This window comes from Schistocerca americana, chromosome 2, assembly GCF_021461395.2.
Source record: "Schistocerca americana isolate TAMUIC-IGC-003095 chromosome 2, iqSchAmer2.1, whole genome shotgun sequence".
NCBI classification, from domain to species: domain Eukaryota; kingdom Metazoa; phylum Arthropoda; class Insecta; order Orthoptera; family Acrididae; genus Schistocerca; species Schistocerca americana.
In genome coordinates, this window is record NC_060120.1 from 51,426,726 (window position 1) to 51,715,083 (window position 288,358).

The 288,358-nt window shown below is 41.7% G+C and overlaps 1 protein-coding gene across 1 annotated transcript; it reads right to left on the reverse strand.

Annotated features, from left to right (window-relative positions):
- Positions 1–53,282: 53,282 nt before the first annotated feature.
- Positions 53,283–199,885, reverse strand: LOC124593779 (UTP--glucose-1-phosphate uridylyltransferase-like). Its single transcript, XM_047132128.1, has 8 exons — positions 199,839–199,885; positions 190,755–190,830; positions 171,602–171,754; positions 130,406–130,544; positions 89,551–89,688; positions 61,498–61,664; positions 61,241–61,345; positions 53,283–53,390 (listed from the first exon to the last, which is right to left on the reverse strand). The coding sequence occupies exons 1-8, from the start codon at positions 199,883–199,885 to the stop codon at positions 53,283–53,285; spliced, it is 933 nt and encodes a 310-aa protein (XP_046988084.1).
- Between the last annotated feature and the right edge of the window lie 88,473 nt (positions 199,886–288,358).

Here is a 288,358-nt window from a genome sequence, read left to right on the forward strand (position 1 = left end):
ATAATTCACACATGGTGTCACCAACTTCCAGTGCTGTGGAAGCAACAGAATCTTCATCTACATCTACATCCATACTCCGCAAGACACCTGACGGTGTGTGGCAGAGGGTACTTTGAGTACCTCTATCGGTTCTCCCTTCTATTCCAGTCTCGTATTGTTCGTGGAAAGAAAGATTGTCGGTATGCCTCTGTGTGGGCTCTAATCTCTCATGGTCTCTTCACGAGATATACGTAGGAGGGAGCAATATACTGCTTAACTCCTCGGTGAAGGTATGTTCTCGAAACTTCAACAAAAGCCCGTACCGAGCTACTGAACGTCTCTCCTGCAGAGTCTTCCACTGGAGTTTATCTATCATCTCCATAACGCTATCGCGAATACTAAATGATCCTGTAAAGAAGCGCGCTCCTCTCCGTTGGATCTTCTTGGCTACTCCCACATAATTCACGCAATTAACTGCTTCCAGTTGCTGACCTGCTATATTGTAGCTAAGTGATAAAGAATATTCCTTTCTATGTATTCGCAGCACTTTACACTTGTCTACATTGAGATTCAATTGCCATTACCTGCACCATGCGTCAATTCGCTGCAGATTCTGCTGCATTTCAGTACAATTTTCCATTGTTATAACCTCTCGATATACCACAGCATCATCAGCAAAAAGCCTCAGTGAACTTCTGATGTTATCCACAAGGTCATTTATGTATATTGTGAATAGCAATGGTCCTACGACACACCCCTGCGGCACACCTGAAATCACTCCCACTTCAGAAGACTTCTCTCCATTGAGAATGATCACTATACGTCCATTTAGTGGAATTACTGGGTTGTTGCCGATTCACTGTGGCCCTTCCTTGCTTACACAAAGCGCTGACTAAACATGCAGCCTGCTACTAGCCTATTACTTGCTCAATTAGTCTACGAATATTCGTGGTATAGAAATTGGAAAATACATCTACATCTACATCTACATGATTACTCTGCAATTCACATTTAAGTGCTTGGCAGACGGTTCATCGAACCACAATCAAACTATCTCTCTACCATTCCACTCCCGAACAGCGCGCAGGAAAAACGAACACCTAAACCTTTCTGTTCGAGCTCTGATTTCTCTTATTTTATTTTGATGATCATTCCTACCTATGTAGGTTGGGCTCAACAAAATATTTTCGCATTCGGAAGAGAAAGTTGGTGACTGAAATTTCGTAAATAGATCTCGCCGCAATGAAAAACGTCTTTGCTTTAATGACTTCCATCCCAACTCGCGTATCATATCTGCCACACACTCTCCCCTATTACATGATAATACAAAACTAGCTGCCCTTTTTTGCACCATTTCGATGTCTCCGTCAATCCCACCTGGTAAGGATCCCACACCGTGCAGCAATATTCTAACAGAGGACGAACGAGTGTAGTGTAAGCTGTCTCTTTAGTGGACTTTTTGCATCTTCTAAGTGTCCTGCCAATGAAACGCAACCTTTGGCTTGCCTTCCCCACAATATTACCTATGTGGTCTTTCCAACTGAAGTTGTTCGTAATTTTAACACCCAGGTACTTAGTTGAATTGACAGCCTTGAGAATTGTGCTATTTATCGAGTAATCGAATTCCAACGGATTTCTTTTGGAACTCATGTGGATCACCTCACACTTTTTGTTATTTAGCGTCAACTCCCACCTGCCACACCATACAGCAATCTTTTCTAAATCGCTTTGCAACTGATACTGGTCTTCAGATGACCTTACTAGACGGTAAATTACAGCATCATCTGTGAACAAGCTAAGAGAACTGCTCAGATTCTCACCCAGGTCATTTATATAGATCAGGAACAGCAGAGGTCCCAGGACGCTTCCCTGGGGAACACCTGATATCATTTCAGTTTTACTCGATGATTTTCCGTCTATTACTACGAACTGTGACCTTCCCGACAGGAAATCACGAATCCAGTCGCACAACTGAGATGATACCCCATAGGCCCGCAGCTTGATTAGAAGTCGCTTGTGAGGAACGGTGTCAAAAGCTTTCCGGAAATCTAGAAATACGGAATCAACTTGAGATCCCCTGTCGATAGCGGCCATTACTTCGTGCAAATAAAGAGCTAGCTGTGTTACACAAGAACGATGTTTTCTGAAACCATGCTGATTACGTATCAATAGATCGTTCCCTTCAAGGTTATTCATAATGTTTGAATACAGTATATGCTCCAAAACCCTTCTGCAAACCGATGTCAATGATATAGGTCAGTAGTTCGATGAATTACTCCTACTACCCTTCTTAAACACTGGTGCGACCTGCGCAATTTTCCAATCTGTAGGTACAGATCTATCGGTGAGTGAGCAGTTGTATATGATTGCTAAGTAGGGAGCTACTGTATCAGCGTAATCTGAAATGAACCTAATCGGTATACAATCTGGACCTCAAGACTTGCCTGTATCAAGCGATTTGAGTTGCTTCGCAACCCCTAAGGTATCTACTTCTAAGAAGCTCATGCTAGCAGCTGTTCGTGTTTCAAATTCTGGAATATTCCATTCGTCTTCCCTTGTGAAGGAATTTCGGGAAAACTGCGTTCAATAACTCCGCTTTAGCGGCACAGTCGTCGGTAACAGTACCATCGGCACTGCGCAGCAAACGTATTGACTGCGTCTTGCCGCTTGTGTACTTTACAGATGACCAGAATTTCTTCGGATTTTCTACCAAATTTCGAGACAATGTTTCATTGTGGAGCCTATTAAAGGCATCTCGCATTGAAGTCCGTGCCATATTTCGCGCGTCTGTAAATTTTAGCCAATCTTCGGGATTTCACGTTCTTCTGAACTTCGCTTTTTCCGTTGCCTCTGCAACAGCATTTGGACCTGTTTTGTGTACCATGGGGGATCAGTTCCACCTCTTACCAATTTATGAGGTATGAATCTCTCAATTGCTGTTGCTACTATATCTTTTAATTTGAGCCACATCTCGTCTACATTTGCATAGTCAGTTCGGAAGGAATGGAGATTGTCTCTTAGGAAGGCTTCTAGTGACACTTTATCTGCTTTTTTAAATGAAATTATTTTGCGTTAGTTTCTGGTGGATTTGGAAGAAACGGTATTGAGCCTAGCTACAGCCACTTTGTGATCACTATTCCCTGTATCAGTCATGATGCTCTCTATTAGCTCTGGATTGTTTGTGGCTAAGAGGTCAAGTGTGTTTTTGCAACCATTTACAATTCGCGTGGGTTCGTGGACGAACTGCTCGAAATAATTTTCGGAGAAAGCATTTAGGACAATCTCGGAAGATGTTTTCTGCCTACCACCGGTTTTGAACAAATATTTTTGCCAACATATCAAGGGAAGGTTGAAGTCCCCATCAACTATAACCGTATGAGTGGGGTATTTATTTGTTACGAGACTCAAATTTTCTCTGAACTGTTCAGCAACTATATCATTGGAGTCTGGGGGACGGTAGAAGGAGCCAATAATGTCACAGTGCCTACTAAAATTAGTCTCCTGTTGGTATCATATGAGCATATATTGGGAAAGCAAAGAACCTTTCTTCTACCTCTATCAAGCATTAGGTAAATTCAGTGCCTTGAAAAACTGATGAGACAGAAATTTTTTCACGCACGCAGAAACACAGGGAGCCCAGGCAATAGCATAAGCAGTGAACGACCTTAAGAGATTTCTGGTGACATACATGCAGCAAGTTTGCGCTACCTCAGGTGGGCGAGAATCACACGGCGAGGTCCGAGAACGTAGGCAGACGTAAGGAGGGAGGACTTATTACAGGAGGCCAGGGAGAACGTTCCGGGCGCACTCCAATTTCCTGGTTTTAAATCGGATTCTAGGGAACTGGGTCCCCCAAGTGCTGGTGCGGGTGGCGCAGATATTATACGGTCGGTCCTCCTCGCAAATTTATACTCTGCGCCCGTCGCCGTTCCGGCGGTGTAATTAGTTCTCGCTCCTCAGTCTCGGCACGCCGCGGATGAGCCTCTGGTTACGCACCGCCAGCGTCTGCGTAGCTCCACTGCGAAACGCGCTGCGCTCTGGAATCCAAGGAACAAAACTCGTTTTTGTGATAACTTACAAACATAATAAGAGGCCACATGGGCAGTGATGTAAAGAGTGTTCCAAAACTTTTTCGAATTCAGTGTTTAGAAAATTATTAAAGACTGAATACCTACGCACAATGAAGTGAGATAAACGCAGCAAAGCGCAGTGAATCACATAAAATCCGTTGTGAGACATTGATTATAGTTTTTATTCAAATGGTTATCCTCTTCTCTGCCTTTCCGTTACACTGCAAGTCTCAGAAATGCGAAATCTGGGACATCTGTTTCTACACTGGAGAAGTAAAACAAAACAAAACACCTCAAATAGTTGAAGCTTACTGGAGCACCAGGTTGATATTTAAAATTAATTTTTGTTGACAAAATGTCATTGCTGTCTATGGCTAAAAAAACTGTTGAAGATTCGTTTACATTACATCTACATCTACAGGGATACTCTGCAAATCACATTTAAGTGTCTGGCAGAGGGTTCAGCGAACCACCTTCACAATTCTCTATTATTCCAATCTCCTAACTAGAGGACTTGGTTGATATTTAAAATTAATTTTTGCTGACAAAATGTCATTGCTGTCTATGGCTAAAAAAACTGTTGAAGATTCGTTTACATTACATCTACATCTACAGGGATACTCTGCAAATCACATTTAAGTGTCTGGCAGAGGGTTCAGCGAACCACCTTCACAATTCTCTATTATTCCAATCTCCTAACTAGAGGACTTGGTTGATATTTAAAATTAATTTTTGCTGACAAAATGTCATTGCTGTCTATGGCTAAAAAAACTGTTGAAGATTCGTTTACATTACATCGACATCTACATGGATACTCTGCAAATCACATTTAAGTGCCTGGCAGAGGGTTCATCGAACCACCTTCACGATTCTCTATTATTCCAATCTCCTATAGCGCACGGAAAGAACGAACACCCTATTTCTTTCCGAACGAGCTCCCATTTCTCTTATTTTATCGTGGTGATCGTTTTTCCCTATGTAAGTCGCTGTCAACAAAATATTTTCGCATTCGGAGGAAAAACTTGGTGATTGGAATTTCGTGAGAAGATTCCGTCGCAACGAAAAACGCCTTTTTTTTTAAATGGTGTCCAGCCCAAATCATGTATTACTTCAGTGACACTCTCTCTCATATTTCGCGATAATACAAAACGTTCTGCCTTTCTTTGAACTTTTTCGATGTACTCCGTCAGTCCTATCTGGTAAGGATACCACATCGTGCAGCAGTATTCTAAAAGATGACGGACAAGCGTAGTGTAGGCAGTCTCCTTAGTAGGTCTGTTACATTCTCAAAGTGTCCTGCCAATAAAAAGCAGTATTTGGTTAGCCTTCCCCACAACATTTTCTATGTGTTCCTTCCAATTTAAGTTGTTCGTAATTGTAATACCTAGGTATTTAGTTGAATTTACAGCTTTTAGATTAGACTGTGTGATTCTCTGTAGTGCTGTATTGATCTGAAAGGAACAAAAATTATCCTACAAATGTAAATATACACTCCTGTAAATGGAAAAAAGAACACATTGACACCGGTGTGTCAGACCCACCATACTTGCTCCGGACACTGCGAGAGGGCTGTACAAGCAATGATCACACGCACGGCACAGCGGACACACCAGGAACCGTGGTGTTGGCCGTCGAATGGCGCTAGCTCCGCAGCATTTGTGCACCGCCGCCGTCAGTGTCAGCCAGTTTGCCGTGGCATACGGAGCTCCATCGCAGTCTTTAACACTGGTAGCATGCCGCGACAGCGTGGACGTGAACCGTATGTGCAGTTGACGGACTTTGAGCGAGGGCGTATAGTGGGCATGCGGGAGGCCGGGTGGACGTACCGCCGAATTGCTCAACACGTGGGGCGTGAGGTCTCCACAGTACATCGATGTTGTCGCCAGTGGTCGGCGGAAGGTGCACGTGCCCGTCGACCTGGGACCGGACCGCAGCGACGCACGGATGCACGCCAAGACCGTAGGATCCTACGCAGTGCCGTAGGGGACCGCACCGCCACTTCCCAGCAAATTAGGGACACTGTTGCTCCTGGGGTATCGGCGAGGACCATTCGCAACCGTCTCCATGAAGCTGGGCTACGGTCCCGCACACCGTTAGGCCGTCTTCCGCTCACGCCCCAACATCGTGCAGCCCGCCTCCAGTGGTGTCGCGACAGGCGTGAATGGAGGGACGAATGGAGACGTGTCGTCTTCAGCGATGAGAGTCGCTTCTTCCTTGGTGCCAATGATGGTCGTATGCGTGTTTGGCGCCGTGCAGGTGAGCGCCACAATCAGGACTGCATACGACCGAGGCACACAGGGCCAACACCCGGCATCATGGTGTGGGGAGCGATCTCCTACACTGGCCGTACACCACTGGTGATCGTCGAGGGGACACTGAATAGTGCACGGTACATCCAAACCGTCATCGAACCCATCGTTCTACCATTCCTAGACCGGCAAGGGAACTTGCTGTTCCAACAGGACAATGCACGTCCGCATGTATCCCGTGCCACCCAACGTGCTCTAGAAGGTGTAAGTCAACTACCCTGGCCAGCAAGATCTCCGGATCTGTCCCCCATTGAGCATGTTTGGGACTGGATGAAGCGTCGTCTCACGCGATCTGCACGCCCAGCACGAACGCTGGTCCAACTGAGGCGCCAGGTGGAAATGGCATGGCAAGCCGTTCCACAGGACTACATCCAGCATCTCTACGATCGTCTCCATGGGAGAATAGCAGCCTGCATTGCTGCGAAAGGTGGATATACACTGTACTAGTGCCGACCTTGTGCATGCTCTGTTGCCTGTGTCTATGTGCCTGTGGTTCTGTCAGTGTGATCATGTGATGTATCTGACCCCAGGAATGTGTCAATAAAGTTTCCCCTTCCTGGGACAATGAATTCACGGTGTTCTTATTTCAATTTCCAGGAGTGTATTTAATAAAGGGCACTATTCTACATATGTTCCCCTGAAGACATGATAAAATTTGATTTAATTTTTTTTCACTTTTTACACCGCAAATAAACGAAATGACGTTAATAACGGAAGCATGGATAATACCAGTGCGACCACTACCTTTCCTCATTGCCACATGCATAACCTTCCAGACACAGCTTTACGACCTAGTCTAGGTGATTAAGGAAAGCTTTAAACACACAAAATCATAATGTCCACTTCCGACAACGGTATATGATTCTCTCAATCATAGGAGCAAAACAAAAGATGCTCCCAAAGGAGAAATTACACATCGAGCTTGAATTCTGATGTTCCTTATAGGAAGTCTTCATACAGAATGGTATTGAAAACATACAGTTGCGAGGTGTGACTATAAAATAACGGGACTACTGCTATAAAAGATTTTATTTCAAAAACATACGTATCTAGTTATTCCACCCTCAGGATACACCCCTTCTATATCCCTACAACGCTCCATGCGAATTTTTCATTGACGGAAACAGTGCTAGAAGTCTTGTTCTGTGAGCTCCTTGATAACGCCTGCAGTTTTTTCTTCCACTGCTCCAGCGGACTGAAATCTTGTTCTCTTTAAGGCCGATTTGACCTTGGGGAATAGGTGAAAGTCATATGGTCTACGTCAGGCAAATAAGCTAGGTAGTGTAACACTGGAATGCTGTACTTCGCTAAAAACCTCTTAACAGACGAATTTCGGTTCGTTTTTACCTTTTTTTTCACGGAGTTGACCGAGAAGTCCAAGACAGTAATGGTGATTAATATTTTCACGCCGTGCGGGATTAGCCGAGCGGTCTAGGGGGTGCAGTCATGGACTGTGCGGCTGATCCCGGCGGAGGTTCGAGTCCTCCCTCGGGCATGGGTGTGTGTGTGTTTGTCCTTAGGATAATTTAGGTTAAGTAGTGTGTAAGCTTAGGGACTGATGACCTCAGCAGTTAAGTCCCATAAGATTTCACACACACACAATATTTTCACCTTCAGGAACTCAGTGAAGATACACAATTCTATGAATATCGAGAAAAAATCACCATCACTCTGAATTCTGTTTTGCTCATTCGAGCAATTTCTTCGCTCTTGGTCGTTGTGTTCTTCCACTGTAGAGATTGGCGCTAGTTTCTGTATCATAAGTGAAAAACCAAGATTCGTCACATCGTATCACTCTTTTCAAGATATTAGGATCATTTTCAATGGTATTAAAAGTGTTAGTACAAAAATTTTCACGAGCTTCTATTTGTTTGTCAGTGAGAATTTTCGGCAACAGTTTTGCACGCACTTTTCTCATGTTAAATTTATTACGTAAAATTTGTTTTAGGTATTCTTTCTCAATTCCTACAGTTTCAGAAATCGGTCGATTAAACAAGCCGATGGTCAAATCGAATCAGATTACTTACTTTATCGATATTTTCATCCGAGTTAAACGTTGTAGGGCGTCCCGGGTGCGAGTCATGTTCAACGTCTTCTCGGCCATCTTACAAACGATTGAACCACTCAGAAACTCGCGTACGTGATAAACAGTCTTCTCCAAGTACTTTTTTTAGTGAAACATAGGTGTAAGTAGCAGTTTTTCCAAGTTGCGTGTGAACCTTCACGATAATTCGTTGCTCTATTACTACATTTATAATTTTTCCGACACAACAAAGTAACAGCTCCTACACAAACGAGAGTCACGTCCACACTGATTTGTCTAGAGACACCAGAGATGCCGCATTCGACTGAGACGGCTTCACGCTTCTTAGTTATTGGTCGTTAATCTTTGGTGCACGAGTACTTACTCTGTGACATCAGTCACGCTATTTTATAGCCACACTTCGTATGTTAGAAGCATTTGACAGTTGTGACGGGGCCGCCACGAATCCCTGTCCTGTGCCAACGTCTTCACATCGAGTAGTTCTTGCAGTTATATGTTGGATGTACCCTCTACCGACCCCTCAGGTTATTCCTCGAGGTAACACCTGTCCTCTCATTACGTATCTCCTTCTTTTCTATGTTTTCCATTCGTTGTAGTCTTCACCAAATAAGCAGAGAACTTCATCACTTCTCCTTTCATCAGTCCACCCTATTTTCACCATCTCAAACGCTCCGCTTCTCTTCTTCCCGGATTTTTCCGCAGTCCATGATTCATTTTCATACAATGATGTGCTACAAACGTACAACTTCAGAAACTTCTTCCTCAGATTAAAGATCATATTTGATACTAGTATCCTTCTTTTGGCTAACAATGCCCTTCTTGCCTGTGCTAGTCTGTTTTTTATAACCTTGCTTCGTCTGTCATGTGTCTATTTGCTTCCAACGTAGCAGAATTCCTTCACTTCCTCTACTTTACTTCGTGGTTCCCAGTTTTAATATCAAGTTAATCGCTAATCTCATTTCTGATTCCTCTAATTACACTACTGGCCATTAATATTGCTACACCACGAAGATGACGTGCTACAGACGCGAAATTCAACCAAGAGGAAGAGGATGCCTTGATATGCAAATGATTAGCTTTTCAGAGCATTCACACAAGGTTGGCGCCGGTGGCGACACGTACAACGTGCTGACACGAGGAAAGTTTCCAACCGATTTCTCATACACAAACAGCAGTTGACCGGCGTTGCCTGGTGAAACGTTGTTTTTGATGCCTCGTGTAAGGAGGAGAAATGCGTACCATCACGTTTCCGACTTTCATAAAGGTCGGATTGTGGCCTATCGGGATTGCGGTTTATCGTATCGCGACATTGCTGCTCGCGTTGGTCGAGATCCAATGACTCTTGGCAGAATATGGAATCGGTGGGTTCAGGAGGGTAATACGGAACGCCGTGCTGGATCCCAACGGCCTCGTATCACTAGCAGTCGAGATGACAGGCATCTTATCCGTATGGCTGTAACGGATCGTGCAGGCACGTCTCGATCCCTGAGTCAACAGATGGGGACGTTTGCAAGACAACAACCATCTGCACTAACAGTCCCAAAACGTTTGCAGCAGCATGGACTATCAGCTCGGAGACAGTGGCTGCGGTTACCTTTGACGCTGGATCACAGACAGGAGCGCCTGCGATGGTGTGCTCAACGATAAACCTGGGTGCACGAATGGCAAAACGTCATTTTTTCGGATGAATTCAGGTTCTGTTTACAGCATCATGATTGTCGCATCCGTGTTTGGCGACATCGCGGTGAACGCACATTGGAAGCGTGTATTCGTCATCGCCATACTGGCGTATCACCCGGCGTGATGGTATGGGGTGCCATTGGTTACACTCTCGGTCACCTCTTGTTCGCATTGACGGCACTTTGAACAGTGGACGTTACATTTCAGATGTGTTACGACCCGTGGCTCTACCCTTCATTCGATCCCGGCGAAACCCTACATTTCAGCAGGATAATGCACGACCTCATGTTGCACGTCCTGTACGGGCCTTTGTAGATACAGAAAATGTTCGACTGCTGCCCTGGCCAGCACATTCTCCAGATCTCTCACCAAACGTCTGGTCAATGGTGGCAGAGCAACTGGCTCGTCAGAATATGCCAGTCACTACTCTTGATGAACCGTGGTATCGTGTTGAAGCTGCATGGGCAGCTGTACCTGTACACGCCATCCAAGCTCTGTTTGACTCAATGCCCAGGCGTATCAAGGCCGTTATTACGGCCAGAGGGGGTTGCTCTGGGTACTGATTTCTCAGGATCTACGCACACAAATCGCGTGAATATGTAATCACATGTCAGTTCTAGTATAATATATTTGTCCAGTGAATACCCGTTTATCATCTGCATTTCTTCTTTGTGCAGCAATTTTAATGGCCAGTAGTGTACTTTGTTCTTTTTTCGCTTTACTCTCATTCGATTTAATATGTCCTCCAATTTTTCCTCTCTTTCACTGACAATATCAGAGTCATAATCAAATCTTATCACAGATATCCTTTTACAATTACTTTTAATCCGACTTCTAAATCTTGTCATTATTTACAGTAGTGGCGGAAGACGGCATCCTGTCTTCCACCCTTTTTAATTCGAACACTTCATTGACTTCCACTCTTATTGTCGCTTCTTGGTTATTGTGCATATTGTATATTACCCATTTTGCCTAAAGCTTACACCTACTTTTCTGATAGTTACGAACGTTTTGCACCATTTTACATTGTTGAACACATTTTCTATGTCCACAAATCCTATGAACACGCCTTGACTTTTTATGTCTTGCTTTCATTATGAAGCGCATCGTCCGAACTGTTCCTCTGGTGCCTTTACTTTTCCTAAGGCCAAAGTAGTCGTCGTCTTTCCCATTCTTCTCTACTTTATCCTTTCATTAACTTTGATGCATAAACTTTTCGGTTAATTGCACGATATTTTTCGCATATGCTTGCCCTTACTTTATTCAGGTTTGTATGAATAGTATTTTTCGAAAGTGTGATCTTACCTGTATATCTAGCCTATTGTAAAACGCGTTTTTCGACGCTTCCTCCAGTTATTTTTGAAATTCTGATTGAATGATATCCATTCTTTCCGCCTTGCTTGATGTTAAGTCTTCCACAGAGCTGTTAAACGCCCCCTCTAATACTGGATTCTCTGTATCTTCAATATCGACTTCCATCTCTTCTTCTATCACGTCATCACACAGTTCCTTCCCTCGTAGAGGGAATTTCTATTGCAGTCTTAATATTGGTGCCTTTCTACATCTGCATCTACATGCCTACTCTGTAATTCACACGTAAGTGCCTGGCAAGAGTTCATCGAACCACTTACAATTCTCTTCCGTTCCACTCTCGGATAGAGAGCGGGAAAAATGAACGCTTACATCTTTCTGTTCCGATTTCTCTTATTTTATTACAATGATCATTTCTCCTCTTGTAGCTGGGTGCCAAAAATGCATTTTCACATTCAGAGAAAAAAGTTGGAGATTTAAATTTCGTGAAAGGGTGTCGTCGCAAAGAAAAACGTCTTTGTTTTAATAATTGCCACCCCAACTCGCGTATCGTATCCGTAACACTCTGTTCCTTATTTCCTTCTTAGGACTTTTTCGACGTCGTCCGTCGATCCTAACTGATGTGGATCCCATACCGTACAGCAGTACTCCATAAGAGACCCGACAAGCCCAGTGCAAGCACTCTCTTCAGTAGCCCAGTTGCATTTTCGAAGAATTCTTGCAAATAAATTGCAGTGTTTGGTCTGCTTTCCCCACAACATTAGCTACGTGATCGTTCCAATTTAAGTTGTTCGTAATTGTTATTCCAAGGTATTTAGTTGAATTGATAGCTTTTAGATTGTGCTTTATCGTGTAACCGAAATTTAACTGATTCATTTTAGTATTCATGTGGATGACCCCACACATATCGTTATTTAGGGTCAGTTTGCACGTTTCGAACATACAGATATGTTGTATTAATTATTTTGCAGTTGGTTTGATCTTCACTAAACCGTAAATGACAGCATCATCTGCAAACAATCCAAGATGGCTACTCAGATAATCTCCTAAATCATTTATACGGATAAGGAACAGCAGACGACCTACAACACTTCCTTGGGGAACCCCAGATACAACCTATATGTTACTCGATGACTTTCTGTCAGTTACTACGAACTGTGTTATTTCTGAAAGGAAATCACGAATTTAGTCGCACAAATGAGACGATACTACTTAGACACGTAATTTGATTAGAAACACGTTGAGAGGAGCAGTATAAAAAGCCATTTGGAAATCTAGAAATATGGAATCGATTAGAAAATGGTTCAAATGGCTCTGAGCACTATGAGACTTAACATCTGAGGTCATCAGTCCCCTAGACTTAGAACTACTTAAACCTAACTAACCTAAGAATATCACACACATCCATGACCGAGGTAGGATTCGAACCTGTGATTGTAGCAGCAGTGCGGTTCCGAACTGAAGCGCGTAGAACCGCTCGGTCACAACAGCCGGCTGGAATCGATTAGAGATCGCCTGTCAACAGCACTGATTACTTCGCGAGCATAAAGACTAAGCTGTGTTCCGCAAGAACGATATTTTTTGAATCCATCAGCGTCAGTAGATCGTTTTATTTGAGGTAATTCATAATGTTCGAACACATTATATGTTCCAGAATCCTATTCCAAATTGCCGTTAGTGATATGGGTCTGTACTTCAGTGGATTACTCCTGTGCCCTTTCTTGAGCATTGATGTAACCTGTGCAACTTTCCAGTGTTTAGGTACACATCTTTCGTCGAGCGAGCTGTTGTAGACGACTGTTAAAGTACGGAGCTATTGTATCAGCATACTCTGAAAGGAATGTAATTGGTACACTATCCAGACTGGAGAAGTTGCCTTTATTTAGTGATTTAAGCTGGTTCGCTGCTGTTGGAAGCAGTTCTGGATACGTAGTCTGAAATATTTACTTCGTCTTCTTTGGTAAGGGAATTTCGGAAAACTGTGTTTAGTAACTCTGCTTTAGTAGGACCGTCATGGGAAGCATTGCCTTCGCTATAGCGCAGAAAGATAACGACTATATCTTCCTGCTTGTGTACATTACATGTGACCAGAACCTTTTTCGGTTTTGTGCCAGATTTTGAGACAGAATTTCGTTCTGGAAACTTTTGAAAGCATCTCGCATTGAAATCCATGCTAAATTTTGAACTTTTATACTTCGCCACTCTTCGGGTTTTTGCGTTCTTTTAAATTTGGCATGCTGTTTTCGTTGCTTCTGCCACTGTGTTCTGGCCTGTTCTGTGGACAATGCGGGTGGGGGGGGGAGGGGGAGGGGGGAGGTTTCAGTTCCGTCACTTATTAATTTATTTGGTATAAACCTCTAAATTGTTGTCGATACTATTTCTTTGAATTTAAGGCATACTTGGTCTGTGCGTACCTAGTCTGTTTGGAAGGAATGGAGGCTGTCTCTTAGGAAGGCGTCAAGCGATTCTGCATTTTTAAATAGATCCACTTTGAGCTTACTTTTCGTGTTTTTGGATGTTGCGGAGATCAGTCTCGCTACAGCGACCTTGTGGTCACAAATCCACGTATCCATGATAATGTTCCCTATTTGCTCAGGTTTATTTGTTGTTAAGAGGTCGAGTATGTTTCCGCAACAGTTTACACTTCTAGTGGGTTCTTGTACTAATTGTTCAAAATATTTTTCGGAGAAAGCATTTAGCGCGATTTCGGACTATGTTTTGTGCCTACCACCGACCTTAAATTTCCATTTCCCCCAACATTTCAAGGGCAGATCGAATTCAACACCAAGTATAATTTCATTGTATGAGAGTGGTATGTATATTGAAATGAGACTAAAGTCTTTTCTGAACTGTTCAGCAGTTTCACCATCAACTATTTTCACTTTTCTGCCAGGGTGTGCTGAAAAGTCGTGTTCAAATGGCTCAGCACTATGGGACTTAACATCTGAGGTCATCAGTCCCCTAGAACTTAGAACTACTTAAACCTAACTAACCTAAGGACATCACACACATCCATGCCCGAGGCGGGATTCGAACCTGCGACCGTAGCGGTCGCGCGGCTCCAGACTGTAGCGCCTAGAACCGCTCGGCCACTCCGGCCGGCGAAAAGTCATGTCTCCAAATTTTTTACCCTAGTCTCAAGATCTTTTGAAGTATTACACAGCATGCATATTGCTTGGCCCGAATGCGTGTAATATGGCGGTGTGTAACCTAGTTATGTCGGTGTACCATGAGATCGTCTGAAAACTGGAAGCACGAATTCGAAGAGTTCGTCCACACGTGGAGCATCTTCTCATTCAACATGGGAATGCCAGACGAAACACGAGTACTGCGACAGCTGCAACAATCCGGCGCCTTGGGCTCACTGCCACCGATCATCCTCCACACAGTCCCGACTTGGGCCCATCCGATTTTCATCTGTTTGCAGAACAAAGAACACCTTCGAGGACTTCACTTTGATAGTGACGATGCGGTGCAAGCAGAAGTGAGGTTGTGGCTACGTCATCAGAGTCGAACATTCTACAGTCACGACGTGAGCAAACTGATCGGGAGGAATGTGTTCGGCGCTAGGGTGACTATGTTCAGAAATAAATATGTAAACACGAAGAATGTAGAATGTTAATAAAGTTTGTTTTATTTAAAAAGTTTAAGAGGTATGACATAAAAAAATTGCTAGGCATTACTTTTCAGCAAGCCCTCGTACATACTGAACCTGTCCTTCAGATAAGCATTTCCTTTAAATTTCTTCAGATTTTTCCTGCAAACATTTCGCATTAGCCTTCTTGCACTTCCTACTTTTTTCGTTCCTAACTGACTTAAGTTGCTGTATTCCCGTCTTTTATTGAACATTTTTGTACTTCTTTCTTTCGTCTATCGGTTGAAATGTCTCTTCTGTAAATCGAAGTTTCCTGGCTGCTACCTTTCTTCTACGTATACTTGTCTGTCTAACTTTTGTGGTTGCCATTTTTAGAGATGTTAATTCCTCTTCAACATTCTATCTTCCGCGATTTTCGTTGCGCTGTATTCCCACAAGCATCAAATTCCTTAGTAGTTCAGTATACCACTTTTTTTTCACACGGATTCTTACGAACGATTCTCTTGAACTTAATTCTACTTTTCATCATAACTAAACTGTGATCTGAATTTATATCTGCTCCTGGACACGTCCTACAATCCGATATCTGATTTTGAAATCTCTGTGTCGCCATGATGTAACCCACCTAGAATCGTCCAGTGACTCCAGATCGTTTCCAAGTATATCATCTCCTCTTGTGATTGTTGAGCAGTTTATTCGCTTTTCCTAGATGATATGTTTTGGAGAACTGAATTAGTCTTTCTCCTCTCTCATTCATACTCCGAGTCCACATTATTCCGCACACTGTTACTATTCCCTCCCTCCTACAGCGTTCCAATTCTCTGTGTTTATTAGATCTTCATCTCCCTTTAGGTACCGTATTGCCGTCAGTGTCGTCGATGTCCTCATAAGCTTTCTCTGTCTCTTTGTGTTCAGCTTTTGATATCGGCGTCTATACCCGAACTATTGTTATTGTCACATATTTGTTGCCGATTCTGCTGAGAAATCCGTTTGCTGCACTGTTTACAGTAACTCTCTATCTGTGCTACTTTTCTGTTCATAGGTCTGCTGCCGTTCCAACATTTTTTGCTGCTGTCGATATTACCCTATACTCTTCTGACCAGAAATATTTCTCAGCGAGCACAGGAATTTACCTGCTAGGGAACAGCGACCGTTAGAAATTAAAATGCTAGAGCCGCCACAAGTCGCATGTAAGCATTTCTTTACTACACGTGTTCAACTCGAGCAACGTGAGCATCTTCCGGAATTAAGTGGCCAAGTGCCCCTCTTTACAAATATCGAGCTGAGCATAGTGCCGCCGTCACGTAGATTCTGAAGGCGCTCGTGTTGATCGAGTGAAAGGTGTAAAATAAAGAAAGGGTTACATACGACTTGTGGCGGCTCTACAATTTTAATGCTTAACTACTATCCATTTAATTTCACTGATTCAACCGTATATAGACTGAACCTTTGAATTTCCCTTTCTCTTTTTTTTTTAATTTTCTTGTTTCCCTACAAAATTCAGACTTCTAACATTCCACACTGCAGTTCATAGAATGTTACCCTTTCGTCGGTTATTCAGTTTTTCCCATAGTCACCTCCACCTTGGCAGTCCCCTCTCAGGGATCCAAATCGGGGACTAATCCAGAATGTTTTACCAATGGACAAATAATAATGACATGTTTTTAATTACATTTCTCATGTGCTATAGATAGAAATTACTCAACTTTAATGCAGTGGTTTCCTTTGCTTTTTGCATCCTCATGTCGTTTTCAATGTTTGGTAATGATTCAGATTTCTCGCCCAGCCTCATTATCGGTTTTTGAGGAAAATTCAAAAAACCCAGGTTTCGTAACGAGTGGGGCGTCGCCGCTGTGGGCTTGTCAACTGGGCCCCACCACTAATGCCAGCGTACGAGTTAACACCGCGGCCACACACTTGTCCCTCAGTTCGTTGCTATTCTCTAAAGCCTTCGTTATGTCCGTTGATATCAGAGTGTCTTACCTCGCTTGTGTGCACGCTTTTTGATTCAGATCGTTGCCTCGATTGTTTTGTGCACGCTTACGATGACTTCCGCTAGTCTCTGGACTCTGGTTCTGGCTAGCCGTTTACTTCATGCACTCTGCCGTCCTTTCTTTTTTCTCCTACGGAACCGAATGTATGTCCCAACAATCTCCGCTTCACCACAGTGGTATTCATCATAAACTTTGTTCTGCTTATGCAGAGTAGGATAGAAAAGTAGTGACGAGGACTTTCTCATTGTGCAACTATAGAGTGTGATGCATGGATCATGAGTTCGTAAACTTCTAACAGCAGCAGTTTCGGCTGCTAAAACAAGAAGAGCAGCTGCAGTATCACCAACAGCAGCGAAAACACCAAGAGAAGTAGTGGCAGTTCCAACAGCAACGAAAGCTGAGGCACCTGAACCGTTGTGCGATCGAAAAGTCGCGCCAAGGTCAGTAGAGGAACATCTTTGCCTTAGGAGGGCGCAGTTCGTGCAAAGGTCGGAGGCAAGGGGAGTGACAGTGATACAGTGATACTGGGAAAGTGAAACAGTTCTCTCGGGGAGAGGCGGCCGATTTGGAACCTGGAGGCTAGGTGAGTAGTGCGCCGGCAGTTGACGGCCGGTCCAGGTTTGGCAGTTAGCAGTCACAGGCTCTGAGCGTAGTAGCGATACCAGGCAGAGGCAGACAGGCGGGTTCCAGGATTGCGAACCATTGTTACCTCGGCTGCTGCCAGTCGCAAATCTTTGGACGTGTGGGGCGCGTACCGAGGGGAGGAGCGTGTTGTGTGCTTCAGCGACCGAGCTGACCCGGAGGAGGACGGCGGCCGCCTCTGTGTTGAAGTTGGGCGTCGGCTCCACGCTGTTCTTCCTGGATCGTTGCACGGGTACGTCTGGCGAGCTTCCGATTTGGTTCATCGGATACGAGTGAGCCTTGAGTTGGCAGTAACTATAATTGCCATTTCCTGCACCTGTACTGTGACTTTTTATTTCGGTAGTTTTCTGGTTGTTAGTTCGAGGTTCACGTTCGGTTTCATATCAGACTTCTGGTTACTGATCCCGCTTCTGTCACGAGGCGGGAAAGTTGTACTCGCGCTCCTATAAAATTACTGAATTTGTTTCTTTATATAATGTTCCAATATGACTGTTATTTGCTGTAAGCCGTCGGATCTGTGGCGGCGCTCTTTTATACATGAAATAGCTTCATTTCACGTTCCACGTCCTGCATGTACAATTACTGGCGCGCGATTTAATGTATCGTCTTATTGGGTGTTTATACTACCAAGTTTGACTGTGACTACTTTTTTTAAGGGTGGGCCCTGTTAATCTTAATTATTAGTCTGTCTCAGTGAGGACTTTATTTTGCTTTTGTCACTGCTATCTTATATGCGCCTGTAATGTTATTCAAAATCGGTTATGTTCTGTTTGCTGTTAGTCAGGGGTTCGTTAGCCTGCCCCATGCATTAGCTTGGTGTTTGGTGCTCCGCTCTGGGTGCCGGTTGCTCGTTTACCCGTCGCCCTTTCGGTACAGTTTGTGGTTGGCAGTCGAACTCCCTCTTTGGTAACTGTATTTAGAGTTTGACCGCATTACAAGTCTCGTGGACTTGACTCCGTTACCTCATTGAAAAACTATTATTTACTTGTTTCTTCTTGTTGCGGTAGTTTTTACTGTCGTGCGGCGGGGTTCGGTCTTTAGGAGAGGCCTGGTGGAAGTCCTGGACTAAATTCTGTATTTCTCTGTTAATTAGGCTACCATTTGTGTGTCTTTTAGTGCGACTTGGCTGAAATCTGCCTGGTTGATAGAGCAGGCGCATCGTCCGAAAACGGAGCCAAGTCCGCACCTGACCGACCTGACCGAATGGACAGCCACGTGCAGATGGCCCTGCACCACTCAATCTTTCCGAGCACACTTTACGTTGCCAAGACGGGGTTTAATAGCACCTCGATGTATTTATTTGCGTCTTAATCATTGCACGCATACTGCAGCTTTCCTTTTAGTTTTTTTTTTATTTCTACCTTACGTAAACTGTTGAAGCGTTAAGTGGCTAATTTGCCTATTGAGTAACTACAAGATTTATTTACTTAAATGTATTTATGCAACTGTGGCTCAGCCAATGAATGGTTATTAATCTTACTCCCTGTATGCACTGTTGGTGTTTGAACTGGCCAGCTGTAGGAGGTCTAAGATCTGTTAATGTCGTGAAGGTTCTCACTGAATATTTGTATCATTAATCACGTAGTATTTCACATACATTTTGTCTGGTTATTTCTCTTGTATGCCATGCTCTTCCCCGCTATCTGGCGGCTTAGTAATTTTCTTATGTGGTGCGTATTTCAGGCGCCTACTTCTGTTTCGGACTGTAAATCTTAACGTTTCATCTTGGGTGAATTCTCATCTCTTTTGTTGTGCTGCTAAAGTTATTATTACTGTATTTAATCTGTTTGTTATCAATCAATGTGGTACACTTTCGTGACTGTAAATTATTCTGTTTCTTTGTAGTCAATACCACTGGAGATGCTTCTCCAGTATGTGCTTAATAAATCTAATTTACTGTGTTCTGCTAAAATAAAGAGAAATTCACAACACGAATGATGTTCAATCTCCCTTTAGCCCTTTCCTTCCAACCACAAACAGCCTGACGCAGATACTGAGTACCAGCAATTCTGACAGCAACAGCAGAAATTGCTGTTACAACTACTGTATTGCCGACAAGAAGCCGCAGTTGCAGCATCGTAGCCTCACCCATTTGCTTGTTTCGGCGAGGGAAACGAGAGTAGGGATCTCTTTATGTCATTTTGTTCTTGACTGCGAGGAAAGTAAAATAACTGACCCTAAAAGTCAGAGTGCTCCAGTCCATTAAATTTCGGGCATGCAGCTGCGCAAATAAAATTTCCTCCACTGATATTTCGGCCGCATATCGTCCGGCCATTATCAGAATGAGCCACAAGACTGACAAGATGCCAAGCGCGGCCTTATATGCTCCACCGCGGTGGTACTGCGCATGCGGGTCACAGATGCTGGTCGGCGGCAGAGAAATACGCTTACACATGCGCCGCCTGTGGCGAAGGCGTACAGACATTCGATTGCTTATCGATGTATGATCGGCGGCGGTGACACCATGACGATTTCTCTGCAGTTTAATTACCCCATGAGCCGGATTCCATGCTTTGTCCAAATTAAAACCACTATCTCTATTTATTAAATTATTAGCTAATCTAATCTCTATAGCTTCCAAGGTACCTTTAAAGGACTCTTTATCTCTTATCGACCAACAATTTGATAAGAACATTACGGCCTTATTTGAACATGTACTTTTATCGTCTTATTTTCAGTTTAATGGTGAATTTTATGAGCAGATTGATGGTGTTGCCATGGGAATCTCCCTATCCCCTCTGGTAGCTAATTTGTTCATGGAAGACTTCGAGGACAAGGCACTGGAATCAGCAAGTTTTAAACCAACGGTGTTCTGGAGGTACATGGACGACACATTTGTGGTATGGCCGCATGGGATGGATGAATTACATCGATTTCTTGAGCATTTAAATTCCATCCATGCCAGCATAAAATTTACTATGGAAACAGAAAAAGACAGCTGCCTCCCCTTTTTGTATGTTGTCGTTCGCCGTAAAGTTGATGGCACATTAGGACATGCCGTATATCGGAACCAACACACACAAATCTATATTTTTATGCCAACAGCTGCCATCACCCTTCACAGACCATAGGTGTCCTTAAGACCTTAGTGCACAGGGTGTACTGTATATCCGATAAAGACAATTTGCAAGAAGAGCTCACATACCTCAAGAGCATTTTTAAATCGAATAGATTTTCTCTGCAACAAATTCCTAGAGCATTCAATGCAAAACCTGGAATGCAGGTATGTGATGGGGAAGAAGACAGTAAATCCTTCAGATCTAGTGCATTTTTGCCCTATGTGGGTGCTCTTTCCTCGAAGATAGGCCGTATTCTTGAGAAACACTGTGTTAAGGTGATCTTCCGCCCCCCCCCCCCATGAAGATTGCATCTTTACTCTGCTCTGTGAAGGACAATTTACAGCTTCGTAAAGCGGGTGTGTATCAGATTCCTTGCGGAAATTGTGAGAAGTCGTACATAGGTCAAACAGCACACACCGTTCATGAGAGGTGTGTGGTGCATCGAAGATACACACACTTATTACAGCCAGACAAGTCAGCTGTGGCCGAACATTGTATTGATACAGGGCATTCCATGAATTACAGAGATGTGAAGATTTTAACATCCACTTCTTCCTTTTGGGAATCGGTCTTCAAGGAAGCTATAGAGCAGACTGTTCCAACCGAGCTCCAGGGAGCCGGAGCGCTCCGGAGCGCTCACTGCCGCAGCTCGGAGCCCGCGTAGAGGGAGAAAGCGAACTCACTGCCCCCTGGCTGCATGCAGCTGCAACTGACGCAATAATCCGTGTTCAATGACAGCTATGACTAGCAGCGGGATCCCTGTGCCTCTGTTGGAGGATACCTTTCTATTCATTGAGAGGGATGGTCGTCTGCAGTGTCTTATATGTCAGAAAGTATTTAATTCTGCGAAGAGGTACAATATACAACGACATTATACACGTCTTCACGCAGCGCACTACGATCACGTAGAAGGCGCTGCACGCAGAGAACTGGAAGCCAGGCTTATGAACGACATACTAGGAGACGTAAGTTAAAAATGGTTTCATAATACGGAGGGTATCAAAACATGCAACATAGTTCGTGTTCTGTAACGCGTTTATAATTTTCAGGTGAATGCGAACGGAGAAAACACGACTGAATTTGCAATTCGAGCAAGCTACATGATCGCTCACATCATTGCAACGAGTGGCAAGCCGTTTTCGGTGGGACCACTCGTAAAATCGTGCGTGGTAGAAGTTGCAGAATGTTTGTTTCCAAGGGAGGTGCAGGCAATTGAAGGGGTTTGCCTGTCGAAACAAACAATGTCTCGTCGAATCCTGGACATGGCAGCGGATTCAGAGACACAGCTCAGGAGAAAGGCGGAGAGCTTTGTTGCATTTTCGCTAGCGTTTGACGAAAGCACCGACATATCGGACTGTGCTCAGCTTGCAGTCTTTGTGAGTGGTGTCGACATGGAGCGGCAAGCCGGCCGCGGTGGTCTCGTGGTTCTAGGCGCGCAGTCCGGAACCGCGCGACTGCTACGGTCGGAGGTTCGAATTCTGCCTCGGGCATGGATGTGTGTGATGTCCTTAGGTTAGTTAGGTTTAAGTAGTTCTAAGTTCTAGGGGACTGATGACCACAGCTGTTAAGTCCCATAGTGCTCAGAGCCATTTGATTTTTTTGGAGCGGCAAGTAACTGAAGAACTCTTGGATGTGGTACTACTCGATTACACCGCAACAGGACGTGCCACGTGCCTGCGTGCCGGCCCACTTGAATGGTCACAGCGAGCGACACGGCTCCCTGGAGCAAGGAGCGCTCCGCGGCTCACAACGGAGCCGACGAGCTGGAACAGCCTGCTATAGAGATTAGATTAGCTAATAATTCAATAAATAGAGATAGTAGTTTTAATTTGGACCAAGGATGGAATCCGACTCTTGGGGGTAATTAAACTGCAGAGAAGTCGTCATGGTATCACCGCCGCCGATCATATACCGATAAGCGAATCGAATATCTGTACGCCTTCGCCACAGGCGGCGCATGTGTAAGCGTATTTCTCTGCCGCCGACCAGCATCTGTGACCCGCTTGCGCAGTACTCCCGCGGTGGAGCATATAAGGCCGCGCTTGGCATCTTGCCGTCAGTCTTGTGACTCACTCTGAGGATGGCCGGACGATACGCGGCCGAAATATAAGTGGAGGAAATTTTATTTGCGCGGATGCATGCCCGAAACTTAATGGACTGTTCATTACGCCACGAAAAGTTGAAAATGCCCGTCAGAGTGCTCGTTTGCTGTCTGCTAGTAGTAAATGGCGCAAAGAAGCACAAAAATTATGCCCAACCTCGGAGGCCAATAGTTTGAGATTCTGTTGCATCTAGACTGAAATTTAATCAAAAAATGGTTCAAATGGCTCTGAGTACTATGGGACTCAACTGCTGTGGTCATCAGTCCCCTAGAACTTAGAACTACTTAAACCTAACTAACCTAAGGACATCACACACATCCATGCCCGAGGCAGGATTCGAACCTGCGACCGTAGCAGTCGCACGGTTCCGGACTGCGCGCCTAGAACCGCGAGACCACCGCGGCCGGCCAGAAATTTAATCAGTGTGTTAAACAACATCACCAAACATAGGCAGTATTTGCTGCTGACTTATATGGCTTAGCAGTGCGAGTTTTCCTGTAAACAGTGAGATGCGTCGTATGTGAAACCAGTAATTTGTGATGTTGCTACACGTCTAGCTCCTAGCAGAGAAAATAGTGTGAAGGCTTGAGAGTTATCTGATAAAAGCCTTGCAATCTGCTAAAAACTGCCAAAGCTCGCGAAGTGGCAGCATCAGAGGAAGCTATACTTATCAAACTGCTGGTGCCGACGTTTTCATTGTGGTAGTCGCTGTTGAGTTAAAAGATCAACTGATGACAATCAAGCTATCGAGCATCCAATTATCCAGTAGTCTGGTGAGGCGGAATTCAACAGCTAGAGAAGTATTTAACGATCCCCCTGCCCTGACCATTGGTAGACGCTCACAAACAGAAGCGCCTCGTTCACCGTTGGGGTATATTGTTATAGAATATTCCCTTTTGGGGTCGCAAGTGCTCCTGCATTATTTCAGAGATACTCTGAGCAATTCGCTCATGGTATCTCCAATTGTGTTAATTATTTAGAAGACTTGTTAGTTACAAGGGCCACGTGGGAGCAACAGCACCAAATGCTACAGACTTTGCCTAAGCGGCTTCATGCCCATGGTCTGCATGGTGCGCTCGCCAAGTATAGATTCTTTGAGCCAAATGTAAAGTACTTAGGGTATATACTAAATAAAGAAGAGCTTACTCACACACAGGATCATGTGGGCACAATCAACAGCTTACCAGCTCCCAAGAACATCAAAGAACTGCAGACGTTCTTCGGAAAAGTTAATTATTAGCTCAGATTTCTTACACACTTAACGAAATACACTGTCGAAAAAAAAATCGCTACAACAAAAAATAATTGATGTAGAGTGATGAAATTTTGTGAAAACATTTGTCTATGTAACATATTTAACTGATTAACATTGCAAGATTACAGGTTAACCTAAGCGCGCGATAAGCCATGGCAAATGTGAAATGCTGTTACATTAATAACCATAATGTTGAACGCAAGTGCGCAAATTCGCATCCATTGTGTTGTACAGTGCCGGATGTCTGTGGGATAGAGTTCCATGCCTGTCGCACTGGGTCAGTCACTACAGGGACGGTTAATGCCGTTTGTGAATGAAGGTGGATTTGTCGTCCGATCATGTCCCACATGTGCTCGATTGCAGACAGGTATGGTGATCGAGCAGGCCAAGGCAACATGTCAACACTCCCTAGAGCATGTTGGATCACAAGAGCGATATGTGGGCGAGCGTTATCGTGTTGGAAAACTCCCCCTAGAATGCTGTTCATGAATGGCAGCACAACAGGTCGAAATATCAGACTTGTAACACCGAAAATGCCGGATGCATGGCACCTGCTACCGATATATAATTTTTTTGCTGATTGAATGTAAATATTTGTAATTTAAAAACTTTCTTTTAATATCTAAGGACATTGTTTCACTGTATGTATAAATTTAGGTAGAAGTCTGTTGACGTTTCATTGTATTTATCTGTGTTTTACTGTGAAACTTATAAGCTCTGGGAAAAAGCCAAAGGAATTGTTATTTGCATCGACTAGCAACGATAATAGCAGTGCTTGTGCGTTGTAAAATCTTTGGGCAGGGAGTTGTTGCGCGGAGCGCGCGGAGAGAGAGAGAGAGAGAGACGGGTTCCAGCGCTTGTAGTGTGCGGAAGTGTGGTGTTAACGCTCTCGCAGTAAAGAGTACTTTTTTCAGCGGCATCATGTACGCGCGCCACCCAGATGTCTAGTAGCAGGAGTAAGGACAGTGGATGGACAGAAGAGGCTGTATGAAATGCGATTGCCCATTCCCGTAATTAGCTGTGGCTCCACAAGGTGCTGCTGCCTTCAACAACAGCAGCAGTTCCAGCAACACAGATTGGTTGTCGGTTCCGAGTTTCGTCGCATGCACAGCACTGAAGTAAGACTGTACATTGGTAGAAAGTTTTAACGGCTGACCCAGCAGCACAACTGAATGTGATTTGATTGACAAAATTTATTTAAATAATAATCAGTTAAACTCAGGGCGATTGTGTCCTCACTGCCTGCAGACATTGTTACCAAACAGGGTCCTTGTTCCTTTTTTTCCTCATATACCAACTGAGTGTCGTAAGAAAGAAATTGAATGGTTGCAGCCAATTTATTAATGAATAATTTCACTTTTAAGAATTTTAGCCTCAGTCTACTTTCAGTTAACTGTTGTACAACAGAGGCTTCAGTATATGAGTAAAGTAAAGCAATTTCATTTTTCAAGATTGAGAATCAATCACTGGAAAAAATCCAAATCTAAAGAAATGCACAAATTAAGAGTGCGGAAGTTTTATTTATTTTACATATAGCTTGGAGCACATGGCTGTTTGGTTTGGTACGTATTTCTAGTGTTTAATTCTGTTCAAGTCAGTAAAAAAGGCTCAGTTGTTCAGACAATAATTTGAAATCCAGTTTGAAAAATACGCAACAGCAAGTAAAAAGTGCTTGCTTGTTTTCAAACTTCTTTGATTAAATTATGTTGAGGTGAGTGAAAGTCATTGTTCACGTAACGAAGTTCAGTACTAACATACAGTTCAATTACATATTTTCAAATCATTACTCGATTGCATTTTTCAAAATTTAGTGCCAAACATGACGTAAGAGTGACTTCTCAGTTTTATTTATCGTTACATACTCACTTAAAATTAGTGTCAAAAAACGTGACAACCTTCAGTTGCCACGTCAGTGTTTAATAATACATGCCTTTTCTTTCCAATCATCTTGTACACGATTTTAGATGTAAATTGCCATAGTGGGCTGGCGTCCGTTAATTGTTTCCTTTTCGTTCATTAGTGTAACTTTTGGATTCATGATCAATGGTACCCCTTTTCTGTCCAATGATGTTGAGTGAATGTACAAAATAACTTTCATTTTCCAAATTATAGCGCTGTTCAGTTTAATTACCTTTTTTTTTAGTAGACTTTCTATCAGAAGAGTCGGCTGTAAACTTCCTTCCTACTCATCGGTATGACTTCTTCAGGAAAGATAGCCTTATCCAATTAGAAAAAAATCCATTAGGTATACACGCGATCCACGGTCATACTTCATATTGCAAGCAGGACAGGCCGATTAGTAAGAGGGAGGTTACCGACTGACGTACAATTTTGCAGTCAAGTTGCGTGGGATAACCATGAGAGTGCTTCTGCTGCCATACGAAATCACATCTAAGACCCTAACTCCAGGTGTAGGTCCAGTGTGTCTAGCACGCAGACAAGTTGGTTGCAGGCGTTCAACTGCCCTCCTTCCAACAGACGCACGGCCATCGCTGGCACCAATCCAGAACCTGCTTTCATCAGAAAACACAACAGTCATTCTAGCTGCCCTCCAGTGAGCTCTCGCTTGACAGCACTGATTTCGCAAACAGCGGGTTTGGGGTCAGTGGAATGCACGCCACACGACGTCTGTCTCGGAGCTGTCCTTGAAGTAACCAATTTGTAACAGTTCGTCGTGTCACTGTGATGCCAACTGCTGCTCATATTGCTACGGCAGATGCAGTGGATTCTCCAGATCCATACACCGAACACGACGGTCTTCCCTCTCGGTAGTGGCCCGTGGCCGTCGGGAGTCCGGTCTTCTTGCGACCGTACTTCTCATAATCGGCTCTGAGCACTATGGGACTTAACATCTGAGGTCATCAGTCCCCTAGAACTTAGAACTACTTAAACCTAACTAACCTAAGGACACCACACACATCCATGCCCGAGGCAGGATTCGAACCTGCGACCGTAGTGGTCGCCGGGTTCCAGACTGATGCACCTAGAACCGCTCGGCCACTCTGGCCGGCTTCTCATAATCACCGCCGCCAGTAGTCATGTACAGTGGCTTCATTCCCGCCAAGTCTTTCTGCACTATTGCCGAAGGAGCATCCAGCTTCTTATGGCTCTATTACACTATCTTGTTCAAACTCAGTGAGGTGTTGATAATGGCGTCTTTGTCGCCTTAAAGGCATTCGTGACTATCATCGAGTCACCACGTCATTCTCAAATGTAACCAACGCTCACGACCGTTACAGAGTTTATTTAAAGCAAACCTGATCTGCATCCTCATTGTGGCGTTAGTGGCGCTACTGTTATGCGACTGGCGTGAAATTTGAATAGACATAATCTTTCAGGCTAGAAACACGCCTACCAACTTCCGTTCGTGTCACACAACTCCTTCTTTTCCGTGAGTGTACGTTAAAAATGAGTTACATTCATGTGGTCAGAGGCGTGAAAGAAAGTTTATTCGCAACTTACAGATTACGTTAGGTTGGTAACTTCTTTAGCAAAGTTCGACGTAGGCAAACGCTTAATACTAGCCACTGATGCCTTACTTTGCAGCATTGTGGTGTTGGTGCAGTACTGTCCCACAATTTCGTCGAAAGTACGGGACAAGCCATCTCGTTGCGTCTAAAACGTTAAGTGCAGCCCAGCGGAATTACTTGCAAATAGAGCAAGAGGCACAGGCTGCCATATACTGTGTCAAGAAGATTCATGTGCACCTCTATGTACCAAGTTAGACTTGATCGCCCCTCATTTCACTATTTGGTTCCCACTAGAAACTATCCGATAAGACACCGCTGTAGCTGCAGTGATGGGCACTGTTGCTTAGTTACTATTAAGTATACTATACATTACTGGACCAACATGCGGCATTCATATGCGGAAGCGCTTTACCGCTTCATGTGAGGCCGAGATGTAGAGTTTGACAGGCCCGAAGCACTATGTTTTGCGTTAGACGCCAGTGAGAAACACTTTCGACGGATTACCAGTTACACCACACGAAGAAGTAACAAAACTAGGCTGTGGTCCACTACTCAACAGGGTGTTCTCTGCTGCGCAGCCTATTGTAGTGTCACAACCCTGACCAACCCTGGGAAAGATCACATATTGACAACAATAAGATTCGCTGGACCATTTCGGGGACCAATGTGCTAGTTAGTGGTCAGCACTCTCTCTGTCTTTCATTACGTGACACATAAGGCGGGTGGCTATCTTCACCATATCTATACGGTGTGGATCATATTTTCAAATGAGGGGTCAACTTCTATCCCGGTTTCCGTCAACGGCCCTCAGTGCTCCGCATCTGCAATTCAGAGTTTTTGAAACACAGAGGCACTGAACTCCTGACCACCGCTTCTTTCCATTCCACGTAAAGTTCTGAAACTGAGCGGATGGTCAGGAATTTCAGTGTGGATACACACAAGATAATGACGACAGCCGACTTCAGGGAAGTACTCACCAGCTTCCTCACGACGTGCCACTCCACCAACGTAAATCAACTTACCACAGCCGCGGTATTTTTATATAGCTAACTAAACAAATAATGGATGGTGCGTACACAAAATTTGGCTGAAACTGTTTCCAACGCTCCTAAGTTATGCATCTTTGTCACAACCTTCCCACCTCCAAGCTATGGGAGATACTTAGTGGTTATCCCCACAGTGTTTCTTTCCAAACATTGTTAGTCCGTGTCCTCGGAGTCTTTCTTCGTGGCATGCCTGAATAAAACCTTCTCACTTTTCAAGCCGCGTCACTTCAGGTAAAACACTTCAGTTTTCGATAGTTATCACCATTGTCATCTCCAGACGAAAAAAAAAAGAAGAGAGAGAGAGAGAGAGAGAGAAGCTGACTGCCGGGGCTGTCGCCGTTTTACGCTTAAACACACACGAAAGCAACGTCTGGAACCTTCCAAAGAGGGTAAGTTGGGCATCCCATAATAGCTCCACCCGCTATACAGTGGTCAAGCACCACCTTCCAAGTGCTGCAGTGGACAAAACTTTGAAGAAGACTAGTTGTGTCATAGTGAGACTGCGGGTCTTCAGTCCGACTTCTTGGGCACTGAAGTGCCTAGTAATAATACAGTTAATTACAACACTCTGAATAACTAATACTTTATTAATTGTAACAAAACTTACCTTTGCTCGTCGGGCTCTGATATACCTATGAAACTGCACACGTGGTTCAAATGGCTCTGAGCACTATGGGACTTAACATCTGAGGTCATCAGTCTCCTAGAACTTATAACTACTTAAACCTAACTAACCTAAGGACATCACACACATCCATGCCCGAGGCAGGATTCGGACCTGCGACCGTAGCGGTCACGCGGTTCGAGACTGAAGCGCCTAGAACCGCTCGGCCACAGCGGCCAGCTGCACACGTGCATTCAGAACACACTAAATGAGCCACGATTACTGAGTGGCGAATTGATACAAGTTCAGAATGGCAGTGCTACAGTCTCTAGAAGACATACGTTCGTAGACGCTTGACTCAGATCTGATAGTGTTGGCGTGTAGGCAAAGTTCACAGGAGACGGAAGTCTCTTCACTCGCTACGATTGACATAGGCTGCGTCACGGATAGCAAGCGGCACAATGACGTTACTCCGACAGGAACTTCCTGCAGATCCCATCTCTAACAGAACTGCCCTCCTGGCCTGTGGTGACGCTCTTTCAGGGCAGAGGCGCGGCGGAGGCGCCTCAGGACTACGAGAGGCACAGCTTCTTCCTAGCATCTCACTGGCGCTTCATAATTCCCGCTTGCTGTGCACTTTCTCTGATGTGGGCGACACTTTTTTTCCGCCGCTCTCGATACTCGACGACACCGCAGCGAATTTGACAGACAAGGTGTGAGCCTGATCTTAATACCAAAAACCTACTTGACTGCTGTATTTTGCTGTCATCAAACTTATCACCATTTCAATCAGAATTGGTAAACCCACCCACGGCACCACAACAGTGTGCGAGTTTGCGCAAGACAACGTCTAAGCAATGTAACAGGTTTGACCGCTTAACTCGCGGAGAAGTCGACTTGCAATCCAATAAGGCCCTCAGAACAGTCGTTAATCTTTCCACGTAAGAGCCGGACGATGGCTGTGTTGCAATGGTCAGTAGAGGTCTTAGTTTTTCTCCCTTCCCCCAAAGTTTGCCAGTACTGGATATAATTAATGAAATGGAGCAGCCCACATCCCACACAATGCAGTGGAGCACGTCAGGCTGCGAAAGCTTTTACGGTTATTACCGAAGTACGAGAAGTTAGTTCTCTTGCCAACCGATAAAGAGAATGCAACTGCGGTTCTTATCACTGAAGACTACCAACAGAAGGAGCTATATTTGTTAGAGGATGATACATATCGGAATTTTAGTGGTCATTCAACGCAAGCCATCGCCAGGGAAGTTATTGAACGATGAAGTGGTGAAGAAATTAATACCTTATGCCACCAGACCTGCTAGGCTTCATGGATTGCCGCAGATACACAAGGAACGTGTCCCTGTTAAGGCCACATCTAGTAAGGTTACTAGCAGCGAAACTGGGACAATGCGGACAGTACGTTGTTGACTCGCACGTTTTTGAAAAAGGAATATTTGTGCCATCAGCTGAATATATTTTTTTGTCAAATATGACCCAACCAACTGTATAGCATCCAAAACTGTCATGAGAGTCTGACTGAACACAATCCATATACACGTGCTGTACCGTGGCACAATTACAGCATCTGTATAGTTCAGACTACCAGTACTTTTTCTGTGCCTTGTGCTGAGCACACGCGACACATTAAACAATGGGAGCTGATAAGCCAGCTGTGGCTCAACATTACCTGGAGAATGGGCACAAAACACAGTTTGAAAAGAAGAGTGTCTTGGCCCATGCATCACCATATTGGGATGCTATTACAAAGAAAGAGGCGAAACCAGGGGTACACAACTGAGACCATGGGTACACATTTAGCAGGACATGGGGCAGACTTTGGATATTCATGGAAAGCAAGGACGCATATTTGATGCTCGCAGGGAAGCAAAAGCGAGATGTTCACATGTAGCGCCGACCACTTGCGCCATCAGATGTCACTCGGTCGCACGGTGGGCTTGAGGTTCTGTGAACTACCCACCTCGATTTCCCGTGCAGGCGTCACTGCGGACCTCTCTGGAAGCTTCCAGACGCTGCTTCCGCACCTGTTGCTTCTGATCTGATGATGATGTTGGACACAGTTGTTGAGAACACAAGTGTTTTATTCGAAGACAGCCAGCAGCTACTGGCCAAGAGACAGCAGCAACATGGAAGCAACCATTTTGTGACTTTTAAGGATTCCTAACCAGGAGCGGATTATACAGTTCAATCTATGTGCTTTGGTAGGTTGGTTGTTGAATTTCTGCGTGATGTAATATTTAACAGACATAGTTACCGCAGTTTCTTTCGTGTCGGAAAGTAAACTGATTTTTGTGGCTCGTTACGAGTTCCTAAACAGGAGCGAATTGTTTAGTCTCACAAGTGTGCTTTGGTAGTTAAGTTTTTGGATATCCGCGGCTTTCTAATTTACTAGACACAATTCTTGCGTTTTCGTCAGTGTCTACAGTAGAGTTCCGCAGAGTGTGTCGCTGTTCCTTTGTTTGAATGTGTATTTTAGTTTTCCACCGTCTTTAGTATGGATAGGGACTGTGACAGCTGTGTGCGGACACAACGCGAAGAGGTGACACTTAGCTCTCAGCTCCAGGCTGCGTTGGCTTCAGTTACACAGCTTTAGGCTGCAGTGGGCGGGCAATCACTGTTGTAGGCTGGCCGTGAGGATCCAATGGACATCCAGCACGACCCATAAGTCCTCTGATCGGTCCACACCGGTGGCAAACCTGGTTACTGTGCGCATCGAGGTTGACCACTTACATTATAATGTAACATTTGTAATATTATTTTTCTTTTCTCCCTTGTTCTTCTCTTTATATACTACTGGCCATTAAATTTGCTACACCAAGAAGAAATCCAGATGATAAACGGGTATTCATTGGACAGATATATTATACTACAACTGACAGGTGATTACATTTTTACGCAATTTCGGTGCATAGATCCTTAGAAATCAGTACCTGGAACAACCACATCTGGCCGTAATAACGGCCTTGATACGCCTGGGCATTGAGCTTGGATGGCGTGTACAGGTACAGCTGCCCATGCAGCTTCAACACGACACCACAGTTCATCAAGAGTAGTGACTGGCGTATTGTGACGAGACAGTTGCTCGGCCACTCTTGACCAGACGTTTACAGTTGGTGAGAGATCTGGAGAATGTGCTGGCCAAGGCAGCAGCCGAACATTTTCTGTATCCGGAAAGGCCCGTACAGGACCTTCAACATGCGGCCGTGGATTATCCTGCTGAATTGTACGGTTTCGCATGGATCGAATAAAGGGTAGAGCCACGGGTCGTAACACATCTCAAATGTAATGTCCACTGTTCAAAGTGCCGTCAATGCGAACAAGAGGTGACCGAGACGTGTAACCAATGGCACCGCACACCACCACACCGGGTGATACGCCAGTATGGCGATGACGAATACACGCTTCCAATGTGCGTTCACCGCGATGTCGCCAAACACGGATGCGACAATCACGATTCTGTAAACAGATCCTGGATTCATACGAACAAATGACGTTTAGCCATTCGTGCACCCAGTTTCGTCGTTGAGTACACCATCGCAGGCGCTCCTGTCTGTGATACAGCGTCAAGGGTAACCGCAGCCATGGTCTCCGAGCTGATAGTCCACGCTGGTGCAAACGTCGTCGAACTGTTCGTGCAGATGGTTGTTGTCTTGCAAACGTCCCCATCTGTTGACTCAGGGATTAAGACGTGGCTGCACGATCCGTTACAGCCATGCGGATAAGATGCCTGTCATCTCGACTGCTAGTGATACGAGGCCGTTGGGATCCAGCACGGCGTTCTGTATTACCCTCCTGAACTCACCGATTCCATATTCTGCCAAGAGTCATTGGATCTCGACCAACGCGAGCAGCAATGTCGCGATACGATAAACCGCAATCCCGATAGGCCACAATCCGACCTTTATCAAAGTAGTAAACGTGATGGTACGCATTTCTCCTCTTTACACGAGGCATCAAAAACAACGTTTCACCAGGCAACGCCGGTCAACTGCTGTTTGTGTATGAGAAATCGGTTGGAAACTTACCTCGTGTCAGCACGTTGTAGGTCTCGCCACCGGTGGCAACCTTGTGTGAATGCTTTTAAAAGTTAATTATTTGCATATCACAGCATCCTCTTCCTGGCGGTTAAATTTCGCGTCTGTAGCACGTCATCTTCGTGCTGTAGCAATTTTAATGGCCAGTAGTATATTAATTTTATACCATAGATAACATAGCCATAGAAACAAAAGAGGTAGAGAGATGCTCTTCAGTTTTTTAATTGCTTTAGATTTGTCTGTCCGTCTCAATAAGTGATACCGGGCGAACGTACTGCTAGTTCCGCCGAGTTAATATTGTTAAAAAATGTTCATTCCAATTGTACATTAAAAAGTGTTATCAAAATAACAAAGTTTATTCGCACAGTCATATTTTGTTCATTATTCCGCGACGTGCTGAGGATCCTGCATCAAGAGGATCGAAGCTAACAATAAGAATTCGCATGAGCTGAGAAGGGGCGATACGGAACCATTATTGTCATACCAATCTCCATGCACAATAGCGGTAACAAGAAAAGGATGTGCGTAAATTTACGAATGTTAAATGCTGAATACATGTATTGAATATTGAAGGTATGTTTATTTTAGTGCCAGTCAAAGTTCACTCAAGATATGTGTACCTTCCAATTATTTTTTAATAATTCTTTCAAAATTTTACTTTTAATTATTAAACAGCAAACTTTTATTAAGATATCCAATATATATCACATTTCTTAGTCCCCCCGCCACTATTGAACATGTGGTCGAGTGGGAGGTCGCCTTGCGACGTGGCAGGCTGTGAAACACTTCCCGGTGGCCGAACGTAAGGCTTCCCCACTGAGTCTGACAAACAGGTTCCAGGATCTGTCTGTGGCTGACACTGTCCCTCCATCAGATGCAGTCGCTTGTCTTTCTTCAGAGAAAAGCCCTCAGCCTGCAAGATCCGGACAATCACAGAGGGTGGGATTATGGTAGTTAGGAGCTCCAATGGTAGGCGTGTTATGGGCTCTTAGGGATATGGCTGCCAAGGAGGGGAAGAAAGCTAATGTTCACTCCCTGTGCATACACCCCCTGTGCAAACCGGATAGAGTCATTCCAGCCAGAGAACGGACATTTCTGAATGCCATGAAGAGCACAGGTTGCAGCCAACTGCAAGTGGTCGAACACATCCGTACCAGTAATGTGTGTAGCTTTGGATCGGAAGATACACTCTCTGGTTTTGAGCGGCTATCAGAATTATTAAACGCTGCCAGTCTTGCTTGCGGCCGCGCGATGTAGCCGTGCGGTCTCAGGCGCCTTGCCACGGTTCGCGAGGCTCCCCCCCCCCCCCCCCCCCCGTCGGAGGTTCGAGTCCTCCCTTTCGGATGGATGTGTGTGTTATCCTTAGCGTAAGTTAAAGTTAGAGTAAGTAGTGTTAAGGCTAGGGGCCGATGACCTCAGCAGTTAGGTCCCATAGAACTTATCACAAATTTCATTTTCTTGCTTGCGTGATGAAAGCGCAGTTCACCATTTGCAGAATAGTCGACAGGAATCATTGGTATAATAGTCGTAAATTGTAGCTGTGTTGACAAAGTACCAGAGCTCCAAGTGTTAAATCAAAGCACTGAGGCTCAAATAGTTATGGATACTGAAAGCTGGCTAAAGCCGGAGAAAGGTTCAACCGAAATTTTTGCGAAAGAGCTAACGATGTTCAGAAAGGATAGGCTAAATACTGTTGGCATTGGCTTGTCTGTTACTGTTAGAAGTAGTGAAATTGAAGCAAATAGTTTCTGTGAGTCAGTACTGGTAGATGACGTTCTTGGCGACCGGAATGAAATAATAATTGGATCCTTTTACCGGCCTCGGTACTCTGATGATTCAATTACCGAAAGATTCAGAGAAAGCTCGAATGTAATTTCAAAGCGTATCCGACGCATACAATTTTAGTTGGTTGTGACTTCAATTTACCTTCGAAATGTTGGCGAAAAGGCATATTTAAATCCGGAAGCATGCATAAAATATCATCCGAAATTGTGCTAAAAACATCCCCTGAAAATTATTTCGAGTAATTAGTTCATGAGCCCACCCGAATAGTAAACGGTTGTGAAAACACGCTTGACCACTTTCTTGGGGGGGGGGGGGGGGGGGGGGGGAGGGAGGGGCGTCATTAGTTTTCTGATTGGTTTGATGCAACCCGCCGCGAATTCCTCTCCTGTGCCAACCACTTCACGTCAGGGTAGCACATGCAATCTACGACATCAATTATTTGCTGGGTGCATATCAATCTCTGTCTTCCTCTTCAGTTTTTGCCCTCAACAGCTCCCTCTAGTATCGTGGAAGTCATTCCCTTATGTGTTAACAGAAGTCCTATCATCCTGTCTCTTCTTCTTGTCAATGTTTTCAACATAGTCCTAGACTCTCCGATTCTGTGCAGTACCTCCTCATTTCTTACCTTATCGGTCCATCATATTTTCAAAATTCGACTGTAGCACCATATCTCAGATTCTTCGATTCTCTTCCGTTCCAGTTTTCCCACAGTCAGTGTTTCACTACCATACATTGCTGTGCTCCAGACATGTTGTTGTTGTTGTGGTCTTCAGTCCTGAGACTGGTTTGATGCAGCTCTACATGCTACTTTATCCTGTACAAGCTTCTTCATCTCCCAGTACCTACTGCAGACTACATCCTTCTGAATCTGCTTAGTGTATTCATCTCTTAGTCTCCCTCTACGATTTTTACCCTCCACGCTGCTCTCCAATACTAAATTGGTGATCCCTTAATGCCTCAGAACATGTCCTTACCAAACGATCCCTTCTTCTAGTCAAGTTGTCCCACAAATTTCTCTTCTCCCCAATTCTATTCAATACCTCCTCATTAGTTGCGTGATCTACCCATCTCATCTTCAGCATTCTTCTGTAGCACCGAATTTTGAAAGCTTCTATTCTCTTCTTGTCCAAACTATTTATCGTCCATGTTTCACTTCCATACATGGCTACGCTCCATAGAAATACTTTCAGAAACAACTTCCTGACACTTAAATCTATACTCGATTTTAACAAATTTCTCTTCTTCAGAAACGCTTTCCTTGGCATTGCCAGTCTACATTTTATATCCTCTCTACTTCGACCATCGTCAGTTATTTTGCTCCCCAAAAAGCAAAACTCTTTTACTACTTTAAGTGTCTCATTTCCGAATCTAATTCCCTCAGCATCACCCAACTTAATTCGATTACATTCCATTATCTTCGTTTTGCTTTTGTTGATGTTCATCTTATATCCTCCTTTCAAACACTTTCCATTCCGTTCAACTGCTCTTCCCAGTCCTTTACTGTCTCTGACAGAATTACAATGTCATCGGCGAACCTCGAAGTTTTTATTTCTTCTCCATGGATTTTAATTCCAACTCCGAATTTTTCTTTTGTTTCCTTTACTGCTTGCTGAATATACAAATTGAATAGCATCGGGGAGAGGCCAGAACCCTGTCTCCCTCCCTTCCCAACCACTGCTTCCCTTTTGTGCCCCTCGAACATATAACTGCCATCTGGTTTCTGTTCACATTGTAAATAGCCTTTCGCTCCCTGTATTTTACCCCTACCACCTTTAGAATTTGAAAGAGAGTATTCCAGTCAACATTGTCAAAAGCTTTCTCTAAGTCTACAAATGCTACAAACGTAGGTTTGCGTTTCCTTAATCTGTCTTCTAAGATAAGCCGTAGGGTCAGTATTGCCTCACGTGTTCCAATATTTCTACGGAATCCAAACTGATCTTCCCCGAGGTCGGCTTCTACTAGTTTTTCCATTCGTCTGTAAAGAATTCGCGTTAGTATTTTGCAGCTGTGACTTATTAAACTGATATTTCGGTAATTTTCACATCTGTCAACACCTGCCTTCTTTGGGATTGGATTTTATTATTTTCTTCTTGAAGTCTGAGGGTATTTCGCCTGTCTCATACATCTTTCTCACCAGATGGTAGAGTTTTGTCAGGATTGGCTCTCCCAAGGCTGTCAGTAGTTCTAATGGAATGAACCATGGACCTTGCCGTTGGTGGCTAGGCTTGCGTGCCTCAGCGATACAGATAGCCGTACCGTAGGTGCAACCACAACGGAGGGGTATCTGTTGAGAGGCCAGACAAACGTGTGGTTCCTGAATAGGGGCAGCAGCCTTTTCAGTAGTTGCAAGGGCAACAGTCTGGACGATTGACTGATCTGTCCTTGTAACATTAACCAAAACGGCCTTGCTGTGCTGGTACTGCGAACGGCTGAAAGCAAGGGGAAACTACAGCCGTAATTTTTCACGAGGGCTTGCAGCTTTACTGTATGGTTAAATGTTGATGGCGTCCTCTTGCGCAAAATATCCCGAAGGTAAAATAGTTCCCCATTCGGATCTGCGGGCGGGAACTACTCAAAACGACGTCATTATCAGGAGAAAGAAAACTGGCGTTCTACGGATCGTAGCGTGGAATGTCAGATCCCTTAATCGGGCAGGTAGGTTAGAAAATTTACAAAGGGAAATGGATAGGTTAAAGTTAGATATAGTGGGAATTAGTGAAGTTCGGTGGCAGGAGAAACAAGTCTTTTGGTCAGGTGAATACAGGGTTATATATACAAAATCAAATAGGGGTAATGCAGGAGTAGGTTTCATAATGAATAAAAAATAGGAGTGCGGGTAAGCTACTACAAACAGCATAGTGAACGCATTATTGTGGCCAAGATAGACACGAAGACCACGCCTACTACAGTAGTACAAGTTTATATACCAACTAGCTCTGCAGATGACGAAGAAATTGATGAAATGTATGATGAGATAAAAGAAATTATTCAGATAGTGAAGGGAGATGAAAATTTTCTAGCCATGGGTGACTGGAATTCGGTAGTAGGAAAAGGGAGAGAAGGAAACATAGTAGGTGAATATGGATTGGGGGTAAGAAGTGAAAGAGGAAGCCGTCTGGTAGAATTTTGCACAGAGCACAACTTAATCATAGTAAACACTTGAAGGTTGTGTACATGGAAGAAGGCTGGAGATACTAGAAGGTATCAGACAGATTATATAATGGTAAGATAGAAACTTAAGAACCAGGTTTTAAGTTATAAGACATTTCCAGGGGCAGATGTGGACTCTGACCACAATCTATTGGTTATGAGCTGTAGACTAAAACTGAAGAAACTACAAAAAGGTGGGAATTTAAGGAGATGGGATCTGGATAAACTGACTTAACCAGAAGTTGTACAGAGTTTCAGGGAGAGCATAAGGGAACAATTGACGGGAATGGGGGAAGGAAATACAGTAGAAGAAGAACGGGTAGCTTTGAGGGATGAGGTAGTACAGGCAGCAGAGGATCAAGTAGGTAAAAAGACGAGGGCTAGTAGAAATCCTTGGGTAACAGAAGAAATATTGAATCTCCGAACATATATTCTCAGAAATTCCTTCATTAATTAAGGCCTATGTTTGACACTAGCAGACTTCTCTTGGCCAGCGATGCGCTTTTTGCCATTGCTAGTCTGCTTTTGATATCCTCCTTGCTCCGACCGTCATTTGTTATTTTGCTGGCAGACTACTAGAATTCCTTAACTTCGTCTACTTCGTGACCATGAATCCTGATGTTCTGTATCTTCTTCTATCACATCAGACTGTGGTGTCACCGCCAGACACCACACTTGCTAGGTGGTAGCTTAAATCGGCCGCGGTCCATTTAGTACATGTCGGACCCGCGTGTCGCCACTGTGTAATCGCAGACCTAGCGCCACCACCAAGGCAGGTCTCGTGATACGAGAGAGCACTCGCCCCAGTTGTACGAGAACCTAGCTACCGACCAGATGTACGAAGCCTTTCTCTCTCATTAGCCGAGAGACAGAATAGCCATCAGCTAAGTTAATGGCTACGAACTAGCAAGGTGCCATTTGTATCAGTGCCTATAGCTTACGAGTATTCAAGAGAGATGTATTCCAAGGACTAATAAAAAGATAAGTAATAAGCATCTACATACTTTTCTTCTTATTCATTTATAAGTTCTCATGTTCCAGACTTCACGCCCGTCTGCGTTAGCCTTGCGTGCCCTATCGGCTACAGCGTTAGTCTAGCTTGCCTTTTCAGCCATCTCAACTTCACGGTGTCGGCCCAGATACCGACACAACACAGACAAATCTTTAATATACTCTTGCGACCTATCGGCTCACTCCTCTGAATTTAACAGTGGAATTTCCGTTGCAGTCTTAATGTTAACAAACTTGATTTTAATTTCACTGAAGGTTGTTTGGACTTTCCTATATGCTGAGTCAGTCCTTCCGACAATCATTTCTTTTCCGATTTCTTCACATTTTTCATGCAGCCATTCCGTCTCAGCTTCCCTACGCTTCCTGTTTATTTCATTGCTCAGCGACTTGTATTTCTGTATTCCTGAATTTCCCTGAACAGTTTTGTACTTCCTTCTCACGGCCATCAACTGTTACCCATGGTTTCTTCTTTGTACCTATGTTTCTCTTTCCAACATCTGCGACGACTTCCAGTACTGTCCGGACTTCGCCGTTTACTCCGTGAACTCCGACGTCATCGACCACAGGAGCCACCAGTTTGCTCCACCAGTCTCTGCGTCACAGCCAGTGTGAGTGATCATAAACTGTGTTCTGACTACGCAGAATAGAATAGAAAACCGTTGACTATTGCTGATTCTTCTGTCTTTCAGTGGCAGTTTCCCACCCCATGGCAAAAGGATCCGCCACCCTCTTTAAAAACGCTGTTGTCGAATGAGGGTGACTTCTTATACCGGAAGCGTTCGGCCACCATTGTTGGGCTTTTGTTACAAAATTTAAGCTGTGGCTAGATATGACGGTTTGATTACTAGCGAAAGATGCTACCCCTACACCATGGTGAGTTCTCTAGGTAAATCTGGTAACGTTTTAGAGAAAGCAGTAATTTATGCTGATGGTTCCGTTCGATAATTTCGTTCACGACGTGATATTCCATTCCAATGTATCCACTTTTAAAACCAGTTTGTCTTTTTCCTGCTAAAAAACACAATATTTAGTAGACTATAGAAGACTATTACAGCGAATATGTTGCACGTTACGGAGAGAATACGAATATAACTATGGTATTCTTTATCTCTTGTCTCTCTCCTTTCTTATGATGTAGAGTAATTACAGCAGTGTTCCAGTTTTCTTGAATTGCTTTCCTCTGTAGGCTTACTGTAAAGTTAAAAAAATGTTCAGATGTGTGTAAAATCTTAGGGGGACTTAACCGCTAAGGTCATCAGTCCCTAAGCTTACACACTACTTAACCTAAATTATCCTAAGGACAAACACACACACCCATGCCCGGGGGAGGACTCGATCCTCCGCCGGGACCAGCCGCACAGCCCATGACTGCAGTGCTCCAGACCGCTCGGCTAATCCCGCGCGGCTACTGTAAAGTTACAGACATAAGTATTACACTTATAAAATTTAGCCCTTTCTATTAAAACTCCATCTCTAAATGCCTTTCCTTTTCATACCGCAAACGGGTTTGTTCATTTCAATTTCAGCATAATCTTCTGGATGTTATCTTCATTATTATCTTCGTGTATCCCTGAACCATATTTTGAATTACTCAAATATTTAAGGAAATAAAACTTCCTAGCATATTAAAACTTTGTGTCAGGCCAGAACTCGAACCTGGGACCATTGCCTTCCGTGATCTCAGGTTCGAGTACCGGTCCGTCACAAAGTTTTAATCTGCCAGCCAATTTCAAATCAGAGCACAATTTGCTGAAATTTGAAAATTCATTCTGGATTTTTAAAAATCTTTGGACACTTGCACAAAATGTTTCTCTCCTGTTAGTTACTGTGTCTTCTGTCATCGTAACAATGGAAAAGTTGTGTCTATACTATGTAAGTTTATTCTGTTTTCCTATTCTTATTACGTTCAATTCTTCTCTTGGCTGTTTTTAATATTATCTCCTCATATCCTGTCGAAGGCCTTAATGGATAGTTTTTCTTTTTGTTTAATTTAGAGTATTCTGTTATGCTCCTATTATTGTCTACTTGATGCTCTCGCCTTCTCTTTAACAGCTGAGTTGTTGTATTGGACTTTTCTACTGTTTTTGCCATCCTTGTCAAGCATATATTTTCTGTTTGCATATGTACATCTGTCTAAATCCTAAATTTTATAACACACCGACTTTTTTGCTTCATTTAGCCCTATTCTTAAATACATTTTTGTTATCTACGTTTAGTTTATTGCTTGTTGATTCAGATATGTTCTCGTTTAGAAACCATTTTTTACTGGTAAGTCTGCAATGATTTTCAGTTCGAAAGTGATTTACATCCCGTAGCGTTGCTTCACTATTTGATAAAATACAGCCAATGTCGTTTTAATTCCGTTTGGTTCCTACTACATCTAGTTCTTTTTTGTTTTCTTCTGAAAGAAAGTGTTAAAAATAAATGGGATACTAGTCGTTCTCCTTACCAATTTCTACTGACATACGACCCGCGCATCACTTCTGTTATCACAGCCAAACTTCCCCACTGAAGAGTCGCCTGTTAGTTTCCGTCCTACTTTCGGAATAAAATCCCTTATTTTCATCTAGTAGTGGAACTGCTGTCTTTTATCAGTGTCTGTAACTCTTCGTAGAAGTCGTCTACCTCGTCACCAAACTGAGGGCATCTCGATAAATTGATGTGACTCTTGTCTAATATATTCGGTTCACTTTTAAACAAGTCTTGGCAATATGTGTCAGACTTCTTCAATATCTGTAATATTTTTTTGAGTTTTAGTGTTTATAATAGAGCCTACACCTCAAGTCCCTCCTTACGCCTGTCTTCTCTACTGAACCATATCAGTTAATTTTAATCCTGTTTTGTCCACTTTTTTTGGCCTCACTCACAGTGGTACATGTCAGAATTTGTGTGTGCAGAAAGCCATCCGTTCTACACACAGGCGACGCGTAAGGTGACCGATGGGACTGTGATGGAACAGCGTTGTTAAGGGAAGAAGAAGAAGAGGGTTAATGTGCCCGTGAAGGCTGCGGCCGCTGCCGATCCATCACGGCACGCAGCCGCCGACACGGCGCTGGCGGGCTGACCCCACCAACCCTCGAGGCGCTGTGCGATTCAGACCTCCCTAACGAAGCTGTGTCGCCAGCTTATTGCTCCAGTACTGCCGGCGTATTGTGACTTGCTTGTACATGCACGCTAAAACCAACCAGGACCTCAATACAGAGTTACAGCTGAAAATTGGTTATCATTAGACAATTTCTCCAGATTACACAGAGCTTTCAATACAACATTAATAACAGCTAGTCAGTAGCTGATGGGTTGCCAACATTTTTATTTATTTGCAGTTCACGTCTCATTTCGTGTTCACTAACTGAGTACCCCGTGTTCCCCGGATACGTATTTACTCAACTCTTCTATTACTCCGTATTCTTCTTCGTCCTCTCTTTCCCCATCTCCTCCACTCCTTCTGTCCATCTTCCTCTCCCTTGTCTCTGTCAATTTCCTCCCCCCGCTGTGTCTGTTCATCTCCTTCTCCCACTCTCTCTGCTTATTTCTTCCTTCCCATGTCTCTGCTCATCTCTTCCCTTCCCTTCTCTGTTCATCTCCTTCCCCCCCCCCCCCCTCCCCAAAAATACCTCTGCCGGCCCCCTCCTTGCCCCTCGCTGTCTGTCCATCACTTCCTCCTGTTCTATCCACTACATGTTATCATGCCCTCCCCAATCGGAGACTGCTGGGTCTTACCCACACAGTATTTCTTTCCAGACTGTAGCTAATATGTGTACCAAATTTGACTGAAATCGTTCCAGGGGTTTAGGAGGAACTTTTTACTGCGTCTTTGTCCCCGTATGCGAGTGTCAAATGTATTTCACGTCTATTTAACATATTTCCCATATATTTGCATACATACACTGATGAGCCAAAACATTATGACCACCTGCCTACTAGCGTGTTTGTCTGCCTCTGAAACGAAATACATCACTGATTGCGCGTACCAGGGAGCCGACTGTTTTTGGTTGGTTTTTGGATGTATGTGGCATTAGATGTCTAGAACAGGTCATGTAACATGTGTAAATACCGGGCAGCTGATGTGCGTACTTGGTGATGGCGAGACAATAGCGACCCAGATGGGTTCAACAGGATTTGCATCTGGCGAATATGGTCGCCGAGACATCAATTTGAGTTCACTGAAATGCTTCTCAAACCACTATAGCATGGTTCTCGCTCCGTGACACGGGCGTTATGATATTGCAAGATGACATCGCCGTCGAGGAAAACATCAAGCATGAAGGGATGCAGGTGGTTTGCCGCTGTCAGAATGTCTTCCATTACTACCACAGATCCCATGCAAGCGCAGGAGAATGTCTCCCATAACTTAATACAGCTCCCACCAGCCTGCGTCCTTGGCGCGCTGCACGTTTCAAGCCACCGTTCACCTCGATGACAGTGGTTGTGCAGACGACCATCGACCTAGTATAACAAAAATGTGATTCACCCGAAGAGCACACAAGTTTACATTGATCGTTGGTCGTACCCCGATGGTCCCGTGCCCACTGCAGTAGTAACAGATGACGTCGTTCGGTCAAAATGTGAACACGTAATAGTAGTATGCTACAGAGTTCCAAGTTCAACAATGTACGATGAACGAAGTGCTCTAAAACACTGGTGCGTGAACCAGCATTCTGCTCTTTCGTCAGAAATGCCACACATCACCATCTATCCCACTTTACAGAGAGGCAAGCCTCCGAACCCCACGTTCCGTGAAGAGTCGTGGACATCCAGCCATTTAGTGCCAAGTGGTAATTTCACTGTCTTTCTACCTCTTTCCGTAGATGCTCACGACAGTAGCACGTCTTCATTCGACCAGCTTCGTCGTTTCCGAGGTACTCGTTCGCAGACCCTGCGTAATAATAATCTACTCTTTGTCAATGTCGCTAATCTCAATGGATTTCCCGTCCTCAGCTAGTGGTCTAGTGGCTAGCGTTGCTACCTCTGGATCATGTGGTCTCGGGTTCGATTCGCAGCTGGGATGGGGATTTTCTCTGCCTGGGGACTGGGTGTTTGTGTTGTCCGCATCATTTCATCATCATCATCATTCGTGGCAGTGGCTAGATTGGAGTGTGAAAAAATTTGACTGTGAAAACATTGGGACTCTATACAGGTGCTGATACCGCGCAGTTGAGAGCCCCCCAAACCAAAACGTCATCATCGTCAATGGATTTACCCATTTGCAGCCATACCTCGGTATCCTGTCCGTGTCTGTTCCGCTTACGTACAAGGATTGACTGAAAACTAATGCCTCCACCTTTGTAACTCTTCAACAGTTGGCAGCATTGGTATGTGGCAGGTACTGGCTTGTTCCGTAGCCTCTTCTCTACAGCTCCAGTTGGCGGGAAGCCTTAGCATTGAACGGTTGTGTTGTTACAGTGTAAAGTATGGAAACCTGCGCAGACAGTCGGTCAATGCGATTTAAGCAGCGTGCAGTCATTGAATTCTTGAAAGCAGAAGGTGTCACCGCAAGGTGATTGTGTTGATGTGAGTACTGTGCGTCGTTGGGCGAGTAAGTTTAAAGATGCTGAGGCGGGAACATCTGACCTGCGTGACAAACAAAGAGTTGGACGTCCTGTGATAGCATCCACCGAGTTTCACAAGCAAAATGCTGACAGATTGATTCAGGACGATCGTCGTGTCACTCGCCGAGAAACTGCAAGCACAATCGGCATTTCACAAGAACGTTTGGGTCACATTATTGCTTTGCTTGGCTATCAGAAGATCTGTGCACAATGGGTACACCGCATGCTGACACCTGAAATGAAAGCGCACAGACTTCCATCTGTTCCCGATAGTGAAAGACATTCTGCAGGGACATCATTACGCTTCTGATGAAGGCGTTGAGAGGACTTCTTCCGTGACGGCTTAAGAAAACTTGTTCATCGTTGGCAGAAATGTATCCAATTGGCTGGTGATTATACGGAAAAGGGAGTATTGGTAATGAAAGACCACATTCTAAGCATTATTTCTGAGTTTGATTTATTAAAATATTCCCATCCAAACTCAATTAACGAAGGTGGAGGCATTACTTTTCATTCAATCCTCGTACTTTCATTACCGCGCCACGTGTCCACAACGCCATCAGGCGGCATCCAACGTCGCGCTGAGCAATGATCATATGTGATCATAATGTTTTGGTTTATCAATGTGTTTCACCTGTGCCTCCAGCGAATTTCGCCCTGGCATTTCGCGTGCACACGACTAAATTTTATGACGCCATATCAGCTGAACTATTTGCTGTACAATAATATAATTTTGCAGGTGCATTCAGTGGTGTAAGTGAATACTGTCTGCAAAAGGTGTCGCGATTACATTTAGTAGTAAATAAGTAATAAATTAAAACGTCATGCATGAACAGTGAAAATGTAGTAACCGACATTTTTTTTTTTCCTTCCATCATTCTGTGGCGCTTGTCAGCAAGGAAAAGCTTTCGTCATGATTCGAAATTGTGTAAAATTCGTACCAGGTCACTAAGTGCTCTCGTTCTCAAATACTGGATGACTGACAGATAGGTGGTTCTTACCGCCACAGCGATGATTTTTGGGCAGTAATTGATATGTGTACCAAGTTTGCTTGAAATCGGTCTTGTGATTTAGGAGATATTAAGCGTAAAAACTAAGGAGCCAAAGCAATTATGGTAGTTAAATAAGAAATATTGTCTAAGTGCACAGTTCAGCAAAACAGAACACTGAGTTATATTAAAAATGGTATTGTTTGGGATTGTACAAATAAATAAATAAATTATTCGCAAGAGTAACTAAAAGGCTGATGTGCTTCTGAAACAATGCTCATATATGTCGCTACCCGTTGCACTGCAGAATGAACAATGAGAACAAATCTACGCTTGCGGAAATGGAAGCTTCGACCAAACGATACAGAACTGATAATCCCGAACTTTCACGCCTGTGGGATATGTTGATTAAAGTTTCATCCTCATGAGAGGTTATTTTTAGTACAGAATAAAGCTATTTCTGCACATGAAGAAAGTTTTAAGTATACTATAGCTATTGCACGTGTGTATCGCTACTATAACTTTTTAGGTGGAGTTCGCAACACAGCAAACTTCGAGAAGGTACACGTGCAATTTATCGCCATCTTTCATACTTCGAAGGAGGTCAGATCACAGGCTTGCTGGACATGGGAGCATCATAACGAGAGATCTCACAGTAGTTGGCTGTAGTGCTGTTCCTGAAGAGCTAGAGGTGACAAAACGGACTCAGGACAACGACGTGACAAGGAAGGTGGCACGGGTCTTTCTAGGACCGCACAGCGAGAAGATATTAGCACTGTTCGACTGGCTCTGACAAGTAGATGGGCTATAACAGTTTAAATCTGGTCAGGGGCTATAGGCAGCGTGTCATCTTTAACCTTCGGGAGTACATTACTATATGTTGGGTTCAGATCTCGATTTGCCATGTCTTATTTACCGCTTGTACCATGCCACAGACAACAGACATGCGCCGGCCGGTGTGGCCGAGCGGTTCTAGGCGCTTCAGGCTGGAACCGCGCGACCGCTACGGTCGCAGGTTCGAATCCTGCCTCGGGCATGGATATGAGTACTGTTCTTAGGTTAGTTAGGTTTAAGTAGTTCTAAGTTCTAGGGACTGCTGACCTCAGAAGTTAAGTCCCATAGTGCTCACAGCCATTTTTTGAAGCAGAGATTTTGGAGACACAGTAGTCTCCAACTCCTAGAATCATGGTGTGGAGAATTCCTGCATAAGACAAGAGGAACGATTTGGTGACTGTTGAATCGAGGCTGAATGCTCACCAGTATGTCGCAAGAGGGAGCTGTAGAGGGCAAAAACTGTAGAGGAAGACAGAGATTGGACTACGTAAAGCATATAATTGAGGACGTAGGTTGCAAGTGCTACTCTGAGATGAAGAGGTTAGCACAGGAAAGGAATTCGTGGCGGGCCGCATCAAACCAGTCAGTAGACTGATGACCAAAAAAAAAAAAAAATGTCGCAAGACTAGGAAACACTCTTCGATGTACCCTTCATGGTTGGTTGGTTGGTTCGGGGAAGGAGACCAGACAGCGTGGTCATCGGTCTCATCGGAATAGGGAAGGATGGGGAAGGAAGTCGGCCGTGCCCTTTCAGAGGAACCATCCCGGCATTTGCCTGGGGTGATTTAGGGAAATCACGGAAAACCTAAATCAGGATGGCCGGACGCGGGATTGAACCGTCGTCCTTCCGAATGCGAGTCCAGTGTACCCTTCATGATCAGGGTACCAAAAGACATGTTCCAGCACAATAATGCAAGACTTCCTTAATAAGGACTTCACACTGCAGTTAACACCACAAACTCCTAAAGGAATGTACAGATCCTTGAATGGGCTGCCATGTCCTCTTATTGCAACCAATAGATTTTCACGAAATGACACAACATGTTTTTCGGGCATGGCATGGAAACCCTCAACATGAATTCGGAGGCTGTTTACTTCCATGCCATAGAGAATACAAAAATTTATCCAGTATTTTCCTTAATAAGGACTGACGAAATTGATGTTCAACACACGTACTCTTTCCAAAAAAGCCGAGAATTTATTTTTCTGTGTGTGTTCGGTTTACTATTTTTCCTTCTCACCGTGGTCACCCAGAGAGCGTTTAGAGTTGGACTGATAGAAACGCTAAGTCGAATGACAAAAATAACACCACTACAGTGAAACTAATCAGCGCAACCAAAATTTCGTGCATGTAAAAGAAAATATGGCTTGAACGAGTCCAATTACGAATGAAATTTGTTCCTGTTCTGTTTATACTACAATCATAGCGATTAGTACACCGGTAAATGTCGTAAGCTGGCATCTTTTTCTATCAAAACTCATCTTCCAGACGGGACAACTGACATGGCGGACGTAGACTTCAAGTTTGTGACATTATGACAACTCCGCTTATTATACCTTCATGCATAAGACGAACAGAGGCACATATTTCTTTGAATTATCTGTGAAATAGGAACAGAGATCAGGGCCAGTTCGTCTAATTTTTAGTTTCTCTAGATCTCTGTTTTCTCTTTCTAATTTTATTGTTTATGTGACTGATTCTGCTGATAGCTACTTTTTCGCTGGTAACTAATGACAAAAACATCACTTAAAATTGTGTGCTGAATTCGAAAAAACTGCATTAGAATACGTTATAGTTATTCCAATTTACCTCAGACGTAGGGCACGACTTCATATTTTGAAAGGGGTCCGTCAGATCTGTTTAATATGTTCGTGTCACTTAGTTGTGTTGTTACTGGATTTCCGATGCCTCTAGCTTCCTGTATGCGATGGAAGCGAATCTTGATACAACTTAATTTTGCTTTACACTGAAGATTCGGGCATACAATGTTAGCAGAATATTTACGTTATTCGTTTAGAGTTTAATTTCGTTTTGTTTCTGATTTTTACATGGATATTACACTACTGGCCACTAAAATTGCTACACCACGAAGATGACGTGCTACGGACGCGAAATTTAACCGACAGGAAGAAAATGCCGTGATGTGCAAATGATTAGCTTTTCAGAGCATTCACACAAGGTTGGCGCCGATAGCGACACCTACAACGCGCTGACATGAGGAAAGTTTCCAACCGATTTCTCATACCCAAACAGCAGTTGACCGGCGTTCCCTGGTGAAACGTTGTTGTGAAGCCTCGTGTAAGTAGGAGAAATGCGTACCATCACGTTTCCGACTCTGATAAAGGTCGGATTGTAGCCTATCGCGATTGCGGTTTATCGTATCGCGACATTGCTGCTCGCGTTGCTTGAGATCCAATGACTGTTAGCAGAATATGGAATCGATGGATTCAGGAGGGTAATACGCAACGACGTGCTGGATCCCAACGGCCTCGTATCACTAGCAGTCGAGATGACAGGCATCTTATCCCCATGGCTGTAACGGATCGTGCAGCCACGTCTCGATCCCTGAGTCAACAGATGGGGACGTTTGCAAGACGACAACCATCTGCACGAACAGTTCGACGACGTTTGCAGCAGCATGGACTATCAGCTCGGAGACCATGGCTGCGGTTACCCTTGACGCTGCATCACACTCAGGAGCGCCTGCGATGGTGTACTCAACGACGAACCTGGGTGCACGAATGGTAAAACGTCATATTTTCGGATGAATCCAGGTTCTGTTTACAGCATCATGATGGTCGCATCCGTCTTTGGCGACATCGCGGTGAACGCACATTGGAAGCGTGTATTCGTCATCGTCATACCCGGCGTGATGGTACGGGGTGCCATTGGTTACACTCTCGGTCACCTCTTGTTCGCATTGACGGCACTTTGAACAGTGGACGTTATCTTTCAGATGTGTTACGATCCGTGGCTCTACCCTTCATTCGATCTCTGCGAAACCCTACATTTCAGCAGGATAATGCACGAGCGCATGTTGCAGGTTCTGTACGGGCCTTTCCGGATACAGAAAATGTTCGACTGCTGCCCTGGCCAGCACATTCTCCAGATCTATCACCAATTGAAAACGTCTGACTCGTCACAATACGCCAGTCACTACTCTTGATGAATTGTGGTATCGTGTTGAAGCTGCATGGGCAGCTGTACCTGTACACGCCATCCAAGCTCTTGTTTGACTCAATGCCCAGGTGTATCAAGGCCGTTATTACGACCAGAGGTGGTTGTTCTGGGTACTGATTTCTCAGGATCTGTGCACCCAAATTGCGTGAAAATGTAATCACATGTCAGTTTTATTATAATATATTTGTCCAATGAATACCCGTTTATCATCTGCATTTATTCTTGGTGTAGCAATTTTAGTGGCCAGTACTGTACATACATATTTACAATTATAGATGGACGAATACTCCCTGCTGGGAAAAGTAACATTATGTATATGTTAATAATAACGTCTTTTTTACACAATTTAGATACTTTGACTTATATGGGGTCATATTGTAATAGTAACAAACTGTTTGATAAATAATTCAAAGAAGATTGCGTTAGAGCAAGGGTGTCCCTCGACTAATATTTTACACCATCTTGCAGATTATCCATGACGTCATTATTTCTCCCTGTCAAGGTATCTTACCTCGCCTTTTTTAAACTTTGCTTCTACATACAGCAAATGAAAGAATTCATGTAACTGGGATAGTAATAAAAATAATTTTTATAACAAATATACACGCCTTAATCCTCTCATTGCAGAGAAAATGCTAGAATGTTGAGCATATTGCCCGAAAGTAGTAGAGCCTCTTCGTCCTCTCAACAACATGTAGTGCAGACAGCAAAATGACAGCACTCAAAATAACTGAATCATAAGAATCAAAATTGTTCAAATGGTGGAGGGCTGAGCCTACACACCATCGGCTCAGATAGTAGTTCCCCAGGGAATTACAGCAATTGGCAGACAGTATCATGACGTCGATGTAACATGATTGACCGACCTTTCCCCCTCTTCCACTTCCTCTCCCCCAACTTCCCTTCCGCCCCCTCCCACCCTTCCCTTCCGTCTCCCTGAGTGATGATCTTGACATGTGTCACCAGTAGCCTTGAATATTACATTCACAACTGGATCAGCTGTAATACGACACAGTTAGCCTTTCTTGTATACATTTGGAGTGTTTTATTGTCCAGAACATACACTGACGCTCTACTTCCAGAATGCGAAACTGGGACAGGAAGAATTACAGAAAGAAAAACCAATACAGACCCGAAGTATGAAATGGTAATAAATTTGCATCTCTGCAAGCTGTGTAGATAAACCCCGTAGGTCCAGGTAGTAATCTACCAGAGAATAGTCCAGCACCCCAACGACAAGTATCTGTGGGAGTAGGAGTATGGCGTGACTGTTTGTTTGATTCAGTTATACAGGGAGACAAAACTACCGTGAATTTAGCCCAAGGTGCCCACTCTGAAACTGTTTTTTTTTTTTTTTTTTTTTGTGCAATTTCTCTCGGTGTAACTCTAGTAAAGCCAACCAGCACCTTTATAGAATAATAGAAGGTCTTTTACTAGTTTTTTACTAGACAAAATTTCTTCAGGAATTAACGCCCAAAATGTTCGCGTCTTTTGGCCTCCAACGTTGCAGATTGAAAGATTGTGTGGATTCATCTCCCTTACTTCGTAGTCCGCCCTTAAGAGACTTCTTTATCAATACCCACCGTATGTAAGTATTTCATAAAGTTTTCTTGAGTGTAATCTGACTCCTGTTCAAGCCAAAGATTATGGAACTTCTCCTATGATATGACTTTGGCATCATTGACTTGCCATGTTTCTGTTTTTAGATCTTAGTCCAATATTCTGCGTGCTGTCTCCTAATACAGATACGTAGTTTTGTTCTTACCTGTGCCTTAGCGACGGTTAGGACAGGTTCTCGTCCGACAATGGAACCTACAACTATTTTACCCTGTTGTTTTCCTCTAGCCCCACAAGGGTTTCAAGGCATTCCACAACGGTCTTTGATCTCGTTGCTGGGGCTGACAGAGATTTCAGAGCTGCTTGGCTGTCTGAGAAAATGTAAGTACCACGATTCTCCGCTGCTCACTCTCTGACAGCAGATATTTCCACCTGAAATAGAGTGCCATATTCCCTAGAGGGATTTCTCTCTCTAGTCGCGCCTGTACCCCTTATAATCGGCGCAAATCTTCATCTGTTTTTGATCCCTCAGGAAACCAGTTTTCGTCTCCTGAGCAGTATCGCGGTTCGTTCTTCCACCGCTTCCTACTTCCGAAACCAGTACAGTTTTGAAGCGAGAAAAGATAACTGATTTACGGTTTTGTAAGATGTGGAAAAATTTGCCATGGATCCACTATGCAGTCTGCCAGAGAACAGGCCAGCAACCCCGCAATGACAAATTATCAGCAGCAGAAGAAGTACGGATAGAAGAGATGGAAGCAGAGTTGGATTGTCGTATTAATTTTGCTCTAAGTAAGACGTAAAGGAAATGATTTTAGACGACGTTATGGAAGTAAAAGCCTTGGCAGTAAATCCAGTGTAGCGATATCTGCGGGTCCAGTATGTCCAACGACTGTTTTCCGCACTGGCAACCCCTTCCTTTTATCTGTGAGGACATTTTTCCATTTTGCAAATATGTGAGGACACAGACATGTGTTCCATTTTGTCACTAAGAGGGCTCAAAGTTAAGGGAGCGATGTTCATCGAAAGGACAGAGAATCGTGTTTGAAGCAAATTTGGAAATTCTGCCATTGTTGAAAGTCGATGTGTTTTCGGAATCAGGTTTTTGAGTTCCCACCAAGCAATTTAGGCTTGGTGGAAGTGGATCAATTTTTGGAAGTTTGTATGAGTTCCTATGGGACCAAACTGTTGACGTCATCGGTCCCTTGGCTTACACACTACTTTATCTAACTTAAACTAACTTACGCTAAGGACAACACCTATGCCCGATGGAGGACTCGAACCTCCGTCGGGGTGAACCGCGCGAACCGTGGCAAGGCGCCTGAGACCGCACGGCTACCCCTCGCAGCGAAGTGGATCATCGACGAATTTTAACCGGATTATTAAAAGACTGGAGTTTGGAGATTGTGTTGTAAGAGGAATGTCTGAAGTGAGTTGTCTTAAATTTTTTATCAAAGCGGAGTTGCGACCTGAGTTTGAACAAACCCATGGCGGTGAGAATTGGCGAGGTACTTTGCTGTCTGAGCAGAAGTGGGATGGGTTTATTGTAGGCATGAGGGTAAAGATTTTGTTGATTTCATAATCAGGCACAACCTAATTCCCATAAGGTAAATATTCCGAAACTAGAGAAACGATTATTAAGTTTAACTATTTATGTGAAGAAAAAGATATTTAGAGATGTAGTTTTTAATTTAAATCCATTGCATACAATGTGCAGTTGATTTTACAGCGAATTGCTGTCAATACTTTCACTCACCTTTTAACACGAGTTCACAATAAATCTGATACATCGTTTAGAGAAAAAAATATTCACAAAATATTTTTTCATAGACATGAGAAAATTTTTATCTAAAACTGATATACTATCACAGAAAATTATATATACTGCTGAATACAAAAGTTACAGATTATCCAGATAAAACCCTTGGTAATAAAAATATAGCTGTAAACAAGTTCAGAAGACCTTGTGCTATGTTGAAGCCAATAACTTCACAAAAATCTCTATAAAATAATTTCGTTAAAAATCAGAAATATTTAAGGCACCTTTGACTATTTTGTTTTGTAACAGAGCGTTTGGTGGAATGCAGACTTTGTTGCTGCCATTACCAAAAATTATAACTGTACCCTGGAAATAAAAGATGTTAATTATTCATTTCTGATAACAACAGGCACAAGCATACATCTAAAAACATATGTTCATGTCCGATTTGAGATAAATGGTTATGATACCCAACAGTATATGATGTGAGGTGGTTGAAAGTACTATGGAAGTTTGCCATACCAAGATCAAGCCTTTAAATGATTATATTTTGGTAACTTTCTAAGACATTCATATTCACTGCAACTTCTCTCACATCATATTTATGTTGGTCTCAATATAGTAAACAGTTGTGAAAGTTATAAATAACGGTAGTTAAAAGTTATTGATAAAAGTATGTTAGGACTATGAGCTGTGAACGTAAGAATCAAATTACATTGGTTGCACTCAGTAGCCTCAGGAAATCGTGGGGTGGGGTAGGAGTGAGAGAGGTTGGAGAGATAGGGGATACTACACGAAAATATATAGGCGGAAATACATTTTCTCTTTAATGCCTTCTAAAATATTATTTGAAAAGCGAAATGTATGACAGGTTCCTGAAGAGAGATATGATGAAAAGACGTCATCACGAAAACGAGAAAACAAGAAATGGAAGCTTGCAACTGTCAAAATCACAACTACACAGAAAGATAATAGGAATCATTGAGGACAAAGCAAGAGCGACTATCGATTGTAGATACTTTGTTAAAATTAAGGAAACTGAATGTTAATCAGGGACATGCTATAACATACGGACTATAAGATGCAGACTCTAATGTGATTGGCTAGCTGTGTAACACATTGAGGTCACTCCTTCGCCAGTTTCGCTTCAGTTCTGATTGTACCGATGTTCTGTAGCCAGCAATGTCTCATAACACGTATTTAGGTTTCTAAAGCAATGTGTAAAAAAGTTTCAAAATTCCATGAGCAAATACGTGTATGGGATACCTGAGACGTGATGGATGGAAACCCTTTTATGTAAATATCTAACGAAATGTAAGGAAAACATGACTCTGACTGATACTGAGATCAGACGTCCACATCTCACAGATGTATCAGATAACAACTAACAAAAGGAGAACGCCGACGGCATCCACCAATATTTTTGGAGGGTAGCACCTAAAGAGGAAGAATGATTAACATATGCTCTGTACAGGAATTTGCTACTTGGGTGTGTAATATGCAATACTGATAATAATAATTCCATACCTCAAAAATGTTCTACAGCTTATCACTTTTGTGTCTTAAAAAAGATCAAAATGCGGAAGTATAGCCTGAGTGTTGATCACGTATTCAAACAACAACCTTCATTGTCATATCCCATTGATGTAGCACAACTGTAGACATACGTCAATTTCTGAAAACTACTCAAATACAGTTATTCGTGAAGTAATAATCCGCTTCAGCTTAAATAAAAAAAATTTTAATTGCAAGACCGGTTTCAGAGCATTAGAGCTCCATCTTCAGGAGTCAACAACTGTAAAAACAAGAGGGAAAAGTTGGTTTCAGAGTATGTACAAGCAGTTACGAGATGAGACAATACTTAGAAAGTCATAAACTCAATTACAGACAATCATAAGTGCACGGCGGTCGAGCCAGTCGGTATGGAAAGTTACTTTACGAATATGTTACTCAGTTGCGGATGTCCCCATATCAAATCCTTTGCAGCAAATATACATTCTTTAGTAATAACGCTGACTTTGTTGCTGGCCGATTGCGATATTTTGAAAACATTACCATTACCTCACGCAAACTCTTGCATTATAACCGAAAAATCTTAAAGGATATACAGTACTGTTCGGTTTTTGCGATCCGCCCAACACTATTTGGGTCTTTCCGATCATAATGTTTCAATTCGTATTGTCCGCCTGTCTTATTTCTAAGACTTCTCATCTCAAGTTGTTATAAAATCCCGTTTCTTTGCATTCGCAAGATGTGAAAGAAATAAGAGATTTTTTCCTTCTTCTTTATCCTACTTCTTGAGACAATCTCTCGATAGACAGTTTCATTGGGAAGAATTCTCCAGACTTCTTCGACGTAGTCTTTTTTTTATTTGTGCTACTTCTGATGACACTTCTTTCGGTTTTGAAGAAGCAATCAGTTCTCCTTTCATTTGGATCAATGTTTCGCAAGCATATGTGACTTCCGAGAGACTTACTGTTTTATAGTATTCGATCTTATTGTCAATTAACAAACTTTTCTTATCATACTTAGACTGGGTTACAAACTGGACTTTTGGTTGGTCCTATTTATGCCTGTTTCTTCCTCACTTATGTTGTGCCTGGTGATTTTTCCATGATATTTAAAATGAAGAACTAAGAACATTTTTTGGTTGTTTATGAAGGCTTTACTTTAAACGGGGGTTCGTGGGCAAGATATCAGTTTTCTCAAAGGGCAGTTGTAATTCTATTTTTTGAAGACTGTTGATCTGGGCACTAACGTCTTCCACATCCACAGCTAAGAGAGCTAAATCATCCGTTAATCCTAGACAGTTTGTACTTATCGAGGGGTTTGCTCCAATTTTGATTTTAGTGGGTTCATGGTGTAATCGTCGGTTACATTGAAAAGAAGTGAGGATAACATTTCACCTTGTCTAAGATTGGTTATTATTGCGAAAGCTTTTGAATCTTTTTCCCTGAACTTTACCTTCGAATTTGTGTTGATTAAAGGGAATTCAATATTTTTTAATTAATCTTGCATGAAGACCGTACGATCTGAAGGTTTTTAAAAATGTCCTTCTATAGACGCTATCATACCCTTTTTGAGACCTACGAATAAAGTAAAGAGTTGTTTATTTCTGCACTTGTAATATGTAGTTATCAGTATCAGGGTGAGAATTTAGTCTGGGCGATTCGTATTCTCCAAGTAGTTGGTTCCAGACTGTTTTTGATCTTGTAGTAAATCATACGGGTAAAACTTTTGTATGTACAGTCCAGAGGAATTATTTATCTTTAATTATACAGGCTGGTTGTATCTCCTTTTTTAAATAATGGATGGGTTATTTCGGTGATCTAATGCTCTGTTAAATAAATAGATAGTCCAAAATAGTCACTGAAAACAAATCTATATAGTTAATGCAGTGGGTTACGAAATATATTAGCTGCTGCCCTGGCATAATCTTACACTAGACATTAAGACGTGTGTACTAAGCTTAGCTGAAAATCTATGTTTACTTGCCACCATTTTCGATTTTCATACACTCAGCTCCAAAAACAGAGTTGCTAGGTGTGTCTTATTTCCGCAGTACCTTTTCCCCCTGAGAAAAAAAACCATGCGTGTGAAATGTGGTTGAAACCACTCCAATCTTTTCGGAGTTATGTCTTACATGACACCTCCACATCTTGGGGCAAAATGTCATCAGCATTGTCACAAGTCAGCCTAGTGACATCGACGATTTTAAGGGTGACACTCTACAACAACCGAGATATATTTAGCTATCTCAGCTCTGGATGTGGAAGAAGTTCGTGCCCAGATCGCCAGTCTTCAAACAATAGGATTACAAGTATTCTTTGACAAAACTCAGATCTTGGCCATGAAACCACAGTGTAAGCTTCTAGGAAGTGGAGAATACTAGGCTTAAATGTGAGAAAGGATTATTTAACAAATATTGTATTGGAAACAGCAAGAGATGTTGCAGGAGCGAAAAGGAAAGAAAATTTGAGACGACACAAGACAGCTGATGAAGAAAAGAGTTAAAAGTAAATAATAGCAAAGTCAGAATGAATTAAACTAAACTATTCAGAAACTCTCCGACAAAAAGTCAGAATGCGTAATCAGAAGATTTTAGGGACAACAGACTACAACAGCCGAGGTATGACGTATACTGGGCACTGACATAACATTACTCAGAATATCGGCTGACTCTGCTACATCAAACTGGTAGACACTACTAAATCTGTTTGAAATTTTTTTTAAACATCTGTATAGTGCACCTAATGAAACAAACAAGCTGTAAGATTGAGTACATTCCGGAAGTACTACCAGAAGAAGTAGGGGAAGAAATCGGCGCACGGGAAGAGGAAAAACTTATATGATTGATGAGATACAGTATAAATCATCAAGGCATGGGAAGAAGTGGTGAAAGGAAAATTTGCATAGCGAATCGTTGTATGTTTTCGTAATAGGGCGATATCGGATAGCTGTAAATATGCTACGATTAGTGTAATTCACAAGACAGCGATTAGGGAAGATGTGGAGATCTGTAGGTCGAGAAGTATTTTGAGTTGTCTACAAAATTTTCACAAATGTCTTACTATTTCTCTACTAAAAACAAACATCAAGCCTTAATCAATGAAAAGAACAAGCCGGCTTCATTAGTTGGTGTAACACAATCTACTGTGTGTCACCTAACAAGGGGAGCGGGCGTACGCGTCATCACCTATTTCGTCGAAATTTGTGGTATATGAAGGGCTTGGCCAGAAATGAAAGTGATGGAAGTGATGGAAGTGAGAGATCTAGACGACCGAGAGTTTCGAAAATTTGCCTTTTTGGCGCGGGTTGGGCGATGTATGAGCCATTTATGTTAGCATAGTCTCCATTCAGCGTTCGGCCCAGCAGAAACAGAAGATTACAGAAAGGTAATTCAAGTGTCGTGTGGTAGAGTCCTTATACGAAACATTTTAATTTTTAATTTTTACGTAATTGACTCTGAAAATAAAACCGAAATAATACTCAGTATATTGTTTTAATTAATATTTCCACGAAAGGCATGGAAAGGAGAGGCAAAGGAAAACTTGTGATTGGAGTTATATTTCCAGGAAAGGATTGTACTTACGACGTCCAAGATGACTTTGCCAATAACTTTCCATGAAGTGGTTGTAATTAAAGCGTACAGGACTTCGTACGCCTACAAGAGAGTAATGGATCTTTATGACCAAGGGTCAGAAAACGGTGGATGAGTACGTGGCAAAATGTAGGACTGTCGCAATTACTTTATCAAAATCTGTGAAACTTATAACAGCCTAACACAAATGTTTTTTGACTGACGTGATGAAGTCTTTTGTACAGGCGAACAAATTTCTTACTGAGAAACAGATCACTTGTGAGCGGCCAGAGGTCAGTGTCCAACGGAACAATATTTTGGCAAACGACGATGTTGCCATCATCAGGTGCGAAGTTGAAGAATCACAAATTTCTTCTGTTGACTGACTCAGGGGAGGAGAAATAAATGTATAGTTATACAACGAGAGTTTTCGAGTTGAAGAAGGATAACCCCCCAAATGCACTCCGTTAGTGAAACTCTGCGATGTCTATTTTTATCGTCGGCTAAATAGCTTTATCGAAAAGCTTCGAAACTGTTCTTGTCTCATCGACATAAAAAGCAATCACGTCCCGAGAAGAGTGCAACGAAACAAGGTCCATTGTATATCACCAACTATCCTCGCCAGTATTTAGCGAAACGGTTTGTTAATCGTGGTTTGCTGCCAACTGTAAGTGGGAGAGAACCTTCTATGAATGCAAACCAAGTTAGCTTTTCTAAAGAAACGTTAAAACAAACATGTCACTGTAAAAATGTGGCGTTTATAAAGTGTGCAAAATGCCAAGAAAGTTACTGCTCCCCATGTTTTTGATATGACTATCATACCTGCAAGTGCAAATCGGCAACTGTAAAATTATAAAACTGTGTAATTTTATACGCTAAGGTCTACTATATGCATTAGAATCCCCTCCTGGAAATTTATTTGCTATCTCAAATTTTCCTTTGTTTGTCCTTTTTATGTATTTCATGAAAATATTAATAAATACAATATATTGACAACTATTTCGGTTTATCTGTTGTGTCATTAACGTAAAATTGAAAATAAAGAATATTTCCGCATACAGGCTCGACCTCATAATCTTCAGTTTACTCTTTTGTACTCTCCGCTACGCCTGGACACTACGGTAATGTAAAATGGCCCATGCCTCGCCCAATCCATGCCAAAACTGCTAGTCTGTCTAAACGGTTGACCATCTAGTGCTCCCACTTCTCTCATTTACATTTCTAGCCAACCTTGTGTATACCATAAATCTGGACTAAATCGATGGTAATGAGCAGGCGCGGTCACTTTGTAAGTGGTAAAAAGAAGGAACGGATATTAGTGATCACTTTTTATGCGGTTTATAGACTACTATAAAGAGTTTGATTTTGTCATCATAAAATAAGGAAAAGAGTATACCTACATCAGTTTGTTAAAAAATATATAAAACAAAGCTACGCCTTCCAATCTATTGGATCAAAAGAGAAAAACGCTCAAAATTGAGAAAGGATTTTAGGCAAGGTTACTCCACTTGATAAAAAAATATTTTCTGGGACTTTGGAGGAGGTGTTTAAATCATTAAATTGGGATGAAGAAGGGTTACGCATAAACTGATCTTATCGGAGCCACCTTTGGTTTGCAGATACCATTGATTTATTTCTTTCGAATCCAGAGGAACTTCACCAAAGGGTAGAGGAAGTGGACACAATTATTATGATTGGAGGTCTGAAGATTAACTGCAGAAAAGCGAAAACATGATGAGTTAATACGCCGTTAGAGGAATAACAGATATTAATGACTGCGTTTACGGGCTTTCTTGGCGTATTTCATTAATGAAGTCTTCTCGGGTGATCAGCCGAGTGGTAGCACCTTCTTGTCATAATTGCACTCAGAATAAAAACTTGTCAATATTTTCTATGATTTCATTTTCAATGACAAAATCTCCTCCGGTGACAAGCCGAGTGGCCGCGTCGTCTTGTTGCAGTTGTACTCAGAGTAAAAACTAGTCAGCATCTTGTATGACTTCATCATTAACGATAAAATCCTCTTGGGTGATCAACCGAGTGCTGGCGCCATTCTGTCGCAACGTTTCAAAGTTTTGTTTTCATCATCTTCAGGCGAAAACTCCCCTCTTCACCTGAAGATGATGACACTAAACTCATTGAAATGTTGCGACAAGACGGAGCTGCCATTAGGCTGGTCACCCGAGAAGATGTTATCATTAATGACGAGGTCACAGAAATTGTTGAAGAGTTTGTATTCTGAATATAACTGAAAATAATAAAGAGGTAGACACTTAAAAAGTATTGGAAGATAAAATTTCTAATATACTTTCAACAGAAAATCTACAACCAGTATTAAATTAAAGAACTGAAAATGTATGTTAAGAGCGCAAGCTGTTCAAAACGAGCGTTTACTGACGAGAAACGCAAACGTGCATGTCGGACGCAAGAAGACGAGACAGAAAAACAAGCGAATGGATAGAGAAACAACAGGAGTTGAGGATGTAATAATGACGGTTACAAAAATGAAACGGACATAGGCTGAGCATATAGCGAGACGCTACGAAAGGAAATTGATGAAGGAGAGTATCTGCTCTGCTTCTCTTGATTAGAAAAGACCTACAGTATGATAGAAGGGAAGTTGGACAAACGTGGATGGTAAAAATTGAAGATCACAATGTGCACTGATGAACCAAAATATTACCACAACCTTAAAGCGCGCCAGTCCATCTTTGAAACGCAATGCAGCAGCAATAATTAGAAAGAAATAAAGACATACAGTTTACAATGATAAACAACTTCGCTTAGATCATGTTCCACAAAAATGTTTGACACTCTCACAAATAAACAACTCCATGATCATCTCATTTCCTATGGTAACACTGACATTAAACGTGTAATCAAAACTCTCGCACGTGTGTAAGATAATATGTTAGTTAATAAGGCCTAAAAATTTAGTATTATTACAACAGCGCATGAAATAATATCATAGCCTAGAATCTAAGTACTCCCGGCCTTTCAAGCGTGTAGTTTTTTAACATCTCATGTACTTCTAGAGGTGTTTATCGCGTATCAGATGTATGCAGTGTCTAATTTTAGCGGACTGGTTGTAAACATGGAATTAAAGTAGGGCCTTGAAAGTTGCATAACTACTAACCTTTAAAGATACTCCTTTAGAAAAATAAACGTTTCCAGATACTGTTAGAAATTCCAATTCCAGAATGTCTGGGATATTTTGAAATCTGGCGAGAAAGTCCTTCACCTGCAAAGAAAAGGTGCAGTGACTATAACGAAATCCAGGGGAAGTGGTATACTTATCAGTGTACTTCATAAGACTTCTTCCTTGGAAAGTAAAACAGTGAACTCTAATATATCCTCGTTATTTTGCACATACGTCGACGGCATACTTCATACCTCCTTATAATACTCTTCAGAAAGGTGGACAAGTGGTACCGTGTCACTTCCTCGAAGAGGGTTCATTGAAAGTGATCCGTTCTTCAATTTATACAGATTGCTCATCACCAGCAACAGATCCGAAGTTTTTTTAACTGGCAAAAACCGACGGCGTGGAACGTTGACTCCTAAACAGTAGTAATACAAATTTTCTGGCGGTTAAAGTATTACTTTACGTTAAAGTGCACAAAAAATATAAGTGGAATGCGTACATAATTTTAAGCACTACAAAACTGATGCATTTTGGTGTATTTTAACAACATGACACAAATGTCTTTATCTTCAAATGTGTGATGTATGGGTAAGAGAAGCTGTAAGTAATTGTTGCAGTCAGTTTCTAACGAATGAATACTTTAAGATATTTGATATGTGCTATCTACACAGGGTAAAGCAACTAAGACAGGCCACCTCAAACATATTCAGAATAAATAAATACATCGAGATGAGGTTCTCGCCAGTTTACAGTGGGCAACATGGCAAATTTCCTGACGTTTGCAAGTAAATTTTATCGTTTATAATCGCCTAGTAACGACACTGATTGCTATTTCTAATGGAACTATATACTTTCTTCTGCGGCATTTGAAAGAATCTTCTAAGGGAACTCCAACGACATAACCTGTGTGCGACTCGCACAGTATCAAGATAACATCGGCACAAACCACTGTCCCGCATCCTACTATAGCAAAAGTAAGCAGGCACGGTTCGTGTGTCTATTATCACGGCTGTTATGCTAAGTGCTCATAATGTTGACCTTGAGCACTGCTAAACGCTATAAAGTTATTCTGGAGATGCAATAGTGCACGTTGAATTAAATCTGGAGTTAACGTCAGCACAGGTCCGTGTTATAGGGCATTTTACGCCTTCGGGAGTCGTCGGTGTTTCCTAACAAATCTCTTATTTCAATTTTCACCACAGATAAAAGTATACAAGTGTTAAGGTTGGTGCGTGTGCGGACCATTTTGCGTTTCCTGAACGAACGTCCCAGTACTCTCCAAATGCTCTCTTAAGAGGGTCGGTCATTACGTATGCAAAATGGCAGGGATATCCATCAAATTGGTACCACACTGATTGTTTTATATCCAATGGGATGTCTTCCAATAACTGCGGCAGCAGCAAATCTTAGAAATCGAGATTTAGATATAGATTCCCGTCGATAAAACGGGGACCAATGATGGGTGTCCTGAGAAACACGCACCAAATATTGATAGACAAAGATCGTTGTTTTTATCCACTCCTTTGAGTCACTGTGGATTTTCAACTGGCGATTAGTGCATATTGCGAAGATTTACTTGTCCATGGTTTGTAAACGATGCTTCTTACTTCAACAAAATTTTTCATACATATGCCTCATCTCTTTGTACTTTTCGTAGAGATGTTTGCAGTATGACAAGCTACAGTTATTACATATTCTTTAAGTGATTTCACCACGAACTTACTGACAAGAACTTCACCGCATCCAACTTTGCTAAATCGGCTTTTTCACGGATAAAGAACCGCACTCGTTAGATGTGCTATTAATTCTCTAATGTATCACCAGCCGCATCGTAAGATCTACGGAACTTATTTTTGGTTATAATGTTTACAGACTGGGGCAAGCGTTGTTCTCAGTGGAGAAGCGCATGTTTCTAGATAATTATGCAACCACTCACAGACTTTACATGCATCGTACACCATGAAATACAAAAATGCCAAGTGTAACATTATAAGATGTTAAAATCACATTTTTTTCCAAACAGCTACAAATTATGAAACATTCTGGAAGATTAAAACTGTATGCCAGACCGAGCCTTGAACTCGGGAACACTGCCTTTGCCGGCCGCGGTGGTCTCGCGGTTCTAGGCGCGCAGTCCGGAACCGTGCGACTGCTACGGTCGCAGGTTCGAATCTTGCCTCGGGCATGGATGTGTGTGATGTCCTTAGGTTAGTTAGGTTTAAGTAGTTCTAAGTTCTAGGGGAATGATAACCACAGCAGTTGTGTCCCATAGTGCTCAGAGCCATTTGAACCATTGAGCCAACACTGCCTTTCGCGGGCAAGTGCTCTGCCAACTGAGCTACCCAAGCACAACTCACGACCCCTCCTCACAGCTTCGCTTCCACCAGTACCTCGTCTCTTATCTTCCAGACTTCACAGAAGCTCTCCTGCGAAACTTGCAGAACTAGCACTCCTGGAAGAATGTATATTGCGAAGATATGGCTTTGGCACAGCCTGGGGCACACTCCGCTGCAGAGTGAAAATTTCTTTCTAGCTACAAATTAACTCATATAACTTTTCACAGCGAAAAATTCGACAAATGACCGGCCTGTGAGCAAAGTGATTTACTCTCGCAACATTCCCGGTGAACTTGATATAATGCCTGGAAAGAGAACGAGTTTGAACGCAAAGAGCGAAGGAGGCAAGATCAACGAAAAACATTCATTTTGAAATGTGACGACATTACCGACTGAGAAATCTCATCAATACAGCAGCATTAAACAGGGGACAGCTTTTAAGTGGTGTGCATAGGGTTACATAGAAATATTCATTTGCTGAGGGCTCGCTTGAAGCTGCACTGTAAGCACGAACGTTAACGAGGTAATTTGCATTTTCAGCAGTTAGTCTCCTTGACTCGTTCTAGTTTAATGCAGACAACAATAATGCTTAGCCGCGCCGTCTATGGCGTCTTGTCACGGTCCAGTTTGGTCCCATAAGGCCTTTCCACAAATTTCCAAATAATGCTTAAATGCACCTGTAATCATACACTCATCAAAAAAAGTTTTGCATCACGCCGGTTCCCAGAACTCATCAAAACAGACAATGACTGTGGATATTGTATCACAGACACAGTCCCTTTGACTGTTCAGAGATGTCACTAAACCCACCCAAAGATGTAAACAACCATGCATGAGCGGCGCCTATTAAACGGAGGGAGTCCGACAGCCGATCAGTTCCAGTCATTCCACCAGGAAGGAGGTACACGGCTGTAGTTCAACCACGCCTAGACGGTCAATACCGCGCTTCGATCGCGTCCGCAGTGTTACTTTTTGTCAGGAAGGACTCTCAACAAGGGAAGCGTCCAGGCGTCTCGGAGTGAACCAAAGAGATATTGTTCGGACATGGAGGAGATACAGAGAGACAGGAACTGTCGATGACATGCTTCGCTCAGGCCGCGCAAGGGCTACTACAGCAATGGATGACTGCTACCTACGGATTATGGCTCGGAGGAACCTTGACAGCAACGCGACCATGTTGAATAATGCTTTTCGTGCAGCCACAGGAAGTCGTGTTACGACTCAAAATGTGCGCAATAGGCAGCATGCCCGCAGCTTCACTCCCGACGCCCATAGCTGTTCATTTTTGACACACAACCTACGACCCGCTTAGAGACGGAAGTGATGACACTTTTGCATGACCTGACCATCATCTTGCAGGACAATGCTCAAGCACGCACAGTGCAGGCTGTTACTGATTTGTTTGACTGACGGGGCTCCTAAGTGCTATACCACCTACTGCAGTCCCCTGACTTAAGCCCTCTTGAGTTCAACTCGATTTCTAAACTGAAGGAAACACTTCACGTCATTCGCTTCAGAAATGCTACAAATTCGTCGGGCAATAGACCGCGCCGCTAGAACTGTCAACACAACTGGCACTGCTAAGAGTATCCTACGACTTCCACATCGCTGGTAACGGGTTATGCACAATGCTGGTGACTACTTTGAAGGTCAGTACAACTTTGAAACACGTATCTATTTTGTACGAGCTGTAAATAAATACTTGCCACTATTAGCACAACACAGATTATTTAATCAATTACGAAACCATGGATTATGGCTGAATATACAGTACGCATAGGAAAAATAAAGGAGTTCGAAAATCCACCGTCTGCTGAAGCACTATACAATGATGAGCGAAACATTATGACAAGTGACCGCCGCGAGATAGAATGGTGTCTGATTGCAGGCACGTGGCCAGGTAAAGAAAATACACTGCCTGACAAAAAAAGTGAAGAACAGAGAAGACATGTTCATATGTCATTGTAACTGTTTATACGTACTCAGCATCGCCGGTCATGTGAATGATCACGGTTGCTGTCCTCTTTCACAGCCAGAGAGCATGAGTCTTATTCATATTCAGTGTTGTTCTCAGGCCTAGGGTATATGAGGGACGTGAACAGCTTCAGATTTTGAGTGACCACTATGAAGGACACGGAGATGCCACATATTCGTGTGAGACAGCATTATCAGAACAGGACAGTTATCGGTCTCCATTTGGTTGGCTGATCGAGTCATCCAATATCCAGATTTTTGCGCCATTCACATGTGACAGTGGTCCGATGTTGGACTACATTCGAATGTGAGGGAATACATAGACGTCGTCAAGTTTGTGGTTGACCACGTTTGACCTCCAGAAGGGAGACAAGCAGTATTGTCCACCAGGCACGTTCTGACTCCTTCACATCTGGGTTTGCCATCCGAGAACAAGTAATGGACTCCCTGCAACATTTTGTATCCCCCCATACAATTGGGTTGAGACTAGCAACAGCCGGTCTAGAGAATTACGGCCGCATGTGTAGGCTGCTGCTAACATCGCTGTATTTGGAGAGGTGGCTCAAAATGGCTCTGAGCACCATGGGACTTAACAGCTGAGGTCATCAGTCCCCTAGAACTTAGAACTACTTAAACCTAACTAACCTAAGGACATCACACACATCCATGCCCGAGGCAGGATTCGAACCTGCGACCGTAGCGGTCACGCGGTTCCAAACTGAAGCGCTTAGAACCGCACGGCTACACTGGCCGGCTTTGGAGAGGTGCCATGATTGGAAGCGTGAACTGCGATTGAATGGCGTTGCGCTGTGTTCAGCGAGGAATCATGGTTCTGCACTACTCCAGATGACTATCGTTGGCAAGTATGGTGGTGACCTTGGAAAACGTCTCGCTCTTCCAATGTTTTAGAGCGGCACAGAGGTATTAGTCCCAGCGTCGTGGTGTGGAGAGTCATCGGACACGGCTTGGGGTCACGGCGGGTAGTGACGTAATTCTGACGGCACCATGTCACGTACATACTCCATCCTCACATGTTACCTCTCTTGCACAGAATCGTGCTGCCATTTTTCAGTAGGACAATGCTTGTCCACAAACGTCATGAGTCGCTATTAACCATTCTCATTATATTTTACATAATAAAACAATCCCAACCGCATAAAGAAGTTTATTAATTTAATGATGACCGGTTTCGACCACTGTTCTGGCATATTGCTCCGAGAGTGGCACCTGCTCCTCGCTATCTTCAGCAGTCTCCCATGGACGATGTACAGAACAGTGGTCGAAACCGATCACCAGTAAATAAATAAACATCTTTAAGTGGTTCGGACTGTTTCATTTCAAAAAATTTTAAAATTATTGTAGCCGATGACTTTCTAATAGAATCACCGTAAAAAGTTTCAAAAACATTTATCTGTGTGATGTTGAAGTATTCCCACGTTCAGCAAAATCCCCAGATCTGTCCTCAATAGAACATGTGTGTGCCCGGCTCGGACGTCAGCTACGTCACAGTGGCAGTATCTAGGAAATCATGGACTAGTTACAACAGTCGTGAGCCAACTTGCCCAGGGAGAGAATACAGCTGCTGTACGACTCCCTTCACAACCGACTCAGTGCCTGCGTCCAGGCCAGAGGGGGTGCGACATCTTACTGATGTATGGTTCCAAGTTCTTTCTATATTTGACTCAATATTGTACCACTGAAATCACATACCATATCAGCCAGTGAAGTTTTATTTCGTTTCTTCTTCCCCTTCTGACGCTTCATTGTTTTGTCACTCAGTGTATAAGCGAGGCAAACACAAATGGTTGTTCATTCCAAAGACGATACGGACAACAAACGGGGTTCAAAATGGTTCAAATGGCTCTAAACACTATGGGACTTAACATCTGAGGTCATCAGTCCCCTAGACTTAGAACTACTTAAACCTAACTAACCTAAGGACATCACACACATCCATGCCCGAGGCAGGATTCGAACCAGCGAGCGTAGCAGCAGCGCGGTTCCGGACTGAAGCACCTAGAACCGCTCGAGCACACCGGCCGGCAATAAATGGGGAAGTTTATAGGTAAAGACGACTTTGACACAAGGCAGCTATCAGAAGTTCGGGTGCTTTTGTCGTGAGCATCTACGGAAAGAGTGGAAGGACAGTGAAAACATCAGTAGACGACAATGGGTCGGACACACGCCTCATCACAGAACGTGGGTGTCTGGGGCTTGTCGACTATGTAAAGCATGATATTCTGTGATCTCTGGTAGGTCTGATGACAGAGTACGATTCTAGTGCAGGCAGAATTTTTTCAGAGCACACTTTTTAGCGCACAGTGTTCAATATCAAGCTCCAGCAGACGTCCCTTACGTGTTTCCAAACTGATCCAGTGGTACTAACAATTACGATTACAGTGGGCACCCATTATCGTGATTGGACCGTGGATCAACGGAAATGTGTCACCTTGTCGGATGAATGACGTTTTCTATTACGTCATCCAGGCAAAGGGCTTGGCTACTAGCAACAGGCGCTGCATCATGGACACGGGTCGTTGGGAGCAGTATCATGCTAAAGCAGAAATTCACCTCGGTAGTAATCGAACGCACCAGGACAGATGTGGATTACATGAACATTAATGTTGACCAATTGCATTTTATCATGCTTCATATCTCCCCAGACAGCGATTTCATCTTCCAGTATGATAACTGTCCGTGCGAGAGTGGTTTGAAGAGTATGGTAGTGCACTCACTATGATGCCTTATCCACCAGATTCGCCTTTTCTCAAGCCAAAGGAGCACAACAGGGATGTTATCGGACGGCAGCCCCGCATACACACAGTACCATCTTGTAATTTACGGGAATCACTTGACTTCTGCCTAGACATCCGGTGTCACATACTTCTCAGGACCTACCAATGACTTTTCGAATCCATGTCACACAGAACCGCTGCTATATTGCTTTCCAAAGGTGGCCCAACATGTTGCTGATCAAGTTCAAAATGGCTCTGAGCACTATGGGACTTAACATCTGTGGTCATCAGTCCCCTAGAACTTAGAACTACTTAAACCTAACTAACCTAAGGACATCACACACATCCATGCCCGAGGCAGGATTCGAACCTGCGACCGTAGCGGTCACGCGGTTCCAAACTGAAGCGCCTAGAACCGTACGGCCACACCGGCCGGCGCTGATCAAGTAGTCATAACGTTTTGGCTTACCAACGTCTATTAAGACGCGCCACGGTAAGTCACAGCAGCTTGTAGGCATGCCAGCTGGCACGAGATCTACAGTCTGAACTATCAACATTGCCCGCCTACTACATTAACAATATTATGGCTGAAGTTTTCCTACACTGGTGTTGCACATGAGCACAGGGCATTTTTTCTTATTGTGCCTCTCACTCCTCTGTCAGCGGGCATCTCGTGGCGTGACCATTAAAACAGCAACGCCAGCAAGATTATCAAATAACGAAATTTTGGTTTTTGTGCGTATACACTGTAGTAGGATAAATACTTCATTAAACTTTTAATTTATTTGGGAGTATACAAGTTGAGAAATTTAATGCACAGAGCTGTCACATTGGCTAGCAGCAATGGCTCTAGCCTGGCTGAGCATAAAGTAGAACTTTGGTTCAAATGGCTCTGAGCACTATGGGACTCAACTGCTGAGGTCATTAGTCCCCTAGAACTTAGAACTAGTTAAACCTAACTAACCTAAGGACATCACAAACATCCATGCCCGAGGCAGGATTCGAACCTGCGACCGTAGCGGTCTTGCGGTTCCAGACTGCAGCGCCTTTAACCGCACGGCCACTTCGGCCGGCCCAAGTAGAACTGATCTTAGATGAGAGATATGGGTATGTCATTCCATTTTGCTTCTGGTCTGTGCCAGAGTTCATCAATTGTATGGTTGGTGAGGGGGGGGGGGGGCGTTAGACTATCAACAACCCATGAACATGAATGAGATTTTTCACTCCGCAGCGGAGTGTGCGCTGATACGAAACTTCCTGGCAGATTAAAACTGTGTGCCGGACCGAGACTCGAACTCGGGACCATTGCCTTTCGCGGGCAATTGCTCTACCAACTGAGCTACCCAAGCACGACTCATGCCCCGTCCTCACAGCTTTACTTCTGCCAGTACCTCGTGTCCTACCTTCCAAACTTTGCCGAAGCTCACCTGCGAACCATGCAGAACTAGCACTCCTGAAAGAAAGTATATTGCGGAGAACCCCGATGCTGTGGCTAAGCCATGTCTCCGCAATATATTTTCTTTCAGGAGTGCTAGTTCTGCATGGTTCGCAGGAGAGCTTCTGTAAAGTTTGGAAGGTAGGAGACGAGGTACTGGCAGTAAAGAGATAATATGTGTCAACTAAGTTGTTGATGCTCAAACGTAAAAATCATTCATTTTTAGAGCAGAAAGAGTGGAAGAATACAGCTATGATAACCATATTGTCTGAATGAGTAACATGCACCGTTCGAACTGTGATGGGTAGTAGAAGATTGGAGGCAATTCTAATTCAGACAGATGTTATCATTCATCCTTTAGTTGTCCACGGACTGTGGTATCATATTCTGACCTGAGATTCATTCAGAATATACTACTAAGGACCACGAAGGACTACCCCTGATATCGATTTTTACGGTTATGCTCTCGAAGAAGACAACAATCTCAGCTTGTATTAGCCATTGGAAGTATAATATCGTCGAATTTTGGCCACGACGGAGTTCACGAAGCTGCTACTTGTGCAAAACGATTGTTCTCAGTGGGTGCCCCGATGTGTGCAGTGGACACAGATCAATACGGAAAATTTCTTTTCGCGGATGTGTTCCTATTTAGCTGCCGCAGAGGCAAATTCCTTGATAGGTGAAGACCATTGCATTTACAACAACCATCTGCTCAGCGATCTGAAAAAAAGACAATTTGTATGATTTTTAACGAAATTAACTTCTATTTGTAAGCATTAATTGCCCATTTACAAATGAATCTATACAATTTTCATTTTTCTTTTGCATTATAATATGTGTTTCAAATTACATTGTCATATCCACGCAACACTACTTCTTTATGTAACTGAAACTGTAAAGAGTAATTATAGTACTGAAATGTAATTCTGTTATAAACAGCAACGTTGCTGTAACAAGCTGGCTCACAAATAACGGATTTTTCACATGAGGTTAAAACTATTCCGCTTAAATGCGTATACTTTAAACGAGGAATAAAGAGGGAGTGTGAGAGAAAAAGTGAGATTCTGAAAACGCTGCGAAACTCCTCTTTGCACACGATTTTCTCGTAAATTCGAGACAGAAGGCATAAACCGGTCGTAGTCCGCAATGAATGAACGAAACACAAATAAAATTTACATTGCTGTCGATGGACCATTGGACTTTCCTTACTAAACTGTGGCGTATTTCAAGCAAATTGCAGCAATTTCCATAAATCATGGTGTTGAATACGAAAACGAATCGAGGCAGCAGGTTTCATTCCATACCTACGGCTCAACGTAAAATTTTTATCGTTGGTGGCTACTGCATTTGATATTTAGCACTAGTGAGGATACTGTGTTACTGGACCAGAAGGGAGTTACAACGGGAAAACCAGAAGTTACCATTCATGCTTTAAAAAATCTGCATTCAAACACATGCATATTTGAAAGCAATGTGAGAAAGCAAAAGACCTTTAACTTATATTTTTTCACAATTATTTTTTTAATTTCAATAAATGTCTCGAAGATAAGAGTCTCATTCAACTACTTTATGAATATAACGAGGATGTTAATTAGGATGACTGTAGCAGACAAGAAACTTGTTATTTAACTAGCTAGTTATCTGGAGTTGCACACTACCTGTTTATCACAGTCTTATGTTTGATAGGAAAATGGATGAATGTGTAACTATGTATTCGATTACGTCTTTTTCCTTCTCACTGCCTTTATTTTTCCATCTCGCTCCTAAGCGTGCCAGAGGTGTCTTATCTACTCAATATTTTTTTTTCTACATCCAAGGACACGTAGGAACCAAGTTCGGGAACCATCGTTCATTCGACTGGTTTTGTGTTGTACTACTTCTCTTCTTACCTTGTGCTAATCTTTTCATGCCTACGTATCTAACACACACAACATTTTCTATAATCTGTTTCGCATATTCCAGTTTCTGTCTCCTCCCATTTTTCTGTCTCTCAATTGCGAAGTCCACTGCCAAAATAACTATTCGTGGATGCCCTAGCAAATGTCCCACTAACTTGTTGCTTCTTCTGGTAAAGATCTTCCCAACATCCCTTTCCTCACCAAGCCTTCGTAGTATTCCTTAATTTTGTGCATTATCTGTCCAATTAATTTCGAACATTCTTTGATACCACAACATTCATAACACTTCCAGTTTCTCAATCTCCGGATAAACGATGATCCACGTAACGCTTCCATACAATGGTTGCACTCTAAGCGTACACTTTCAGAAATTTCTTCATATGTTACAAATCAATATCACACAGCTGTAGAGCTCTTTCATGGATGAAAGCAGTTTTCACTTGTTCCAAAATACTTCTGGTATCTTCTAGCCTTCAGCAACCTTATATGATCTAGATTGTTATACAATGTTTCGGAAATTCCCATTGCAAACTTCTAGAACCTGTAAAGGAGAGTGATTACATAATATTTTGAATAGGAACCCATGTCCGGAAACGTACCGTTTCCGTTATACAGCGGTTTCAGTTCAGATATGCAACGTGTCCACCTCAGCAAAGGGAAAGAGAAAAGCCTCAGAGTTGTTTGTCCTGATATGCATTAGAGTAGACAGGATGACATGTGGTACGTCAAACGGTCACCTGATGTCACTCTACGTCTGCCTTCCTGCGAGAGCTTTTCAATTCCTGTGCTTCTCCGATACACTAAACGTGATTCGGTACACGTTTTCGGAATACACAGACATGCATCTTGTGTAAAGTGAAGCTCGAGGTAATGGAAGAGCTGTTAGTGGGCTGTATCGTGCACAAATGTCAACCTCACCTACCCGAGTTGCAGCTAAGGATTGCTGCACGGTACACCCTGTTATTGCTAACGAGGCTCTGACGACCGAGTGTTTCCCGGGATAAGGAAACGCCCCCTATCAAGTGCCAACGGTCTCAAAGAGAGCGGATGAGCGGATAGAGGCAGGGCACTCTCTTGTCCTTGGAGTGAGAAATTGCTCCTAAAGGCGGAAGAACTTCACAGTCAACGGCATAGGATGGAGAAGGCAACGGGAAACCACTCCATTAAAGATCACTCAAGATATCCCAAGAATCAGTAGCGCACCATGCCAGAATCTTCTGTTAAACATAAATCCGGAGTAATAGTCCCCCAATCGGATCTCCGGGTGGGGACAATGGAAGGTCAGGCAAAGTTGAAGAATACACTAAAAATAGCAACATGGAATGTAAGAACACTCCTCCAATGCGGGAAATTAGAGAACCTCAAACTAGAGATGGACAGAATGGGAACAGACATAATAGGAATATCTGAGATGCGATGGCCTGAACCAGGAGACTTCAGATCAGGAAATTATCGTATCATTCATACAGGTACTAACCAAGGAACAACTGGAATCGGTGGAGTTGGAATAATTCTAAAAGGAAAACTCGGGAATCTAGTCACAGGATATGTGCAATTTAACTCTAGGATAATACTAGTCAAAATTGGAACCAAACCAAAGAACACGGTAATAGTACAAGTCTATATGCCGACATCGGCAGAAGAAGACGATGTAATAGAAACAGTGTATGAAGACATCAACAAAGTTATAAATTATGTTAAAGGTGAAGAGAACTTAATTATAATGGGAGATTGGAATGCTAGTGTTGGAGAAGAGAAAGTTGACGGAATTGTAGGGAAATATGGTCTAGGAGATAGAAACGAAAGAGGAAGCCGGCTAATTGAATTTTGTGCCAAAAACAAGTTGGTCATAGCGAACTCCCTTTTCAACCACCATAAAAGAAGAAGGTACACGTGGAAAGCCCCAGGAGATACTAGAAGACACCAAATCGACTATATATTAGTAAAATCGCGTTTTAAAAACCAAATCAAGGATTGCAGAAGCTACCCGTCTGCGGATATTAATAGTGATCACAACCTTGTAATGATGAAATGCTTACTCAAACTCAAGCGATTAGAGAGAAAAACGAACAAAGTATGGAACAGAGATAACCTAAAGTCTGAAGAACTAGTGATCCCTTATGCACGGAAAACTGATGAGATGGCATCAAACATTATTCCCGGGAGTACTAACGAGGAGTGGAAACAAATCAAAGAAGGCATACATAAAGCAGCAGAAGAATTTATTGGGAAAGCCAAACCTGTAAACAGGAAAGAGTGGATAACACCTGAAATAATTTGTCTAATGGAAGAAAGAAGACTATACAAAAATGCCTCTGACGAGCAAAGCGAAAACAAATATAGAAAGCTTAGAAACCAAATAAACAGAGAATCTAGGAAAGCAAAAGAAAATTACCTCAACAGCATTTGTAAAGAGGTGGAGGAAAACATGGTTAAAGGAAAAACTGACTTGGCCTACAGAACAATAAAACAAAACTTTGCTAAACGGAAAGTAAAATCTTCAGGAACTATAAAGAACAAAGAGGGCAAGGTACTATTTGGATATGACACGCTGAAGAGATGGCAAGAATACATTGAAGAGCTATATCAAGGAGACCCTCTAACAGATAATATGATAGAATTAAGCGAAGAAGTAGAGAAAGAAGAACTAGGGGACACAATTCTGAAAGATGAATTTGAAAAAGCACTAAAAGAACTACCAGATAAGAAAGCGGCAGGTGTTGATGATATACCTTCTGAACTAATTAAGAAATCAGGAGACAAAATGAAAGCTACATTACTGCAACTCATACAGAAAATATACAAAACAGGTGAAGTTCCTGAAGACTATCAGAAATGCATCATATTCCCCATACCTAAGAAAGCATCTACTATGGACTGTGAAAACCATCGAACACTCAGTCTTCTTTCACACGCATCAAAAATTCTAATAAGAATAATTTTGAAAAGAGTTGAAAACCAATTGAATAGCACTCTAAGTGAAGACCAATTCGGTTTTAGAAGCGGTGTAGGGACGAGGGAAGCAATCTTATCTTTAAGACTAATAATTGAGAAACAAATTTCCAAAAACAAACAAGTATTTATAGCCTTCGTAGACCTCGAAAAGGCATTTGACAATGTTGTATGGCCAGAAATGTTTAGAATTCTGAAGAAGGCTGGTCTGAAATATAATGATAGAAGGATAATCTTTAAAATATACCAAAATGAAACAGCCTTAGTTAAGAAGGAAAACAAAGAAGAAACAGCAAGAATAAGGAAAGGAGTGAGACAGGGATGCCCACTATCTCCAGTAATTTTCAACGCATATATCCAAGAAGCAATAGACAAAATAAGAGAGAATATTGAAGTAGGAATAAAACTTAACGGAATGAAAATAGATATGTTGCGATATGCAGATGATATCGCCATAATTACAGAAAGGAAAGAAGATTTAGAAGCCGCACTCAATGAAATGGAAAACACCTTAAAAGAACAGTATGGAATGAAAATAAATAAGAAAAAGACTAAAGTGATGGTGAGTGGCGCCCTGAACTACAATGAACCCATACGAATAACAATAAAGGGAGAGAAACTAGGGCAGGTTACAGAATTTAACTACTTAGGTAGCAAAATAACAGCAGATGGAAGGAGCAAAAGTGACATTAAAAACAGAATACAACTTGCCAAAATAGCATTCAATGGAAAAAGAAACTTACTGACGAGTAGAAATGTTAGTTTAGACGTAAGAAAGAGAGTCATGAAAACCTATGTGTGGAGTACAGCCCTTTACGGATGTGAAACTTGGACTAGTGGAAAAGAAGAAAAGAGAAGATTAGAGGCATTCGAAATGTGGTGCTACCGGAGAATGGAAAAAATCAGCTGGCGAGACAAGGCTACAAACGAAGATGTCCTCAGAAGAGTGAAAGAAAACAGATCTCTTTGGCGAAATATACAGAAAAGAAGAATAACCTTCATAGGTCACATTTTACGGCATAACAATTTCATTAAGAGAATATTAGAAGGAATCATTGAAGGAAGAACTCGCCGAGGACGACCTAGATTAAGCTACATTCAACAAGTAATAAATGACATCGGGTGCCAGACCTATGCAGATATGAAGAAGAAAGTTGACAAAAGAACGGAATGGCGTGCTGCTGCCAACCAACCTGTGGGTTGATAACCGAAGAAGAAGAAGAAGATCGTGCACGATTTCCGCAACGCAGCACGCCATCACACAATTTTTTTGCCTAAGTTACGCAGCAGCTTCGAGAAACAGGTACCTTCACCGTGAGGAGGCAGGAATGTGGTGCTCCACGGCAATGACGCACGCTGCAAACTGAAGAAGATGTACTACATTGCACTGAAATGAAAATGAAATGATCGTATGGCATTTATTGGCCGGGATATCCCCTTCGAGGTTCGGCCGTCATGTCGCAAGTCTTTTTAGTTGACGCCACTTCGGTGACTTGCGTGTCAATGATGATGAAAATGATGATGAAGGACAAACAACAGCCAGTCCCCTGCCGGGAATCGAACCCGTTCCCCCTCGCGTTGAACAAAACGGTCGCGCGTGCAATGGGTGTTAGTCACAGTATCGTCTGGGACTTTCTGCGTGAGCAACAATTACATCCGTACCTCTCACAAAGAGTAGACGCTATGGGTGCAGCCGGTTTTCCACAAGGCGTTGCCAGCTGCATGCGACTCCTGCACCTCTGCATCGACACTCCTCTGATCCCATGTCGAGTTCCGTTCACGGATGAATGTAAATCCACTGGGGACTGTGTTTTGAATTCGCGAAACAGCCATGTCTCAGCAGACGAAAACCATCGTGCACGCATGTTCAGGATTTCAGCACCGTTTTGGCATTAACGTGTGGGCAGGTGTTCTGGACGGTCGTGTGATTGGGCCATATCTCCTTCCCCTCAAGCTAACTGGTCCTGCATACTTGATCTTCCTACAAAACGTATTGTATCCGTTCTTGGAAGCGTAATTGAATGTCCGTTGTGAAATGCGGTTTCAGCATGCTGGTACACTACCTCACATCTCACGTTCTGTTCGGAGACATCTTGACAGACGATATGGTGAAAGATGGATAGGCCGAGGTGGTCTATCCGCGTGGCCGCGGCGATCGCCGGATTTAACTCCTATGGACTACTTTTTGTGGGGTCGTATGCAAAGTTTAATTTACGAGACTCCTGTTGTAAAGCCAAAGGAAGATCTGCTGGCACGAGTTCTTGCTGCAGCACTAGAAATGGAGAGTGTGTCCAGAACATGCTTCGTAGGTAAAATGACTGTAACAACGTTGGTGGTCGCCATATCGAACTGCTGTTGTAATGCGTTAGTACTGTTCTGTAGCCCGCAGCTCGTGGTCGTGCGGTAGCGTTCTCGCTTCCCACTCCCGGGTTCGATTCCCGGCGGGGTCTGGGATTTTCTCTGCCTCGTGATGACTGGGTGTTGTGTGATGTCCTTGGGTTAGTTAGGTTTAAGTAGTTCTAAGTTCTAGGGGACTGATGACCATAGATGTTAAGTCCCGTAGTGCTCAGAGCCATTTGAACCATTTTGAACTGTTCTGTACGTATAGTATGCTGGGCTCTTTTTAGTTTTGGAGTAATATAAAATACAGACAAATGCGCTTAAGTGATAGATATTTCGCTAAATTTCCTTTCGAATTGTTAGCTAATAATTGTACTGTGTTACACCTAATTCAGTTCCTCAAGCAGAAGTGGATGAGGAAAATATCTGAACTGAAACCGTCGTAGAACGGAAACGGTACGTTTCCGGACGTGGGTTCCTATTCAAGATATTATGTATTCATTCCCTCTATAAGTCCTAGAAGTTTGTAAGTCCTAGAAGTTTGTAATGGGAATTTCCGAACACCCTGTGGGAAAACACATCAAGCATGAGAGGATGCAGGTGGTCCGCAGTAATGTACGTATAGTGCTTAGCTGTCGTGGTGCCTTCGATAACAACGGCAGGTCCACGTAGAAGCCAAGGTGAACGCTTCCACCGGCCAAAATTCATGGTTCAGTGCAAGCTAAAACAGTCGTTCTCCTGGATGATAACGTATCCAGGCACAGTCACCACCTGGTGTAACAAGAAACTTGTTCATTCCCACCAGACGAGACGTTTCCATTAATCTATAGTCCAATCTCGATGATGATGTGCCCACTGTAATTGTAACTGACGATGTCGTTGGGTCAGTATGGGAACACGAAAGGGTCGTCCACTGCTGAAACTTATTGGCAGATTAAAACTGTGTGCCGGATCGAGACACGAACTCGGGACCTTCTGTGAAGTTAGGAAGACAGGAAACGAGGTATTGGCAAAAGTAAAGCTGTGAGGAAGGGGCGTGAGTTGTGCTTGGGCAACTCAGATGGTAGAGCACTTGCCCGCGAAAGGCAAAAGTCCCGAGTCCGAGTCTCGTTCCGACACACAGTTTTAATCTGTAAGGAAGTTTCATATCAGTGCACAATCCGCTGCAGTGTGAAAATCTCATACTGGAAAAGTGTGTGCTGCAAAAAAAACTGGTTGCTGCAACTTCGTTGTACTCTGTGGTAAGATATGCCACAAATGGCCGAAAATGGGTACTGCTCCATTTCACTTTTGAGTTCCACCAGTTGTAGGAGCGTCAAGTAGAATTAATTGTTTAACATTAACAACAGGGCAAAAATTGTTCTTATGATAGTTCTGTCATACTTCATCCAAATGTATTTTCATCATTATTATGTTAAGAATTATTATTGGAGCCTTAGAATGTCTAAACCAAACATCACTATGACAAATTTCAGCGTTTTCATCTATTAGACATGCAGGATCAATAATTAGGCCACTAATTGTCACAGGGGGTAAGACTGGGACGTCCACATCTTATGAGAGGCGTTGACGTCCAACAGCTTGTCATCTAATCGTGACTTTACTGCTCTTCAGTCACTTTTCCATAGATGCTCATGACAGTAGCATGCGAACAGTCGACCAGCTTCGGTGTTTCTGAGATGCTCGTTCCCACTTGCAAGTTCTTAACAATCTGCCCTTTGTTGAAGTTGCTTTATCCTAGAATCTCAGCATTACAGCAACACAGACAAGGATGACGAACGGCCGCCTTATCATACGTCACTCACTGGTAAATAAACACAGGACTGCCGACGGACGAGCCGGCCGCTGTGACCGAGCGGTTCTAGACGCTTCAAACCGGAACCGCGCTGCTGCTACGGTCGCAGGTTCGAGTCCTGCCTGGGGCATGGATGTGTGTGATGTCCTTAGGTTAGTTAGATTTAAGTAATTCTAAGTCTAGGGGACTGATGACCTCATATGTTAAGTCCCATAGTGCTTAGAGCCATTCAACCATTTGAACCGACGGACATGCGAAAGACTCTGCGTGGTGTCAACCGCTGGTCAATAACAATATGTTTACCCGCAGGCTTACATAAAGCTCCACGTGGCACCACAACGCCAACATTGCCCAGGTCTGCCGCGATCACCGGACTACCAATCTACAGCAGTCATGTGCTCACCTGGGAACTGGACAAATAACTTTCTACCCAACGTGTATTTAAGCTCAAATGTGTGTGAATTCCCAAGGGACCAAACTGCTAAAGTCATTGGTCCCTAGACTTACACTCTACTTAAACTAACTTATGCTAAGAACAACACACACATCCATGACTGAGAGAGGACTTTAACCTCTGGCGGGAGGGGTCGCGCAATCGATGTGGCTGTATTTAAGCCTAGCCTGCCAGTTCTAACTGAAGCTCCAGTCTCGGAAATTCATCACTCCATTATATTCCGTGAGCAGACAAGCCGTTGCCAGCCCAAAGCTATCGACCACCATCGACCACTGCCTCATTCTAATTTGCCTCTGAGGAACAATAACTTTGTTACGGGGTCAGGGAGTCGAACCCGGGACTCCAGATGGCCAAGCTGAAGTCGAGACCCGCCGCGCCGTATTTTGTCAGGAGGCCGAGCATGTTCAAGAGTGTCAAGGGGCAGTGTAGGGTGATACAGTGGTGTTTGCTAACATTTATTTATTCTGACAATTTACAGTACTCGATGGGTGAAGCGTAGTGTCGGCGCATCAGCCACGCGCTGTCCTGAGTCCAGCTGGCTCAGCAGACTTCTGGTATGCCAACGCCACTGCTGCCGTCATCAAGGCCACCCAGCTGGAAGTCAGCCGTGCTCTCCCAGTTGCCGCCCGCCGATGCATTGCGACTTGCGCCGCGCTGCTGCCCGTGATTCCGGAGACTGCTACAAACCCTGGTCCTCGCTACCCTCTGCCCCATTTGGCCTGCTCTGTCCGACCGTGGGTGTACTGGTCCCTGTGGCCTTCGGGCCACCGCTGCTCCCAGGACAGGACCGCGCCCGCCTGGATGCTGTGCTAAAACTTGCTGCTAGTGGTGCTTGCCGGATGGCAACACCAGTCGCCATCTCTTGCGCTGCCGCAGTGCTGCTGCACCTCCTGCACCGTATGCCTCACCCGTACCCCAGTACGCCATGTGGGAAGCGAATGTGACCTATAGACTCGAGTGGAACCGGGACTTCCTGGACCCGCTGCAGACCGCTGTCACTGTCCTCTTTCAGGCAGACCGTGCGATCTCGAAGTTCCAGGCTGCTGTTCCATCCTGCCCTGGTGTTGTGTCCCCAGAGGCGGAATACAGCCTGCACTTTAACATTCACAGGCGAAGTCATCTCCATGACCCGGTATGGTTCATGGTACTTCAACAAGAATTTTTTCGTCTTTTCCTTAAGTGTATATGGATTTGTGATTAACACTCACTGACTTACCCTGTACTGTGGTAAAGGTCCCAACCGCTTATTCGGTTCTTCCTGCCTCTCGAACACTTTCGTATTGGCCTTCTGTACTCTCTTCCAGACTTTCAGTATTGCCCGTGCAAATTCCCTGACTGTGTGCCTATTATCTCCTGATTTCGGACGTAGAACGTCAAGTGGCGATGGCATCATTCTTCCATAGACCACCTCGAACGGTGACATTCCAACCCTGAATGTATTTTAGTGTTATAACTCGATGCCACGTATGGAAGATAAACAACCCAGTTATCATGGTTTCCATTCACATAGTAACTTAGCATATTCTAAATTGTCCTATGTACTCATTCCGTTCTCTCATTGACCTGTGGATGAAATGGACTGGTCCATATTTTTTTTAATTCTCAATTAACGACACAACTGTGACATTAATACGGATATGTAATTATGGTATCAGGCACCCCAAACTTCAATAATCAGTTATTGACTAAATCTTGTGCTGCCGTACCTGCCTGTTGGTCTGGTATTGCGATCATGGCTAGAAACCGCGAAAAGTGATTAGCTATAGTTGAAACTTAATGATTCCCTGCCGGTGTTTTGTTATTGGCCCGCAAATATCTAGCCCAATAAACTCAAATGGTTTTGAAGCCTCTGGTAACTGTTGCAATGGAATTCTTGTGCATGTCACATCTGCTCACTGTGCACATGGCACACAGTTTGCTATGTATTGTTCCACATCCCTTCCCCGAGTGCGCCACCAAAATCGTTCTGCTACTCACCTTCCTGTAGCTCGACGACTACCATGCCCTGAGAGCACATGATCATGGGCTTGCTTTAAGACTTCCTCTGTCAAACTCTTTGGAACCATTACCCATGGTCCGCACCTGGTATCTCTACACAACAAATTTCCCTCCACAATGAAATGTGGTTGAATTCTAAAACCCTGACACTCCTCATCCTCTGTTAGTGGCCTTTGCCATTACGCAACACTCTTACCCATTACTTCTAATGTGTCTAACTTGCGACTTAATGCATTTTCATTCCCATGTTTCTTCCCTGGCTTATGAATTACTTCAATGTCTAATTCACTTAATTTTAGAACCCACCATGTTAATCGACTACAAAGATCCTTGATTCCCAGTAACCATCTCAACACTGCATGATCCGTCACGACCTTAAACTTCCTACCATAAAGGTAACAACGAAAATACGTTACTCCATGTATTAAAGCCAACATCTCCTTTTCCATTGTGGAATAATTCCGCTCTGCCCTATTTAACTGTCTAGAAGCATCCTCCACCGGATGCTCCTGTCCATTCACCATTTGCCCCAAATCACATCCTGCTGCGCCATTTGAAGTGTCACATGATAAGATGAAGTCTTCTTCAAAATTCAGAAACACCAACACCGGAGCTGAAACTAATCTCATCTTTAATTCATCGAAAGCTTTCTGACATTGCTCCATTCACTGAATTTTAACCCCTTTCTTTAAAGGCTTTGTTAACGGTTCAGCTATTTTAGCAGAATCTTCTAAAAATTTGCGATAATATAAACATAACCCAACATACGATTGTAATTGCTTCGTTGTATGTGGTGTCAGAAAATTTTGAACTGCCTCTGTTGACTGAGGATCAGTTCGCACCCGTTGTTACATGACCTAAATATTTGATATGCATCTGCGCAAAATTACATTTTTCTAAAGCTAATGTTAACTGTGCCGACCGCAATCTTCTAAAGACTTCTCTTAAACTTAATACATGTTCTGGTACATCCTTCGAAAATACTGTCATGTCATCTAAGTAAACCATACACGTCTTTGGTTTCAACCTCCTTAAAATCCCATCTAATAATCGCTGAAAAGCTGCCGGTGCATTCTTAGGTATGAGAACTATATTGCTTTAATATGGACTATCGCTATGGTCTATGATTCCATCCCGTAGTTGTTCTATAAACTCCTCTAGCAGCCGTTACATATGACGTGCTATCCAACATAGTTTCCTAAACACTGGTGTATTATCTTCTGTTGGTATGTGATCTTCGTAATCGGTGTTGCCGGTAACCTACCCTCTGCTCCGAATAAATGTCAATAGCAATTCCTCTAACATGACTCTGTCATCTCCCTGCAAATGCTATAATTTTCCCCTTAATTGCCCTGCATCGACGTTTTGCTTAGGGCTCGCCTCTAAATCCTCCCTACCGAGGTCATCTTCATCAAAAAACCAACAACAACATTTTCGACAAGCTAAAATCCGCTCTTCCGAAGTTATCTGTACTTACAGGAACCTTATAACCTCCTTCCACATAACTTGCGTGAGCTAAACTCCACTGCACAAAACAGTGTGCATTATCCAACTCCTGATTACTCGAGATTGGCTCCACCATGTACAACGTCTCCTTTGGTAAGTCTGTATTTATCAAAAGTAGGTAACTCGTTTCACGATATGAGAGTGCCAGAAATATGATTAAGTAGTGGTTGAAATCATTAAAGGAATTGTCAATAGGATCCAACGCAGGTATGTGCTTGAATGAATTGACCCGATTCCAAATCATGGGCATCATATCTAGCGGATAGCGTAACACTAGAGATCTAGGAAGCTAGTGTACATTTTCTTATGACCTCAATCGGCCCATCATCTACTACTACTGTTTGTGTTATTTCTCAATCAGTCATCGTTTATAACTCAATGGATATATCGTGGAACCTCTGATATGGTCTCGAGACAGAATGCACTACAAATACTATAGCTGGGGCGGCGTGAGGGCGTCACAAATACCGCTTACGTACCACGTTCCTTAGCCGAATCATTTTCAAAATGAGGTAATTTTATCATGAGTTTGAATCGTGGGCTACGTGGTGATCTGATAATACAAATCCCTTAGATCACCGTCACAGTATTTGTCAGGAAAAAAACCACCTCACTCACAGGTAATGCCGTACCTCGACTCGTAAAGCGGGTATAGCTTTTAACATGGATACTTTCGTGCACCTGTAGAACCAAGATCGCTTGTGACAGTAACATGCAGTAGTTGTTGGGATCGGGTTTTTCTAATATTTGGTCGATTATGTCTCTCTTTCTAAAACACAGTGGTAGCACTCGCAAGAAGAACCTAAGAGACATGTCCACCCATTGTTGATTTTTGGTCAGTATTTTTTTGTATCGTAGGCAATCAGATATTGACGAAGTATTATACTTAGTAGTAGGGGATGTGCCATATGTTCGCATTTGAGCATCAGGTTTATAAAGTATGTGTTTGTGGAAAGGAAATGATTATGTCCAGTCGTAAGGAGGGTATGGATTTGACTTGGAGTACTGTGATAGCAAAGGGAAGAGTATGTCAAGTCATAAGAAAGGTAGTGATATTTCTATTTCTAGAACCACTGCCGACAGCAGGGTGTATTTCCGATACTTTGCTCACTGTCAAATGCCATTCAATTGAGGCTGCGATCATATCATTTAATTACAATTATAATGATAAAACATGTACCTGACCGGTTTTCTAGAATGATCCATGTATGCATGGCCTGTGGTGGGAATGATTCACAATTCCTGTTAACAGCAGCAGACGTCCGAATGCGGAGGCCTGTTGGAGTGTAGGATTGTATCTGAGTTAACTTTGCCGTCCTCTAGATGACTGAATAGCGTTACAACACCGACATCGGTATTCGAGAGCGGAAATATCAGTTACCTCTATTTGTTTCTAGTTACTCAGTGGTTTACAGCATGCTGCACCTCATTAAAGTTTGGGGTTTGTAGAGAAATAATTTCCAGCCTATGTCTTGTGAATTATGTTGCGCTAGAGATCGGTAGGATGCTGTCTAGTGCTTGATATCGAGAAGTACAGCGAAAATGGTATAATATTATGGCGACCCATGCGAAAATAAGTGTGTTCTTGTAATCCCTGCGTCTGTCGATGTGCGCGGAAAAGTGAGCAAGCAAGGAAGCAGGTTCGGAGCAGAAACAGTAACGCGTTTGTGCCAAGGGGAAACGATCCCAAATTAGTAGAACAGTTCTGAGAGCGACTTTGCTCCGCTGAGGTCGTAGATGCCCTAGTGCTGAGAGGAGTATATATACAGTACTGTCCGTCTTTGCAGTATATATATGAATGATGTAAAAGGGATAATTTTGTATGGTGGAGGATATGAATTGTATGTTTACTACATTGACACGGTAGGTGATGATATATAGCTGAGTTGGTGATCGGTTTCGCAGACTAATATTCAAGCTCCTGTCCTTGGTGGGGGAGCAGTGTAACTAAGTAACACTCTTTCCATGTTTAACGATATGTATGGCACTTTGTTAGCTTAGTTGTCTTTGCAATATGTTGATCAGTGTGAAATAGTTTATTGCCAGTGAATGTCTCATCTGCAGAAAGAAAAAAGGCTGACGGTACTTCGATAATGTCGGCATCAGTAAATCGGCAGGTAAATTCGATAAGATCTAATCATAATGCTAGATTGATTCACATCCTTTATGCTGAGATATAGGAGCCTCTACATAGCGGAGGGAATGTTTGTGCATGTTGAAAGCAGGAAAGGTAGCACGTGATGGACTGGGTACCGCGACAGGTCTGCGATGAAGACTGCATTTGGCGCTATTTTCGTAAACAGGTTCTGTTAGGGCAAGAATTTCCGTGCATACAAGCTGAGACATCAACAAAGCGAGTGTTAACTATTTCTGGGACACTATACAATTCCTGAGGTGTCGACTTGGCTGTTATTTTTTACAAAGCCATGTGACATAAGAGTAATATTGAGAATCTTTTATATGGCGAGTCACCACATGGACTTTCGGGGCGAAGTGTCAGCGATGCTGGTGTGGGTACGCATTACTGGACATAGCTCGCATGTTCCATTAGGGGGAAAGCACTCTGTGCTATTCTGTCATCAGTGGTAAAGACAAGTGCTGCCCGGAGGTTCTCACATATGAGACAGCCGTGAGCATGCCTTGGAGTTCTGTGACATTGGTATAACAGAGACTGTTCACTAGAAAATGGAGGCAACTTTGACCTGCGTCCGGCGGTGGCTCGCAGCTGTGTGCGCCCTAGGTGCATCTGCACCGGTGTCTAGGTGAACACGAATTTCGATAGGAACTTGTCAGGTGTCAAGTATGAAAGGGATGTCGCTGCCTCATGCTTGAGGGCAGTTGTGCGTCGTTTGTCAGCTGATGGCCATGTCACTTCATGAGGGCTGCCTTTAACCTCCTGTGCAGTCCAGTGGCATGCATTGATTGCATTATTTTGCGAGTGGGCCTGTTGACTGTGCTATGCGTTATTTGGACAGTTTATGAGATGATTCTGTGTCTGCACATCTGTGTACTGCATTATTTAGGAGCAGTTTGCAGGTGTGTACTGAAATTATTTCGGTAAATTAGGAGTCGTTTGCGTGTCTGCAGACTGTGTATCATGACCCCAAGCACATCAGGGCGAGTGTTTTGTGTCAGTGTGATAAATATACCCCATCCCTAAATAAAATGTTCCCAAATAAATAGAGTACACTTCTTCCTTATTCTATCCATCAGCCCAGCGCAGCGTGAGTCGTTTTTCCGCCACTTTCCCCCACCCCAGACCGCCATCTTGGATTATGTCATAAGAGGGATGACAGCACCCTCTGGTGGCAGTACTGTGTACTAGGTCAGTTGGAGTATAGATCTCATGGTGGAGACACTGCCTGCAAAATAAAAACTCACATTCAGCACAGGCAGAGTCATCATCCTTTCATTTACCCCCACCATCTTGGGTTATATCATGGAATGGACGATAGCACTCTATGGTGGTGGTACTAAGTACTAGGTCCAGACCTTGTGGTGAACATACTGTTTGACGCCATCTTGGATAACAGTACTTGAGTCATCACCTGATGTAATGGCCGCCATCTTTGACGACAGTGCCCTCTGGTGGTGGCCTAGTGTACTAGGTCAGTTAGAGTATGGACCTCATGGCAAACACACTGGATGGTGGTGCTGCCTCTAATTGTTTAAATAAAGACTGGTGCATGATTTCAACAGTTGACAATTAGCAAACATGTTTGCAGAGTCTTTTAGATGGATTATTACTGTGACAATTTAAGACTAGTTTGGCTCTGTGGACGTAAATGTATTCCATTATTTACGAGTGGTTTGCATGTCTGTAGGCCATGCAGTGCGTTATTTTTGACAGTTTACAATAAGCAAGTGTGTGTGTAGAGTATTATACATGAGTTATGTAGGAATAGTTTGCAGGTCTGTATGCTGTGGGGCATGTCAGAGCGTGTGTTTTGTATTTTCTTAGGTTGGCAGAGAAACCCTGAGTGACCTTTCTGTACTGCCAAAATACAAACTTGGCACCAGTTCCTAGAAAGAGGTGGTGTTCAGGTGATTTTGGTTAGCGGAGGTAGGCCAAGTGTCCTTTCTTTCACGCCATTTTTTTAGCTTAGTATTCAAATTTGGCGCCAGTTCATAGGAAGAGGTGGCGGTCGGATAACGTAGGTTAGTAGATGTAGCCCAAATGACCTTCTTCCTGCCAAAATTCAAGCTTGCCGCCATAATCCGCCATCTTGAATGACGTCACAGCCACCATCGTGGATGACGTCATGTGCTGTTGCCAAGTCTGCACGCCGCTATCTTGGATGATGTCATAGTCGCCATCTTGGATACATCTGGCAACAATGCTGAGTGGGGTGGTATGAATGTTGCCCCACTACTAATATTGACGTTCATTCGTTGTTGCAAGAAAAACTGTTTTCGTTCAGGTATTTGACCACCCTAATAGTGTTATTGTTATTTCACTATTTAAGAAATATTTGTCTGTCTCAAATGATTCAATCTCCCATTGTATTAAACACGTGTCGAAGAATATGTATTCTCTCTTGTTAAATAAACGTTGTTCTACCAAATTTTGTCTGTCGAACAAGACACAATAATTCTTTCCATTTTGACCAATGGAGTATCGACATAAGAGAGGAAATTACCGTCTCCAATGTGTGTGGGGGCTGGAAGTGACAGCCATCATCATTATCACTGCTCATGTCTTCAAACAAGACACAGTAATTCTTCCCATTTTGATCAATGGAGTATCAACATAAGAGAGGAAATCACTGTCTCCAATGCACGTGGAGACTGAATGCCAGCCATTGTCATCATCTTCATCTTCATCTTCATCATCATCAGTACTCATGTAATCACATGAAAACTGCCTCACATGTATAACTGAAACATTTTAAGCTTTGAGATGACTGACAGAACAGCAGTTTGTGATTCTGGTGGTTTGTCTGCTTACGAGCAGTCTATAATACAAGAGACTCCAATAACACGTCAGTGAGAACACTATATGTCTATTCCGTCAGTTTTCGAGCTTGCAGCGTGATGATGCCGACATTTCTGCTGACAACCACTCAGTTTTCTTGATGTGAATTGACACTGGAGATTGATCCTCACTTATCTTCTCGAGAGTACTTTAGTCTTGTTTATTCGTAGTATAGGCATCCGAAGTGCTTTGCCTAGTTATTGCTCTGATTTCTTGTTATTTGTTCTTATCAGATGGGCTCTTGTATCAATCAGTTTCATGCAAATTCTTTTAGTGCGTGCATTTAAACTCTCAACAGGTCCGGCTACCGATTCGTAGGTTGCTACTGAACCTGATTATCGAGACTGTCGATTAGTCTGTTCTAAGACTGCTGCGCCAACGCATAGAATTTGAGAGCAATCTGTTTAAAGCGATCGCTAAGCGTTGGGATGCCTGATAGCTAGTGGAGCTCCTGTGTATGGCAGCGCCTCGGAAGCTGCACAGCAAGTGCAAGTGCTCAGTTCTGTATTTTCTGTCGTTTTCCGATGAGTATGGTACTAGCTTTGCCCCATACCACAGAGGCATATTCTGGGACACGTTGCTGACATTATATCGGAAATTGGCACGGTGGTGCATGCACGTAAGTTTTCACTACATAAATACCTCCCGTCAAGTTTAGCACCCTCTGTCTAATATTTCCCCATCTACAGAGCACAGACGCATGGGAAATACTGAGTTCAAATTCGTTTATAATGATAAAACATTTTGTCTTTCTGATGATATCACAAAAATCACCGGCTCCCAAGCCTTATCAAACAGCAAGCCGCCGTCGCAATTAATAAGGTCTTCCCCATATTCCTTAATAACTGAATCCCAGAAGAATCTCGTTGTGATGAAAATTTTCATGGCAGAGTAATCTATAGAATGTTTGTAGACATACGATGTTCGGCAATTGTTGACTTACTGGGCTGCAAAATGCGAGTGAGGCGATAATGTTCCACATAGCTTTTATAAACTGTGCGTGTGGTCTGACCAATGTAGGTTTTGACACACTGACATGGTGTTCAGTAGAGTTCAGCCCTCCGCAAGCCAAGATCGTCCTTCGCCGCAGCGAGTAGAGAACAGGTTTTTATAGGACATTTTCTTAATTATTCTGCCACAGAAGTCTTGGCCACAACGAAATACTTTTGGGATTCAGTTATTGAGGAATCCTTCGCAGAAAATCTTATTAATCGTGACTCTGGCTTTCTATTTGACAAGGCTTGGGATCCGTTAATGTCTCTATCTTCAGAAAGATAAAATTTTACGCCTAATGACACGTCCTCCGACTGTTAATGTTATCGATATGATAACTGAATTTTAACCCCGCAGGCTAGCAGTTCGACAGAGAGCGTCTACGCAATTTCACCGTTGTGCCTGTGCCTGCGCGCCACAGGTGGAACAGTATTCTACAGAGGGCACTAAATTAGACAGAGGGCGGTCATGCAGGGGCAAATTATGCACATGTGCCGCCGCACCAATTTTCAGTAAGGAGTTAGTGACATACACCAACAATCTCCAGTGTGAACTCACATGAAGATGGCTTAACGGCTGTCCGAAGAAATATTGTAGCAAGAATTGGATGAAGCAATATTAAATTAAGATCACTCTTTGACATACAATTTCAGTGACCAAATAATTAGACATAAAAACTTGAAGTTGTTATGAAGTGACCCGTTTTTTTTAAAATTCAACATACCACTCCGTAAGAGTAGGCATACATTAGTCACGAATGTAGTGTACATCAGCTGTGTTTACACCATTCTGTGATATGAACGATACCACAGTGCTATGAAGCTATAGTGCTATCGAACCGTAAACAATGCTACAGAATGATAATCTTATGATATACTATATTGTTCACTGAAATTACATATTCACTTACCTTTGCTTCCATCAAAAGATTTCATCGCAGCCCCCACTGCTGTCTCAAGCTGTATAACAGGGAGTCCATTTGACATCTTCTTTTTATTAACAATGACTTCCATTTCTAGCCACTTTTCTTCCACATTTCGTTTCACAGCTGAACGAAAGAAATATATTTTTACTATAAACACTTTAAAAATTCAAAGAGTCTGTACTACTGGTCTCCAACTGGAGCTAGCACCACCTGTTGTACTTGTTAATTTTAACGAGTTATCATGTATTTACATGGATACATTTTGCAATGTGACTTTACTTCTTATTAGCACCTGTAAGGCAACTGACTATCACAAACATCATCAACTTGCTTTATTCTCTTTTCATTGTATGTTGTTACAGTTCCTCCCTGATAAAAGTAACGCTGACAATTGCTAACCTGGATGTAATTAGTGCCGGAGTAAAGTATGTTTACTTTTATTGCCCTTTTGGTATCAAACACAATGACTATCATTATAATCACAATTTTTCTTTATGGAATTATCTGTTAGATTGATGATGATGAGCATGTCCTGAAAGCCAATTGCATAATAAATGATTTACATTCTGCACAAAGATGTTGTTTTGGAAAATATCATTTAGGATAAGGGTTAGTTTTGCTGCAGACATATTATGACGTTATAGTGTACTTGTCCAGATCTTTGGTGTGATATCACAGATGTAGTTTTAGGTGTCAGATACTTTTCAGCAATTGTTTGTGATGATATCTGCACTAAAAGTAATTTATCAGCGGATTTATGTTCATCTCCGACCATGTGTTACCTGTGAGTGAGTTTACATCTTACATCAAAGTATCTCAGCTGAGTGTGTTTATATATCGTGGTCAGCAGTTAGCGCTTGAAGCAGATCTGAAAACCAACTAATGATAAATTTCTTTGTGAACTCTAGTCAGTTATCAACACAGATAACAATTGATTAATTTAATGTAAATTTTGGTGTATTCTGCACAAAAGTGTGTTATATAGGGGCCCATAACCAGTTAAAACTAGTTTCATGCTTAAATACTAATAATTATGTGATTAAAAGGATGTTGTATATGTAAGATGTCAATCATATAAGTAGTTAAGTTTACCATATACCAGGTGGCTATAATTAAACTGACGATGCTCTGAGTGCTGCTGCAGTGAGGTCTGTATACATCACAATACACTAAATAACGTGTGGCTAAGGCCTCTCGTCGGGTAGGCCATTCGCCTGGTGCAAGTCTTTTGAGTTGATGCCATTTCGGCGACTTGCATGTCGATGAGGATGAGATGATGATGATTAGGACAACACAACAACACACTGAAACACCGTAGCTATGTTCATTAATCGATGTGCTCAGGGAGAATGCTGAAAAAATAATAGTTCTGCTTTCCATCACCAGGAGAAATTATGGCACAATAAGCAGTGAGAAGATGGTGTGGGCGCAGGAAAAGGGAAGGAGCGATAAAAACATGATAATGATGGTTCTGGCCTGTTTAGTAGGATATGCTCACAAGTTACATCATCTGTTCCATATGGTCTCCCAACTCAACAACATACTCCATCCGTAACATAATATGGTTGACAGTTCTTAGTTGGTCCATCATGGACAGGAGACGTCGGCTGGTTAAGTAACTGTCAATGCCAATGAAATTCACCAGCAGCCATGTATCTTAAAATGTTATTTTATTTTATTTTGAAGGCCACCAGTTTCAGCATTTCAATAGCCCTTCATTCGAAGACTTGATAGTAACCTAGGTTGCTATCAAGTCTTCAAATGAAGCAATAGTGTAATGACTCAATTCACGACATCCACAGATTTATGGCTGTGTATGACATGTTCATTTATTTGGAGGGATGCATATGGGCTCTGAAGATGGGCTAGTGAAATGGTGAAACTGGCAGCCTTCAGAATAAAATAACATCTTAAGATACAAGGCTGTTGGAGGACTTCACTGACATTGACAGCAGCTGGCAGTTGGTCGCAGCATAACCAGTATAACCAGAGTGGTATGTCGTCGTACACTATCCTTCAGATCAGGAAGTATCTGGATACATATCTGATAGATAAGATCTTTCAGATATCCTCACAACCAGAAATCAAATGGATTAAGGTGGGGATTTGCAAGGCCACACATCTTGAAATTTCCTAAAGATGATGTGGTAGTTACCAAAGATTTCTTGAAGCAAATCTTTCACCTGGCAAGCGGCATGTGGTGTTGCCCCATCTTGCGTGGAAATAGTGGTGTGGACGTAATACCGTTCCTCCAACGAAGTCCTTACAACATGCAGACGTCACTATATGCCCAAGAGGTGGCATCTCCTCGACGTAAAACGGACCGAGAATGAAGGAGAGCTAGTGAAACCACACTACACAGTCACATAAGCTGAGTGCAATGGATGTTCCTGCAAAACATGTGGCCGAGCAGAATCCCACAGTTCTCTGCATTCAAGGCACTATGGAGAGTAAAATGTGCCTTGTTCATCCAAGAAAGTTCCCCAGCAGCGCATGACAAAAAACGAAGGGCAAAATCATGACGTTGTAGCCTGTCCTATGGCTTCATGTGGTGCACATTCTGTGAATCTTGTAGGTACAGCAGTGTCACATGAACTTCAAAAACTTTTGAACCGTTAACCAGGGGAGAGACAATGCCCATGACACAGCTGAAGCGCAAGCTGCATAACTTGAGACATGTGCTGCAACTTCATTAACAACTGCCAAGGGAATGGGCCGCCTCCTTATGCCTGCTGCCCCATCTAATTCGCCTAGCCCATATATTGATGTGGACCCTCTTAGTAGCTGCTTCTATCGGCTATATTTCCAAAGTGCAAAGTTTACTGGCAGTGCATGGTCTTCCTTCTTAATAGGCATTGTGATTCATATGGAAAACTTCAACCTTGTAAACCTTTAATACCAACAGTCACTTCACAAAAGAAATCAACATATGTCGCCAAGAAATAAGCAGCATACTGATGTCAAAACAGGGAACATTCACATTCTGACTGCTTACAGTGCCATATTTTCACCTGGTGGTGAAAAATTAAAGTATTATTTTTTCAGCATATTCCGCATACGATTAATGAACATATTTACGATGTTTTAGTGCCCTGCAATGTATATAGCCCACACTGCTGCACTTGGAACACTGCTGGGTTAATTGTAACCACCTAGTATTATAATTATATTATTTATGGCAAACACAGCGAAATTTATGACATTTCAAAGTTAACTGCAATTAACAACAGATCAAACACATTTTAAACTATCGCTATCCTGTCATGAAAGATATCACACGCAAATCAACAGAGCAGTTTACACACGTTGTCGTAGTTTTTCTATGGCAGAGTCTGAGCGGGTTTGTCTGTCTTGATCAACCACCCAATGATTTACTTTGTCGTATCTGGAATCTTAATGCTCTCTTTTCACTACCTCCCTTTAGACTTGCTTTCTCGGAAATTTGTTTCCAGAATGGAAATTACGAAATGGTGATGTAATCCAAGATGATCCAGTTTCTCGTAACCATCAAGTCTCTGTAACTGCCACGCATTTTGTTCAGCTGCATCAATGTTATGCGCTATAAAACTGCAGTCCCATTTTTTCCCTCTGATGGATGTCCTGTAGAGGTTTCTGTTTTGATCAGACCGATTAGCTCCACCCGTGTTTCCATTATAAAGATGAATCATTTGAGGTTGTTTGATAGCTATTCCTTTCTTCTCACTCTGTGAAAATCGTTTCACTGTGTGTATTAGCTTTACAGGTGTAGAGTTGGAACCTATTGTGACTACACTATAGCCATTCCATCTTGCAACTACCATATTGCTAGATTCGTTACTTTTGAAATCAATAGTTCATCTCCTTACTGTCCAGTGGGGGACATTTAGCGATCCAGTTTTGTCTAAATTGTACCTGTACCTTGGATTCCTTTATCACATACTTCAGTAAGAAGGGGGAACAATGAGAAGTCATTATCAAAAAAAGGTGACAAGAGTATTTTCCCAATCTCAATAACAAATCAGCATACTGAAGAACAACACTTGCTCCTAAGCCCAAGCATCTGTAGTTCTCTGGTAGAGTAGTACTCGAACCTTGACATGATCCATGTGTACAATGTATCCAGTCTTTGCAGCTCCAGCCCAAATTTTATAGCTATACAGTATTGGTTTTCCTCTAATGAACTGCTTGTACCCTCATTTATCGAAGTAAGGCACCACTGATTCATCAATACTATGTTTTGCTTCATGGGGTGCATTTTCCTGGGATTGTGCGCTGGGTAAAGGGACACCTGGAAAGCCTGTGATCGACAGATCAGTTTCTGAAACACTGTGTTAACAGAACATTAAGATGAGGGAAACATGCCATTGAATAATTGTAGTTTGCATCAGAATAGTATTTATTAATATCTGAAGTGAAGTGCCCTTACAGGTCCTTCACATCAATAGAATTTTTATTGTATGTTTCACCTGAGTGATTTTGCTCACATGACAGCTTATTGCATAACAATCTATCATATGTCTGCACATTAAATGCTTAAATTACACTTGAGGGTCATTGCATTGGTGAGTGTATTATCTAAAACATTTGTTTTATAACATGAACAATAATGATTCATTATTGAAAACACATGCTCAATTCCTGCACAGAGCAAGTTCTTCAGTTTCAGGCAGAAAAATTTACTTTTAATGCATTTTTACTTCAGCACTTTAAATATCCCAATTAACAATTTAAATGTCCCAACCCATCTAACATGCTCTTCTTTCTTGGAAACGATCCAACAATTTAATTTTTGAGCTAGAATCGGTTTGACAATACAATATTCATCAGCAGTTCTGTACTATCAATTTCTACATCACCTTCTTTCTGAATTAATGGTACACTTCATTCTACATCACTCCACTGTAGCTCCTTTATCAAACTCGAGCAGTGAAGTGAATTATAACAGGAAAACTACTTCTCCCATGAAACCAAATATTCAAGTGCTACATTCAAGAATGCATGAACATCAAAATAAAACCTACCATGCATGGGTTGATCACTGTCACACAGTTCCTTCAATACAGATTTAAACTCAAAACTCACAATTATTTTATTTCCTGTTTTTTATCTTTGTTGTGAGAAGTTCATAACAAGATATTGCCTCCACAAGCAGGCATATTTTGCTTTTCGATTGCTCAAATGCATGTTTCAAAAAGATTGATCTGACTATGAGGAAACTACAACCATAATTCAGATTCCTTATTGTTGAAACATGGGTGCAATGATAAAGGGCAACGTGATTCATGGAGAAAAAACGATTTTAGAGCACGTTATAAATTCAAGAATGGGAAGAAATGCTAACGATCTTGCACTGCTGCGACCTAACAATTCATGGTAACTGGCATATACAAAATCAATGAAATTTGAGTCTGTCTACCGCTATAGTATAAATACGAAAATACTTTTAAATATTACAAATAATATTCTGTATATCAAAAAGCAACTTTCCAGTGGCTGTTTCCACACTATTGTGAATGACATGCACCTTGCAATCCACACCTACAAGATAATTCATATCAAGGCTTTCTTGTAATTTATCAAAAACATTTTCTCTGCCACTTCCATTGTCTCCATCAAACAAACCGTTCATACTGTCAGCAGATAAACATACGGACTTCGATTCTAGGCAGTGGTCACACAACTGATGTCACATTTTACGATATTACATTAGAAGATGCATTTTCAATAGAAATAACCTGCAATACTTTTTATGCATCCCACATTCTGAAATGAAATACGTTTTTAACTAATGCTGCAAGAAAGTTTGTTGATTTTTGATTACTGGTATCAATGGATAAACTACAGGGTCAAGATCATCTTTAAGAAGTTGTTTGCACAAAGATGATAGTTCGTTATTAACAATAGCTTCAGCTTTGGTTTGTTTAAAACCAAAATTTACGTCATGAGTTTTAAATAACATTCGTCAAGCAATCCATGAAACTGTAGCTTTGATTATGGCACATGGTATGGTATGCAGAAGTTCCATCGGCTGCACCCAATGTAGTTTCTTGATCTCCTGGAATTTCACAAATTACACTTTTGCTACATACACATTTATGTGATCCTGAATACCAAAGAATTTGATTTCATTATAGCCTATTAATAAATCATGTTAGTGCTGGCATTTCACATTTTTAATTTATGTTTCATACAATGTAAGCAGGATTTCTTAGGATTTGTGAAACAAACTTACCTATTATTTCTTTGATGAAGAAGTCATTGATTTTCGAAGACAGCAGCTTATATTTGACTGATATATATTGAATTTAATTCCATCATGTGCAATCGAAAATGTGGCATGACAGTAGAAGTCATACCTTCATCTCTTCAAGCAAAGAATATTCTCCCTTTAAGTTGGAAGGAAAGGTGCTTTCGCATTGAGGCGTAATAGCTTAGTTCTTGCAAATAACAACACAACACATTAGTTGCCAAGACTATCCTAAGCCAACTTCGTCTGTCTTCATTGTTCAAAGAACGTGCTAAAACGATGGTGACATTAAGTGAGGTAAGAGCTGATCCAGCATTTCTCATGACAAGACAAAAATTCTGGAGATATGGACACATGTGTAAAAAAATATGACGGTCTCATTAGCGTACACAGGCACAGCTGAGTGTGTCAGTTAACTGCCTCACCTTAGTGTACCTGCCTGACTTATTTAGATTGTCACTGTCACATACATGTAAGCTGAATATTATGAATTTGAAACTATCGCGGGAAAGAGCCACTGCAACAAGTTTATTATGGCAATTTGATCTTGTTTCCCTGTACATATTCCACCTCTGAGTGTGTCAGTTAACTGCCTCACCTTAGTGTACCTGCCTAACTTATTTAGATTGTCACTGTCACATACATGTAAGCTGAACATTATGAATTTGAAACTATCGCAGGAAAGAGTCACTGCAACAAGTTTATTATGGCAATTTGATCTTGTTTCCCAGTACATACTCCACCTCAGTACTACAATACAACCGCTAAGTAAAAGTATAGCAATAAATAATGTCATTTCAATTGAAGTCACATCACACCATCTATTACGTTTGGTAGCATATGTCTGTGACTGTAACATTGATATCAATAACATTATCGTCATCAAGAAATGACCACAATATTTGCAAAGGGCTTACATTGTTGTGAATCAAATATTGTTGAGACATTTCGTTATTGCACTCTGTATGATCGCATTTTTCCTCTTTGCATTATCATTTTCATTCTATCTACCTTCCCCTACTCCTATCTTTACTCCTCTTGCTCCCACTCTTCCAGTATATTCACTTTCAATAACTAGTTCTACTTCTGTTTCAGTTTGTAGTCGACTTCCCTTAAATTACCTGGACCTGCTATATTTTCATCGTCTGAATCTTCATCAATCGGGGACTAATGACCTCAGCAGTTGAGTCCCATAGTGCTCAGAGCCAGCCATTCATCAATCACATCACAAGGCCAGATTTTGTAGGAAAAATTAGGTGATAGGTACCAGGTCACAAACTTTTTCAAGCCAAGAGAAATGTCTTAGCCAGGTGGTAGACGATATAGGTTCCTTGTGCAAGGGTTTCTCAAAGCAGGATCATGTGGTGATAGTGGGAAACAGTATTGATAGGGATCAGGGCTACAGTATTCTGTGTGACCTGGTGAAAATAGCCTCTGCAACGACCAATACCAATGTTGGGCTGGTGCCTGCTTTCATGTGGCATGATCAGCCCCAATTGAACCGCTCTGTCAGGAGGGTAAATATGGAGTTGGATCAATTGCGTAGGGTGGCCACTCTGTCAGACATTGGATTGGTTCCTGTCAAGGCTATTTATAGGGGGGATTTCACAAGGCATGTCCTACACCTCAGTAGGAAAGGGAAGGGTAAACTGGCAGGGTTGTTAGCGAAATCCATAAGGGGGTACATTAGAACTCATGGATGTACCTCTTTTTCAGACTAACATCAGTGCCCACTGAGAAGTTCAGGCAGGCAGGATCTAAAGAGGTCCAAAATTCACAAGATTCTCACAACAGGAAAGTAAATAATAATGTTACCATATTTAACCAAAATATTGGTGGATTAAAGAAAAAAGTACATTATCACAAAAGTAAAGTAAAAAATAATGTTACCATTTTTCACCAAAATATTCCGGGATTGAAGAATAAAGTAGATGAGCTCCTGGTTTGTTTAGATGACATTGAACCTGATGATCTGTCTGAGCATCACATAGTGTCTGATATGGAAAAGGTAAATATCAGTGGTTATAAACTAGCTGCACATATGAGTAGAGAGAATAAGGTGAGAGGAGTTGCCATATTTGTCAAAAGTTATGACTGTGTAAAAAGCTTGGATACAAAAAAGTTTTGTCTAGAGCAACATATAGAAGCATGTGTCTGTCAACTTAAACTGAAGGAGGGCTCTTTTATAATTGTAACAGTACATAGTTCCCCTTCAGGAAACTTTCATTTATTCCTGGAAAACTTGGATGCCATGTTGTGCTATCTGTCAGATAGGGGAAAGCAAATTATTATTTGTGAGGACTTCAATGTTGATTCACTGAAAGAGCGTAATAGGAAGAATGACCTGGAAGTCTTGCTCGGTTCTTTCAATTTGACATCTATCATTAGTTTTCCTACTCGGGTAGTAAAGGACAGCAGCACATTGATAGATACCATTTTTATAGACCAAGATAAGCTTAAAAACATAAATTCTTGTTCTGTTGAGAGTGGCCTTTCTGATCATGCTGCTCAGCTAGTTACAGTATACGACAAAGCTCCATTCAGTAATTTAAAAACTACCTTCCAAAGTTGTGCATTCAATTAATGACTCAATTAGAAATTTCAGAGAAAATCTTCAGCAGTTAGACTGGGATGACGTGTACAAGGAACCCAATGCTAATTTAAAATATAACGTATTTCGTGACACACTTGTAAGAGAATTTGAAAACTGTTTCCCCAAGAAAGTAGTTGAATCTAGTTATAAGAAACCATGCAAAAAACCTTGGCTTACTAAAGGAATAAAAATATCTTGTAACCACAAAAAGGAACTGTATCTAACAACAAGAAAGAGTAATAAACCAGAAACAGCAAAAAATTATAAAAACTACTGTGCTACATTAAAAAAGGTTATTAAAAGGTCCAGAAGCATGTGCATCATGTCTGAAATTAATACCTCTGATAACAAAATCAAAACAATTTGGAATATTATTACAAGGGAGACAGGGCAGCCAAGAGCACAGGATGATGGCATTACCATCAATGCGAATGGAAACTTGACAAACAACAAGCCAGAATCTGAAAACATTTGAATAATCATTTTTTAAATGTTATAGACAAAATAGAATCTAAATGTTCTTTAGAAGAAACAAGGCAGTTAATGGAAGAGGCCTTACCCACACCATTTGATACAATTGAAATTCCACCCATCTCTCCTTCTGAAATTAAGAAGATAATAAACTCTCTCAAGAATAAAAGCTCACATGGAATTGATTGCATTTCCAGCAGGATAATAAAAGCTTGTTCCCAAGATATAAGTGTGATTCTTAGCCACATATGTAACGGCTCTCTGAAGCAGGGTATTTTCCCAGATAGACTGAAGTATGCCATTGTTAAACCACTGCATAAAAAAGGGGATACGTCTGATGACAACTACTACCACCCGATCTCTCTTCTGACTGCCTTATCCAAAATTCTTGAAAAAGTAATGTATTGTAGAGTAGCTTCACACCTTTGTAAAAATAAAGTTTTAACAAAGTGTCAGTTTGGTTTCCAGAAGTGTTTTTCAACGGAAAATGCTATATATAGTTTCACTAATGAAATATCAAATGCTCTGAGTAACTGTAAGTCACCCGTTGGAATTTTTTGTGATCTCTCAAAGGCTTTTGATTGTGTAAATCATGGAATACTTCTAGATAAGCTCAAGTACTGTGCTATGAATGGGACAGCGATCAAATGGTTTAAATCATACCAAACTGGAAGAGTGCAGAAAGTTGAAATACGCAGTTCACATAATATGTAAAAAAACTGGTGACTTCTCAAACTGGGGAACAATCAGGAATGGGGTGCCACAAGGTTCGGTCTTGGGTCCTCTGCTGTTCTTAATATATATTAATGACTTGCCATTCTATATTCACAAAGATGCAAAGCTGATACTTTTTGCCGATGATACAAGTATAGCTGTCACACCAAACAGACAAGAATTAACTGGTGAAATTGTAAACAATCTTTTTGAGAAAATCATTAAGTGGTTCTCAGCAAATGGGCTCTCACTAAACTTTGACAAAACACAGTACACACAGTTCGACACAGTAAATGGATTGACACCATTAATAAATATAGACTTCAATCAGAAATTGATGGCTAAGGTAGAATATTCAAAATTTCTTGGTGTATGCAGTGATGGGGGGTTGAACTGGAAGAAACACAGTGAAGATATGCAGGAACGTTTGAGTTTAGCTACTTAAGCTATTAGGGTCATTGTAAATTCTGGCGATATACATCTCAGTAAATAAGCTTACCACACCTGTTTTCAATGTCTGCTTTCGTATGGCACCATATTCTGGGGTAACTCATCACTGAGTGAAAGAGCGTTCATTGCACAAAAATGTGTAATCAGAATAATTGCTGGAGTTCATCCAAGATCATCCTGCAGACACTTCTTTAAAGAGCTAGAGATCTTCACTGTAGCCTCACAATATATACATTCACTTATGAGATTTGTTATTAACAATCCGAACGAATTCAAAAGTAATAGCAGTGTACATGGGTACAACATTAGGAGAAAGGATGATCTGCACTACTCTAGGTTAAATCTAACTTTGGCTCAGAAGGGGGTAAATTACACTGCCACGAAAGTCTTTGGTCACTTAGCTAATAGCATCAAAAGTCTGACAGATAGCCATACAGCATTTAAAAGGAAATTAAAAAATTTCTTAATGGCAACTCCTTCTACTCATTAAATGAATTTTTGGATATAGTAAGTGGGTAATTTCCCCAACCCCCACAAAAAAATTAAAGACATTAAGTGTCATGTAATATTTTGTGTAATGTAGTATCTTGTATAGACACCTTTTATTAACATGACACGTTCCACATTATTACGAAGCGTCGTATTCATGATCTATGGAACAAGTACTAATCTAATCTAATCTACACAACAAACATTAGTGGAGTGGGGTAAGGGGGGGGGGCGTGAAGGGCTATTAGTGAAATATGGCTGCTGGCACCCACGATCTAATTGTCTTCATTGTTTTCAAGTCTTCTCAGAGCTTGAGGGAGCCTGAAAGCCCTATATAAAAGATATAATAGTAAATTATTATTAGTTATAAATGAATCTCTTTTTGTGACTGATGTACTGTGTGTAAGGCAACATACAACATTGAGTACTGTGCATCATTGTTGATGTTATATTAGTTTTAGATCATAATATAAAAAACTATTTTGTACTCACGTTGTGGATATAAAACTACTAGTTGCAAATAAATATAATGCACATTACACACATTTTGATAGCATTCTCTATTATGTAAATTTTGGTTTTAAGATACCAAAGCTGAGGCTATTGTTAATAATACATAGCCTCTTTGTGCAAACAACTTCTTAAAAATGACCTTGACCCTGTAGTTTATCCATTTTTCCAAGCACAGGAACATTGGCACAACTTTCCAGTCAAAAATACAAATCATAAGATTTCGTTTCTAACAATGACTTGCAATAGGTACCTACTGCTATTGACACAGTCATATCACACAAAAGGATTATAAAGTAAATGAAGCTTAGTGTCCCGTACATAGGATATCGATAGTATCTAGGTTAATTATTTTAATAGTTTTCAACTGGTATTGTTTGTTGTTTCTTGTGGAACAACTGTAAAAAGAACTTTCGGAAAAGTTCAATCATAGTGTAGTGCTCAGTCTCACAGAGTGTACTAGAGAATATATGAAATTTGTGTTCTAAACAAATAATCAATTGAAGTATTTGTGGTAGTCATATGAATGGTTGATCAGTAGCGCTAACAGTAGCAGTTACATTCTGGCTATAGGATAAATTTTGAAATTGCAGTAGTTATTTCATAAAATCGTTTACTGTTGTAGCATAACTTAAGTAACATAGACATATAGTTTTTCAATAATTATAAAATTTTTACAATGAATGGGAAGTATGGACATTGTCATAAGTTTGTGATAGTGGGTTATGGAGTTAAATTGGTGAAAAGTATTTCCATTGGAAATGCACTGGGGAAGCCAGAGAGCATTCCATTGAGATCCTCAACTGGAATTGCAGAATATTTAGCAAAAATAAGTTAATAAAGGAACAGGAGCTTAAGATTTGTGCCACCCAGGTATAGTTATAAAATGCAATGGACAAACTACATAGGATAAGTAGGGAGAGGGGAACTGGGGAATGGACACTGGCAACTGATAAGATGCCTGCTGGGAGAAGTATACATTCAGGCTGTTTCACTTCATGCATCACCAAGAGATCTGACCAACTGTCAAGATTATTGGAGAGGAGAATCTTGTAGTTGCAGGTATATGAAACACGCAGCAGACTCCAACAGTCAGGTGTAAATACAAATATAAAGATGGTTCTGCTGTTAGATAGGTCTCACATGCTGGGAATAAGCACGAGGTCACCATCACTGTGAAGCCTAGTGCAAGGTTGGCTGAGGTTACAGACGACATAGGGCAGTCATACAGGAATTTTACAAAAGAGGATCACATAGTGGATGGGAACTGGGGAACAGTCTTCATAGGGACAGGTGATGAGCCAAACTGGTAGCACAAATGTGCACCTCACGTAGCCATTTAAGCATCACGACCAGGCGCATCTTCATAAGCTGTTAGGTGTATTAAAATGGAGCTGGAGAAGGCACCGAAGACAGTTAGTATGGCTCACATCGTAGTGGTGCCAGTTGAATCTATCAATATATCGGGTTTCATTATGCATGGCCTGCACCTCAGTAGGTATGGTGGAAGGTTTTCTCATGTTTTCTGCCACTGTAAATAATTCGCGTTCACTGTACTGGGACAAAATTGGATGAGCGTGCTGCATGGGTCGTGAATAAGCTCCTTGACTCTGTGACTAAGTGTATCTGTGGTTCGGTTGCTCGCCTGTCGGTTCTTCTTATTTGAGGCATATAGCATGCAGCCGAATTTTTAGGGAAAGAGATATTTGTGAATCTGTCAGAAATTATCTGGAATACTTTATTATGGAGATGAAAACTTGTTTGTAAAAATATGTTACTGATTCTATGGATGGAGAAGAGCTTTGGAGGAATATTTCAACGTAGCCAATGCAGGTGCGAGAATGAAATGTTTTCTTGCCAGAACTACTAATTGAGGGAAATCTTTGTGCCTCAGATAACTAATAAGTAGAGATCAGATTATATGCAACATAAAAAGCGAAAATACATATGAAAATTGCTTGGCAAATGCGTAAAATAGGCATGAAAAGTGCCGATACATGCAAGATCAAATAATAAAAAACATAGCAGTTATTGCGTGCGATATAACTCAAAAGTTGCATATCGGTTGCGAGTAGGAGTGCCGGACACGTGAAAAATCGAACATTTACAATGCGAATCTCATTATCTGTACCCTTTGTGGTAGAGGCTTGGCAGGGTCCTGGTTGAGATTAGTATTTAAAAACTGCAAACAGAAGACGCACACTGTGTTTCAAATATTCTTCCTTCTTTGCTATTGTTGTCGGTAACAAGCGAATGCGATGCGTTTCTGGCAAAAGTTTACCCATCCCATTAATAAAACTACCAATTGTGGCAAGTGTTCAAAGCCTGGGATATTGTTCAAAACCTTTTCAAACTTTCCTTTGAGTTTTCTCGGAAATGGCTCCGGCATGTAGAATTCACTATACTAATTTTATTCACCAACTGAATAGATTCATTAAGCGCCAAACCTTGAGTTGCAAGGTTTTTAATACTCGCAGGTATCTGGGAAAAATGAGTACTAACAACAACAATGTTTTCTTTCCAAAAAAAGTTATTGGAATCGTTAAATGCTTCCTTACACTGGCAAAGCCTATGCACTATCGAACTCGTTTACTACGCCTTTGATGTCCTCGAAATTTTCATTGTCACACAACACAGCTTCGATGCACGTACCCCAAAGAGTTACCACTGGTTCGGGAGGTAAAGGCACATTTGGTAGTTTTTCTTTATAGGTCTTGATGCTAGCAGTTACTATAAGAAACACTTTCTTTGTGGATAAAATCAGTTTACTTACATTTCCAAACGTGAATCGTACTTCTTCAGCAAGGTTATGTACTCCGTGAGCAAAGCACGTCTCATGAATCAAACTGGGATTAAATACTTGTAGGGCTTTTCCTGCTTTGATCATATACCAAGCAGCATCTGAAATGGTTCAAATGGCTCTGAGCACTATGGGACTTAACTTCTAAGGTCATCAGTCCCCTAGAACTTAGAACTACTTAAACCTAACTAACCCAAGGACATCACACACATCCATGCCCGAGGCAGGATTCGAACCTGCGACTGTAGCGGTCACGCGGTTCCAGACTGTAGCGTCTTTAACCGCTTGGCCACACCGGGCGGCCGCAGCATCTGAAAGAAACATAAACACCCTTTCATCTGCAGAAGATTATCGAGATATTTCTCTGATATCCTCATTCACAAATCTGGTAACAGTAGATTGATTTGTCTTTTCCAGTTCTTTGCAGGTCACTAAAAAAGAAGGCTCTTGTTTTAAAGCACCAACAATTGAATTTGCAATGTAACAGCCACAAGTGTGGGCGGCTTCGTTAACTGAAATCCAAATAATGTCGTCCTTGAGTTCACTACGTCGGAGATTAAATCCTTGCTACCGCTATTTGCCGCTGACAAACGTTGTTGCCGTCAGCCTGTCAAGCATACCTGCCATGTGAAGACCTGTCTTGACATACTGGTCTATTTGAGACTTTTTTCTTACACGAAACGTTTTTCTCGCAAACGGGACAATATAAAGCATTTTCGTCATTTGTAAACGATATTTCTTTTCTTTCGGGCGGCATGGTGCAGAAAACGTTACACAGCACACTCAAATACGTTAAACTATGTACAAATAAAAATAAAACGAAACTGAAACAATGGAAGTGCGACAAGCTACTTTTGTAATGTAATTGTTGCCGACGCGTGAGGTAAGGCTGAAGAGGGGATTAAGCGGGGTGCGCGGGCGGCAGTTAACAATTCGCTAGCCCGTACCCTCTCGGTTAGCGATCACACGGTTAGTCGTGGTCACTATGTGAGAGGTAAAAACGAGACAGAGCTAGGGCCCGCCTGTCTAGATTTTTAAAATATTGTAAACATAGAGAGAAAATATGCGTCATCACTAGTATTTAGTAAAATATCCAATAGCCGGTGAAAAGGAGCCAAACATGCAAATACATTTTCAACATTCAAATGCATATAATCCAGTCTCAACTAATAACATTCATGATTAGTGTTAACTTGATCTCTTTGTTTTGTCACAAATAACGTAAGTGGTTGGAATGTCTGTAATTTTTGTATCGAGAGAATTTCTTAATTGTTAGGGCTTCTTATGTTGTACAACCTTTCTTTGTCAATAATTTTTCTTTAAAGTAGAACCCTCCTTCATCACTTCTGGTAAAATTGTGATAATTTGTCGTGTGTCCATTGCACCTTAAGCCATACAAAACCACCGATTATTTCCGACAAGCAAAAAACCAACTTTGTAGCGAGTAGATCATTTTTCTTTAGCTGCTGCATTTGCTGATTTCAATTTGCGTTCGAGAATATCAGTACACCAGACACAAAACAGCATGCTGAACATGAGATAAGTCACTTTTTTGCATGATATCAGTCTCACGAGGAAACAGCAAATAGTCAGTTTTTCCAAGCGCTGTGCTAAATAAGCAGATTAACTTACTGTGAGCAGTGTTGGTAACCTCAAACAGTTATTTTCTTCTGAGTAGAGCATATAATGTGTGTGCGTCATTTAATTAGATTCATTTTCATTATTTAAAATCAGTATTTTAGTCCGTGAGACGAGGGATTGATACTGACAGTTCCGGCGGGCAGACGGCGCTGTTGCCGAACGTGGCTCACAGCACGCGGCGCCCTGTCTGCTACACGCATTCTCTAGCAGCAGAAATAAAAGCGAGACAAAATACAAGTCGTATTGGTACGCGTGAATTTATTTAAAGTTGACGCTTGAAATATATTAACTCGAAAACTAATAAGAGCTATTTAGTACAAGTATCTAAGATGCTGAAACATAGGCCGGCCGGAGTGGCAGAGCGGTTCTAGGCGCTACAGTCTGGAACCGCGCGACCGCTACGGTCGCAGGTTCGAATCCTGCCTCGGGCATGGATGTGTGTTATGTCCTTCGGTTAGTTAGGTTCAAGTAGTTCTAAGTTCTAGGGGACTGATGACCACAGCAGTTGAGTCCCATAGTGCTCAGAGCCATTTGAACCATTTTTTTGCTGAAACATAATAAAGTTATTTGTTAAACTCCACAACTGAAATGAAAACTATTTTCGCAAGTTGTTGAACATTAGCAGTTTTGGTTTCCATTATTAAGTATTAGCATTATTAATTTGTTCTACTACAAGCTACATAATAATTGGTCAGTGTATTAAGAGTTATAATCTGAAGAAAGTACAATATGATGATCTGGTTGTAGATCGATAGCAAACTCCCTCCTTACATTCCTGAATACGTTGTAGTTACTGTAATGGAAAAACACCACTCACATCACTGTCAGAATCTGATTTGACATTGTCTTCCTCAGCACTACTCGAACTATCACTGCTCTCTCCCAGATGTATAATTAAATTTTCGATGCATTCTTCCACAACCCCTTCGGTTTGGCTGCCTCTCTGATGGCACTTGCAGCGCTGTTTACAATTTTAGCCCACGTCTCGCTTGTCACTTTATTGATAGCTGCTGGAAGGAGAGTTTCCACTTCAGAGATCGTGAATTTTTTATTGTTTACAGCAATGTAATTTTTTATCTGCGCCCACACTCCTTCAATTGCATTGAAGTGACAGTGGTATGGAGGAAGCCGAACGATTTCATGCCCTTGCCTTTTAGCAATCTCGTCAATTACATATGTTGGAAATTGGGGTTTCTTTTGGGCCACAATTTCGAGCAGTTCCGCCTTCCTTAAATCTTCTCTGAAATCTACTTTTCGCCGTTTCAACCACTGAATGATATCGTCCTTTTTTGTTGCCAAGGTTGGTGCCTTATCGTGAACAACGGAATGATAAGGCGCATTGTCCATAACAATCACTGATGGACTTGTCAGATTCGTCATAAGCGATGTCTCGAACCATTCTTGAAATACTACACTGTTCATTTCTTCATGGTAATCTCCCGTCTTTTCTGACCGAAACATTTTCAAGCAGTTTGGCACAAAACCTTTCGATGTTCCTGCATGTAAGACAATAATACGCCCTCCTTTGCCAACAGGCACTGCCATTGTCCCCTCGGACGTTCCATCATTCCAGCCTCTACGTAAAGAATGGCTGGCATTGACCCAAGTTTCATCTAACCACACTATACTTTCGAATTCCACACCCATGATCCTGCGCAGAAATCTGCACCGCCATGCAACTACATCTGTCCTTTCCATTAATACACTCCTGGAAATGGAAAAAAGAACACATTGACACCGGTGTGTCAGACCCACCATACTTGCTCCGGACACTGCGAGAGGGCTGTACAAGCAATGATCACACGCACGGCACAGCGGACACACCAGGAACCGCGGTGTTGGCCGTCGAATGGCGCTAGCTGCGCAGCATTTGTGCACCGCCGCCGTCAGTGTCAGTCAGTTTGCCGTGGCATACGGAGCTCCATCGCAGTCTTTAACACTGGTAGCATGCCGCGACAGCGTGGACGTGAACCGTATGTGCAGTTGACGGACTTTGAGCGAAGGCGTATAGTGGGCATGCGGGAGGCCGAGTGGACGTACCGCCGAATTGCTCAACACGTGGGGCGTGAGGTCTCCACAGTACATCGATGTTGTCGCCAGTGGTCGGCGGAAGGTGCACGTGCCCGTCGACCTGGGACCGGACCGCAGCGACGCACGGATGCACGCCAAGACCGTAGGATCCTACGCAGTGCCGTAGGGGACCCCACCGCCACTTCCCAGCAAATTAGGGACACTGTTGCTCCTGGGGTATCGGCGAGGACCATTCGCAACCGTCTCCATGAAGCTGGGCTACGGTCCCGCACACCGTTAGGCCGTCTTCCGCTCACGCCCCAACATCGTGCAGCCCGCCTCCAGTGGTGTCGCGACAGGCGTGAATGAAGGGACGAATGGAGACATGTCGTCTTCAGCGATGAGAGTCGCTTCTGCCTTGGTGCCAATGATGGTCGTATGCGTGTTTGGCGCCGTGCAGGTGAGCGCCACAATCAGGACTGCATACGACCGAGGCACACAGGGCCAACACCCGGCATCATGGTGTGGGGATCGATCTCCTACACTGGCCGTACACCACTGGTGATCGTCGAGGGGACACTGAATAGTGCACGGTACATCCAAACCGTCATCGAACCCATCGTTCTACCATTCCTAGACCGGCAAGGGAACTTGCTGTTCCAACAGGACAATGCACGTCCGCATGTATTCCGTGCCACCCAACATGCTCTAGAAGGTGTAAGTCAACTACCCTGGCCAGCAAGCTCTCCGGATCTGTCCCCCATTGAGCATGTTTGGGACCGGATGAAGCGTCGTCTCACGCGGTCTGCACGTCCAGCACGAACGCTGGTCCAACTAAGGCGCCAGGTGGAAATGGCATGGCAAGCCGTTCCACAGGACTACATCCAGCATCTCTACGATCGTCTCCATGGGAGAATAGCAGCCTGCATTGCTGCGAAAGGTGGATATACACTGTACTAGTGCCGACATTGTGCATGCTCTGTTGCCTGTGTCTGTGTGCCTGTGGTTCTGTCAGTGTGATCATGTGAAGTATCTGACCCCAGGAATGTGTCAATAAAGTTTCCCCTTCCTGGGACAATGAATTCACGGTGTTCTTATTTCAATTTCCAGGAGTGTATTTTGCGTCCGTTAAACAGTGAATAGCTGAAGCCCATGTCTTTCAATGTCTGCATCAAACCAGTCTCAGGACTGAAGACCACAACAACAACAACAACATGTCTTTCAACACTGTACGCAATGAAAATTTGCTCCCTTTAAAAAGATCGTCTTTCTGAAGCGACACCTGTAATTTAGATAGAGTGGGATGTTCCCTTCTCTTATAATAGCTGTATATATGACGACGAATAGCGTCTTTCTGAAAATCGTCCAAAGCTGTCACCTGCTTATTTCTCGGTCGCTTCTTTCCTGGTGTGTGCAGCTTTGTTGTGCCACTCTCGTCACAATCTACGCTATACTGTTCTTTCCCTATCTTTACAACAGTGTTCTTACTTATTTTCAATGCTGCTGCAGTTCTCTTCACAACCTGAACAACAGGAATTAAGGGCCCACCTTTGTCCTTTTCTTTCTCAAAGTAATCCCTCACAGAGCACACGAATTCACGGGCCTGGGTGTATAGCACACTTTTCTTCCTCCGTTTCACTTCTTGTGTTGGGCTGGTACTACCCGCCGCACTAGACATTGTTTACAACGAAACATAAACAAAGAAACACTAAAAACAACAAAAACGAAATAAACTGCGAATTCAACTTCAGACAAACGACGAACGACCGCACCACCTGCACGCGAGACACTGGTAAGTTTCATAAGCGCGCGCGACCGGGTTTCAGAGCGGCAACGTTGCCCTTGCTACCCGCTCAAAGTCAGGCCGTCATTGGCTGCCTGCCTGCGGTCGCTAGGCAACGGAAAGACGCTACCGAGCTGTCAATACCAAAGACTCGTCTCCCAGACTGTAGACCACGAGCTGCGGACGATATAGTCGGAGTTGGTGACGTTTGGTGGCAGGAGGAATAGGACTTCTGGTCAGGTGAATACCGGATTATAAATACAAAATCCAATAATGGTAATGCAGCATTACGTTTAACAATGAATGAGAAAACAGGAACGCAGGTAATCTTTATTGAACAACCATAGTAGCACAAGTTTACATGCCAACTAGCTTCACAGGTGATGAAGAGATTGAAGAAATGTATGATGAGATACAAGAAATTAATCAGACAGTCAATGATGGCGAAAATTTAATTGTGGTGATGGATTGGAATTTAATAGGAAAAGGAAGAGAGGAGAAAATTGTCGGTGAATATGAACAGAGGGAAAGGAATGAAAGAGGAAGCCACCTGATAGAATTTTGCACAGAGCATAATTTAATCATCGCTGACACTTGGTTTAAGAATCTTGAGAGAAAGTTGTATACTTGGAAAAGACCTAGAGTATATTTCAAACTGCTTATAAACAGGGTGAGTCAAGAAGGACTTTACAACTTGGAATTGATACAGAAATTTATTGAAATAACTTACAGAATCGGTAGATGTGTTGTTTTGTAGCAAACAACCTCAAGTTTCGCAAAGAAGTATCATGTGACTATCATTCGTGATGCGGCAAACATCCCAACAGTAAACAACTTCTTCCCACACTCGTGCAACGGCAGTGTAGATTCGATTTCTCGGGCTGGGTAAATTGTTTGGTAGGAGAGGAACATACACACGGTCTAGCCCGGGAGGTTTGGGGAGCGAGATGGTCATGCAATTGGCACTTCACAGCCTGTCCACCGACCTTGGAAGCGATTATTGAGGAAACCTCGAACTTCCATGAGGGAATGAGGAGCTGGCCAGTCTTGCTGGTAGTAAACCATCACATCTAGGTCATATCATCGATCTGCGGAGAATTTTCTATTATATCCAGACGAACAATACCAGTGAGTTTTCTCAATGAAGAATAAAGGGTTGTTCAATTTCAGTTTGCTAATGGCACACAACACACTAACTTTGTGGATGTCAGGAACATGTTCCAGAGTTGCACGTGGATTTTCGCTGCCCCATGTTCTGCAGTTATGGATGTTCACCATGCCAATGATATGAAACGCTGACGCATCGCTGAAGATTATTGTGTTCAGGAATGTCTCGGCATTAAAATAATAAGAGACAGTAAATGATGAGGCAAAATGGAATAGAAACGTCTAAAAAATAAAACTGACAGGAAATGTAAAATGGCTAAGTAGGAATGGCTGGAGAACAAATGAGAAGCTAATTTCCAAAATGAACTAAACCCATGAAATCAAATTTAACAACAGAGACAAAAAAGTTTTACAACCACAGTAACATCAGAAATCGTTTTGTAGCTTTGTTGTTATAATCAGATAGATGTTGACACACATTACGCCAAATATCTCCGTTAAATGTTATTTGTTTCATTATTATTGCGTTAATAAAATGTATTTGTTACCCTTTCGCAGAAAATTGTGTTAATTTTGGTAACTGTCGTTCTGGAGTGTCTGTTGGTGATGTACAGTATTCATCTGATATATCAGACACCAAAATTTAATTAAAAACACAATGAACATAGAAAAACACCAGACACACCCTTAAAGCACAATGTCGTGTAAACAAAAGTCGACCATGTTTTGTGAGACGTCATTACCAAGAAGAGCAACGATTGGCTGGCATGGTTTTGTATTTCTTGGAAACGAAATAATACTGGATTTGGTGCTTCTTGCCATGAAGAGCAACTCTTAAGGGGAAATACGAAATGGATAGGATACGTTTTGACATATGTCACAGTTCTTACTACATAGATAATGATTCTAAGTAGTGCTGCCACCTGTTCTCTCATTTTCCAATTTTTTGGTTTGGTAACTTTTGGAAATGAGCTTCTCAAATGTAAGGATTTAGAAGCATATTTGACTAGAGGAAAGCTAAATATCACGTACAGGAAAATTAAAGAGAACTTTGGAGAAAAGAGAATCAGCTGTAAGAATATCGAGGGCTCAGACGGAAAACAGTCCTTAACAAAGAAGGGAAAGCTGAATGGTCTATACAAGGAAGACGCCCTTGAGGGTAACACACTGATCAGCCAGAACAATTACGACCACCGACCTACTATCGCTATAAACCCGGGCGATAGCAGCGTTACCTGGCGAAGAATGATTGGTAGTCAGACAAATGCGAGGTGCATGTAATTATCAGTGAGCTTGTGGTATGTGTGTAGAATGGGGAAGGCATGCGATCTGTCTGTGTCTGACCGAGGGTAAATTGTGATGGCCTGGAGGCTCGGCTGGAATATTTCGCAAACTGCACACTTGCTGAGTGTTTGAGGAGTGCGATGATGACTGTCTTCAACACGTGGCCCAACCAAGGTGAAACCACATCCAGACCTTGTAGTGTTGGGCAGCCACCCCTGATTACAGATGTCAGATGTCAAAGGCTGGGCAGACTGGTAAAACAGGACAGGCAATGAACTGTAATGGAACTAACATCAGACTTTAACGCTGGCAGAGCACAAGTGCGTCTGAACACACAGTGCACTGAATACTCCCAACGATGAGCCTCTGCAGCCAACGACCTGTGACTGTGCCAATGTTAACACCACGAATTTGGCAATTACGACTCAAATGGGCACGTGACCATTGGTACTGGACGTTGGCACAGTGGCAGAGCGTTGCATGGTCTGGGAATCCTGATACTTTCTTCACCATACTGATGGCAAGGCGAGAATCCGTCGCCTTCCAGAGGAATAGCTCCCTGACACCTATACTGTGGGACGGAGACAAACTGGTGGCGGCTCCATTACTCACTGGGGAGCATTCACGTGGGCATCCATGGGTCCAGTGAAGCTCGTGCAAGGCACCATGACCGCCAAGGAGTATTGTATACTGGTTGTAGACCACGTACAGCCGTTCATGGTTGTCATGTTTCCCGACGGCAGTAGCGTTTCTCAGCAAGATAATGTGCCATGTCACAAGGCCAGGAGTGGTTCGAGGAACAAAGGGGGAAGTTCTAGTTGATATTTTGGCCCCCCAACTCGCCAGATCTGAACCCAATTGAACACGTCTAGGATGTGATTGAACGTCGCATCAGAGCTCATAGTTTCCTTCCAGGGGATTTATGGGAAGTAGATGACTTCTGTGTGCAGATATGGTGCCAGCTCTCTCCAGCGACCTAATAAGGACCGATTGCTTCCATGACAGGGTGCCACTGTTATCCATGCCAAAGGTGAGGTTGAGAATGAAGTCGGATAGAGTTGTAACCTATCCCTAACGTTACTCAGTCTGTACATTGAGCAAGCACAAAGAAAAATTTGGAGACGGAATTATAAAGTTCAGAGGAAAGACACAGAACTGGCAAATGTTTAGTGAGTCTGAACAATTCATATTTCTGGTTGTTCAGCTGTCATGGAAAGTCCCTATTCAGAATCGTGTTCAAAAACCTAATTCTACTGTATTTACTATTAGAACATTATCTGCAATCAGTGATAATACGTCACGAAAATTAGTCTACTTTGCTTATTTTCAATGGCTTATAACAGGGCAAGAATACAGTTCGTGAGCCATGCTCTGGGACGTGCGCCATAGCACCCAGCCTCGCTGCACATTTCCTATGCCATCACACTATCCGAGCAGTAGGAAGGCGACGAGGGGTAAACGGTGAACGCGCCGCATTTGGATAGCAATGGAGTCACACTGCAGATGACTTCTGGTTTCATATTTCTCAACAACATAGATCACAAATGAAACAAATTTTCAGTATTACAAGGATCAGTTCAAAAATTCTACACACGATAGAATAGCATTAATAAACTAAACTCCGCCCAAACAGGCCATGAAGGCCCAACGGTACGACCGGCCGCCGTGTCGTCCTACGCACGCAGACGTCACTGGATGCGGATATAGAGGGGCATGTGGTCTGTACACTGCTCTCCTGGTCGCATGACGGTATACGAGACCAGAGACGCTACTTCTCAATCTAGTAGCTCCTCAGTTTGCCTCACAAGGGCTGAGTGCACCTCGCTTGCCAACAGCGTCCGACAGACGCGATGGTCAGCCATCCAAGAGCTAGCCCAGCCCCGCGGTGCCTAACACCGGTGATGTGACGGGAACCGGTGTTACCACTGTGGCAAGGCTGTTGGCGTAAAACAGAAGCGAAGGAAATAATTTATCTTGTAAAAACCTATACAGGCTTTCAATGCAATCTCCATTCTTGCTTATGATGGCATCGCAACGTTTTGGCAACTTCTGTATTCCGGATAATGCATCTTCATTGATAAGCCGTGTGATTACTTGGCTAACCTCACTGTAAACCTTATCAGTTGTATCAAAACGTTTTCAAATGTTCAACTGTGTGTGTGAAATCTTATGGGACTTATCTGCTGAGGTCATCAGTCCCTAAGCTTAAACACTACTTAACCTAAATTAACCTAAGGTCAAATACACACACCCATGCCCAAGGGAGGACTCAAACCTCCGCCGGGACCAGCCGCACAGTCCATGACTGCATCGCCTTAGACCGCTCGGCTAATCACGCGCGGCCAAAACATTTTCCATGGAGCTGTTTGCTTCAATTTGGGAAACAAATCACAGTTTGGTGGGCTCATAAAAGAGCTGTATGGTGGATGGAGAAGTATTTGACGAGTGTTTCTCGCGCTAGTAAGCCAATATGTGACCTTGCGTTATCGTGCATAATGAGAACACCACCTGCAATCATGTCACGCCTTCTTTGATGAATTTTCGGGCGCGAAACATTTTGCAGAAACAGCTTGTAGTGCATACCAGTTACAGACGCTCCTAGGGCACTCTACTTGTAGCTATGACTCCATTCATATCATACCAAAGATCGTCATCAGTTTCACGTTTTACTGTTGGCGGCGGAATTTTTTTGGGCGTGGAGAGCCGGAACTTTTCCATAGTGACGACTGAGACTTCGCTTCTGGCTCAAAATCTCACATCAAAGTTTCATCAACTGCTCAGTGCTTTTCAGAAACTGTTCTCCTTCTTTTCGATAAAGCTGAACCAGTTCTTCTGCAATCCTCCTGCGACCTGCTTTCTGCTCTTCGCTCTGATCATACAGAGGCCATCTGGCAGCAGCTTTTCTTATCTTTAACTTTTCAGTTATGAATTGACAGACATTCTGGCCTCATACGCGATTTCCTCTCATGTTTATTGTGTATCCTCTCTCAAAATGTTAGAAACCGAGAGGTGCAGTCTGTTGCAGTTGATGGCCTTCCACTTCCTGGATTCTCCTTAGTGCTTCTCGACTTTCACGGAAACGAGCAGACCACCATGATATTGCGATACGATTCAGTACACTATTCTTACACATCAGTCTCAAAACGGTTTAAACTTCCGTTGGATTCTTTCCATGTTCGATTTTGACGTAGCAACAATGGTCGTTACGTGTAATCCGACTTGACCCAGTTTCAGTTTCCACTCTAAAACTTAATCACTCATGACACATCCATGCGATTTATCAAACACATATACGACTGTCACGCCTAAAGTCTCACTCACAACTAAACGAATTTCAACTTGGTCACACCACTGTAACGGTCGTGCATGAGCAGCGTGCAGGACTTTTTAAATGACTGTCGTATAATTATCTTTGACCCACTGAAGACATGATATAATTTTTATCTGGTACGATTGTTACCATGTGGACAGGGATTCAGGCAATTTCACAGATTTCCTTATCAGGTTGCCATGCAATCACGATTTATTTTATAATCGAGAAAAAGCTTTTAATATAGTTGAGCTTAGGGAACTGGAGTGTGTTTTTCGTCACAATTTTCCTCTTCCACAACGCAGTGACAGAGCATTGCTTGGTCTGATGAAACGCGATACCTTCTACACCATGCTAATGGGAGGGTGTGAATCTGTTGTCTTCAATAGGAATAGATTCTTGATACCTGTACTGTGGGGTGGAGACAGGCTGTTGGCAGCTCCATTATGCCCTGGGAAACATTCACATGGGCTTCCATGGATCCGGTGGAACTCGTGCAAGGCGCTATGATGGCCAAGGAGTATCTATCGTACACACACTGGTTGCAGACTACATATAACCCTTCATGAAGATCATGTTTCCCAATGACAGATGCATTTTTCAAGAAGATAATGCGCCATTTCACAAGGCCAGGAGTGTGATGGAGTGGTTCAATGAATGCAGTGGCGAGGTCCAATTGATGTGCCGACGCCCCCCCCCCCCACCACACCCAGCTCACCAGGCCCGGTGTGGCTGAGTGTTTCTATGTTTCTAGGTGCTACAGTCTGGAACCACGGGACTGCTATGGTCGCAGGTTCGAATCCCGAATCCTGCCTCGAGCATGGGTGTGTGTGATGTCCTTAGGTGAGTTAGGTTTAAGTAATTCTAAGTTCTAGGGGACTGATGACCTCAGAAGTTAAGTTCCATAGTGCTCAGAGCCATTTGAACCATTTTCACCAGATCTGAACCTGATCTAACCCACCTGGGATACTATTGAATGTGACAACAGAGTTCATTGTTCCTCCCCAGAATTTACGGGTATTAGGTGACGTGTACTGATGTGATGTCAGCTCCCTCCAACAACCTACCAAGACCTCATTTCTTCCATGACATGATACATCACACTGGTATGAATGCCAAATGTGGATATTGGTTATTAGGTAGTTGGTCATAATGTTCTGGCTGGTCAGTGTGTATTCCGACAGAACTAAACACTGCACTTTGTAAGCTTAAAGCCAACAAGTAAAATCTAATTGTATGTGGTAATTTTAGTATAAATTTATGGGAAAACTCTAATGAAATCAAAATCTCAGGGCCATTCTTTCAACATGTAATTTCCAGGTCATGATAAACTCTCCCACTATAATTACAAAAACCACTATTTCCCAAATATTTGTAAATGCAGAAAATAATAACTTCCAGGCTGGCACCATAAATACAGCATTTAGTGACCATAATGGAGAGTATACTGCTTTCCATATAATACCTACATTCAAAATGCAAACAGAATTAGTCGAAGAAGAATGAACCCTAAGTGAAAAAAACACAGGCAAAATCCAGAAAACTATTACCTAAGGAAATACGTAATGTGGTATGTGAGCATGACACTACATGTGGAAAGAACAACGGTTTTGTGGAAATGTTTACTAACTACTATGAAACTGCATTCTCAATGATGAAACAAAGTCAATAACAAAATAAGTCTTGGATAACAGCTGAAATTAAGATCTCAAGTAAAAAATAAATAAATAAAATAATGAAACCTATATGACATTATAAAGACACAGCAGGTGAGTGGCAAATTTCGTGTTAACTACAGAAAATATAAGATATAAGACAATGCATGAAAAAGTTGTTTAGGGAGCAAAAATGAAGGCAGGTGAACTTTATATAAAATCTGCTGGAACAAAATCTATGTGGAAAGATGTAAAACAACAGACAGAAATGCCATATCAGACTATGTCAAGATGAAGAATACCTTTAACAACTATTTTACAGATACAAGCAGAAAACTAATCAATAAGATTAACCCAAGTAACAAAATTTGATGGCGCCTATTTAAGATCAAAAGCTCTGCTATCACATTGTATCTGTCCTCAACAAATTAAGAAGAAATTCTGGCTGTTATAGAAACCTTAAAAACCAAACAGTCTTCAGGAGTAATGGTATACTTGATAAAATAATAAAAAGATGTACTGAATTTTCTGTAGGTCACTGGCAACAGGGACTTTTCCTTCTTGTCTAAAAACTGCAAAATTAGAAAATTGAAACCAATACACAAAAATGGAATCACAGAAGATTTTGGAAATTACAGGTCAGTTGCACTATTGTTGGGCTTCTTGAAAAATTAGAGGTCTTCCAAAAAAGAATAATAGGCCTTGTGCAAAAATACCAAATTCTGTCCACAGCAGAAGTTTAGGGGGAACCACTCAACAAACACTGCTCTCTATAAATTCCTGAGCGGAATTGCCAGAAAGTGGAGAGTAGCAAATATATTACTGGTGTATGCCTTGACTTGTTGAAGGTGTTTGACACTGAGGATCATCAGGCATCACTATGGAAATTAAATCAATTGGCATCAGAGGCACACCTAATGACTGGGTCAAGTTATACAATCACAGATACAAACAAATGGTGGGAATACAACACACTGAATGCAACAAAATTACAAACCACTCCCCAGAGTACAAAGAGATGAAATGTGGTGTTCCTCAAGGATCAGTATTTGGACCAGTGCCGTTCCTCATGTATCTAAATGACCAACAAAAAAATTATATTGTGAAAAAGGTTATCAGGCAGCTGGTGACACGAGCTTTCTCATTAATGCAAACTGGAAAATGTGTTAAAAGGAAAAATTACAAAGACAATGGATCACACAATAGGATAATCTTAAACTGAAGGAAAACCTATACCACTCAGCTTCCATAATGTCAAGGAAAAGTCCCCAAAAATTATAAACATCCGTTTCTCAAACAAAATTTAAATAGGTCTGCTGAGACAAACTTTCTTGGGCTCTAGATCCAGGATAATGTGCAATAGGGAACTCATGTTGACAACCTCATCAAAAAATTGAGCACATCTTGCTATGGGACAAGGATCATTGGAAGGCGCTGCATCAAATATTGTCTCAAAAGTGTGCACTAAGCTAATGTTCAGTCACTTCTGAAGTACGGATCATTTTGTGGGGAGCTTCCTCGAACAGCATTAAGCTATTCAGAACCAACAAGAACCATAAGAATCATAGAAGACGCCACACACAGAAAACTTGCAAGGCATTCTTCAAAAACTTGTAAATCTTCCCATTTTCATACCTGCACGTATTGGATAGTTATAATAAAAGTGCAGCTACTCACATAGGTTCTGTGTGGACTACAATTATCATATTGCAGCAAAATTTGCTAGTTATTCTAACTCATTTATGCAGAACTGAATTAGGCTGGGAAAAAAATCAATTCCAATTTTGGCCATCAGGTGCAAATCCTGTTCTTTGAATGCGAGAAAGACTTATTGAAATGTTTCCATATGCAATGGATTAGGAACAGGATGTGGGCAGACAAGGTCAAACAAGTATAAATGCATAATGTTAATTTTATTATTAACAATCCCTTACTCAATTTGTTCAATATGATCACAGGAGATGTGTAGTGTCGGATTTGCACCTGTTGGCCAATATTGGAACTAATTTTTTCAGCTTAAATTGAGCCCACTTTAATGCCTTAGAAAACCTACCAAGTTTCACTGCCATACAATAATTACAGCACACACAGGACATCTGAGTGTAGCTACACTTTGATTATGTGGCATCGATAGGACATATCGACCATGAACTACTTAATCTTTTACCTTAAATCGCTCTGCCTAGCCGCCGTGTTAATTCATTCAGTCTGCATATGTATCTTGTGTCATGTATATGTGTGGTGCCACCGCCAGACACCACACTTGCTAGGTGGTAGCCTTTAAATCGGCCGCGGTCCGGTAGTATACGTCGGACCCGTGTGTCGCCACTATCAGTGACTGCAGACCGAGCGCCGCCACACGGCAGGTCTAGAGAGACTTCCTAGCACTCGCCCCAGTTGTACAACCGACTTTGCTAGCAATGGTTGACTGACAAAATACGCTTTCATTTGCCAAAATGATAGTTTAGCATAGCCTTCAGCTACGTCATTTGCTACGACCCAGCAAGGCGCCATATTCAGTTACTATTGATATTGTGAATCATGTACCGTCAAGAGCGACGTTCATCATTAATGGATTGAAGTTAAGTATTCCACCAGCTACGTCCGTTTTTCAAAATTCTAATTTCCTTATCCTGTTCCAGACCTCACGCCAGCCTGCGTGAGCTAAAACGCGTGCATTTCGGCCACCTCTAGTAACACGGTGTTGGCTCTCCTGCCAACCACAACAATATGTATCTGACTAATATATATATATATATATATATATATATATATATATATATATATATATATATATATATGTATATATATATATATTAATAGAGGGAAACATTCCACATGGGAAAAATATACCTAAAAACAAAGATGATGTGACTTACCAAACGAAAGCGCTGGCACGTCGATAGACACACAAACAAACACAAACATACACACAGGAACTTTCCTGATGAGGCAACAGTTTGTTGCGAAAGCTTGAATTTTGTGTGTATGTTTGTGTTTGTTTGTGTGTCTATTGACGTGCCAGCGCTTTCGTTTGGTAAGTCACATCATCTTTGTTTTTTTATATATATACATATACATATCAGTCTGCATATGTATCTTGTGTCATGTATATGTGTCTCACTAATGTAAATATATATACTTATGTGCAGATAAATGTGGGACAGTTTGTTCTGTATACCTCTACACATACCTTGTTCCAATATTGGTGACCCCAAAGTTCACACGTCTTCCAAGACTTCCGCACTGGGTGTTGTAGCATCAACAGGTTAGGTGCATGCCACCATGGCCATCTCACCCAGCGCTTTGTTCGAAAATTTGGAAACCCAACAATGACCGGTTCTACACTAATTCACAATGATTCGGGATCTCCTGCCACATTAACCTCAAACTTTGTCCCTCTACAACAGTCGAGTGCTACACCACTAACACAAACAATGGACTCAGGTTTCATGTCACCAGACTGTGCTCACCAACATGTGAAGTGAATAATATTCAGAACTGTGTACCTACCGAACAATAATGTAATGCCCAAAGTGATCTACATTCGAACACGTACTTTGACTCTCAACGGCCGCAACAACTGTCACTGTTGTGCCATGTGCAGTGCCGCCATTATCACTAAACGCATCCCACCACTGTCAATCACGACCTGTTCCAGCTTTGCCTCATTGGCAAACTAATCAAGAACATTTTACTGTGTACAATCCTCCATGCTCACCCCCCAGACCGGTTGTTCAAGTTTTCGACCACGTTGGTTCGAGTGCATCATTCGGTGTTTCACCTTCCAAGGGTGTCTTACCACACCGACGTGACTTACCACACCAAGTTCCACCGGTCAGTTATAGTCCAACCTCACGGGGCATGTTTTCAACATGCACGAAGAACTTAGACTTCGGTCAATTCAAATCAGCTCCTGTAACCTATGGCCCAGTTTATGGGACCCCAATGCCTACCGTGCAACCGCTCGTTCCCATGGTACCAACCGTGTCAGCCGCATCGTGTTTTCCCGACACAAGGACAATGCTACTTGCCGTTGCTACAGACGTTTTCACTAGAAACACACCCGTGACTACTGCGCTGGTCTGCTGTATAGCCTCTCCCACCACGGACCAGCTCGTTTTCCAATAGACACCAAAGCTGCCTTCATCCCCACCCCCAGGTCGTCTGCCAAAGCTGCCACCTTTATACGAGGACAACCCAGTGTCATGGTTTGTGCTTGTTGAGCATCTTTTTGAGTTGCATCACATGTCCGGCAACAACTCTAAAATCCTGTGCCCTCTCATGCACCTCCATGACCATTCGGACTTAGTTTGTGATATACTTCTCTCACCACCGTCTCCACCGAAATACGAGTTCGCAAAGAAGATGATCATAGAACGTCTTGCCTGCTCACCACAAGAATTAATAATCAAGAACTTGTATGAGGAACACCTGGGGACCGAATCCCATCACAACTCTAATGCCACCTTCGGTTACTTGTGAATGAGCATACCATGCTTGACGTCACACTGTGGGTGGTGTGGGCTGCCAAGCTGCCTACTGACCTACAGATCCACCTGCTACTGCACTCCTTCAAGTCAAACGGTTCTCGTCTCCGCATTGCAGACCAACCGTATTCATTGCTATGACGCCAGCCAGCTCACCACTCATCGCTAGTTGGCACAACTTCTCTTACTTACCTGCCGTCGGCTGGCAGAGGCAGGGCTCGCTCTGCCTCCATGCCTTCTACATCGCCTGGCAGCATCCACTCACTCTCTCCACCGTCCGAGCACTCCAGGATCATCCACGCACCATATGTGCCAATATGCATGCCAGAACAAATTAACGAGGACAAGCCTCCTCCGCTGCCACAGTCACTGCCACCACCACATCCAGTTCATACATAATACTGGTACCATAAGGTTTTCGGCGCTAGTCCTAAGAAGTGCCAGTTACCTTGCCAGCAACCAAATACTGACCACAGGACCTAAAAGACGCCGAGTCCTGTGGGGAACCTCACAGACGTCCTCATACATTGCACTCCAACCATTAGTCCGCCCAGCCAAGTGGTCGTTTGTACGTGACTGACATTTCGTCATGGCTAGTTTTCCTAGTCGACACAGGTGCTGATGCATCTATTATGCCTACAGTGATGGCTCCCTCCATATTTTCACTGACAAAGTCACTTCTATGAGCTGTCAATGCATCAACATTACGAACCTCAGGCTCTGCCAAAGTTATGGTGCGCCTATCTCATTATCTGTGTTTTCTGTGGATTTTCTACATTGCTCACATCGATGAACTAATTCTCAGTATGGATTATATGAAAAACAAACTCTCTCCGAACCATCCTATTGGCACTCATATACTGTGCTCTTGCACTTATGTTTCAAGTTCTGTTTCTCTCGTGACATGTCAGTTAGTACGCAAGTGCTCCGCCCTTGCAGGCAACATTGTGACCTGTATCACTAATGTACTGTCAGAATACAACTCGGCGGCACAACTCCGCTGGGAAAATGACGAGCTGAAACAACGCATAGCACATACTTATAATGAGCTCATCGCGGCTCGTACTTCGCTGCTGAAACTGCAGTCCACAGTTCCGCCACCTAATCAAGCTTCTCCAGCAGACACCAGCTCGGACACTCATCAGGTTAGTCCAAAAACATTAATTGCATGTGACAATTTGCATCTGGTAGACTCTGCACCCCTGATGCGCTCGCCACATTCAGTGCCATGTGTTTCAAACAGTGCTTCTAATGACAGTCATGCACATGATACGACCATGCGCACCACGCAGGTAACCATCCCACGTGTTGATAAACATTCCCCACTCTCGCGCACCAGCCACATGCATCGGCGGCCATCGCTGTTCCATGCGCGACACCAGTGCCCCTCACGCCCATGCTGGTTATCAAGTGCAGGGTTGACAGCAGATAGTCACCGCGTGTCCCGACCCACTGTGCACGCAGCTGCCCTCTCCAAACAAGCACATGCCACACACACACTAGGCATGTGACTTTCAGGCTTCCCTTTCCCACTCACACTAACAGCTATGCCTCATTGCGCCTTACTTGTCCAAAAACTTCGCGTCAGGACAATGATCACTCTGGTGTGCAGTTCTCGGTTGCTTCCATCACTGACAGAATGACACACAAGATAGTTACCACTGCCATCCTACCTATTAGGCACAAGGTTAGACGCCTGAACCCTATTAAGTTCCCCATGGCGCGGCAGCAAATTAATGAACTTTTGGAGGCAGGTATCCTGCAACTGTCAGACAGAAACTGGTCCTCACAGATTCACCTCGTACTCAAACATGGTGGTTCTTTCTGAATGTGCAGTGATTACAGACGTTTAAATGCTTGTACTGTCATGGACAATTACCCCGTGCTTAACATAAATGATTTCACTCATATGTTATTGGGCGCTACAATCTTCAGTGTTATTGACTGTAAACATGCCTACCACCAGATTCCCGTGGCGCTGGGTGATATCCCTAAAACAGCTTTTATCACGCCACTCAGTTTGTTCCAATACAACTTCATGCCATTCAGCCTGAAAAACGTGGCGCAAACGTGGCAGCGTTTCATTGACTCCATCTTACGACAGGCCTTTGACGCGCTGCATAACCTCACTCACCCTGGCGTCCGCACCACTACATGTCTCCAAGCGTTTCGTTTGAAAAAATATAAAAAGGGACTGTCAGATCTGGCCACGCAGCTGCTTCCCCTGTCCATGCAACAAAATTGGCTACCACCCCACCCCACCACTGGGCAAGTTCAACATACCCCCAGGAAGATTTCATCACGTACATTTCGACCTTATCGGTCCTCTTCCACCCTCGGAAGGCCACAGATACATTCTATCCACAATTGACCATTTGTCCCAATGGGTAGAGGCAGTTCCTTTACCTAACATCATAGCCAAGACCGTGGCCAAGGGTTTCATCTCCTCATGGATTGCTAGGTTCAGTTGTCCGACCACCATCACCACTGACCAGGGTCGGCAGCTCGAATCTCCCCTGTTCACCATTTTATACAACATCTGTGGAATAAAGAAAACTCATACCACAGCATACCACCCACAAAGCAATGGGTTAGGAGAACAGTGGCACCACACTGAAAACAGCCTTCACGTGCCACGACTGCCTCTGGTCCACAGCACTTCCATGGGTGCTCCTCGGCCTCCGCTCAACTTTCAAGCCCAACTTACAGGGAACTATCACAGAATTCGTCTTCTGGGAAAACCCCATGCTACCAGCGGAGCTCATTCAGCCCTAGCTGCCTGATGATTTCCCGCCCTCCCTGGATTTCATAAGTCGCATGCACACTCACTTCAAACATGCATGCCTGCACCCACCTATTAGCCACTACCTGCCGAGCACTTATGCACCAATTGCTCTCAACACTTGCTCCCACATGATGATGAGAAGTGATTCGGTCTAACAACCTCTGCAATCACCTTATCTCAGTCACTTTAAAGTCCTCCGGCGAGGCGATACAACTTTCGACATCTTCGTCAAAGACTGTCCGCAAATTGTTTGGTTACTCCAAATCAAACCAGCATTTGTGGACCCCGACACCCCTCTGCTGGCTCAGTCAGATTCTCCTAAAGACTCTTCTGCCAGTCTCCCTCCCGCCATGGAGTTTGACAATGATTCTCCTCGGGCCACCATGCAGTTTTTCACCCGACGCCTCCCAGTCAGCATTTGTGGGTTTCTCAGATATGTCAACCTCCACCCCGTGTGTGGGTTTCACTGCTGCCTCACTGACTACAGAGACACCCTCTCCTATAGTCACCCTGCTCTGTAATGTACCCCCACACAGCATGGACAATATTTCAGTCATCATTCTTTGCAACCGAGTTCTCATTCTACTCACAAACACTGTCTCACTCTCCCTCATGAGTGCGACCTGATGACAATCTGCACCTTCATCTCACTGGACGGCTCAGTTAGCATCTGGGCTCACCAAACCTACACCCCGCCATCCGCTGTTCAGCCCACCTGCTCACGAGCTGGCCGCCGCATCATCCATCCTCACTGGCTCAACGACTTCGAGGTGGACCTGTCTTCCACTGCTCCACCTCTGCACCCCGCCGCAGTTGAGGTGATGGTCCCGGTCGTGTGTCTATCATCTCATACGACCACCAACAGCATCAATGCCCACACTGTCTCCCCGCAAGACTCACCTGTTGTACTCCGTAGGGGGTGCGGGGGCGGGGGGGGGGGGGGGGGAGGGGGGGGGCTGTATGGTGTCGATAGGTCATATCAAACATGAACAACTTAATCTTTGGCCTTAGATCGGTCTGCCAAGCCCCCATGTTAATTCATTCAGTCTGTATATGTATGTCATGTCATGTATGTGTGTCCGATTAATGTAAATATATATACTTATGTGCAGATAATTGTGGGACAGTTTGTTCTGAATACCTCTACACGCATCTCATTCGCATTACTATAACCACCTGCTAGATGAAACTGTAGTATTCAAAAAGCAGTAAGTGACTGAAAATCCTTCATTCTTCCTCGAAGATGAAGATGTACACACTTACAATACAAGGCTGAAAATGTATCTCCATATGCGCCAAACAAAAACTAAGCTCTCACAAAGTGGATTTCTGCATCCTGGAAAGAAGCAGTATTATCGACTATTGATTTTTCAATTTTTAACTAATAGTCACTGCTTTGTTAATTACCTTACAATTACATTTATGGTAATTGTTCTGTCAGGCTGGAAGATTTTATTTTATAGGTGTTTTTAATCTCGTACTTTTTATACTGACTTTTATACAACTGTATGTTTAACCTTGTCAGGCTAGAAGCTTCACATTATTAATATTTGCACTTTTTATGAGGATTTTAACTATGGATCGAATTCCACGTGGGGTATATCAGTACACGTTTTATTATCAGGTGCTCATTTTGCCATGTGAAGCAATTTTAATTAATTAATGACCACGCATACCACATTTTAACCATTACAATTGCAATACTGGTTAATTGTGTAGCCTAGTGCCCTCTGCAGGCCTCAGTTTCCTTGCATAAATACCAGACCCATTTTGATCATATCACTAGCACTTACTATGTACCTACATGTTTAGTTTGATATTGACACTGCATCAAATATTTTATGGTATGTATGGCTGGTATACATGGCTGTTAACCATGTAAACATTTTATCTTTCTTATGTAGCACCAGGACTTTTATAAATTTAGCGTCAGCAAATTAGCTTAATTGGTTACACACTGTTTTCGTTTTTCTAACAGATCTGAAGATGGCAGTAGCTGAAACCAGCCATAGTGGAATGTAAACATTTATGTGATCAAGGCGGACCTGTAAAATAAAGTGTCAAAAATATGATCATGGACTCATTTTCAGACTTTATGTCTTCGATTGATAAGATATTTAGACGATTACCAAGTAACATACAGCCAGTATACAGCTGCAGTGAAGGCATATCTAATTTACCACTGCTTCTATAGCCTGGAAGAGTTCTTTCAATAAATAATGATGTACCAGTGCTAATAAAAATGCACCAGTATCATCCATTGAAGCCATTAATGAGTGGATTGAACAGCTCATCAACTGTTGTTGCTAGTCCCAAGCCTGGATGAAGTGGGATGGTTGGCATCAGGAAGGGCATCTAGATAGAAAATACCCTGCCAAAACCAAAACAATGATGGATACCTCTCAAAGTAAACGTTCCATAGGATCCAACAAAAGAAGAGGGTGCAAAAGAAGGAATGAAGTGCAAAATCAGAGTCATAACTTTAAACATTGGGACACTGAAGGGAAAGAGTCGAGAGATTTTAGACAATATCCTGAGCTTACAAGAGACCAGGTGGAAGGGTGACAAAGCCGAACTATTGGCAGAAGAATACAAGTTGTTCTATAGCAGTGCAGACAAAGAGTCCAGAAAAAGAGTAGGGATTACTGTGGATAAAGATCTAAAAGAGGAAGTCTGTGGAGTGGACAAAATCATGAGCATAAAACTTACTATCGGGGGAGACGTCATCACAGTCCTAAGTGTGGTATGCCCCCCAGACAGGGTGTTCAGAGGAAGAGAAGGACAAATTTTGGAAAATCCTAGATGGAGTAACAATGGAAATACCAGACAATGAAAGGGTGATAACTGGGAGAGAAGTAAATGGACATGTTGGTGAGAAAACGAGTGTGGAAGATAGAATTCATGGTGGATGGAGTTATGGAGAAAGAAATGCAGCAGGGCACAAGAATCATCGAAGAGAACAACTTATAACGTACAGGAGCAGAGACCATAAAAGTCATTTAGACTACTTGTTGTCCAGAAGAAAACAAGTACAGGAAATAAAGAATACCAAGGTTATATACACTGAAAGTGTGGCTGCACAACACAAACTCGTAGTGGCTGATTATGATAAGTGATGGAAACTGAAAGAAGAGGTGTTGCAAGAAAAATTCAAGGAAACAGTATTAAGAGAAGAAAAATTACCAGAGGATATACAGGAGTGGTGGCGTTATAATAACAATGTAATTACAAAAGCTGGAAAAGATGTGCTGGGTTTAACAACAGGAAAGGGACCACCACAAGATAAAGAGGCATGATGGTAGAATGAGGAGGTTCAGAAAGCGATAAAAGTGAAGAAAGATGAAAAAAATGGGACTTGACAGGAGGATAGGGAAGCCTACAAGACTGCAAAAAACAAGATGGCAAAAAGAGCAGTGGCAAAAGCAAAGGCTGAGGCAATGGAAGAGACGTATGAAGAGCTGTAAAGAAGACAGGATGGCAGGCAACTCCTGCAGATTGCTAAAGCAAGAGATAAGGTAACCAAGGGTATAACATCAATGAGGCAGATAAAGGATAATCAGGTGCAGTGTTACATGACCTTGAGAAAATCCTGAATAGGTGGTGAGAGTACTTTGAAAAGCTATTCAATAAGGAAAACGTACAAGAGAAGTATGAGGATGGAGACATAAATGAAGGAATGACCCAAAGTATAAGTAGGGAAGAAGTCGAACATGCAACAAAGAAAATGAAAAATGGGAAGGCCCTAAAGACAGACCAAATCCCAATAGGAGCATGGGAAAGTCTGGGAGAACAGGGGACTGATATTCTCTAGGATCTAATGCAGAATATCTGGAAAGGAGAAAGAATTCCGCATGTGTGGAGAAACAGTATACTGGTTCCCATATATAAGGGGAAAGGGGATATCCAAAACTGTGGCAATTATGGAGTGATAAAACTGATGTCTCACACAATGAAGACGTGGGAAAAGATAATTGAGAAGAGGTTGCATTTAGAAACTGAAGTATGTGAAACCAGTTCGGATTTATGCCAGGAAAAGAAACAACTGACTCAATATTTGCACTAAGGCAGTGATGGAGAGGCACCGAGGAGTACAAGCTGAACTGCATATGGCCTTTATTGATCTTGAGAAGGCCTATGACAGAGTGCTGAGGCAAGAGATGTGGAGATGTATGAGAAGTAAATGTCTGCCAGAAAAATATATCAGGATGGTAGAAGGCATGTATGAAGGTGCAATGGTACAAGTCAGGAGCAGTGCAGGTGCAACAAAGGCAATTCCAGTGAGAGTAGGACTACATCAGGGATCTGCTCTCAGGCCATATCTCTTTGACCCTGTCATGGATGTACTAGTCAAAGATGTGAAAAAAAAACGAGGCACATTGGAGCATGATGTTTGCTGATGATGTTGTAATCTGTGAACCCAGCCACGAGGCTCTTCAATACAAGCTTGAACAGTATAGAAAAGCTCTAGAGGAAAGGGGAATGAGAATTACCAGAGTGAAAACAGAGTATATGTGTACAAAGGATGCCAAAGATATATATATTAACCTGCAAGGAGAACAATTGACACTGGTCAGGAAATTTAAATACAGGCAAAGTGATGGAGGACTGGGGGCCAAAATACAGCACAGGATAAATAGTAGAGGGATGAACTGGAGGAAACTGAGTGGAGTACTGTGTGATAAGGTCATCTGCAGAATGAGAGGAAAGCTTTACAAGTCTGCGGTGAGGCCTGTGATGCTGTATAGTGCAGAAACTTGGCCAATTACAAAAGCCCAAGAGAAAAAAGATGGAAGTGGCAGAAATGAGAATGTTAAGGCGGATGAGTGGGGTGACACGAAAGGATAGACTAAGGAATGAGTACATCAGGGGAACAGTGAAAATATTGCCCATGGGGAAGAAGATCCAAGGAAGCAGGCCAAGATGGTATGGTATGTACAGAGAAGAGGGGAGTACTATGTGGGGAGAAGAGTTGAAGACCTAGAAATAGAAGGATCAAGGAGAAGAGAAAGACCAAAACTGAGATGAAAAGACAAGGTAGCAGGGGACCTACGGGAGAAAGGAAGGCTCAGAGAAGAAGCATTGGATAGGCATTTATGGAAGAGAAGGATCCAGCAGAGCAATGCCGACCCTACGTGCTGTGGAAAAAGGCAGAGATGATGAAGATGATGATGATGATGATCATCATCATCATCATCCATTGAAACCATAGTAGCATTGTAACCACTTAACCAATATTAATAATGTGTCAATAATCTGTACTGTAACTGTGGTGTCACTGCCAGACACCACACTTGCTAGGTGGTAGCTTTAAATCGGCCGCGGTCCATTAGTACATGTCGGACCCGCGTGTTGCCACTGTGTGATCGCAGACCGAGCGCCACCACAAGGCAGGTCTCGAGATACGGACGAGCACTCGCCCCAGTTGTATGGACGACTTTGCTAGCGACTACACGGACGAAGCATCGCTCATTAGCCGAGCAGATAGTTAGAATAGCCTTCAGCTAAGTCAAAGTCTACGACCTAGCAAGGCGCGATTAGCCTTACATAGATTGATAATTATCGTCTAAAGCATGTCTCAACAAGAACGATGTATACAACAAGGATGGATTAAAGTTAAGTATTCCCAAAGCAACGTACTTTTCTTTATTGCATTCATTGAGCGTCCTGTTTCAGACTTCAAGATATTCTGCGGGAGCTTATAGCGTGCCTATCGGCCCCCTCAAAATAACACTGTGTCGGCACTTCTGTCGACACATCACATGGCGACACGCGGGTCCAACATGTACTAATGGACCGCGGCCGATTTAAAGCTACCACCTAGCAAGTGTGGTGTCTGGCGGTGACACCACAGTAACCATAAGTAATTAGTAATGTTTTATAATGATAGAAACAGTACTGTTTTATATAATGTCCAACATCTTATTGTACATTCTATGTACCACAATATCTCATGAACAAATAAACTAAATAAGTAAAAAACAATAAATACTCCACAATATTTTATTGTGTTTAAATTATTAAGTGAATGGATAATGTCATGAACTGATACAAGATAACTGTGTGAAATCTGCGTAGATGTACAGCTGAGGAAACAGTGTATTTTCATAAGGATTTGAAATATTTTGCTTCCCATCTACAAGAAAGGATGAAGCCCACAAAGACTGCCACATTTCATCATAACATCCCATGACAGGAATAGTACCAGCTGTTAATTTTTTTAAACTGTTTCAGTTTAGAAAGGCAGTTGAGATGTGAACAACAGCAGCATTGTTGAAATACCTGCCCATGACAACACACTCAAACCTTGTGAAATCCTTAGCATACAATTAAATGTGCAAAGTAGGATTTCATGCTGCCACAAGTAATTCTCTGTCACTGTGTTAAGAAGTCATTCATCACTTGAAGCAGAGAAACTATGTGAAACTGCATTTACACAGTGCATGGTAATCAATAACTGTTGTTTTGGAAGTATCACTCTAATAAAACAACAATTAATATGAAACTAATTAATGTGAAACTTACCATTTAACTTTATCCATAAATTATTTGTGTTGAAGTATTTAAAAATTGGGTTAGATTTAAAGTCTTCTAAATGCTCTTTAGGTATTTGTGCCGTCTCAAGCAGCTGAAGCTTCTCTTCATAAATGACTAATGCACCACCCTGAAAAACATCTATTAAATCATATCAGGTCTACACCTCACTCATCAACTACTACATAAATATGTATAGATAAGGGATATAGCATTGTCTTCAGTTTTTGTACACTTTTAACAAAAGTGTATTATTCCATTAAATACATATTTGCTTCAGTATGTCAGTTGATACAAGGTTTAAGTGTATTATGAATGCAACAAAATTATGTGCCCCTCTGTCTACTATCATTTGCCAAATAACATGTTTCGATGCTGTTATGGGATTCTGGGTACAGATCATAGTATATGTAATAAACAGTTCCCAAGTTTTTTATATACACATATATTTTACCACAAAGACTGATACACATGAACACTGCATGAAGTACGAAGGCAGACTGAATTAAACATGGCAGCTCGTCAGAGAAGACAATGTTCCAAAGATTGTAATTTGTGTGGTCAATGTGACCTCTCGATGACACATAGCCCCCACCCCCTCCCGCAGTGCGGAGTACGGCCTATGAGCACTGAGGGGGGATCATGTGGGTATCAGCATTGGCGTGAGTGGTACGAGGTGGCAGGTGCACAACCAGAAGCTCCATCTCCGTTGGGTCGGCGTGCGAAGGTGTGGTGGGCGGCCGCCGGTTCAACTTGTAATCCGAAAACCAGCGGGTGAGGAATGATGCGTTGGCCAACTCGGGAGTGGCGGTATGGGAAAGGAGGTGGTGTGTGAGCATGCCTTTCCTAAATGCATACTGAGCCATCTGAAGAAATGAAAGCTCGAACACATGATGGGTTGCACTCTTGTGGGAGGGACAAACTGTGCACTATCTGGACATTGAGTTCCTCAGTGAGGATCGGGTCTGTGCTGTCAGTGAGCAGTACAAGCACACGATTATCTAACATCATAATTGACATGTTGTCGACATGGTCAGGTGGTACGTTGCAACACAAAATTAAGGACGGGGCATCCACGGCTCTAGTACCTGGAATGTCTTCAAAACCTGTGAATGGGGATGATGATGACATGCCTGAGGAACCTGCAAACTGCGGTGGTGACTCGTTGGATGGAGAAAACCCAACCGTAAGTTGAACGTACTCATTAGCAGATTCATCAAAAGAACATGTGCTCAGGCAGTCCGACTGGGACGGCAGAGGGGTGTTGGAGTCTATGAAGACAAGCTTGAGCCCGTGTAGAGAAACAGTTTATGGGCAATCTTTTATCATAATGTCGAACGTCGTCTCACCCCTCCCGAGTACTTCAAAGGGGCCGAGGTATGGGGGTTGTAAGGGCTGTCTGACAGAGTCATCCCTGAGCATGATGTGCTGAGTGTAGTCTGCATGTAAGTGTCAGGTGGCGAATGGCTGAAAGGTGGGTGTAGCCGGGTGTTTCTAAAGTATGCATATATCCTTCCGATAAAGTCTGGGAAGGAGGGGGAATCCCTTGGATCTTGGGGAAGAATTAGTTCCCCAAGGAAAACTGGGTTCTCGCCAAAAACAAATTCGGAAATCGTCCCATGTAAATCTGGTTTAAATGTAGAACATAGGCCCAGCAACACCCAAGAAAGTGCCTAGGACCAGAAACAGTCCTGGCACCTGAGTGCAGTTTTAAGGGTGCGGTGCCATTGTTCCACCAACCCGTTGCTTTTCAGGTGGTAGGCTGTCATATGGATCTTTCTAATACCACAAAGATTACAGAGAACTGTAAAAAGTGCAGATTTGAACTGTTGACCCTGGTCGGTTGTGATGGTGGATGGACAGCCGAACCTAGTGATCCAAGAAGAAATGAACCTTTGGCCACAGTATCTGCTGTGATGTTAGGTAAGGGTACGGCTTCCACCCAACGAGACATTCAGTCTATTGTGGACAGTATATACTTGTGGCCCTCCGACGGAGGTAGGGGACCAATAAGGTGGATATTTACATGACAGAAATGTCCCTTAGGGATGTCAAACATGCCGAGCGGTGGAGAGGTGCGATGTCCTATTTCGTTTCATTGACAGGAAATGCAGCTGCGTACCCATGTTTGACAGTCCCATTTCACATCTGTCCACACAAGACGATCAGTGACGAGTCGAGTGGTGGCTCCGACACCGGGGTGGGCGAGATCATGCAAGGCATCGAAAACCTGTTGGCTCAGCGTGGACGGGAGCAAAGGTGGCAGAATGCCCGTAGAAGAGTTGCACCACACTTAGTCCAAAATGCCAGGGAACTTTGCCTTGGTAAACATGACTGAAGACTTTGGGTCCGTGAGCAGAACCTGAGTGTCCTCGTCCAAAGCTTGTAGAGCGGCGAGGTCAGATGAATCAACGATACTTGAAACGGCATTGATCCATGAGTGGCCATCAGCGGAAATGTTCTCCATGCCTTTGATGTAGCGTACGTCTGTAGTAAATTGAGAGACCAGGTCAAAGTGGCAGAAACGTCGGGGAGGGGGGGGGGGGAGGGAGGGGGGGGGGGGGTAGGATCCTCTGGTGGGTGGGTTGCATTGCAGAAGGCATCCGCCAGCAGTTTGTGATCAGTAAGAATGAAGAAAGGATGACCCTCAGTGTCAGTGCGGAAATGTTTGACAGCTTTGTACACTGCCAGAAGCTCTCTATCAAAAGCAGAATATTTATTCTGCGCTAGACAGTTTTTGGAGAAGAAATGAAGTGGTGAAACTGTGTCGCCTTTGCTCTGTTGTAATACTGGCCCGACCATGATGTTGCTGGCATCTGTAGTGATGAACAAATCGACAGATGGACCATAGTGGAAGAGTACAAATGTGTGAGCTAAAGCTGTTTTAAGAGCAAAGGCAGACTGAATTAAACATGGCAGCTTGTCAGAGCAGTTAATGTTCCAAAGATTGTAATTTGTGTGGTTGATGTGACCTATCGACACCACATTGTGAATCATTCACAAAATGAAAGGGATGTTATGTATACGAAAGTTCTGGTAGAATATAAATATACTTTTGGATTAAAGAGGACCACTCACCAAAAAGGAAAAGTGCTGAATCTTCCATAGTCACACACACAACAAGAAAGAGAACTTGCTAGCTTTTGGAGTAACCGTGTTTCAAGCTAGAGTAAAATCCACACAGAAAACACACAGGCACATCTACATCACTCGCATGCATACACATGCCAAAGCCCTTACATGGGCTGGTTGGGTGTACAGACTTGATACTGCAAACATGTGACGTGGTGAAGAAAGTGCTGTAATATTTCTGAATCACAGACATTTATGGGGAAGAATAGTCTGCTTTTAGGAGGTGTTGATTATTCAGAAAAGGATAAAAATACAGTATACAATACAGTACATACAATGTACTGCAGATAGAAAACTAGTGTACTACCAAATACTATACATTAGTGAAAATTTAACTTTATTTCAGTAAGTACTATAGTAACAAATCCCCATGCACTAGTATAATATGGTATTAAAACATCTTTCATTCATTTTGGAAGAGGGGTCTGAAATTATCATGTATTTTTTCTGAACCAGAGAGTCAGTTATAACTGTTTTCTCAGTATGTGTTTCAACTGCTGCTGAGTCCCCTTTGATCACTTTTCATTAAAAAGTACTGTTTCAATTTTCTTACCTCTTCAACTGCCTGCTTACTTGAAAGTGGAGTGATGTTCAGTTCAGTTATGTCATCTTCATCTTCAGCCTGTTGTCCATTCTCAGCATTGTCACTACACATTTCTTGATGCCGTTCTTGTATCAGTTTACTTACAGACAGTTGGCAATGAAAACCTCATAACTCCACCCATCTATGAAAACCTCGTACTTCCAAAAACAGTAACCCCATTATCAAAGAAAGATTCAAAAGTTCATTGATTTCTTTAATCTGTAAATAATGAGGCTTTTACTGTATAGTTACACATGTGGCACCTTTATGTGTATACTTTATATCATCTTTTAAGGAACTATTCTCATTTCTCCTATAAAATTTAAGAGAATGAAGTTACAAGGTTTTCATTACATACCATTGTTATGCTAGTTGATGTACTTTCTGTGAATAGTGCATCATCAGTAATGGAATATCACTCAGATCCACCAGATTCCCCTACTAAAGTCTGAAGGTCATGCTGACATTCCTTGAGATTGTTTTCTTCATCAATTGCTGAAGCACAGTCACTAAAAATGAACCTGGTCTTCTCGTAACATTGCTGACTATAGTGCATTTTATTGTTTTAAGGCTGATGAAATCCACAGAATTGCATCCAATACACTGATAGATTTTCTGAGCTAATTTCCAGATTCTACACTACCCATTCAAGACAAAATATATCTCAACACAGTTGCCTGTAAATCGTTTTGAAAGTTTGGATAAACTACTAATCCAGTGGTGTGCAATGTAAATTATGTAAATTTCAATTTTGCAGGTCCCCCCCCCCCCCCAGTATCACAATGGTAAGTGGCATTAACCAGAAATAAAATCATTTTCCTCTTTTGTCTTTCTATTCTTCTATCAAATGCCAATAACCATTCGGTGATTGCTGACGACTTCATCCAAGGTAATTTACAAGGAACCAATCCACATTTACTTTACACAAGCCAATACCCTCAAAACAGCTAAGTTTCAGAGCCTTACCAATAATTAAAGACTTTTCAAATTCACCTGTCATATTAACACATATTAGGATAGAGTCATTCTTTTGAAATTTTGCCTCCTGAACAGTTTTCACTTTTCAAGGCCATTTTGCACTGAAAGATTTCTGATGAAAGGACAAGTGTCATCAAAATTAAAAAATGTTTCTTTCTTCATAACCCTCATAAATCCCTATTACTCTTTTTGCCAATTTGACATGATGTTTTCATCCACTGAACTGGATTCACTAGACACAGTTAGAACCGAGGCGAGTCAACTCCTGAATTTCTCAAGCCAACATAACAGACGATTTAAAATCTTAAAGTCCTAAATCCTTGGCTGGCTGTAAGTACTTTCTCATGGGACAGAGGTGCAATAACTGGAAAGTTAGTCTATTGTTGTGAGCACAGCAGAACCATTCAAATTCAAATTGTCAACTTCTAAGCCTGGTATGATGGGGAAAGTAAATTTACTTGAAAGTTCATTTACAGTCCATGATTTCAGAAAGTCCTTTTTGTTTCATAAAATGTCACTGATCTGTGTTTTCCTAAAAGCAAACCTCAAGGCCATATCTCTAAATCTAAGCTATTCCTTTTCATAGACACTGATGGTCTCAGTCTTTACATTCAGCATTAACCATTTCCATTTTCATCACATCTTAGCACTACAGTACTTAAGCTCTCTCACTTGAAGACAGAAACAGTATGCACTTTAACTTACTAAAAATGTTCAACTGCATGATAAATGACTGTTATCATTTGATTAACATTCATCTTTTTCTTTCATGCTGTCTGTTATTTGGAAGTTTTAATTGATATTGGGGAATGCATTTCAGCATCTGCATTCATTATTGAGAATATCTATTCTGAAGAACTGAAGTGTTTGGTGTAAGAGGAGGGTAACTCCAAAATTCACAAAAAAACCTGTTTATTGTACCTATGTGTGCGGTAAAATTAGTTGCATCTTTGATGCAAGAATGAAGTAGGTCATGAAAACTGTTTATTGCACCTATGTATGCAGTAAAATTAGTTGCATTTTTGATGCAAGAATGAAGTAGGTCATGAAAACTGTTTATTGCACCTATGTGTGCAGTAAAATTAGTTGCATCTTTGATGCAAGAATGATATAGATCTCCTGGAAACTGACGCTAATACATGTGATTAAAACTTTTCTCCCTTTTCCATTTGTTGCTAGAGAAAGGCACCTGCAGGATGTACCTCTCTCTTGCACCAAAGTAGTTCAGCAATCACTTGGTGGCACATTTTGACTCTTGTGCATGTTGATTTGCTTTCTCCAGCTATTATTGCAAGAAATAGTGGATGATCGTGATGTGCGTGAACCTTGTGCAGATTCAGGCAGTGAATTTAACCCCAGTAATTTTATCTTGATGATAAAATATAAATGTGATCAAAAGTGATTTATAAATTCAATGAAGTGGAAAAGGAATCTGAGGAAGTTAAAAGGAGTAAAGAATATACAGCTGTTACTGGAAATGCTGTACCAAGTAGGAAGCCTGCTAAAGACTTTAAATGAAAGAGGAATTGCTTGTCAATACTTACACATGATGAGAAAAGTGGTATCCTGATATGTTTCTGTGAAACAGAAAATCAAGAACAACAAGATTCATACTTAAGTTGTTTAGTTACAGTATGTAGCATCATGAGAAGCAGACCAACAACAGGGACAAGAACATGTTGAGCTTGTAGTTTTGAGTATAAGGCACATGTGAAATGTAACACTTTCAGAAATGTATGTCTGTTTACATGTTGCTATGTAAATAGTTGAGTTTCATACTATACTGTTTATATTTAGATTAGGGTGGGACCAGAGGATTTAAGCTATACAAGACAGGATTCAGTCTAATATACGGGATCAGCAAAAAGTGTGCAGAGCACACAGCAGCAAACATTTCACCCCCACAGGACAAGAGAGAAAAACATGAAACCAAGCCCATTGCCATTCCAGAAATCATTATACAACAGATAGACAGTCATATTAAAGGTTTTTTCAAAACATTTGTCTCACTACTGTAGGAAGCAGAGTAATAAATGTTATTTGTCTCCTATGTAAAATGTGAACAAGATGTATGGCATGTATTTGGAGAAATATGAGCAAGACCAGCATATTTTAAAGGTAGATGGTGAAAGCTGTAAACTTATCATTTCTATTACAGGTACTTTCAACAGAACTTTAATTATGTTTTTGGGAAGCCTTGAATGGACACCTGCAGAACCTATGTCACAATAACAAATGAAATGAAAAGTACTTCATCTGAGGAAGGAAAGAAGAAACTTACAGCTGAAAAAGAGTTGCATCATAGAAAACCTTAATGTTTCTACAGTAAACTGAGAGATAAATCTAAAGAGGCACAGGAAGAGTCTTCTGTTGAAACACTGTGGACTGACTAGAAGCAGAACATGCCACTATCCAAGATACCATCTACTAATTCATTTTGCAGTCGTCAGCATTGGTTGTATAATTTCTGTGTCTACGGAGCCAAGAATAATACACAAACTTTTATATAAATCAACTGGAAAGAAAAGTGTAAATGGGGTAATTGGCTCTCTGGATCATTAGTTTTAGAATATACTGACTAGAGATATTAGACATCCATAAATATTCTTAGATAACTGTTGAGCCCAAAATACGTATATGGCACTAGTTCAGTTTCTATTTACGTATGTTAATGTTGGCAGACTGGAAACCAGTACCGACTGGTTTCCTGGACCAGGTCACAGTTTTATGCCCTGCAACAGATCTTTTGGTCTAATCGAGAAGAACACTCACAGGCAAGACAGGATTTTTCTATGACAGGAATATGAGAAAATAGTGATAATGATGTCACCATCGAAATTCCATGTAATCCGCTAGCATATTGCTATGATAAGAGTCATCTAAAACCTTATTTCCTAAAAACCTTTAAAAGTGATACCAAAGATAGATGTCTAGTGTGTGTAGAATGTAGTGTATCTGCAAGCATGCCTGTCTTCTGCAAGTTCAGGCTACTGAGGCAATCTGAGGATATTACCCTCACTGCTCCAAGTGCCTACCAAGGAATACAACCAATTAAACTTGCAAAACTAAAAGACACAATGGGAAGTGAAGACTGTACTGACACTCTTACACAAGACAAAGTAACGCTTAAATACTGAACAGTCCACTTGGCATGGTGACTATTTTTGTTTCATTTTGTTTGTATACTTGGATTCAAAGAGCACAAGTCTTTATTCTACATTTGCTATGCTATTTGCCATGTTAATAATTTCAGTAAAGAGACATTCTCAAACATTTAATTATATTTTTAATATTTTGATGCAAAACAAAGCTAACATCATTTTAAATTTATATTAATATAAATAATAATGATTGATCTGAACTTTCAAATTGTAAGCATGTGTTACCACCTTAAAGTAGATTCTTTGAAAATATATCTCTCTGAAAACTCAGGCTATATGAAATATGTTAATCAGTTTTAGGCCGAACCTAAAAAAAAAAAAAAAAAAAAAAAAAAAAAAAAAAATATATATATATATATATATATATATTGCTGAAATGCATGCACCAGACAAAAAGCACCAGACCCTTCAGTTTTACCATAAGGGCTAGTGTTGTCTTGAAAGGAAATTTTAAAATTTCTGGTACTGAGAGGAGTTTGCTATTGGGAAGTGTCTATTAAGGAGAGTTTTGCTATGTACAAGCAAAGCAGGACTGAGTGGGGAATCATTCTATGGATGATGGGGGCCACAAATAGAGAAATCCATTTACATAATTTTGACAAAAAAAATATTGTTGTTACCCAGCGTCTGGATACGAAGACCACAGAATTGGCAAACCTGGTAGGTCCTTCACATGTTACTACTGTGAGCATCTACGGAAAATTGTTGGACAGTGAAGTCAAAACTAGGTAACAAGGTGTTGGACATTCATGCCTCATAACAAAATGTAGACATCGGAGGCTTGCCCATTCTGTAAAGAAAGGTAAGCGGTGATCTGTGGCACATCTGATAACATAGTACAGTGCTGGTGCAGTGGTTATGTACCATATCAGCTATTACAGAGGGTGAACATTAATAAAACCAACAAACTGCAGGGACAGATTCCTGACTGGAAATGGAGAAAAAAGATCCTATGAACATGTTGTCACGGTAGACAGTGCCAATGAATAAATACCCACAGATGACAACTGTAAAGATTGATGATGCCAGTTTTGGTAAAGGTTGATTCATTGGTAGAAAGGACTGATGAAGGAAATCCTATAATTATGATGGCGTGGTATTTGCAAAAACCATTGTCAAAACGCTTTCCGCAGAGGGAAATGTGCTGCTGATAATCCTTGAAACCATTGCACATGATAGGGATAGTGATTGTCATGCAACATACACATAATTGTAATTTGGCTTCCACCATGTTGGTGGCCCACTTGCCTGGAACTTGCACTATGATTTGTCTCATTGTTCTGTAAAACCTGGTCTTCCAAATCTTGTGTACACAGCACCTGTTACCTCCCTGCACATTCATCAGTTGGAAAGGACCCATGATCACACAAACACCCTCAAAGGGCTTGAAATGTTGTGTGATGTGGTTGGCATCTGTGTGGATACTTGTTTGGGTATAGCTGTGCTGCCTCTTGACCATTTTCATCTGCTTGGCCATACTCAAGCACCATCTCGTCTTGTTCCTGACATGAATACCTGACCATTCTGTTGCTACAGTACACTGTGCCAATCTCACTGCTTGCAACAGACAAGGAAAACATAGCATGTGGTAACTTTCATACATCAGCATTGTGGCAACAATGCATTTCTGGACACATGTTCATAGGATCTTTTCCCTCCATTTGTGACCAAGAATCCATCCCTGCAATTTGTCAGTTTTATTAACATTCACCCTGTACATGGGGGTAAACAATATTCATTTAAAAACATACCACAGTAGTCTAGAGGAACTCGAGAGAAATAATTTGATATAGGACACTTGTGGTCCATCAAGTCGGGAAAGTACCTAAAATTGGCCTACAAACACCACCTAAGCTATAGCACATTCACAGTGTGTGAACGTTTCAATATTCTCTTGTTCTGTGTTTGCAAACTACTGGTCCTAGAGAAAAAATGAATGCAAAGTTTTTCTGTAGGAAATTTAATATGGTATAATTTTACACTAGGATACATTTTCACTAGAAGCTCTGGTTTTCAAGTTATTCAAGAAAAATGTACAGAAATGACCCTCAAATGCACACCTACCTGCAATACTACCTCCCATGAGGATTTTTAGTATGTTATTCATAGAAGTCCTCCCTACTACTATAAAAAAAGTCTGTGACTATGCAAGTTATTTCCCAATTCAACCTTTTTTGGTTTTCATGGACTGGGCTGCTGCACAACTGCCTTATTTGTCTATTTCACAAATGTTATTAGTACAAACCTTCCCTTCAAAAAGTGGAAATGTGGTGCAATGCCATAAGTGTTTCACTGCACAGCACATCACTGCTACAGAGTGATGGAACTTAAAGGGAAACGGAAGAAGAAGGCATATTCCAGTGAAGCAACGAAAAGTTTTTTTCAGTAACATAAGTTACTTATTAAGTCAAGCAAACTATTACACATTATTTACAAAAACATATAGCAAAAAAATGATCAGTACATCAATTTAAGACATGTTTTTAATCATAGGTGGGAGCCTTCATTAAGATTAACACATGCAGAAAATTCAACACAAACACTAAAAGTTCATCCCTTGTATAGGGAATGAGAAACAATGCGTAAGATATACTAGTTACTGGATGCTATCATACTTGAAGGAAGATTCAAAATTATGTGATAATTAAATGGGCTGGTCCAAGAAGACACTCAGCTCTGCCACAAAGCAATACAACATAAAGGGTGTTTAAGTTTGTTGCTGCACTTGGAATGAATGATCTCAGGAATTGGAAGGCAGGCTCTTCAAAGTGATTCAGGAGTGCTAAAGAGAATGTGATGTGTGAGCCGTGAACAGCAGGAATCTGACTTTTCCTCTATGCAAAGTGGTAGCACCTGCAAGTTATTTGCCACTAAGTAATGCATGAGCCCAGCACACCAGATCTGTCCTTGAACAGTCATCATGCAGCTCTCAGGTCCCCATTGGAAGCAATGCTTTACAAACAAAAAGTGGAGCATTTGCATTCCTGCTGTATTGACTGTTCACCACTAGAACTCATGGAAGAGAGCCTGCCTTGCACCAAATGAGTATTCTGAGTGGAAGCTATTTTAGGCAGGTTGCAGCAGTGGGGGGAAAGACATTCCTGTTGGTAGGTGCCCACTACAGAGTGGGTGCTACGGAGTGTGTCTTGGTGCAATGGCAAGGGGATAGTTGTCTGCTTAGATAGACTGTGGGACTGGAAAATTTTAGCATTTAGAGAGGCACCATACAGTTATCACACAAGAGGAGGACACCAGGGTAACAGTACTGAATGCAGCTCAAAGGTGTTGGATTCTGGGGTATGGATGCTGCAGCAGTGGATGTCATCAATGGTGGCAGTGTGTGGAAGCATTGGTTGAGCAGTGGGGAGGGGTGTCGGTTGTCCACAGCACCTGACAGCACTCGTGCTGACAGAGGGATGTGACAGCATGATAGTTGGTGAGATAGAATAGCTGCCTGCTGCTGGCAGCCAGGTGGCGTGACAGTGATGGTGGTAGATGACAGAAGCGGATGGCTTCTGCAGCCCACAAGTGGGTGGGGTGCGGAGGCGTGTTGCATGTGGTGTGGTCTGGAATGTGCAATGGGTAACTAGCAAGACAGTGTGATGGACCACACAGCAGAATGCATGCCTGGTGACGTGCATGTGGCTGGGGTTGCAAATCGGAAAAGTAGGTATAGTGTGGCACAGTGACAGGCACGAAGGTGACACTGGACAGCACGAGGAGCTGCAATGTGGCACACTCTCAATGAGCAAGGGGCAGGTGATGGGTACTTAAGCAGGCATGACACAGATGGCTATGCACTGTGCAGCTGGCACATGTGATGCAGTGTGCACAGGAGTGTGCATACACTGGTGAATGCTGTTGCTGCATCTACCAGATGCCCTAGTGAGATACTGGCATGATGGTAGGGTATGGCGTCAGCTCCATGATCCTGGGACTGCATTTGGAGTTGTGGTGGGGTGGTGGGGACCACAGGACTGCTGATGGAGAAGCGCCTGTGACTCCATAAGGTGGTAGTGGTGAGGCATTGGGCTGAGCTTGGACACTGTGTGCTCTATGTCAGGCTCCAAATGCTGTGGAGTGGGAGAAGGAGGGGAAGCGAAGGGGAGTGAGGTGGCTGTGTCTGGGTCCCAGTCCCTGACCAGTGGTTCAGCAGTGCTGGCAGGGGTGGTGGTAGTCTCAGATATGCCACCAGTGATGACATTGGTGGTGACACCAGTAGTGCCAGTGATGGGCAGAAAGATATCAGCTGCAGTGGCATACAGGCATTGTCAAGTGTTAGCATGTAATCTGCCTTTAATCTGTCAAAGGACACAACTGAAGGGGTGCCATCGAGAGGCATGGTAAATGTTCTGTTGTTTCGGTGTAAAATGAGGTGAGGATGCGAATATTGTGGGTGGAGTTGGGGCTGGCAGGTGTTGATGTATAGCATTACATGAGTGCATGATGCGAGGTCGCACTGCCCAAAAGTCTTACACTGGCACTGTGGAGGCATCGGTCATAGCTGGGCTACATACTCTTGAAGCTGCTGAATGTAAGCTGGGACACAGTTTTTGGATGACAGAGGCTGCGGCTCAATAAAGTCACCTGTTAGGGCTAGGGGCAGGTCAACAGCAGACACGTCCACCCACAAACTTAACAGGGCCAGCGGCAGGGTGGCAGACACATGTCATAGTAGGTAAAGATGGATTTTAGTGTATGGTGGAAACATTCCACCATGTCATTGGCTGCAGGGTGATGGCCATAAGTAAAATGAACAAGGGTGCTGCAAGTCTCAGGCAGGATTATGAGTAAACAGAAAGTTAATTGAGGCCAGCAGTCTAACGTTCTGTAGCAAAATCTAGGCATGGATGAATGCCAGGGCAACCCTTTGGCCAAAATGTTTAGGATGGAGACACCTTTCAGTCAGCATGTAAACCGGCCTATCATTGTGGCAAGTATCTGAGGATGTCAGGGGGGCCAATGATATCAATGTGAACACAAGAGAACCAGTGCCCAACAGGGATATAACATCGTGTGTACGTAGGTGTGCTAATCAACTGCCTAGATTTGGTACAAGCTAAGGTGTATTTGTTGTATGGCTGAATGCTAGTGGGCCCAGGGCTCAGGGCACACCAGAGCCAATCCGGCTAGATGACCAGTACCAGCCAGCCAGGTATGAAGATAAGCAGTATGGCCAGAAATTAGGAAAATTCCAGAAAGGAGAGCTGAACAATGGTTTCTCACGTATCAGAATGAGAAATGCTACAGCAATGGAGGACTCAGATACCTCCTCTTTGAAATTTGAAAATAATTCACAGAAAAACATTAAACAAATCTGAATACATCTGTGGTCTCAGAAAAACGAAGCACATCCAATGACATAATGATATTTTCAATATCTTTAAGACAACAAAAGTTGGTAATTTACAGTGACTACTCATTTTCACAATGAGCCTCTGAATTAACAACTTTTAAATGCTTCATGTGATTTGAATAAATGATATTTCAGAAGACATCATCACACTATAGCCATCATCCCTGAAAGCTACATATGTGAATCTATTTTATTTCTTGATTTATTAGATTTTTTTATGCATTTTCATCATGCACATACTTGTCAGAACACTGTATTCTCCACAATAACATAGCAACTGATGCAGTATGAACACTCATATCTTGTCATAGTAGCATAGTTATTTCATGAATATGATACTATTTTTGCTAGACATTTATTTAACTATTGTTTACAACTGTTAATACAAAAAAAAACGGGAATTTAAGAAGTGGTCATTTGCATTAGCTGCCAGACACCACAATCGTAAAGAGAACCAAAAGATACTTCTGTCAAGAAGGCCTAAATAATTGTTTAAACAATATTTGGTGACAATCTGTTGTCATCTAAAGTAAGCACACTGCAAGAATGCTGGATAATTTATTTACCAACAGACCATTATTTATATTTACTGTAAATGATTTGAGTGTGACCAAATGTTTATAAATGTCTTTCAGTTAAATATTGTTGCAGTATATTGGTTCAATGTGGCAAGTGATCATTTTGAGTAAAAATGATGTCTGTAGAACTTACGAATGATGTATTTTTGGTGGGGATGGCCTTCAGCAATGGAAAAATAGACAGTGGTGGAAGAGCTCAAGGGAGTGATTTTACACACTATTATGCTTGTTCTGGAAGAACGCAGAGCTGCCTGTGATATAGTGCGTTTTTTGGTCATGTTGGTGATAGTTTCTTGGCAGTGAATGGGCACTATGGTACTGTAACTTTTGGAGAGATTGGTATTTCATGAGGTCTGAATGTGCTCCAGTGTTGATGTCTAACTTTATCTGATTGCAATGCGGAATTCAGAACAGACGGTATGAGTTTCTACTCATCATCTCATGTGCTAATTTGTAAATCATCATGATGAACTCTGAACTATTCTGATCTGATGCATATTTCATGTGTTATGGTCAAGAAATGGACTTAGTTGTTGCATATCTTTGGTGAGTATTTAGCTCAGGGATTTTGCTACCATTCTTGTAATGCCATCAAAGTTTACTGCATTCAATAAGGGTATTTTCTGTCTGTTTTTTTATTTGGATATCATAGGGCCACTTTCCGTTTATTTGAGGTGTCCTTTGTTGAATAAAATTTTTTCAACATAATTTTATTCAATACAATTTTGTGTTGTCTAAATCAGATACAGATGTTAAAATAGAATCCTTTTTATTACAATATATATCTGTTGTATTTTATTAATTTGCAGTTCTAGCCAATGTATAGACAATTGGACAGCAGGATGACAGCTACAGATTATTATTTGCAGCAAGTTAGTAGCTGGACATGAAAGCAGATGTGTGCTGCTTGACACTATGACTGCATAGGGCTATTCTTCTTAAAGCATAGTGAAGCTATCTAAGGGGCGAGCCATTTGCCTAGTGTACCAATGGGAATTCTGAGTGAAAGCCCCGGTAGGCAATTTTGGCAATGGAGGGGGGAGGGGGGAGGGGGGGGGGACATTCCTGTCAGTAAGTGTGGTGCAGGTGCTTTGGAGAGTATCTAGGTGTGACTGTGAGGGAAGAGCTCTCTGCTAGAACAGACTGTGAGACTCTAAAAATTTTATAATTCAGAGAGATGCCCCAAGGGAATTGAAAATAAAGACTTTTGTAAGCATTAAGCAAACTAATCACATTTACAATTTGATCTCAGCTGCTCTATAAATATAGCTCTTTTGTAGCAAGAAGGCCAGACCACCAGAAACAACTTAATTATTAATTTTAAATTGTTAAAATTCAGAAACTGTGAGATGAAATCAACATATTTAGTAATTCCATGACTCAGACAGTTACATAATAAATGGCCTAATCAAACAAGACCAAAAAAGGTCAAATAGAGTAAACAATTCATGTAGTCACAAAATTTGGTACAGTGATAGGAGGGAGTGCCATGAACAACATACTAAAAATCTTGACAGGTGGTGGCTGCGGGGAGGGGGGGTAGTGTCAGATTTGAATGTCTCTTCTGTATGTTTCTCTTGAATAAATCAAAGACTGCTCCCTATAGTGAAAATGAATCCCAGTACAAAATTAAACTGTATTAATTTTCCTACACGGCCCTATTCATTTTTTCTCTAGAACCAATAGTTCTCATGGAGAGTAATAGGATACTGAAAGTCTCATGCACCATGCATGCACTGTAGCTTAGGTTGTTACTGTAGTCTAACTCATCTCGACTTTCCTTATACAACTATGGTACATTGTAAACAATTACCATTTACACCATGTGTATCATACAATAAAGAAGGTTTAAAAAAGGTGCTCAAAAGCAATTAAATAAGTAACTTTTACCTTTTGTGATTGTAGTCTTCTGTGCAAAGACTGATTTGATACAAGTTTCCACACTAGTCTATATTGAGTAGCCTCTGCATTTCTGTATAATTACTGCAACATACATCCGTTTGAACCAACTTACTGTAGTCAAATCCTTGTTTCTTTCTACATTGTAATCCACAACACTATCCTTCATTATCAGACTGATGAATTCTTGATACTTTGGTATATGAGGAGCCTAGTATCAAAATGGGACGTATGCCACCTTGATTGAAAATCAGATACAAGTTGATACTAGCCCAAGATTCCATCAAATGCAGTGTGTGTCAAAAACGGCTGTAATGTATTCATTTTTGCATCTGAAATATGGGAGTTTGTAACATAAGACAAGGTACATCTACTTCATTTCATGAGGATTTTAAATGGCTCCAAAGGAAATGGAAAGATTTCAGAAACCCTAGGCTGAAATCTTGCAAATAAGTGACAACTATCAGAAAAAGCAGAACATTACCAGGTAATGATAAAAGGAAAATACTCGGCAAATGTTCAGGGTAATGTGTCTGAATATTCAGTGCCTCAAGACCAAAGTGTCAGATCTAAAAGTAACTATAATAATTTTGCTAAAGCCTCTTGCATATGTTTGTCCAAATGCTGGTGCAAAGTTAATGAATGAAGACGTATAAATGTATAAATTTTAAATTAGCATCTTATATTGCCACAATGTTTCTAAGAATGGTGCAGTACACATTTACACAATATTAGAATTACAGATTAAAGTAAAAACAGAAGACAACCACATAAATATTGAAAAACACTTTGAATCATGTGCCATAGAAATCAAAACTTACCACTGGGTGATTAAAATATTTTTTTAATGGAGGCAGCATTAAACACTTTTTATAATAATGAAATTTTTATTATATGGGGATTTTAACATTAACCTGTTAACTGAAAGGAAAATGGACAGCTTTTAAGTATTTTAAACAGCTTTCACAACTCTTTATAGATGTCTCTAGAACAGCAGAGATGTCATCTTCACTATTCAACAATATCTTCACAAATATGGAAAACAGTGTCACTGAGGCACTAAATGTAAACTTACGTCAGTCAGATCACAACAGACCAGTAACATATATAAGTTCTCCTATACCACAAAGATGAAGATGTACAACACTATCATCTGCCCCATAGTACTGTATGGTTCAGAAAGCTGGACACTTACAAAGAATGAAAGAGAAAAACTGAATGCTTTTGAAGGAAAAGTAATGATAAAAATCTGGGGACCTATGTTGGAGAATGGTGTATGGAGAATTCAAAAGAACAATGAAACTTATCAGTTAATGAAGCAACCCACTATCATCCAGAAATTAAAAAGTAGGAGACTGCAATGAGCTGGACATGTGTCTCGAATGGAAAACAACAGATCACCAAGAAGACATATGAAGGAACTCTCCAGGCAACAAGACCATTGTGCCAACCTTGTACAAGGTGGAAAGATGACATAGAGAAGGACATCACAGCATTAGGAATTTCTGCAGGGTGGAGAGAGGCTGCTAGAGATAGAAGGCGATGGAAGCAGATCGCTGATGCAGTGCATGGTCTACAGGGCCTGTGACCACTGAGAAGAGAGAGAGAGGTACCCAAGATAATAAAATATAAGTGGGACATATAAAAGGCACTTCTACACAGAACAAGTGAATATTTTTATTCAAAGGTTAGCAAAATAACCTTTGAAACATGTATTTGGAAAACCAACAACTGATGAATCATTCAGTGCATTTTCTAGCACTTTCATGTCCCTATTTGAGATGTGTTTTCCAAAAACTCTAACAAAAATCAGTGTCATACCAAGAAACACAGCCAGTGCATATCACCTGCTATAAGAGTTCCAGTCAAACTCTAAAACATCACAACCAACTTAAAAAGATCACAAAGATAAACACTTCGGACTATGCTAAGTCACATAAGATAATTTATAGAAAGGTGATTAAAAAAGCAGAGACAATCCAATCCACAATAACGAAGTTATCATAGGGACAACAAACGAATTAAAAGCAATATGGACTTAAGTAAAAAATAAATAAACAAAAATGTTAAAAATCAAGATAACATTGTTTTAAAAGATGAGGAGAAGGAGGAAATTAATGTTTAACATCCCATCGACAACAAGGTCATTAGATATGGAGCACAGGCTCGGATTAGGGAAGGGTAGGGAAGGAAATTGGCCATGACCTTTCAAAGGAAACACCCCGGCATTTGCCTGAATTGATTTAGGGAAATTACAGAAAACCTAAATCACAATAGCCGGATGCAGATTTGAACTGTCATCCTCCTGAATGTGAGTCTAGTGCGCTAACCACTGCTCCACCCTGCTCAGTGTTAAAAGATGATTACAGTGTGTTACTCAGATATATTTCTCTAGCAAACTACATAAATTACCACTTCATAAAAACTCCAGTCAATCTGAATCAAAATTGCTTTGGGAATAATAGGACCTCAGTTCTAAGATAGAAAGGTCTTAATGCAATGTTGTTATGCCCAACAAATAAATTGGAAGTTCCTGGAATAATAAAAACAAGAAGAATAAATATCTTCAGGGATTGACAAGGTACTTGGTTCATTCATAATTAAATGTGCCACTTTTGTATCATAGCCACTCTCACATATCATAAACATGTTATTATCAGACAGAGTGTTTCCACAAAGATTAAAAATTTCAAAAATAAAATCATTGTATAAAAATGGCAATATATATAAACTGGGAAACTATAGACCAATAGCTTTATTATCTGTATTTTCAAAAGTAATAGAAACAGTCATGAAACACAGAATTACAAATTACCTTGAAACATTGAGTCTCTTGTATGTAAACCAACAAGGTTTTTGGAAAGAATTGGCAAAAAAGCACAAGAATCAGCTACTATCCAATTAGCTGAAAATTTCGTAACGAGATTAGACTGAAACTGCAGTATGATAAACATAAACTTGGACTTATTGAAGGCATTCAATACAGTCCAACATGATATGATATCTTGCTAGACAAATTAGAAGCAGTTGGTATATGAGGAATGTTAAAATGGTTTCAGTCATATCTTCATAATAGAAGACAATTAGTAGAAATTACCTCGGCAAACATTAAAAACCAAATTATTGTGTACAGGTCTGATACACAGACAATACCAACTGGGGTACCATACAGCAGTGTTCTAGGAACTCTATTATTCCTTCTTTATATAAAAGATAGCAAGATTCCAATCAATGGTACTCACATAACCCTGTTTGCTGATGACAAAAATATTGTTGTAACTGATACAAATCACACATTGCCAACATCTGCAATGAGACGTTTGGAATATTTACAAAACTGGTTTGAAATGAAAAAGTTAACCTTAAATATTCCAAAAACTAATTATATCCATTACAGGAAAACAAAGTCATTTTATGACCTGGATAATAAAGGAACTGAGAGGGTAACTGTCAGAAAATTTTAGGTGTGCACACAGACATAAATTTACACTGCGAAGTCTACTACATCTTCATCATTTCACTAACAAGTTAAGTTCTGCTTGCTTACATTATTATCCCAATTATCTGGAGTAATGTGGAGGAGAAATACATGAATAATCGAGAAACACAAATAATCAAGATATTTTGAATTGTGTATTTGCTACTCAAACATTTACTCAAGTTCTGTGTATAGGTTATTCTTATATCTTAAAATAGTCTGTGATGATGGTTTGCTTGTGAGAGGAGTTAACATTTTTTTGCACAGCATTTTGAATTTTTCTTCCAGCAATAATGTCATTGTACTGAAATCTCCTCTGGCCCATGTGCTCTAGAAGAGCATCAACACATTATAATGGGGTAGAATAACTGACAAGATCAGTGTCTTCATCCCCACTTTAACATTCTCTGTCCTCTTCTTTGTTTTGTTGTGAAGTAATGGTCATAGTTTAGGTGTCACTCATGTACTGGAAGCCAGGTTCACAAGCACCGATGTTCAGCCACTCATTTAAGTTTTCTTCAGTAACATCTTCAATACCATTCAAACCTTTTGCTACATTCATCATTTATGCAATTGTTATTTCTTTATCACTGAAGCCTTAGAAAATATACTTTCTTCTATATCTAAAAGAATTTCCCTCCATGATCCAACTGGTGTTCGTGACTTGACTTCCTGTCAGTCATCAGAACTCTCATGAGGGATCTACAATTTCAATAGAACAGCCTTCTGTTGCAATCCTTTCTCTTTTAGGACTCACTGAACTTGTGGTACAAAATGTGTGTGGAACCAGTTTGAAAATTTCAGTATCCATCCATGCTCCTTATGTTTGTAATATTGCACAGGGAGATCCTTAGTTGTGGTATCCTTTCTTTTTTCCTCAACCACTAGTAGTTTCACTTCAGGCATTAGCAGTGCACAAAATTGTAAGGCATTCTTTAGATGACTTATATCCAGGAGCAATAACTTATCTCTTAAAATCAAGGGCTCTGTTTCATAGACATTTCCAATAGAGACCACTGGTAGTCTGCATTATAGATTTGGTCTGGCATGAAATTCTCTTCTTCCCTAAATTTCTGGAACTCTTCCCAGAAGGAATCAGCTGCCACAAAATTTGATCCAAGCTACTCTCCTTACACAGTGAGTTCATGAATCCCATGACATTCACTGAAGCTGTAAGCCATCCAGACAGGACATTGAATTCTCCCTCTAACCTTAGAGCTTCATACAAAAATTTAGCTTTTTTAGCACACGTTATGACTGAAACAATGACATCTTCTGCTTGTTTTTGACTAAACCATTGTAAAAGAGCAGCATATAATTTATCAAATGCAGATCTCTTCATGCTTTTTCATCCAGATGGTGCAGAACTAAGATCGCATTTTCTGACGAAATCCTATACTTTCTGCTTATTCTTTCTAATGTCCTGAAAAGTCTTCATTCCAATACTATAATCAGCACTTAGATTTGCAACAGTTTCCCCCTTCTCAAATCTTCCAATTAATTCCAATTTTTGTTTTAATGTCAACACATGTTTTTTTCATTTTGACATCATCACTGTAACAAATTTCTTTCAACTTGCTTCATTGACACTTACATGACAATTAACATCAGAAAACTGATTTTGTTTTTGATTTATGTGGAACAAACTGGCTGATAACAATGGAAACAGTACTCTGGTGTCATGCGGCAGTCATTTAAGCAATGGAAATGGCACCTATTGTCATGCAGCAAGTTGTTTATTGCTATTTGCTAGAGAAAAACTGGATAATCTGCACACAAATAATCAGGAGTACACTGCAATTAGCATTGTGTCTTGTGGAAAGTGTAGTGTAATTGTCTACTTTGTGCAAAATCCATTCTGCCATTATCTATGGCATCACTTTCTCAAGTCATAATAAGATAAATCTGAAATCCATCTTTACTCTACAGAAACGATCTGTTAGAATAGTTACCAACAGTTCAAGGCTAATATCTTCCAAACAGTTACTTCAACAGCTGAATATTCTACCCTCAGCATGACTCTATAGTGTAACGACCAGGGCAACAGCCTTGGTATTGCTTGCATTGTCTCAGCTCTTGTAGGGTCAATGTTATGTCATATTTGTGGTCCAGATAAACAAGTTATTAAGTATATTTCTGTTTTGATCACATGATGCACTAGGTTTTATTAGTGTGACATTTTGATCCTGACGTTAAGTAGAACCCAGGCTTTCTTTCAAGTGGACACAATCCACAATAATGAGATGCTCATCTCAAAATACAATCGCCCTCGGGGTCTCAGCATTTGTTTGCTCTGGTCACAGGCTTAGCTATCCCTGAGTTCCTGAGCTGGTGACAGGTAACGACAACCAGTCCTCTGTCACTGTAAGCTTTGGGAATGCTTCAGTGACTAGCAACATGGCAGTGGAAAGTTGTGTGTCATAGGGAATGAGGATCTTGGCTAGACTACCCAGATTGCAAGGATAGTAAAAACCTCTAGAAAAATCCTTCAGTCTCAAGGTGCGCTGTGTGCCAATGAGATGCATGGCTGTTGAGGTGTAACAGGCATTACAGGGCACCTTCTGGGGTATCTGCTGCACCTCAGTTGTATAAGGCTCACCTAGGCACAAGGGGCTCCATCTAGGTGGACTTCTATTTCCCTATCTGCTCATGGGACCAGGATGGATCCTTTGAAACGTTCTCCTCCCAGCGGAAAGGGTAGGGTGCTGGAAGGTACTAACACCCAATCAAATGAGAGGGCTCAGGTAGCCAATCATCCAGTTAATAGTACAGAATGCGTGCTGGTTGTCAGACTGCATTTTTCATAACTAAACAGAAAGAGGGTAGCTTTCATAAAGTTTCACCATTTTATATACAAAAAGGTTCAGAGGGCACTGCAGGAACTTCAAAATCTGTCAGATGCTTGCAAAATGGGACTCTATTGGTCAAAACATCAGGTTTGCAACAAGCAAAGAACCTCCAGAGAGTTCAATGCCTTGAGGAGCATGCAATTGAAATCACACTGCACAACACCTTGAACTACAAGAAAAGGGATCTAGTTGACATTCCCTGAGAAGAACTAAGAGCTGAGTGGTCCCAGAAGGGTGATGTGGATGCTCAAAACATTATGAAAATGGTGACTGGTCATCTTGTGAAGTCAGTGTCTTTTATTCTTACATTTAACAGCACAAAACTTCCAGAGCATGTCAAGTCAGGTTTCCTTCACCTAAGCATATCGTCTTATTTACCAAACCAATGCACTGTTTTAAATACCAGCATTTCAGACTGCAGCTGCAAGGAGAAGCCACTTATGGCAAATGTGGTAATCCCATCCACGATGCAGTTGGTTGTCCCTCTCTTCCAAAGTGTGTCAACTGTTCTGGGGATCACCCTATATGAAGTAAGGACTGCAGTGTCTTTTTTGAAGAATTGAAGATCCAGGAGATAAAGATGAAAAAGTGCATCCCATAGGGTGACATCAATAAGAAATACAAGGTCATGCAACTGCTCATGTTTGTTGCCTACTTTGCATCCGTTCTCAAACAACCAGTTCAGAAAACCAGCGCTACTACACAAATGGAGGTTATTAGTGTCAGGACTAGTATCTGCATTTTGTCAATGCACTTGTGCTGCTGCAGTTATTTTGAAGCCTGCCTGCCCCCCCCCCCCCCCCCACCCCCCTGCCTCCCCCCCTGCACACACGCAGAACTTCAGAAAAGACTGTGTTGCTGATATTATGGCAATTCCTGCCCCTTCAAAAATCCAGTCTTGTTCACCACCCTGTGCTGCATCTACTGCTATTGAAGCCTCCTCAGACAGAAAAATTCAAGTACATCTACATCTACACGATTACTCTGCTATTCACAATAAAGTGCATGGTAGAGGGTTCAATGAACCACCTTCAAGCTGTCTCTTTACTGTTCAAAAATGAGCACTTAAATTTTTCTGTGTGAGCCCCACAAAGAATCGCCCACTGATGGAGATGGGACATACACAGTCTGATGATGTCAATGTCATCCTCTCTGATATCTCTCTTGAATCTTCTTGACACTTGGTGGATCTTGATGTTGGACTGGATCTATCATCTCATCCCAGCCTGAGCCTCCACCCACTATGGGCTCTCTTCCCCAGCAGAAAGCCAGGTTGAAAGCACTACTCCCATGAAAGATGGCTCCCATTACACAATGGAACATTAATGGGTTTGGACACCACAGGAATGCCCCTCTGTGCTCATGTTTTCAAGGAACACGTTTCAAAGCATCTGATGAACTTGCACTACAGGGCTACACGTAAAACTGCTTCCCCAAGAAAATAGTGAAATATACTCGTAAGAAACCATGTAACAAACCATGGCTTACTAAGAGTATAAAAATATCTTGTAACTGGAAAAGGGAAATGTATCTGACAGCAAGAAAGAGTAGTGACCCAGAAACTATCAAACATTATAAAAACTACTGTGCTATATTAAGAAAAGTTATTAAAAAATCCAGAAGTATGTGTATCATGTCTGAAATCAACAACTCTGATAATAAAATTAAAACAATTTGGAATATTATTAAAAGAGAAGCAGGTCAACCAAGAGCACAGGAAGACAGTATTACCATCAAACTGAATGAAAACTTTACGAACAAAAAGTCAGAAGTTGAAAATATTTTTAATAATCATTTTCTAAATGTTGTGGATATAGTAGGATCCAGGTGTTCATTAGAAGATGCTAGGCTGTTAATGGAAGAGGCCATACCTATGCAATTTGATACAATTGAAATCTCACCCACTTCTCCTTCTGAAATTAGGAAAATAATAAACTTGCTTAAAAGCAAAAACTCGCATGCAATTGATGGCATTTCCAGCAAAATACTAAAAGCTTGTTCTCAACAAATAAGTAAGATTCTCAGCCACCTGTGTAATAGCTCTCTGGAACAACGCATTTTCCCTGATAGACTGAAATATGCTATTGTTATACCTTTGCATAAAAAAGGGGATAGATCTGATGTCAACAATTACCGTCCAATCTCCCTTCTAACAGCTTTATCCAAAATTTTTGAGAGAGTAATGTATTCAAGAGTAGCTTCACATATCTGTAAAAATGAAGTACTAACAAAATGTCAGTTTGATTTCCAGAAAGGATTTTCAACAGACAATGCCGTATATGCTTTCACCAATCAAATTTTGAATGATCTGAATAACTGAACACCACTCATTGGGATTTTTTGCGATCTCTCAAAGGCTTTTGATTGTGTAAATCACGAAATTCTGCTAGACAAGCTCAAGTATTGTGGCATGATTGGGACAGTGCACAAATGGTTTAATTCGTAACTAACTGGAAGAGTGCAGAAAGTTGAAATAAGCAGTTCTCATAATATGCAAAGATCAGCACATTCCTCAAACTGGGGAACTATCTAGAATGGGGTTCCACAAGGGTCGGTCTTGGGTCCTTTGTTATTCTTAATATATATTAATGACTTGCCATTCTATATTCATGAAGAGGCAAAGTTAGTTCTCTTTGCTGATGATACAAGTATAGTAATCACACCTGACAAACAAGAATTAACTGCTGAAATTGTCAATAATGTCTTTCAGAAAGTTACTAAGTGGTTCCTTGTAAACGGACTCTCACTGAATTTTGATAAGACACAGTACATACAGTTCCGTACAGTAAATGGTATGACACCATTAATAAATATAGACCTTAATCGGAAGCATATAGCTAAGGTAGAATATTCAAAATTTTTAGATGTGTCCATTGATGAGAGATTAAATTGGAAGAAACACATTGATGATCTGCTGAAACGTTTGAGTTCAGCTACTTATGCAATAAGGGTCGTTGCAAATTTTGGTGATAAACATCTTAGGTCAATAAATAAAGGTCGTCACTCATTGCTTGCATATGGCATCATATTTTGGGGTAATTCATCACTGAGGAATAAAGTATTTATTGCACAAAAGCGTGTAATCAGAATAATAGCTGGAGTCCACCCAAGATCATCCTGCAGACATCCTGCAGACATTTATTTAAGGATCTAGGGATATTCACAGTAGCTTCTCAGTATATATACTCTCTTATGAAATTTGTTATTAACAACCAAACCCAATTCAAAAGTAATAGCAGTGTGCATAACTACAATACTAGGAGAAAGGATGATCTTCACTATTCAAGATTAAATCTAACTTTGGCACAGAAAGAGGTGAATTATACTGCCACTAAAGTCTTTGGTCACTTACCAAATAGTATCAAAAGTCTGACAGATAACCAACAAGTATTTAAGAAGAAATTAAAAGAATTTCTGAATGACAACTCCTACTCCATAGAGGAATTTTTAGATATAAATTAAGACAAAAAATAAAAAAAAAAAACAAATAAAAATTTAAAAAAAAAAAAAAAGAAAACAAAAAAGTTGTTATATTAACTTAATTATGTTGTTAAATTAACTAATTGTCATGTATTGGTAAATTTGACTCGTTCCACATCATTACGAAATATCATATTCATGATCCATGGAACTAGTATTAATCTAATCTATCACAAGGCTGATTTAACTGGGGAAGAACCAAGGGAGGGGTCAATGATTTTGTCAATAACACACACCACTCCTCTGCTCTCATCCTGGCTACTGACCTGCAAGCAGTTGCCATTGAAAGTTGTGTGTGTTGCAGAATTACTGTTTGCTCAGTGAATCTACCTCCACAAGATGCAATAGGCTCAGAGGCTCTCACAGGTCTCATGGAACAACTCCCTCAATCATTTCTCCTACTTGGAGACATCAAAGCCCATCATGTCTTGTGAGGCTCGAGCTGTACCTGCCCTCACGGTCAGGTTTTGTAGAGCCTCAAGAGGTTTTATGATCTGTGCATCCTCAATATGGGCCCTCTGACTCACTTCTATGCTCCTACTGGGTCATTCTCAACCATCAATCTCTCTTTCTGCTCTCCAGCCCTCACAGAGTCTGTTCAGTGGGAATTTATTGACGACCTTGATTCTGCTGACCACTTTGCATTCACCTACCAGCTGAGCATTCCCTGAAGAGAAGCCACCAATATGGATGGTGAGCAGGGCTAACTGGATGCTGTTCAGACCACTGGCTGTGTCTGAACACCGCAACAGTATCTAGGAATGGGTGGACCACATTACACAAGTGATCCTTCATGCCGCTGACATATCCATCCCAAAGTCCAGGTCTGTACCTTGGTGGACCAATGAGGACTTCTCAGCAGTCCAGGTCAGGCATGCATCTCTTCAATGGTTAAAGCACCACTCAACAGCAGGAACCTCACAGCATTTCAGGTTGTAAGAGCTAGGGCTCAATGTATAATCAAGGAGAGCAATAAAAGGTAATGGCAAGTGTTCCTGGACTCTGTCAAGCATTTCACTTGTCCTGTTATGAGAAGCTATCTGGTGGATTCCTGGTAAACATAGCTGTTTACCAATAGCTGCAGTGCTGAAAGTGGGGTGTCTATACACAACCACAGACATTGCTCTGATGATGGCAGAGCATTTTTCACTGACCACTGCCAATGCCAGCCAGGATATGGTGTTTAGCCACTACCGTGCAACTATAGAGAGGGACAGGGTGGACTTCACATCCAAAAGTTCTGAGCCTTACAACTGTCCTTTCTCTATAAGGGAGCTGGCATCAGCACTGCCAGAGACTCGTGATACAGCACCTGGTCACGACCAAATCCAGTACTGCAAGCTTCAGTGTTTGCCAGCAGTGTCAAAGGAAATCCTTCTAGAATGTTTTAATTTGATATGGCAGACAGGACACTTCTCCAGCTGTTGGCATTGCCTTAATGACCTGTGTAGAAAAGACCTTGGAGCAAACAGTTAACCATTGTCTGGTCTTGTTGTTAGAGACCATGCAACTCCTTAGCCACTCTCAGAGTGGATTCTGGAGATTTCAGTCCACTGTCGACAACCTGGCCCAGCTAGAGGCAACTATTCAACAGGCCTTCCTACATAAACAACACTGTATCAGAATATTCTTTGATAGCAGTAAGGTGCACAATGCTACTTGGAGACACAGTATTCTCCACAACAGCAACAGTGGAGTTTTCATGGCCACCTCCCAATTTGCAAGTGGTCTTTCCTGTCTCAGTGGTTTTTTAGGTACTGATTTGGTAACAAGCTATCAGATTGTTTTAAGCAATGGTGTCCCTCAGGGTAGTGTGTTTGAAATGTTACCCCTTTGCTATAGACAGCCGGCCGGAGTGGCCAAGCAGTTCTAGGCACTACAGTCTGGAACCGCATGACTGCTACGGTCGCAGGTTCGAATCCCGCCTCGGGCATGGATGTGTGTGTTGTCCTTAGGTTAGTTAGGTTTAAGTAGTTCTAAGTTCTAGGGGACTGATGACCACAGCAGTTAAGACCCATAGTGCTCAGAGCCATTTGAACCATTTTGCTATAGACATAAACAGTATGACATCTACAGTTAGGAGCCGTGTACAATGCTCCCTATTTGTGGACAGCTTTGCTGTTTTCTCTTCCTCCTCCAGTGTTGTAACAATGACCCATCAGTTTCAACTTGCAATGCAGAGGTTAGAGGAGTGGGTTGCAAAGATGGGTTTTCAGTTTTCATTTTAATCATGCTCATTGTATCTTTAATTTATCTGAGTTGCATATGAGGGATACCATTTTCCATTTTAAAGACTCAGTGAGGCTTCTGGGCCTCATTCTTTATTCCAAATTGTCATAATTGTCACACCTGAGAGACCTGAAAGCCAGAATGCTGAAGACACTGAACATGACAAAGTGGATAGGACGCATCTGTTTCTTATGGCTTTTGTGCATTTGCAGCTAGAGTATGGGTGCAGAGTGTATCAGCAAGGCCTTGTTATTTGAAGATCATTGGTGCTCTCGACCATAAGGGTATTCGGCCAACTCTGGATGCTTATAATACCGTCCCCATGCCCAAACTCTATGCTGAGGCTGGTGAACCACCACTTATAATCTGATGGCAACTCCTCGTGGTGCATGTCATGTAAGTTCCTTGCAGCTCCGAATTTACCTGCATACCATACTGTTGCTCATCCACCTCTGGAACATCTTTTCTCCGAATCTCCATAAGCAATAAGGACATTTCAGATCACTCGGTGTGGAGCAAGCCAACCCTAAACCCAGGGTTTTAACTATCTGCCACACTGATTACCGCAGAGGCTTAGCGTATTTTTAGATCTGGTGCAGGACAGGAGAGATTGCACTCCTGCATCCCTGTATGTTCTTAATACATTATTTTATTACATTTTAAGTGAGCACCACAACTCCACAGGTGTCTTCATGGAAGAGTCAAAACAGGGGGATTCTGTTGGTTGATCTGTTGTTTTCCCTGAATGTGTTATCAAGGTCCAACTGCCTCAAGGCTTTACTGTTTTTGACATGGAATTATATGCAGTCTTATGAGTACTAGAACAGTTGAGATGCGCTTCAAGTACTAAATTCCTTGTCTGTTCCAATTCTCTGAGTGTCCTTCATTCTCTACAACTCTTGTACTCAGCAGAGAGAGTCATCCAGAATATCCAGGATGCCTTCCTCCAACTACAAAGGCTGAGGAAGGAGGTGAGGTGTCTTTCTACTGGGTACCAGGTCGCATGGGAATTGCAGGGGACTGAAAGGGCTGACATAGCAGCCAAGGAGGAGTGTCGCAATTCTCAGTTGTTTCAGTATGCCATCCCCCTGAATGCTATTTACATCACTGTTGGGATACAGAATCATGTGTTGATGGGAGACGAGTGGCTAGAAGTGTAAAATAATAAGCTGCATCTCTTAAAGCCTGCTTTTCAGCCATGGTGTACCTCCTTTCGACCTCAAGGATGGGATGAAGTCCTAGTCACTCATCTTCACATAGGCCATAGTCTTCTGACACATGGCTTCTTTCTCCAGCAAGAGGACCCTCCCACATGTGGTGCTTGTGGCATGTATTACACTTTGCACCCTACTTTACTAGACTGTGTTTTACTTTCACACAAGGAGGCAGTGTCAGATTTGCCAGCAAATCTTCCCTCTACTTTAAGTGACGTTCAAATGAATGAAGTGCAGCTTTTAAGGTTTTGTGATATGTCCAAATTGTTTCTGAAAATTTTAGGAAGCTGTTTTTAATTTGTTAGCAGGGTGACTGGTTCACCCAACATTTTTGTAAGTGGTAAGCCAGTTACGCTTCCCTGTGTCTTTCTTTTAGCACCTGTATGGTTTTACATCTGTTTTAATGCCAAGTGTCAGATCTCCCACTCTTTCTAAGTTGTCTTCAGGCATGTGAGATAGATTGATTGTGTGAATTGATGGCAGGTGAGGACGGAGTGAGTGAATGAGGGTCATTTTATAGATTTCCTCTGCAATGCATGTGACGAGTTTAGGAATTTTATCCACATTCATTTGTTTTAGTGAGCACCTGTAAGGTCCAAACACACACACTAAGAATACAAACAACAAGAAACAGTAACAAAAAGTATCCAGTTTGGTAGCCACAAAAGGTGGTTATATTTTAAGTGATTACTTATAAATATACATTATTGTTCATTGGAGTTATAGTTTGTTGCTTACTTTTTTTTTAAGCATGACAGTTCACTTATCACATTTAGTGTTTCATCAACTGGTTCAGCTATTTAATCATTTTAATCATTCATTTTTACTGGCTTTTTTACTTTTAAGAGCATTCTCTTTTCTCTTTTACTGCCATGTTCTGTGTAGCTGTGATCTTCAATTTGACTGTCAATGCTTTGTAGCTATTGCATAGGTATTGATATTTATGAAACATTTTTCATTTTTAATGACACTGTACACTTACATTTACTCAGAACATTACTTATTCTAGAATGAGAATTTCACTCTGCAGTGGAGTGTGTGCTAATATGAAACTTCCTGGCAGATTAAAACCGTGTGCCGGACCGAGACTCAAAGGTAGGAGACGAGGTACTGGCAGAAGTAAACCTGTGAGGACGGGGCGTGAGTCGTGCTTGGGTAGCTCAGTTCGTAGAGCACTTGCCCGCGATAAGCAAAGGCCCCGAGGTCGAGTCTCGGTCCAGCACACAGTTTTAATCTGCCAGGAAGTTTCATATCAGTGCACATTCCACTGCAGATTGAAAATCTCATTCTGCAAACATACCCCAGGCTGTGGCTAAGCTGTGTCTCCGCAATATCCTTTCTTTCAGAAGTGCTAGTTCTGCAAGGTTCGCAGGAGACCTTCTGTAAAGTTTGGAAGGTAGGAGGTGAGGTACTGGCAGAAGTAAAGCTGTGAGGATGGGGCGTGAGTCGTGCTTGGGTAGCTCAGTTGGTAGAGCAGTTGCCCGCAAAAGGCAAAGTTCCCGAGTTCGAGTCTTGGTCCAGCACACAGTTTTAATCTGCCAGGAAGTTTCATTACTTATTCTCTTGCTTAGCAGGTGGTAACATTCACTAGGTAGCTTCTTGCTTTCCAGATTGAAGTAGATTTGTGGCAACCATTGACCACTAGAACACTATCATTCAACTTTGATGTTATGATCTTTACCTCTGCTCTATTTGTCATTGTGTCTGCATGCCATTATGAGTTGTTCAATTAATGAATCACTTGTTGGTGACTTACATCCTCTGCCATATCATCGTTAGGACTGGAATTACCACACTGGTGACCACGACAATGCTGATAAACATCATTTTTGATATCTACAACATGGATTTGCACTTTTTCATGGACTGAAAATGTGGTTCAAATGGCTCTGAGTACTATGGGACTTAACATCTGAGGTCATCAGTTCCCTAGAACTTACAACTACTTAAACCTAACTAGCCTAAGGACATCACACACATCCATGCCCAAGGCAGGATTCGAAACTGCGACCAGAGCAGTCGTGCGGTTCTGGACTGAAGTTCCTAGAACCACTTGGCCATAGTGGCTGGTGACTAAAATGTGGCTATCTTTTGTTGGACTTCTATGTTTGCCAGTTTTACAGCTTGTCACATCTGGATGTAGTGTATTGGAAGTGTGTGATTAGTGTATATTTTCCCAATCTGAATGTGTACAGTGCTACATTTGACTACATTCCATGAAACATTATTCTGGTGTTTATTTAGTTCTGTGTGTGTGCCTTATTAACTATAAATCCTGCAGCATACTATGTGTTGAACTCTGTGCTACCCCATCACATTGCACTGGTAGACTGTGAATCTCAAACATGTTGTCCTCCACATCATACTGTTAAACTGGAGCAGGGCAAATTGCTACCTTACATGACTCAAACGGACAATCTAACCCTCCAACCACACAATGGCATGAAAACACTGCACTGACTTCAGTGTTCCCACATGGTAATGTTGATTTCACCACTTTGCATGTTGCACAACCTGTTGACAATGTTCTGGACCTGATATTACCTTGCAATGTACAACTACTATACTTCATATTTTGCTTCTGCCACTCAGTGGCCTGGGATCTGTGCACTATTTTCCTTCTATGTATATGGTCCACTTCCCAGCTCCATATGACTTCTCAGTTTTCACATTCTGCACCTAGGGCAGTACCTCTTACAACGGACAGCTGCACTTCCATGCCGCCCACATTGGGGTCCCCTGTCACCCCCATGTGAGCCTTGGATGACAACACATTGTGTCCATTTTCTGCACATCCATGCAATGCTACCTTTGATGGCCATGGTAACCCCTGCTGCACCACCTATCATGCTATCGCAACTACTACATCATGTGCTGCATGTGGTCATCACATCAACCTCCTCACAATGACCTTGGGTAATGCCTCACTGGGACACCTGCAACTGTTCAATCAAGATTTTGCCACTTTCAATTGTGTACTGCTTTCACTGATCACCACAGGTCCACCTCCTACAATAACACCTACACAAATGGCTTTATCCAGCAGGTTTCCTAATTTGCCTCAGTTACTGAAGGGTAATCCACATACAGTATGTGGTTTGCCTTCACAGATAACATCTTCAGCCTTTACGGCATTATGGACAAATACTAGTTAGTCATTTACACTACAACACGAACCTTATCAGTGACTTGGTCCTCTCTATGCCTGCCCATCACAAATATTCTGTGGCTAAAAGTACTACTATTGAACATATGTCACATCCTCCTTCCAATGTCATGCGTCATCATGATGAGAACTTATGATTGACAGCTTCATCCCAACTTTGGCAGCACCTTTACATGTCACTGGATGTCAAATTCATGCTGAACATTGTGTTGTGGACATTGTGGCTCATCAAACTTCCATATGAACTGCAATTAGAATTATTGTTAAATGTGTCTGTTCCACTGGAAAATAAGTTACATCTCGTGGATCAAACACATAGCACCTAGCAGCACAGATGCATTATTGTTAGCACAAGTGGTCATTTGGATGTAAATTTTGGCACTACAGGTGCCCCCCCCCCCACCACCACCACTACCACCACAATCAGGCCACACAAAAGCAAACACAGTTGCCCAGGATGAGACACAGCCATATGGTGTCAATCTTCATGCACTAACTGCACCAACTACTCAAGTACTTCTAAACTCTACCAAGGAAGCAGCCTAACAGCACAACACCTCTGTGCAGACTCCAACAGAGGCCATGCACGTGATATGGCTTACTCCCCAGCCTGTGCACCCCCTCTGCCAGTCCCACGCTAATCTGAACATGCCGTTTGTAACTTCCACTCATCCTGCACAGTAAACTCCACATGAGCACCAGTTTAGGCACCCCGGCCTGCATCCCTTCTACACCATGCCTCGTCAAACAACAATTGGCCAATGACTCTACATCTTCCAACAGTCGACTTTATGTTCGCATGATATGGCTTCCCTACTGGTCGCATGATACATTTGAGGATGCCATTTGAACTTCTACTTGTAGCGGTTCTGCCTGTTTTATTTTCTTCCTTTGCTGTCCTTAGTATCAATGTACTGCATTGCTACGCTGTTGAAAAAATGGGGTTTGTAATTTGGACACTGATTATGGTAAATAATGAAGCTGACAGATGCACAGTTAGGCATCATAGTCTATTACTTTCACTTTTCACAACCCCCCCATATACACATTTAATATGGCCTGTGCACTATTGTTCAACTTTCGATAAGCCTCAGTAATAGTTTGCAGGCAAAAATTCACATACTGATACAACAGTTTCCTGTTGAATATCTATGAGCAGTAAATACCCACAAAGTTCACAGTTCTTGAAGAATAGAAATGTACATATGGAGCAGACATGGTCATTGCTTCAACACATGGCCTATTGGTGTAGCATTTATTTCACTGTTAAGTTGATGCATTGTTGTCATTCTAAACAACACAGGTTCCTCGTCTGAAACTCAGCCATAGGCTGCCTGTCTCGTGACCAAAAATTGGGCCCTCTTATATCATCACAATAATAGGTACTGAAACTAAACATTGTTCAAAGTTAAATTTACTGAAATTACAATTAAAACTTAACTCCTTAAATTAACTGAATACATAAAAAAAATTGTGTCTTCTTTATAATTTCTTCTACTGCAAGAGTTAAGCCAAATTATTTGTTTAAATCATGACATTAATAAATGTGTTGTTGTTGTGGTCTTCACTCCAGAGACCTGTTTGATGTAGCTCTCCATGCTACTCTATCCTGTGCAAGCTTCTTCATCTCCTAGTACCTACTGCAACCTACATCCTTCTGAATCTGCTTAGTGTGTTCATCTCTTGGTCTCCCTCTATGACTATAACCCTCCACGCTGCCCTCCAATACTTGATCCCTTGATGTCTCAGAACATGTCCTACCAACCAATCCCTTCTTCTAGTCAAGCTGTGCCACAAATTTCTCTTCTCCCAATTCTATTCAATCCTCATTAGTTATGTGATCTACCCATCTAATCTTCAGTATTCTTCTGTAGCACCACATTTCGAAAGCTTCTACTCCCTTTTTGTCCAAACTATTTATCGTCCATGTTTCACTTCCATACATGGCTACACTCCATATAAATACTTTCAGAAATGACTTCCTGACACTTAAATCTATACTCAATGTTCACAAATTTCTCTTCTTCAGAAACGCTTTCCTTGCCATTGCCAGTCTACATTTTATATCCTCTCTACTTCGACCATCATCCGTTATTTTGCTCCACAAATAGCAAAACTCATTTACTATTTTAGGTGTCTCATTTCCTAATCTAATTCCCTCAGCATCACCCGACTTAATTCGACTACATTCCATTATCCTATTTTTGCTTTTGTTGATATTCATTTTATACCCTTGTTTCAAGAAACTGTCCATTCCGATCAACTGCTCTTTCAAGTCCTTTGCTGTCTCTGACAGAATTACAATGTCATCGGTGAACCTCAAAGTTTTTATTTCTTCTCCATGGATTTAAATACCTACTCTGAATTTCTCTTTTGTTTCCTTTATTGCTTGCTCAATATACAGAGTGAATAACATCGGGGATATGCTACAACACTGTCTCACTCCCTTCCCAACCACTGCTTCCCTTTCATGCCCCTCAACTCTTACAACTGCCATCTGGTTTCTGTACAAATTGTAAATAGCTTTTCGCTCCCTGTATTTTACCCCTGCCACCTTTAGAATTTGAAAGAGAGTATTCCAATCAACATTGTCAAAAGCTTTCTCTAAGTCTACAAATGCTAGAAACGTAGGTTTGCCTTTCCTTAATCTTTCTTCTAAGATAAGTCGTAGGGTCAGTATTGCCTCTTCTGTTCCAATATTTCTATGGAATCCAAACTGATCTTCCCCGAGGTTGGCTTCTACCAGTTCTTCCATTCATCTGTAAAGAATTCGCGTTAGTATTTTGAAGCCGTGACTTATTAAACTGATAGTTTGGTAATTTTCACATCTGTCAACACCTGCTTTCTTTGGGATTGGAATTATTATATTCTTCTTGAAGTCTGAGGGTATTTCGCCTCTCTCATACATCTTGCTCACCATATGGTAAGAGTTTTGTCAGGGTTGGCTCTCCCAAGGCTGTCAGTAGTTCTAATGGAACGCTGTCTACTCCCAGTGCCTTGATTCGACTTAGGTCTTTCAGTGCTCTGTCAAGCTCTACAAGCAGTACCATATCTCCCAGTTCATCTTCATCTACATCCTCTTCCGTTTCCATAATATTGTCCTCAAGTACATCACCCTTGTATAGACCCTCTATATACTTCTTCCGCCTTTCTGCTTGCCCTTCTTTGCTTAGAACTGGGTTTCCATCTGAGCTTTGGTATTCATACAAGTGGCTCTCTTTTCTCCAAAGGTCTCTTTAATTTTCCTGTAGGCAGTACGTATCTTACCCCTAGTGAGATATGCTTCTACATCCTTACATTTGTCCTCTAGCCATCCCTGCTTAGCCATTTAGCACTTCCTGACGATCTCATTTTTGAGACGTTTGTATTCCTTTTTGCCTGCTTCATTTACTGCATTGTTATATTTTCTCCTTTCATCAATTAAATTCAATATTTCTTCTGTTACCCAAGGATTTCTACTAGCCCTCGTCGTTTTACCTACCTGATCGTCTGCTGCCTTCACTACTTCATCCCTCAAAGCTACCCATTCTTCTTCTACTGTATTTCTTTCCTCCATCCCTTTCAATTTGTCCCTTATGCTCTCCCTGAAACTCTGTACAACCTCTGGTTTAGTCAGTTTATCCAGGTCCCGTCTCCTTAAATTCCCACCTTTTTGCAGTTTCTTCAGTTTTAATCCACAGTTCATAACCAATAGATTGTGGTTAGAGTCCACATCTGCCCCTGTAAATGTTTTACAATTTAAAACCTGGTTCCTAAATCTCTGTCTTACCATTATATAATCTATCTGAAACCTTCCAGTATCTCCAGGCTTCTTATATGTATACAACCTTCTTTCATGATTCTTGAACCAAGTGTTAGCTATGATTAAGTTATGCTTTGTGCAAAATTCTACCAGGCGGCTTCCTCTTTCATTCCTTCACCCCATTCCATATTCACCTACTATGTTTCCTTCTCTTCCTTTTCCTACTATCGAATTCCAGTCACCCTTAACTATTAAATTTTCATCTCCCTTCACTATCTGAATAATTTCTTTCATCTCATCATACATTTCATCAATATCTTCATCATCTGTGGAGCTAGTTGGCATATAAACTTGTACTACTGTGGTAGGAGTGGGCTTCATATCTGTCTTCGCCACAATGATGTGTTCACTATGCTGTTTGTAGTAGTTACCCACAGCTTACCCACACTCCTATTTTTTTTTATTCATTATTAAACCTACTCCAGCAATACTCCTATCTGATTTTGTTTTTATAACCCTGTATTCACCTAACCAGAAGTCTTGTTCCTCCTGCCACTGAACTTCACTAATTCCCACTATATCTAACTATAACCTATCCATTTCCCTTTTTAAATTTTCTAACCTACCTGCCCGATTAAGGGATCTGACATTCCACACTCCGACCCGTAGAATGCCAGTTTTCTTTCTCCTGATAACAATGTCGTCCTGAGTAGTCCCTCCCCAGAGATCCAAATGGGGGACTACTCTGCCTCTGGAATATTTTACCCAAGAGGATGCCATCATCATTTAACCATACAGTAAAGCTGCATGCCCTCGGGAAAAATTACAGCTGTAGTTTGCCCTTATTTTCAGCTGCTCACAATACCAGCAGAGCAAGGCCGTTTAGGTTAGTGTTACAAGGCCAGATCAGTCAATCATCCAGATTGTTGCCCCTGCAACTACTGAAAAGGCTGCTGCCCCTCTTCAGGAATCACATGTTTGTCTGGCTTCTCAACAGATACCCCTCCGTTGTGTTTGCACCTACATTACATCTATCTATATTGCTGAGGCATGCAAGCCTCCCCACCAACAGCAGGGTCCATGGTTCATGGGGGGGGATTAATAAATATTGTTATACAAACAATACTTTTGACAAAACTGAAAATTACTTGGAAATTAATTAAGGGCTGGTTTTGCTAAAATGTTTCCAACCTGAGCCAAACAGATACTTTAAGAATACTAGCATTTTCTCTCCCAAATGTTTACAATTATTACAGAATTTATGTTTGTTTATATGTCAACAACAGAATTTAAGTTACGAAACAATCACTGATTTAGCCCTATAAAGAAAGATACTAACTATGAATAGCCAAAATAAATTACAAATCAATTACATACATAAAACTAAGCTCAAAATTAGATCTGGTGTTATATTCTTTAAAACTGAGGGCCAACCTTTCTCTTTTATCAAAATACAGTTTGTACTCACGTATGCTAATGGCAAATAGTTAAAAGTAACAAAACAAATTTAAGGAGGCATATGGCAAAACAAGAGGGGAAGTAAAATTGTCCCAGCTTGCTTGTAGTCACATACTCGCCCTGCACAGTAAACTATTTATGTGCACAAGTTTACGCACTCTGGCTTACACACCATCTACATCAAGCCTCATCAAACAACAATTGGTGAATGACTCCTCATCTTCCAGCGGTCATCTTTACATTACAGACCATGTGTCAGGCCTTCGATTTGTTATCAACACTGGCACAGAGGCTAGTATTGTACCTGTGGCATTGGCCCTCCCTTGCAAATTCCCTACCAAACTGTTGTGCTTGGTGAAAAATGCTTGCATCAAAGTCCTCAGCACTGTGGATCTGAAAGTTCATCTCACATCTGAACTGTTTTTCCCATCAACATTTCACATTGCTGATGCCAACGAACCAGTGCTCAGCATCAACTTCTTTACAGATTTTGGATCTTCACCCAACATCTCAGGACTCCAAGATCAGTGACATCTGTCTCTCCAGTGTCTCATCCCAGTGTGCTCTCCCCTCATGCTCTGACGAGTTCTAACAACACATCAATGGCGGTGCTCTCTCATGTCATGTCCCACAGATTAACACATCATAAGTCTAATCAAATGCCTTAACCCCCAAAAGTTATGACTTGCAAAGCATTAGTGAAGCACTCAACATCTGAATCACACACCCATCAAACAACAATTGGGCTTCCCCCACACACCTTGACCAGAAGAAAAATGGCTCGTTTTACCTATGTAGGAATTACTGTATCCTGAACTCTTTAAATGTCATTAGATAACTACTCAATCCCTGACATCCAAAACTTCACTCAATTGCTTAATGGTGCATGGGTGTTTAATGTCCTGGACTGCCACAAGGCGTACGACCAAATACCTATGTTCACTGATATCATTCCAAAAACCACACTAATCACCCTCTTTCAACTTTACGAATAGTGCTTTATGCCCTATGGCCTCACAAATGCAGCCCAAATGTGGCAGATATTTATTGTCTACTTGTTCAGTCTGCATTCATATATGCTTAACTTGATGACAATTTGATGTTTTTGATTTACCATTAAGGACCATGAACAGCTTCAGTCACAGTCCATGTTATGTCTCACTGCAACAGTATCGAGATCAGTCATGAAATGTCATAACTGACCCATGACAGTGTCACCTTCCACGGTTACACTGTTCTGTCTGACAGCATCTAACCTACGTCGAGCTAACTGACAACCTATCTTTACCTTTGGACTCCCATGAACTCCTTGGTATCATAAATTTCTATGGCCACCACTTCTCACATACTGCCTCTATCCAGGCCCCCTTGCTGATGTGCTCATTGTTAATGACACCTCAGGCACTAGGAAGATGCCTTGGACGGACAGTATGATCACAGATCTCGAGTAACTCAATACCACCCTCACCTATGCTGTCACAAAAGAATCTTTCACCCTCTCAGCACAAATGGTCAATGTTTGACCATGAACATCTTGGGGTCTATGAGACAATCAAACACTTCCATGACAATATCAAGGGACACAAATTCACCATCTTTAAAGATCATTCCCCACTGGCTGACGTCATCCATAACCCTAGAAAGAATTTTCCACCTTGAGGGCTATGACACATGGACCTCATCTGCCAGTATTCCACAGATGTACAGTATATAATCAGGACCACAGCTTATTTTTCTGTGTAAACATTAGTTTGACTCCCCTGTACATGAACAAATCAGTACACTTAAAGACAGATGATTCTGAGCTAGTCAAAATGTTGAAGGACACAAAATGCTCATTTATGTTCAAGTGTCACCTACTCCTGGCTTCCCCCATATCCCTCATGTATGACACCCCAACAGGCATGCTCTGCCCGGTCTTGCCTGCCCCTCTCTGCCAGACAATCTTCATGTAGCTACATTAACTGACCAACCCGGGCATCAAAGCTGCCACAAAGCTAATCACTGAATGTTTCATTTGGTCAGGAATAAAAAACAATTGTCACACTTGGATATGTGCTTGTATACTGTGTCAGAGGAGTAAGGTGGGATGGCACACCCAGCCCCTCTTGGACAACTCACTATCCCCAAGGGTCACCTAAGCCACATCCATATTAACACTGTAGGAACATTAGTACCCCCAAATGGTTTTCACTATATTCTGTCTATCAGCGACCAAGTTATGAGGTGGGTTGAAGTGGTGCCCCTCTCTGACATTACAGCAAAAAACATTGCCCAGGCTTTCATTAACTCCTGGATTGCCCACTTCAGCTGCCCCTCCTCAATTACAAGCAACCAGGGCCGCCAGTTTGAGTCCTCATTCTTCTCTAACTTTGCAAGCTGCACGATTTGACGAATTTCACTCCACCGCCTACCACCCACAGTGCAATGGTCCATGGTATGTTGAAACCACACACTTAAGACAGCACTCTTATGCTATGGAACTTCCTGGTCAGAAGCACTACCATGGACCCTTAGGGATAGATGCTACCTACAAGGATATTCTCCAGGCATCACTCACAGACATCTTTTACAATGAGCCCACTGTCCTATGTGCCGCATTTGCTGCCCCTCTTACTACCACACAGGACCATGATCTCCCAGCACTGGCTGATTGCATACGTGCACAGAATGCACACATCCATATGCCACCCCCACAGCCACATTCTCTACCCCATGTCTTTGTCCACAAAGAACTGGTGACTTACGATTATGTGATGCTCCAAGATGACTCTATCTGTGCATCACTCCTGCCTTTTTACTTGACCAATCACAAAGTCCTTGCTTACAGAGAGAACACTTCCTACATCATACTTAATGGCAATGGTCAAACGCCTCATCTGATCGACTGAAACTGTCCCAGTTGCTCTCTGACAACCTTACTCAGGCTGCACCTATGTTCCTTCAGACCTGTCCCATGACCCCTGCCCACCTTCCATGGCCTCAGCTGCATCTTTCAGTGATCCAGTGTACAATATGTGTGTTGTTAGTGACTCATTCCCCCTCAAAATTCCCACCTGGCCCCCTTGTGTTTAGAGTGACATGTGTGACAGTAGTGAAGTACTGTGTGTCATTCCCATCTCTACCTTTGCACACCCAGTTCACACTGTGTTCACTGCCAACATCACAGATGTCAACATTGACAACATTTTTGTTGAGGTCAGGAACAGCACAGCCTTCATCTTTGTCATGTCACCAGTGCCTCAAGACAATGCCTCCACCATGCACATCCAGATCTTGAACTCTTTTGAGCTTCTTCCCAACAGTGACCAGGATTTTATTTTGATGAAATTTTCCTCTGACGGCTGACTCTCCGTCATCATCCTCATTTGACTCCAATTACAGATATCCCTCTAACCAACAACCTCCCCCACTCACATCTAGGACATCCACTGAAGTGGATATGAGATTTTTTTATCGATGGCATTGTCTGCTCTGCATGTCCTCTGTGCTCTACACTTCCCAGGGGAGAGCTCTGTGGTGACCATCAACCAATGGAACACTATCATTCATCTTTGATGTCATGATATTTGATTCACCTCTCTTTGTCTTTGTATCTGTGTACCATTACAAGTTGTTCAATTGCACTGTGCTTCCACAATTCATTAAAGTTTTTGATAATGAATCACTTGTTGGTGATTTCCATCCTCTACCATATCATCTTTAAAACTGGAATTACCACACTAATAAATATTGACAATGTGGTAATGATGCTTAATTGTTCCCAAATTTCAGTTGTGTGGGAGAGAATTATATACAACAGCAATGGCACATAAACAATTTAGAAAAATTGCAGAAAGAATAGTTTCATTTTATGTACGACAACTACACAAGTCTGATGTTACCTTAACATCTGCCTTTGTTTTCTCAGTAACCTCCATTAAAAACTCAAGTTCTCCGCCATGCACACTTTGCGCACTGTCCATCAGATTTAAAATTTTCAGATCAACTTCAGCACCTAAATTGTCAATGTTTGATATAAAACAGTACTTGCGGCCCTGAAAACAATGGAAGTACTGAAAGAAACTATCATTAGCCACTAAACTAATACACAAAGATCAATTACATACACAATGCACTGTAGAACATATAATGACACTAATGACAAAAATTATAATCCTGTTTCATAAAACAAATCTTCATAAAGGTAAATAAGGTTAAAAATTCTATACATCAGGCAGCAGCAGACAAAAGGTGACACAAATGCTAGTCTTTGGAACCACAGATTTCCTCATATAGTTACAGAGGAGATATGTTGGAGGAAACAAAATGTTCAGGCTTAATAAGGAAGTCATTAAAATTTTAGATTAAGAGAGAGTAGCACACAGAGCAACAGGATTACTACTTTCTGAAGCATCCCTATCATCCTCCACAGTAATTGTTTCACAGACATTTCATTATTACGATAATAAAGTTATCAATAGGTCTTTATGTTACAATACTGACTACACACATGTCCTGTCAGCAGCCAGGATTTTAGATTTTCAAAATTTAGACTATAACAATGGAAATTAATAAGTGAGATACAAGAAGAAGATCAACTGAAACTAGAAGCAAAAACAATGTCAAAACTGACAGTTTTGAGAGAAAGTGGAATGGAGAAGAAACAGTCAATAGAATTGCAGTAGATACTGTACTATACTACAGGGTAGTGCAGATAAAAGTATCCCGTGTCAGTGTGAAGGAAATGCAGTGAAATTAGAGAGATGAAGAGCTGAAATGTACTTACCATTTAATTACAATGAAAAATACAGTGACAAACACACTTACAGAAGATGTTGAAAGTGATCCCCTGCGATGTCAATACAAGGCTGTGCACATCTAAGCATATTCAGATACTGCCAGTGTATAAAGTTCGAATATTGATGGCAGCAACTTCACAGCTGATGTTGTCTTCAGTTCCGGTATTGTGTACGTGGATTTGTTTCATAGACCTTGCTCTCAAAGTGTCCCACAGGGAAAAACCCCTTTTTGTTAGATCCAGCAAATATGGTGGCCATAAATCTTTGCTGACAGTTTGTTCCTCAGTGAAAACATCACAGACTCATTCCAGGGATACTATATTGCTGGAAGAAGCAGTATTGTGTATCATATTCAGTGAGTTGAGCACAAAATGTATCAAAAATTTCCATATATGCAATTGCATTGAGGTTAGTGTCAAAAAATGTTGGTCCATTGATGCATGTTCCTGTTACACTGCACCAAATGCTGATTTTTTCATCACAGAGTGGTTGCTGAAACACAATATTAGGGTTCTCTGTTGCCCAATACCTTATTTTCTGTGAATTCACATGGCTGGAGAGATGAAACTCTGCTCTATCACTCATGATATAATCAAAGGATCTAACAAACCATCGATGATGCTACGCAGAAGCCACAAGTGTAATTTACACATTTCTGATTGTCATCCTCTGTTAATTGCTGCACAACCATCACACGATATGGCTTAAAATTAAGACTTTTCAATATCTGCTTGCAACTCCTCCTACTTACATGTGCCTGTTGTGCCATTTTACGAGTAGACTTCTTTGGGCTCTGGATAATTCTTGCAAAGGGTGGCATACAAAGAACGTGGGAGATGAGAATGGAGAGGAGATGATAGGACAGAGAGGGTGGAAACTATTGGGTGGAGGGCATGGGGACAATATGTTACCATAGGTTGAGGCTGGGATTTTTATGGGAGTGGAGCATGTGTTGTAGGGACAGCTCCCACCATCTGTGCACTTTAGAAAAGCTGTGATGGAGGGCAGGATCCATATAGCTTGGGTAGTGAAGCAGCCATTGAAATCAACAATGTTATGCTCCAATGCTTGTTGTGCCACAGGTCAGTGTACTTAGCTCTTGGCCATAGCTTGGCAGACAGTGGTTGGTAGTCGAACAGCTGTGCAATGATTGCAGCAGAGCTGGTAAATGATGTGGCTGCTATCACAAGTGACCCAGCCCCACAATGGGGTGGAATAAACTTGTGACAGGATTGCAATAGAAAGTGCTGGTTGGGTGGGTTGGGCAGATGTTGCACCTTGTCTTCCACAGGGATATGATCCTTGTGGCAAGGGATTGAGACTGGGTGTGGCATAGGGATGGATGTTGTGGAGGTTGGGTGGGTGTTGGCCACAGTTTGGAGGTGGCTGTTCATCCTGGTGGACTGTGGTTGGTGGTCATACCCATATAAACAGCTGTGCAATGATTGCAGCAGAGCTGGTAGATGACAGGGCTGCTTTCACAGGTGGCCCAGTCCTCGATGGGATAGGATAAATCTGCGGCAGAATTGTAATAGAAAATGCCGGGAGGGTGGACTGGGTAGGACCTGCACCTGGATCTCCCCGAGGGATATGATATTTGTGGTAAGTGTTGTAACTGCGACCAGGACGGTCATAGGGTAGCAATGACGGAAAGCGCGGCGGGACCCGCGGAGAGGCACGCGAACAACAACACAATGGAAGAGGACAGACACTACCAACAAAGGACAGAACAAATACAACAAGACTGAACAACAGAGTCACAAGTAAACAAACGTGTCCACTTGTACATGAACCAGGAAGCAAGCAGTCTAGCGCAAAGCGAGGTATAAACCGACGTAAGCAAGATTAGACTAACTGGCTGAGCGAGAGGCCAGCGCTTAAGTACGCTATTGGGGGCGCCGCTATTGGCCGCTGAGACCACGTGTTCAACTGTGGCACCCTCACTCTAAAAGCAGGCCAGGAGGCGTGCGTTGCCACCGCTTACGGCGCGATGGTGCCGAGACCTCTATGGGTCTTCGACGTCCATGACATGTGGCGTGGATTCAAATTCTGCAGCGCGCGGTACCAGAGTAAGAGTTTGGGATGGGGAGCGGCATAGGGATGGATTAGGATGTTGTGGAGGATGGGTGAGCGACAGAATACCACTTTAGGAGTGGTGAGAAGATTTCTGATAGGATGTCCCTCATTTCAGGGCATGATAATAGGTAATCAAAGCTGGAGAAGGATGTGGTTCAGTTGCTCCAATGAATGGTGAAGAGTTGGTGAAGGGAGTGGTTGGTATCTTTGGCATGGAAGGCTAGATTGTGGGCAATTGGTTGGAGGTGTTGGTCAATGAAGGCCAAAATTCTTTCAGTAGGGACACGGTCACTAGCCAGAATTGTTGGGTTTGTGAACTTTGGGGAGCATTTAGAAGGTGGGTGTATGGCGCGTCATAGGAGTGATTCAGGGAGGAGGTTGTGGCAGGGCCTAAGGCTTTAAACAGGGATTGTAGGTTGTACTGGACTTCTTGATGGGATCACTCCAGCAGAGTTCATGGTTGGAGGAGTCAAACAATTGGTGGAGGCCTTCTGTCAGGTAGACACTGTGGTTCATAACAACAGTGATGAGACATTTGTCAGCTTCCAGGATGATCAGGTTAGGATTTGTTTTGAGGTTGTGTTTGGCTATTATTTCTTCTGCTGAAAAGTTGGTGTTCTGTGGAAGGATGGTTGGGCTACATTAGAGGTAAGGAATTCCTGGAAGGTAACGAGAGAGTGGTTAGGTGGGGGGGAATCATGGTTGGATGGTGTTATGAACTAGGAAAGACAGGGTTCAATGTTGGAATTAGGTTGGTTTTGGTTGGAGGGATAGGTGGCAAAGAAGTTCTTTCTTTCAGGGATTGGGAGAAGAAGAGTGGTCTTTGACAAGTCCAGCATGGTTAAATTTGGGTTTAGGTTTAAATATGAGGCTTTTGGACAGGACTGAGACTGCTGTGGAGCTCACGGTTTCAGTGGACAGGTTAACAGTGATATAGAAATTGTTTGGTTCTGGATTTGATGGAGTCTTGGCAGGGCATTTTGGGGAATGTGGCAAGTGTAAAGCTTGGCTAGGCAGGGTTTAAGTGCTATGAGCGGTGGACGAGAAGGAACAGTATGTGTAGGATATGAGTTAGATAGTTGTGGCCCGGTACAGGAGTAGTAGGTCAGCAGGTTGGATAACCTGTGGAGATGGTTCAGAATGGTTCAAATGGCTCTGAGCACTATGGGACTTAACATCTGAGGTCATCAGTCCCCTAGAACTTAGAACTACTAAAACCTAACTAACCTAAGGACATCACACATATCCATGCCTGAGGCATAATTTGAAGCTGCGACCATAGCGGTCACGCGGTTCCAGACTGAAGTGCCTAGAACCACTCGGCCACACTGGCCGGCTGTGGAGATGGTGTCTGGAATGCTCCTGCAAGTGCTGGAGAGCAAGTGATGCAATTTTATAGATGTAATGTCTAAGCACGGATTGCACAGTAGTAGTATCTTGTAGAGGGAGTAGAGGTGGTTCTGGGATGCCTGCGCCATTAAGATGTGTTTTTGCAGTACCAGGATTGTGAGGTCCAGGGACTGGCAGATTCTGGAAAGGTGAAGTCACTGTGAAAGGAGATTGGGATCCAGAGAAAGAAATTTTTATGGTTAGGCTGTTTGGGGTGATTCCATGGTTTAGGTAGCATTTGAGAGATAGAATGTGGGACTGGGTTTTAGTCACGGAAAGGGATATTTTCTAAACTAATGCAGAAAGATGGAGCAGGGGTCAGTTGTGGTAGGAATGGTGTAAAGGAAGCGGGAATGATGAGGAAATGGGAAAAACAAATGTTGGTGATTGTGAGAGGAGCTGGATAAGAGAAAAGATGTATAAAAATACATAAATACACATGGAAACGTGCACCGATATGCAAAAATAAGCACAAGTACGGAAAAATACGCAAAAATGCTGAAATTGCGTGAAACACTGTAAAAATATGCACGAATATGGTAAGAATGTACAGAAACGTGGTAATAATGGAACGGATGAGGTATGGGAATGTGTGTGTGTGTGATGGGTTAGACTGAGGGCAGGTGTGTAAAATAAAATGCTCAAGTATTTCAGGATTAGAGATGAAGTGGGATCAATGGAAATAAATATAATAATAACCTCAGAGGAAAGAATCTGGGGCATCAGATGCTGCATCAACAATCCACGCAGTAAAGAAGCCTGTATTATGTGTAGACGATTATCCACAGAGTGTGGCTTGGAAGTGGAGGTGGTTTGGAAGGTGGTAAATAAACACAGGAAAGAAAAGGGAAGAATGGACACTCAGAAGAGTAATGCCAAAGAGAAGAGTAACAAAGGGAAATGTCACTGGCTTGTAGGATGGCAGAAAAACCATTCAGCAAAATTAAACTCCAGGAAGGAATCTCAACAACATAGGGAAAGATAAAGAGCTACTTATGGTAAAGAAGACACGCTAAGTTGCAGATAAGCACAATTACAAGAACTTACACATAGCCTTCTGCCACAGTCTTCATCAGCAAAAGAAAAAGAGAGATACGCACACCAATTATACACAAAAGCAAGCATAGCGCATGCAGACTTGACTGCCAACTCTGGCATCTCAGGAGAGAATGCAGCTGTCATGTGGGATGGAAGCAGCAATCTGGAGGTGCAGGGAAGAGGAAGGGGTAGTACAAATGTGTGATGTTTTCCTTTGTTACTATTATCTATAACATTACTCCTCTCAATGTCTGTTCCTTCTCTTCTTACCTGGGTTTATTCACTGTCTTCCAAACCACATCTACTTCCGAGCCACATTGTATCAAAGAGCATCCACACACTATTCAGGCTCCGTGACTGGTCAGATTGTTGATGCAGTATCTGATGCTCCAGATTCTTTCCTCTATTAGTTATATTTATTCTTGTTGATTCCACTTCATCCCTCATCCTGAAGTCCTTTAGCGTTTCATTTTACACACCTGCCTGTGCAACACAACCTTGTGATCTTGACCTAATACATTCCCCCTCCTCCTCTCATCTCTTATCGTAACACACACACGTGCTCCCACACCTCATCCATTCCTTTTCTCCCATGTTTCTGTACATTTTTAATGTATCTGTGCGTATTTTTACATGTTTTCAAGTTATTTTGCATATTTCTACGTATCTGTGCGTATTTTTGCATATCAGTGTGCGTTTCCATGTGTCTTTACATTTTTTTTATGCGTATTTTCTCTTATCCACCTCCTCTTACAACCAGTAACAGCTATTTCACCCATTTCCACATCATTCTCGTTTCCTTTACACCTATACTGGCACAATTGAGCTTTGCTCTATCTGCACCAGTTCATAAAGGTATCCCTTTCCCTGGCTAAAACTCAGAATCACATACTATTCCTCAAATGCTACCTGAACCATGGAATCACCCCAAACAGCCTACTCACAAAAATTTCTTTCTCTGGATCCCAAACCTCCATTCACAGTTACTTCACCTTTCCAGATTCTGCCAGTCCGTGGCCCTCACAATCCTGTTACTGCAAAAACATATCTTCATGGCACAGACATCCCAGAACCGCCCACCTCTGCTCCCTCTGCAAGACACTACTACCGTGCAATCCCTGCTCCATACATCACATCTCTGAAATTGTATCACTTTCTCTCCAGCACTTGCAGGAGCGTTCCAGACACCACCTCCATAAGTTATCAAACCTCCTGACATATTGTTACCACCTCGGCCCACCATTATCCAACCCATTTCCCTTCTCGTACACTGCTCATAGCCCCTAAACCCTGCCTAGCCGACCTTTTCATCTTCCCAAAACTCCCTGCCAACATTCCACCAAATCCAGAAACAAAACATTCCTATGATGCTGTAGTTAACCTGTCCACCAAAACCTTGAACTCCATGGAAGTTGAAGTCCTATCCAAAAGCTTCACCTTTGGCTCTACACCCAAATTTAACCATGCTGGACTTGTCAAAGACTACTCTCATACTCCTGATCCTTGCAATGAAAGAACTTCTTTGCCACCAATTCCTCCAACCAAAACCAACCTAATTCCAACTGTGTCTCCCAGTTCATACCATCGTCCAACCATGATACCATGATTTTCGCCCCTCCCACCAACTTTTCAGCAGGAGAAAGAACAGCCAAACACAACCTCAACAAAAAATCCAAACTTAACCATCCTAACAGCTGACAGATGTCTCATCACTGTTGTTATGAAGTGCAGTGACTACCTGACAGAAGGCCTCCACCAATTGTTTGACTCCTCTACCCATTAACTCTGCCAGAGTCATACCTCCCAGAAGGCCAACACTACCTACAATCCCAGCCTAAAGTCTTAAGCTCTTCCCAGAACCTCCTCCCTGAATCTATTTCTCTCTGCAGCCCTATGATACTCCACACACCGACCTTTCACATGCTCTCCAAAATCCACATACCCAACCATTTTTTATGAATCATTGTAGCTGGTTATTATGCTCCTACTGAAAGCATTTTGGCCCTCATTGACCAACACCTCCAACCAGTTGCCTGTAATCTAGTCTCCCACGTCAAAGATATCAACCACTTCCTTCACCAACTTCTCACCATCTGCACCCCTTAACCTCCTGTATCTCTACTCATCACTGTTGATGCCACCTCCCAATAAACCAGTATACCTCATGCCTATTGTCTTAACTCTATTGAACACTACTTTCCCCCTTGTCCTTCAGGCTCCAAACCCACTACCTCATTCCTCATACATCTTAAGAATTTTAGCCTAACCCACAATTACTTCTCCTTTGAAGAGGAAGTATATAAACAAATGGGCAGCACAGCCATGGGCACCCTCATGGCTTTGTTCTATGCTAATCTGTTTACGGGCCATCTAGAGGAGACCTTTCTAGCCTCCCAAAACACCAAACCCCCTAGTCTGGTTCAGGTTTATTGATGATATCTTCAGGATATAGATTCAAAGTCGAAACACCCTATCTTCATCCTTCATGACTGCAGCACCTTCTCTTCCATCTGCTTCATCTGGTCCTCCTCAACCCAATGTGCTACCTTCCTAGTCATTGACCTCATCTGTGATGGCTCCATCTGCACATCTGCCCACATTAAACCCACCAACCACCAACAGTACCTGCATTATGACAGCTGTCATCCCATTCACACTGGAAAAGTCCCTCCCACACAGCCTGGCCATCTAGGGATGGTGTATCTGCAATGTCAAGAATTCCCTTGCTAAGTATGCTGAGGCTCTCACCAAGGCCTTCACACACGTGCACTATCCACTGGGCCTAGCAATCAAACAGATCTCCCATGCCATTTCCCCTCACACCCCCAATCCTTGCACCATCCCCAAGAGCCAGCCACAAAGGAGTGTCACCCCAGAGTGGAACAACTGAACCACATTCCTTCACCAGAGTTTTGATTACCTATGTTAATGCCCTGAAATGAGTGACATGCTACCCAAGATCCTTCCCACCCTCCTAAAGTAGTGTTCCATCATCCATCCAACCTCCACAACATCCTAGTCCATCCCTATGCCACTACCAATCCCATCCCCTTGCCATAAGGATCATCTGTCTCTGGAAGACCCCAGTGCAAACCTGCCCAATCCAACCACCAGGCACTTCTTATTCCAGTCCTATCACAGGTCTGTCCTACCCACCCATCAGTGGCTGGGCCACCTGTGAAAACAGCCATGTCATTTACCAGCTCTGCAATCACGGCACATCTGTTCGTATTGGTGTGACTACCAACCACTGTTCACCATGATGAGCAGCCACCTCCAAACTGTGGCCAAGAGCAAAGTAGACCACCCTGTGGCACAATATGCAGCTGAGCATAACATTCTTCATTTCAATGGCTAATTCACTATCCAAGCCACCTGGATCCTCCCCTTCAGCCCCAGCTTTTCCAAATTGCACAGATGGGAGTTATCCTTACAATACATTCTCTGGTCCCAGAAATATCCTAGCCTCAACCTATGGCAACATATTGCCCCTTAGTCTCTACCCCACAGTTTTCACCCTCTCTGTCGTGTCATCTACTCCACATTCTCAACTCTCACCCACTTTATTTGCTGCCCTTTGCCAACTCACCCACCCATCTTTCCCTGCTCCTCTTCTTCCTCACTCCTTTTTTCCCCTGCTCCTGATCCACACCCTCCTGACACTGTGTCTGTTGGCATTCCAGTCCCTGCACACTCCACCAGACAGCGTTCCTCTCTCCCCCACCCATATACTACTATCCCTCCCCCTCCCCCTCCCCCACCCCCTCCACATTGCTGCTTCTATTCCACATGACAGCTGCATTCTGGCCCAAGCTGCCAGAGTTGACAGTCACATATGCGCAATGTGTGCTTGCTTGTGTGTACGAATGGTAGGTGTCTCTCTGTTTCTCCTTTGCTGATGAAGGCTGTGCCTTTTTTATGTTAGTAGCAATCTATCTTTCGCTACATTGTTGATATTCCTACCTTGTGTTTCAATTGTTTGAATGTTGTTTCAGTTATTGCAAACTTATAAAAGGAACATTAGTCAGTGTGCAGGAGGTCATGAATTGAGTAAGATGTGTGTCCAAAAGTGTACCACAGATGAATTAGCACACATTACTAGTAGTACAATGTGCTGGGTTTTATCTGTATTTCACATTCAGGAGATCATTCTGTAATTTAGTGACTGTTTTTGATTATTAATTGGGCAGTAAACTGTATGAACTGAGTCAAATTATGATCATTTACTGTGACAATTAGGTCAAGCTGAACTGTTTTACCTCCAGCTTATACTAACCGTGCACATCATTTTCATTTTGATGTAATTGTCTACTTGGAAGGACAGTGTAACTGGCAAACATGTTAATGATTTCTTGCACATGTCACTTGTTGTGACTCAATATGTCTATGTTCGGTCACTACACTTGAACAATAATATAATGGGACACCAGTTGAGTGTAGTATGTGGCTAACCATTTATTTGTCCATAAATAATGAAACTCAATCTGGCCATAGACTGTAGATTATTTGACATGAAAAGTGCAGTTAAAGTGTTTGGACTGTAACTTTGTGTGAACCATATCAATTAAAATAGCCTACTTTCAACAACCACTTTTCAGTCATATTTGACAGAGGTGCAGCTACCAAGGGCAGATTAGCACAGGTAAATAAGGTCATGTTACAGGCACAAGCAGTGGACAGATAGGGCACAGAATCAGTTATGGTGAATAGTACAGTGACAGGGTTTACAGCAGCAAATGAAGTTTAAGTATAAATCACAAATAGAAGATGAAGAGGCCGAAAAGCTAATAATCACACGTAATTTGAATGTTGCAACTGTGGAAGGAATAGGAGAAGGAGATTAGTGTTTAACGTCCAATTGACAACAAGGCCATTAGAGACAGAGCACAAGCTTTGATTAGGGAAGGATGGGGAAGGAACTCAGCTGTTCCCTTTCAAAGGAACCATCCCAGCATTTGCCTGAAGCAGTTTAGGGAAATCATGGAAAACCTAAAGTAGGACATCCAGATGTGGGTTTGGATACTAGCTGTCACGGTGCCACCTGCTTTTATTTCTTCATTTGTCATTTGTTGTCCTCGGTGTCAATGTACTGCATTGCTACACTGGCTGAAAAAATGGGTTGCGGATTCCGACACTGGCTACTGCAAATTATATAGCCGACAGGTGCACAGTTGTGTTACACAGTACTTTTATTTCACTGCTCACAACCCTCCAATAATGCACCATTATATGGCCAGTGTACTATCGTTTAACTTGCCATAAGCCTCATTAATAGGTTGCAGGTGAAACTCCAAATATTGCTACAATAGTTTCCTGTTGTACATCTACGAGCAGTAAAACCTAACCAAAAAGTCCACAGTTATTGAAGAATAAGCAGGTACATATGGAGCAGACATTGTCACTGTTTTTGCACATGGCCTAATTGTTTAACACTTCTTCCATATTTAATTTGAAGCACTGTTGTTGTTCTAACCAGCACAGGTTACTTGTCTGTAACTCAGCCATGGACTGACTGTCTCGTGACCAAAAATAGGGCCCTCATAGATCATCACAATAATAGGTGCTGAAACTACACAACAAAGTTAAATTTACAGAAATAACAATTAAAACTTAACTCACTCAATTGATTGAATGCATTGAAAAATTGCGTCTATTTAACAGTTTCTTCTGCTATGAGGTTTAGTCCGAATTATTTGTTTAAATGGTGAAATTAACAGACATCGTTATGCAAACAATACTTTTGACAAAACTGTTAATTACTTTGGAATTAATGAAGGGCCGGTTTTGCTAACATCTTTTCAAATATAGTCAAATAGATACTTTAAGATTATTAGTATTTCAACTTCCAAATGTTTACAATCATTACAGAATTTATATTTGTTTATAGGTCAACAATAGAATTTAAGTCATGAAACAATCACTTATTTCACCCTATAACAAATGATACTAACTAGGAATAATCAGAATAAATTAGAAAATCAATTACATACATAAAACTAAGCACAAAATTAGATCTGGTATTATTTACTTTAAAACTGAGGGCCAATCTTTCACTTTTGTGGAAATGCAGATTATATTCACGTATGTTAATGATAATTAGTTAAAAGTAACAAAACAAATTTAAGGAGTCAGATGGCAAAACAAGGGGGGAATTAAATTATCCCAGCTTGCTTCATCACATCGTCCTTACAAATGTGAGTGAAGCGTGCTAACCTCTGTGCCACCTCACTCAGTGGACAGAGTAGAAAACAAGAGTTACAAAAGAATGAAGTCTTGGCAGTGGGAATGAGAGGGAGGAAGACTATTGAACTCTGCAATAAATTTCAGCTGGTAATAGTGAATGTATTGTGCAAAAATCACCAGAGGACAAGGTATTCTTGGAAAAACACTGGAAATATGGGAAGATAACAACTGGATTACATCACGGTCAGAAAGAGATTCTGAAATAAGATATTCGACTGTAAGGCATACCCGTGAGCACATAGACTCTCAGATCACAATTTTGTAATATGTTGCTGTTGTGGTCTTCAGTCCTGAGACTGGTTTGATACAGCTCTCCATGTTACTCTATCCTGTGCAAGCTTCTTCATCTCCCAGTACCTACTGCAGCCTACATCCTTCTGAATCTGCTTAGTGTATTCATCTCTTGGTCTCCCTCTACGATTTTTACCCTCCACGCTGCCCGCCAATACTAAATTGGTGATCCCCTGATGCCTCAGAACATGTCCTACCAACCGGCCCCTTCTTCTTGTCAAGTTGTGGCACAAACTCCTCTTCTCCCCAATTCTATTCAGTGCCTCCTCATTAGTTATGTGATCTACCCATCTAATCTTCAGCATTCTTCTGTAGCACCACATTTCGAAAGCTTCTATTCCCTTCTTGTCCAAATAATTTATCGTCCACGTTTCACTTCCATACATCGCTACACTCCATACAAATACTTTCAGAAACGACTTCCTAACACTTAAATCAATACTCAATGTTAACAAATTTCTCTTCTACAGAAACGCTTTCCTTGCCATTGCCAGTCTACATTTGATATCCTCTCTACATCGACCATCATCAGTTATTTTGCTCCACAAATACCAAAACTCGTATACTACTTTAAACGTCTCATTTCCTAATCTAATTCCCTCAGCATCACCCGACTTAATTCGACTACATTCCATTATCCTCGTTTTGCTTTTGTTGATGTTCATCTTATATCCTCCTTTCAAGACACGGTCCATTCCGTTCAACTGCTCTTCCAAGTCCTTTGCTGTCTCTGACAGAATTACAACGTCATCGGTGAACTTCAAAGTTTTTATTTCTTCTCCATGGATTTTAATACCTACTCCAAACTTTTCCTTTGTTTCCTTTATTGCTTGCTCAATATACAGATTGAATAACATCGGGGATATGCTACAACACCGTCTCACTCCCTTCCCAACCACTGCTTCCCTTTCATACCCCTTGACTCTTATAACTGCCATCTGCTTTCTGTACAAATTGTAAATAGCTTTTCGCTCCCTGTATTTTACCCCTGCCACCTTTAGAATCTGAAAGAGAGTATTCCAATCAACATTGTCAAAAGCTTTCTCTAAGTCTACAAATGCTAGAAACATAGGTTTGCCTTTCCTTAATCTTTCTTCTAAGATAAGTCGTAGGGTCAGTATTGCCTCACGTGTTCCAGCGGAATCCAAACTGATCTTCCCCGAGGTTGGCTTCTATCAGTTTTTCCATTCGTCTGTAAAGAATTCGCATTAGTATTTTGCAGCTGTGACTTATTAAACTGATAGTTCGGTACTTTTCACATCTGTCAACACCTGCTTTCTTTGGGATTGGAATTATTACATTCTTCTTGAAGTCTGAGGGTATTTCGCCTGTCTCATACAGCTTGCTCACCAGATGGTAGAGTTTTGTCAGGACTAGCTCTCCCAAGGTCGTCAGTAGTTCTAATGGAATGTTGTCTACTCCCGGGGCCTTGTTTCGAATCAGGTCTTTCAGTGCTCTGTCAAACTCTTCACGCAGTATCGTATCTCCCATTTCATATTCATCTACATTCTCTTCCATTTCCATAATATTGTCCTCAAGTATATTGCCCTTGTATAGACCCTCTATATACTCCGTCCACCATTCTGCTTTCCCTTCTTTGCTTAGAACTGGGTTTCCATCTGAGCTCTTGATATTCATGCAAGTGGTTCTCCTTTCTCCAAAGGTCTCTTTAATTTTCCTGTATGCAGTATCTATCTTACCCCTAGTGAGATAAGCCTCTACGTCCTTACATTTGTCCTCCAGCCAACTCTGCTTAGCCATTTTGCACTTCCTGTCTATACCATTTTTGAAACGTTTGTATTCCTTTTTTCCTGCTTCACATACTGCATTTTTATATTGTCTCCTTTCATCAATTAAATTCAATATTTCTTTTGTTACCCAAGGATTTCTACTAGCCCTCATCTTTTCACCTATTTGATCCTCTGCTGCCTTCACTATTTCATCCCTCAAAGTTACCCATTCTTCTTCTACTGTATTTCGTTCCCCCATTCCTGTCAATTGTTCCCTTATGCTCTCCCTGAAACTCTGTACAACCTCTGGTTCTTTCAGGTTATCCAGGTCCCGTCTCCTTAAATTCCCACCTTTTTGCAGTTCCTTCTGTTTTAATCTACAGTTCATAACCAATAGATTGTGGTCAGAGTCCACATCCACCCCTGTAAATGTTTTACAATTTAAAACCTGGTTCCTCAATCTCTGTCTTACCATTATATAATCTATCTGAAACCTGTCAGTATCTCCAGGCTTCTTCCAAGCATGCAACCTACTTTCATGATTCTTGAACCAAGTGTTAGCTATGATTAAGTTGTGCTCTGTGCAAAAATTCTATCAGGCGGCTTCCTCTTTCATTTCTTAGCCCTAATCCATATTCATCTACTACGTTTCCTTCTCTCCCTTTTCCTACTACCGAATTCCAGTCACCCATTACTATTAAATTTTCGTCTCCCTTCACTATCTGAATAATTTCTTTTATTTCATCATACATTTCATCAATTTCTTCGTCATCTGCAGAGCTAGTTGGCATATAAACTTGTACTACTGTAGTAGGCATGGGCTTCGTATCAATCTTGGCCACAATAATGCATTCACTATGCTGTTTGTAGTAGCTTACCCGTACTCCTATTTTTTTTTTCATTATTACACCTACTCCTGCATTACCCCTATTTGATTTTGTATTTGTAACCCTGTTATCACCTGACCAGAAGTCTTGTTCCTCCTGCCACCGAACTTCACTAATTCCCACTATATCTAACTTTAACCTATCCATTTCCCTTTTTAAATTTTCTAACCTACCTGCCCGATTAAGGGATCTGACATTCCACGCTCCGAACCGTAGAATGCCAGTTTTCTTTCTCCTGATAACAACGTCCTCCTGAGTAGTCCCCGCCCGGAGATCCGAATGGGGAACTATTTTACCTCTGGAATATTTCACCCAAAAGGACGCCATCATCATTTAATCACACAGTAAAGCTGCATGCCCTCGGGAAAAATTACGGCTGTAGTTTCCCCTTGCTTTCAGCCGTTCGCTGTACCAGAACAGCAAGGCTATTTTGGTTAGTGTTACAAGGCCAGATCAGTCAATCATCCAGACTGTTGCGCCTGCAACTGCTAAAAAGGCTGCTGCCCCTCTTCAGGAACCACACGTTTGTCTGGCCTCTCAACAGATACCCCTCCGTTGTGGTTGCACCTACGGTACGGCTATCTGTATCGTTGAGGCACGCAAGCCTCCCCACCAACGCCAAGGTCCGTGGTTCATGGGGGGGGGGGGGGGGGGGGGGGGGATTTTGTAGTAATGGAGAGTAAAATGAAGTTGAAGATAATCAACCAAAAGAATTAATGGGGAAGAAGCAGGATGCTGAAATAAAAGGGATGGTGAGGTGCATTTGTAATTCTCTAAGGTTGTAGACACTATGACAATGAACACCACAATAAGTAGTGCAGTTGAAGAGGAATATACAGGTCTTAAAAAGAGCAATTACTGAAGTTTGACAGACAAATATAGATACAAGGAAAGTAACTGTGAATAAACTGTGGGTAAAAGAAGAAACAAATCAATTGATTGATGAAAGAAGGATGTACAAAAATGTTCAGGGAAAGACAGAAAGATAATAATACAAGTCATTTAGGGATTAAGTAAACAAAAAGTTCAGGGAAGCCAAAGCAAAATAGTTGCAGGAAAAATACAAGGACATAAAAAAAGGTTATTGAAAGGATTGATTCCATATATAGAAAAGTCAAAACAACTTTTGGTGAAATTGAAAGCAAAGATGTCAACATTCAACATGCAAGAGTAATTCCAGTGTAAAACACAGGGAAGGCAGGAACAGTCTACTAATACAGAGATAGAAGAAGAAAATGGGAGGCAATATGGAAGATTAGCAGAGCCAGTATTAGTCAGAACATAACTGGGCTTTGGAAGACTTGCGATAAAATAAGGCTGAAGGCATAGATTACAATCTTTTGGATTATTTAAATTCATTGGAGGAAGTTGTGACCAAATGTCTCTTTGATTGGTTTGTCATACAATCCTAAAGAGAGCAAGAACAGATGAAAGCAACAACTATAATACAACCAGCTTAACAGCTCATGCATCCAAGTTGCTGACATGAATAATATACAGAATAATGGAAAAGAAAATGAAGGTTAAATTAAATGATGATCAATTTGGATTTAGGAAAGGTAAAGGCTCTTGTGAGGCAGTTCTGACACTGCATTTGATAATGGAAGCAATACTTAAGAAAATTCAAGATACATTCACAGGATTTGTGAACCTAGAAAAAACATTCAACAAGTAAAATGGTGAAAGATGGTCCAAATTCTCACAAAAATAAAGTGACAGTTACAGAAAAAGACAATATGTATGAGAACCAGAAGGAAAAATATGACTGAAAGACCAAGAATGAAGTGCTTGAATGAGAAATTGTATGAAAGAGCAATGCCAGACTTTCACCCCTGTACCAAAGAAGCACTGACTGAAATAAAATAAAGGGTCAGGAGTGGGATTAAAATACGGTACATGGTGAAAGGATATCTATAATATGATTTGCTGATGACATTGTTATCATGAGTGAAAGTGAAGAATAATTGCAGAGTCTGTTCAATGAAATGAATAGCCTAAGAAGCATCCACTATGGATTGATGGTAAACTGAAGAAAGATGAAAAGAAAAAATGTAAGGAATAAATTTTTGTGAATGTGTGTTTGGAGCACAGAATTTTATGTGAGTGAGTAATGGTGTGTAGCTAACCCAGAAAAGAAGAGAATCTAAGTGTATGAGATGTGATGTTATAGAAGGATGTTGAAAATGTGATGGGCTGATAAGGAATGAAGAGGTTCTCCACATAATTGGCAAAGAAAGAGATTATAGAAAACACCGACTAGGAAAATATACAGGATGATGGTACATGTGTTAATATATCAAGGCATACTTGAGGCAGCTGTAGAGGGTAAAAACTGCAGTGGAACACAGATATCGGTAGGTAGGCAAGAAATAATTGAGGACATTTGGCGCAAGAGCTACTCCTAGATGAAAAGATTGGCACAGGAGAGGAATTCATGGCAGATTGCATCAAATTTGTCAGAAGAATGATGACCCCAAAAAAGTTATATTAGATCAGCATAGCAAGCTTTAGATACAGAATTCTTATTAGTTTTGAACAGTTAATTAAAAGTAGCTCTAATTTTCTCTGATTCATAACAGTGATATGGAAATAAATCCCAAGCTAAATGTCGTGTACAAAAACTGCAAGGACATCAAATAAAACCTGGTGAAATATTCATCCAGCATATAAAATACTTGTCATAGCAGTAAGTTTTAATACACCTTTTATTCATTAAAATGTTTGCATGTGCATGGGAGAAATTGTCTCTACAATTTTCCAGGTAATCCCAATTGAAGTGACATATTATAACATATCATAGGAATCAATACAAGAGTGTAATTTTGTAATGTATATTCTGAGTAAAAGTACATATGGAAGAGTATTCTGGGCCAGTCGAGAACATTTTTCCATACCTTTGACATAGCATTTACCCCCCCCCCCCCCCCCTTCTTCACCCCATCATCACCTCACTCATTCCCTCCCTCATACATTATTTATCACTCCTTAGGATCTCAGTAAGACCTTTCAAAGTAAATTTAAAGATAGTGAGCTTGGAAATGGATTGTGTTTGCTAGAAATTGTGGTACGCCCTGTGTATGAACTTTGGACTTTGGCACTTTCTTGGCACCGCAAGTCGCCACATGAGTCACTTGAACCTTAAACCAGCACTAGGAATGTTGTAAGTTGGCACACTATGCAGACTTTTGCCTCTAGCCGACCCTGTAATAGTAATTTAATATATTTTCTTATTCCATTTTGAAATTATAGCTGCACTTTTTTGTGCTGCAGTCTTTTCATGAAATTACAAAAATTAGTCCAGAAAAGTAAGACTTTTCCAAATGTCATTTACCTAGGAACAAGTATTCTATTCCAGTTTAAAAGTGTTGCAATCAAGAAAATATTGTCAATAACATACTTAATAGTTTATGTGTTACATTATTACTCCTCTACAAACCCATAAATAATAAGTGAAATCAAATTAAAAAGTAGTATCACATACAACCAGTTTCAAGTATAAAAACTTTACAATAGAAGTTATTGGCAGCTAAAACAATTTTCTATTTACAGGACAGGGAAAATTGCTAAGACACTACAGAAATTCTGTTCATTTGCAAACATCATGAGTTCCATGATAGAAGACCTTCCATTTCAATGATGACTGATAAAGTATGGCTTAAATGTTAACACAAAATATAACTAGTTTTTAAAAAATACTGAATTTTACCTACCACAGAATTCTGTAACTGAAGAATTAACAATATTCTCCACAAAGCTTTCATATATTAAACAGTACGTAAATATGTAGAGCTTGTAGTAATTACAAATTCTGGTAAAAACACAAATCATGACTCTCAACAACAAAAACGTTAGAAAATGGCAGAAACTTCTTCTAGAGGTTTCTAGTGTACATTCCCGCATGTGATTCTAAAACTGGGCATTTGATTGAAACATCAACCAGGAAGCACCATATGCTCCTATGTACACTATTCTCCAGGTACAACACTCTCCCCTACAATAAATGCATTTTTGTGATTTTGACAACAAAAGATTGATAGCTATACAGGAGATGCAGACATACTAATTGTGACCATATGCCATATGCACTGTACAAGTAAGACCTCTCATGGCCAGATGTGTAGTCTATCAGTCACTTCTGAAAGAGTTTGAAAATATCCATGTGCCAGGTCTAGAAACTTACAAAATTTATTTGTGCATTTAGAGACTTAGATTAAATTTCCTGTGGACTTCAACTCTCAATTGTAGGATGATGTTAGTAAATTCTTGCATGAGTTCATGGATTTGTGAAGTTTTTTGCAGTACATTAACAGATTTTTTTGTATTATCTCATGCAACACCACAGGTGGTCGGGACTATATACATATTAACTATAGTTGATGTGATGTGATGTGACGGGTGTGTGGCAATCATTGGACACACTGCCAACAAACTTTAAAGTCTGTAACGCATTTTACTTAGCCCATTCACTACATACATTATAAGGTTACATCTTGTGCAAGAGGAAAGACACACTAGTTGTGAATCTCATAAAATAGCATCATTACAATCATCATTACTCAAAAAGAAATGAGATTTATCGAATTATGTACAGCATGCACATACCTCTTCAATGAATTGATTAAGAAGCCCTGAATTGCTGAAACTTTCATAAAAATCTCCATGACCAGGGGGGTACCACCTATAAAACAGGACAGATAAGCAATTTTATACTGAGCATCACATGAAGGATCACATTTAATTGTATCACTTACGCTTCCTTGTTACTTTTGATATCACAGTCTGCTGCAACTGGAAGGAATGAGCTTTCATTTATTCGAGGGTAACAGCTTTGATTAAAGCAATGTATTTGCACATTCAAACCTTTGTACTTTTCTATCATTTTTTGAGTTTCACTTTCAGTGTTAAAGGAGTTCATTAACACCAATGGAACATTTGTGCCATATGTTGAATTCAGGTACTGTAAAATTAATTAGGAATAAATATGAGTGACATTCACTACACTGTTAGTAGTGGTACTGTATAATGCAGCATGTATATTTGAATATAAAATTATAGATGCTTCAAATAATAAACCCATTTCAAGAAGATTAACTTAAGGAAAGAGTGAAGTAGCCTATCATCTACATAGTGGATGACAACATAAATGTAATTCACAGTTATGTTGACAAGGGAAATAAAAATCTGTCTTATTTATTTACTGATTTTTAATTATCATCAATTCCCTTACTAAGCACATCTGTCAGAAACTATGAATTCAAGAAAATGCTAATATTTTTATGTCTGGTCCTAATCACTAGTTGTATGGCACATCAGCCTTGAAAATCAGTCTGGCTTCAAAAATCACGATACAACACAGTGAAACACATAAATTGCATAAAATGTCCAAAACATAAAAAGAATAAAGAAAATTTTAAAAATGAGCTGTCAATTGCATCAAATCAGTCATCCTGATGATGTTTATGGCCTACCCCAGGAAGATCCAGCCACTATCAAAATGTAAACCCGTCACTGCACTGAACATATCAGCACAAGGCAAACCACTGTATGTGTTTCCAATGATCTAGTGAAAATAAACAAACATGCAAGACCCAGGGACATAAAAACACCTTTCTGTATCAATAACAATATCCTTCTCTCCCATTTAAATGCATAATCTCTTAGAGGTAAAATCAGTGCACTACAATAGCAGATTGATAAAATTAACAGCACTGTTTCATGTATCAATGAACACTAGGTAAAAGACTCTGAAATAGACTTTTGTGTTCCTCTTGGCTACATACTAGTTACTATCTATTGCAGAAGCAGCATTTCACATGGTGGTGCCTCAATCTACATTAAGAGTAACCTTGATTTACATTACTCAGTCACAGACCTTAGCAAACTGTGCCTTGAATGCACTTTTGAAGTAGCTGGTATGGTAATGCACATGAAAAATTGTAACCGTCTCAGTTTATTGAGCTCCAAGATCTGATGAGATTGTATTTATACAAAAGTTAATACTTTAATATTGCAACTGTCCAAATACAAATATCATGAAATTATGATTTTAGGTGACATTAACATAGATATAAAGCCAAAGTAAAAAAAATATGATTCACATGGTTCATTCTCTAAACTGTTATTACTGTCTCAATGAAAAACCAACTAGACTGAATGCATGTCTTGATAACTTAGTTAGTAATGTACCACAGAATATGATGTTATAGAATTAGGAATATTAGATTACAGGGGATTCGAGGGGGGGGGGGGGGGGGGGCTATGGTTCAAAATAGAACTTCAGCTCTCAATATTGCACAAATACAAGCAACTTATAGAATTTCTAATGTATAAATATGACAAACCAGTTAAAGAAAATGGATTACTCTCATGTAATGGGTAACAATAAAACCATTTATAAACACTTTTCCATTTTCCTGGCAGAGATTAAGTGCATAGTAGAAAAGACATGCCCCACTGTAATCAAAAGATATCATACTAATATTACACATAAGCAGCATCATACCAATGAGTGCTACATGCCACTACTTAACAAACTTCAGATACTACTACTCATTCTGAAAGATAAGTCTCATAAGACTGGTAGAGACAAGAAGAAGTACATAAATATGAGAAAACTCTACAAACCCAAAATTTAAAATGCTGTGTACACTGCAAATGGTGACTTTATTTCAGATTATAGAAATAAATATAAAATTGCATGAAATGTCATTAAAAGTATAATTAGTATCAATAATGAAAACAGTTCCAATCTGAATGCAATACTCCAAATGAAACTTTTGTATGATGTTTATCTGGAAACTAAGGTTAGAAGGCATGTAGCTTTAGTATGGAATGTCCATGGGGGAAGTTGGCACCATTGCCATGTAGCAGGAAGCCAGGGGAAGGAACGAGCTTTCCCAACAATCAGTAGCTCATTGATTAGTGTTGTGGGGTCCGTTAGAAATGAGCATTCTCATTCCAGCTTCTGCCAAGTATGAAGTGCATGCTGTAATTTGCTACCTAAATGATAAGGACATGAACACCACTGCAATTCATCACAAAATTGTTTCAGTTTTTAGAGAGGACATAATGTCAAGGAAGCATGAGATGAAATGAGTACCAAATTGCAATTTTGCAACGACCTAAATTCACGATGAAGACAGAAGCAGAAGGCTCTGTTGTGACTGATGATGTGGTGCAGAAAATTGAAGAACATCTTCTCTCTGGTCGAGCTGCATGCAGTTTTTCCAAACATTTCATGAAATGTTGTTCATGAAATTGTAATTGATCAATTAAATTATCGCAAGTTGTGTGCACAGTGGGTACCCAGGATGCTTAACAAAGTACACAAAATGAACAGTCAGTGCCAATTGTGAATTTCTTGACTGTTTTGAGACTGAATGCGAGGCTTTTCTCAACTCTATAATGACAGGAGATGAAATTGGGGCTATCATCATACTCCAGGGAGCAAACAACAATCAATGCAGTGGCATCATACTCATTCTCTGTCAGCCAAATAATTCAAAACTCAGCAAACAGTGAGGAAAATCATGATGTCAGTGTTTTGGGACAGAAAAGTGGTTTTGCTTGTTGATATTTTGGAAAGAGGTAAACAAATAAATGCTGTAACATACCGTGAGACCATGGAGAAACTTTGCAGAGCCATACAAAACAAACATCACAGGATGCTGACAAAGGGAGTCTGTCTCCTTCAAGACAATGCACGTCCACACACTGCTTGTGCAACAGAAGAGTTGTTGAGTACTACTAAAAGCTTGTTCTCAACAGATAAGTAAGATTCTCAGCCACCTGTGTAATAGCTCTCTGGAACAACGCATTTTCCCTGATAGACTGAAATATGCTATTGTTATACCTTTGCATAAAAAGAGGGATAGATCTGATGTCAACAATTACCGTCCAATCTCCCTTCTAACAGCTTTATCCAAAATTTTTGAGAAAGTAATGTATTCAAGAGTAGCTTCACATATCTGTAAAAATGAAGTACTAACAAAATGTCAGTTTGGTTTCCAGAAAGGTTTTTCAACAGAAAATGCCATATATGCTTTCACCAGTCAAATTTTGAATGATCTGAATAACTGAACACCACCCATTGGGATTTTTTGTGATCTCTCAAAGGCTTTTGATTGTGTAAATCATGAAATTCTGCTAGACAAGCTCAAGTATTGTGGCATGAGTGGGACAGTGCATAAATGGTTTAATTCGTACCTAACTGGAAGAGTGCAGAAAGTTGAAATAAGTAGTTCTCGTAACATGCAAAGATCAGCACATTCCTCAAACTGGGGAACTATCAAGAATGGGGTTCCACAAGGGTCAGTCTTGGGTCCTTTGTTGTTCTTATTATATATTAATGACTTGCCATTCTATATTCATGAAGAGGCAAAGTTAGTTCTCTTTGCTGATGATACAAGTATAGTAATCACACCTGAGAAACAAGAACTAACTGATGAAATTGTCAATACTGTCTTTCAGAAAATTACTAGGTGGTTCCTTGTAAACGGACTCTCACTGAATTTTGATAAGACACAGTACATACAGTTCCGTACAGTGAATGGTATGACGCCATTAATAAATATAGACCTTAATCAGAAGCATATAGCTAAGGTAGAATATTCCAAATTTTTAGGTATGTCCATTGATGAGAGATTAAATTGGAAGAAACACATTGATGATCTGCTGAAACGTTTGAGTTCAGCTACTTATGCAATAAGGGTCATTGCAAATTTTGGTGATAAACATCTTAGTAAATTAGCTTACTACGCCTATTTTCACTCATTGCTTTCATATGGCATCATATTTTGGGGTAATTCATCACTGAGGAATAAAGTATTTATTGCACAAAAGCGTGTAATCAGAATAATAGCTGGAGTCCACCCAAGATCATCCTGCAGACATTTATTTAAGGATCTAGGGATATTCACAGTAGCTTCTCAGTATATATACTCTCTTACGAAATTTGTTATTAACAACCAAACCCAATTCAAAAGTAACAGCAGTGTGCATAACTACAATACTAGGAGAAAGGACGATCTTCACTATTCAAGATTAAATCTAACTTTGGCACAGAAAGGGGTGAATTATACTGGCACTAAAGTCGTTGGTCACTTACCAAATAGTATCAAATGTCTGACAGATAACCAACAAGTATTTAAGAAGAAATTAAAAGAATTTCTGAATGACAACTCTTTCTACTCCATAGAGGAATTTTTAGATATAAATTAAGAAAAAAAAAACAAAAATATTAAAAAAAACACACACACACAAAAAATAAAGTTGTTATATTAACTTAAGTATGTTGTTAAATTAACCTAATTATGTCATGTATTGGAAAATTCGACTCGTTCCACATCATTACGAAATATCGTATTCATGATCCATGGCACTAGTATTAATCTAATCTAATCTAGATTAATCTTTGGCAAGGATGTTTTAAGCCACCCCTCTCACAGTCCTGATCTCACACCTAGTGAATATCATCTGTTTACTACACTGAAGGAACACCTTCATGGAAAACACTTTCTGATGATGATAAGGTGAAAATCGAAGTGAATAACTGGTTGAAAAAGGTGGTGGGAGACATCTATGACACATGAGTCGAAAAACCTGTCCCACAGATGACAAAATGGATTGGGGTAAATGGTGATTATGTGGACAAATAGTGCAAGATCTGTACTACAATGCATGTACATTTTGTTACAATAAAGTCATTATTTGTACTTCAAAAAATTATTGTAACCTTACTTTATGGATCAGCGTCATAGATAGTGCTACCATCACAACTCCATTTAATAATTCTGCTGTAGATGCAGAAGCCCTACTCACTCCCACAAAACAGACAAGAAGTGAGAAAATTTACTTGAATCCCAATTGTTTTAAATGATATCAGCAAATCAATAAACAAGCTAAGCAATAACAAATCAGAAGATTCTTTTTACATTCAGTAATTTCATCACAAAGTATATAGCAAAGGAAATCAAAATGCCACTTCTCTCACCATCAAAGTACTAGATGAAGAAATTCTCCAGAACATCTTAAGCTCACAGTTATATTGCCTAATCATGAAGAAAGGTGAGAAAAGCCTCCCAAATAACTACAGGCTCATTTCAATAGTACCAGTCACATCCAAAAGAGAATAGAAAACTGTATGCATAAGTGGATATACAGCTATTTTGAAAAGAATAAAATTTGAAATGAACAGCAGTTTGGATCCAGGTCTTGCCAATCAACTGTAAAAGCAAATGAAGCTTTGGTGAACAATATTTATGTAGCGTACAAAGAAAGGCTAAGTCCTGAACATTTATTGATGTAAGCAAACCATCTGACTCAGTCCCATATGAGTCATAAAAAGTTAGAATATTAAGGCATTGAAAATGTTTCACTCAGTTTATCCAAATCTTATTTAAGTTACAGGTTACAGCCTATTTATGCAAATAAGCAGAGAAAAGTAATACTTCCAATAAAAACAGAAATATCCCAAGAATTTCTTCTTGGACATTCCTGTTCACTGTCTGTGTTAATGACTTTTCAAATTTTATCTCATGTAACAATATACTATATGCTGATGATGTGGCACTGACAATCATAGGGGAGAATTTACAGGGTTTACTAGGTAACAACAGAGAAACAATGCAAATGACTAGTCATTGGTGTCAGGACAATCAGCTGTGCATAAACCAGACAGAAAGAGAGGATATAATTTTTAATCTCAAGGTAACTAAAAATAAAACAGTGAAATTACTTGAAGTGATCATAGACGGAAAACTGTCTTGAGAAGAATGCACCAATTATTCATACAGCAAACTGTAATTTCAATGAGTCACAGAATTGACCAACTCATACAAATGCCTGGGTGTAATACTTTGTAGCGATAGAAATGGAATGATCACATAGACACAGTGGTTGGTAAAGCAGGTGGTAGACTTCATTTGTTGGTAGAGTACTGGGGAAGTGCAATCAGTCTACAAATGAGACTGTTTACAAATGACTCATGTGGCTAGTTCTAGAATATTACTCAAGTATGTGGGATCTTTACAAAATAGGACTAACAGAGGATGCTGAACATTTACAGAAAAGGGCAACACAAATAGTCACAGTTAGTTTGATCTGTGGGAGAGTGTTGCAGAGATAGAAGAAATTAAACTGGAAGACTCTTGAAGACAGATGTAAACTATCCTGATAAAGTCTGTACAAAGTTTAAAAAACTAGGTTTAAATGTTGACTCTAGGAATATACTAAAACCCCCTACATATCGCTCACAGTGTTCGTGAGAATGAAATTAGAATAATTACTGCATGCACAGAGGCATTCAGACAATCATTCTTTCCACACACCATATGTGAATGGAATGGAATGAAACCCTGATAACTGGTACAATGGGGCATACGCTCTTCCATGCACTTCATGGTGGTTTGCAGAGTATAGGTCCAGATGTAGATGTACATTTATATTGTACAAATTAAGAATTCAAGTACCTGGGATGCATATTGACTAATAAAAGTGAAGTGCCAAAAGAAGTACACCAACAAATAATAAACACCAATCACATGTTCTTTAGTTTGAACAGTTTATTCAAGTCACATCTAATGTCACAGAAGAATAATATTCAGCTGTACACAATACTAGTACAGCTATTACTTTTATATAGCAGTGAATCCTGGATGACTTTAGGAAGCAACTGAAGAAGCAATCTGTGCCTTCAAGAGGAAAGCACTTGTAAAGATCTATGGACATGACTACGACAACATTGAAGGTAAAATGGCAACAAGAACAAAAGAAGACCTGTAGCATTGCTTTGGAAAGCCACACAATGGCGAAATACTGATGCAGAAGAGGCTACAGTGCTTTGACCACATCTTTTGGGCTGGCGGATTCCTCCCTAACTGAGTCCTCCATTCTCAACCCGCTCGTAAACACCCAGTGAGACATCCAAAGACGTGATACAAGATAAATTACTAACAATTTTTAAACATGTGAAGCTGACAACAGTGTAAGATGAAGCTAGAGCCTGGCTATGATGGATTATCATCTGCAGTAGACATCTCTACCTCTGTGACTGGCTGACTTCTGTTTTTGTTGTGTATATAACAACAGATTCCTTTACTATTTTTTGTAGTGTGCATCTTTTGTATTTTCTTTCTGTAGTGTGACTTTTTATTTTGTTTTTCTGCTGTATGCCTTAAGTGCCCATTAATGCAATAATTGATAATGAGAATAAGACACCTAGATGAGGTATGGCAGAATTGAAGCTGTGGGGATGGGTTGTGAGTCGTGCTTGGGTAGCTCAGTTGGTAGAGCACTTGCCTGCGAAAGGTAAGGGTCCCACATTCAAGTCTCAGTCTGGCACACAGTTTTAATCTGCCAGGAAGTTTCATATCAGTGCACATTCCGCTGCAGAGTGGAAATATCATTCTGGAAACATCCCCCAGGCTGTGGCTAAGCCATGTCTCCGCAATATCCTTTCTTACAGGAGTGCTAGTTCTGCAAGATTCACAGAAGAACTTCTGTGAAGTTTGGAAAGTAGGAGATGAGGTACTGGCAGAACTGAAGCTGTGGGGATGAGTCATGAGCCATGCTTGGGTAGCTCAGTTGGTAGATCACTTGCCTGTGAAAGGCAAAGGTCCCAAGTTTGAGTCTCGGTCTGACACAAAGTTTTAATCTCCCAGGAAGTTTCATGTTCCAAGAGATTGGGCAACTATCTCAGAAATTATGCTCACAGGGAAGCTCATTTCTTATCGATAAATCTATTCACTTTTATTCATGATTTTAAAGATATGCATTCCTACCAGAAGTAAAGTACGTAAGGAAGTTTAGTGTTTCGTGTCCAGGTCATTAATGAAGGAGCAGGAGTTGAACTGTATAAGGATGGAGAAGAAAATTGGCTATATTCTTTTCAAAAAAACACATCCCTGGTATTTGCATTAAGCAATTTACAGAAAGCATGGAAACTCTAAATGTGGATAGCTGGATTTAGATTTCAACCTCAGTCCTTAATTCCAAAGTTATAACCATTGCTCCACCAAGATTTCTGTTAAACAGATCTCATTAGAATTTGCAAATAACCATTGTTAAAGTGGACACATCTTTGATTTGCCTGATATGATAAGTGTTTTATTGATATACTAGAGCAAATAAAAAAGAAGCTATTCACACCTATAAACAGTAGTTTAAAAATGCTCATATCTGTCAGTGTTTGTTCAACTTTAGTCATAATGCTTGAGAAACTGCATATTATCTTTCTTCATAGCACAACCTTTGGAAATATGACATTTAACTTGAAGTGCTTGACAGATTTCCCAATGAATCCTCAATGAGCATAAATATTTGGCTATTAACATGTGGGAACACTACCCCCCCCCCCCCCCCCAAAGAAAATTAAATGGCTGATAAAAGTGAGTAAAGGCAATCTATTTTGCAGTCATGCAAGAACAAGCACCACAAGAACAATCTGATCACTACTGACACATGGGAAGAAATGAACAAAGCTGAACTAAGATAAATGGAAAAACTTTTTATTTTTAGTTTTCTGATTGACTGTCACCACACAGCCCCCTCCCCCCTCCCCCAACCTCCACCCCCACCCACCCATGACAGAGTCAAGCTCCAGGTATAAAGAGGTATTTGTATTGTACCATTCTGTCAGAACTGGTATGAATTGGCTACTGTTCCTGTAAAATCCATGCAGCGTCTCACTGTGGTGAAAGCTGTTCAGGTGATGGCAAAGTCTCCGCATCACTCATTTCTTCCAGTGTAGGTGTTGGTTGATAGCCTTAGTGTTGATCCACATTAATGTCCCTTGGTAACAGATAGGCAGGCTTAACCCACTAAAGACATTATAGAAGGTTTACCGGTCTGTATTCATTACGTGCCAAGACTGGATATGAGCAAGAGTATGGGGTTTTCAAAGGCATCCATTCATAACATTAGAAGGGACTGGGTGTGTACATCTTTATGGATGAAAATAATCACGTCCACATGATGAGACGCCAGTGAAAGGAGGAATTTAGAGGTGCAATGCTTTACTTTTTGAAAGAAAAATGACAGCTCATATTGAGGACGTTCTTGCTGTTGAGTAAAAAACTCCAGTGAAAGTCAGAGAGTTTTGCCATAAAAAAATTGCACAGCTGAGACCACATTGTCTGGTTTGAGGGCCAAGCATTGGCCCAAAAGCACTAGAGGTAGAGCTGAAATCCACAAAGTACTGCTACATATTAATGAAGATTTCAGTGTATGATGTCACCATTCACTCATCCTGTTACTGGCCAGATGGTAGCTGGTAATGTGATGGTGTTTGAAATAACAGAGGTCAGCAAGTTCATGAAACAAAACTGATTCAAACTGCCTCTCTTGATCACTAGTGATGATGATGTTGTTGTTGTTGTTGTTGTGGTCTTCAGTCCTGAGACTGGTTTGATGCAGCTCTCCATGCTACTCTATCCTGTGCAAGCTTCATCATCTCCCAGTACCTACTGCAACCTACATCCTTCTGAACCTGTTTAGTGTATTCATCTTTTGGTCTCCCTCTATGATTTTTACCCTACACACTGCCCTCCAATACTAAATTGGTGATCCCCTGATGCCTCAGAACATGTCCTACCAACCGATCCCTTCTTCTAGTCAAGTTGTGCCAAAAAACTTCTCTTCTCCCCAATCCTATTTAATACCTCCTCATTAGTTATATGATCTACCCACCTAATCTTCAGCATTCTTCTGTAGCACCACATTTCGAAAGCTTCTGTTCTCTTCTTGTCCAAACTAGTTATCATCCATGTTTCACTTCCATACATGGCTACGCTTCATACAAATACTTTCAGAAACGACTTCCTGACACTTAAATCTATACTCGATGGTAACAAATTTCTCTTCTTCAGAAACACTTTCCTTGCCATTGCAAGTCTACATTTGATATCCTCTCTACTTCGACCATCATCAGTTATTTTGCTCCCCAAATAGCAAAACTCCTTTACTACTTTAAGTGTCTCATTTCCTAATCTAATTCCCTCAGCATCACCCGACTTAATTCGACTACATTCCATTATCCTCGTTTTGCTTTTGTTGATGTTCATCTTATACCCTCCTTTCATCACACTGTCCATTCCATTCAACTGCCCTTCCTAGTCCTTTGCTGTCTCTGACAGAATTACAATGTCACTGGCGAACCTCAAAGTTTTCATTTCTTCTCCATGGATTTTAATACCTACTCCGAATTTTTCTTTTGTTTCCTTTACTGCTTGCTCAATATACAGATTGAATAACACTGGGGATAGGCTACAACACTGTTTCACTCCCTTCCCAACCACTGCTTCCCTTTCATACCCCTCGACTCTTATAACTGCCATCTGCTTTCTGTACACATTGTAAATAGCTTTTCGCTCCCTGTATTTTACCCCTGCCACCTTCAGAATTTGAAAGAGAGTATTCCAGTCAACATTGTCAAAAGCTTTCTCTAAGACTACAAATGCTAGAAACATAGGTTTGCTTTCCTTAATCTAGCTTCTAAGGTAAGTCGTAGGGTCAGTATTGCCTCATGTGTTCCAATATTTCTACGGAATCCAAAGTGATCTTCCCTGAGGTCGCCTACTACCAGTTTTTCCATTCATCTGTAAAGAATTCACGTTGTATAGACCCTCTATATACTCCTTCCACTTTTCTGCTTTCCCTTCTTTACTTAGAACTGGGATTCTATCTGAGCTCTTGATATTCATACAAGCGGTTCTCTTTTCTCCAAACGTCTCTCTAATTTTCCTGTAGGCAGTATCTATCTTACCCCTAGTGAGATAAGCCTCTACATCCTTACATTTGTCCTCTAGCCAACTCTGCTTAGCCATTTTGCACTTCCTGTCGATCTCATTTTTGAGACGTTTGTATTTCTTATTGCCTGCTTCACATACTACATTTTTATATTTTCTCCTTTCATCAATTAAATTCAATATTTCTTCTGTTACCCAAGGATTTCTACTATCCCTCGTCTTTTTACCTACTAGATCCTCTGCTGCCTTCACACTACTTCATCTCTCAAAGCTACCCATTCTTCTTCTACTGTATTTATTTCCCCCATTCCTGTCAATTGTTCCCTTATGCTCTCCCTGAAACTCTGTACAGCCTCTGGTTTAGTCGGTTTATCCAGGTCCCGTCTCCTTAAATTCCCACTTTTTTGCAGTTCCTTCAGTTTTAATCTACAGTTCATAACCAATAGATTGTGGTCACAGTCCACATCCGCCCCTGTAAATGTTTTACAATTTAAAACCTGGTTCCGAAATCTCTGTCTTACCATTATGTAATCTATCTGAAACCTGTCAGTATCTCCAGGATTCTTCCAGGTATACAACCTTCTTTCATGATTCTTGAACCAAGTGTTAGCTATGATTAAGTTATGCTTTGTGCAAAATTCTACCAGGCGGCTCCCTCTTTCATTTCTTAGCCCTAATCCATATTCACCTACTACGTTTCCTTCTCTCCCTTTTCCTACTACTGAATTCCAGTCACCCATGACTATTAAATTTTCGTCTCCCTTCACTATCTGAATAATTTCTTTTATTTCATCATACATTTCATCAATTTCTTCATCATCTGCAGAGCTAGTTGGCATATAAACTTGTACTACTGTAGTAGGCGTGGGCTTCGTGTCTATCTTGGCCACAATAATGCGTTCACTATGCTGTTTGTAGTAGCTTACCCGTACTCCTATTTTTTTATTCATTATTAAACCTACTCCTGCATTACCCCTATTTGATTTTGTATTTATAACCCTGTATTCACTTGACCAAAAGTCTTGTTCCTCCTTCCACCGAACGTCACTAATTCCTACTATATCTAACTTTAACTTACACATTTCCCTTTTTAAATTCTCTAACCTACCTGCTTGATTAAGGGATTCTGACATTCCACGCTCCGATCCGTAGAACGCCAGTTTTCTTTCTCCTGACAACGACGTCCTCCTGAGTAGTCCCTGCCCGGAGACCCAAATGGGGGACTATTTTACCTCCGGAATATTTTACCCAAGAGGACGCCATCAGCATTTAATCACACAGTAAAGCTGCACGATGATGATGATAGGACATCCAAAACAAGAAATCCAAGTAATCGGAAAAGTTTGTGCCACTGTTTTAGCTGATGTGTCAGCAGTAGGTATGGCTTCTGCTCAGCATGTGCAGTGGCTGACTGCCAGAAATGTGTACCTGAAACCCTTTGCCAGAAGTAGAGGCCTCACAGAATCATTTGACAATACCCCATCCCAACCCCTCACCTTCTTTAACCTTTTTCCTCCTACACTCTATACAAATTATGTGCTTGGGGCCCCCAGTGCCCTCTCAGCTTGGCAGCCCAATTGGCCACTACTAATTATGATACATCCTGCATATAAATCTTACAGTCATGGCACCTCTGTGTAGATGCATGCAAATCATAAAGTATTTGTCAGTCACCACAGTCATCATCTTGTCTGTATACTATTCAGCTGGTGTGGGACAAATGTCAATCCTAACACACTCTATAAAGATGGCAGTTTGCACTTGAGTACATTGTGGAACCACACTGTCATGAGGTTACACCAAGTCTAGTAGACATGGAGAAGAAACATTTAAGTTGATGGACTGAGCACAAGTGACAGGACAGTTGGTACCATGGTCATATGAGGACAAGGCCAGCAACTACACAGGAGTCAGTTCTCACTTGGACAATGGCCTAGGACGACTCAGCTGAAACCTCATGGATATACAACAACTTGACATGACTAACAGCCTGAGAAGATTATGTTCTAATGTTTGCGATTTTGCCTGCATAATGCAAATCAAGGAAATGTATTGCGCTCTCTACTTCATCCACACTGCTGAAATGAATATCATTGTGAATTTTGTTGAAAGCTTGCAGAATGTTTTATTAAAGCTTGGCATAATGCTAAGTGCAGGCATATATCAGCGATAAATATTAATTTTATAGTCTTTTTTCAGTCTGTGGTTACATTTATGTTTATAATAATTAACACAAATGTGACTACATATTAAAGTACAAAATTTTAAAGAATATTTGTTTCCCTCATCTATGATGAGGAATGCAATGGCCACATCTCTTGTAGGAAATACTTTTTTTGTAAGCACAGGGGATTTTCATTGAATAATTTATGTTTTAAGTGATTTTAAGATATTTCAGCTATGGTACCTGACATACTGGTACTCATTGCAAGGACAATGGTTTTCCAGTGAATATTACAGTTGACAGTTCTGTATCCTGCTACTAGTGTGCATGAGTGTGAGTGCACCGAGTGTAGTATCACTTTTCATGTGGACTTAAATCAACCACCAATTGCATCAGCATGGGTCAACCACTAAAGACCCTCTGTATGAAGCATGCCCACAGCACAGTCTCTGCTGTGTCATCTACCAGTGACTTGCACCTGTATACGTGCATAGCAGCACTGACTCACTCTCACTTTATTCTTTTAGTTTGGACTGATCACATCATCAGCTGTTCTGTGTATCACTTATTTGCACCTTCTGTGTGATTCTTTTGTCTTGTTATTTATTTGTTGAGAGGGTTATTTCCATTACTGTTCTGAGGTGTATGAATAAAGCCATATTTGTGTCACTTGGATTGGTTTGGTGTATTACTTGGTTACTACATGACTGGTGAAGAGTTTGGAACAGTTCCCATGTGTGCAGTCTTTAAGTGAGATTTCATCAGGTCTAATCATTATGGACAACATGCTACTGGATGCTACTGGCCCTGATTGAACAGATTACTTCAACAGTGATCACTTTGTCAGTTTCCATTAACAGAAAAGGTACCATTCAATCAGTCTATCCACCCACTTTTCCTCTATATGATTATTCAGACTGAGACAGCTTTTATTGGCTTTTGGTGTGACAGACTCAAATTTGTGTAAAGCCTCTTTCCTCTCATAGATTCCACCTAAAGCTCCGTTCACACTGAGGTATTTGTCATGGAGATTTGTGCCCAGGAGAAGCCACAGAGAAAGGTATTGCAGAACATGTATATCACAACTTAGTTCAGGGACATGTGCCCAGCACAAGCAGCCAGTGTGAGCATTCTCACTGGCAACATGTAGCCCATCAGTTTCATGGAACATAGTGTCTGATGCAGAACTATTCATTTGTGCTAGCGCTATGAATATAATTGTGAAAAGTGAGAATATTAGGAGAAAGGAATGTAGATGGTGGGTGCATAACTATCTCAATAAACGGTGTAGTTGTGGAGCTTACAATTCAGTGATGAATGACCTAAAAGTTCAAGAATAGAATAGAAGTTATTGTTTTGTAATGTACAACTAATGTACAGGAGACTTGTCAAAATACCAAAACTGGTTTACAATTTTCCATATAATATCTCTAATATAATATACTGTACTGTACTGGATAATTACTTAATTAAGCAGTTAATAATTTTTCTTTGAAAGTAACAAACTTTTAAAAATTAACAGTCCTAAGTACTAGCTCTCCCCTGCTCAAATTTTCAAGTTGTCATTCACATAATTCTTCTACCGAATAGTAACATTTCTATTATAGTTTCTCATATAAGGGTTTTTTGAGTGTTTTTAAATCTATGCTGAGCAATTCTCTTCCTTTCACTTTGTTATAATTTTCAGACCCATATATTGTGGAGTTTGAGCATAAAGTTTTAAATAGTGAGTGGGCAGCATAAAATTATTTAGATTTCTGGTCTTGTAATCATGTTGAAAGTGATTTGCTACAAATAAATCAGGGCTACTCTGTACAAAGATAATCAGTTCATAGATGTATAGTGATGGAACACTTAGTATACTTAGATTTTTTCAGGAGTGGGTGACATGATTTTCTTCACCCTACATTGTGTATATTTCAAATGACGATTTTCTATAGTTTTAATATTCGACACATATGGCTTGAATTAGCCCAAAATGCAGTTCCATACCATATTATCAACTCAAAATTGTGATATACTTCTTTTCTTATGCCCATACTGGTAGCATTGTACAATATCCTCACTGTAAATGCTAGGCTAATTAATTTGTTTGGAAGGTACAGTACATGTGAGCCTCATGGTAGATTTTTATCCAGCTGCATTCCTAGGAATTTTACACAGCTAGCTTGCTGCAAATCTTAGTTTCTGTGACTAACCTGAATATCATTTAAATTTGCTTGTTTTGTTTTAAACTGTATTAACTAAGTATTTTGCATGTTTAATTTTAACCCATTTAAATCAAACCAGGTATCTAATTTTTCTTAAGTACTTAATACAGTTTGGTTGTGATTATGAATGTGTCATCTGTAAATAAAGCTGAGTGACATTCAATATTGAATGGTTGATCATTATGTAAAACAGAAGCAGAACAGGGCCTAAGACAGAACCTTGGGGTACTCCATGTGAAATGGTTTTCCATTTTGAAGTGTAAATTCCTCTCTTTGATGACATGAGCACTCTTTGTCTTTGGTTGGTTAAATAGGACTTAAACCATTCTAATAGCATGCCCTTACTTCCATACTTTTCCACTTTACAAACCTTTGATAGGTCACAAAAAAATTCCTGTGGCATGCACTGAGTTGTCTGGAGAGGAGCTAATTTTATCTACAATATGGACAATAGCAGATACTGTGGTTTTGCCTTATTGAAATCCATACTTATTTTTTGAGATTACTTTAAATTTTTCAATGAAATTTTGAATTTGTATGGTGACTACTTTTTCAAATATTTTTGATATCATATTTTTTTGTTCCTTTTTTGAATAGTGGCTTAACTGCTGTGTACTTCAGTGCATCTGGAAAATAACCTTCTTGAAGGGACTGGTTAACTACTGTACATAGTGGCCATGCAGTTATTGTAGAGACTCTTTTTAACACTTTTGTTGGTATCTGATCCCATCCTGCTGATGTTTTATTTTTTAGCGATAGTATCACATTTTCTGTATCTTTCACAGTAGTTTTGGTAAATATACTGAAAAGTTCATCTAAAAATTGCTCACTGTTAAGAAATTTAGCTTTTCTGGGTAATCTTTTACACATATGTTTCATTTGGTTACATTTACAAAAAAATTCATTAAATAATGCAGAAATTTGAGCACAATTTACAATAGTTTTATCCTCTATCGTGATTTCAGAAATACCAAGGCTCCTAGCTATGACACCTGTTTCAGTTTTTATCACTGACCACAATGCCTTTGATTTATTTTCACTATCCAAAATAAATCTATTATATACCAGTTCTTTCGCTGCCTTCACAATTTTTTTATAACTATTTTTGAAATTTTTTATGCAGGTAACAAAATCAGGACTTTTGTTACGTTTTAGTTCCCTATGTAGCTGTCTTTTCCTTGCATTAGAGATTTTTATTCCTTCAGTAATCCACTTTACTCTATTTCCTACTTTTCTATGATGTACATAGGGTATCAAAAATTTTGTTTGTATGTCTATGACAGACTTTGAAGTATTACTAAAATAACAGCACAATACTACACATCAAAGGATACAAATTTTCTAGAAGCTGTAAGCCTTGCTGAACAGCATGCTGTTACATATCCTTTTTAGCTACTGGAGATTTGTACAGTTCCTTACGTGCATGCAGAGGATTTCCAAATCCAAAATCAGTGGAATAATATCAAAAGTGAGTGAATGTGTCAATCAGCTACTTTGACAAGGCCATGACTTCCAAAAATCATGCCCTGAAATGAGATCCATTCTGTCTAAGATTTTGCCCACCACACATAGAATAGCTTTTCATCATCCTTCCAATTTCTGCAATATTCTTGTCAGACTCTTCGCTCCTGCTGCACCCATTTCCTAACCCTATGGCTCCTACCCATGACCATCCCCACTGCAACACTTGCCCTATGCACCCTCCTACCACCACCTATACCAGCCCATTAACTGGAAAATATATACTATCAAAGGGAGGGCCACATGTGAAATGACACTCACTATATTCCAGCTGTTATGTAAACACTATTCAGCCTTTTACATCAGCAAGACTACCACCAACTTATCAGTTAGGATGAATTGGCACAGACAGGGGGTGTATACAATATCCTGGTGGAGAACATGCTCTACAACATGACAGTCATGACCTCGATGCCTGTTTCACCAAAAGCACCATCTGGATTCTTCCCCCAGATACCAGTTTCTCAGAACTCCACAGGCGGGAACTAGCACTAAAACATGTCTTTGGTTCTTGCCACCCACCTGGTATTAATTTACATTAATTATTCTGTCTCTCCAAATTAACTACTCCTTCCTTCACTGTGTTTTAGTTCTCTACATCTTTCAGTTTCTTACCCCCCCATGCCCCCCTCCCCCACCTCTGTTACATACAATGCACTCAGCTATTCACTCTTATTAACCCATACACGGTGTTTTAGGAGTAATCTCTGTCTTGAATATTACCCTGTCTTGCACCTTTAAGCTCTCAGGTTTTCAAATCTCATCCAGTGCAGTCCTCAACAACCAGTCTTTCTTTCTCAACCCATCTGGTAAGCCTCCCCTGACCTACGATTCTGGATGACATTTCCAAAATCTACCTCTTTTCCTAGACCTCTACAGTCCTTTTCCCTCACCCCTCTTTCTTCCTCTTCAACCCTTCTGCCTGAAGGAGGAGCCACTAGCTCCGAATGCTTGCCTAATTATAACCTCCTTTTATGTGTGCATCTTCTGCCACCACTTGGTGAGTAGATTTTTCATCTATCCAACTACATTATACTATCAAAAGTTTGCAAGGCTTTAATAAACGCTCTTCAGAGAGAAATTAAAGTACGAACTGTTATGTTTATTGATGTTTTATTGAAAATTAAAATTGCCATATATTGCAGTACATAACATTGTTAACCTCTGTTAAAAATAAACATTTTCTGACTCCCCTCCATTAAAGCTTAATTCAGTCGCTGTACTTGAAAGTAGGAGACGAGATACTGGCAGAAGTAAAGCTGTGAGTACCGGGCGTGAGTCGTGCTTCGGTAGCTCAGATGGTAGAGCACTTGCCCGCGAAAGGAAAAGGTCCCGAGTTCGAGTCTCGGTCGGGCACACAGTTTTAATCTGCCAGGAAGTTTCATATCAGCGCACACTCCGCTGCAGATTGAAAATCTCATTCTGGAAACCTCCCCCAGGCTGTGGCTAAGCCAAGTCTCTGCAATATCCTATCTTTCAGGAGTGCTAGTTCTGCAAGGTTCGCAGGAGAGCTTCTGTAAAGTTTGGAAGGTAGGAGACGAGATACTGGCAGAAGTAAAGCTGTGAGTACCGGGCGTGAGTCGTGCTTCGGTAGCTCAGATGGTAGAGCACTTGCCCGCGAAAGGCAAAGGTCCCAAGTTCGAGTCTTGGTCGGGCACACAGTTTTAATCTGCCAGGAAGTTTCATATCAGCGCACACTCTGCTGCAGAGTGAAAATCTCATTCTGGAAACCTTCCCCAGGCTGTGGCTAAGCCATGTCTCCGTAATATCCTTTCTTTCAGGAGTGCTAATTCTGCAAGGTTCGCAGGAGAGCTTCTGTAAAGTTTGGAAGGTAGGAGATGAGATACTGGTAGAAGTAAAGCTGTGAGTACAGGGCGTGAGTCGTGCTTCGGTAGCTCAGATGGTAGAGCACTTGCCCGCGAAAGGCAAAGGTCCCGAGTTCGAGTCTCGGTCGGGCACACAGTTTTAATCTGCCTGGAAGTTTCATATCAGCGCACAGTCCACAGCAGAGTGAAAATCTCATTCTGGAAACCTCCCCCAGGCTGTGGCTAAGCCATGTCTCTGCAATATCCTATCTTTCAGGAGTGCTAGTGCTGCAAGGTTCGCAGGAGAGCTTCTGTAAAGTTTGGAAGGTAGGAGACGAGATACTGACAGAAGTAAAGCTGTGAGTACCGGGCGTGAGTCGTGCTTCGGTAGCTCAGATGGTAGAGCACTTGCCCGCGAAAGGCAAAGGTCCCGAGTTCGAGTCTCGGTCGGGCACACAGTTTTAATCTGCCTGGAAGTTTCATATCAGCGCACAGTCCACTGCAGAGTGAAAATCTCATTCTGGAAACCTCCCCCAGGCTGTGGCTAAGCCATGTCTCCGTAATATCCTTTCTTTCAGGAGTGCTAATTCTGCAAGGTTCGCAGGAGAGCTTCTGTAAAGTTTGGAAGGTAGGAGATGAGATACTGGTAGAAGTAAAGCTGTGAGTACAGGGCGTGAGTCGTGCTTCGGTAGCTCAGATGGTAGAGCACTTGCCCGCGAAAGGCAAAGGTCCCGAGTTCGAGTCTCGGTCGGGCACACAGTTTTAATCTGCCTGGAAGTTTCATATCAGCGCACAGTCCACAGCAGAGTGAAAATCTCATTCTGGAAACCTCCCCCAGGCTGTGGCTAAGCCATGTCTCTGCAATATCCTATCTTTCAGGAGTGCTAGTGCTGCAAGGTTCGCAGGAGAGCTTCTGTAAAGTTTGGAAGGTAGGAGACGAGATACTGACAGAAGTAAAGCTGTGAGTACAGGGCGTGAGTCGTGCTTCGGTAGCTCAGATGGTAGAGCACTTGCCCGCGAAATGCAAAGGTCCCGAGTTCGAGTCTCGGTCGGGCACACAGTTTTAATCTGCCTGGAAGTTTCATATCAGCGCACACTCCACTGCAGAGTGAAAATCTCATTCTGGAAACCTCCCCCAGGCTGTGGCTAAGCCATGTCTCTGCAATATCCTATCTTTCAGGAGTGCTAGTGCTGCAAGGTTCGCAGGAGAGCTTCTGTAAAGTTTGGAAGGTAGGAGACGAGATACTGACAGAAGTAAAGCTGTGAGTACCGGGCGTGAGTCGTGCTTCGGTAGCTCAGATGGTAGAGCACTTGCCCGCGAAAGGAAAAGGTCCCGAGTTCGAGTCTCGGTCGGGCACACAGTTTTAATCTGCCAGGAAGTTTCATATCAGCGCACACTCCGCTGCAGATTGAAAATCTCATTCTGGAAACCTCCCCCAGGCTGTGGCTAAGCCAAGTCTCTGCAATATCCTATCTTTCAGGAGTGCTAGTTCTGCAAGGTTCGCAGGAGAGCTTCTGTAAAGTTTGGAAGGTAGGAGACGAGATACTGGCAGAAGTAAAGCTGTGAGTACCGGGCGTGAGTCGTGCTTCGGTAGCTCAGATGGTAGAGCACTTGCCCGCGAAAGGCAAAGGTCCCAAGTTCGAGTCTTGGTCGGGCACACAGTTTTAATCTGCCAGGAAGTTTCATATCAGCGCACACTCTGCTGCAGAGTGAAAATCTCATTCTGGAAACCTTCCCCAGGCTGTGGCTAAGCCATGTCTCCGTAATATCCTTTCTTTCAGGAGTGCTAATTCTGCAAGGTTCGCAGGAGAGCTTCTGTAAAGTTTGGAAGGTAGGAGATGAGATACTGGTAGAAGTAAAGCTGTGAGTACAGGGCGTGAGTCGTGCTTCGGTAGCTCAGATGGTAGAGCACTTGCCCGCGAAAGGCAAAGGTCCCGAGTTCGAGTCTCGGTCGGGCACACAGTTTTAATCTGCCTGGAAGTTTCATATCAGCGCACAGTCCACAGCAGAGTGAAAATCTCATTCTGGAAACCTCCCCCAGGCTGTGGCTAAGCCATGTCTCTGCAATATCCTATCTTTCAGGAGTGCTAGTGCTGCAAGGTTCGCAGGAGAGCTTCTGTAAAGTTTGGAAGGTAGGAGACGAGATACTGACAGAAGTAAAGCTGTGAGTACCGGGCGTGAGTCGTGCTTCGGTAGCTCAGATGGTAGAGCACTTGCCCGCGAAAGGCAAAGGTCCCGAGTTCGAGTCTCGGTCGGGCACACAGTTTTAATCTGCCTGGAAGTTTCATATCAGCGCACAGTCCACTGCAGAGTGAAAATCTCATTCTGGAAACCTCCCCCAGGCTGTGGCTAAGCCATGTCTCCGTAATATCCTTTCTTTCAGGAGTGCTAATTCTGCAAGGTTCGCAGGAGAGCTTCTGTAAAGTTTGGAAGGTAGGAGATGAGATACTGGTAGAAGTAAAGCTGTGAGTACAGGGCGTGAGTCGTGCTTCGGTAGCTCAGATGGTAGAGCACTTGCCCGCGAAAGGCAAAGGTCCCGAGTTCGAGTCTCGGTCGGGCACACAGTTTTAATCTGCCTGGAAGTTTCATATCAGCGCACAGTCCACAGCAGAGTGAAAATCTCATTCTGGAAACCTCCCCCAGGCTGTGGCTAAGCCATGTCTCTGCAATATCCTATCTTTCAGGAGTGCTAGTGCTGCAAGGTTCGCAGGAGAGCTTCTGTAAAGTTTGGAAGGTAGGAGACGAGATACTGACAGAAGTAAAGCTGTGAGTACCGGGCGTGAGTCGTGCTTCGGTAGCTCAGATGGTAGAGCACTTGCCCGCGAAATGCAAAGGTCCCGAGTTCGAGTCTCGGTCGGGCACACAGTTTTAATCTGCCTGGAAGTTTCATATCAGCGCACAGTCCACTGCAGAGTGTAAATCTCATTCTGGAAACCTCCCCCAGGCTGTGGCTAAGCCATGTCTCTGCAATATCCTATCTTTCAGGAGTGCTAGTGCTGCAAGGTTCGCAGGAGAGCTTCTGTAAAGTTTGGAAGGTAGGAGACGAGATACTGACAGAAGTAAAGCTGTGAGTACCGGGCGTGAGTCGTGCTTCGGTAGCTCAGATGGTAGAGCACTTGCCCGCGAAAAGCAAAGGTCCCGAGTTCGAGTCTTGGTCGGGCACACAGTTTTAATCTGCCAGGAAGTTTCATTTGACAAATTGTTTCTTGCATATATATTCTTTTTCCTTATATATAACTTCAAACAAAAATTGTATGCACAACTATATACTGTTTTGTTTTCTTCATCACAATCAGTTATTAACAGAAAACATGAAAATTGTATGTGTGCTGTTTATCGCCTTATATTATAATACCACTATAGAATCTGTATCGCCTGAAACATTGCACTCCTACCCATCTGCAGATTAAAACTAAGCAAATTACTATCACTGTAGCTACTATCTTCACAGATCCAACAGCAGGAGAGATCTCTCATACCCCATATACCAATGATCCCAACTGATTTAACCATTTATTTTACGTGACAAATTCCCATTTAAGTTTTTGATTGCTATTATAATAATCATGTCTCAAGGACAGAAAAAGGGAGAAGAAGAGATGGATGGAGGGAGGATGGGGAGGAAGTGGACATAGAGGGAAGGAGGAGATGGGCAGAGAGAAATAAGGGGAGGAGGAAATGGGCAGAGTAGAGGGAGGATCTGATGAACAGAGAGATGGGAGGAAGAAGTAGATCAGGATGTATATCCAGTTCCCAAAAATATTTATCAATTGTGAAGCATTCCCGAGTTCGTTAATTACTGATAGAGTATCATCTATAGATATGTTAGTTTAGGCATTGGAGACATCAAGAGATATAATTTGGCAGACAACACCCTCCTTCGCCTCCCCCCCCCCCCCCCCCCTCACCATTTGCAGTGCGGACCACTAGTGAAAGGTGGGGACTCAGCTCCAACTGTCCATGTGTTCTGCATGCAGTTGTGCATAACCAGCCATGCTGTGGCTGGCTGCAAGGCAGGATGTGACTGTACCATTCCTCAGTAAAGGATCACAGTGATTTAGGTGATAGTGGCTAAGGTAGGGGGGAAGTCATCAGATACATCTGCAGAAATATTGTTAGTTGGTGTCAAAGACCTCTAGTAGCAGTGGTGGGAGAGTTGCTTGTGGTGGTGATGAATGAGCAAGTGGATTGTTATCTCTCTCTTCTTGCACGTTGTGTTCTGTCTGAGTGGCACTTGTCTCATCTGTGCTGGGCGTACCTCACAAAATTAAGGCAGGTTTGGGGCAATTTAATAAGACGGTGGGGCCGGTATGGCACTGTGACACGTGCATAACCTCTCTGTTTATAGGTTGCACATTTCATGTGGGTAGTTCATTATACTGACCTGCATCTGTGTGGGGTGTGTGGTGCAGTATGCCCCAGCTCTACATGTGTTGTCCGCCAACATCGCAGCGGGTGCTGCCCCATTCGCACTGGGTATTTGCAGACAATGGTGCTGTTAATGCTGTAGCTGTCATAGGTAAGATTGCATGGCATCTATTTCACATCCTGATGAAATACTCAAGTTTTCAAATCGAAATTCTCAATGTGTAGCCTCAGTGTCTCCTTTTTTTAGTTCTTCATAACTCTTTGTCACCGTCATGGACAGAGTGGTGGGGGAAGAGAAAGAGGAGGAGAGGGAGTGAGAAGAGGAGAGACTGAGTGAGTGAGTGAGTGAGTATGTGTGTGTGTGTGTGTGTGTGTGTGTGTGTGAGAGAGAGAGAGAGAGAGAGAGAGAGAGAGAGAGAGAGAGAGAGAGCTAAAGTTTGTTGTGCAGGTAGTGTCAGTGAACTTGTAGGGGCTACAAATGCTGAGAGCATCACTGAGCAGAGAAAGGAATGTAGGAGATGGATAGTGAGATGGGGGGGTGGGGAGGGGGGGGAGAGGATGAGTTGCACAGAGAAAGGGAGACAAGGAGAGGGGGAAGGAGGTGATGGACAGATAGAGTGGAAGGCGAATAGGCAGAAGGAAGGGAAGGGAGATATAGTCAGAGAGAGGGGGCAGAGGAGGTAGACAAAGAGGGAGGAGGAAGGAGATGGAAATGCAGGAGGCCAAGGAGAGTGGGATGGACACATAGAGGTGGTAGGATGAGGTGGATGAAAGATGGGGTGGAAGAAGTGGACAGAAAGATGGGGAGGAAGAGGTGGACACAGAGAGAGGGGAGGGGGAGATGAGAGAGGGGGGAGGGGAAGATGTGTGCAATATATGTGCTGAAAACATATGCAAGTCAAACCACATGGAAAAGGCTAGTATGCTGTGTGTACAAGGGACAAGAGGGAACAATAACTATGGAAGACTAAGAAGGAAGTGCTCAAATGAAAAAGAATGTAAGATAGGGATGCAGTCTTTTTCCTCAGCTGTTCAATCTATACTTCAATGAAGCAATGACACAAATAAAGGGAAGGTTTGAAAATGGGACTAAAATTCAGGATGAAGAGTCACTGATGACATTGCTATCCTCAGTGAAGGTGAAGAAGAATTACAGGATCTCGTAAGTGGAACAAACATTCTAACGAATACAAAATAAGGATTGAGAGAAAACCAAAGAAAGACAAAAGTAATGAGAAGTAGCAGAAATGAGAATAGTGAGAAACTTAACATTAAAATAATTGATCATGAAGTAGATGAAGCTAAGAAAATCTGCTACCTGGGAGGCAAAATAACCCATGATGGATGGATCAAGGAGGACATAAAAAGCAGACTAACACAGGCAAAAAGGGCATTCCTGGTCAAGAAGAAGAGGAAGAAATTTCTGAGAATGTACCTACATTTGGAGCACAGCATTGTATGGTAGTGAAACACAGCCTGTGGGAAAACTGGAACAGATGAGATGTGGTGCTACAGACAAACATTGAAAATTAGGTGAACTGATGAGGCAAGGCATGATGAGGCTCTCTGCAGAATTGGCAAAGAAAGGAACATATGGAAAACACTGAAAGAAGAATGGACAGGCTGATAGGACATTTGTTAAGACATGTGAAAATAACTTCCATGGTGCTAGAGGGTGCTGTAAATGGTAAAAACTGTAAAGTAAAATGGAGACTGGAATTCACACTACAAATAACCGAGGTTTTAGGTTGCAGGTGCTACTCTGAGGTGAAGAGGTTGGTACAAGAGAGGAATTTGTGTGGGCCTCATCAAACCAGTCAGAAAACAGATGACTCAAAAAAATGAAAAAAAAAAAAAATGTTACAAGAGGTTTCATTGTCAAGTTAGTGCATAGTACACTTTCTTATTTTTAAATATTTTATTTGTATGCAATGACTATGCCTCATACTAATATTTGAGACATTATGTTCAGTTTTTATAATAAAAGTATATTGCAGTAACACCACCAAATGTACACAACTTGTTGTGTAAACTACTTCTCAATTTTTTCTTTCTTACCTGACAGATATCTGATGATGGCTAGTGTTAAAAGTGCTAAGTTGCATAGCTTAGGTGAAAATAAAAAGCAATCAAATGGAAAATTATATTATATTTAAAAACAAAGATGATGTGACTTACCACATGAAAGCGCTGGCAGGTCGATAGAAACACAAACAAACACACACATACACACAAAATTCTAGCTTTCGCAACCAATGGTTGCTTCGTCAGGAAAGAGGGATGGAGAGGGAAAGACAAAAGGATGTGGGTTTTAAGGGAGAGGGTAAGGAGTCATTCCAATCCTGGGAGCGGAAAGAAGGCGCTGTGTTGCATTTCGAAATCTTTTTTGTCGTCTTATTTTCTCTTTCTGTTTTTTGCCAGTAGTTTCACTTTGTATTCACCTTCTTCTTTTTACCGTAATCTACTATACAATTTTATCCAGCCGAATGTCTGCTTGTGTCTGTGTATGTGCGGATGGATATGTGTGTGTGTGTGCGAGTGTATACCTGTCCTTTTTTCCCCCTAAGGTAAGTCTTTCCGCTCCCGGGATTGAAATGACTCCTTACCCTCTCCCTTAAAACCCACATCCTTTCGTCTTTCCCTCTCCTCAATTTGCTCAATTTGAGTAATTTAAGCTGTTTCTCATCGTCACTGACACTAACATCTATATCCATCATCTTTGCTATAGTATCAGAAAGTTTTATACATACTGTCACAGTTTCTTTGAGTTTTTTTACAGGGACTTTATAACATGACAAGTCACTCTCATCATGAACTGACTAGGCAGAGCACTTTGTCATTTATTTTTCTAATTCTGAGACGTAGTTGCTCTATGTGGTCATGTCCAGAGCTAAAGGTTTCATGTTCTTCCTTGATGTATGACACTAGTACATTTTAACTACTTTACTGAATATGCAAATCTTTCTAAAAAATTTATGAAATCAAACAATGGAAAATCCAGGATGGAATGTAACAATACCAGAGAAGGAAAGTTGCTACTCACCATATAGAGATGCTGAGTCACGATAGGCGCAACAAAAAGATTCACATAATTATAGGTTTCAGCCATTAAGGCCTTTGTCAGCAGTACACACACACACACACACACACACACACACACACACACACACACACACACACACAACTTGCACGCACGTCTACAGTCTCAGAGAACTCAGAGAAAAAAATTATTATCTATTACAGTCTCAGGTCATTCAAATGGTATTATTATTAACAGTTCTGACTTTTAACCAAGTCATCATCATATCGTTTATTTAAAAAGGGAAGGGAAAAATGGTGGGATATATAGTAAAATACCAGAAAACTAAAATTCAAATAAAACTAACTTCTATATGCAACTATACATACTTGAATACATTACACAGTAAATAATCAAAATGATGCTTGCAGCACTTTGCTGAAAGCACATCTGAACAGGCCTGGAGAGGCACTTACAGTGTAAACATAAGTGTGTTCTGATTATTGGAACTAAAGGCCACTGTTAATTATGAAGTACTATAATATTGATAATGCAAGTCACACGTATAATATTAAAGATATTCACAATACAAAACTGATTATGAGGTAAAGTGTATGATTTTCTGCTAGTTTTATTTGCCCTTTGTACTTTGTTGCTAAAACAGCCACAAGACCAATGTTACCAGTTTCAATGTGGAGATCCTTAAAGAGATTTGGTCTACCAAACTAGGGGGCTCAGCTTTTGGGTCCTGATGAATAACTCTTCCATGTGGCCCATGAAAAGTTGGACAAAGCACCAGGTGACCCTGGGTGCTCACAGCAGTCCACCTGATTTGTTTATACGTCTGGCATTCAAAGATAAAATAGTTTTATGTATAGATGAAGTTCACTAGGGGAACAATAAATGAGGTTTTCGGAAGGCAATAAGGTTGTCTGTCTGAAAGTAGGCTCTCCTGGCATGCTATGTTGGTGAAAAGCTCTCCGTATCCAGTTGGGTGGCAGTGTTAAAATACCATGACATTTCGACGAGTGTCACACTCATCATCTTCTGATGAAGTGTCAAGATAGGTGGATGCTTTGATGTTTATACCAGTGGAGTGCACTCCTAGACCTATTGGACTTGAATAAGGTGGTCATCAGTGGATGTTCAAAGAGTTCAAAACTCACAAGCAGGTTATCTCTTTGTAATTGCATATTCTTAAATATTTTCATTAAATTGGCTGAGTTCTTAACATGATGACTGCGGTGCCCTACAAGGCATTTTAGAAGTGTTACTAGATATTTGATCAGTCCACAATTGTGTTAATTTCCAGCCCATAATTGTGTGAATTGATGGTGTCAAGTCTTGGCCAGAGATGCACTTCTTCCTTGTGGATTTGTGGAAGTCCATACAGGTGTAGTGTCAATGGCAGCCTTGGATACAGGCACTTCCTCACTGCCTCTGGTCGATCTGAGTTCTTCAGCAGTGCTACTGTTGTCCTGGTCATTGTTGCGGTTGGACCCTGTAACACTTATATCGATTAGAAGTAGGTTTATTTTACATAATTGTGTATCTGCAGTTTATGAAGTGCCTATTCTATGTTGCTTAAACTCCTTGATCTATGGCATGAAAATTAGAGTTTTGTAATGTATATATGAAAAAAGCAAAATAATATGTTGAAATTTTAAATTATCATGATATGAATACGTTTATAAAAAAGAGTATGTTTGTTAAAAGCTGGTTCATGTTTAGGGCACTTGTATTTTTAAGATGTAAACACTGTAGGGAAGTCCCTCCGCAATGGAAGTGACATGGTTTGATGCAAAAGGTTGGTTTTGGTGGTCGAACTGAGTGACTCCTTTGTGTGAACAACACGCAGTATGTGGCTAGCCTTAGAATGGAACACTTTGACGATGCTAAGAGAGGCATTTGGAAGCTGCATTATAACGGATTTGCCTCAGATGTGGAGCTGATTATTATTTGGTATTCACGGGGTAATGGATTGGCTCTAATATGTTTAAAATCTAATGCCAAGAAGAGATTTTATAGAGCATTCATATATCAAGGGCCTTGAGTACAGTTAGCCGCCATGTCGCCTGCCACCAATCTTCGCCACTGCTTTACAAACTTCATACATTCAGTTAAGTAAAGTGTAAGGGCATGGACGAGTTAATTTGTGTGTTGTTTCAATAATAATGACTTAAAACATAACTGTGTGTCTGGAACTATATTTTCAATCCTGATCATGAACCTACACAGGGTCATCACCTAAGTGCTACTAAAACCAAGTATCATGATTTAAATGAAAAATTCATGTGTTTAAAAGTGACTTTTTGTCTAAAGTAAAAGGAGTAGTAAAAGTTAAAGCTAAAACCACAAAAGTGAAGTTGGGTAGGCTTTTGATAAAGTATCATTAGTTTATTATAAAATATAATTTTGTAGGATTACAGTGCAGGATTGTGTAAATATTACTGCAAAGAATACCTGCATCACAGGTAATTAAAGTTCAATACATATAAATCTTTAATGAACAGGTTTACAATAGTATTGTTAGAAAAAAAATTATGCACAATTTTAAAGAAGGTGCAATTTTGGGACCCATCATGAAAGGTTCCTTTTTTGAAGTTAATTAAACCCAATGTTGTATTTTATTTTATTGTCTTGCAAAGTAATTTATGAACTACTCCAAGTGAAGTGAATGATTAGCTTTTAGAATTAGTATTTACTACTGTAATAGTCAAAGAGCTTTGACTAGTAAAACTATACTAGTTTATGGGTCCCCATCATATTTTACCCCTATCGGGAAAAAATTGAACTATTACTATAAATAAGGAAAACTGCTATATTTAGAGGTGCTTAAACAGTGTATTTCTGATATTATTCATCTTTATTTGTGTTTTTCATGTCAATCAAGATAGAAGCCCCTCATGTCCAAATTTGGTTCTGCACTTCATGCAGTGATATTTCAGTATTTGAATTAGTAATGCTCTTGAGTGTGGCTGTCATTAGTATGAGCTTGGTGCAGATTTGCTCCCCATAATTTACTGGTGTGTGTGTTGTTGGTAACTGCTGCTACACACAGTAAAGAGTCCACTGTGTCAGTTTGTATCCTGTTTCCTATTCAAAGGGAAATCTCAACAAAATTAACTTAAATAACTAATATTCAATTTTCTCAAATATATATTTTCAAATTAATGTGCTTAATTGGGCTATCGACCATTCATTTTTATTCATTCATTTATGATTTTACCACTTTCATTAACTTCCAAGGTTAAAGTCCGTTTGGTTTTTCTGTTAATTTCATCAAAATTGAAATTATAGTCTGATATCTTTGTCCATTGTTTCTTTCTTTCTTTACAGACGAATGGAAAAACTAGTAGAAGCCAACCTCGGGGAAGATCAGTTTGGATTCCGTAGAAACACTGGAACACGTGAGGCAATACTGACCTTACGACTTATCTTAGAAGAAAGATTAAGGAAAGGAAAACCTACGTTTCTAGCATTTGTAGACTTAGAGAAAGCTTTTGACAATGTTGACTGGAATACTCTCTTTCAAATTCTAAAGCTGGCAGGGGTAAAATACAGGGAGCGAAAGGCTATTTACTATTTGTACAGAAACCAGATGGCAGTTATAAGAGTCGAGGGACATGAAAGGGAAGCAGTGGTTGGGAAGGGAGTAAGACAGGGTTGTAGCCTCTCCCCGATGTTGTTCAATCTGTATATTGAGCAAGCAGTAAAGGAAACGAAAGAAAAATTCGGAGTAGGTATTAAAATTCATGGAGAAGAAATAAAAACTTTGAGGTTCGCCGATGACATTGTAATTCTGTCAGAGACAGCAAAGGACTTGGAAGAGCAGTTGAATGGAATGGACAGTGTCTTGAAAGGAGGATATAAGATGAACATCAACAAAAGCAAAACAAGGATAATGGAATGTAGTCTAATTAAGTCGGGTGATGCTGAGGGAATTAGATTAGGAAATGAGACACTTAAAGTAGTAAAGGAGTTTTGCTATTTGGGGAGCAAAATAACTGAGGATGGTCGAAGTAGAGAGGATATAAAATGTAGGCTGGCAATGGCAAGAAAAGCGTTTCTGAAGAAGAGAAATTTGTTAACATCCAGTATTGATTTAAGTGTCAGGAAGTCATTTCTGAAAGTATTCGTATGGAGTGTAGCCATGTATGGAAGTGAAACATGGACGATAAATAGTTTGGACAAGAAGAGAATAGAAGCTTTCGAAATGTGGTGCTACAGAAGAATGCTGAAGATTAGATGGGTAGATCACGTAACTAATGAGGAAGTATTGAATAGGATTGGGGAGAAGAGAAGTTTGTGGCACAGCTTGACCAGAAGAAGGGATCGGTTGGTAGGACATGTTCTGAGGCATCAAGGGATCACCAATTTAATATTGGAGGGCAGCGTGGAGGGTAAAAATCGTAGAGGGAGACCAAGAGATGAATACACTAAGCAGATTCAGAAGGATGTAGGTTGCAGTAGGTACTGGGAGATGAAGAAGCTTGCACAGGATAGAGTAGCATGGAGAGCTGCATCAAACCAGTCTCAGGACTGAAGACCACAACAACAACAACAACATCTTTGTCCATTAGACATACGCACGGTCAGACTTTGAAATCCTCTCAGAGGGTAACATTAGCATGTTTTACGGCATGTTAGAGTGTTATATGTGCCTTTCCCATGACAGGACTAAAGGTTCAGTTATTAGGGAAAAGCGTTAGTGTTATAACCCTTCTTGAGCTTCCTGCAGGCCGGGACCTGTACCAGCGTGTCAGTTTTATGATGGTAATCATGCATGTCACCACCATTGCATTCCCTTTGTCTGCTGGAAGAACCATAGTGCCACCATCATCTCTCAGTGATTGGATAGTCTCCTGTTCCACTGATATCATGTTCACTTTTGGACGTTGGGACTTATCAATGATGCTCCAGGTTTCCCACCAGAATCCTTAGATTCTTCCTTTTGCAGGCCTCAGATTGCTTCCCCCATGCTGCTGCTGAGAGCTCAAATGACCGGCAAGGAGGTGAATAGCACGAAAGCAATTGTAAAGTTGACAGATAGAGTACTGGATTCAGCTCCACTACAGTGCTCACGAAAGGACTGAACTTTGTACCCATCCCAAGGGCCATACCAAAACACAACGTTATTAGCAGCATGTAGGAATCAATCTGATGCCTGCCAAAGGAAGATGCAAAGGAGGCCCAGTGGGAAACTTGCAGCTTCATCAATAATTCCCTGCATCTCTAAGTGAACATGATGGCAGCAAAAATGGAGATTACACTATGTGATCAAAAGTATCCGGACACCTGGCTGAAAATGACTTACAAGATCGTGGTGCCTTCCATCAGTAATGGTGGAATTCAATATGGTGTTGGCCCACCCTTAACCTTGATGACAGCTTCCACTCTCGCAGACATACGTTCAGTCAGGTGCTGGGAATGGCAGACCATTCTTCATGGAGTGCTGCACTGAGGAAAGGTATCGATGTCAGCATTCCAAAACATCCCAAAGGTGTTCTACAGGATTCAAGTCAGGACTCTGTGTAGGCCAGTCCACTACAGGTATGTTATTGTCGTGCAACCACTCCGCCACAGACTGTGCATTATTAACAGGTGTTCAAATGTGCTGAAAGATGCAGTTGCCATCCCTAAATTGCTCTTCAACATTGAGAAGCAAGAAGATGCTTAAAACATCAATGTAGGCCAGTGCTGTGGTAGTGCCATACATAACTACAAGAGGTGCAAGCCCCCTCCATGAAGAACACGACCACACCATAACACCACTGGCTCTGAATTTTACTGTTGGCACTACACACGCTGGCAGATGACGTTCACCTGGCTTTCATGATACCTACACCCTGCCATTGGATCGTCACATTGTGTACCGTGATTCGTTGCTCCACACACTGTTTTTCCACTGTTTAATCATCCAATGTTTACCTTCCTTACACCGAGTGAGGTGTCGTTTGGCATGATGTGTGGCTTATGAGTAGCCGCACGACCATGAAATCCAAGTTTTCTCACCTTCCGCCTAACTGTCATAGTACTTGCAGTGGATCCTGATGCAGTTTGGAATTCCTGTGTGATTGTCTGGATAGATGTCTGCTATTACACATTACTACCCTCTTCAACTGTCGGCGGTCTCTGTCAGTCAACAGATGAGGTCGGCCTGTACACTACTGAGCTGCACATGTCCCTTTATGTTTCCACTTCACTATCACATCAGAAGCAGTGGACCTAAGGATGTTTAGGAGTATGGAAATCTTGCATACAGGCATATGACCCAAGTGGCATTCAATCACCTGACCATGTTCGAAGTCCGTGAGTTCTGCAGAGCACCCCATTCTGTTCTCTCATGATGTCTAATGACTACTGAGGTCGCTAATATGGAATACCTGGCAGTATGCGGCAGCAACAAGCACCTAATATGAAAAATGTATGTTTTTGGGGACATACAGATACTTTTGATCACATAGTGTATCTCATTTCTGAGAGATGATTTTGTCACTGTGGTTCTTCCATCACACAATGGGAATGCAGTAGTGCTGATATCCATCAGTGATTACCATCATAAAATAGGCTTGCTGCTACAGGGTCTGGTCTATGGGAAGCTCAAGAACGATCCAACGTTGACCATGACCAGGGAAACGGTAGATATGCTGAAGAACTCAGATCTTCTAGAGGCAGTGAAGAAGTGGCTGTATCCCAGGCTGCTATTGTCACCACATCTGTATGGACTTCCACATATCCACATGGAAGAAGTACCTCTTTGACTAAAAAGGAGAGGTCACCCACCAGTGGGATCAACTTTTTGAAAACAAATATACAGTTATGTAGGTTAACATCCCGGGTGTCACACCTTACAGGTGTTCACCCTGATGTGTCTTTTTTTATGAGTAACTGAAGAAAAAACTTTTTTGGAATTTTGCATGATGCTTAATATCATTAAAAAAAGTCCTAATTGGTAGAGTGTTTGTGTGGTGTAATGGACAGGATAATAGTTTCAAATGTGTGGATTCGAATCTCATTAGGTCCATTAAACTATTTTATTTTTAAATTATTATTGAAATTACTTTCATCATTATTGTTATTCAATTAATTTTTTTATATGTAACTTTTTATTTCTATTCCTTTTTCACATAATTTTAATCACTATATGAACGTTTTCATTTTTTCCTTACATCATTCTGTTTACAATCGAAATTTTTGTGAATATCAATTTAATTATATTTATCTATTATAATATTCAATAATTTGAAAATTCCAGTCTATCAATTAAAAAACAAAAGACAAAATAATCTATTTATACTGACTGTGCAATGATGTGAAAAATGTATTTTTCATTACCAGCTGTGTAATTTTTCTTGCACAGTAATTGTTATGCAAATGTTTAAATCATAACTTAAATACCTATTGGACTATGGACAAAATAATGCAGCTGAAAATTTAAATGAAAGAAGGGTGTATAAGTAAAATGAAAATAAAGCAAAATGAGAAATGGATTCAACATACACAATTAAGTGCATGAAAAAGAGGGTGATAAAACAAATGAAATTAAATCAAAATACATAAAATTAATTAAAAATGCATGAACAAAGATTTCAAGTAGAAAAAGAATGATAGGAATAAAAATAAGAGAAAATGAAGAAGTTGATATTAGATTAAAATTACATGACAGAGGAATGGAAATAAAAAATTATATTTAAATCAATTAACTGAATAAAAATGATCAAACCATTTTCATAAAGTTTTAAAAATAAAAAAGAAATATATATATTGCACCGGGTAAGATTTGAACCCACAACATCCTGCTTGTGACACTATTATCCTACCCACTGTACCACACAACCAGGCTATTTACTGACACTTTTTTTAATGCTATTGTGTATCACACAAAATTCTGATTTTCTTCCCCCCCCCCCCCCCCCCCCCTCTTTCACAAACGAAGCCCCACCAGGGTGAATGGCTGCAGTGTGTGTTACCTGGGATCTGGTAATTCAGATGGTAAACATGTGTGAGAACAGAAGTGGTTAAAAAAGGGAATTTGGCCAGGAAACAGTGAACAATCAAAGCTTGATGACAATGAGCACAAAGTGGCGAGGGATCACCACTTAACAAATGGTGATGGCTAAAATGACAGTGTCCAATATGCAACCTAGCTCAAATGATCTCCTTGCAGCGAGAGGGCCAAGAGATAGCTGGCCAAGCAGCTGGGAGATGTTTAATTCCCCAGAGCTTTTTCCATGAAGGGAAGACTAGTGGTGACGGCAAAGTGACACCACCCGCTGACAGACAGCAACATGGAGATCATCAGATGGAATAGAAGAACTAGCAGGCCGAGTTAGGAGGACTGCAGCCTTGGTAGCAGCATCAGCAGCCCCATTCCCATCAGACTGATGTGACCAGGGACCCACATGAACATCACAGTGGCTCCCTCTAGTGGAAGCTTTCTTGGACCCATTGAACTATGGGCTGGACTGTGTGTCACACACAGTTTCTGAAGGGCATTGAGAGAATCGGAGCACATGACACAATTAATAAGCCTGTGTCACTGGATGTACTGGATGGGCTGATATAGGGCAAAGAGTTCTGCTGTCAATATTGAGCAGTGTTCTGGAAGCCAAAACCAAAACTGGTTGGTGCCAATGACAAAGGCACACATGACAACACAGTCGGTCTGAGAGCCATCAGTGTACATGAACATGGCTGCCACTAAGTTGTATATGGAGGTCGAGATACTTACTGCAATAGATAAAATCCAGAGTAGTTTATTTAGGAAGTGAATGAAGTTCAACTTGAACACAGGCCACTGCATGAAGCCAAGGTGGTCAAGGGTTCACATCCATCAGGAACATGGCTGGTAGTGCGAAGATAAGCTGCCAGAGTAGGAGTTGAAGGCAAATTGCAGGAGGTAACAGAGATGATGATGATGATGATGATGATGATGATGATGATGGGTTTGTGGGGCACTTAACTGCATGGTTATCAGTGCCCGTGCAAATTCCCAACCTTGGCTCAGTCCAAACTCGCCACTTTCATGAATGATGATGAAATGATGAGGACAACACAAATACCCTGTCATCTCGAGGCAGGTGAAAATCCGTGACCCCACCAGGAATTGAACCCAGGATCCCATGCTCGGGAAGTGAGAATGCGACCGCGAGACCACGAGCTGCAGACTAACAGAGAAGAGCAACGCGCCCCCTACCGGTGATCAAGGGAGTCATCGAAAAAGGAGGCCTAGGATGGGTGGCTAGGCATGGCAGGCAAATAACATGCATATGTGCTGAGGAGAACATAATGCCAGTATGTTAGCAGTAGTTCAGCAGCTTCTGCATAGGGCTCTCAACCAGGCTACTGTAAAAGGTGCCAGTGGCCAAATGGATTCCTTGATGGTGGATTGTATTAAGACAGCATAATATGGACAGATGTGCAGTTGAATAAACAAAACACCTGTAGTCTAGTTTAGAGTGGACATGTAATCAGTACAAATGAAGGATGGTGGTCTGATCCTCTTGCCAGGAAATACTGCTTAGAACACATAGGACATTGAGAGACCAAGTACAGCATGCGCCCAGGTAAGACACGTGGGAGGACCAAGAAATTTTTCTATCAAGCGTGAGCCCCAGGCATTTGGTAGTTTCAGTAAAAGGAAGAGCAATAGGCCCAAGATGTAAAGACGGCGGGAGAAACCAACTGCACCACCAGAAATTCTAAAAATGGTTTTATCATTGGAAAAGCGAAAGCCATTGTCAATACTTCACAAGTAAAGATGGTCGAGACATCCCTGAGGCTGCTGCTCAAAGAGACAAGTCCATGAAGAACTGCAATACTTTACAAAGTCGTCAATGAAAAGGAGACTGAGGTGCCTGGCAGGAGACAGGCCTTAAAAGGGTTAATGACTATAGCAAAGAGGACAATGCTCAGAACAGAACCTTGAGGCACCCCGTTCTCCTGGATGAAGGTGTCCAACAAGGCCGAACCAACACATACCTTGAAAACTAAGTCTTTTAAAAATTCCCGAAGAGAATGGGGTAGGCAGCCTTGGAAGATCCACATCTATAGAGTACAGAGGATACCATCCTCCAGCAGGTGTTATTTCTCCAAATCAAAAAACACTGTCACAGTCCAGTATTTCTACAGAAAACCATTCATGCCATGGGTTGACAAAGTAACAAGATGATCAACTGCAGAACAGTGCACTCAAAATCCACATTGTGCAGTGGTTACATCTGAGCCACCATACCAACTGACCATGAATCATGCATCTGAGAGGAGAAGGGTATCACCCAAGCCTCCTGCACTCTCACCAAGTTTGGAAGGCAGGGTGATGGTGGATCGAGCTCAGAATCTCTGCAAAATAGCAGCCCAAGGTGTTGCAGACAATTATAGTGTCCGCTATGATGTCATCTGCTACAGTCAGGCAGGAAATTGGGGAATGGAACTTGGTCCCAGAGAGGCAACAGAGGTCGCTCCACATGGAAGAATGAGTGGAACTGTTAAAAGAACTAGTAAATGAAATCCAGTCAGCCTTTTTGCTATCACGAAGAATGCAAAGATACTGCACAAGCAACTGTTTGTAACAAATAGTTTGCCACCATAGGATGACAGCTAAATGCAGAGAGCACATCTCCATGTATGAATTGCATTGCAGCATGCCTCAGTCCAACAGGAGACCAGAACATGGTACGGTAAAGATGAAGTGCAAGGTATGGAATGTTCTGTGATGGTAAGGATAATATTTGAGAGGTACCCTACCTGGCCAGCATAACTGAGGAAATGTTGTTCACCAAAGGTCGCCAGGAGGGAATAAAGCCTCCAATCAACCTTATAAAGCCACCAATTGTGTTTACATGCAGGTGGGGTAGGAATCAGCAAACAGACAGCGCATGGGAAATGGTTGCTCAAGTACATGTCGTAGAGAATGGACCACGTGGAATAATAGGCAAGCTAGGCAGTGCAGAATGAGAGATCCAAATGAGAATAGGTGTGCATGGAATCTTAAAGGAGCGTGGTTGCTCCAGTGTTAATACAAATGAGGTTGAGCTGATTGATAAGATCAGCTGAGAGGACACATCTCAGACAGGTTCTGGAAGAGCCCCAAAGTATATGGTGTGCATTAAAGTCACTGAGCAGCAAAAAGAGGTGAAAGAATTGATCAATAAGCTGGAGGAAGCCTGCCCTGGTGACACCAAATGACGGAGGGATGTAGATGTTGCAAGGAGAAAATGTGAAGCAAGGAAGGATAATGCAGACTGCAACTGCTTGCAGCCAAGTGTCCTGTGAGTTGGTTCACGGATGAGCAGTATGACCCCCCCCCCCCATGAGGTGGAATGCTGTCCTTGAGGAGGAACGGGGGGAACGGGGGGGGGGGGGGGGGGGGGGTCAAGTCAAAGCGGACTGGAAGGAAATGCGAGAGGTCAAAGCAGTTGTGAGGAGACAATTTTGTTTCTTGGCAGTAGGAACAAGTGGATGCTGGGATTCCAAGAGCAGCCATAAATCCTCCTTGTTGGATCTAATGCCATGAATGTTCCATTGGACCATTGGAGAAGAGTAATAAGAGGAATTGAGGAGGAGGGAACAAACAAAGAGTAGTCACCTCAGTGACTGCTGAGTGACAGCCTTTGAAGATCCATTGCTACAGGGTGCAGAGGCTTCCAGACCCTGCTCCATGAGATCTACAGAGGCATCAGCATTCTCACTAGGTGAGTCTGCAGATTTGGGGGCAGAAAAATGGTAGGCGGGTTGCACCCGTGAAATGGAGTTTGGCCAGGTGAGGGTGTCACATGGTGACACCACTGAAGAGAATCTCTGAGTCGGGGAAAGAGAACACTGTTTGCCCTTGTTTGATTTCTTAGAACCTTTACAGTTAACAGATGAAGACGCAGACGTTTGTTGGCTGGAGGGATGTAAAAAGTCTTTGCAGGAATATTCTTTTTGTCTTTCTGGACTACTGGTTGTGTAGTAGGTGATTTCACAGCCACAGGTGATGATTTTGTGGCTTGTCACATAGCTGGAGGAGAACGGGACTGGGATGCTACTGTGATACTGGGTGATTTTACTAATGCAGTGCTGAATTAGAGGTGACAGATCTTCGTGGCTATGGTCTTCATGGAGTGAGGCGTGACAAGAATGGTACTGTAAGTGCTGGGTGGTAAGGTGCAGGGCTTTCAACTAGCCAACAACTTGTGAGCGACAGTGTAAGGTACTTTTTCCTTCACCCAGATCTTTTGAAAGGCCCACTCATCTAGATACATGGGACACTCATGGGATGAGGCAGCATGGTCACCATTTCAACTGATACAGGGGGGAGAAGGAGGCAGGCAGTCGCCCTCATGAGCATCCCTACACAAGTAACACATGGGTTGTAACTTTGACACTGGTAGCTATGCATTAGTTTGGGAATGTGTGGTTGGACTACAATGACTTCATAGCCTACTTTGATCTCTGGCAGAAGCACTACTCTGTCAAACATCACAAATTGAGTGAGTGTAGACACTAAGGTTGCATCAACCTTTTCCATTACCCGATGGACTGCAGTGGTGCCCTGATCAGAGAGGTAAGTTTGAATTTCTCCCCCCAGTCAGACCATCAAGCAGCTGAGCATAAATAACACCATGTAAAGAATTCAGCCTTCGATGTGTCTTGACACGAACAGGATAGTCATGGAGGAGTGAAGCTGTAAGCAGTTGTTGGGCATGATAATCACAACTGGTCTCCAGAAGCAAAGTGGCATTATGTAAATGAGAGCAGGATTTCACAGGGTCTACAATTGCATCAACACCTTACTGAATAATAAATGGATTAACCATAACAAAGGACTGACCTTTTTCTGCACATGATATCATGAGGAACCGAGGACAGCCAGTAGAGTCTTCGAATCTTAAGCCTCATTGTGTTTACATATAGTAGACATATACTGATGTGGTGATTGGCTCATTACAAAAAAGTCTCTGATGGCCCACTCCTTCCAGTTGAGGGCACCCTCAGGAGTTCATCCACCTTAGGGACAGTCCACACCTCAGGTAACACCTCCTGAACTCCTGGCAGAGGGACCAGTTGGCAATTTCGGAAGGTCATAGCTTAGTCAATCACCCCTCCCTGGGGCTGACCTGTACCAGGGGGTATGTGCGAACTCCACCTGTCGACCTGGGGCTGGGAATTACACGTTACCCAGTCACCTGTGACACATCAAATGCATAAGTTGGCTTTCAGGAGCACACAGGAAGGAATGAGAAACAAAGAGGGTCATCAAACACCAAAGCAGAGAAAGCTAGGAGATGGACAACAGAGAAAGAAAGAAAAAACAACTTCAGGGGAAAAAGAACAGCAGGAGAATAGACACACACGACGGAAAGGGAAAAGGTGCTGCAAAGGCTGGGGCCCTTGGTAGCCAAGTACAAACTCACCAAAGAGTGGTGTGCCCCCTGAAGGGGCTCTCCTTTTTAGACTTGACACCATCAATTCATACAATTATGGACTGGCCAAATATCTGGCGACACTTCTAGAACCCCTTGCAGGACACTGTAGTCATCATATTAAGAACTTGGATGATAAAACTTAGAATATCTGATTACAAAGTGAACACCTGCTTCAGGTCCAACAGTTAGTCTTATGAACAGATCAATGATGTGGCCATGGACCCCCATTGAAAACTGCTGTATGGCACACTTTGAGAAGGTGGCTCTTCAAACTGCTCACCAGAAAGCCAAGCACTTCTTCCGCTATGTCAACAATACCTTTGTGGTATGGGAGTATGGTAGACATGTACTGGAAGAGTTTCTGGACTACCTTAATAGCATCTATTATAACATTGCTTTCACTATGGGAATAGATGTGAATGACTGTCTCCCTTTCCTGGACCTACTAATAAGGAAGAAAACAGATGGTATGCTAGGCCATTCATTATATAGGATGAAGACACTCACAGACCTGTACATGCATGCAACGATCCGCCACCATCCAGCACAACAGCAGACAGTGCTGAGTACACTGGTACATAGGGCATATGCCATATGTGTTAAAGAAAGCCTCCGGGATAAACCACAACACCTGAGGGAAGGATTCCGCAAAAATAGGTACAGTGAAGTGCAGTTCAGTACAGCATTCAATAAGAGACAAGATGCTGGAAACAGGAAGAGCAAGAAGCAAGAGACTTGCTTTCCTTCTGCACCTGGGACTACTCCCAGTCAAAATTGCATGGCTACTTGAAAAATCCAACACAAAAACTATCTTCTGACAACCACCAAAGACAAAAGAGTGGTTTGGCTCTGCAAAAGACCTACTAAAAATGAAAGTAAATATACAGCATAGCTTATGAATATGGCCAACAGTACATTGGGCGAACACAGTACTGTATTTCAAAATACTGTGGGGAGGACATAAGGTGCATGTGACTGGAACAAACAAAAAATCAGTGCTAGCAGAGCATAGCCTCTAGGAAGACCAAGGTGCTTTGGTGAGCAACCAGCTATTAGGAGAGCACCGTAAGGGATCCACTGTAATCTGGGTTCACAACATCTTGTCAACAGAGACAAAGGATACCAACTAAGTGCGGCATTGAATTTGGCATTAATGGCAATACGACAAGAGTGTGACCAGCACCATCCAATTCACAAGATGCAGCCAGAATGCCCACAGAGAGCAAATGGAGCACCCGCTACTCCACCACTGCAGCCTCACCCCGTCCCCACCCACCAACCAGACAGTATACGGCTGCCTGTAGCCAGGTAGAGGGGGCTGCTCCACTAGTATAAACATCACAGCATCCACATATCTCAAGACTTTGCCAGAAGATAAGTATGACACTCATCAAAACATGGCAGTATTTTAACACTGCTATCCAGCTGGAAACCTGAGAGCTTTTCACCAATAATGTGGTAATTGAAAGAAATAAGTGTTCTAGGGTTGAGAGGCCATGTTATCTGGAATGAGGTTGCTTTGATGATCACAAGTAGAATTATTTGTAGGAGAGAGATGGTAACAGATCTGAGACATTCCATTAAATGGTTGGTGTCTTTTGTTGTGGGGGGTCGGAGGTGATGGTCAATAAGAATTGAGATACTCTTGGTGGGGGCTTTGAAACCAGCTACTATGGAATAGCCATGATGGTTGTTTTTGTTTATTTTAGGAAGCAGGTAGAAGTTGATTCTATATGGATCAGGAGCAGGTAAGAGTTCTATGGAAGCAGTTGTAAGTACCCATGTCTCAGCTCTTAAGGTTTCAAGGAATTTATGCAGTGCAGTCTGGATGGAAGGATTGGGATCATTAGAAACATTGTTAAAATAAAGTGTGAGCAAGACTGTAAATTCTAGCACTTAAATGAAAAGATAAACATAATTTCAATAGCATAATTTGACACTTATTCCACCATACTAGTATTTGTTCCACTGTCAGATCAAGGAAGTTCATGTCATTTCTGACTGTAATAACAGATTTTGGTCCCTCACAACCCATTGATGTCCCAAGTCCACCATTCAGCTTTACAACAATCAGTTTACTGAGCAACTGATGTATTTTTTCTGATGATGGTAAGTGCAATGTTGAGTAATCTTGAACCTGAAATTACAAAAAAATAGTATTATAATTTTGGTCCTCAGTTTCTAATAGATTCTAATTGAAAGAAATTATCAACCATTTACAAACATTTCACTATGATACTGCTTTCTTTCTTTCTTGCTGAAACTTGTGTAAATTAAGGCTGTAACATGTGTCTTATTAAACTAAGAATGCTAACAGAAGAGATGTGTCTTTCATTTTTTATTAGTCATTAAAAGTATTTGTTGAATCTTATGGCCAATGAGTTCAATGTGACACCATTTTTGTCACATTGACTGGAAACTTAATCTTATTTGTACCACAATTTCTTCTTCTTCTTCTTCTTTTTCTTCTTCTTCTTCTTATTATTATTATTAATATTATTATTATTATTATTATTATTATTATTATTATTATTAATAATAAGAAGAAGAAATTGTGATACAAATAAGATTAAGTTTCCAGTCAATGTGACAAAAATGGTGTCACATTGAACTCATTGGCCATGAGATTCTTTATTATTATTATTATTATTACTATTATTATATGATTTAATAGGCACCTGTTCATTTTTACTGATCAGAAAGGGGAATTTATATTAATAATATGGCTAAATTACACTGAAATGCCAAAGAAATTGGTATAGGCATGTGTATTTAAATCCAAGAGCAGCCATAAATCCTGTATGTAAAGAGGCAGAATACGGCACTGCAGTCGGCAATGCCTATATAAGACAAAAAGTGTCTGGCGCAGTTGTTAGATCAGTTACTGCTGCTACAATGGCAGCTTACCAAATTTAAGTGAGTCTGAACATGGTGTTACAGTTGGCGCATGATTGATGGGACATAGCACCTCTGAGGTAGCGATGAAGTGGGGATTTTTCACAAGTGTACTGTGAATATCAGAAATCCAGTATAACATCAACTCTCTGACATTGCTGGGGCCGGAAAAAGATCCTGCAAGAATGGGACCAATGACAGCTGAAGAGAATAGTTCAGTGTGACAGAAATTCAACCCTTCCACAAATTGCTCCAGATTTCAATGCTGGACCATCAACAAGTGTCAGCGTGCGAACCATTCAACAAAACATCATTGGCATGGGCTTTTGGAGCCAAAGACCCACTTGTGTATCCTTGATGACTGCATGCCACAAAGCTTTACACCTTACCTGGGCCTGTCAACACCAACATTGGATTGTTGATGACTGGAAACATATTGCCTGGTCAGACAAGTCTCGTTTCAAATTGCATCGAGCGGATGGATGTATACGGGATGGACATAACCTCATGAATCCATGTACCCTGCATGTCAGCAGGGGAATGTTCAAGCTCGTGGAGGCTTTGTAATGGTGTGGAGTGTGTGTAGTTGGAATGGTATGGGACTCCTGATATGTCTAGATATGACTATGACAGGTGACGTGTACATAAGCATCCTGTGTGATCACCTGCATCCATTCATGAGTATTGTACATTTCGACGAACTTGGGCAATTCCAGCAGATTAATACAACAACCCACAGGTCCAGAATTGCTACTGAGTGGCTCTAGGAATACTCTTCTGAGTTTAAACACCTCTGCTGGCCAACAAACTCCCCAGACATGAAAATGGTCTATGGATGAACAAATACGTAGCATTTTAATTACTAGTATGACACTTATGATCACAAACGAAAAACCTCTCTTGGAAATAGATGTCAGAAGAATAAATTTGGGCCATCAGCCAAAGCATGAAGACTTTATTAGGAATGTGACTACAAAAAGCCAAATTTTTTTTAATAAAAAGAAACCTGATAAATGAATAAACTTGCTACTATTTCAGCAACTACAGAGGGATGGCGTGTAACTTCCTGCTGACTTCAATTTACTTGTTTCTATAGTTATTTCTATGTAATATCATTACTTGTGTCTCAATTGCAATGGCAGTAACATTTTAGCTGTTAAGTATTGTTCCATAGTGCAAATTTTGTTAATGTATTCAATCCCAAGCGTTATGTTCACTTTCTGACAAGTGTTTTTTCTCATATTATGTGATACTATTGATCACACAGAGGTGATAATCGCATTCATTATGGGTTATAACTAAAAGAAGTCATCCATTTCATTTTTTTGCTAATTATGACATTTACGTACATCATATTCTGCAAAAGGTTTGTCATCTCGTCATTTATTTGAAACAGAAGTAGTTTGTAAAAACAAGAAAAGGTTTATTTAACTGTTTCAAACTGTAATTTTGTGTTATGCAACCTATGAAATATGCAATGTGTAATATACAAATTTCTGAAATTATGAAAGTTTTATTTACAGTATTACAGATTAACTTTATTAATCAGTTCATAGTTACCACTTTTCTTAAATAAATACAATATAAAATTGAATTCTATGCAAAACATAATGAAAAATTTCTATATAACAAAAAATTATTTGAGTTAAGATGAACTTACATTGTTTGGAAGTTCACATTAGCTTCTTTTAAGCATATGTCATCAGAAACCTCATTAGTTTAAAAGCTATTGGTATTCAAAATTTTCATATTCTGAATTGTTCAATGTCAAATCAGCACAGGAAAGTACAGCCTGGCCATCTTCAGTTTTCATAGAATACGATGTGTTCATTGCACATGACAACAGAATGAAAAACACCAAATCAAAGAATTTTAGAGCATGTGAGACAGGAGTAATGGCCACTCAAAGTTCTAAAAATGTGCAGAAAATCTAACAAATACTGCTGACAAAAACAACTGTAACTTCTGTTTTAATAAATATACAACAGTGAACCAGGTAATTTCCGAAATGTCTTGAAACAAGTATTTCAATTACATGCACTTTTGTCATATTCAAAGAATATACACAATTGAGGTCAGTGAGCCTGACTTTTGACCTCGAATATCTCAAAATATAAAAATATATGTTTGCTTCTTCATGTTACACTATACAACATAATAAAAAATCAAATTGGGATGATAATGCAGTTAGCAGACATAAGTCAATACGTACAGTGAGGTGTTGCATTAATACAAAATAAATCGTATTCAGACTCCAATAATACGACAGAAAGCACTGAAAAACATGTTTATTGTTATAAAGATGATGTTATAACAATGCACAGTAAGGTGACAATGTAGGCAGGCCAATATGAAGCCATCAAATATTGAATAACTGTATGGCTGCAACATATACACAGATAGTTGTTGCTAAAGACATTGTGTGTTGATATCACATAAATCTTCCTTGTAGATGGAGTTTGAGAAGATCATGTATTGCTGTACTCCATTCTGGGAAGAGGGACACAACAGGTACAAGAAAAATCTACATAAAGAACACATTTGGATTGTTGATATGGTTGGTGGGGCATAATGAAAGATTACAGAATATGTGATAAATGTAGAACAAAATTAGCTCAGGGACAAGGGCCTGGGGTGACCCAACAACATTGAAACAAGTGGAAACCAAAAACCTGTATAGCTCCTCATTTGAGTCAGACACACCTGTAGCTGCAAAAATAGCTTTAGATGGATTAAATGATAGTTTGGTATCTCTTGGCAAGTCCCTAGTGAAAAAGAAGACACTGGGAGAGAATGCATCTGCACAGAAGAAGTTCGAGCAACTGTCTGAGGTATTCTGAAGTAAAGACATGTAGGTAGTGGAGAGCAGGCACGGTAATTATGATGATAAATAATCACTTGCACTTCCGTCACTTACTGTGAATACTTTTATTCTCATAGCGTATACACAATGCATTTAGCATAGAGCGCATACTACAGAAAACTAATCTGTTCTACATTCCCACAGAGCACCCCCCACCCCACAAGTGCGAAGCACATTGACTGGTGTACGTCATGGTCCTGCTGGCAATGGTGAGGGCTAACATATCACAGACTGCTAGGTGCCTGTGCAGCTGTAAAGGGCGGCTGGCCTGTGACATCAGCAGCTGTGCCAATGGGGTGATGGTGGTGTCCATTGACATATTGTGCGGCTGGTGGTACACCATCCGATGAAGCTGTTGGTCCACCGGTAATGGTGTCCAGGGTGTCAGTCATCATTATGAAGTGCTCCGGGGCCAACACAAGCAAGTAGCCATCTGAAGAAAGAATGGATTTTAGACCTGCTGTGTTGATTGTATGTGGAAGGGGCATGTAGTGCTCTAATGATCTCGAGTACATGCTGTAGCCGGACAGTCTACTGTCGAATCTGGCCCTAACCATGAGCAGCGAGTCTTACAGTGTTACAGAAATGTCTTCTGGGAGGTAGTCCCGCAGATCTAGGCTGACTGTAAATTCACTTAAGGGGCCCGGAGCTGGGGCCAGTGGAGGGTAAACACCAGATGTGTCCGCTTAAGTCCATGCCGGTTTTAGGTGGTTCAGTGACACTGTTGTCATTTTTCCAGGATGCAAGATATCAAAAGTGTTTGGCCCTTGTTTCAACACCTTGTATGGGCCACTGTACACAAGCTGGAGGACAGGTTTGAGAGTGCCAGTCCTGAGTATGACGTGGGTACACGGCTGGAGGTCCTTGTGCACAAAGATGGTTAATTTGTAGTGGTGGGATGGCAGTGGGATGTGGACATGGCAGATGTGATCCCTGGCACATTTTACTAGGTCTGGCAGGCTGACATCCACAGGTCAGAGGTTTGTGATATGAACTCTGCTGGGAGAGTGATCAGTTCCCCATAGAGCACCTCTACCAGCGAGGCATCCAGATCATCTTTGCAGGCAGCTTGTATACCAAGCAGCACCCAGATGAGAGCCTCCATCCACTCCTGACGATGGCATATGAGCGCTGTCTTGAGGGTGTAGTGCCACCGTTCCGCAAGTGCCGACCCTCTTCCGTTGTCAGGGACTATGGGTAGCTGAAGCATGCAATCAATAGTGTGACCAAAGCTCGGGTGATGGTTTTGGCTGAGATATCAGTCAGAGGTGTGGCCTCCAGCCATCAAGTTCTCCTGTCTATGGCTGACAAGATGTACTTGTATCCTTTTGAATCTGGGAGTGGCCCCATCAAGTCTATGTGGACATGCTGGAAATGGCCCTTTGGGATAGGAAATTTCCCAAAGGGCAGTTGGGCGTAACGTCCTGTCTTGGCCCACTGGCACTAGATGCAGGCTCTTGTCCACAGAGTGCAGTCCTGTTTAATTTTAGTCCAAACGAAATGTTCAGTTATGAGTTTCAGTGTCGGGCGTACGCCAGCATGAGACAAGTTGTGGAGGAGGGACGACTGGTTGTTACTTACAATAGGATATGTTGCACCAAACTAGTTTGGTAGTGCCTGCATTGGTGCACTGCTTGAGCTGGAGGCCTGTTGTGTGTCCAGATAGCAGGTTTTGAAGATCAGTGTCAATTGCACGTGCCTCCACTAGTTGGTCCAAGTCAAGGTGTGCCGATGTGGCAGCGAGTCGTGACAGGTAGTCAGCCACCATGTTTCCTGCTCCCCGTACACAGCAGACGTTAGTAGTAGATTTTTAAATCAAGTTCAGGTGATAGAATCATTGAAGGGAGGTTTTCGCTAGTGGGTTTTTAATAGCATCAGCCAGAGGGCAGTGGTCTGTGTAGATAGTAAGCGGCCGGCCCTCAATGTCATCTCGGAAGTACCAAACCACTTTGTACATTGCCAAAAGCTCACCGTCAAAGATTGACCACATTTTCTGGGAGTCGGTAAATTTCCTCGAGAAAAACCTTACTGGATGGGTTGCACCGGGGACTTCTGTTGTAGCACTGGCCCAATTGCCTCGTTGTCATAACCATATGGCTGTCCGGCGATGGGAGTGCCAGGGTGGTGGTCTGAGACAGGTTGATTTTGATGTTGTCAAAAGCTGCTTGCATATCAGGAGTCCAAGTGAGCTAACATTTGCCTGGCATGTTCTTGCCACATAGTGACTCTGTGAGTGGCAGAAGTGTTTCTGCAGCATGGGGGAGGTGTTGTTGGTAAAAATTAATTACCCCTAAAAATGATGCTACTCTTGATAGTCCGTTTGGGGTGGTAAGTTACAGATATGGTCTATCTTTTCTGTGGTAGAGCGGATGCCTGAAGCATCGATGAGGTGGCCTACGAATGTAACGCATTTTTGCCAGAGTTGGCATTTGTCCTCGTTGACCACAAACCCATGCTCTGCTAGTTTGTCGAATACCACTTGGAGGTGTTTCTCATGACTTTGAGCTCTTTGTGAGAAGATAATTACATTGTCCAAGGACAATAGCTAAAGGGCATGGTAAAAAGCAAGCCGTCAGTAAACTGTTGCCAAGTCTGGGCTACATTCTTTAGTCCAAAGGGAATAAATAGGAATTCAGATAGACCAAATTGTGTAATTATTGCCATCTTTGGAATGTCCTTAGTGGCCATTGGGATCTGAGAATAAGCTCTTCATCTACATCTACATCTACATGATTACTCTGCTATTCACAATAAAGTGCCTGGCAGAGGATTCAATGAACAACATTCAAGCTTCTCTCTACCATTCCACTCTCGAATGGCATGTGATTCAAGCTTCTCTCTTCCATTCCACTCTCGAATGGCATGTGGGAAATCGAGCACTTAAATTTTTCTGTGCGAGCCCTGATTTCTCTTACTTTATCATGCTGATCATTTCTCCCTATGTAGGTGGGTGCCAACAGAATATTTTCGCAACAGGAGAGAAAACTGGTGATTGAAATTCCATGTTAAGATCCCTTCACAAGGAAAAACACCTTTTTTTAATGATTGCCACTCCAATTCATGTATCATGTCTGTGGCAGTATCTCCCCTATTTTGCAATAATACAAACTGAGCCATCCTTCTTTGAACTTTTTTGATGGCATCCGTCAGTCCCACCTGAAGCGGATCCAGGGTGGACACGCATGGTGTAAGTAGTGTCTTTAGTAGACCTGTTGCACCATCTCAGTGTTCTGCCAATGAATCATACACAGTCTTTGGTTTGCACTACCCACAACATTATCTATGTGATCATTCCAATCAAGATAATTTGTAATTTTAATCCATAAGTACTTGGTTGAATTTACGGCCTTAAGATTTGTGTTATTTCTTGTGTAATCGAAATTTAGCGGATTTCTTTTAGTACTCAAATCTTACCTAAATCATTTTGCTATTTGTTGTGGTCATCTGATGACTTTACAAGACAGTAAAAGACAGCATCACCTGCAAACAATCTAATACGGCTACTCAGATTGTCTCTTATGTCGTTAATATAGATCAGGAACACTTCCTTGGGGAACGTCTGATATGACAGCTGTTTTACTTGACAACTTTCCATCTATTACCAGGAACAGTGACCTTTCTGACAGCAAATCACAAATCCAGTCACACAACTGAGGTAATATACCACAGGCAGGCTGTTTGGTTGAGATGCTTGTGAGGAAAAGTGTCAAAAACCTTCTGGAAAACTAAAAATATGGAATCATTTTGACACCCCCTATCGATAGCACTCATCACTTTCTGGGTTTCTGGTTGTAATGACTGACCACACACAGAAAACTCCAACCAATTACGATCAGGCACTTTTATTAAGTTTGTGTCATTACACAAAACACAAGAAAAACACAGCACAGAAAATCACAACACGCACATCGCAACCCAAGTCCACGAGACCGAACCAAAGAACAAGGAGTCCCCAAAGACCATTTATTCTGCCCTTTGTATGTGGCAGTTACTCACGGTTCATGGTCGCCACAGAGCCGCTGCCCCCCCCCCCCTCCCCTCCCCTCTTGCTTCCGGGAGTGCGGAGCACTGGGGGAAGGACATGGACGTCTTCCTGTATAGTGATGATGTGGGGTGCTCGCTGGTTGATAGAGGCATGTGCGAAGAGTCCAAGCTGTTTGTGCAGGGTCGAATAGCGCTGTTATAGTGCGCCATCCAGTGGGGGCAACAGACTAGTCCACCTGCATGCATGAACTGGACTGGCACGGAAGATGTCGGTGTTGCAGTACAGGCGGGTAGGGGGATGCGAATCTTGAGCATTCCATCGGTGCTGAACGTTGCAGCTATGCCTGCTGCATCCATCCCATTTGGGATGGGCACTGTGCACAGGATGGTGATATGTGACATGGGAATGGACTCATGTGAAGTGTCCCCTTTGTGGAGGACGAAGATGGATCCCTCATGGAGCTGCCAGGAAAGCTCATCGTGTGGGCACTCAGAGGCGCTGACTGAGATGCAGATTTTGTTGACAGTGGACATAGAGGGCACTAGGGGAGGTGGTGAGGAAAAATAACATAGTTCAGGAGGAACACTGGAACACTTTGTGGGGGCACTGTGTGCCAATACTTGCGATGGGGTAATGTCACACGCAACATGTAGTTGGACCTGAGGTTGTGGATTGTCACATGCAGTGCCTGAGTGAAACGAGAGTAGAGTATTGTCACATGCAACAACTGAGCTGCCCACATGTGTAGGCTTGATGCACATATGATCATGGTGGGGTGCAGGGGAGTTGGTGGTCTGTGTGAGATCAGAGTCATCACCTGACGGAGGAACACTTGACTCAAGAGGGTGTGGCACAGATTCCTCGATCATCAAGGCTGGTTTCATGTGATGAAGGAAAACTGTCTGCCTACGGCCACTGATGAGAATGTCCACAGTATTATCTGTGTGAGCCACTACTCAATGTGGGCCAGGGTAAGTGGGCTGTAATGCTGGTTTGACTGTGTCATCCTGTTACATAACGAACTCACAAGAGTCCACTGGCGAATGCAGAAAACCAGAGGATGGGTGTGTTGTCATGGAGGGAGCATGCGGATCTACATCTACATCTACATCTACATCCATACTCCGCGAGCCACCTGACTGTGTGTGGCAGAGGGTACCCTGAGTACCTCTATCAGTTCTCCCTTCTATTCCAGTCTCGTATTGTTCGTGGAAAGAAGGATTGTCGGTATGCTTCTGTGTGGGCTCTAATCTCTCTGATTTTATCCTCATGGTCTCTTCGCGAGATATACGTAGGAGGGAGCAATATACTGCTTGACTCTTCGGTGAAGGTATGTTCTCGAAACTTTAACAAAAGCCCGTACCGAGCTACTGAGCGTCTCTCCTGCAGAGTCTTCCACTGGAGTTTATCTATCATCTCCATAACGCTTTCGCGATTACTAAATGATCCTGTAACGAAGCGCGCTGCTCTCCGTTGGATCTTCTCTAGCTCTTCTATCAACCCTATCTGGTACGGATCCCACACTGCTGAGCAGTATTCAAGCAGTGGGCGAACAAGCGTACTGTAACCTACTTCCTTTGTTTTCGAATTGCTTTTCCTTAGGATTCTGCCAATGAATCTCAGTCTGGCAGCTATGTGTGTCTGGACATGCTCAACTAGAGCGAGGAGGTCAGACAGGTTGACGATTGCTTTGTCATTGACGAACTCTGCAGGAAGAACTAGGGTCTCACCATACAGGACCCCTGCAAGCGAAGCCTGAAGGTCTCTCTTGTAAGCCATGCATATTCCTAACAACCCAGGGAAGGAGGTTCGACCACTCACCGCCATGGCACATGAGGGCCGCTTTCAGAGTCCTGTGCCACCACTCAACCAGTCCGCTGCTCTGCGGGTGGTAAGCCGTAGTGCGGAATCTATCCACCCCCCAGAGTACACAGAGTTTGTTAAATGGCAGGGATTCAAACATCATTTCCTGGTCAGTGGTAATGGATGTAGAGCAGCTGAATCGAGCCATCCAGGGGGATACAAATGCATGTGCTACGGAATCCGTTGTGATGTACTGCAGTGGTATCGCCTCCACCCAATGTGTTACGCGGTCAGTGACAGGTAGGATATATCTGAAACCATCAGACATGTGTAACGGTCCTACAAGGCCCAGATGCACATGTCGGAAGCAGCCCTTCAGGATGTCGAATTTACTTGGATGGCGTTGTGTGCGTCTGCCAACTTTGCTGCGCTGGCACTGTAAAGAATGATGATTTCTGAATCCACACTGACTATGTGTCAATAAATCGTTTTCTTTGAGGAAATTCATAATGTTCAAACATAGTATATGTTCCAAAATCCTATTGCAAATTGATTTTAGTTATACAGGCCTGTAATTCAGTGGATTACACCTATTTACCTTTTTGGATATTGGTGTGACTTGAGCAATTTTCCAGTCTTTAGGGACGGAACTTTCTGTGAGCAAGCGGTAGTATATAATTGCTAAATATGAAGCTATTGTATCAGCATATTCTGAAAGGAATTCTGACTGGTATACAATCTGGACTGGAGGCCTTGCCTTTATTAAGTGATTTATGTTGCTTTGCTACACCGAGGATATCTGCTTCTAGAAGGAGTTTCGGAAAACCGGGTTTAATAACTATGCTTTAGTGACACTGTTGTTATCATGCAGCAAAGGTATTGAATGCATCTTGCCACTGGTGTGCTCTATGTAAGACCAAAATTTCTTTGGGTTTTCTGCCACATTCCAAGACAGAGTTTTTTTGTGGAAATTATTAAAAGCATCTCGAAATGAAGTATGTGCTATATTTCAAACTTCTGCTGTCTTGGGGATTTTGTCTTCTATTAAATTTGGCATGACTTTTTCGTTGCTTCTGCAACAGCGAGCTGACCCATTGTGTGTACCAGGGGGATCAGTATCATCACTTATTACTTATTACTTTATATGGTATGTATCTCTCAATTGCTGTCGATACTAACTCTTTGAAATCATTCCACATCTTTTCTACACTTACGTGGTCAGACTGGAAAGAGTGGAGACTCTCTCTTAAAAATGCGTTAAGAGCATTTTTATCAGCTTTTTTAAATAGATGTACTTTGCATTTCTTTTTGATGGTTGTAGGTGTTACAGTATGTGGTCTAGCAGCAACTGCTTTGTGGTTGCTAATCCCTGTATTTGTCATGGTGCTCCCTATTTCTCCAGGATTATTTGTTGCTAAGAGACCAAGTATGCTTTTGCAACCATGCTTTGAGTGGGCTCATGAACTAACTGTTCAAAATAATTTTCTGAGAAAGCATTCAGTACAATTTCAGATGATGTTTTATGCTGGCCGCCAGCTTTAAACGTGTAATTTTTTCATCACATCGAGGGTAGATTGACGTCACCACTGACAATAATTCTATGAGGGGGTACCTATTTGAAATGAAACTCAGGTTTTCTTTGAACTGTTCAGCAACTATATCTTCTGACTCAGGGAGGTTCAGTAAAAAAATTCAATTAATTTTTATTAAAAATGTAACTCCTGCAGCTGTACTTGAGATTTTATATTTATTTGGCAATTAGTTTCGATGTTGCATCAACGCCATCTTCAGGTCCGTACACTTTGATGAAACCAGTTGTGTGTGGCTCAGTACTAGAAGTCCGCGGTGAGACAAACACATCCCAGCATCCATGTGGAGCACATGTTTGTTTCACCATGTACTTCTAGTACTGAGCCACACACAATTAATTTCATCAAAGTGTATGGACCTGAAGATGGCATTGACGCAACGTCGAAACTAGTAGCCAAATAAATATAAAATCTCAAGTACAGCTGGAGGAGTTTCATTTTCAATAAAAATTATACCAGCTGTGTCCCAACTTCATCCAATTTTAAATATGTATGTATGAATAATTAAATTAATAGCTTAGTCTGATTGCCAAGTACGACCTCTACCCATACTACTTTGCAGGAACTATCTACTTCAATTTCACTACAAGATAAACTATTTCTGAAGGCAGTAAATACTCCACCACAAACTGCATTTAATCTATCCTTTCTGAACACTGTTAGGTCGTTTGAAAAAATTTTGGCTGAACTTATTTCCGGCTTTAGCCAGCTTTCCGTACCTATAACTATTTGAGCTTCACTGCTTTCTATTAAGGCTTGGAGCTCTGGTTCTTTTCCAATACAGCTATAACAATTTACAACTACAATACTGATCATTTCTACAACTACTTTACTGTGTTTTACCTGCCCACTTGAAGGTGTTTCTCATGATCTTGAGCTCTTTGTGAGAAGATAATTACATTGTCCAAGTAACAACAGCAAAAGGGCATGGCAAAAAACAAGCCACCAATGAACTGTTGCCAAGTGTGGGCGGCATTCTTCAGTCTAATCGGCATAAAGAGGAATTCAAATATACCAAACAGTGTAATTATTGCTGTCTTTGGAATGTCCTTCATGGACATTGGGATCTGTGAATAAGCTCTTTTGCAGTCTATCACGCTAAAGATGGTTGCACCAGCCAGTTCCTGGGAGAAGTCCTGAATGTTGGCCACAGGATAACTCTCAATGATGGTGCCCACATTCAAATGTCTGTAGTCCCCACACAAATGCCACACTTTATCTTTTTTCAATCTCATACTAATCGGTCAGGCCCACACACTGTCTGATGGCTTGATAGTGCCCTCGCATAACAGTTCCTCGATCGCAGCCTTGGCTGCTTTTAGTTGTGAGGGGCGAGGCAGCGAGGCCGGTAAACAGTGACCACCTATTGATGGATGAGACTCTGCTGCCTCCTCCTCCTACCTCTGAAACAGTACTAAACATCACGCTAAAGTTCTAGGCATTGTTTGAGGAGCTTAAAACCGTGACTACTGCATACACTGACCTCCAGGGTAGTATTGATTCTGTGTCCAGTACCATTATGTACAACGTTAATCTTTTTATGGGGCTGATGTGGAGTAGCACATGAGGCACACGATCCGCTCACTAAGGTGATATCACTGTTTACACTCGACCCGCACATGAGAGCAATAGCACTGTTTTTGTGCGGCCAGCTCGCAGAAGTGTCATCACCAGATGTAAGAGGCACTGGACTGACCTGTGGTTCTGAAGGCCTAGCGGCATCTCGGGCAGATGGCTGTCACTGTTGCGGGTGCGATAACAGCTGTTGCTGCATGATGTGCAGTTATGCTGTGAGCTCTGAGCAGTGGTTGTAGAGGCATTTATTAGCTGCTCGTGAACAGGTTTTGGTGTGGTGGAGGTCAGTGTATGCAGTAGTCACGGTTTTAAGCTCCTCAAACAATGCCTAGCACTTTAGCGTGACATTCAGTACTGTTTCAGAGGTAGGAGGAGGAAGCAGCAGAGTCTCATCCATCAATAGGTGGTCACTGTTTACTCCACTGATCGGTGTGCAGACATCACAACGCAGTAGTAAGGCCCTACTCAGGTCCAGCAGAAGGTTATAATGTTATAATGCCTTAAAAAATCTACGCTCAACACTGGCTCTGCAGTGTCGGCCGCGAAATATGTCCAAGGGCGAGGGGTGTGGTTGTCCAGTTGAACTGTGATAGAGGCTGTGCCAATCATGGAAATAATTGAATTGTTTGCATCACGTAGTTATATAGTGGATAGTGTACGTTTTCCAGATGCCAGCTGAGGTGACAGCATGGTATGGTTGGTGCCCCTGTGGACTAGGAAGTACTCAACTCTCTAATATGGTTGTCGAAGACGAAGAGCCATGTGCTGTTAGAATGTAGACACGGGGTATGATGAGTGTTGTCATGCTTCATAACAAGGCAGCTTGAAGCAGGGGAGTGACCTGATATGCACCTGTGTCAGGCTGCTGTACTAGTTTGGGTAGCTGCAACGTGGACGACAGCGGTATGTGTTGGCACAGAAGCATGGGTGTATAAGCTCCCTTCTCCTTGGAGATTATATGGGTTAATTAATGATTATTATGTCACAATCCACTTGTTGTAGTTGACCGTGTATATCGAGACTTCGTTCATTGTTAAATGCAATGGTGTGGTACTAACTGATGGAGACGCATTAAGAACTGGTAAAATTTAATTTATTTCCTTCATCACACTGCACAAAAAAAACTATTATTCAAACTGTGTGCCACTACTATTAAACATAAAGATAAATCCTTCGCTACGCAACCGTCTTTGGCTCACGCAGCCTACACCTTCCACTACCTCTCAACAACTGCCTCTACTTGCGACTCTCTGCGCCATTGGGCATTGTCGCTCTCCAAAGAACAACCACTTACAGATACTACACACCAGTACCCCCACAGGTGGAACCACCCGGGGTGGTGCAGCTGAGAAGGTGCAGCATCCTGGCCAGTTGAGTTGTTGTGATGGTTAGGCATGGGTCAACTTCTGGGCATGAATGCGGCGGGTGGTTATTTACATTCCACAACAAACATGAGGCTGCTGTTGGCACAGCATGTAAGGGCTCAGCTGAGGTCAGAGCAGATCAGCGACTATCGGTTGGCCACAGTGAGCACTGCATGGCGGTCTCCATGTGTGCACCTGGTGTGCAGGCTGGCCTGTGCTGGCTGTAGACGTAACAAGTGTTGACGTCGGTGCCGGAGCCAATGCGAGTGTTTATCTAGGTGTGATGTTGCATGACAGCAAACATCCAGATGGGTTTCCAGCTGTCCATACATTTTCGGGCAGCTCGAGAAGCCATAGTGACCAGAGAGCACAATCTGGTAAGAGGTTAGTGTTGATTCGGAGGTGTAACCTGCGCTAGAGCGCTGACAGCATATGGTGGCCCAGCAATGTCTCAGCGATGGATAAGAAGAGTTGTTATTCAGGTGAACATAACAGATGCTGTAGTATGAGTGTCTTTGCTGTTTTGTATCTGTCAGTGGTTGGAAAGGAGATTGCTGATCAGATCGGTGTTGGTGTGGTTGGTGTGGAGGTGGTTCAAAAGCACCAAAAACTTGTTGTGGTCATCTGTGACCCTGGCCGACTACATCATGCACTCGCAGAGTGTGAACCATACTTGCAGAGAATCAACTTGTAGCAGTGGCAGATGTAACTTGGTGCGTGGCTGGCGGTACTCTGCCTGGTGGCAAGGGGCCGGGACCTGTATGAGGTTGTTGTAACCGTGTGAAGTACATGGTGCGGGTTCATGAACACCATCTGCTGGAGCTGGTAGAGGCAGCATCTGGTGTCACTGCACGGTAGTCACAGTAGGTGTGTCAGTAATGAGTGTGTAATGACCAATTATCATGGGACACGGTGCGGGTGTCGTGGCTGGTGCGTCAATCTCATGGAGGACGAAGTCGTAGTGGGGAACCAAGGCACACAGCACAGGGGACAGGTCCTGGTTGATGGCAATTGTGGCTGATGGCACATCAGTGTAGGTCACCCAGTGTGGTGGCTTTTGTAGGTACTCCTTGTGTTCCCACACTGCATGGGTCGCTGTTACAGTCAGGCTCGCAGTATTGATATGCTGTGGTTACGAGGTGTGAAAATCCTGCACGGTTGCAGGTAGACAGAGCATGCCTGCTTGTTGAGTGACTTCACACGGCAGGCCTGGCCTAGAGCGCAGTGCGGCTGTTGTCAGTGTGACGTCATCGTGATGATGTGATGCGGGTCACGACGTGGCCGTAACAAGTGCATCACTCAGGTGACATATGGTATCATGTAGAATGTAAAGTTCAGGCATAGGCCATGGAAAAATATAGTCTGGCATAGGAAGGTCAATTGTAGGAAGGATTTGTCTGCAGTAACCCATCAATATCGGTTCTCTGTAGTAGAAGATGGTCATATATGGTGGCAATTGTTTGTCAACAACTGTGGTACTATGGAGGGTGTCCATAATTTGGTACATTACGCATGGAATATTGATACGTACTAAGTCATTAGAATGAAAATGAGTGATGTTTAATTAATTAACACTGTCACTGATCGGTATATTAGTGGCACTGGTTAGGTGGGAGTGGAGACAGTGGCAAGCAGCCATTACTCACCGTGTATGGTCACTGTTGATGTAGCACAGTTAATTAAGGGAGTGGCAGGCTTGTCTCACCACCTCCTCTGATAATATTGTACTTGATTTGCGATTTAATGTGTTTGTCCGTTTGGCAAGAAGTAATGATATCCTGGTTCACCAGTTGTTGAAACAATGGGAACACTCAACTGTTCAAGACCCACAGTTGTGCTGATTATATCGTCTGGAAACTGGCAAGAACACCAAACAGATACACGAATAAATCGTCTGTGGTGATCCCAGAAGATGAAGTACCATTGTGGAGCGTATTCTTGGCAGTGTGAAGTTTGGATCCCATGGTGATCAGTGGTGTGCCAATGCAAGTGTAACTTGGTCTTTCACAGTGCAGTTGAAAAGAATATAATGGGGTCTCCAGTGTAGGTAGTGGGGAGCAGGCATGGTAATTACAATGATAAATAATCACTCGCAGTCCTGTCACCTACTATGAATACTTCTATTCTCGCAGTGTATAAACAATGCGTTTAGCATAGAGCGTGTACTACAGAAAACTGATCTGGCAAAGATACCGTTGTTCTTGCTGTGGTAGGGCAGCGATATTATTGGGGGTAGAGCCCGTCCCAACACACATACATAGTGTGGAACAAATGCATATTATAAAACATATGTTGAAAGAGAAATTTAGTACCAGCACCACAAGCAGTGAGAAGATCCCAATTGTGACACTTCTTCCAAAACACTGGAGCATTCAAAGGAATGAAAATGAATTTTGAGCCACAAACTACTTACGGAGAAAACCAAAATAGTCAAAGAATGTGGTCTCTTTACAACTCCAAATCCAATACCTAACATGACTTAGGAGGACAAATTGTGAACAGTGTCATAGAATTCTACAATATAGATGATATAAGCTGCTGTTTGCCTTTGAAGAAGGATTTTGTTTCTGTCAAGGAAAATGGTTTCAGGATACATAAATAAAACCGACTAGTGTTGGGAAACCTGCATGAACTGTATCAGGCATTCAAAAATGAACACCCAGCACTGAAAAAACAGTTATCAAAATTCTGCCAGCTGCAACCCAAGAACTGTATTTTGGCTGGTGCAGCCAATACCCATACTGTGTGTGTTTGCAGTATTCACCAAAACAGGAAGCTCATGTTGTAAGGTTCCAGATTAAAAGAGTTGACACATGATGCAGACTGTCAACTTAGCAGCTACAAACACTGTCTTGCTCAGAGCATTTGTAATTTTGCAGATCCAAAATGTTATGTCCACATTCTATCATGACACACCTGCAAGAGCTGTTTGATGCAAAGGGAATTGATAACATATAAACTGTGGACATCTACAGGCAGACAAACTCTCCAGATATGTGTATCATATGCGGAAGACTTCTCAGAAAACATTGCAGACAAATTAAAAAAAGCTTCTGTTGCATTCCTTCATGGCCACCCAACAGTCTGAATTTCTACAACATCTGAAGGAGACACTCGGTGACAGTGAATACATTGTAGTATATGATTTTGCAGTAAACCATGCATTTGTCCTGCAGGATGGAGTGCAGGGGTTTCATTGGAACAATGCCCTGGCCACCATTCATCCATTTGTTGTTTATTATAGGATCCAGAAAACCATCTAATTGATCACATTTCCTTTGTTATAATACCAGAATGCCTTAAACATGATACAGTAAGTGTTCATCTTTTTCAGCATCACTTGGTTAGCTTCATGAGATCCCATTTCCACAGAACACACAAGTATGTGCACTATTTCTCAGATAGTGCTGCAGACTGGTAGAAGAACTGCAAGAATTCTGCTGACATAACATTTCATCATGCTGATTTCAATGTCTCTGCAGAGTGGCATTTCTTTGTCACATCACATGGCAAAGGACCATTTGATGGTATTGCTAGCTGTTATAACGTCAAGTTGAACACATATATTTTGAAATGATACAACACAATAAGTCACTGAGCAAGTTGACAAAGCAATACATGCGAACACGGTAACATTCGAATGAACACTTGAGTCCAAGTCTAGCGGCCACTGGCTGGCTGGCCGGCCGGCCACTTAGGTGGTGCAGCTGCTGCATGGCTGGCAGACAGCACCGCATGTAGAGGACGCGCGTAATTGCGCAGCGGCACTTTGAATGATTGGCGAATCACAACACTTTTCCCCCCTTTGAAATTTTTTCACTGGTCTTGATGGAGGTGGCCTGTAGATTGCTAACATCCGTAGGCATTGTGTGACTGGCCGTAAAGTCTCGAGGAGGAGGCTTCCCGTACGGACGGAAGTGTCCCCGATGATAACGAGTCGAGATGACAGGAGACATAGGGATCGAATCTGCTAGGGCCCCGTGCACCAATCTGCCCATTGCGGCAAGTCCAGTTGATATAACAGGAGACATGGGCGATGTGTCGGCATCTGTAGGAGAAGGAGGCAAGTAGATTGGCTCCGACAAATGATGGTCATCCGGTTCCTGCGTGGGCACGTCACCTGGTGGCGTCCGTTCTTGTACTGGCACCAAGATGACGGTGAGAGGACTGCGTTGTGAATAATGAGAGATGCCAAGATCCCGAGCATCCGGTAGAGCTGAATGTGGTGTAGCGGCATTCGGAACAGGCGTTGCCGGTACACGAGGCCGAAGCTGGTCCGAATGACGCACTGCAACACCCGTGTCCATCTGGATTTCATACAGGCGTCGGCCACAGTGTCGTAAGATGTGGCCCGGACTCCATTTTGGCTCTGAGCACTATGGGACTCAACTGCTGAGGTCATTACTCCCCTAGAACTTAGAACTAGTTAAACCTAATTAACCTAAGGACATCACACACATCCATGCCCGAGGCAGGATTCGAACCTGCGACCGTAGCGGTCTCGCGGTTCCAGACTGCAGCGCCAGAACCGCGTGGCCACTTCGGCCGGCGGACTCCATTTTGGCCACCTGCCATATCCCCGTACCCAGACAAGGTCGTCGGCGGTGAACCGGCCAAGCGAAGGCACCCGCGGCCGTCAGGTGGAAGGCCGCAGAAGATGAAGTAGCGTGCGGGGCTGTCGGCCATGTAAGAGCTCAGCCGGGCTGTGGTCGCCCATGGGGGTGAAACGGTAAGACGCCAGAAACTGGAGAAGTGCATCATCAGCAGCAGAAGAAGTCAGGAGTTTCCGCATCTGAGCCTTAAATGTGCGGACCAGTCGTTCAGCCTCACCGTTTTATTGTGGATGGAACGGACGGGCCGTGACATGTATAACGCTGTGACGAGCACAAAAATCCGCAAATTCGGAAGAGGCAAATTGCGGACCATTATCAGTAACAAGAGTAGAGGGAAGGCCTTCCAAAGAAAAAATGTGGGCGAGAGCACTTGTGGTTGCCACGGTGGTAGGCGACGTGCAATGGACAATGAAAGGAAAGTTAGAGTAGGCATCAATTACGAGGAGCCAATAAGTACCTAAAAAAGGTCCCGTGAAGTCAGCATGAATGCACTACCAGGGCATCTCAGGCGAAGGCCACGGTGACAAAGATGACTTTGGGGCAGTGGCCTGTGACGCACAAGAGCCGCAGGCAGCGACCATGTGTGCTATTTCAGAGTCGATGCCAGGCCAGTACACATGACGGCGCGCCAGAGCACGCAAAGACGCAGGTACCACAACACGCGGCGAAGCATTGTCGGTGGAAAGGAGGATAACACCATCCCTAGACATGAGGCGGTAGCACAAGGCGTAGTAGTTCCGCAACGGGTCAGAAGTCTTAGCAGATGGACGATCTGGCCAACCCTTCTGAATACAGCGTAAAACCTGGGACAGGTTAGGATCAGAACCCATAGCCGCCGCCAGCCAGTCCCCTGTGATGGGGAATCCGTCCACAACCCGCTGCTCGGCAACATCCAGATGGAAACACAAAAGTTCGTCCTTATCGAATGCCAGATCAGGACCCATTGGAAGGTGAGACAGTGCATCAGCATTAGCATGTTGAGCCGTCGGCCAGAAATGAATCTCATAATTTAAACAAGACAAGTAAAGAGCCCAACACTGGAGGTGGTGTGCGGCCTTGTTTGGAAGTGACAATGGTGGATGAAACAAGGAAACAAGCAGCTTGTGATCCGTGACAAGATGAAATTTGGATACATAGAGAAAAACACCAAACTTATGAAGAGCATAAATAATGGCCAAAGCTTCTTTTTCAATTTTAGAATACTTTCTTTGGGCATCCATGAGTGTTTTGGAGGCATAAGCAATGGGTTGTTCAGAGCCATCTGAAAAACGGTGCGCAAGGGCTGCACCGACCCCGTATTGAGAGGCGTCCGTGACAAGAACAAGATATTGGCCAGGTCGATAAGTAGCCAGGCACAGGGCCTGTTTCAGCACAGTGCAACGGCTGAGCCACCAAAGCAGCAGACGGTAAGAACTTGTGATAGTATGCTATTTTCCCCAAGAAGGCCTGGAATTCCTTAACAGATGTTAAGGAAGGGCATCGATTGCAGCGACAGTTTGCTGAAGCAGACGAATACCATCCCGAGAGAGTTGAAACCCCAAGTACGTGATAGATGCCTGAAAAAATTGTGATTTCTGAAGATTACTCTTAAGACCGGCAGTCTGTAAGACATTAAAAAGTGTACGGTGGTTCTGAAGATGTTCTTCAGTGGCGGAGCCAGTGACAACAATGTCGTCCATGTAATTTATACACCCAGGGACAGGTAGCAATAATTGTTCCAAGAATCGCTGAAAGAGAACAGGGACGCTGGCAACCCCGAATGGCAATCTTTGGTATTGATAGAGGCTGAAAGGCATGTTAAGGACCAGAAACTGCCGGGAAGCTGCTTTTGAAAAGCTACTTGGCACTCATCTGTCCAAACAAAGGGGACATTCTTGTGATGCAAGTGATGCAATGCAGCTGTGATTTGCGCAGCATTCAATATGAACCAAACGTAATAGTACATTTTGCCTAAGACGGACTGCAGTTTTGTGACATTGTGAGGAACTGGCAAATCTCGTATGGTTAATAAATGCGACTGAAGAGAATGTACACCATGATTGTTTATGACATGACCAAGATACTGCAACTCAGGTTTTAAAAAATCACACTTGTCCAGTCTACACTTTAGTACTACATCAGACAGCACATGAAATAAAGCATGTAAATTTGCAATATGTTCTTCAGGTGTAAGATCTGTTACAACAATATCATCCAGATAGTTTGAACAGTTTGGCACTTTTGCAGTCAGCTGTTCCAAATACGGCGGGTGCGGAAGCACTGCCAAAAGGCAAATGCAGATATTTAAACAAACCTGAATGAGTATTTACTATACACACTTTTTGAGATTCTTGAGTGCCTAATGGATGCTGCCTTCTCAGATAGCTATACAACAATTCAAGCAAATCACATTAATGGAATTTATTACGATAAAGTAAATCAACAATACTTAACTTTGGTTTACAATGGTGTCGCAAGTGATGGACGACATGCAAATAATCAAAGTTCTTTGCTAATTACAATGTCCATGCAAGTTATTCACACTCGCCTATAAGTCACTGCTATTGTTAATATCACTGCTCTTCTAGGCCTCTCTGCTAGTGTCCATCTTCTACTATCCAGCTGAGGATGGCAGAAGCGGCGCTTACATTCTCTTCAGCCAGAGGCCATTGCTGTCATGGTGTGGTCCTTGTCAGTGGGCTATTGGCTGACATCGTCTCACAGCTTTCCCTGCTCTTGCATTCTTCATCTTCATGCCAGTGCTTGTGGTTACAGCAGAACATATTGTTGCTGGTTTGTTAACTAATTACAAACTATTGGCCTGCAACATGAGTGTTCATATTCATTTCCTTCACTCTCACATGGGCTATTTTCCAGAAAATCTTGGAGCTTGTCAGTGAAGAACAAAGAGAACGATTCCATTAAGACATAAAATAAATGGAACAAAGATACCATGGATGCTGGGACGTGAACATGATGGCTGACTACTGTTGGATGTCAAAAAATGAAAATCCCCAACTCCACAGCAGGAAAAGTACAATAAGAAGTTTGGAAGGGAAAAGGAAACATTACTACAAAGCTTTGTAATAGTGTAGCAATAAAGCCTTATCAACTTTTCTTACTCTATGTGTAATGTAGTTTAATAACGTTGTACACAAATGATGCTGATATAAACAATGGCATTTTTAGGATTTGTTCTAAAAGTTTTACCTCTTTTTGTAGACAAACCTTACATATTAGAAAAAAAACAATATCATTTCTGAAATCAGCACCAAAAACTACATAAAAGACAGTTATCTAAACTACAATAATTTTCAAAAATATTTTTTTTGAAGACCCACAGAATTGTCTGAATGGTGCTGCAAGAACATTGCAGGGTGTCACTTTCATTATACTACTAACAATGAGTACAACGAAGATGAATTTCTCCTTCAAGAGCTGTTTCCACAAATTCACACAATTGTAGATACCCACAAGTTACATTGAGTTATTCCCACTGGCCATTACAATACCCAAATGAAAGGTTTCTCAAATTCACTAGACATCATAAATGAAAATCTAACTAGGACCTAATGAGACTCATACCTGGGTGATATCGCAGAGTTGTTGCATGTGTGTACAAAGCTCACTCGTGGCTTGGATGTGTTTTGAATGTTAATGAAGGTACCAATGAAGTTTCAATTAGCTTCCTACATCCTCAAGGGCCTTCACCTTCATATGAAACCTGTGAGAAACCTGACATCTTAACTGTCGACAAGGAGGACATTCTTACAAAGGGTGATGTGAGAACAGCAACAGAGTGAATGTATTTCCATTCACCAAAAGACGCACAAACAATGTTATATGTTGCTTCCTGGTATTGGGGTGCAGTAATTCTAGATAATATATATTTGTCATAATTGTTTCTGTAGATCTGAACCTGTTTAGCATACCTTCCAAGCATGTCTTCAGCTGGGATGGCTATATCATATTTTTGCATCACTGAAGATCAGATGTCATAGTGTGTGGCCTTGCATGTTATAAATGATTGCTGTTGGCCCGTTGATTGTACTAACTTAATGCTGTGTCATAACACCACCTCTTTAACAATAAACATGGCTTTCAGTGGTATGTATCATAATGTTGTAGTCTTAAATGTCAAGCTCATTGACTTCAATTGTGTATATTCTTTTAATATAACAAAATTGCATATAACTGAAAAGATTATTTGAAGACATTTCCAAAATTAACTGGTTCACAGTTCTGTCTTTATTAGAATAGAAGTTACAGCTGTTTTTGTCAGCAGCGTTTGTCAAATTTTCTGCACATTTTTAGAACTTTGAGTAGCTGTAGATGACTTACTTACTTGCATTTAAATCCTTTAATTTAATATTTTTCATTCTATTATCATGTACAATGAACACACCAAATTTTATGAAAATGAAAGAGAGCCAGGTTGGCATCTGTGTTGATCTGACATGGAATGAATCAACTAGAATTTTCTAATATCAAAATGTAATTCCTTTTAAAATGCTATTTAACAGTTTAATGGTCCATATTTTTCTGTTTGTGAAAATGTATTAGGCTCATTTTGTTAAAATTCAGGTCCTGATTGTGAAATTGTTGTGAGTAAGGAATTACAGTGTTCAAGAAAAATCTTGAACCTAACACTAACCTATAAATAGAAGTGAGACAAAAGTTCATTTCAGTTTGGGATTTGTTATGATGCAAATTCTTGTGGAAGAAAGTTTGTAAATATTATGAAGAAATATGATAAGGAGTGTTTCAACCGCATATATGAGGACCTGTTCCAAAAGTTGCAAATGCCAATGGTCATCTACAGTTATGTTATGATATTGCAAGAAGATATCTAACTTTATTAGCATTTGTAAGTATTGCTTGCCAATGATAATTATACTGTGCTACTGTGCAGTAGTGATTGTTTAACAAACCAGAAGTGCACTATTAATGAATGATATTTCATATTCTATTCGACAATATTCAGCTATACGTGGAGATTTAAAAGAATGAAATATAAATAGTTTATGTTGCTAATTTTGGGAAGAATATTTATAATAGCAATAATTACTCACAGCATCTTTAGGTAGAACACTTATACGATCCCAGATTATGTGTTGTGCTTCTTCAAAGAGGAAATGTTCAAATAACTGACTGAAGCAATCAAGCTCCATCTGAACTATATGTCTTCTGCTGGCAGGTGCTGTTTGAGTCAATCTGTTTAAGGCATTCTTCATATCAGAAAGTACTTTTTGATTCCTAGATTGTTTCAACTCCTCAAATAGTGTTAAATTTGGCAATGGTTTCTGTTGAAAAATATAGAATCATGGCAACAAGTGGTAAAAAATAACAATAATACTATCAAAATATAAATATATTATCAGCTGTAAACTTAGGGTTTATTAGATCCATGTGATCAGATATTGTGGTAACAATAGATACTGATTTATTGGTGTTTGTGCAAGAGTATTCACTAGTTAATCTTTTTTCTACTTGCTGAATGACATGCACTTTTGGAAACACGTAATTTGTATTGAAGGACAAGGATTTTTATGTACCATCCTACTGATACAAAATATTTAGACAAGCTTAGACAATAAGTGCACGTCTTCTTCAAGCCTTCACTGACTATTTCATGCACTGAATAAAACCACTACATAAATGAATGTATGTGTAGAAAGAGGGAGTTTCTAGCTGTACAAAGAGTGTTTTTCCAAACATATGTGACTTTTTACTACTTTATATCTATACAGAACCACAACCGTAATGAAATACACAAAGAAACTATGAACATATAAACTTTATATTACATTGCACTAAGCGATGAACATGCAAAAGAGGGGGGAGGGGGGGGGGGGGGAGGGAGGCAGAGGGGAGGAAGGAGTCAATGGAATGTGGATAGGGAACAGTTATAAAATTTACAAAAAGCATATTATTTTATGATGAGCAAGAATGATTATGTGCATTTGCATTTAATCTACATAAATATAAATGACCTGCCACCTGACTTGTACCCTATTGCCTATACGTTTTATAATACCGAAAGAAAGGCATATGTCTACATATACTCATTTGTAAAATCACAGAATCTTACAAGTTCTTTATGACTTTACTCTTGTTTTTGATATGTGACATGTTAGAGGTCATCATAGGATGTTATGTGCCAATGACCTTGCCACAGTGGTAACAACAGTTCCCATCAGGCCACCGAAGTTAAGTGCTGTCAGGCTTACCCAGTGCCTGGATGGATCACCTTCCAGGTTTGCCAAGTGCTGTTGGCAAGCGGAGTGCATTCAGTCCTTGTGAGGCCAATTGAGAAGCTACTTGATTGAGGAGTAGTGGCACCGGTCTTGAAAGCTGATAATGGCTAGGAGAGTGATGTGCTGACCACACGCCCCTCCGTATCCACATCTGGTGATGCCTAAGGGCCGAGAATGACATGGTGGCCACTCAGTACTGATGGACCTTCAGGACCGAGCGAGGTGGCGCAGTGGTTAGCACACTGGACTCACATTCGGGAGGACGACGGTTCAATCCCGTCTCCGGCCATCCTGATTTAGGTTTTCCGTGATTTCCCTAAATCGCTTCAGGCAAATGCTGGGATGGTTCCTTTGAAAGGGCACGGCCGATTTCCTTCCCCATCCTTCCCTAACCCGAGCTTGCGCTCCGTCTCTAATGACCTCGTTGTCGACGGGACGTTAAACACTAATCTCCTCCTCCTCCATGGACCTTCAGGGCCTGTTCAGATGGTGTTTTTTTGCTTATAGGATGTATGTAATAATTGATACTGCTTGATTATTAAGTTATTCATATGTTGTGATTTGAAACTTATTGCTAGTGAAGTCATTGTGCACATTTCCTTTATTTCAGTAAATACAGTGGAGCATTCTCCAGTATTTTAAGTCTACCAGAAGTAATTATGTTTAGTTAAGGAACTCCAAGAATAGGTTCTGTATACCCAAATTATGAAAACAACTATATTTATGTCTATACTCTGCAAACTACTGTGAAGTGTATAATGGAGGATGTTTCCCATTGCACCACTTATTGCGGCTTCTTAACATTCCTTTCACACATGAAGCACAGGGTGAATGACTACTTAAATGCCTCTAAGTGCACTAACATTAGTCTAATCTTGACTTTGTGGCCTCCATGAGAGCTATACATTGAGGCTGCAATGCATTTAAAACTGATTCTTGAAACTTCATAAGCCTGCTACTTTCTTTATCTATGACTGCACCTATGTGATCATTTCATTCTACATCCTGATAAATTGTTACCCTCTGTTATTTGTATGATGTCATCAGTTCCAGTTGTGACTCACTGATATTGTAGTCAAATGGTCTCATGTCTTTTTGTTCCATGAGGTGCCCTACTTTACATTTCTGAAGGTCTGAAGCAATTTTAAATCTCCCCACCACTTTGAAATCTTATCAATATCTTTGTGCAGCTTTCTTCAGACAGCACTTCATTACAGATCACTGCATCATACCTGAAAAGTCTGACTTTACTATTTGCAGTGTCTACCAGTTCCTTAAAATAAAAAATGAACAGCATTTCCCTGGAGCACACCTGAAGTTACTTTAACCTCTGTCAATGATTCCCAATCTAAATTAATATGCTGCATTCTCCTTACACAGAAATCCTCAATCTTGTCACAAATTTCATTTAATATCCCTTATGAAGGTTCTTTCATTAATAAGTGTTGGTGTGATGCTGAGTCAAATGCTTTTTGGAATTCAAGATATACTGCATAAGCCAGATTGCCTTGATCCATGACTTTCAGAACGTGATGAGAGAAAAGCACTAGTAGGGTTTTGTATGACCAATATTTTGGTATCTATATTGTTTGACATGGAGTAAATTGTTCTGTTCAGGATACGTCACTATATTTGAGCTCAGGATAAGATCTAAGATTCTAGAAGTGATGGATGTCAAATACGTGGTCCAGTCGCATTGTAACCACCAACTATGTTCAATGTCAACTTCAACCATGGCAGCACGTAAACAGTTTATAAACTTAGCCTTTTCGGAAATTCTTCCACCCTCAGCATTAAAGCTGATGATCATGCCCTTTTGGATATCAGATAAATAGCTCTGATTCCACATTGAAAGCAATAACCACTCACAGATGGCAGGTGACATCACTAGCAGTGGAGGGTTTATGAAGTATGTTAGGGGGATGGGGATGCAGAAAACAGTGCAGTCACCAATAGTGCAGAAATGGAGTGATTTAACTGACATCAAAAAGGGCATGATGATCGGCTTTTTGGCAAAGGGTGGAAGCATTTCCAAAAAGGCTAAGTTTACAAACTGTTCACATGCCACTGTGGTATGCCATGCTGGCAAAACTGTGTTATCCAAACTCAGCACTAAGGCAGCTGTTGTGCACCACAAGCCATAGAAGACAGGGTTGAATGACAGCTGTGGAGATGTATACATGCAAATAGATGTGCAACTCCTGAGCAACTGTCTGCCCAGATGAAAGAAGGGTCTACAAACAGGGTCTCCTCAATGATCACTCAGTGAGCATTGCTGCTTATCAGCCTCTGCAGCAGGTGCATGGTTCATGCAACCATGTTGACTACTATTGATCAGTGATGAAGACTGGAATGTGCATGCCAATACTGCAACTGGACTGGCACTCAAACCTCCAGATGGTAGACACTCAGATCAGTACCAAACATTGTATGTTGATAAAGTATCAAGGAAAACTCCGATTTAGTTTGTACTATGTACTGTCATCCAACAGAATGGACGACAACATTAATTAAAAGTATCGCCTGAACTACAGGGCAAAAGAAAAGCACAACTGTGAGTGACTCATACATATAGCTTCTGTGGGAAGTTGATAGTGTTAGATCATCGTACCAAGGGTCCTGGGTTCAAATCCCAATGACGACAATTTTTTTAAATGTATTATGTGTGAAAGTGTTATGTGGGACTATTAATACTGCCACATGCATGATGAAATTGTTTCTTTATTCTACTGCTCTGATTGTTTATGTTTGTTCTGTGAAACTACAAATGCGCTAGCTGCTTCATTGGGAATGGTGTCTGTTGTGTCGCACATTGACAGAACACCACACCTATCTATACAAATGTACTCTATAGGTCTGCTACTGTCAACCGATAAAGTGAAAGCAGACTGCCAAAAGAACATTGCTACAAACTCCAAAATGTCCTTTTACATATCAGAAAAACGTTCTCCCATGTCACGCATAAACAGTGGAAAAAAAAAAGTATCATCAGTGTAGTCTGAGACATTTTGCATGATGATCTCATGCCCTACCAACTCATCCACCCGACATTTGCAAACCAATCAATCACAGTTACACTTTTCCTATTCTTCGTAGTTCTGGTGCTACTTTTACTTACCCTTTACACATGTTATACTGGACGACAGCACATAGCACTAAGAAAATTGGAGTTTTGGTTGATACTCTATTGACATACAACATTGGGTACCTATCTGAGTGTCTGACATCTGAAGGTTTGGGTGTGAAAGGCGACACAGGGCCTTTTCAGATGAATGACATTTTATGCTTAATTGGTCAGATGACTGTTAGCATGTACAGTGTGCAACTTGTGAAATCAAACAGACTGCAACAATTGAGGGAGCATTTTCATCTGGGGAATGCTTTTGTGGCATTCCCTGAGTGATCTCATAATGCTGGAAGGCACATTGGATCAACACAAGTAAGCATCTATCCTTGGGGACTATGTCCACCCCTACATGCAATTTGTTTTTCCTTGGCATGATGGCATCTACCAACAGGACAACGCAATGTGTCAAACAACTCACTGTGTATGTGCATGGTCCAAAGAGCACCAGGATGAGTTTACTGTACTCCCCTGGCCACCAGACTCCCCAGATTTAAACCCAATTGAGTACCTGTGAGACCATCTGTTCATGCCATGGATCCTCAGCTAAGAAACTTAGTGCAGCTGGCCATGGCACTGGAGTAAGCTTGGCTCCACATCCATGTCTGTAACTTCAAGAACCTCACTGGCTCCTTTCCTCCACATCTCACAGTGGTCCACTCTGGAAAAGGTCATTATTCAGGCTTTTGACAGTTGGTCATGTTAATGTGACAGGACAGCATATGTTGGATGGTAGTTTTGTTGGTCACTTCTGTAGTTGGGTGTGACCTTTGCATTCTTCCAGCTACTGGGCAAAGTTTTTTGTTTGTTCAATGGGTGACATTATGGTTAAAAGAGGGGCCAACTCAGTTATACTTATTAGGACAAACAGAAACAAATTCAGTTTCATAGACATGGCGTAATGGAAATTCTTTATTTTGCCCATATGGGAATCAGTGTGTCTTTGAAGTTACAGCAATCTGAAGTGTGAGGTGCAATCCCTTGCACCACTTCTGCTCCATCCTGCTCTGCACATCCAGCAGAACTGGCACAAGTGTACATGTCTTATCATGGGTGAAAGCCTGGAAAGCTACGACACATAGTTAAGTGTGCCTACATCAATGCACTTGTTACAGTGATAATTATGCAGCAAGCTCCAGTATTTTGTGTTACTTCATGTTTTGGCATAATAGATGGTGCTGTAATCAACACAATCTGTTGAAACTTTATGGTACCTCAGGAAATTACCAGACAGATTAGATCCTATGAGGGTAGAAGGGCGGTATTCTTATATTACGTAATGTGACACTAGTGTTTTATAGCAAACCAACATGGTTCTCCAGAATGTAATACATTACAGTGTCCACATTATTGGTGTAATTACCTTCAAATATGGCATCAAAGTGGAAAGTGGTTGTAACAGGTCATTGGTTTGTTTATCAATGCAGTAACAACTACATTTAGCATTACTCAGGAACAACAACTTGGACACAGTAGTATTTTGTTCCCTACAGGGTGCTTTTTTAATGTGAGTACCCTTGCCTCTCTCCATCAGGGTGCTTGTCTTAGGTGTGTCCCCTTGACTCTCACAAATCTTCATGTTTTACTGAAGCTAATGTTCAAAATGGTGGCAGTTTACTGTAATACACATTGCAACCGTATTTCTGAAAGACGATCCCACATCTCTAAATGTCTCTTTGCTAATCCAGAATGCACTTGCCCACGAAAGGCAAAGGTCCCGAGTTCAAGTCTCGGTCCGGCACACAATTTTAATCTGCCAGGAAGTTTCTCTTTGCTAATGTTTACACATTCAGTGATAAGTTGCTGCTACATATTTGCAGGAGTTGTAAGTATGTCTATGTAACACTTCCCTTTTAGTGGACCCCACAGGAATAAATCAGTGGACATCAAACTGGTTGAGTGCAGAGTCCATCTCCTCCAATCCATCAACCAGGATAATATTGATTCAGAACTTCACGAGATATCCATGAATATTATGCTGGACAGCCATCATGTTGAAACCACATATCCTTTTTTGTTCGAACTAGGACATCTTCCAGTACTATTGGAAAATATTGCCTAAAGAGTTGTCATACCTTCAACCATTCACATTACTGTCTATGAAGTATGGGCCAATTATCTGGCTACTTAACACACTGCACCAAACACTGGCACTGCAGGAGCATTGAAGTTCAGTTTGCCTTAACCAGAGGGGATTCTCCACTATCCAATAATTCATATTATGCTGATTCATGTGTCCATGATTTGTAAACATTGCTTCATCAGAAAAAATACCTGTGAATGAAAATCATCATTGGCTGCTAGTTGTTGTTGTATCCTACTGCAAAAGTTCAAGAGGCCTTGAAAGTTGACCCCATTTAGGATTTGGCACAGCAACAGGTGATCTGGGTGGTATTTGTGTTCATGTAGTATGTGCTGAGCACTTCAAGCAATTTACCATGAATTAATGAGAGGCTATGCAGCAGTTACAGCTAAAATATCCTCTATAGCGTTTTCATCAGTCACATGCTATGGTCAGATTTGTGTGGACTGAACATTTCCAGTTGCAATAAATAGTTGGATAATACTGCAAAATGTCACTGGATGAGGAACCTTCCTCACAGGAAACAGGTTCATATACCATCACCAAGCTTCTCCTACATGCCTAGCCTATTTGGCGCAAAGTATCAAGCAATGATGTCTACCCTCTCTGCAATTATCAACATCGTTGCACACACAGGAAGAGATGCCTGCAGTTCAAATGTTTGCAGTAAAGCGAACTGCGACTGCTTCAAGCTGCTGTTACCTTGTCCATCATTCACGGTACAGTCACAGTCATGCTCGACACATTGGAACTACATCCTTGTATCAAGATATATTGCACCTACAGCAAGCAACAAGAGTCTGACAATGGACTGCAACACATGTTCGTCATCCTTGCACCACAGATGGTTATCTGAATGGTACAAAATGTATTGCAGACAATGGTTAACATATCAAACATTCCCCTATCACTTTTGAATGGTTTGTAAATCATTTTGATTTGTGTCAGTTATAGCACCATCTATCATGTAATGATGAAATTGTTCCACACAAAAGTTTTCTTCTGGTTTTTTTTTTTTTTTTTTTTTTTTTTTTTCGTGGAGAATTCATATCTACAATAAAAACTGGGGGTTCCTGTTGAAGATTTAAAAGTTGAACCCCACCCTCACCCAACCCCTGGAGGTGGGGCAAGGGGGTCAAGTGTAGTGTCACTGAACGTCCCCTTATGAGATGAATGACTTGTATTAAAACCTTTTTCTCAACAGAGCTGTAGTGTCCCAGACATTTCCACAAACAGTCTTAACCATGCCACACTGTGTGTGTGTGTGTGTGTGTGTGTGTGTGTGAGAGAGAGAGAGAGAGAGAGAGAGAGAGAGAGAGAGAGAGAGAGATCACAGTTCAGTCCAAGGGAAACAACTGTAAATGCTGAATTTTACAAGGACATACTGCAACATTTGCAAAACAATGTACAAAGGAAGAAATCAGAAAACAGGCCATTGGTTTCTTTCCTCGTCAAGATTGCATGCCATGACACACCTCACTTTTGATTTCTGAGATCTTGGATAGTAAAAGTGTTCCCATGTGCTCACATCTGCCTTACTTGCCAGATTTAGCACATTGCAACTTCTGCCTCTTCCAAAAAATTAAAACTGTGCCTAAAGGAAACCGATACTGAGAGGTCCTTGAAAGAGCAGCTGTACACACTTCCAAAAGGAGCCTGCCAGAAATGTTTCCAGTCATGGATTCGAAACTAAGATAAGTGCGTTGCTCTAGTTAGGGACAGTAATTTGAAGAACATTAAATCAGATTTCATGTAAGCTTATTACTTTATTTCCAATAATATTATTCACTGAATTTTTTGATTACACCTGGTACATCAGAATACTAACCCTGATATTTATGCTTATACAATTTTGTGATGTTCAATTTATATTCTCATCTGTTGATAAAGGTGAGAAAGATTTCTGACATATGGTATTTACAACCATGTTTGCAGCCATCTACATGTACACAGAAGCAGTTTAATTGTGGCTGATACTAGGCTCACTTTGACAATGACCATATCTTGTATAACAAACCAAAAATTCATTCAAACCTTCAAAGAGTACAAATACCATTAAAAACTATATAATTTGTCAAAACACTTAACTTCAAAATTTACATAATTTCAAAAATTTATCACCTTTCGATAATTTATATCTCACTGAAAAGGTGTTTTATATTATGTCAACATTGTTTATCAAGGACTTTAAAATACTAATGTCATGTCTGAATTTTTGTAACTGGAACAATCAATAAAACTTGAAGATCATGATCAATAAAAGGACGACATTAAACTGTAATTTTGTCTTTGTGAGTGTCAACAACTACCACCATGGTGAAGTTCCTTGAGCTGTTAAAAACAGGAACACTAAGTTATATTTATAATACTATAGGAAGGTACACCATTGTTTAACATTGCTATCAAAAAACTCGAAAAGTGCTCGACTGATTTACTTCAAATTTTTACACAATACTCTAATGAGCATTTGGATAGATCATACGCAATATATTTTTAACACATATAATATATAAATATATATGTAATACATAAAGAGGAAATGTTGTTACCAAAAATCCCAAAAAGTTCAATTTACTTCAGATTTTTGCATGATGTTTTCAGATGGACACAGGCTATATAATTTTTAATATATTTATCATATAAATATTTGTGTGTACATAAAAGGGAAACACCGTTACCACGAGCTCAGGGAGTTCTTGACTGATTTAATTCCAATTTTTTCATGATACTCTAATGAAAATTTGGACATCGGCTACATATTTTTTAATCCATATAATATGTAAATATGTATTTAATAGAGAAAAGAGAAACATTGCTAAGAAAAATATTGATAAGACATTGACCGATTTGCATCAGATTTTTACACAACACACTATAAACACTCAGGTTTTTTTTCCCCCCTTGCAGGCAGTTTCAGCCATGACAGCAAGGCATGCAAACCGTTAAACAAATTTTTCATCACATATACACTCAGTCTCCTTAAATGTAATTTCAAACAAAATTTGTATCACAACAGTGTACTGGTTTGTTTTCTTCCTTGCCATCAGTTTTACAGAAAACAGGAAAGGTGAATTTATTACTTATCAGCTTATGATTAGAATTCTACTATGGAATCTGAATCATCTGAGACTTTGTAATCCTAACCACCCACTAATTAAAAATTCACAAAATAGTGTCATTGGAGCTCTATCCCAACAGATCCAGCAACTGGGAAGGTCTCTCTCATCCCTAAATACTAATGATTCCAACAGATTTACCTGTTCATTTTAAGACACATCATTTTCCAATAAAGGTTTTGTTTGTAATAACAATAAACAAGATTCAAGGTCATAGAGAGGGGTAAGAGCACAGGGGTGGGGCGGAAATGGACATATAAAGAGGAAGGAGAAATGGATAGAGGGATGGGGAGGATGTGATGCACAAAGAGAGGGGGGGGGGGGAGGTAGGAGGAGGAAATGGACAATGAGAGGGAGGATGAACAGATGACTAGAAGGTAAGAGGGGTGGGGGGAAGGAGTTAATGATGTATATGTAATTCCCATACATATTTAGCAACTACGATGCATTGCTGGGTTTACTTGTTCCCACAGATGATTATAATGCACTGGTGGAGAGGCTGCATTAAAACTGACATCTGTTTAATATTTAACCTAAATATGAACAATTATTCATAACCTGCATAGAAAACTCAGTATGTAAGAATTGTGTTAACTAAGGAGAAGTACACCATGTTAGTCACAAGAAAATGGAGGAGGGAGTCGGTTGCTAGGTATGTTATAAGACAGATAGAGCACCAGAAGCACCAATAAATGATGAAGATTAGGTGAAATTAATGACCTGTTTTTTATTTGTTACAATTGATAGAATTCAACAATGGAAAATCCAGGATGGAATGTAACAATACAGGAGAAGGTAAGTTGCTACTCACCATATAGCGGAGATGCTGAGTCGTGATAGGCACAATAAAAAGATTCACACAATCATAGCTTTCAGCCATTAAGGCTGTGAAGCACACAGCCTGTACCATATGGATCCTTCCCACCAACACAAGCTTTTCTGAATAGCACAAGTGGGAACTTTCCCTGCAATACATCCTATGTTCCCGTAACCCTCCACCTTCATTAGTCACTGTCCTTACACATCCAGCCCCCTTCCTGTTCCTATTCCAGCACTACACAACCATCATTTCACTGCCACATCCAGTCTTTTAATTTCTTTTTATTTTTATTTCTCTACTTTCTGCTACTTACCCCCTCCCCCTTCCGCACCTTCTCTCCAGCCCTCCATCTAAACTGCAACACTTCACTGTCTGCCACTCCCACCATACTATACCTCCCCCTCCCTGCCCCAGCCTCCTCCTTACCCCCACCCAGTCGCCACTCCCATCAAGCACTGGTGCTGCTGCTCGCAGTGTAGTTTCAGCTCTCTGAGACTGCAGACATGTGTGCAAGTTGCACTTGCATGAGTGTGTGTGTGTGTGTGTGTGTGTGTGTGTGTGTGTGTGTGTGTGTGTTTGTGTGTGTGTACTGCTGACAAAGGCCTTAATGGCTGAAAGCTGTGATTGTGTGAATCTTTTTATTGTGCCTATCGCCACTCAGCATCTCCATTATATGGTGAGTAGCAACTTTCCTTCTCTCGTATTGTTACAATCCATTAAACAAATTTTTGCACATGGTTTCCATTTCTACAAGATCATGAAAAAAAACTAAATGTATTGTGTTGTTTCATTTTCTTGGGCAGAAACAGAGCACATAGTTCTGAACTTATGTCAGGTGTGAAACCACATGAGAATTCCAACCAAGAACGCAATGAGTAGTCACACTTTTTACACTGCTATTGTAATGCACTACTGATTCTTGATTTTGGCTTTGCTAAAGTTTCTGGTTTCCTCTATCCTGCTTACTCATTGGACTGTGTTTATCAATTGTGCCATCTAAACTTGCACATTTCCTCATTGTTCTGCATTGCCTATACATTTTCAGTGATCCACTGCTTAATGACCTAGACTGATCAGTGTATTCTCAACAGGTTCTCACATTACCTCCAGTATTCTGTTCTATCTTATTCACTAAAATTGGCGACAAGGTAAAAGTTTAATGTCGTGGAAGCAAGGCTTTTGAAATAGCAGTTCCAAAATAGCTTCAAAGCAGAAGCAGCAGTTCTAAAAACAGTGTCAGCAGCTGTTGCAACATCAGCAACAGCAAAATGAGTTGCTTCATCAAGCATCAAGAAATTTAGCTTCTGAGGGCACAACTACAGTAATAGTGTACCCACCCCATAAAGGTGGTGGTAAATCTTTGTAGCATTCTGGCCTTTAACGATGCCAAAGAAGATTGGGAAATTCATTTACAGTGCCTGATACAGCACTTCATGACCTTTTATGTAACTGATGATATCCTCCAGCAGTTGCTCTTCCTGTCTTGGACTTCAACAGAGAAAATTTTTGTTACACAAGAAGTTGGCTCCAGTCTCAATCTAGTCACCCACAAATTCAAGGAAATGTGCATTTTATTTTTGAATCATTATTCACAAAAGATTCCATGTGGTCAAAGCTCAATTTCCAGCAATACCAGAAACAGGCAGCCAGTCATATCACTCCTAAGAGACTGATTTACAAGGGTTAAGTCACAGATGTCATTTCAGCTGACAAACCCAGCAACCAATTTGAGATGTGGTAGTTCAGTTGGCCCCAGTCTGGAAGTACACGCATCAGTGATCAAACTAGACAATCCTTCTTTGGAAGATATTACAACAACCATACACTCCTTCAAAATTACACAGGCAGGAGTGTTTCATGGCCCAGCTGCAAGCATAAATGCTTCTAACCCCACAGTGTGTCCCACTAACAAGAAATACCTGCAAACCTGTTTTGAGATTAGAGTCACAATTCATCAACATCAGCTGTGTCACTGACTGAACAGCAGTCATGCCCCTTCAGCATATAGGAACTACTGTCACAGCCAGACAGCTTCAAATTCATTCATTTGTAGAGAGTTCTGATAACTGGGCATAGCACACTCCTGGAAAGATCAGTCATCTCCAAAGAGTCTGTCACAAACTGTCACTACAATTAAATCTAGTCCCACATACTTATCATATAATAGCACCTAAACTTGAGGCAATAGTTCCCCTGGGCTATCTTTAGTTAACAAGCTATGTACAGGGTGTTTATGAATGAATATCGAGGTTTTAACGCTTTGTAATATTTATTGCATTAAACTTACAGTTATAAATGATATGTCAAATGAAAGAGCAACTCAAACAGTTTTACCAAGAACCTTATAAATGTTCAAAGTGAGCACCATTTGTCACTTGGTACACACAAGTCTATAGCTGAGTTCTTCCAAACGGTGACAAGTGTGTCTTCAGTGATTGTAGCAACAGCTACTTCAATCCAGTTTCTTAATTCAGGGAGGTCTGCTAGTAGTGGAGGCATGTACACATGATCCTTGATGAAGCCCCAAAGGAAAAAATTGCATGACGTTAGGTCGGGTGAACATGGAGACCATGCAAAGCAAGCCCTGTCATTGGGCCCCTCGCGGCCTATCCAGCGCTTGGGCTATAGACTTGATGTGTGCCGTTTGACAAATGGTGCTCACATTGAACATTTATAAGGTTCTTGGTAAAACTGTTTGAGTTGCTCTTTCATTTGACATATCATTTATAACTGTAAGTTTAATGTAACAAATATTATAAAGCATTAAAACCCCGATATTCATTTATAAACACCCAGCATAAACCTGAAACTTCCTGGCAGGTTAAAACTGTATGCCAGAAAGTGACTCGAGCTCAGGACCTTCGCCTTTTGTGAGCATGTGCCCTACCAACTGAGCTACCCAAGCATGACTCACAACCTGTCCTCACAGCTCCACATCCACCAGTACCGCATCCCCTACCTTCCAAACTTCACAGAAGCTGTCCTGCAAAAGATGCAAGACTAGCACTCCTGGAAGAAAGCATACTGCAGAGACAGCTTAACCACACCCTGGGGGATGTTTCCAGAAGCTGTGACAATGGATCGTGAGTCATGCCTGGGTAGATCAGTTGGTAGAGCACATCCACATGAAAGGCAAAGTTCCCAATTTGAGTCTTGGTCTGGCACACAGTTTTAATCTGCAAGTATTTTTCATATCAGCACACACTCCATCCACAGTTAAAATTTCACGAAACATCCCCCAGGGTGCAGCTAAGCCATGCCTGTGCAATATCCTTTCTTCCAAGTGTGCTAGTCTTGCAAGTTTCACAGGAGAGCTTCTGGGAAGTATGGAATGTGGGAGACAAGGTACTGGCAGAAGTGAAGCTGTGAGAATAGGTCATGAGTCATGGTTGGGTAGCTCAGTTGGTAGAGCACCCACTACAAAAGGCAACGTCCCAAGATCAAGGCTCCATCCAGCACATAGTTTTAATCTGCCAGGAAGTTTCACATCGGCATACACTCCACTGCAGAGTGAAAATTTCATTCTATTTATAAACTTCACAATTAGGAACACACACATTTCCTAATGGACAAAGGACAACAATTCTCTTGATAAACCTCCAAGAGCATGCACTTCTAGGTTCCCCAAAGCTATCCCCACACTGCAATAATTTGGTAGCATATGGTGACAGTTCATTGTAACCCCAAGCTCATTTCATAATTTCTAGAGCATACAAGACGGTCAAATGACTGATAACCTTCTTTGGTGCTGATAGTAACTCAGCCAGAGACATTTTCAACCAGGATGCTTTCTCTTTGTTTGGATTCTCCATCAATGATCAAATTCAGGACATCTCTGAGAATTATCTATTTCATGAATATGACAATCTCTGCATAGCAATCACACCTATATTCGAAACTGACCTAGGGTGTGCCACAGACTTCCAGGCTCACATCTTCTTGTGACTGAATGCAGTGCCTCATTTCTACTGAGCATTGCCTGTTCTGGTATCCTTATGTGCAATCGTCAAGTAGTAGCTCACTCAAATCTAAGAGGCTGGGATAATTGAAACAGTTAAAGTGCATGCTTTAGCTGCATCCTGGGTAGTAGTGAAAAAATAAAATGACTTGGTATGGCTATTTGGTGACTTTAAATCAACACTTAACGGCTAGGTACAAGTCAAAACTTACCCTATACCATGCCCATACATAATTTGACAAAACACTTAACTTCAAAATTTACATATTTTCAAAAATTTATTACCTTTTGATAATTTAAATCTCACTGAAAAGGTGTTTTAGATTATGTCAAAACTGTTGATAAAGGATAAAATTTACGTATTGAATATGTAAATTTTGTCTCAAATTGGAATTTTAAAATACTAATGTCACGTCTGAATTTTTGTAACACTGGAACAGTCATTAAAGCTTGAAACATCATGTTCAATAAAAGGACAGCATTAAATCATAATTTTGTCTCCACAAATAGACCTGCCCATAAAACTATTCAGAGGAGAATACTTCTCTGAGATAGACCTCATAGAGACACCTGCAAGTGCCATTAAATGAAGGAGCACAAAACAATGCCAGTTCAGCTTGTTCAAATACAAGGACTTGCCTTTGCAATCTATTCTGCCCCTGCTGTCTTCTAAAGCTACCTGGAACAGCTAAACATTTCTGTACCAACTTACACAACCTATTTAGATAGCTCAATTGAGCTATGAGCCAGCACCACTTGCAAAATTTTTCATGCTGTTTAGTACATTAAATCCAAAGGGCTAAGTTGCAACTTAGACCAGTGCCAGGCTATCCAATAGCAAGTGAAGTACATCAGGCATTTGATAAACAAAGAAGGGACCCAGCCCACCAGTTGCAATGTACTACTCTGCCTTCAAACCTACAACCCTTTTGCTAAGCTCTTATGATCTTACAATTAATTGTAAGCCAACAGCGCAACATGTGAAAATGGATCCCATATTGCAGCTTCGCATCGGGCTACATCTAGCATCTGACCAGTAGGAAATCTGATGTTTCACATAGAAATAGAAAGGAGACAGCTGAAAGAAGACAAACCTTGGAAGTATTTCTCATAACAACAGCTAGAATCACTGCAGAGATGTGCTGCAATCTAATCCTATGACAAGTTGTGCACACCAGGCTCCACAGATCCCCAACACACATTTCCGAAAAACAAAAATCCAGAACTCCAAACCTAGTCCCTCACCCACCAATGTCAAGCAGTCATTAATGATCCCCTCATAATAGGTGCTGAGGCAGACATGCACCCTGTCATTACGCCAGCTACATCAGGGCCCCGTGTCCTAAACTTACTTCATCATGGACACTGGGGATTATCACAGATGAAAGCTCCAGTGAGATGACAATCTTACTGCCCATTCTTGAACAGGGACATGGTAGCCGTGGTACATAGCATCTCATCTTGCATTTGGCAGCAGGCAGCAGGCAGCACAACACCAATCTTTCAACCCCTGTTCGGCCTCCTGCCAATCCTGTGACAGAATTCATCTGGACTTTGCAGGGCCATTACCAATTTCTGTGTGGCTACCAGCAGTGGACACCTAATACAAATACCAATACATGGTTAACACGACATCCAGCATAACAGAGGCCACAACAAATACATTATTCTAGATTCTAGGGATTGAAAGGCTATAGTGTCTGGCTCTATGTGGTTTCTTGCAGTGGACTTGTACTCCAACATGTTAAGCATGATATCCACAACAGAAGTCACAATAAATGCCCTAGTCCAGACTCTAGGGACTGAAGGGGTCCCTGAACTATAACACTTGGCTCTGTGTGGTTAATAGCAGTGGATACCTAGTCCAAATGCATGAGTCCACCTTCCAGGAAATGGAGAGTTTCCCTGAACTATAGTGTCTGACAAAGAGCTCAAATTTAAAGCAATAGCTTTCACACAGTTCTGAACATCAAACAGCATAAAGTACCTTCAGACTGTGATTCCATTAATCCTTCAACTGTGAAACAGAGTACATGCTGTGGATATTGAAGTAAAAAGTGTTGAAAGCAGTAGGAACTACCAACACAACAATCAGAACCTACCCTCCATATTAAACCCACTAACCACCAGCAATACGTCCACTTCGACAGCTGCCACCTATTCCATACCAAGAAGTCCCTCGTGTACAGCCTAGCCACCCGTGGTCGTTGCATCTGCAGTGACGAGCAGTCCCTCTCAAAATATACCGAGGGTCTCACTGAAGCCTTCACTGACCGCGTTATCCTCCCATCCTTGTACAAAAACAAATCTCCCATGCCTTATCTTTCCAGTCTCCCACCACCTCCCAAAGTCCCACAGTCCGGCCGCAGAGGAGCATTCCCCTCATAACTCAGTATCATCCGGGACTGGAGCAATTGAATTACAGACTCTGCCAGGGTTTCGATTGCCTCTCGTCGTGCCCTGAAATGAGAAATGTGCTGCCCACTATCCTTCCCACCCCTCCTACCATGGTATTCTGCTGTCCATTGGACCTACACAATATACTCGTCCATCCTTACACAACTCCTGCTCCCAATCCCTTACCTCATGGCTCACATCCCTGTAATAGACCTAGATGCAAGACCTGTCCCACACATCGTCCTACCACCACCTACTCCAGTCTGGTCACTAACATTACCTATCCCTTCAAATGCAGAGCTACCTGTGAAACCAGTCATGTGGTTTACAAGCTAAGCTGCAGCCACTGTGCTGCATTCTATGTAGGCATGACAACCAACAAGCTGTCTGTCTGCATGAACAGTCACCGACAAACTGTGGCCAAAAAACAAGTGGACCACCTGTTCTGAACACGCTGCGAAACATGATATCCCTCATCTCAATGACTACTTCACAGCTTGTGCCGTATGGATCCTTCCCACCAACACCAGCTTTTCTGAATAGCGCAGGTAGGAAGTTTCCCTGCAATACATCCTACGTTCCCGTAACCCTCCTGGCCTCAGCCTTCATTAGTCACTGTCCTCACCCATCAAGCCCCATCCCTGTTCCCATTCCAGGCACTACACAGCCGTCATTTCACCGCCACACCCAGTACTTTAATTTCTTTTGATTTCTTTTTATTTCTCTCCTTTCTGCTAATTACCCCCTCCCCCTCTGCACATTCTCTCCTGCCCTCCATCTAAACTGCAACACTTCACTGTCTGGCACTCCCACCATACAATCCCTCTCCCTTGCCCTCCCCGCCCCAGCCTCCTCCTTACACCCACCCCAGTCGCCACTCCCATCATGCACTGGTGCTGCTGCTTGCAGTGTGGTTTCAGCTCTCTGAGACTGCAGACGTATGTGCAAGTTGCGTTTGTGTGAGTGTGTGGTTGTGCGTGTGTGTATGTGTGTCTACTACTGACAAAGGCCTTAATGGCCGAAAGCTATAATAGTGTGAATCTTTTTGTTGTGGCTATCACGACTCAGCATTTCCGCTATGTGGTGAGTAGCAACTTCCCTTCTCTGGTATTGTTACATTCCATCATGGATTTTCCATTGTTTGATCTTAAGAAAAACAGTGATTTTCGCAAACATTGTACTACCTATATTGAAACCTGCATGTATTACATGCTAATACACAACTGCCTATAATCAAACCTGCATGTATTACATGCTAATATACAGCTTTGTCAAAAGGGAGCATTCAACAATACCTTCAGCTTTCAATAGGCACACCACAAGCATAAAGTCTCTGGAATACAATAAACAATTTTGTAAAGCCATGAAGTCTTATTTACTAAGTCACTTTTTTTACACTATAAAAGAATACCTATATGCACTTGTTATGATGGACTGCAACACATGAACAGTTTAGTGAAGTAAACCATAAAAAATCGGTTTCTCCCAACTGTAAACCATAATCTACCCAATGTAATTATTAACATATTTTTTCTGCAGTGGCATACCAACCACTTCTTTAGAGAGGGGGCAAGCAAACCCATTTACTGATTTCGTCTTTCAGGACAAGCGTTAAAAATGCTTGCATACCAATTGTAATGGGAAGGTGTGTTGGGCAATCAGTGCTGTCATTCTACAGAGAGAAATAAGTCACTGATACTAATAAGGCCCAATTTTATAGGTTATGCTCTTGAAAGCAGTTTCATTGCTTTAATTTTTAAAAACACATCATTTATCTGGGAAGACATTGGTCCTACTTTGTTTTGAGACCATTTACAAAAAGGAGTTCATATTTACTGTAGAGTGCAATATAGATCGGCCAGAGAGAAACATTTTGTTATTATTATTGTTTTACAAATGCTGTGCATCACATCTTAATGAAAAAAAGAAAAACATGATTTGTTTGAAAAAGAAGGGAGCATTTATATTGTTTTCATTTAGACCGAAAAAATTTTACATACAATTTCCAAATGTAGGTTTCCTTTCAACAGTTTGGGAAACAAATTCTTTCATGATATCCATGAGGTTAATTTTCCCACCCCTGTCTTGATGAACATGGAAGAGGGGTAGACAGTTGAGTCTCAATTGAGTCATTGTTGATCTGGGGGGAAGTTTTAAGTCATATCAAGGTGCTGAAAGACCTGTCAGAGGATGCTAACGATACTGGAACTGTCAGAATCAGAATGGTGAGGCGAATAACTTGCTGAAAGAGTTCTTTAACCCTAACAGGTTCAGCTATAAACTTTCCTCCAATAGAGGATACATTACACTGTTGTATACCAATTGTAATTGTTCACAGCATTTCGAGCTGTGCATGAAGCCTGTCCACGTTAAAGTCTGCTGTATGTACTCCAAGCAATTCTTCCAAACATCATGTAGATGGAGCATGTGTTGGGAGGACATAATAAATATCTCTTCAAGATGGGATAGTCGCTTTATATCCACTTGATTGAATGTTCAATCAACCTCATTCAGAAGGAGATCAAGAATTTCAATTTTTCTTGAGACGATTCCTTGAGAACAGACACTGTTTCCATGTCCTGCAATTTCACTGGTACTTTTCTAGGCCATGAGATATTTGGGACTTTCATATTTAGGTTGTTAGAATAATCTTTGGATTTCTTTAAAAGCATGTCAAATGCTTTCGTAGTCCTAAGATGTGCAAGACCTACTTTTAGAACCTCTACATAATGTTTCACACCAGATGCATTAAAATTTGGATTCTGTAGGGATCCGGCCAGTTCCTCACACAGTCCAAACACTGCAATTGCTTCTGTTATATAAAAATTAGTTTCAAACTTTTTGAGCCGCTTTGCATAGCCCCACGGGACTGGCCTTCTTTCGTCTCTAACTGAGCTCAGTACATTTAATATTTCAGTCACTGTTGTCTGGACCTGCTCATAGTTTTCCCTGAAATGAGTCAAAGGTTCTGCTCTTACAGCCCATGGGGATGACACATTGAAATCAGTCATTGAGCTTTTGGGTTTGGATTTGTCTCATCGACACCACATGGTAGCACGTAATATTCAATATTATGTACATCATTTATTACATTATGTACTATTCAATGAACTACTGAGAACAATCAATATTGAGCTTGAAGATTTATGACAAATTACTGATGTAAAATAATTACATACCTTTCACTACAAAGGTTCACTCGTACCACCTCGAAACTGCAAATCAAATGTGTGGGTCTTTATATTGTAAATGTTTCACATTTTTTACCAGAACAATAATACATAGCCGTGTCGTTATGGCATAAAGCCACGGCAGTCATGAAGGGAGCAAAGAGGGGGGAGTTATCATGTTGTTTTTATTTTGTTAAATGTTGAATTGTTTGTAGAGTGCGGTGGACATTGTTGCAGCGAAGAGCCAGGCAGGCCTACCGACTGCTGTTTGGGCATTGTTAGCCAATGTTTGTCATTTCTGATAGGACCGCACGTGGCTTGTGCCTGCATGACCATGAGACAACACTGATCAAAAAAGTTTTGCACCGTGTGTATATCTACAAACGTGTGCGGACTTAGATCCAAGATGAACCGAACAGTAAGTAATGACGGTGGTGGCAATACTTGTTTTGCACAGTATGTTATTACACAGGTGCAGAAGTTATTTGTCAACACCGTAAAGGGACAGCAAAACCAGTTTTTCCAGTCAAGATTTCTGCCTTAACTCTGGTGTTCCTCTCCCAAATCCAGCACTCTGGCCACTTTATAGTTCACCTATATGACATCGCTGGCCCTGAGGGTCCAGTCAGTCTAAGCCACCATTCAAAAGTGCCATGCAGGATTTTTTGCATATGCATACAGAGGCTGTCCCTCATGAGGAATCACAGACTGAAAAAATGGAATGAAGGGAGAGGGCAAATGTGGTAGGTGTTATAAGATGCTTCAGTCAAATGCAAAAACAAAAATGCTGACCCCCACATTTCTTGATGGCAGCATAGTTTATTCACTGACTCTGCCTATAGATCAAATAAAACTCCAAGTGAGTTTGTGGGGTCAGGTGGGGGACAGAAACTGTAACCCTCCCCCAGAGTTTGAAGTGGGGGAGTGACTGCCCCTCCTGCCCACCCAGCTGATATGCCGTTGTTTGTCTGACATCTGTAGTGCGGAGTGTAATGTCAGATTACTTGGAGCAAATAATAAACGAATGTTAGGCTAAGAACAGTAGTGGGGCAAAGACAAAACCTCAACCACACTTCAGAGTTAGTCTGTTGATCATTAGTTTATATGTCCCTCTGTTGGATAAAGAACATTCATCACGAGAAATCAGCTTTGACTAGTGACATAGGGAACATGAGATAAACAAGGTAAACAACATGGCAACTATTACATGATATCAGTGGTGATTTGTTCAAACGGGTTAAGCTACAAATCAGTCTGTCACCACAACCAGGTTTTCTTTAGGTTCACATTTGTTGCTTTTGCCAACTTACAACCAAACTATCATCTTCCAACCTAACCTAGGTCTCGGGCAAAGTCAGATTCACTTGTCAGCACAGCCAGTTTTTTTTTTTCCTTCCCCCCTCCCTCCCCCCCCCCCCCCCCCCACATTCATTGGCTTCACAAACTAACAATAAAACTGTGAATACATACATCAAAAGACGACATGACAGTAGCCATTAACACTTTGTCACTGGTTAAAGCCGACAGTTTGTACCAAATATTCCTCTTGTTGCTCTCTGTTGTCTATTATTATGATACAACTCTGTCCAAGGAAGGGGAATGCTTCAGCGCCATTCTATTTTAGTTTCACAAGTAGAATTTTATAATTTACGCCACAGACCACAGAAAATGACAAAGGAGTATTTTTTTAATTTTTTTTATTTGCATAAATCTACCATTTAGTACAGGCAAGCTGTACATGGAGCTAATGGAGACTACAAAATGTTTCTCAAAGCTGTGCACGCTATTTTAAGTAATCATTCCAATCAAAGTCCAGTTCATGCAGTATCAGAGTTCCGTGAATAACAAACACATCCTGAATTGTTAGAACTATAAACCAAACAAATAGATAATCAGCATACTCTGGCTCCGACTGGCCCTGGTCCAACTTCTACACAGAATTCAGCAGGTAGCACTCCCAGTGATAAGTGCTCTCAGGCTAATGGAACTGCAGCAGACAACAGCAATGTTATGCCAGCTACTGATTTTCCATAGTGAGATGAGGTGGCATTACTATATACAACAGAGTCGACACAGAGTGAGATGAAGGATCAGTGTTCATGGGCTTTGCTGTCATGGGCCGAGTTAGAACAAGTCTTGATAGGTGTTGCTCAAGGCAACGTGGGACTGGAGGTTCTTGAGGAGATGGAGAGGCTGGCAACAGCTAATCAGGGTAGTGGGGATGGAGGTGATTTTGGTGGTGTCCCAGAAATCACGGAAAGAGATCTACATCCACATCTACATACATACTCCACCATACGGTGCGTGGTGGAGGGTACCTCGCACCACAACTAGCATCTTCTCTCCCTGTTCCACTCCCAAACAGAACGAGGGAAAAATGACTGCCTATGTGCCTCTGTACGAGCCCTAATCTCTCTATCTTATCTTTGTGGACTTTCCGTAAAATATAAGTTGGCGGCAGTAAAACTGTACTGCAGTCAGCCTCAAATGCTGGTTCTCTAAATTTCCTCAGTAGCAACTCACGAAAAGAATGCCTCCTTTCCTCCAGAGACTCCCACCCAAGTTCCTGAAGCATTTACGTAACACTCGCGCAACGGTCAAACCTACCAGTAACAAATCTAGCAACCCGCCTCTGAACTGCTTCTATGTCGTCCCTCAATCCGACCTGATAGGGATCCCAAACGCTCGAGCAGTACTCAAGAATAGGTCGTATTACAGTGTTTTATAAGATGAACCACATCTTCCCAAAATTTTACCAATGAACCGAAGACTACTATCCGCCTTCCTCACAACTGTCATTACATGCTTGTACCACTTCATATCGCTCTGAAATGTTACACCCAAATATTTAATCGATGTGACTGTGTCAAGCGCTACACTACTAATGGAGTATTCAAACATTATGGGATTCTTTTTCCTATTCATCTGCATTAATTTACATTTATCTATATTTAGAGATAGCTGCCATTCTTTACACCAATCACAAATCCTGTCCAAGTCATCTTGTATCCTCCTACAGTTGTTCAATGACGACACCTTCCCGTGCACCACAGCATCATCAGCAAACAGCCACACATTGCTATCCACCCTATCCAAAAGGTCATTCATGTAGATAGAAAACAACATCAGACCTACCACACTTCCCTGGGGCACTCCAGATGATACCCTCACCTCCGATGAACACTCACCATCGAGGACAATGTACTGGGTTCTATTACTTAAGAAGTCTTCGAGCGACTCACATATTTGGGAACCAATCCCATAGGCTCATACCTTAGTTAGGAGTCTGCAGTGGGGCACCAAGTCAAATACTTTCCGGAAGTCAAGGAATATGGCATCTGTCTGATACCCTTCATCCATGGTTCGCAAGATATCATGTGAAGAAAGGGCGAGTTGCGTTTCAAAGGAGCGATGCTTTCTAAAGCCGTGCTGATGCATGGGCAGCAACTTCTCTGTCTCAAGGAAATTCATTATATTCGAACTGAGAATATGTTCGAGAATCCTGCCACAAACCGATCACAGTATATATCATGGACTTGTAGTGGGCAGGGAACATCCATGGATCAAGGATGGGTGGTGTCTTAACTCACCAATGAGAGGGCACACACCTGGAAGGGAGAAGCTTTGGTGATGAAATGCACCTGCAGCAGGCACAGCATGTCCAAGAGAGTGGTGTGGGTGGTCATGAAACCACTCCAATTCCCTGTGTCCTTCAACCACGGTGCCCATTAAGTTCATTGAAAACTACAGAGGATGTTATGTGCCATGCTGGACACAATTTTTCTTTTAGGAGCAGGGTCTGGAAAGGTGTGGCTTAAGTTTTCTCCACTTCTGTTGGAACTAGGTGAAAAGGCTTGGTATGAAGATGTTAAAATCTGGTACAGGCTCAAAATTGTTCGAAGTCATAGGAGGTAAAAACCTCACTCTACCTGAAATGTGTGGGGAGCCTTCAAAGGCAAAGATTTGGTAATTTCCAACATAACAACAGTAGCAGCAGACATGGCCTGGGACACGTGGAACACGAAACACACATATCTCAGAAACAGGCCAGTGAAATCTATGTACCTGGCTCCGCAGCATCAGGCCAGAGAGAGGAATGCTGGAGAACTGCAGTTAGTTGGGCCTCACAGATGGATCATTGGTCGACAGGGAAGTCAGAATCAGTACTGGGCCACAACAAGTGTCGCACCAAACTCTTCACCCGGAACGTGTTCCAATGGACAGTGTGCAGGAATGAAAGCACTGTGGCTACAGAGACAGTGAAATAGGGGTTCAGCTGTGGCTATGGCTGCCAATACAACAGAGTCCCCTGGTTTACAAGCAGTCCAAGTGACAATGGCCATTAGTGGTGAAAGTTGGGCCTTGGACATATGTCCAGCCACCAGGGTTGCACAAAGCACGTGAGTTCACAGACTGTACCAATACTTGTACATTTTCGAGAGATTCTCATGGTGCTGGTGTTTCTTAACAGTGTGTTTTCATAGGACGTGAGTTAAAAGAGCTACTTTTTAAATTCGACTTCTAAAATGGCTTCTCATGCTTCTAATTACACCAATTCCTGAAAAAATTTTCATACTTTCTAAAAATAGACGTTTGTTGTCAAAGCACCTTAATGAATGAGCTCTGTTGAATACGAAAGGTATTGGATTCCGTGTTGGACGGCTTCAAACTGCTTTTTGCTTGGAAATCAGCAAGTCGTCTGAGCACTTTCGGGGTTGATGGAGGCGTAATAGGAAAAACAGTTAGTACATTTTTAGTGAGTTTCGCAATTAATTCTTGCAAACGCTTTATCTATAGGCATTACACGTGAATACAGAACCTTACACATATATAAACAACGTAACTCACAGAACCTTACTCTTAAAAACAACGGAACTCTGCGTTTAACGTTCCCTGCGGTAAAGTAAATGCGTATCGCTAGTTCACTTTGAGGCGAATAGTATTGTTTGGAACCTCATATTCACCTCACGCGCTGTGAATCGAACTATCACGAAAGTCACTAGACAACGCTTGCCAACTTCGATACTGCTTGTGAAGTCAAAATAACGTCACGTTTGCGTCAGCTAGGGCTCACGAGAAATACACGTTCGACCTTTGCCCAGCGAGGCCAACAAGATCTAACGTTATCCCCATGCTTCATAAGGTCGTGTGAGCCCGGACCAACGAGACGGGACCAACAAGGTATACGGGCCCTGTGGCATACGTCACAGTACGTGACGTTACAGGCCTTACGAATCGCAACAAGCACCTCCAGCGAGGTGCGAGTTACTATTTCACGCCAGCTTAGTATGTTGTAGCTGCACGTTTAAAAACACTCACGCATTTATGGCCGAGTTAAGCTCTTTACTGGCTATCTTTCCATTCATATAGTACTGATTTCCTTTCTGGGTATGGACGTAGCCCAACTTTCGCGATGTATGTCAGACGAGGCAACTGGTGTAAAGTCTACAGCTACAGTTAAGATACAAATAAAACAATAAGACTTAAACCAACGAAGTATTACAGTTCTTGTCGTACAGACTTAGGGATAGTAGACTCATCATGTTTTTCATAAAAATCAGAGATTACAGAAATTATCTACTGTAACAAACGAACATATGACAACCAACAACGCTATAAGGAAATTGAATTAAAAATATTCACAGAGATGAGACGCGAGACAGTCATTATCATTACGTCGATGGTGAAAGGCGATGGTGGTCTCACGACTTCCTCATGACCTTTAACTAGGCTACATCTCTTACCTGAGGATGCCTCGGATCTTCCATTATCACAGACCGAGGATTTTCGTTTGCTGTGGAACATATGTCGCAGCGGTCTCCCGTACCGGAACTCATCTCAACTTGCATTGCGCTTGTTTCTAGTATAATAGCTGCTGCAGATAGAAACACGCGTGAATGTGATAGAAAGAAACAAGCCAGAACAATTTGACTCCAGACAGCGATACACCATCAAAGCGACTAGGTGTCAACAGCGGTGCTTTAAAACTTCGAAGACTAAACCTACTTAACCAAGGTCTTCCACATAACTCTGAAACAACAATATACAATTAACTACGCACTGCAAACAGAAGACGACAGAAATATTTTTAATGAGCATGGAAGATATATCTATGGACGCCCTCCTCTGATAATCAAACTACATGTTTTACAAGCACGCGTGATAAGCGTTTCCACAAGCAAGCATAAATCCCTCGCCTTCACACGGCTCAAGCATGCATGTATAAGCATCATTTCGTACGCGATATACATCGACGCGATATAGATCCCATGACTAGGCCACAGCGAATGATTTTTGCAAAGACGTAGAATTTTCCGCACTGTGCTGGTTGCATTGATGATAAACTTGCAGAGAGAATTCCTTCAGCCGCAAGTGGTTCGTTTTATTTTAATTACAATCATACTGAAACGTTCTCCTTGCCACAGCCGATGCAAATTATGGATTTATTATGTTCGATTTCGATACAAATGACAGAAAGTCAGTTCGAGTTATTTTTCAGATTGGGCATATTATGGAGATTTTTTCAAGTCATAAACATTTGAAAAATACCGAAGTCGCAAACAGTTCATGAATATTGCCATATATATTCATAGGAGACTATGCTTTTACTTAAAGGACTGACATACTAAAACCTTTTTTTATTTTCCCTACAGTAATTTGTTCTTCGTGAATTTGCCTTTTATTGTCACGGTATTACATCTCTTTCTGATGCAGGATAAATTACTTTATATGTAACAAGATGGATATCGTTTGCAGTGTCCCATTTTACTTTGATGAGAGATTCCAAAAGAAAGGTGGACTTTCACAACCGCATATAAAATCTTCCAGCAGTTAGCGATTAATATGTTTGAGACTGCTCGAAATTGTCGCTACGAGAGTCACTTCACAACTGACATATGCTTGTACAAGCCGCCCTGTAGTTTTTACACACACTCAAGCATGCGCACATTGTATGTTTGTGCAAGATTACGTAACAGAAATTCCTTCAAGAATCAAAGAGCGTGTACAGTCATGATGCTTGTACGCGAACTTATCAAGGACGTATTCAAGTACGTAGCCGCGCCTTCAGGCAATATATTTGTTTGAGTCAAACATAAACTGCAACTATAGATTAGGAATACCTGCAGAGTCAGCAGTCGGATGTGCAGAAAAGAATTTTTGTCGCCAACAGACACTGATTCCATAAGTGACGTGGCTGGTGTGCCACAAGAGCTCTGCAGATTTTGAACTTCATTATGTCGCTAGTACAGAGAGATTCGTCTAAAGTACCATAGATATCGTACATGCGTTTCATATAGGTATCTCAATAATTTGCATTCGATACTTGCAACGAATGCAGCTTGAAAATTTCAAAGACCATGTTTACCCATTTAAAACCAAACAATCAAAAATCATTGCCAACAGGAGAGTACATAAAATCAAGTAAACGGCGAAGCTCAGTCCATCAAATTCTTGGGACTAAAATTGGATAAAAATCTAAGCTAGCAAGTACATGTAGATTACTTAACAAATAAATTTAACAGCCTAGCTGTTGCAGTGAACATGCTATCTAGTGTAACAGACATAAACAGCAGACAAGAAATGTATCACAGTTACATTGAATCCATAATTAAATTGGTTTCATTTTTGGGCAAATTCAAGCCACGTGTCACGAATACTGGTACTTCAAAAAAAAAAAAAATTGTGAGAAAAATGTGTGCTACCCCTCCAAAAACATCCTTTCGCCCATTATTCAAGAGTCTAAAAATATTACCTATCCTTGCATTGTACATGTTTGAGATTATCATCTTTTTGCACAGTTATCCTGAGCTATCTGGAGAAACCATTTCAAACATATGTACAACAGTAGACACAAAGAAAATTTCATGCTCCCAATACATCACTTTGCCTACAGACACCTGAGTACATGGAAATGAGAGTCTGCAATAAACTGAAGTGTAGAAATGTACTAAGCGTGGAGATAGGCTCACTGAAGTGAAAACTACATAGTCTCCTGGTGGAAAAGTGCTACAAGTCAATTGAGAAACTTATGAATGAAGAGATGATCATTTGAACAGTTTAAGAATTTAATATCATAGTGTTGTGTATAGTATTGTATTTAATATTGTGTTCGACATTAACTTGTCCTGGTAAAATTAATGCTAGAAAATTACTTAACTATGTATATCACACGTCCAAAATTGACATCTCTACTGTACTATACGATCAGATGATCTGTAAAATGTATGTTATGAGACGAAAAAAAAATACAAATACAAAACAAATCAATGAAAAGGCGTTTCACTTATTTGTGACAAGGGTCATAGCTCGCACTTTGCTATTTTCGTGTGGAAAAGAAGGGGTAGCCACTGTGGTTTCTAGATTTTTTTTATTGCGCTTGACTGTATTGTTAAACCTCTGTTTTAATAACTAATGCTGCAGTGCATTGCGAAATATTTTTAGTGCACCACAGTGAAAGCGTTTCGAATTTGGAGTTACGACATGCAGCAAATTAGCGATTTAGCCCATTTTGAAATACATTTATAAGCAACAGATTATGTTTTTGCATAAATCGCCAGGTCCTGATGGGATTCCAATTCGGTTTTACAGAGAGTACTCTACTGCATTGACTCCTTACTTAGATTGCATTTATCACGAATCTCTTGCCCAACGTAAAGTCCCGAGCGACTGGAAAAAAGTGCAGGTGACGCCTGTATATAAGAAAGGTAGAGAGATGCATCCTCAAAATTACAGACCAATATCCTTAACATCGGTTTGTTGCAGGATTCTCGAACATATTCTCAGTTCGAATATAATGAATTTCCTTGAGACAGAGAAGTTGCTGCCCATGCATCAGCACGGCTTTAGAAAGCATTGCTCCTGCGAAACGCAACTCGCCCCTTTTTCACATGATATCTTGGGAACCATGGATGAAGGGTATCAGACTGATGCCATATACCTACACTCCAGGAAAGTGTTTGACTCGGTGCTCCACTGCAGACTCCTAACAAGGTACGAGCATATGAGATTGGTTCCCAAATATGTGAGTCGCTCAAAGACTTCTTAAGTAATAGAACCCAGTACGTTGTCCTCGATGGTGAGTGTTCATCGGAGGTGATCTGGAGTGCCCCAGGGAAGTATGGTAGGTACGCTGTTGTTTTCTATCTACATAAATGATCTTTTGGATAGGGTGGATAGCAATGTGTAGCTGTTTCTACATCTACATCTACATTGATACTCCGCAAGCCACCCAACGGTGTGTGGCGGATGGCACTTTACGTGCCACTGTCATTACCTCCCTTTCCTGTTCCAGTCGCGTATGGTTCGCGGGAAGAACGACTGTCTGAAAGCCTCCGCGCGCACTCTAATCTCTCTAATTTTACATTCGTGATCTCCTCGGGAGGTATAAGTAGGGGGAAGCAATATATTCGATACCTCATCCAGAAACGCACCCTCTCGAAACCTGGCGAGCAAGCTACACCGCGATGCAGAGTGCCTCTCTTGCAGAGTCTGCCACTTGAGTTTATTAAACATCTCCGTAACGCTATCACGGTTACCAAATAACCCTGTGACGAAACGCGCCGCTCTTCTTTGGATCTTCTCTATCTCCTCCGTCAAACCGATCTGGTACGGATCCCACACTGATGAGCAATACTCAAGTATAGGTCGAACGAGTGTTTTGTAAGCCACCTCCTTTGTTGATGGACTACATTTTCTAAGCACTCTCCCAATGAATCTCAACCTGGTACCCGCCTTACCAACCATTAATTTTATATGATCATTCCACTTCAAATCGTTCCGCACGCATACTCCCAGATATTTTACAGAAGTAACTGCTACCAGTGTTTGTTCCGCTATCATATAATCATACAATAAAGGATCCTTCTTTCTATGTATTCGCAATACATTACATTTGTCTATGTTAAGGGTCAGTTGCCACTCCCTGCACCAAGTGCCTATCCGCTGCAGATCTTCCTGCATTTCGCTACAATTTTCTAATGCTGCAACTTCTCTGTATACTACAGCATCACCCGCGAAAAGCCGCATGGAACTTCCGACACTATCTACTAAGTCATTTATATATATTGTGAAAAGCAATGGTCCCATAACACTCCCCTGTGGCACGCCAGAGGTTACTTTAACGTCTGTAGACGTCTCTCCATTGATAACAACATACTGTGTTCTGTTTGCTAAAAACTCTTCAATCCAGCCACACAGCTGGTCTGATATTCCGTAGGCTCTTACTTTGTTTATCAGGCGACAGTGCGGAACTGTATCGAACGCCTTCCGGAAGTCAAGAAAAATAGCATCTACCTGGGAGCCTGTATCTAATATTTTCTGGGTCTCATGAACAAATAAGGCGAGTTGGGTCTCACACGATCGCTGTTTCCGGAATCCATGTTGATTCCTACATAGTAGATTCTGGGTTTCCAGAAATGACATGATCCGCAAGCAAAAAACATGTTCTAAAATTCTACAAGAGATCGACGTAAGAGATATAGGTCTATAGTTTTGCGCATCTGCTCGACGACCCTTCTTGAAGACTGGGACTATCTGTGCTCTTTTCCAATCATTTGGAACCCTCAGTTCCTCTAGAGACTTGCGGTACACGGCTGTTAGAAGGGGGGCAAGTTCTTTCGCGTACTCTGTGTAGAATCGAATTGGTATCCCGTCAGGTCCAGTGGACTTTCCTCTATTGAGTGATTCCAGTTGCTTTTCTATTCCTTGGACACTTATTTCGATGTCAGCCATTTTTTCGTTTGTGCGAGGATTTAGAGAAGGAACTGCAGTGCGGTCTTCCTCTGTGAAACAGCTTTGGAAAAAGGTGTTTAGTATTTCAGCTTTACGCGTGTCATCCTCTGTTTCAATGCCATCATCATCCCGGAGTGTCTGGATATGCTGTTTCGAGCCACTTACTGATTTAACGTAAGACCAGAACTTCCTAGGATTTTCTGTCAAGTCGGTACATAGAATTTCACTTTCGAATTCAATGAACGCTTCACGCATAGCCCTCCTTACGCTAACTTTGACATCGTTTAGCTTCTGTTTGTCTGAGAGGTTTTGGCTGCGTTTAAACTTGGAGTGGAACTCTCTTTGCTTTCGCAGTAGTTTCCTAACTTTGTTGTTGTACCACGGTGGGTTTTTCCCGTCCCTCACAGTTTTACTCGGCACGTACCTGTCTAAAACGCATTTTACGATTGCCTTGAACTTTTTCCATAAACACTCAACATTGTCAGTGTCGGAACAGAAATTTTTGTTTTGATCTGTTAGGTAGTCTGAAATCTGCCTTCTATTACTCTTGCTAAACAGATAAACCTTCCTCCCTTTTTTTATATTCCTATTAACTTCCATATTCAGGGATGCTGCAACGGCCTTATGATCACTGATTCCCTGTTCTGTACATACAGAGTCGAAAAGTTCGGGTCTGTTTGTTATCAGTAGGTCCAAGATGTTATCTCCATGAGTCGGTTCTCTGTTTAATTGCTCGAGGTAATTTTCGGATAGTGCACTCAGTATAATGTCACTCGATGCTCTGTCCCTACCACCCGTCCTAAACATCTGAGTGTCCCAGTCTATATCTGGTAAATTGAAATCTCCACCTAAGACTATAACATGCTGAGAAAATTTATGTGAAATGTATTCCAAATTTTCTCTCAGTTGTTCTACCACTAATGCTGCTGAGTCGGGAGGTCGGTAAAAGGAGCCAATTATTAACCTAGTTCGGTTGTTTAGTGTAACCTCCACCCATAATAATTCCAGGAACTATCCACTTCTACTTCACTACAGGATAAACTACTACTAACAGCGACGAACACTCCACCACCGGTTGCATGCAATCTATCCTTTCTAAACACCGTCTGTACCTTTGTAAAAATTTCGGCAGAATTTATCTCTGGGTTAAGCCAGCTTTCTGTACCTATAACGATTTCAGCTTCGGTGCTTTCTATCAGCGCTTGAAGTTCCGGTACTTTACCAACGCAGCTTCGACAGTTGACAATTACAATACCGATTGCTGCTTGGTCCCCGCATGTCCTGACTTTGCCCCGCACCCGTTGAGGCTGTTGCCCTTTCTGTACTTGCCCAAGGCCATCTAACCTAAAAAACCGCCCAGCCCACGCCACACAACCCCTGCTACCCGTGTAGCCGCATGTTGCGTGTAGTGGACTCCTGATCTATCCAGCGGAACCCGAAACCCCACCACCCTATGGCGCAAGTCGAGGAATCTGCAGCCCACACGGTCGCAGAACCGTCTCAGCCTCTGATTCAGACCCTCCACTCGGCTCTGTACCAAAGGTCCGCAGTCAGTCCTGTCGACGATGCTGCAGATGGTGAGCTCTGCTTTCATCCCGCTAGCGAGACTGGCAGTCTTCACCAAATCAGATAGCCGCCGGA

Coding starts and splice junctions, on each gene's coding strand:
- LOC124593779 (XM_047132128.1), bottom strand. CDS start 199,885: ATGAGTGATGCGGAGACTTTGCCATCACCTGAACAGCTTTCACCACA. Junction 130,545..171,601: donor AAACAAAGGCAGATGTTAAG/GTAACATCAGAC, acceptor GATGTTTTTCAG/GGTGGTGCATTAGTCATTTA. Junction 61,346..61,497: donor CTGAAGAGTATTATAAGGAG/GTATGAAGTATG, acceptor TTTTCTTTGCAG/GTGAAGGACTTTCTCGCCAG.